Consider the following 288358-nt stretch of genomic DNA (forward strand, 5'->3'; position numbering starts at 1 on the left):
TAACAATTTCAATATCTTCCTGTTCATCACACATATGCGTTTCTTCAGGACATGAATTTCATCATAGAAAAATGAAACTAATCAAACTTTAATAATTTAGTATGTTTTTTCCCTTGTAAAATTAACTTAGATTCCTTATATCGTAAGAAATGTGAAAATTTAGCTGCTTTAAATATTTTTTTATCAAACTTACTCAATAATGAAGCAAAACTATTTTGAATAATATTAATTGTACCAAAAAGTGATTAACAAGGTAAATGTCATTTCCAGAAGAATTTTGAAATTAGAATTATGGCTTTTGGAAAGAAATAAGTAGCATGGTATTATATTAAATAATTATTAATGTTCCCAGCTATATCCGCAGTTCCAATTGATCATATATTAAATGTTTGAAACTATGCGGAAAACTTCATAGACGTCAATAATTCTTAATTTCCTTTTCATTTGGTTTGTAAAACAGTAATTGCGCACGGACGCACAATATAACATTTATTTACATATTCATGAGAAATGCTGTTTAAAGCTCCATAATAAAAATTTGTGGCAAAATTATTTCGGAATTTCATGATGACAAAAGAGACAAAAACATTTTCTGCCCTAAGAAGATATCTTTAGCCTCTAATTCACAGCAACAGGCTGTTTTTGTCAGATAAAATTTTCTATTATAAGATGATATTTGTATAGTACGAGTTCTCTGTTATTTATTGTGTTTTAAACTTTAGTAGTGTATTATTAGTAGTTATAAAAATAAAATATGAACAATTTCAAATGGCAAAGCTCATGAAAATGTGCAATTTTGTTGTACATTTTAGCAATCCTGTGAACCGAATTAATTATTTTATTAATAGAATGCCAAAGATAATATTAGCTATTTTTCTGTTGCACACTGTGCTAAATGGTTACCTTAATATTAAAACGATCGTTAGCGAAAAACCTCCTTTCCTGTCACAAAATGATTTTCAAATATATTGGTGTAGCTTTTAAAACTTATTGAAGAAATCTTCCTATAGTTCGTGATAAGGAATGTCATATCTAACCATTCTCAATTTACGTATGAGTTTGAGTGTTTTTATGCATCTCTTTGCGATATCTTTGCAATTATGTATTTTTCTTATGAATTATTTTAAGTAAATATATTTTTTTAATGAATAGATTGGATTTTAATGGTTCCGCTGATCTTTTTAAATTGAGATCTTATCATGTTTTCACATGTTTTCTTAAAATAAAAACGAAGTATCACTTTGTAGTGAGTAGTTGGAAGGTTTTGGATATTCATAATTTTTCATCGGCTTCCCGTTTGTTAACGTTTGTATCGATCGAGGTATATAAAATTTTTACTAAATTTCATTATTTTTAAAAGACTTTGAAAGTTTTGTAAACCCGCTTTTTAAATTAAAAAAGCATAACTCTTTTTAAGAATTATTTTTTATTTATTTTGTTTCCGTTGTTTTTTCTGAGCGGAATGTTTCGCCCCGAGTAATTCTCTTAAGATAAAAAAAATAAGAAAATATTTATTTTTTGAAAGGTTTATAATGAGTTAATGAGTTTCAACTGCATCCACGTAACGTCCTCTTAATACAACACTGTTGATAAAGTGGTGACATATTTTTCAAATTTTGAAATGAATTTGCTTAGAAGTGTAAATTTGTCCCAAAAATTTTTCAGAAATTATTAGCGCATTAACTTATACTAAGTAACTTGTAACTTATTACGTAAATTTTAGTGCTTGTTGAATGAAGTACAAAGAAAAATGTTAGGAAAAAAGTGACTCATGCAAAGGTTTATTAAAGAAAAAAAATTTGAATTTAAAACAAAAATATTTTTAAATCCTCGTTCAATTTTTCTGAACATTTGGAAAATTTGGAATTACAGATCATTTGGAAAATTGTCAAATTTTGAGCAATTTTTTTTTAAAAAAAAAAAGTTAGTTTTACTGTTTCTTTTCTCTTTACTTTAACGACACTTTTTTAATTAAAAAAATTACTCTTTTGAAACAGTTTTATGAAACTAAATATTCTTTGAATGTATCAGTACATGATTAGTCGTCTCAAAACTTGAAGAAATGGAGTAAAAAGTTGACGGAAATGTGATATCAAATCTCTAAAAGAAACTAAGAAATCCCCGTAACCTTTCTATTAATTAAAATTATCAAGAAGTCATTTCATTAAAAACTGATAATTTACTTAAACCTAAATTATCTGAATCTTGTGAAAAAATTCAAACATTTCTACAACCATGAACTACCAGAGAAGTAATAAGTTAGTGATTCCATGTAATCTGCAACCAAATTTGTTGATGTTATCAATAATTATAAATGCATTGTTTCAAAATATAACTAAATTTGTATCTAGATTGCTGTTCCCAAAATGTTATTTCTTAATTTGATGTTTAAAATTGAACAAGATTCGTACCTATCCGTGTGCATAACACACAAATTAAGAATTTCTTAGCCCTTGCTTGTTTTATAAATGCTTGAAATTCACCTTAGTATTCCAGATATGTGGGAAAAGCAATTTATTTTAGAGATTTCATATATTTTTTTTATTTTACGAAAAAAACTTTTTTATTTTATTTAAGATTTTCTTTACTTCACGAAAAAAAAATTTTGGTGTTATCAATCTTTAATGAAGTTTGATACAAGGGATTTCTGTTATTAAATAGAAATTAATAGAAATCTTTTCCAGCAAGATAACGTTAGTAAAGCGCCGTAATGAAAAGTTTTGACAGTGTAAGGTGGTTTAACAAAAAGCGAAAACATTTTCTGCCAGTTTCTAATCGATTGCAGCAGTCTTTTTAAAAACGTCTGTTCTCAGTTGCACCAATCATCTATGATCAAAGTCTTTGTCGGGAAACGTTTTATTATACACGATCAGTAAGACTTTTATTTCGATATGTGTTTTAAACTTAGTAGCTTTCTTAATTATAAGAAAAAGTTATAGAACGGCAATACGCAGTTTAAAATGGCAAATCTTTGTAAATGTGAGTTTTGCTTCATAGTTTGAAAATATTTTATACCTCTAAAACATCTCAAATACCCCCCTTTTTTTAAGGAAAGATACTATTTTAAAATTTTTTCAAAAAAAAACGAAGCATCAATTTGTAGTGGGTAAATTTTGGATATTTTTTGATGGCTTCTCGTTCGTGAACGTGTGCATCGATCGAGGTATAAGGAAAATTTTTAAAAAATGTGATTATTTTTACAAGACTTTGAAAGTTTTGTAAATCTGCTTTTTACTTTAAAAAGCAAACTCTTTTAAGAATTTTCATTTTAATTCAGATGCTTTATATGAATCTTCGCCCCGAGTAATTCTTTTCAGATAAAAAATAAATAGAAAATATTTCTTTTTTGTTAGGGTTAGATCGGGTTTCAAATGTATCCTCATAACGTCCTCTTAATACAATTTATGATACAGTTCATTATAGCAATACCGACAAAGCATGCCAGCATTGCCGACATGTGTGTCAAAATTCTATTTCAAAAATTTAAGAGCTTGTATTGTCACTCAATATTTAGAACTCGTGTTTCATTTCTTGTTTGTTTCATATATAAAAATGTTACAAAAGTAAAAACACCGATGCAAAGATTTATTATAATCTAAATGATTTTTTTCCTTCAATTTTTTCTTTAAATAGTTTTAAGCATATTGCATTTTCTATTTGCATTTTTTATTTATAGATAAATAAACTGTTCTTTTATAAACTTTTAATAATATTTATCTTTTGCTAGCTCTAAACTTTTTTAACTTTTACTTTTTACCCAAATAAAAATTAATGAATTTCTCGTTTTAACGATGAGTTGTTTTGCATGTTTAAAAGCTTTTTTTGATTATTTTTAAATTCAGAATGATCTTTATTTAATTTACTTAAAAATTTCTCTAGAAAATTCATTTTTCCAAAGTAACTTTTTCATTTCTAAGATTAGACCGTAGCTTTATGAGCTTAACGAATTATTATTATTAAACAATGCCTGAACTTTGAAAAATATATCAAGCTTTAAAATCGTGTTAATTTTTGTTTCAAATGTATTTGTTTATACTGGTTATTAGTAATTTTTTGATCTCTAAAACTTTTTTCTTTATGATGTTATTTTTAAAAGCTAATTTTATTTACAAGTGTATATTTGAATGTAGTTATAATTATTTTAGTTAAAAGAGCATATATTTTAATTGTATTGTGTATTATAAGTAAAAGATTACAAATCGTTTTACAAAACTAGATACAATAGGAAATACTTGAAACAGACATTTTCAGAAAAATGAAACTTTCCTTCGAATGTCATAATCACCCCCCCCCCTCACACTGATTAAAAAGTTAAAGACACTGAGTTGGGTCAATAAGCTGGATTTTTTTTAAGAAACAAACTATTTTTACTGTTTTTTAAAACTACTTCATACTCCGATCAAACGTTTGGAATTCCAAGAATAGTGCAAACTATGTTCGTAAACTCGCTGAATGAGAGCTCGAATTTGAGTAGCTTCTTGAACAGTGTGTTAAAAGATATGCAGAATCAACTGGAAATATTGAATCTCTGAGAACTGAATTGACGTAAAAATAAAAGAAAAAGAAATCGAAAATCCAAACGTTCTGGAATATAAACAGCTAGAAAGTAACTTAGTTAAATAAGTTTTAGAGGAAAGATTTGAAAGCTTCAAATATAGCATTCACCATTTTAAACACAGCATTTAGACTTTTAATTCGAAAATCGAGAAGTGTTACAAAAACTGTAAGCATGTTATATGGATTGTAATTATTTGACAACTTAAATCTATTAGGCCATCTAAATTGTCAGATATTGTCAGATAAGGCTCAATGATTGCGCTTACAAAAAAGCAGTTTACTCAAATTGTTTAAATTGAGCTTTGAACACTTCAGAGAACACTTTGAACACTTCTCAATTCTTAGGAATAGCTCGAAAATCTGGGCTTGTGATTCGTTTTAAAATAACGAGTGATATCAACAAAAGGTTATGAGGAAGCCTGATACAAACTATCAAAAATCTTATTTCTAAGAAGTTAAACTGATTAGCTTAAACGATCAGTTCATTAGGATTTAAGGAACCATTTTTTAGTAACCAGTTCAAATTTATGCATTTTGGCTCATAAAAAACAAAAATGATGAGACAAGCTTCAATTTCAAGGCTCTAATGATAGTGATCAAACAATCTTACATGCTACGATGTCAAAAAATTGTTGACCAACTTACTTTTGAAGAAAAAAATACAACATTCGCACAGAATTTGCCCTGAAAATTATAACTTCAATCTCAAATGTCAAGCTATTCTAAACATATGTGCCAGTAACTAACTCGCAAAAAAAAAAAAAAAAATAAAAAAAAAAAAAATAAATAAAAATTTGAAAGCGAAATTATTAGTAAACACAGGTTAAATGAAACAAAATGAAGTAACTGATTATTTGAAGTTTCAGAAGCTTGTATGGCAAAATAATTCTTTAAGCGATATCTACCAGAGCTTAAATTTTCGTTACACATGGATTAAAAAAAAAAAAAAATTCAGCGAAAATGGTAGGAAAATTCCTTTCTATCTTTTAAAGAAAGTGGATTGGCATTGATTTTAAATAAAAAAGGAGGAGAGTATCTAAAGTGTTGATGTTGCTTTAATCTGCACATAACCAATTTGGAAGAGTACTCAAGCCTTTGACTAGTGAGGACGTGTTTTTTCTCTGATCGACCAATGCCGTATCACAAAACAGCGCACTGCGGAAAGGTTTTCCCTTCCGGCTGCTCTCAAGTACTGTCATTTGATGAGTCATCGTTAGATGATATACTTGCTAACTGCGGGATTTCCCCGCAATATAATTCTCCCGGAAACTTAGAGAAGTCTGAAACTGAAGCCCTCTACCTACAGTTTCCCCTAGAGGAACTGTACAAAATTGATGACTCTTTCCGATATTTCTACAGAAAGTATCCTACTTTTGATAGATCTCATCGACGTTACATCACTCAAAGGAGTGAAATTGCCCACTACATCATGTACAGATTAAGCAGGCAGAAACAGGAGGAAATGGATTTAGCAAAGAAAGAAGACCCAGTTCCCGCTCCAGTTCCCATAGCTCAAACAACTGAGAAATTGGTCACAACCAATGCTACTGAACCTGACCAATACTTGGAACCCAGTGAGGAGCCTTCGGCCTCTGAGACAAAACCCCAGACTGAAAATCCTAAGGAGCCACCTATCAAAAAGAGAAAGAGGAATAATAAGAAGAACTCAACTAATGTAGACTCAACAAAGCATACTAACTGTTCCTCTGACCCTCTAAATTCGCCAGTGAAACCGACTCCAGTCCCGATGGAAACTCCGGAGGAGAGCACAGAAAAAGTCCCAGAGCCATCCACAAATGTTCATAAAGCTCAACCTCCCAAGAACCTAAAAGTTCTCATCCGAGGGCTTCCTTTGCACGGACTTTAGTACGGACAATATTTCCCTTGAATTAGGGAAACAGAATTTAGAAATACTGAAAGTTGTTCAGTTCGAAAAGAAAGTGGGCGGGGCCTATAGGCCATTCCCACTGTTCCTCATCATCATACCAGAGATCGAGAACTACATGAAGATCTACCATATCGAATTCATTAAGGACTTTCCGATTTGTGTAGAGAAATTTCATGGCGGCCGGGGGCCGATACAGTGTTTTAGATGTCACGGCTTCGGACACTCTCAGCGTACCTGCCCTTCCGATACAAGATGTATGAAGTGTGCCGGAGAAAACTACTCATTCCAGTGCAAAAAAAGGCAAGCACACACCTCCTACCTGCTGCAATTGCAGTAAGGATCATACCTCGAATTTCTCTGGGTGCGAGGTCAGGCCCCAGGAGAAAAAGATTCAACAACAAAGCCTCAACTACAGCTACCTCAGCTCATCGTTTGGTTACTCTAATGAAAGAGTTACAAGAACTTTTGAGAAATCAGGTGGCACTCAGCCTTCTTCAGACACTTCTTCAGGGGAATACCCCATCCCAATGATGATTTTCTTCAGTGCAACGCAGGTCCAACATCTGCAATGAACTTATATTGTGTAGATATCTTACAAATATCTTGTGAACTTAGGACATTATAATTTAGGACTTACTAGATTCGATGAATAGGCTAGAAGCTGTTCGTGCTTAATGCCGAGATAACACATATTTCCTGCATTCCATCATGGAACAGATGCCCATGGAATGGGATGATGGTTTTATCTGCCTAATCTACAAAAAGGGAGATTTGATGGATTGTAAAAGTTGTAGGGGGATCACCTTCTTGAATACAGCATACAAGATTTTCTCCAATGTATTATATAAAAAACTTTTACCACACGTGGAGAAGGTGGTTGGAAGTTAACAGTGTGGTTTAAATCTAAAACCGATCAGAGAAAAATCTAAAACCGATTTAATACAAGTTTTAAGACAAATTATTGAGAAGACAAACGAATTTAACATTGAGACTTTTCCTATTTTTATTGACTTTAAGGCAGCATACGACAGTATCAAGAGAAATAAGTTGTATGAAGCAATGGAGGAATTTGGTATTCCCCCTTTTAACTTGACAAAGGCAACACTCAGAAGAGTCAAGTGCAGAGGTGAGTTGCAAAATTAACTCTCCGAGCTCTTCTACACTGATGGTGGTCTGAGGCAGGGGCATACACTTGCCTACCTTTTATTTAATATGGCACTTGAAAAAGTAAATCAGAGCATCTGAAATCAATGTTAAAGGCAGTATCTTTCAAAGATCTACTCAAATTCTTGCTTAAGCAGATGATCTTGATATTATAGGAAGATCTAGACAATCAGTAGTGGAAAACTCCAAAGCTCTTGAAGTAGCAGCTAGTGAAATGGGACTACTAATCATTAATGCTGACAGAACTAAACACATGGATATAAACAGAGGGCTCACTAAGGCAATGAATGCCCTTTCATGTGAATGATTATGACTTTGAAGCTGTTGATGAATTTAAATATCTTGGGACTACTGTTACCTGCAAAAATGTCACAAATACTGAAATCAATAGCCGTTTAGCAATGGCAAACAAGTGCTACTTTGGTTTAAAACGCCAACTAAAAAGTGAATTTCTAAAAAGACAAAAATTAACATATACAAAACACTCTTACGGCCTGTGATCCTATATGGTAGTGAGTGCTGGACTCTTAATAAAAAAGAGAACAAATTGCTGATATTTGAGAGAGGGATACTAAGAATAATATTTGGTGCAGTCTATGAGAATAACAAATGGTGCACCCTTTACAATCATGAGTTATATAAAAAGTATATACAACCAGGCATAGTTCATGTTATTCAGGCCAATCGTATTCGATTTCTGGGACACCTTTATAGGTCTGAAGACCAAAACCCTGCAAAAAAGTTAAAAAAAACTCTTTTAACCATATTTACCAACCTTTTTTTAACCTGGTTTAAAAAACTGAAACTGTGCATACTGTGCACAAAATGTGCGACGAACCTTTCGATTGTCTGATAAAAGCAGCTTTGACACGACTAACATAACTTTAGTTTTGCTTCTCTATTTACGCTAAATAATAGTATACACAGTCGAATAACAGAAACAAGGAAATGGGGGTGATTAAAAATAAACAAACTTACTCAAGAAAGATGTTTTAGTTTATTTATTATGTTCCTATTTGTTTTAAAAGCTTGTGATTATTTGCTAATTTTTCTTGAATCGTTTTTATGTAAGTAAAATGAAAACTTTGTTAAACTTGCTGTTTTTATGGAGGCTTGTTCTAAAAGTGTTTTATCGTTCATTGTTAATTTACATGCATACTTCATCTGTAGTATTTTAATTTTGATAAGTAATATATAAACATTATTCTTTTATCTGCAAAATAACTTTATTTTTAAAAATTAATTATATTGATAGATAAACATTTTAAGAAATGTATAGCTCAATTTTTTCATTTAATCTTAGTTTAAAATCTACAGTCAGTTAGATCATTATATATCTTAAATGTTTTATAGTTTTAATCAATTTAAACAAAAGAAAATCCATTTGCCCTAATCGCAACAAAAAAAAAAGATGGGGCACAAAGTTTTTTATATTCCAAATTATTATTTTTTTTTTATTTCATTAAATGTGAATTTTTAAAAAAAAGTTTTTTCGGACTAAATGGATTTTCTGCAGTGTTTTGAAAGATTTTATATTTGTTTAATTAATTTATTTATAGCTAATTCTTGCCATCAAGAAAATCCTTTTTTCTCCCCATCGTAACAAATTAAAAAGATGGGGTATAAAACTTTTTATTCCAAATTTTTAATTTTTTTTATTTCTTTAAATGTGATCTTTTTTTTTTTTTTGAAAAATTGTTTTTGGTTACAATGGATTTTCTTGGGCTTTTAAAAGTTATTTGATTTAATTCATTTGTTTATTCATGTTTATACACTTATTTAATTCATTTATTTATTGTGCTAATTCATTTATTTATAATTCTTGTCATTAAGAAAACCTATTTCCCCCCTCCATCGTAAAAAGGGGGTATAAAATTTTTTATTCCATGTTACTATTTCCTTAAATGTGAATTTTTTTTTTTGAAAAATTTTTTTTTCCTTTGAAATACACTCAATTTTTTTTTAAAAGTGATCTATTAACCAATTACTTAAAAAATCCAATTCGTCATTATATATAACATACATCCAACCAATTTAAGCCTCCATGAAACACTTGCAAATCCAATGTTTACTTGATTGTAATCTTTTGAACCTATGTATTATGTAAACAATCTAACAGTTTGCTAAAAAAAAAAAAAAAAAAAAAAAAAAAAGTAAGAAATATTAAAAAAAAAATATTTAAAAAAATATAAAGTAAAAAAATATAGAAAAAAAAGAAAATACAGAGAAAAGAAAAAAAAAGAAGAAAAAAAAGGAGAAAAAAGAAAAAATATAATATTAAAAATATGGAAAAAAAAAATGAAAATATAAAAAAAAAATTAAAGAAAGCAAACTGTGGTAATAGTATTTTGTATAATATTTCTGTGTAAATGTATGCTTTATGTTTTGAATAATATGTACTTAAAATTGTTTGTACTATTTATCTAGAAAAGTTAACAAATTAATATTATGTATGCTTTTTTTTTTTAGTGTTCTATTTATTGAAAAATTGTTCTCATCATTTTATTTATCTATAAACATAGACAATTTTTTCTAATTACATTAATGTCATTCGTTACATTTAAAGTTTCTATTTTTCAATATCTTTCTTTTTTTTTTTGTTTAATTATAGGCTATTTGTAAAATATAATAATTTTTTAAAAACTTTTTTAACTGAATCATTTTGTTAAATTAAAGAAAGTTAAATCTTTGCATCAGTGCTTCATACTTTTTCATGCATTACTTTTTTATCACATGAGTGAGTGATATTATATTTTAATTTCGGAATTGTTGAAAACCTCCAGTAAAAAGTTATATTTTTACGAATTAAATTTTAAATACAGAGTAGAGTTTGTAAGAATAAATTTAAATCATTCGAAGAAAACAAATTTTTTTTCAATTTTTGAGTATCTTTAAAGTAATAGATTCGAATCAATTAATAGAATCCTCAAAAACATTGAATCAAACCAAAGACTCGTGAATATTTCTATTCGGAGCTTCGACTCAATATTTAACTATAATTGGCAGCATCATAAGTTGATATTTAAAGGACGTTTTTACAAAGTTGAACCTGTTATTTGTCTTAAATATTTACTATGAAATCAATAAAATTCTTTATGAAACAGGGCGAAGCTACCTCTCGTTGCAACTATCGTTCTAACGACTTGAAGCCAGTCAAAGAATTATCAAATCCCTCCAAGTGTAAAGTTTATTAAAATAACTATGTAACTTCAATTTGTTGAGCTGAACTTAAATGAAATTTTGAACTATTTCTATTGAAATTTTTTAACTGAAAGAATCATTTACTAAAAATTTTCAAATTTTTGTTTCGATTTTTATGTGTGCAAAGTTTTTATAATATTAAAAAAATGCATTAAATGCATTAAAATTTTTTAATTACATTTTTATTTCTTTCTGTCTAAAAATTAAGGTTTAAAAATAAATAAAAGGTTAAAAAAACAGTACGATGATTAAAATACACATTGATTATTTAGCCCTATTTAGTTATGGAAGTCATAAAAGTTTTGAATCATTTTTAGAAGAATTTTTTAATTGTATTTGTAATGGGCTTTAATCAAATTAAAAGTTCAACCTTTAAATTTACGCTTTGTGATAAATCCGTCCTACAATTTCACCTATTGAATATTGAATATATTCAATACTTTTTACCTATTGAATATTTAAAATTTCTGTCTTCGCAGAAAAATTTCCTCACCGATGCAAAGCAATTTGTACAAGGTATGGCAGAAAATGTTTTGTCGCTTTCTGTATATCAGCCGCAACTGTGATTTTTTGCAAACTGAAGAGCAGTAAATTGCTATAAATATAAAACTTGACATATTCTATGTCAGTTATTATGAACTCAACAAAGGAGACTAGGGCATTTACGAAGTTAAATAGCTAGCTACATTTACCACTGTCTTCGATGGAGATAGTTTAATAAAAAAACCTTTTGCTGTTAGCGTGAGAATTATGGAACTGTAAAATAATGATCCATATATCCTCTGGGGAAATTTTATTCTTGCCCTGTGTGGGTTAGGATAAGAAATATAAGGAAATACTGCTATGGAATCGGCATTTAGATTCTATTAACGGATCAAAATATGTAGCAGCGTTTTCTTATTATTACTAAAATATCAATTAAAAGAAACAAAGTGTCATGAATGAATTTCAAGCATATATAAATAAGTTCATTTATTAAAAATTGAATTTACGGAGCTGTTAATAATTTCAATTTCTGATGAATATTCAGTCTTAATATTTATTAATATTGTCTGTAAATATTTATGTTAACTTCAGTAATTAATTTTAATATGTAATTAGATATTTTTAATCTTATTATAAAACTTTCATTTTTTCAAAAAATATGTTTAATTACTTTACCATGAAAGATATTTTATAAGCATTTTTTAAAAAAATTCAAACTTTAAAACACATTTTTTCCAGATTTTAACTTTTTTCTGTACATTGTCAGGCTTAAAAGCACGTCTTAATGCTTCAAATTTAAGAAAAAATTTATTTGGTTACATTGGTTGTCCGATCACTAAACATATTTTCTTAGATATATTATTTTAAAAAGCTAACTTTTTTGCAACTGTATATTTGAGAATGGAAATATTTTCTGAATTGAAAATAATATGTAAAATATCATTGTATTTTAAGTGTTATAATTAAAAATAGTCTTACTGATTGTTATTGTAAACCACAACCTATATTTTTTCCTTTCTATGAACTTTTTTGAAAAACAAAATTGTTTAAACTTATCAGGATCACCCCCTTGTAAATATGCCATTTTTTAAAATTAATAGCAGTTTAGCTGGGTCATTAAGTTATGGATATTAAATAAAAATGCAACTTTGTACATAAGATGTCAGCCTACGATCCGTATGACGAGGAATTATTAGGAGAACTAAAATCCAGCAATGGGTGATAATCAAAAATGTAATAAATTATAAATAGTGCGACTTCAAAATATCTCAAGAATTTGGGAAGGGAGCATGAAATTGAGTAACTTCTTGAAAAAGATGATCTCAAGGTCAAACATGTCTGAACAGGAAATTCTGAAATGCAAGATCAAAAGCAGGTTGCAAATAAAATAAAAAAAAGAAACAAAAATTCTAATTGTCAGGAAATGTTACAATTTGAAAGAAGTTTAGTTAAACAAGATGAAACGAAAATATTTAAGTTTCAAAGATATCATTCCTAATACAGAATATTTACCTGTTGTTTATAAAAATAAATACTATCATATTCCAAAAGATTAGGATGATGCCGATTACAAATTAGCGGAAAACTGATGAGGAATAAAGAATTGAACTGATCTGCTTAAAAAACTGGTTTCTGAGAACTTTACAGACAATGTTGCTGCCAACTAGCAAATGTTTACAGTTTCTAGTGTTTTTCTGATAAAATACAAAGTTGTTTGGATAAACTGCAAATTCAAGTCTCGAATGATAAATTCAAAAAGGTAGATGAATCTTGCAAAAATTAACCAAAAGAATATGTCAAAATATTTTTGAAGACCAACTTATTTTCGATGAGTGGAAAATACAACGTTTTTACGGAATATGCCCTAAAAAGTACTGGGAATTTCGCCATTGATGATAAGTAATTTAAATAGAGTTTCTAAGGCAGAAAACAATTACCAAAATGAAGTTTTGACAACTAAGACATTAGAATTTCCAGTTTAAATTTGAAGGAAACAAAATGAAGTGATTGATGATCAGAAGATAGAAAAGGCTGAGTGGTAAAAAATTTCTTAAAGGGGGAAAAAAAACATTAAAAAAAAACTCTATTTCTAAACAAACTGGTCGACTCCAAACAAACTCCAAACGAATTAGTCGAACCGAAGTTTCAGTTATGCATGAAGAAGTAAACGATTTTGATTCCACAAAAAAAAAAAAAAAAAAACGAAGATATTTTTGCTAAATGATTTTTGTGCAAGAAAACTTTAAAAAAGTTTTTGTGTCATCCTTTGGTGTGCTGTGAATAAAAAAAGAATTATAGACGACGTTTTGATTTTTCCCATTTTATTAGCTTTTGAACTTTATCAAAAAGATATCCTATCTTTAAAAATGATGAAACTAAGAATCAGCTAAGAAAATTAATTTTTTACTTTAATTATAGGGAAGATAGAAATGCTCAAAATAGATTAAAGTAGAATCCACACGTAATACTGCATGAGAGCGAACAAAGAATTTTACAATATATTTTTAATGGAAAAAAATAATATCAAGAATTTATTTCTCCTTTTTATTAATGATAAAGACTGAAATAGACTTGTTACTCATAAGATCAGAACAATCCCATGAAAGTTGTTATCCATGTGGACTGATAGACATGAACATTCCTTGCCTTTTTAGTGGTCTGTTAAATATTTCAAATTTGATATATGCATCTTAGCAAAGTGCTATGCAGTTCTACACATATTACACTATCCCAACAAGTATATGGACAGTTAATTGTTCTATAAGACAATAAATGCCAAAAATTCATTCTTCTTTTGATCAATAATAAAGACTAAAATAGATACATTGTGGGAAAGATGCAATATTAAATGAAACTATGAAAATCGCCTACCTGTTCTATGATTGAACTTTGCATCATCCATATTCATTTTGCAATTTTTATAGCTATATATTCTCAATAACTATATAAACTATTATTTAAAATTCCTATAAAAAATTATCATTTTTGCTAAAAATTATTCCTATTTTGTGAATTATTTCCCCCCTTACATGTCTGATGATAAAGAATCCCTTCTAAAACGATTTGGAAACAGATAAAAGAGGACAATTAGTGGAACTTTTACTGAATCTGACCATTCAGATATTACCTCGCTTCTGCTTTGAACCAGGATCTAAATAGTGTGACAGCTCCCCGTGCATAGTAGTGTGACATCACCCCGTGTAGCACAATGAGACAGTTCCTAGTGTGACATAGTGAGAAAAATCTCCCAGTGACATTTGTTCTACTCATGCACAGAAATTCTACTCAGGACTTACTTGCATGAGTTCTCGACATTATTGTTTGATATTGCAACAATCAACATTACTTGAGCTCCATCAAGTGGTGGTGTTGATATTTACTCTGCAGGATAGACATTTTGGTGAAACAACAGATGTTCTCTATTGCTTGGTAAAAAGAGTTTTGATCCCGCACAACGTTGTCACATAATAGTGTCGATTCAAAGAGTGCTAATTTCAATGACATTCATGCCTATAAACAGAGTCTAAATAAAATGGGGGTGACTGAAAAAATAAGTTTTTTGATAATCTTAATAAACAAATATCAATGTCTAAGTTCAGTTATATTCTTTTAAGTTTAAAATGTATTTTCCTCTATTTTTCTTGAAGTGTTTGCAATGTAAATATTATGCAATGTCAAAAATTTGCCATTTTATGGAGGTGTATCTTACACATTTCGAATATTTTTATAGTAAATTACTTGAAAATATATCATAAACATACAATAGGTTTCAGTGTTTTAAATAAATGAAATTCCATGCAAAATAGTTGGACATGAAACTTTCTTAAATTCCAAATTTTATCTTCTTCATTACTGCAAATGTGTATTTATGAGTAAAATAATGACGGATTCAGCTGATTTTTCCAGAAATTTGCATCAATAATGAATTATTAATTTGCAGTTATTTATCCCAATATCTTACGTATTTTTTATCATTATATGTCATTAATTTCAAATGTAGTCAATTACGTCAACTTAAATTTGTCATGTTTTCAAATAAGAGTTCCATTACACCAAAAATATGGTTTCCGCATCAAGTTTAAGTTCCAAATTATTATTATTTTTATATTTTGAAATGTGAAATTTAAAAATAAAAATTTTATAACTGATTTAACTTATTTTTCATTAATTTTGAAAACTTTATTTTATTGTTAGAGAAAGATTGTTTTCAAATCATAACTGTTGTTTTTTTTGTTTCCTATTGAAAATGAGTTTTCTGTGTTAAAAAATTTTCTTTAGTTAAAACATGCTCATTGTTTCAATGGTTTGTAGAAAAATCGTATGAAAAGTTCGTTTATAGTATTAAAAGCAGGTTTACATATTTTAAGCTATCTATACAACCTCCATAAAAAATTCGCAAATTCATTTTTAATTTATGTAATGCATACCAGATTGAAATTTATTGTACTAAAGTATAATGTAAACAACCGCACGGTTTGCTTAAAAAAATCCCAAAAAAAAGATACAGAAAAAAATGAAAAAGAAAAAAAAAATATATGTATTAAAAGAAGAAAAAAAGAAAAAAAAATGTAAAAAAAATATATAAAAAAAAGAATAAAAAAAGTGTAAAAAAAAATTACAAATAAAAATACAAAGAAAAAAAAAAGAAAAAAATTGTAAAAAAAAAAATATATAAAAAAAATGAAAAAAATGTTTAAAAAAAAATACAAATGAAAATATAAAGAAAAAAAAAGAAAAATATATATAAAAAAAAAAATGAAAAAAAATTATAAAAAAAAGCAAACTGTGGGGATATTTTATATATCATTATTTTATATATTTATCTTTTAATTTGTATGCAAACTTTTTTTTGTATTATTCTACTGAAAAAGTGAACAAATTAATATTTTGTATGCTTTTTTTTAATTGTTGTGGTTTGTGTATTAAATTGCTCTTACTATTTTATTTATTAATAAATATTGACAATTTTCCATAATTATAGTAATTTCATCTATTGCTTCAAGAATTAAACAGTGAGTTACATTAAAAATTTTTATTTCTTGAAACCTTTTCGAAATTTTCTTGACCTAATTATAGGTTAATTGTGAAATCAATGAATTGCCTTGAACTCTTTGAATTGAAAAAAAAATTAGTATTATGCATTAAAAATCTTTGTACAAGTGTTTTACACTTTTTTCCCCACTATTCATTATAAAATGGGTGAGATACATTGTTTTAAGCTCAGAAATGATGAAAACCTTCAGCGCAATAATTAAATTTTAAATGATAAACGAAATTAAGTACTCCGAACCAAAAAATTTAATTTCAATTTTGGAATATCTTTAAGCTAATAAATTTTAATCGATTAATGGAATCCTCAAAAACATTGAATCAAATGAACGATTCATCTACTGTTTCTATTCAGATCATCAACTTAATGTTTCATTCTAATCAGCAGTGCTATAAAATATTAAGAGGACGTTCTTCAAAAGTTGAACCTGTTATTTTAAATATTTACAATGAAATAAATAATAAATAACAAATAATAAATGATAATGAAATAAATAATAATTATTTTTAAAAGAGGGTGAAGCCATACCTCTCGTTTTACATATCGTTGGACTTACTGGAAGCCAAAAATTATGAAATTAAGAGTATTTTTAAAAGCAGAGCGAAGCGTAATCTTTCGTTTTGAAATGTTCGTTCCATTCACAGAAAAATTAATAAGATTTTGTGCACAATTTCTATGTCCTTAAAACATAATTCATAAGTGCAAACTTTTTTTAAAAATTATTTTGAAGATTTTGTTTAGCTTTTGTTTAGTTCTTTTTTTTTAAGCTTTTTTTTTCATTGTGGAGATATTTATATTCATGCTTATATGATCGTATGTAAATGAATGGCAAGCTTTATCACGATACCCTCTTACATGAATGCCAGATGTTCTTAGAGTAAAGAAATAATAATAACTTAATTACTCTTTCAAGATTTCAATTAACAATCGTGTTTTATTTTTATTGCAACATTTCATCTAAGACACCAATTTACTAAAAAAAGTCCAAATTTAAATTTTTTTTAGAAAATTTGTATGTGCGAAACTTTCATGATATGCAACAAAAACCTGAATATTGTACAAATATTTTAATTAAAATTATAATTTTTTGTCATAGAAGATAAAATAATGCAGAAATCAACAGTTAAAAACGGAAATAAAATGTTGATTAAAGAACACAGTAATTGCTAAGCCATAAACAAAAATATACTAACTTGAAAGATTTTTTTTAAATTCAACAAATTTTTGGTATTGTGCATGTCTAATCAAATTAATAAAGTCAACATTCATAAATGTTTCATTAGTTTTTCTGTCATAGCAAAGAAATTTCTTCTACTTTTATGCAATGTTATTTGTACGAGACATTGGCAGAAAATGTTTCGTCTCTTTCTGTTTATCAGCCAATGTTGTATCAGTCATTGAAAAAATTATTTTTTTGCATCTAAAGTGCAGGAAATTATAATAAAAAATAATTTTTATTGCACAAAAAAGTTGCGATAATCACCTTGAGTAAGTTAATATTTATTAGCAGTTATTATGTACCTTTGTTATTTTTTAAGAAATAATTTTCTTCTTTAATTGATGTTTATCACTTTCTGTAAAAGGCCAATAGACTTGTTGATCTACAACATTTAGACGACCAGCTTATTTTAGTTTAGGTTTCTTTGAATTGAAATGGGCATTTTTAAGGGAAATGGAACAAATAATTAGCTGTATATACAAGTGGCGTCGATGAATATTCTTTTAGAGAAACCTTTCACTCTTTGCGTGAGAGTACTTTTAAAATAATGATCCATTTAACTAAGAGGGAAATTTTATACCTGTCCTGTATTCCGTGTGGGGCAGGATAAGGAATCTTAACTATAGAATCAGGATTTTGTATTGCGATTCTATTAATGTATTGAGATATTTAAGGTATTTTTTTATCACTACCAAATTATTAATTAAGAGGACATAATTTTTATTGACGTATTTCATGCATACTAGTATATACTATTATTTTTTTAATTTTAAAAGTTTATTTCAATTTGTGATGAACAGGAAGTATTAAAAGAAGTGTACGCTAATAGTTTCTCTAATGTGCTTTCAAATTAATTCAGTAACACGGACAAATTTACAAAAATGGGTGAAACGTTTGCATTCTAAAACTAAGCTTTTTGTTTTACTTTATTTATGAAATGTTTTTAGTATTATTGAGAAAGACTTTTTCATGACTCTAGCGAAAAAAAATATGTTCAATGTAAATAAAAAATGATGTTCGCAATGTTACAAAAAGTATTTCAACTATGATATTTTCATAAAACTATTATAATTTTTTTTTAATTTTTAGAGGTCTTGAGTCAGTCATGAGCTTTCAGAAACAAAATATAAAAAAAATCATGTAATTAAATTATTCACTGTTATTTTTGTAACTTTATTACTAAATAATTGTCGATTAATGTTTAATTTATCTGCAGTAAATAACACTTACCCATAGTTTTATGTTCTTTTTTGAGAAAACTCATTCGGTTTTCCTTTGAAACTACATTTTTAAAACTTGTTAATGACAGTTACTTCTAAATAAAAGATATTTTTATGATTTTTTATTTTCAGTGCAAACTTTAAATCTCAGTTTTTGAAATATTTATTTCGAAAATAATTTTGATCAATGAAATATATTTTCTTAAAATTATGTGGCTGTAATATCAATGCACACCACTATACTGACTCTGCATAGAAAGAATTCACTTCGAAGGAGTGGTTAAGTGCAATGTGTAAAAAAAAAAAAAATACTAAAGACAGTTTGCTCTCAGTTTGTCGATGAGTATATTACAAATTCATAAATAATGGGTTAACTTATATTTTCTAAATATTTTCAAATGCGTGACTCGCCAATTATAAAAGTTACATATCTTAAAGAGTTTCTAAATATAAAGTTTTTCTCTTTTAAACATACTTCCCTTCTTTGATTTTTAAAAATTGGCGTGTCATTTCCAACATGAATCTTTTAACTATTTTCAAGTTAGAAAAACTGCCAGAAAAGAAACAAATATCCTGAATTTTCAATGTTAATGTGCCTAATGATTTAAATATTTAACTAGTAATTGATTGTCTGTGCAAAACATTGGCAATAATTGCAGCTTAAAAATATAAATATATAGAGCACAGTTACATGTTTTGTTTAAATATGTATTATCCCTATTGTTTAGTATTTAACTAGTATATGAACTGCCGTGATGAGCATTCATTTTTTCTAAAACTTCTGCAAATTTGGACGAGTTTCAAATTGTTGGTCGGTTGATTATTATGTCAAAAAGAAACCAATATATCATTGAAGAGATTTTTTATTTTTAAATTTATTGTGCAAATTTTTTATGCCCTTAATAGTATTCAAATTAGTATCTTTGGAATTTAAATGCCATAAAAACTCATTGCATTAAAAAAAATGAACAAGGAACGAACTCACAATTCTCTCTTAACTTTAGTCTTATAAGTCAATTAGTCATGTTGTCAAAAAAAAAAACAAAATATCTTACATATGCCATTTTTTTAAAAGAAATTTCACTACGCTTTTGTTCGTTTATGGTCAACAGTTTAACCACGAAACTGTGAGTTGGCACTTCTTTTCTTTGTAGTTTATCCCTGAGATTAGAGATGAGTTCTCAGGTGTTTGATAGTGACTCCCAGCGTTTCAACAGAAAAAGGCTTTTTTCTGGGCCAGCGAATTTCAATCTCTCTATAACTCGCGGATAGCCAGAAAGTATCGGAAATAATTGATGATAATACCCATGCACGAATGATAATATAACAACCGTTCCTAACGTTAGTGTTTTGAATTATCACATAAAACTACAAACTAAAAATAAAAAACGCAAAAACACACTCTCAACTATGAGAAACAGGGGGGGGGGGATAAAGTTCAATCGACGGACGACGACATTATTACCTGTGAATAGCTCATTCTTATAAATATATTTTGCCTTTTGAGCGATAAATGAAAATGCGAAATCCATGAAATTGCCAGTAATATATTTTTATGAAATTAAAAAAAAAATTGATTTCGTGATAAGTATAAAAAATTCTCAATATTATGATAATATGCAAATTGTGTAAATGATGAGGGTTTTATTTTAAAGTAATAAAAATACAGAATCAAAGAAATTGCCAATACGTTTTTTTAACCATTGCATTTTACTAAGTCTGTTTTAGGAAAAAAATATTTATGAAAACATAATTCTCCACTATTTTTTCCTTATTCAGAACTTCATTAAAACACTTATATATCAGTGCTGCATCCTCAAATTTAATAATAGTTTTTAATTCATTTTGTGGTTGATATTATTCTCTTTGCTGGTGGTGGGATCGAATGATATGCAATTCATTTCTGTGACGGATTCTTCAAAGTTCGTTGATTTTGTTTGAGATTTAGAATGTTTAAGATATTCAATTTAATGAAATCAAACAGTGATGTAAAACAAGTTTGATGCAAAAATAAGAGGGATAAAATAATTTGTAAATTTCATACTTAGTTTGAGTCAAAAATATAAATTTGAATTTATTATTCAATGCATTTTTTTGAAAATTTTCCTCTATATGAAATAAAAGCCAATTCATTTAAATAAAATAATCTTGGTCCAGCATTTAGTTTATTTTTAACTATTAGTATTTTTTTTTAATTCAAGGCTAAAACCTTGGTCAATGTTTTAGCGCAATATGTTACTTAACAGATCTTTAATAGCTTATAAATAACATGAAACTGAACAGCTTCTTTAATAGCATTTTTAAAAATAAAGTTTGAATTTGTTAGAGCTTATACAAGAACTAGAATAACGTCATTTCATAGATAGTAATTAATGAAGTGTGCTGTATTAGGCAGTTATAAACGAACGTGTGGATTAATTTAAAAAAAAAAATTAAGCATTAAATTTTTTTTTTTATCGTTATTAAAATGAGACACATGCAAAGTAAAAATAAGCTTTTGAAATTAATAAAAAGATGTTCGCAAAATAATACCATTAAAAAAAACTGTCGTGAAAAATTTCTGAAAACACTTATTCTGATCAAGTACTACTATTACTATTTATTTCAAAGATTTTTTCGAAAAGTAATATTGAAAACTAAATAAGAAATAATTTCTTTTAATAAAAAAGAACACAACTTTAAAACAAATTAAGAATTTATTATTAAATTTCTTACACAAATTTGAATTTGTGATCACAATATTCTGCAAAAATTTCAGAATGATCGGATAAAAATAGTACTGTCATGTATTTAAAATAACCATTGTCCAGCTCCTTACCATATACTTAATCACTTTGCTTTATGCGTATGTGAAAAAGGTAAACATTTTAAACACACTATCACAGAAACCAAGGACTTTGTGCTCTTTTATGTATTATTATCATTTTTAAAAAACTGATTGCATTTATCTCTAGTCAAAAACTATATAGTTGTATTTTAAAAGGAAACATTTCTTTTTGAAGAAAATTATCATTTTTTCAATCAAATTTTCTTATGTTTTTTCTTTAACCTATCCGTTTTCTGAAAGATTTTCTTATTACATAAAACCGTCAACTGAATAAAACAACAATAGCTAAAACATATAACAGCAGTGTTTGCTGATCGTTTTGACAGTTTAAAAGTAAAAAAAGTTATACTTTTTTTAAATTTGTTTTTTGAAAAGAGAACGTTACTATAATTTTTATTCTAAGCTTATTATTGAAATAAAAACAGACAAAGTTAAAAACTTTAAATGGTTGCTCATCTATTTCTTTAAAGTAGATATTTTGTGATTTGTAGTGAAGTGGAATATATTTGATTTTTATATTTTTCAAATTGTTACTGCTTCTTATTAAAGTGGTCTCAAAATATGTTCAAGGAATTATATGATAACGAATTACCTAAAATAAAATTCAATTATACTGAAATGTAGTTAATTATGCAAACTTCAATATTATTTTGATATTCATCTTTACTTTCGGGTCCTGTTGAAAAAAATATGATTTAAAAGGGTACAAAAATTCCATATATGCACTGAAAATCATTCATTAAAATTATATAATAGATTGAAATAGCAGTTAAAATGTCAAATTGAGATTTCAATATAATTGATCAATATTTACTAATTTATCATCTTTCCAAAAGTTTCCTCCACCCTTATAATTGATGATGATTCCAATGATTAGTGAGAAAATAGTTCTTAAAACTAATTCTTTAAATTCTTTAAAATTCTTCTTAATTGCTCATGTTTAAGAAATTAAATTTTCTAGTAGCAGCTTATTAATTAATACAAGAACAGTAATTACACACTACTTTTGTAGCTTGTCGTTTTTTTAAATAAGACAGTTAAATATTTAATAAGTATAAATTGCAATAATATTTGGCGCGATAACTTTCAAATAATTAGCAGAAGAGAATCAAATCGTATAACTCCAGAAACATATAAGAATTGGACTAATGTCATGTCTCCACTTCTTTTATTTTTATTACATCAGTTGCTGTATTCTTTGTCATACCTTAGTTTGAAATAAAGCACTTATTCTGCCAGTGATCTAGCTTGGATAAATCCCCAAAATTTAACAGCCACTTTTTAATTTCTTTCCACGATTCATGATTACGTTGCAGATAAAACCAGGCGGTAATTCTCGAAACATAGAAACCTTCTATTTCAACTTAATCCAAAGATTTTGATTTTCTAGAAATTTTTGGAGACTTTAATTTTATATCTTGGAAATAAAGCAAAAAAGTAATTTCAGAAAAATGGGAGGCCCTAAGTACAGCAGATGGAGAGAGGATTACTCCCTTCGTATATGCAAAAAATTTCTGATCCATTATTAGATTATTAGTATTGGAGTAACAAGTATTAGATTCATAAATAAGATTAATAAATGCAAAAGTATGAATACTTTTTTTAAAATTGCAGGCAATTTTAGATTTTAAAATTCATGGACCAATTTAAACATTTTGCATAGCATTTTATTTTTTTTTTTAAATCTAACTTATTTTTGTCAGTTTTTAGAGCGATTTCCTTTAAAAAAATATTCCAAATATATTCTAATTCATATCCCATTTATCATTGCTTAATAAAAGGCATCTGCTTATATATTCTTCAACCTCACACTTATTGACTTTGTTAATATGAATATAGTAAACACCATTTCCATTTTTATTCAATTCAAACGATAGCAATCGACTTTATTTTCAACAAATATTTTATTTTATAACCGTCGTTGAACAGCCAATTTTGGGTTTACCACTACTAATGTTTCCCTCCGTTGCCTTAAAACTTTGAACCCAATCCAGAATACAAAGAATACAACTCCTTGATCAAGTATTGGGTGAAATGTCCCATCAGGGAAGACATTTTGATAGAAATAACCCGCATTTGCGTTACATGGAGAGGAAAGCCACGAAAAGCTCCAATGGTTAGTCTGTAGGCAAGGGGACTCTAACCTATGATCAGTCTACCACTGAGGATATTTTACGTCAGCGCTGTGGTCAGTGCGAGTGGAATTCGTATTAACCAGCCATCACTGGGATTTGAACCCGGTTCACCTCATTAGAAGGCAATATCTCTCCCCTGTTCTACCATGGCTCTTTCAGAAAGTACTGTTATTAATGACATTTTTACCACGATTATTGCATTGGATATTTGCCTTCTTGTGCAATATAATACAAAAGAGTGCAGCGTGTGGGTTAAGGTTGCTTACGTTACCCAAGAGATAGAATTTTAAAGCTTAATATTATTCCAGACTTTATGTTCGATACTCAAAAGATGTATTTAATATTTTTTAGTAAGTGAGTAAGAGAGTAAGATTTGTAGCAAGAGAGCTAGATCTAGAAGAGTTTAACCCTTTCACACCAAATAGTCTTTTTTTTTTTTTTTTTTTTTTTTTTTTTTTTTTTTTTTTTGAAACTCCGGTAAAATAGAGCAAAAATTGAAACCGGGAAAATGTAAGGAAATTCCATAAATTTGAGGAAAGCTAAGAAAATTCAGGGGAAAATATTTCATTATTGATTATTGTAGGGATAAACTTTTCTCTCTTATTTATCCCCTTCTCTATCATACAGATATGGTAGTTTCCTATTACCTTAAATGTATCATGCATGGATATCTAGTTTCCGACTGCGAATTATTTGGAATAGTATTATGTATAGGACGCACCATTGATTGTGCTCGAATAGTGTCCCCCATACATTAAAAGATTGACTAAAGTCTTGAAGTCTGGGCCCGTGTGATAATCAAATTGTGAGTACAAGGAAAATATGTTGTAGATTTGAGATGCAGTGATGAAATTGTATCCAATTATTGCTGCAAAGCAATATCAGGTTAATTTTCACCAAAGAATGAGTCTTTTAGATTGCTTAGATATGATTGGAAAGAATAAATAGACTTCTTAATTACTAAGCTTAGTTTCAATACGTAAGGTTAATATATTCTCAACACTTGCTAAATAAGTTAGACTTGATGCATGCTGATAATCAACTTTTAAATGTTAATTCCTGCATTCCTTCATTTGCTTAGCAGTAAAAAGCTTAAGAATTGAAATGAAAAAGTTATTAAGATAAAACAGTTGGCCCATGATCATTAAAAATTAATTTTACTCGTGGAATTAATTTACTTAGCCAATGGAAGTGTTTTTGTCTGTTATAAGGGGCAATCAAAATAAGAATGTTTGATAGAGAATTATTGCTTGTTTTGAATGACTAGAAAAAATAAGGAGGGTTTCTAACACGAATTTAAAATGTGCCCCTGAAAAATTCCATTTTTCCAACAATGAATGATGTTATGGATTTCCTCGGTCTTCGCAATGAACCAAAAAAAAAAAAAAATTATTTAGACATTAAATACAATGTAAATTCCCCTTTTTGTTGTTTTTTCCAGTGCAATTGAATTTAAAATCCATGGTTTGCGAAAGGAAGTAAACAAAAGTAAATCAAAAAGTAAAGACAATTTCGTATTTTTGCATTATTGTGTTATCTGAAGTCACCACATATATGCTCTGAGTGAAGTTGGAATATCCATTCATTCAATGGAATGTTGGGGAGGCAAATTTATGGACGCACTACTCCATGAATGCATCATTGAGGAACCCTTCGATTTATGAGGCGAAACACTATACCACAGTTTACTCGATGGTGCTTTCATTAAGCAGTGATTTCATATGTATGACTTGCGTCATTCTATTGATTCATGGGCTGTAATCGATATACCGATCACACTCATAGTGTATATGTGAGGACATCAGTGTTTTTTTTTTCTCTCTTTTTTTTCCTTGCGAAAATACGGAATTTAGCTTCTTGAGTTACTTTCATATTAATGCGTAATTCAAATTAGGAGGGTGGGTCAAATTTTAAATATATTCCTAAATTTCTTGCATATTTACTTCCTTTTGCGTGTTTCATTCGCAATTTTAGGTTTTCCTCCCTTTGCATGTTTTTTTAATTCCTTTTCCTTAAATCTTTCGATTTAATTTTCTGGCTATTTTTTTTTCTTGTTATACTCCGTGTTATTTCATTCTATGTATATTTTTTTTAAATCTGATTTCTTTTTTGTATAATAATTTTTTCTCCCTTACCTTTAACCCATAATTGCTTTTCACCTTTTTGTTCCTAGATTTTGTTTGCTTCTAATAACTAAATTCTACGTGTGCTTTATATACCTACCTATCTTACTTTTTATTTTTTAGGTACTATTTTACAATTTATTATCAATGCAGTGCTTGAAATTTTCTTGAAAATGCATAATTTTGAAATTTGATATTAAGAATAACTTTTGAAAATAAACTGATTGAAAATTTTCAATTAATTTGTTTTTGTGAATTTTAATATTTAAATTTATTTTTTCATTTAAAGTTCTTATAAAATAGTGCCAAAATACAAATTTGAGCTTTGCAGAAGCTTATCGAATTTTGAGCTTTTCGAAAATGTGAGCTTGTGACATTGCACAAGCCACGAGTTGCATTCACAATAATTTTTAACGATATGCAGAATTAACTTGGAATCTCACATAACGATTTATATAGATTTTAATGTATTGTCTATAAATCTTTCGGTCTTTCACAGTAACATATGCATAAGAAACAAACTATTTTCAAAGGAATGAATAACTGCATTTACACATGGAACGAGTCATTCGATTGCTCATTATGAATCCAGTCTAATTTTCTTCCTTTTTCCTCCCTAGAGTCTGCAGGAAACTCTTAACCAAGAAATTTAAAACTAAGAACTCCAGTAAGTACCTGCATTCATGAGTGTAATCGGATTGAATAGTAAGAGGTAAGTTTTAATTAATTGAATAGTTAGAGGTAAGTTTTAATTAATGTAAAAAGATTTTTTACGTGACGATCACAAAATGGTTGTGCATTTTTCTATGTTAAAAGGTAAGATCGTACTGGTAATGTATTTATTTATCTTACGTTTTGTTTAATTAAATGGCCATTTATTATTGGAATGAATTTAGTTCGGGTCTTGTTTTATTGCCCGTCGCGACGGGACCGACGCGTCGGTTATCGTATTTTTCATTGCGCCGCTCTCAACATGCGCTCGAGAATCGCCCGCTCTTAAATTATGTGCGACTAATTTCGTTTGTTTCGTTTTCTATATTATTCAAACTTTTTCATCATGTTTTCTCTTACTTCATTTTCCAATTTTATCCTTTTTTTCGCTTTTCTTTGTCCAAATGACTAGCGACGAATTTCATTGGTACCATATCATTGTATTTGCGTTTTCCAATTTTATTTTGTTTTCAAATTAGCTTTCCAATGGTTCACTTTGCTTTCCAAATCACTACTATTCATGTGTTCACTGATTTGTTTTCCAGTTTTTTCATCCTTTTTTGTTCTAGCTTGTTTTCTAGTATTTTATTCTAGTATCATCCAGTGTGTGTTCCCATATTTTTCATCCTTTTTTATTCTATTTTGTTTCTTAGTATTTTATTTTTGGTGTTATAGTTCATCCAATGTGTTTTACAATTTTTTCATTCTTTGTTTTTTTCTATTTTGTTTTCTAGAACTTTATTCTAGTATTATAATCTATCCAGTGTGCTCCAAATTTTTTTTATCATCCAGTGTACTTTCCAATGTTTTTTTTTTCTTTCAATTTATGTGTTCCTATTAGTTTCTTTCAATGTGGGTGTCCCATTTTTTAATCTGTGCATTTTTAGTGTGTCTTGCATTTTCCAAGTTTTTCTGTAGCTTTCTCAGATTGTTTTTTTATCTGTTTTTATTTCAATGCGTTTTCTATTATGTGTTCAAATTTTTATCTTCCAATACGTCTTCTGTTTTAATTCATTATAGTTACTCCAAATTTTATTTTCTAATAATTGTTCCAATTTTTATTAATCCAATATGTATTCCAACCTTTTTTTTCCAATATATGCTCCAATTTAGATTTTTCATTGTGTATTCCAATTATTTTTTGCATTTAGCGTTTGTTCCAGTTTTTTTCTCAAAGTATGTGTTCCAATTTTTTTTTCTTGCAAATCTTTTTCTAATTTTCGTCCTCCACTGTGCGTTCCATTTCTTTAATGCGAGATTTTGTAATAATTTTTTTCTTGCATTTTTTTCTCTATTTTTCTTTAGCTTTCAGAAAATGTGCTTTTTTTTTAGCTTGTTTTGATTTTTTTCGATGTTTTTCCTTTGTCTGTTTTAGGGAGATTTTCGATTGGCGTTCAAGTGAAGTTGATCAAATCCAATTGTGATTTTGTTGCTCTATATTGTTTTCGTAACTTCGCTCCCTGTTTATAAGTGAATCTTTATGTTTTCCGTGTTCACTATTTTTCTTTTTTCAGTTTTCTGTAGTAATGTTAAGAACTTCTATTTGGTATTTTTATTCTTCCAATTTTCGTTTCTCCAACTTTTAACACATTATTTTTTTATGCGCTTTCCAATTTTATTCATTGTTTTTCAGCTTTTTGAGTGTTTTGTTTTATTCCTAAGTATGTGTCTTTGTATATGTATGTTTTTAATTACAACTGCCCTAAAACTCTGGTTTAATTTTCATCATTTCTATTTCAATTTCCAATGTACATTTTGGCTTTGTTTGTATTGTTCGTTCTGTTTTTATCTCAAATGTTACTTCAAATATGTTTCTTTTTCAAATAATGTTTTTTTCCATTAAGTGTTTTGTATCTTTCCTTTTTTCCCCCTTATCTTCTTTATTTTTTCAAGTGGTGTACTATTTCTATAATTCTTGCAGATTTTTTCGATTGTCAATATTCCATGTTTTTTTTCCATGTTTTCCTTAGCTTCCTCACGATGTTTTTCGATTGGTGACACTTTTGTACAAATGAATTTTTTTCCATCTAAATTTCGTTTCTGATTTCTCCAATTTTTTTCACGTTGTCAAGCTTTATTCATTGTATTCCAACTTTTAACAATTTCTTTACTAATATGTATATTCTGCTTATTTTTAATGCATGTGCTGTTTTTTTATGTGTAATTTTTTAAATATTGTTTGTTTTTATTTTCAATGTGTTCTGTTCCTACATCCAACTCATGTGCTGTTTTCATTTCCAATGATTTTCTATATAATTTCTAAAATATTCTGTATTTACTTCAAATGTGTTTTTATTTGCTTTGTTAATTGAATAAGTATGTTTTTCTTTTCAATGAGTGTTTTTTTTCCAGTTGGGGTACCATTTTTCCTTCTATGTTTTTTTATCCCTTTCTTTTATGATGTGTGCTCTAGTTTTTCTGATTGGTAACAATTCCGTTCAATTGCACCTGATCTAATCCATTCGTGACCATCGGCCTACTTTGTTTTCTTTATCTTCTATCTTTCGCATTCGTTTTTCTGTTTTTTTTTTTTTTTTTTTAATATTTAGTCCAAGTATTTCCGATTTTATTATTATGTCATGTCTTCCAATTCTTTGCAAATTTTCATTTTCATGTTATTAATTTTATGTAATTAATTTATATAAATATGTTTGATATAATTATATTTTATGCTATTAATTTCATAAAAAATTTTTTTCTTAAGTTCATTTTTTTCTGGTTTTTATCTAATTTATTTTATTGCTTTTTAACCTTTTTTTTTTTAGCTCTTTTCATCAAAAATTTGGGTAAGTTTAATGATTTTATTATGCTGTGTTTCAGTTGTTTCCAATATCTTTAACTTTTTCCAATTTTAATTTCTTTTCTTATGACCTGTACAATTTTTGAAACTTGCCATGTCTCTAATTTATCATAAACCCACGTAATTTATCTTTATAGCATACATTTCTGCTTAATACTCTGACAAAGAGGAAGAATCTGACAAAATAGGATCTGTTATGTTGCTTAGAATCTGCCTGAGATTAATTCCAAAATGATCCTGTAGAACTGACTGCCTGATATAGACATAACAATGCAAGAAAATTTATTTTGGAATATTGCCATTTTATTTGTAAGTAAGACATTTTTCAATCTATTTTATCGACTATTTAAAATCTCGCTTTCTATTCCCTCATGGTCGTGATATTTCCAGGCTGATAGTGTTAAAAAGTAATACACGAAAAAAGGGTTCAGACAATCTATTTCTTATGCCCCGAATCATATATATTTCTCAAGATCAGATGGAAGTATTAGATTATTTTAGTTTAGAGATAGTTTATTTTAAGCTAGATGTCAGCGCTCATCATTATTTTATTTTAAGCTAAAAATTTGTTCAAAAATTAAAAAAGATATTGTTCACACACTTAATTTTATACTCTCTATGTCCGAAAATGCTTGCTACATTTGATTACTTTTATACTGATATTGAAAATTTCGTTTGAACATTATTCAGAGATTTCAGGATGTTACGCTATTAATCAACAAAATTTATATACCAATCATTCTTTCTTTAAACCATCCAAGTCAAAATTTTTGATAATTTTCCGTTGATGAACCAACATGATCTTGATGGTAACCGTCAATGAGCCATTTTATCATGAACCATTATATTTTTCTTTGGTAAACGGCATAAGTAACCATCTCCCCAATGTATGAATTCTGACTGATTTGTGATTGTCCAACATTGGTATAGCAACTAGTTTTGTTGTTTTTCTCATGCCAAATCATCAGAAATTTCCATCATGGTTTCTTAGAAATAAAATGTTGGAATGATCATGAACAACTATCACCCCAAAGTACAAATTCGGACTGATTTATGAGGGGACAACATAAAAAATCCCGAATGGTTTTGATGGATTATTCCAGAGAACAGATGGAAATTTTGACTAAACCATCATGGAAATGTATAGTAGGAACCATCACGGATTGTTGTTCCATGAGAATCAAACCTGCCTTGATGGTTAGCCATCATAATAATAAAGTAGCATTTTCCATCATGGAATGATGCAGGTTTGCTGGCTGGCATATCAAATATTATGAACGCATAAGGGAAAATGTTGGATGATGGTGACCTTCAAATGATATTGGACCATCATGAATCGCACTGAAACCAACAAAAACCATCAAAATAATTTGAGATATCAAGAATACTGGGTTAAAAAATTAAAAAAAAATTCAAAATGCCGGGGTTCACATGCCCTTAACCCATATTGAAAGGACTTATCTACCAACAATAGCGTAAAAACTTTTTTCTAGACAAATGAATCATAAATTAAATAGTTGTATAATTTTACTGGTGTCGGTAAACTTAACTGCGTTGATATTCACTCCTCCTACTTGAAATGTAGTGACTAATTCGAACCAGATTTTTGATCTAAATGTAGCAACTAATGTGAAAGGGGAAGTCTAATTCTGTTGAATGAAAAAGAAAGAAAAGCGCTCTTATAATCGTTTTCTTCAAAATTATAAGATCATTAAATGATTATTCTTAATTTTTGTTTTTGCTTATTTCGTAATTTCTAAGAATTGTTTTAAGTTCCACTAACCATTTTCGTTTGTCATTAAAAAAAACTGCAGTCAAAACAAGTTTTAGCCGAATTTTAACCTAGAACACAAGATTGAATTTATCTTCAAAAGTTAAAATTGTTACCCCACGGGAAAAAGTTTTGTCTAAACAAGTTTTTGCCAGTAAGAAAGAAAGAAATGTGAAATTAACCTATTTATGTTAGAGCAATAGACCAACAAATATTTTCGTTGGTCTGATATGGTAAAAAACGTTTTAAATAATTTTTGATCAAACAATCACTTCAACCGTTATTGGGGAGCCTATCAAAATTTTTTTTTTAGTCTAACTGTTAAAAGAGTTACAGCCAAAACGAATTGTATCTAATTTCTGATGAATTGACTATTTCTTATATAACCAAAAATTTTGATTTCGAGCAACATTTGAAATTATTCCACGATACGTTAGCCCATCGAACAAAATCGTTATTCCGCTAAAATGTTTCGTCAGCAAATAGAACATATTTCACTTATCGACATTTTGTAATCTAACTTAACAACGAGGGAAAATCCACATGAACCTGTATGTAAGCTTCTCTATACATGCTTGCATTTTATAACCAATCTCATGAATCGCATTTTAAAACATTGAAATACTTTTGATTACTTATTTATCTCAAATTATTTAGCTTTAATGTTCCGTGTACAAATTCCAGACATTCCGTCTAATAATCTAATTTTCAACAACTAATTGGAAATTTTATTGGTTCCAGAGGGGATTACCAAAATGCTATTTAATTAGTACTAACAATTCATTAAATTACGAAATCAGAAACAAAAAAAAAAAATGATTTATCTGAATAAAAAGACATTTTTTTTACATTTTTGGATACCTGACGCTCAAAATATGGGAGGAAGACAAAATGTTGGAAAAAAAATTTGATTATAAATTGGGGTTTTTAGGGTTTTTGACTACTGTTGTAAAAAAAGGCCAAACAATATCGCTATATTAAGTCGATTAATTTGAAATAATTATAAACTAAATGTGTGATTTTAAGGAGTGCAATACATAGTGTTTCAGCGTAAAATAGCAATCAAGTATAAGCAATAAAAAAGAATGAAATAAAAACTGATATTTTTCTTTCAATGTTTTGGATATAAAAAAGCATTGATAACATAAATCACAAATATTTGATAGTTTCCAAACATTTCGTGAACCACTGTCAAAAAAAGCGTATAATATAATTAAAAAAATAGTTTTTCACCCAGAACTCCTATTGAAAAGATAAAACCTTGATAGTTTCCTGTTTGTTTTTAAAGTTTAAAAAAAATAATACTTAATTAATAAAATATTGTAATATGAAAAATAATAAAGGGAATAAAATTAATGTATTTTAAAGTAATATGTTTGATACTGTAACAAAAATTTGCAAATTTCTAGGATTTAGAAGAAGTCTGATGAGTCCTTATGATTCGTACTATGATAGTGTGATGGCTACAGTCCCGGCAGTGGTCTACTCAGTGACAAAAGTGGACTGCAGGCATCTGTGACCTTGAAGAGCTTTCGGTACGTCTTCTTAAATCTCAGATATTTTGATAACAAAAGCTCAAAAATATTGCATAATTTAGCATTTTCAAAGTTCAGTACTGGGGTATATTGTAGTAATTGCTAGTGTAATTGTTAAACCATCAAATTGCAAATCATTATTGTTAAATCATAATGTAATTGTTAAACCAAAATTGTTAGTGTAAAAAATTTTATAGAGTTAGAAAAAAGATCTTTTTTGATGAATTGATTCGATATCATAATCTATTAATGAAAGATTGCATTTTATCTCTTAATAGTCGCATAATTTTGAAGAAAGCAGTCGTAATTTTTTTTAAAGGAAAATTATACAACACTAAGTGTTTATACAGTCGATGTACTCATTTTTAATTTTTGAGTTAATTTTTAGCTTTCATGTTTGATAAGTGCTGATTTAAAATAAACTATCTCCAAACACATGGCAAATAATCTTGCACTGCCATCTGGTGTGTAGAGTAGGTAATATGCATAATTCGGTACATAAGAAATAAGTTAAGAAAACATCAACTAAGTTAAGAAACTTTTAAGAAAACATCAGCCTGGAAATATCACGGTCATGAGAAATAGAGGGTGGAACATCACCCCGGTATATCTTGAACGGAGCGAGAAGGTACGGGTTAAGATAATTCTTTTATCCGAAACATAATAATATTCTCTGGATAAAAATATTTTTTACTTGTGTGAATCGTTTATTATTATTGGTATTCTTACATTTCCAATTACCACATCAATAATTTTTTTAATACTTAATTAATGTAAATATTTGTATATCATAGCTGCAGAACAATTAACTGAATTTTGCCATCAAGTCTCCTGGTTTTTGTTTGCTATTTTTGTTGTTGGGAGAAATTTTTCTTAAATTGTTGTATATCTGTGTTATACTTTTCACAAACATTGATTTATTTTTATGTAACTTTAAATTACATTTATATTTTCTGATACTAACACAGACAGTTTTAATGATAATTGCTCATTAATCATAAGATTGAGTGTATTTTATCAAAACGCTATACTACGCATTAAATACCCTTAAAAAATAAAATTTCGCAAAAATTTAGAATTTATGATTAAATATTGCATTTACATTTTAACAGAGATGCCAACTGCTTCGGACGTGCCAAAATAATTAAAAAAAAACGGTACATTTTGAAAATATTTGACAATTTTTGCTTGCTTTTTAAAAGGAATAGAATGACAGTAATAAAGTGGTGAATTATATAAGCCTACGAATTATTTCGAAATAGTGGTGGATAAAAATCTACTAAATTGAATTTATTAAACCAAGAATCACGATTGATAAACTACCACTTTAAAATATGTATTTGCAGTCCGGAACAAGTTGGCATCTCTGTTTTAATTGAATAACCTGTAATAATTGAATTACATAGATTTGATTGGAGCCGATTGTATTCGTTTAAGCGGGGTTGACTGTATTTGTCATTCTGGGCATTTTTACTCAGTCCATTATTTGTTCTGGATTTTAACTATGTAATAAATAATGAAATAAATATCATTCAGATCAATGAGTTTGACACTTATGAACAAATTTGACATATTCTTTAAATGTCATAATTTTTTTTTCTTTTGAAAAAAAAATTCTTTTTGAATGAATTTAGTTTCACAATTTTGTTATTTGAAAGTTTTTAACCACCGTACGTTATTCAAGAATTAGTAATATGGTGAAAAACAATGTGTGTATGTCGTTCATAATGTTTTTTAGACGATTATAAATGACGTCTATTATCTACCAGAATTCACTCTCAAAAAATGTTTGCAAAGTTTAATCCTTTTAAAAAAAGATTTTTTTTCTTTAAAAAGTATTGATACTTCAATAAAAATTTTGTTTAAAAATGTGTTGTATTAGTTACAAATAATGAAATTACACCATTGGTTTTAAAACTCAGAGGAAAGTCGAGAAATTTTTTACTGAATGCTAGTGGCCAGCCTGATACACTATCTGGACTACGGTGATTTTGGGCACTTTCAGTTTGTGCAATTTTTATAGAAATACTTACTCATTTTTCTGTAAGTTTGTGTAAAATGTGTGTTATGTCTGAGTGAAAAAAGTATTTAGTTTTTAAAGCCTTAATCAATAAAAATAAAATTAATAATTAAGGAATTAAAAAGGTATATTTCAAATACTATACGACATAAAAATACAAGCCAGTCTTTTACATATGTATTTTAAAATGTTCTAAACTCTTCCACTTGTAGAAAAATGATATTGCTTTTGTGAATAAATTTGTTAGGCTGTAGTTTAGTGGTTAAACCTTTTCACTGTGGCATTCGTCGAATTTTTTAATGACATTTAAGCAGAACTTCTACGCTAACCTGCCTTATCACTGAAAAATATTTAGTTTATTATACTTATCTTATTCTGTGAAATTTCAAAACTATTTCAGATTATTTTAATTTTTAATTCAGATATTGTAGCAATTATTTCTGATATTTATGGAACTTCTAATATCATTCGTGCTTTTAATTATCATCAGGAGTGCTCAAAATGTACACTATTTGGTACCGTTTAGTTAACTGTACTATTTAAGTACTCAAAATGTGTACTAAATGCATATAAACCTGTAATGTAATTAGTTACGAACTTATTATTTATTTTTTAATTGTTTTACCAACTATTTTAAAAATTCTGTTACTCAATTTACGAACAAATATCAACTTGAAAAGAGTGAATACTTTATTTCTAGCTTATACTGAATTGGGTATTCATACGCACTTGAAGTGAAATCTGAATACCATTAAGTGAGGAAGCTTAGATGTATTTATTTGCTTTATTAATTATTTTTGCTAATTTTGGCGTTTTCTTGAAAGCCGTCAGATGGCAACTGTTGATTGTTTATAATAGATCACGAGACGGTGGAACATTTATCTCACTCGCTACTGAACATTCCACAGAAACAAAACAAAGTTAACTGTTATTAAAGGCAAGTTAGTAACAAATAACAGAAGTTGTTATTAAAGGCATGAGTTGTGTAATAAAAATAATTATGTTTTCATTAGAATATTTACATAAAAATGTCAATTCCATTAAATAATTTTATAATATTAATTTTTGATTCTCCTCTATTTGGTTTAGCCTAGTTAGATTTTATCTTAATGTCCTCTCTGATGTGTGTAAGTTTGATTTGAAAACAAGCTTTATTTTAAGAATTAGTGTATTTATGCAACTTAAATAACTGATAATGACTTTTTATTGTAATATTCGAAATAAATAACTTTCGAACTTTTTTTTCGAAATAACTTTTATTTCGAAATAAGTAACTTACTGGCTCTTATGTGTATCCATAGCTGTCAACATGGATAAGAAAATATCTAGTAGATTTTACGAAATAATAACTATTTCATAATACTTTAAATATTTTTCATGTAGGGAAGTTAGGAGATTTTTTTTGTCATGAAAATACAAAAACTTAAATAACTTTATCATATTTATTTTTGATTCTCTTTTATTTGGTTAAGCCTAGTTTGAGTTCATCTTAATCTTTGATAAATCTAAGTTTGATTAGCGAACAAACTTTATTTTAAGAATTAGTGTATGTATGCACCCCAAATTGATGATTTTTACTTCATACTATATTATAATTTAAAAAGGAAGTACAGAATAAAAATAAACTGAAATTTTTGGAACAAAGAAAAAGAAAAGTTTTAAACTGATTAATATAAATGAAGTTCAATTTTTTATTCATTAGCATACCTGCCAACTTTTAATTCTTTCCGTTATGATTTTTTCCTGTGGTATTAAAAGGAATTAAAATTTCCATTTTAAGCATAGAAATCTGTTGTATTTCAAAAAGTATTGACTGACAACTCTGATAGTAACACATATTAATATATATGCTTAATTTTTTTAAGAATAGTGGTGATCAAAATCATTTAAAAATTAAGATTATAAAGGGAAAAAAAATATATTTAATACCACTTTAAATATAAAAATAAAATTTTACGCCAAATGCGTAAAAGTTGGCAGGTATGCATTAGTACTTAAAAATTCAAGCAAGCGATAAATTATCTTTTAGGGAATAGGGAATTTTCTGAAATGTACGAAAACCAGGAAAATTTTTATTGTACGAGTAGACCAGGAGAAAATGGCAAAATCCAATAGTCGACTGGTAAATCCAGGAGAAATGGCAGCTATGTGTATCATATCTTACTGAAATTTTAAATTTTAGTGTTGTTAAATACCAAAATGGTGGCAGCTACTTTAACAACCAAGTATTTTTAAAAGGGCATTTTCGGTGTTTCACTATTTCAAGAATTATTTTTTGTTCATTGGGTAGCAAAATGCTTAAGTACGAAGAGTTATTTATGGTGTTTCACTTTGGTGTAAAGTAGTTGCCACCATTTTCGGTATTGAGATAATTGTTGCTCCAAAGTTGTAACAGAAAAATGATGTCTCTTGCAGGAGGTCGTTATTGCAGTTGAAGGGGAAAGATGACAAAATTTGTCCACCGAAGTGTTTTGATCCAATGAATGAGAACTGTTCGACACTAAGATGTTAACCTTTTGCTATTCATGATCGAAATGGACTAGAGGTGTCGTAGATAAGAACTCTCTACTTATGGCAACACATGTTTTCATCATCAGCGTGTGGAGAGTCATAGGAGAAGAAAGTAAGTTAGTTTCTGTCTTGATATTCATATTGATTAGAAACTTTTAGGTTAGAAAACTGCGGGGTACTAAATCAAACATAGTTCTAAAAGAAAGTGTCGTGTAAAGTTTTAAACAAAAATAACTAAACTATTTTCAGGAGTCAGAAATCGAAATATGTAAAAAAGAAATGCATGGTTATTCAGAAAAAGTACAATTTTGCGTTAGTACGTTTTGTTTGATTTCGTAACTTAATTAATAATTACACTAATTAATTAGCATACTTGGTGTCACCCATTAAGATTGGAACTCATAATGGGTGACTTCATCTGATGGAACCATTAGGATTGTTTTCTTGGTTTCCTCTTCAAGTAACGCAAATGCGAGTTCCTCCAAAAACTCCACATCAAAGATAAATTTCTCCTAATATTTGATCTATGAATTCCTTTGTCTTCTGTATTGTGATCAAAATTACAATTGCACATTAGTAGTTAAACCCTAAATTGGGTCGGCTAATTGGGACAGTTATAAAATAAAATAAATAGCCCTCCACCGCCTTGTAAGTAACGATAAGCGAATCATAAGCCATTCGCCCTCCTTGATGGTTTTGTATTATATGACCGATCAAAAATTAAATATATAGTTTTGTAAGCAATGCAAGAGTTTTTGCTATACATCGTTAAAAGATTATATTCATCTTTAATAAATGTATGCATTGAAATACATTGTTAAAAGATTATATACATCTTTAATAAATGTATGCATTGAAATACATCGTTTATAGATGCATTTCAATGCTACCGCATGAAATTGTGCCAACGATGAATAGCCGACGAATTGTGCCAACGATGAAATTATCATCGTGACGAATTTTGCCCGCAAAGAATTGTGTCTGTGATGAATTGTGCCGACGACGAACTTTCGCTTTGAGGAATTGACGCGCGACCTCCCGGTTTGCTTATTATAGATTGTCAGTTCACACTTCCTCACCAGAAATTTTCTTTCCTCTATCTGTCTGTAAAAATAAAACAAAAACTAGCTTTAGTTAAGATTAGACCAGAAAACCGCAATTTAATTTTGCCTCTAAACATGCATCGAACCCCATAAAATAATGTGCCCATTCATCAGAAAAAAGACCACGTAAAAACAACAAAGATGTATAGTATCACCTAATAATTAAGATTTAAAATAGAATCGTATAGTGCGTCTAATAATTAGGCCAGAAACTGTATATGTTTAAAAGATTTTTTCTGTTTGCATAGTATATGTTTATTCAATAGTAACATTATAATTCAACTTAAAATTACTTAATCTTAAATAAAACTCAAATCTGTTTTTATTTAGGATTCAATGTATAGCAAAACTATTCATTTGTATGATTGGATATTTGATGGCATATTAAGCAAATTGTATTTACAGATAATGTAAAATATATTATTGTGAGCAGGAAATAGTTTCTTAATCTTTTATTTATATATAGGTGTAGTGTGTAAATTAGACTTGTTTATAGTGTGATATTAGGAACTTCCATGTGTGTACTAAATATTTAAATTAACCATTTATGAACACTGGACAATCTGTAGCAGTCCACTCTGTGTAGCACAATGTTAATAATCAAACCAAAGTACTATATTTTAAAAAAGTACCTGAGTTTACGTTTATTTGGCTAATGTTAAGAAAATATTTTATTTTTTCGAAAATTTATGTAGAAATCTTAAAATATATAGTTATTACAATTTTTACAAGAACACTTTATTGAAAGAAAAGTGTTTATATTTGCAAATTATGCTGATAATTTATCTTTTCAAAACATGTGGAAAAAAGTATAAATTGAAGTAAGAGGGTCATTCAAATGAAACCTGGTCAGTGCATCGAACTTTGCATTAGACGTAATGGGGCGTAACTGCGCGTATGGGAACATGGATGACTTTGTGACTTGACAGATTTAACGTGCACCAGTCACCTTTTAATATACCTAGAGTCTTCGGACACTACCTCTTGGCCATGGGCCCAGTGCCCTACCAACCGAGCTACCCCAGCCCCCTACCCATTAATCTATAAGTGTGAACCTGAACTATTAACCAGTGGACTCAACCTCCTGTTTGCTGACCCACCCCAATTCCTCCATCTTTTAATGGCAATCAAAAAAACTTGCTGAAAAAAATAAATATAATTACTATAAAATAAAAATAATTACTATTAAAGATTCACAACTCTTAAAAACATAATTATAACTTTCAGACCTTAGAGTCAGACTTTCAGACTTGTAAGTCTGTCAAATGGCCTAACTATTAATGAGTTAAATTGAAATGAAAGACATGCAATCAAAACAGTTGCAGAAACATCAATTATGCTTTTAAAAAAAAATTAGTATGCATAAGTATGTTAGGAAAGCATACAGCAACAGGTGAATTGTTAGCAAGGAAGGAAAAAAAACAAGAAACATTAATAATTCGTTTTATGACTTTGCTTTTGAAGTAAAAAAATAGTTTAAATATTATTATTATATGAAAAGCTGCTTTTGATGATGATTTTTTAAAATTTTTATACAATAAATTCAGATAGTGCTAGTTTATTATAGAAGTTTTTTTTTAACTCAACAATGATATATTTTAATTTTTAACAATTTTGTGAGTAATTTCCGAAAGATATCAATAATACCCATCTCTTTCTTAACCTCTTGACAACTGAAGTATAAAGGAATATAAAAAAATATTTTACAGTTATTTAATTTCGATTTTACTACCGTAAGCAGCGCGTAGCTTTGGGGAGGGCTTGGTGGACAAAACCTCCTTACTTGATTAACGAGCTACTGTATGGTAAATGTTGTAGTTAAGAGAAGAAAAAAAAATTTTTTTTTTTTTGTAATATAGACATTTGGAGAAAAAATAAGTTGTGTGTATATATATGTATGTATGTATATTTAGGACTGATAATTAAGTAAGGAAATTGTATATTGCTAATTTTAATTTTTAATCTCTTATATAAAGCTAAAATTTTTTTAACGACAATATTGTTTAAATTACTAAGTTTAAAATTTTTACTTTTTTTTAAATTCCGTATTTAGAAGTTCAACATAGAATTTTTTACAGAAGATTGCATAAATGTTGTTATCTATGGGAATAATTACAAAATTTTTTTGAAGTTGCTTAATAGATTAAACAATTTTGGAAAAATTTGTTGAATTGTTACTGTTATTTAAATTGTCCTTATTATTGAAAACAAATTTTTTAAAGTAATTATAAACACCCCATTTCCATTCTGTTAGCATACCTAAAGGTAAAGAAAATCTATTTGATATTTTTTCTTAATTTTCTTCGTGTTTTTCTGTTTTTATTTATTATGATATGTATATATATATATATGTATACATATATATGTATATATATGTATGTATATATATATATATATATATATATATATATATATATATATATATATATATATATATATATATATATATATATATATATATATATATATCGTATTTATATACATACAGTGTGAATCTAAAAAGATGGGCAAAATTTTTATCAAAGAATGCATGGTCGAAAACAAAACCCGAAGGTGCTGGCGCATTTGGAAAGTTGTTTGATGCAAACGAGAAAGCTCCATTCCTATTGCGAGTTACTGTGCTACGTTATTTGTCGCCAAGCTTTCGGCCGCTGCAGGGAAAGTTCGCCTATCTTTTCTTCGCCGTTGTACCACCATAGCCGCTGCCGGCCACTGTTTTGAACACTTATTGTAAGCACATGCCATTAAATTTACTTTTATAACTTAACTTCATCGTTCTTTGTGTGTTTTTGCCTCATATAAGAACATACACTCTGACGCCCTCTAGCGGTTTTGGGTTTTGTTTTCGACCACGCATTCCTTAATAAAAATTGTTTGCTTGGGTGTGTACTATCACTTCCTAAAATTTAGCCCATCTTTTTAGAATCACCCTGTATGTATATATATATACACTTATTTTTTCTATTTTAACTTATTTATAATGTCGATCTTCACTGGTGAATGTCCGAAATATTTGTTATATCCGATTTGTTGTTAATTTATTCGTTGATGTAGTTGTATTTATTCGATATTCTTATATCTGCTGAAGATAGCTTAGGAGAAATATCAGAGTTGGGATTACCGGTTAAATGCAAAGAGGGCAGTGGCTCTAGAGCTTTAAAAAACATTGATGTAGGGCATACCGGGCAAGGGCGCTTAACTTGATATTTTGCACATTTACCAAAGCTACGATGTGATTGTCAACATTCACCGGTGGAAGTCAACAACCACTGATTTGGGGCATTCACAGTAACATACAAATATAATGTAAGAAACAGATAAACGGACATTAAAACTATGACGCAGGCCGTAAGACATAATAAGAAAAACAAAATATGAATTATTTTGCCAGGGGACTAATAATTTTCGGTACACATATACAGAATTCAAGTTTTAACTGAGTAAAAGACGATAAATTTTTCTAGTGTTGAATGTTATTTAATTTTTTTTTTCCTTTTAAATGCGGAGTTTTATATTTAAGTGTAATGCAATACTGACGCCCGGTGGCTGAGCGGTAGCGCTTCGCGCTGTCGTGCCACAGGTCCTTGGTTCGATCCTTGGGCCGGGCAAGGCCGACTCAGCCTTTCATCCCTTCAGTGGGTCGATAAAATGAGTACCAAGCATGCTTGGGAACTAACACTGGGGGTTCCGCGTTCGGCTGACCACCTGACCGGAACATATGCTCCCGCACCCCAGAGCCCAAGGTCAAGAAAACTGAGATGGGCACAGTCGGCCTTGGCCCTCTTAATGGGCTGTCGCGCCACTGAGTTAGTTAGTTAGTAATGCAATACTGCATCAAATCTCAGATTCAAAACTATTTTAACTATACAAAATCAATAATCATTGTAAAGAATCTAACATCAATTATAATAGAAATATTTAAAACTCGGGGATTGCATTTCAAAATTATTCAAAAAGTTAAAGTGATTCAATCTATGTCGCCATACCCACCAACGTACACAATGCATATTCCTGTTGATACTATTTTTAAATGTCAGATAAATATAAATTTAAAAGCTTCATAAAGATAACAGAACTACTAAGTCAAAAGAACAATAATTGTTTTTAGAATTATCACATTTTATAATATTTAAAACTGCTTTTTTAAGTTTTCGCGCACATGCTTTTAGTGGCCTTTTATTAAAAATCACTCTTTTTATGTGGAATTTTACCAAATACTTTAAATGTTCTGAATCAACAATCTCTGCTCAAATTATTAGACGCACTGTAAGATTCTACATAAAATCTTAATTATCACGTGATACTTTGCAACTTTAACGTTTTAACGCGGCTGTAACCGGTTTACGCTTGTTTAAGTTTGTGTATTAATTGGTTAACATTGTAATGCAATATGTTAAAAATAAATACGAATGGGAAGTATATAAAAAATCTCCATAGAAACCCATTACATTTATGTTTAAATTTAAAAGTATTGCATATGTACTCGTGCAAAACATGCAATTATAAGAACGCTACAGTGTATCTAATAATTTGGTCTAATTATTATACATTGCTAATATAATACATAATGTAATAAATATTCTATATTTATATAATATATCGTCTAATTTATCCAATCATTAAATTTATATTATATATCGTCTAATTTAACCAATTGATACACGATCGAAAACAAGTGCAAATCGCGTAAAAACAATAAAGCTGTATAGTATCATCTGATAATTAAGATTTTGCATAGAATATTACAGTGCAAGTAATAATTTTGCTGCATGGAAATCCTGGAAAGCTTGAAAGTTCAAGAATGTTTCAGTGAGGCTATAAATTTTATTATACTGTTTTTCTAGAATCTAAAAAGCGAAGGTCCACATATGTGAACAAATGTAATAATAAAGAGCTTAAACTGACTTATGAATATTTAAAATTTATTTACCAAAAGGCATTTTCTTGGCATTATTATTTTTTAAATTTTATATTGTTGCCTTCAACTAACTGGAAAAATAAGAGAGTAAAAAAGAATAAAAATAAGCTATAGATTTTTAAGTAATTTGCTTTTGTTAAACTGTTACTCAGATAACTAAAAGCAATAAAAACATAGCACAAAAAAAATTTTTTTTTGAGTCAATAAGCAAATAAGTAAGAGATAAGCATTTTCATTTCTAAAATGCAAACTCCCCCCCCTTCCCATTAAGGGAAATTTCAATAAACAATTTTGAGCACAAGACAAATGTTATTTCGTAATAGAATTTAAAAAAAAAAAAAAAATTGTATTAACAAAAATGTCAAGTTAATTAAAAAAATAATTATTTTCATAATTAAAATAATAATTATTTACATATAAATAATAAATAATTATTTATATGTATATATATATATATATATATATGTATATATATATGTATATATATATGTATATATATATATATATATATATATATATATATATATATATATATATATATATATATATATATATATATATATATATATATATGTATATATATATATATATATGTATATATATATATATATATGTATATGTATATATATATATATATATGTATATATATATATATATATGTATATATATATATATATGTATATATATATATATATGTATATATATATGTATATATATATATATATGTATATATATATATATATATATATATATATGTATATATATATATATATATATATATATATATATATATATATGTAGATATATATATATATATATATGTATGTATATATATATATATATATATATATATATATATGTATGTATATATATATATATATATATATATATATATATATATATATATGTATGTATATATATATATATATATATATATATATATGTATGTATATATATATATATATATATATATATATATATATATATTGCGCATTGCACACATTTATCTTGTAAAACATGAAAGTCGTGAATTTATTAATTAGTTTCTATTTTATTTTGTGATTTGTTTATTATTTCTTATTTTTCTCCTATTCTTAATTAATTTCAGGTGGTCATCATTGATTTTCTGAAAAAAAGAAGAGTTACTGGTCCCTCCACTGGCAAGTGAAATGTGGCTATTTGCAACTAAGATCGAGGTAAAGTAACTAAGGCTACTATTTTTTTTTTATTTCAAGAAATAGCTAAGAAGTTGGCAATTTCGGAAAAAATTAGTCTTATTTTACAAATATCTGACTATTTAAAAAGTATATTGTTGCTGAACTATCGAGTAGTGTCAAATCTAATGCCTCTATCACACGAGAGAAAAATAAGTGCAACCGTAAGTGTAACTTCAACTCTATCTGCAACTCTAAGCACAATTCCTCTGTTCGGAGTTGCCGAAAGGGTTGCTTAATTGCCTGAACAGTTGCATGTAATTGGGTTACCATATTTTGTTATTTATCTTTACTTTTGGCTCATATTTTATTTTATCATATGATTCTATTATATCATAGTTTCTCACCGATGTTCGTAAAGGGAGGAAAAAGAAATCACAGACGCTGTAGAATATTGATTGATTTTGATTAAATTTTTTACATTTGTATTTGTGTTAAGTTTTTTTTTCAGCAGCAAATAAAAATTCTGAAAACTTTATTTCCCCGTTAGTGAAGTAGCATATTATAAAAAGGATTATGATTTCTACCTCATAATATGAGATGATATTAACATATCATTGAATTTCATGCTGCGTCCCTAAAGACTTAAATACTATCTAGAATTTTGACGATTTTTTTTGCGTTGATTTGAGTGACTAATGTATAAAACATGATGCGCAGCGTTTTTAAAAAGTGCTTAGCGTTTTTAAAAAGTGCTTCTTAAGTGAAGTAGCATAGTATAAAAAGGTTTATGATTTCTATCTCATAATATAAGATGATGTTAAGATATCAATGAATTTCATGTTGCATCCCTAAAAGGATAAGGGGGTGAACGGGGGATGGACTTAAATACTATCTAGAATCTTGACGATTTTTTTTATCTTGATTTGAGTGACTAAGGTATAAAACATGGTGCGTAGCTTTTTTAAAAAGTGCTTTATTTTCCCTTTTCGAAAATGAGATTTATGAAAGGGAATGTCGATTTTCGCCACATATTATGTAAAAACGTGCTTTTCACATTCTTCTATTTCACGTTTTCAGAATTCATTCAACCACGAGCAATTTCAGCGTACCGTCAATTCATAGTGTATGAAAGCGCCAATCATTTTACAGGTTTGGTGAAATACTTGCAAGTCCGCATGTGCGTCTAGTGAGCTAGGTTCGGTGAGATTCATACTCTCTCATGTGCAACTCTGCTGCATTTTGCAAGATATTCTCAATTTCAGACTTCATTTTCCACCCTCGGAAATCGAACCGAAAAATCTCTTGATCATTTTTTAATGGCTAATATAATCAAGAAAAGAGTTCTTTTTCGAATTCTAGTTATTTTATCATGATCATGTAAAGTCTTTGAAAATTATTCTGCATTTTTTCAATTTACATAGTGCTTAAAATTATTTTTTGAGTGCCTAAAATGTTTTTAAAAGTTGCTTATTTTTTGTTGAAAGATTTGGCTCCGCACCCTGTAAAAGCATAGTATATTTATATATATATTTACTATCTAACATGCTAGTTAGGCAAGTGGGGTATCATTATCTGTGTATATGCTAAATCGAATGAGTATAAAACCACGTTGTCTGATTTAATAGTTTAGCAATTCGAAAATTTATAAAAGTTTAATGTGTAGAAAGGACAATTTTATGACTTATACCACTTTATGCAACTGACATTGCTATCTAAGCAAGTAAGGCATTTCTACAAATTTAATTTTTTAAGCTTAATTCAAAAAAACAGTCCTTTGAAATAATTCTTTAGAAGAAATGAGGGTTCAATGTATGAAATATACAATTTTTGACTTACCTTTTACTCATAAAATATTCATAACATCAAAACTATTAGATCTATCAAATCAATTCTATTTTTTCAAAATTTAGTCTAAAAAATGCATAAAAAATAATGTCAGACTTATCTATACTACAATGTCTCAGAATTTTATTGTCATCAAATTAATTTACATTGCATTAAGGGATCATCAATTTTATTCATTTGCACATTGCATATCAGGAATATCACTTTTATGAAAATTATTTTTTCTAATTTCTTAGTAAAATTGTTTTTTAAATATAAGAGGATTTTCAATGTCTTACTTACAAATTATTATTGTAAAATTTAAAACATTCATTATTGGTATAAAATAATTTAATTAAGAATTATAGGATTTATTTTAGAACAAATTTATTGTAATTTATAGTATATAAATTAAAATTTATTAATAACTAAGAAAAAAACAATATTTTATTAAGAACATACTTTTTATGTATCATATTATTTTGTTATAGCCTTTTACGAGTTTTGTTTTGCTTTTAAATAATACAAGAATCAATTTAAAAAATAAAACTTTTATTGTCAAGTGAAACAATTAGAACATTATTCATTTTCATTTCTTATTTTTTAATTTTTTTCATAAAAACAGTATTACATCTCTTTCCTTCTTCACCAGACAAACCTTACAGGATTATACGAAGTATCTGAAATAAAAGAAAGAAAACACTTTCATGATAAAATTTTACCAACACATTATTAGAATAAGGGAGATTAAATACCATTAATTTGAAATCATTTCAGTCCTTAGGTATCCCTTTTAAACTTACTTTAAGTTTGACAGATATTTTGATTATAGTTCTAAGATTATTCTATACACTAATGAAAGATAGCAGGTATATTTGGTTTTGTAGTTCTTATGTTTGGATTGAAATTTGTTTTAAGAAAAATAAATTGTATTTATAAACAAAGACTATTAAAAATGTAAGTATATTGAAAAATTAGTAAGGTACACTTATATACTTACTGTCATTGTAGAAAAGTTAAGTATCAAAAGATAAATGTGAAGTATAAATAAAAAGTAAAGTATCATTAGTTAACTTTGAATAATTATAAACAAAATATTATGCAAATCATCATACACCAAAAAAAAAAAAAAATAGAGGGGATGAATGTAGAAACAGACAAGGAGATTGGGAATTTGCATTTTTAATAATTACTTCTTATATATAATACCCTATCTTTTTTTTAATACTTTTTAATAATTACTGGAAAATGGGGTAACTTTGTGAGAGACAAGGTAAATATTTACCACACATATTTTCTAATTTGTTTTAAAATGAGATTTTCAAAAATTAAAAGAATTCTTAGAGAAGAATAAAATAATTATTTCACAAATAATTATAATAATAAAAAAACTTCAAATAATCGGACACATGCTTTTACAATCAACAGAAATAAAGATTAAAATTAAAAAATAAAGAAATATAATCATTATTATATTTTACGTTATAATAATGCAACAAAGTTTGGCTAGTTGCTTGGCGAATATTTCAAAGTAAAGCTTTTCGCCAGCATAAATCTTTACATAGATAAAAATAGAAATTAATTCTATTTAAAGTAATTAAAACTTTGATCGGAACAAATTATAATAAGTTATAACTTTTTTAGCTTAAAATAAATAAATATTTTTAAAGAAAATTTATCTAGAAAATAGTGTACTATACTTGTGGGGAAATTACAAATCGAATATGTCAACCTTCATCTATCAAAAGGTACCTCATGATAGAATCCTAATCCTGTAGTTTGGCCGAGGTGCCTAAGGCCATAGGGCCCTTTACCTCTTCATCATGTGTTGCAGATCCTTCTGGTGTAACCTTGAGGTCTTTGTTCCTAGAATTGAAATTAGAAAATTAGTATGAGCCATTGCTCAGGTATAATCATAAAGATGATTTAATAGTATAATTATGAGATATTAGTAAATATTAACATAGTAAAATAAAATAAAGTAGAAATATACATGATAATACATAAATATGCAATTAGAAATAAGAAAGTCCTGTAAAGAAAAAGTCTGTTAGATTGCTCGCCAATAAAGCAAAAGTCAAGATTATAATGACCCATTATAGGGTATGGTCCGATTTATAATTATGAGGTATGGTCCGATTTATAATTATGAGGTATGGTCCATTATGAGTCGTATGATTCATATTGTTTTATATTTGTCCGTGATTTAGTCATGTCCGAGTTAATTGTCAATATTCAGTGCCATTATATAAAATTATAGTGCCATTTTAAGGTTATTTGCCATTATATTTTGCTGCCATTGAGTTAAACTCACATGGTCAGTATGGCATAACTTGTAAAAAAGTGAGCCACTGGCTCCTCATGATAGAATCAAGTTAACATGTCTTATATACTGGTGAATTGGTATTTATTATTTATAGTGGTAGTAACACCACATACTCACCGATACTAAAATGATGTGCAGGTTCCTGTTATGGTAGTACATCAACTGCATTGAAATGGTTATCTCATCGTGTGAAAGTATTTTTAATGCTTTAATTTTAAAGGAAATGTTATTATTAAATTAAGAAAACTGATCCGTTTCGTCTATAAAAAAATTTCATCCGATCATCCTCTTCACCAACATCGCCGCCATTTTTATTTACATTTGTATACGTCATCACATAAAATTGAAACGTCATAAAAAGCAAACGATCTGATTTGTTGATATAAGAAATTGCCTGAACAGTTGCAGATATTTCGTGCAACCGTGATTTCTATATCACACGAGGATTTTTCGAGCAATTTTTGGAGAAATTGCAGTTACAGTTTCGGTTACACTTACAGTTGCACTTATTTCCTCTCGTGTGATATAGGCTTTTAATTATCAAATTCAAATAATTATGTCAAAACCGAAACACCGTGTGAAAATGGCCGAAACACAATAAATATAAAGTTCAGTAAACCAATATGAATATGTAATGCAATCGTCACAAGCTGCATGAAAAAGTGATAATTAAATTTCCAAATCGCGTGCCGTCATTCACAAACCTATAGAGGACGTTATTATTACGTACAGTTGCTCTGAAGATTTCTTCAGTGTAATATGGTTGCATCCTGTGGTCGGTAAAACTGTATTTTCTTTGCAGTTGACTACAACTATTTTTTTTTTAATGTTGCGACTAGAAGCTACTTTCGAAATGTAGTCACTACTTTGCTACTTATGAAAGACAAAAACTTAACTGAATATCTTAATTTTCACCAATATTAGAAATGATTTTGAATAAAAAATTGATTTGGTTAAATATGAGGAGATATTAAGAAGTCTTAATTCATGTTTACATGAAATTGTTTTTATTTTAAAGCATTTTTTACGAATTTGCTCCTTTAGTTTTCAAACTCTATGCTTTTTTCGACAGTGATTTAAGAAATACTTGGAAACTGTCAAAGGTCATTTAAGTTATAAAAGCTTTTTTTATATCCTCCAAGAAATAAAGTACAGAGCGAAAAGCAAAAACGGACCACCCTGAATAACTTCTGATCTAATGATCGGATCCCCACGTTCTCAATCTTAATCATTTGAGAAGATGACCACCAATATGCCAATTAATAAATGCAGTGGATAATTTAAGTCTCGAAATCAGACACAAAAACGTACTTTATAGTTCCTGCAAAATCAAATTTTGAAAAAGTGCGGTTTTTAAAATTTGATTTCTCAGGAACAACTAGGCCGATTACTCATCTATTTTTTTCGAAATTTTTTGAGTTTAAACTTGGTTTCTTTATTTAATAATGTTAAAAGAAGTTATCAAGGATCGCTACAAACTACATTTTTTTTTTGTATCGTACCACTCACTGCAAAACTTCTTTTAAAAAACTGCGCACGATACTACCAACTACGGAAGAAAGTAGCAAATACAGTAGTTTCGCTACTTGCAGCGCGCTACTGCCGACAACTGGTTACGTCCCTTTTCTATTACGGCAAGGCACTTAAATATCTTCATTTTAATTTACACGAAAATGAACATTAAAAAGCTTATTTTACAGTAATAAGTATCCGTAATAGTATGTGATTACGAAATCGATAGTTCTCAGTTCACCGAAATGATATTAGAAGTTCGTCGATAAGGAAATCATTAATGAAAAATATGTTTTGAAATGTTGTTTGTGTTCAGTTAAAAGAAAGATTTACGGATGTTCTAGATTGCTTTCTTCAGCTTTCTTCTTAGAGAAATTTTGCAACTATTAATGTTCAACTTCCTAGCCTCATAATTTTGAACCCAATCCAGAAGACAATGGAACTTCTGGATCAAGTATTGGGAGAAATTTGCCTTCGTGGAGGGATTTTTGAGGGAACTAACGAGCATTTGCGCTACGTGAAAGGTAAAGGAAGACCTTGAAAACCTCCCACGGTTAGACTAACGGCAAAAGAATTCTAACCCACCATCCATCTACAAAAGTATGAATGTAATTTTAAGCTACGGGTGCGTAAATCTAGTTCGTCTCGTCAAAAAACCACATTTAAATACTAATCTTCCCATCTAAATATTTCTTCTTGTCTTCAAATTATTTTCTTTAAAAATTATTCACTTTAATTTTTTTTTGGCTTATACTAAATAAAAATAGTTCATACTTTTAATTTCATAATAGTAATGTACGTTGATTTATATGGTATAAAAAATTTATACCTTAATTCAATTTCTTTTCATCCACAATTAAATAATAAAAATTAATAAATAAATATTAAAAAGTATTGTTTTTTGCATGAAATAATCTTTAGATAAATTAGTTTTATGAGTGGGTGCAATCTAATTAATGTTGTTAAATTAGTCTTTAAAGTATGACTAAAAACGCTAAAAGTGAAGATAATTTTTAGGGGACCAAACTTTCATCCGCTCTCCTAACTAAACTATTTGAGTAGTAATATCAATAATGAAGCATCTTAAGAAGGTTAGGAATTCAAATATGCAACAAAAAGAAAGTTATATGTGTAGTCAGAGAAAGTACGTTTTTGTGTTCGATTTAGAGAAAATCCAATAATTCAGACAAAATTTTTTCAGGGTGATTTTTCTTGCGCACTTTACACATTTATTTTGTAAAAAAAAAGAGAAAAAAAGAAAAAAAAAACATGAATTTGTTATTTTTGTTTTATTTTGTGATTTTATTGCTATTTCTTATTTTTTACCTATTTTTTAATTCAGGTGGTCGCATTCAATTTTCTGGTAAAGAAGAGTTACAGGTCCTCCTTTGGCAAGAGAAATGTAACCTATCGCTACTAAGAATGAGGTAAAACAACTAAGGATACCATTTTGTGGGCTAATGAGAGAATAAAAGGGCTGGTTTACTCCTTTGAAGAGACTCGTACCTCTCCGTGCTTCTGATTTCAGTCAGTGACGTCACTGTGGCGAAAGCATCAACTTCTGGCTTTATAAAATAAATTGTTTCGCTTGTAACTAGCATCTTTTTTAAATTTCTTTCAATACATTCATTGTTTTTTATGTTTTTTAAAAACTTTTTAGGTGATTTTCTTTATTTGTTTTCAAAAATTTAAAAGTAGTATTCAGAAAATCAGCTTGCTCGATAGCGACCTGCAAGAATTATTATAAAACACAAAGTGAGAAAGCGCAATTTTCTCTGTTTTATTTTAGAAAATACGAAGGTGACATCAAATGAAGTATAAAATATATTGGAAGAATTTATCCTTCTACATTATACTTCATGTTTTTTATTTAGACGTTTAAGGATAATTTTAAACAGAAAAGAAGAATCAGAATTTCTTTAATTCTGATTAATCTTCAAAGAAGAAAGAAATCCTGATCGAGGAAAATAAAATCCTGAATTTAAAAAATAAAAGACATTAATGCTTATAAATTTTTCCACGATATATTTTAATGATATTATTGAAAATAATTATGCGTTTTAATTATAACGCCTTAATCTCCAATATTTATGAGGACGTGTATTATTTCCATTTCTATATGCTCAAAAATTATTGTTTTAGTAGTTAGCATTTAATATTTTTGTTTCCAAGTGATAATATACAGAAATAAATTGTTCTTTTAATTATTAGTAAGCAAATAAATTAAAATGAGGCATAACAATTAATAAAATATATTATGACACTTTTATTAAATATGCACTAGTTGCACATTATTATCGAACAATAAGTAACTGTAAAAGTGTTCTTATATGCCCTTTTTTTACTTAACAGAAAGAGTTTAAAACTAAAATTAAAAAACGATGACAACCATTGCTGTATTTTTCTAACTCTAAATTTTTTATATTATACTATAAGGAATACCAAGAAATTGTATGAATACTATATTTTTAAACAGAAATAATTTTTGACAGTGTCAAATTTGACAGCTAGTATCAGAAAATTGTCGAACATTCAGCTCATTTCTTACTGAAAGCAGCAAATTTTTCATATCCTCTAGTTCTGATTTTTGAGATCTGTGTGCGCCGTGACGTCAGCTTTGAGTATGAAATGAACCAGCCCTTCTATATCTTCTTTTTAGCCCAAATTATTTTTACAAAAAGTAGCTCAAAAGCGACATTTTCGGAAAAAATCTAAACTTCTTTTACAAATATGCGACTATTTTAAATTATATATTGCTGATCAACTATGGAGTAGTGTCAGGTCTTGTTATCGAATCAAAATATCAGAAACAAAAAAAAAAAACACAAACGCGTGTTAATTGCCAAAGAGCAATACATAAAAGCACAGGAAACCTATATGAATTTATAATGCAACTGTCTGGAGCTGCATCAAAAATTGAAAATTAATTTTCGTAATCGCGTGTCGTTATTCGCGAAGTGACAATATAGATGTCAAAATAGAATCTATTGTTTTTTGTTTGTTTTTTTAAAGAAAGGAACAAATATATATGTCATTAAATATTAATATATATATATTTGTAAGAGAGAAATCTTAATAGTCTATTTAAACTTTACATCCCATAATTTTAGGAATCTAATTACTTCAAAAATTAAATTCATGCATCAAGTTTGTCAGAATATTATTACTCTACAATTTTAAATTCTTGTGTCGTAATGTCATATAAAAATATTGGAATTTGAAACCCCGTAAGGAAATGATCAGAAATGGATCGTGATTGTACAGTTACTAATTAAGAGTGCCTGAGAATAATTATGTTACTGTAAAAGGCCGAAGTCTTGTAAATCTTAAGATTTATTGGTAAAACCTAGTATTTACGAAAGTAGCTTACTAAAAGCCCGAAGTTTGCTCTAATATAAAATTCGGACTTTCACCAAGCATTCTGATAAAACCTAGCATTTACCACCGCCTTCCAGCAAAAGCTCGAAACCAGTTATACCTAATGATAGAACTTTTCATTCGCAGATATATTATGTTCTGTTACGTTATAAGGGACCGCCACATCGTGGTGAATGAATTCACAAACGCAACCCTCAACCTCAATGGGCAATATTGGGAACATCGGGAGCAATAGAAGAGGGCAAAATATTTATTTAATAATTATTAGAAAGAGAACAATCATCTCCGTAAAATGTTTAGTTTTAGGGGATAAGGGAAATTTAAAAAGTTATAATTGGTCTGCTAATTAGGTTGAGGGAAAAAGTCCTACTCACGAGATAGCAAAGGGAAAAACGTTAAAATGCTTAACACACACATAATAGAGAACTTGAAAACCAAAATTGTAGATTAAAAGACGGGATGTGAGTATTAACGTGTTAGAAAGACCTTTTTGTCTAGAATAATAGTTTAAGAAAGAAATTTAGATAAATAAATAACATAAAGTGATTAATTGAAGCTCTTTATGTGGCACACACACCCATACATACTTACATACACAGCGAAAGAGGGTGAGATAGATACAGGACCAACATGAAGGAATTTAAATTATTAGCCAGGAAATTAGCTGAATATAAAAAATATTAGCCAAATTTCAAAATTCTTAGTCAAAGGCATTACATAAAGCGAAATATTTTATAAAATGCAAATTCAAAGGAAGAGTCATTTTGCAGTTGAGAAGAAAATGAGCAATGAATGGTGGTGAAAGGATAATAAAATGCAAGTAATAAAGAGGATAATTTTAAAATATCAAATATCACTGCAGTAAATGTAAATGGAAAGTTGACACATCCCGGTTTCCTTCGCTAACTAGTTATCTTTAGTAAATTGAGTCTAATTCGATATTCAACCTAGAGCGAATATAGAACTTTTATTTTTAATAAAATAGACGTTTTATCAGTTAAAATCTCAGATCTGTTGTTATGACGCCAGCATTTATTTCACTCCCTCCCCCTCACTAACCCTGAACTCTGCAGAAACAAGAGAGGAGATCGAGTGAAGATAGACAGAACATAAAACTTCACATCGTTCTGCAGAGAAGGATTACTGAACTTCAGGTAGATCAAATTTTTTATTGCAAGGACACGTTCTTTAAAAAAATCTTTCAAATTGTCACAACAGAACGTTTAAGGAAATCAGGAGGACTCGAAGTCTACAAATGCGATTAAATGCATCCTTTTGTTTGGAAGTTCTTAAAAGGTGTAATGAAACTTTTCTCGTGTTGTTCTAGGTACTCCCACTCTGACGATGGTTCTTCAGTTTTTTTCTCTCTCCAAGGATACAGAATAAACAGGGATTGAGTGGTCAACACTCATCTCATATACTTATCACGATGGATCTGGATATGTTCCGCCATACTTAGGTTAAAATATCTAATAACTAAAAATGAGTAACACTGTATGATATTATACTATAATTTATTTTGTATATGCTAAACCAGTGATGTAAGTAAAATATATTTTGTGTGGGCGTCATCTTTCGCAACGAAAACAGTAATTTTTAGCAAGGTAGGGAAATATTAGGCTAAGCAATTAATCCTCTTCTGTGACATATACATATTTACACAGAGACTTAACACAAGGACAGGTACGAACCTATGTAAACTTATTATACATCAAAGTTAACAGATACACAAAACAAAAATATATGACGGGTACAATAAAATGCATAAACAAATAATAAATATTAGGTGAATAACAAAAGTAGACAAGAAAGAAATATATTTTAACTAATGCAATGTGCGATACGGCTCGGTACTTATTTAACCTCGTTAATTAACATTCTTACTTATGTAGAGAAACTTAACACCATTTTCGCTGGCCATATGTTATAAAGATTAGGTCACATATGGCTAAATTAGTTCTTGTAGTCTCGACAATGAACATATAACAGGTTTGAGTGGCGATAAATGGTTAGAGGGTTCGAGTCTAACATTAGAAAGTGGTTTAAAAAGTTAGCAGTTACTAAAGCGAGCAGTTTAAAAAAGCGTTCAAAAGGACACTGAAGTCGAATACTGTTCAAATGTTAGCAAGCTCGAATAATGATCAAATAATATTGGGTTAGATTAATTACTAACGAAATGATAGTAGCTTCGGCAACCGTTAAATGGGTAATTGATTTAATGTATAAGTGGTCCAAATAATAGTGCGATCGAGTATTGCTTTGATATTAGGTATGAATAAAAGACTCCAGTTCATCAAAAGAAAATGATATAAAAAGCGATCACATGATAATAAGAACGAATAATGTTCGATTGATCACATGTGAGCGGGGTAGAGTACCGATAAATAGTTTATTGGTTAGAGTTTAACAAATGAGAATGGTTAAAATGTTAGTATTTGGAGTGACTTAGAAAATCATTAAAAATATGAAATACCAGAGTGTTCGGTTAACAAGCAAATCAAATGATAACAGAATTAAATACTGTTGAATAATAGATTGTATCATTGATAATAGGGAACGAGTGATGCGCAAAGGTAAGTTAAAAACGTGCCAAATGATAGTATAATCAAGTAATGTTCAAATAATAGTAAGATTGAAAACTGATCATATGATAAAGGGTTCGATTATTGATCATATGAAAGCTGGTGTGAGTAACGATAAATAATTCAAGGTTAACAATTAAACGGTTTAGAAAAGTGCTCAAATTAAATGACCAAATGATGCGTTCAAATACTGATAATGAATGAGTGTGCTCTAGATTTTAAGAAATAATCATATAGTATCATACATATAATAGCCGGTCGCATTATTGATTAAATGACAGAGGGCTCATACATAATTTAATTATAATAGGTTCAAGCACCATTAAATGGGTAGCGCGTTCGAGTATAGTATTAAAGAAAAGAAAATTTGTTCAAATGATAAGTCGATCATTTGATATTTAAATGAGCGTGGGTACCATTATTGATCACGTGATAGCAAGTTAGATTCATCTTATTAGTTAGTAAACCCCAGTTTAACAAAAGAGAGGATTATACCAGATAAATGTAATAACAGAGAGATCGAGTAATATACCAAAGATGGTAAATTCGATTACAGATCAAATAATAGGTTTGTGTACTGTTGAAATGTTAGCGAAGTTAAACATTGATAAAATGTAGGGGTTATGGAACCGATACATACAGTGTCAGTTCAATTGCTAATATAAAGCGAGGATTTTGATCACAACTTGATCAGAATCAACTGTCATTTAATCGATTTCAGAACTGACTCAATATCAGTATTTCACTTACGGGCATTTAATCATTATTTGAATTCACTATCTTTTTATTAGCTCTCGAACCAACATACTTTTTTTAATCCCTCTCAAAGCCCATATAATTTTATCAATACTTGTAACCAATATTTTTCGCGTTGTCGAACTTATCATTTGATCGGTACTTAAGTCCCTTAACTTTCAATTTGTTCTCTAACACACTCTCTTTTAATTAATACTAAAACACACCACTGATCCAACCAACTCTGCTCTTTGTCAATGCTGAAACTCACTTTCATTTCGTAAATTATTGAACCCACATTTGTACTTTCGATTCTTGAGCCTCCTTTTACTTGATCAGCAAATGAACTCTCGGAGATCTGATCATTATTACTTTAAATCGGTTCTGGAATAATTCGTTTGAGTGAGTAAATCAGTTGAACACTTCTGTAACTAAACTCTTTTGTTAGTGAGATCGAGTTTGTATTATGGCAAACTCGATTGCAGATCAAATCATCGAGTACCAATTAAAAGGTAGTGGGTTCAAATACTGTTGAAAAGACAACAGGTTTGAACAGCTGTTTAACGAGTCTTTGCATAAAATGTAGATTCGAGGACATATATATAATAGGTTGTTTGAACAATGTTAAGGCGGTTCAGAAATTGATAAGATAGTGGGTTCGAGTATTAATCATATGATTTAAGGTTTGAAAGCTGATCACTGGAGTACAGTAAACATTTATTGGTTCAATTCCTAACGGTTTGATTATTCGTTCGAGGTTCTCTAAAGAGATTATTGGTTCGGATACTAGAACACGCAGCCATTTAATCAATTCTTAGTTCCACTCTTTTGTTATTAAGACTCGAACGCAGTATCATTTGATGAATAATCGGTCTAATAACTTTTAATCGGTTATAGAACTCGCTATTATTAGACCGGTACTCAATCCTTCACCTATCAAATGGTACCCTAACTCATTCTCGAACCGACTTTCCTTTAAGTGATACTCTTATCCATTATTATTAGGTCAATAATCGAACCCGCTATCATTGGATCAATAGTTGAATACACATTTTGCTTATTGGAACCTGCTTCTGTTATCATTTTATGCCTTTTAAACAGTTATCGAAGCCTCTTTCATTTAAACACATTTCGAACCTTCTTTTTATATGGCCGGAGCCCACAATCATTTGATTAAGTCGCAATTTTTATCAAGCCACTAACGAACTTTCATTTGATAAGTATTTTCACCTACTGTTTAATCATTATATGCACCAGCTATCTATTTACTAGCACTCGAACCTACACAGTTTTCATCCGCTCTCAATACTCGTTACCCCTAGTTTCCAAATTCGCTTTTAATAGATCAGTACTCTAGTCCATTACCTCTCTCTTTTAATCATTACTCGAACTGTTCATCAATGCTGGAACCCACTATCATATGATCAATTATTGAACCTCCTATTACTTAACCAGAAATTGATCACACAATGATTTGATCATTACTCTAACCCATTTCTTTCAATCTGTTCTCGGTTGCGATATTTTTTGATCATATATCGAAAAATGGTGATTGATCAAAATAAAGTGGGTAGCATTAATGAGCTAAAATTCTGAACAAAAACAATTGTCTGTTCGTAAATTTACCCAAATGGTAGAAATTTCTAACGCTAGTTTACAAACGAATCAAATAAGTACATATCTTAGTGGATTCGTGTATCGAACTAAACAGTAGGATTAATTTTTGATCTAATGCTAGTAAGTAAACGAGAAACTCATAGTCGATTCCAAGTCGTGAGTTTGATCAAAACAGAGTAGGTTCGAGAAACGATTAAGAACCGATGTTAAAAATGGACGATGGGAACCGATATTAAAAAATATGATTAACCTTTCTAATAAAACGACACTGAATGTATACTTTGAGAGATTCTGTTAAAATTAATCAAATGATAGCAGTAAAAGCAGGGGTTTCATTATTGATTTAATGACCGTGGGTTCGATACTGCTTAAATGATAAGGATTCAAGTAACTATAAAAAGATAAATTCCTGTAATGCGGATCAAACTTAAGCGGATCCGAGCATATTCTATAATGATTAACGGAAAATAGAGGGTTCGATTATTAATCAAATGATAAGCGGTTCGTCAGTTCGAGTATTTAACTGAAGAGAGTTGAGAAAGTGTACAATTAAGAAATCCAGGTGTGTTTAAATAATAGTAAGCACTAATGTTAATCAAATGATAGCGGGTTCAGGTTGCGATTAAAATAATGGTATTGCGAGCATTGATCAATTTATAGTAGAATTTTGATCAAATTATTGTAGTAACCAGTAACGAAAATAAATAAAAGGTCCTATTATTAATCCAATGACAGTAAGATAGTGATCAAAAGAGAGTGAGTATACGAAAACTTATTGAAATATAGCGAGTTTGATTTATTGAGTCAGTTCTGAAATCGATTAAATGACAGTTGATTCTGATCAAGTTGTGATCAAAATCCTCGCTTTATATTAGCAATTGGACTGACACTGTATGTATCAGTTCCATAACCCCTACATTTTATCAATGTTTAACTTCGCTAACATTTCAACAGTACACAAACCTATTATTTGATCTGTAATCGAATTTACCATCTTTGGCATATTACTCGATCTCTCTGTTATTACATTTATCTGGTATAATCCTCTCTTTTGTTAAACTGGGGTTTACTAACTAATAAGATGAATCTAACTTGCTATCACGTGATCAATAATGGTACCCACGCTCATTTAAATATCAAATGATCGACTTATCATTTGAACAAATTTTCTTTTTTTTAATACTATACTCGAACGCGCTACCCATTTAATGGTGTTTGAACCTATTATAATTAAATTATGTATGAGCCCTCTATCATTTAATCAATAATGCGACCGGCTATTATATGTATGATACTATATGATTATTTCTTAAAATCTAGAGCACACTCATTCATTATCAGTATTTGAACGCATCATTTGGTCATTTAATTTGAGCACTTTTCTAAACCGTTTAATTGTTAACCTTGAATTATTCATCGTTACTCACACCAGCTTTCATATGATCAATAATCGAACCCTTTATCATATGATCAGTTTTCAATCTTTCTATTATTTGAACATTACTTGATTATACTATCATTTGGCACGTTTTTAACTTACCTTTGCGCATCACTCGTTCCCTATTATCAATGATACAATCTATTATTCAACAGTATTTAATTCTGTTATCATTTGATTTGCTTGTTAACCGAACACTCTGGTATTTCATATTTTTAATGATTTTCTAAGTCACTCCAAATACTAACTTTTTAACCATTCTCATTTGTTAAACTCTAACCAATAAACTATTTATCGGTACTCTACCCCGCTCACATGTGATCAATCGAACATTATTCGTTCTTATTATCATGTGATCGCTTTTTATATCATTTTCTTTTGATGAACTGGAGTCTTTTATTCATACCTAATATCAAAGCAATGCTCGATCGCACTATTATTTGGACCACTTATACATTAAATCAATTACCCATTTAACGGTTGCCGAAGCTACTATCATTTCGATAGTAATTAATCTAACCCAATATTATTTGATCATTATTCGAACTTACTAACTTTTGAACAGTATTCGACTTCAGTGTCCTTTTGAACGCTTTTTTAAACTGCTCGCTTTAGTAACTGCTAACTTTTTAAACCACTTTCTAATGTTAGACTCGAACCCTCTAACCATTTATCGCCACTCGAACCTGTTATATGTTCATTGTCGAGACTACAAGAACTAATTTAGCCATACGCGACCTAATCTTTATAACATATGGCCAGCGAAAATGGTGTTAAGTTTCTCTACATAAGTAAGAATGTTAATTAACGAGGTTAAATAAGTACCGAGCCGTATCGCACATCGCATTAGTTAAAATATATTTCTTTCTTATCTACTTTTGTTATTCACCTAATATTTATTATTTGTTTATGCATTTTATTGTACCCGTCATATATTTTTGTTTGTGTATCTGGTAACTTTGATGTATAATAAGTCTACATAGCTTCGTACCTGTCCTTGTGTTAAGTCTCTGTGTAAATATGTATATGTCACAGAAGAGGATTAATTGCTTAGCCTAATATTTCCCTACCTTGCTAAAAATTCCTGTTTTCGTTGTGAAAGATGACGCCCACACAAAATATATTTTACTTACATCACTGGTTTAGCATATACAAAATAAACTATAGCATAATATCATACAGTGTTACTCATTTTTAGTTATTAGATATTTTAACCTAAGTATGGCGGAACATATCCAGATCCATCGTGATAAGCATATGAGATGAGTGTTGACCACTCAATCCCTGTTTATTCTGTATCCTTGGAGAGAGAAAAAAACTGAAGAACCATCGTCAGAGTGGGAGTACCTAGAACAACACGAGAAAAGTTTCATTACACCTTTTAAGAACTTCCAAACAAAAGGATGCATTTAATCGCGTTTGTAGACTTCGAGTCCTCCTGATTTCCTTAAACGTTCTGTTGTGACAATTTGAAAGATTTTTTTAAAGAACGTGTCCATGCAATAAAAAATTTGATCTACCTGAAGTTCAGTAATCCTTCTCTGCAGAACGATGTGCAGTTTTATGTTCTGTCTATCTTCACTCCATCTCCTCTCTTGTTTCTGCAGAGTGCAGGGTTAGTGAGGGGGAGGGAGTGAAATAAATGCTGGCGTCATAACAACAGATCTGAGAGTTTAACTGATAAAACGTCTATTTTATTAAAAATAAAAGTTCTATATTCGCTCTAGGTTGAATATCGAATTAGACTCAATTTACTAAAGATAACTAGTTAGCGAAGGAAACCGGGATGTGTCAACTTTCCATTTACATTTACTGCAGTGATATTTGATATTTTAAAATTATCCTCTTTATTACTTGCATTTTATTATCATTTCACCACCATTCATTGCTCATTTTCTTCTCAACTGCAAAATGACTCTTCCTTTGAATTTGCATTTTATAAAATATTTCGCTTTATGTAATGCCTTTGACTAAGAATTTTGAAATTTGGCTAATATTTTTTTATATTCAGCTAATTTCCTGGCTAATAATTTAAATTCCTTCATGTTGGTCCTGTATCTATCTCACCCTCTTTCGCTGTGTATGTAAGTATGTATGGGTGTGTGTGCTACATAAAGAGCTTCAATTAATCACTTTATTTATTTATCTAAATTTCTTTCTTAAACTATTATTCTAGACAAAAAGGTCTTTCTCACACGTTAATACTCACATCCTGTCTTTTAATCTACAATTTTGGTTTTCAAGTTCTGTATTATGTGTGTGTTAAGCATTTTAACGTTTTTCCCTTTGCTATCTCGTGAGTAGGACTTTTCCCCTCAACCTAATTAGCAGACCAATTATAACTTTTTAAATTTCCCTTATCCCCTAAAACGAAACATTTTACGAAGATGATTGTTCTCTTTCTAATAATTATTAAATAAATATTGTGCCCTCTTCTATTGCTCCCGATGTTCCCAATATTGCCCATTGAGGTTGAGGGTTGCGTTTATGAATTCATTCAGCACGATGTGGCGGTCCCTTATAACGTAACAGAACATAATATATCTGCGAATGAAAAGTTCTATCATTAGGTATAACTGGTTTCGAGCTTTTGCTGGAAGGCGGTGGTAAATCTTAGGTTTTATCAGATTGCTTGGTGAAAGTCCGAATTTTATATTAGAGCAAACTTCGGGCTTTTAGTAAGCTACTTTCGTAAATACTAGGTTTTACCAATAAATCTTAAGATTTACAAGACTTCGGCCTTTTACAGTAACATAATTATTCTCAGGCACTCTTAATTAGTAACTTTACAATCGCGATCCTTTTCTGATCATTTCCTTACAGGGTTTCAAATTCTAATATAATAAAATATTTACATGTATAATAAAATATTTCCAATATAATAAAATATTTACATAATAAAATATTTACATGTAATTAATTTTTTTCTTTTAATTTGAATACAGTTGCAAGGAATAGAGTATAGAATATATATGGAATTCGTATAGAATAGGGTATGCAGAATGGTTTTCTAGGTCTGATTAAGACTGTAAGATTAAAAGAACAAAAAATTAAATTAAGAGTGCAAATCTTTCATTCCAAATATTTCAATTTGTTTACTTATGAGCATTCCTTATTAAACATTTTTTAGTTTATTATAAGTAATGTTTTCTTTATAAAAAATTTAAATTTTTCTATAAAAATAGTCAAAAAACTTTTTTTTTTGTTTGAAATTAAATGACAAAACATTATATGTTTCCGTATGTTTTACATTATTTTAATTTTTGAAGTAATTAGATTCCTAAAATTATGGGATGTAAAGTTTAAATAGACTATTAAGATTTCTCTCTTACAAATATATATATATTAATATTTAATGACATATATATTTGTTCCTTTCTTTAAAAAAAACAAAAAACAATAGATTCTATTTTGACATCTATATTGTCACTGCGTTGCGAATAACGACACGCGATTACGAAAATTAATTTTCACTTTTTGATGCAGCTCCAGACGGCTGCATTATAAATTCATATAGGTTTCCTGTGCTTTTATTTATTGCTCTTTGGCAATTTACACGCGTTTGTGTTTGTGTTTTTTTTTGTTTTTGTTTCTGATATTTTGATTCGATAACAAGACTAGACACTACTCCATAGTTGATCAGCAATATATAATTTAAAATAGTCGCGTATTTGTAAAAGAAGTTTAGATTTTTTCCGAAAATGTCGCTTTTGAGCTACTTTTTGTAAAAATAATTTGGGCTAAAAAGAAGATATAGAAGGGCTGGTTCATTTCATACTCAAAGCTGACGTCACGCCGCACACAGATCTCAAAAATCAGAACTAGAGGATATGAAAAATTTGCTGCTTTCAGTAAGAAATGAGCTGAATGTTCGACACTTTTCTGATACTAGCTGTCAAATTTGACACTGTTAAAAATTATTTCTGTTTAAAAATATAGTATTCATACATTTTCTTGGTATTCCTTATAGTATAATAAAAAAAATTTAGAGTTAGAAAAATACAGCAATGGTTGTCATCGTTTTTTAATTTTAGTTTTAAACTCTTTCTGTTAAGTAAAAAAAGGGCATATAAGAACACTTTTACAGTTACTTATTGTTCGATAATAATATGCAACTAGTGCATATTTAATAAAAGTGTCATAATATATTTTATTAATTGTTATGCCTCATTTTAATTTATTTGCTTACTTATAATTAAAAGAACAATTTATTTCTATATATTATCACTTGGAAACAAAAATATTAAATGCTAACTACTAAAACAATAATTTTTGAGCATATAGAAATGGAAATAATACACGTCCTCATAAATATTGGAAATTAAGGCGTTAAAATTAAAACGCATAAATATTTTCAATAATATCATTAAAATATATCATAATTGGAAAAATTTATAAGCATTAATGTCTTTTATTTTTTAAATTCAGGATTTTATTTTCCTCGATCAGGATTTCTTTCTTCTTTGAAGATTAATCAGAATTAAAGAAATTCTGATTCTTCTTTTCTGTTTAAAATTATCCTTAAACGTCTAAATAAAAAACATGAAGTATAATGTAGAAGGATAAATTCTTCCAATATATTTTATACTTCATTTGATGTCACCTTCGTATTTTCTAAAATAAAACAGAGAAAATTGCGCTTTCTCACTTTGTGTTTTATAATAATTCTTGCAGGTCGCTATCGAGCAAGCTGATTTTCTGAATACTACTTTTAAATTTTTGAAAACAAATAAAGAAAATCACCTAAAAAGTTTTTAAAAAACATAAAAAACAATGAATGTATTGAAAGAAATTTAAAAAAGATGCTAGTTACAAGCGAAACAATTTATTTTATAAAGCCAGAAGTTGATGCTTTCGCCACAGTGACGTCACTGACTGAAATCAGAAGCACGGAGAGGTACGAGTCTCTTCAAAGGAGTAAACCAGCCCTTTTATTCTCTCATTAGCCCCGAAAAATGGTATCCTTAGTTGTTTTACCTCATTCTTAGTAGCGATAGGTTACATTTCTCTTGCCAAAGGAGGACCTGTAACTCTTCTTCACCAGAAAATTGAATGCGACCACCTGAATTAAAAAATAGGTAAAAAATAAGAAATAGCAATAAAATCACAAAATAAAACAAAAATAACAAATTAATGTTTTTTTTTTTTTTTTTTTTTTTTTTACAAAATAAATGTGTACAGTGCGCAAGAAAAATCACCCTGAAAAATTTTTGTCTGAATTATTGGATTTTCTCTAAATCGAACACAAAAACGTACTTTCTCTGATTACACATATAACTTTCTTTTTGTTGCATATTTGAATTCCTAACCTTCTTAAGATGCTTCATTATTGATATTACTACTCAAATAGTTTAGTTAGGAGAGCGGATGAAAGTTTGGTCCCCTAAAAATTATCTTCACTTTTAGCGTTTTTAGTCATACTTTAAAGACTAACATTAATTAGATTGCACCCACTCATAAAACTAATTTATCTAAAGATTATTTCATGCAAAAAACAATACTTTTTAATATTTATTTATTAATTTTTATTATTTAATTGTGGATGAAAAGAAATTGAATTAAGGTATAAATTTTTTATACCATATAAATCAACGTATATTACTATTATGAAATCAAAAGTATGAACTATTTTTATTTAGTATAAGCCAAAAAAAATTAAAGTGAATAATTTTTAAAGAAAATAGTTTGAAGACAAGAAGAAATATTTAGATGGGAAGATTAGTATTTAAATGTGGTTGTTTGACGAGACGAACTTGATTTACGCACCCGCAGCTTAAAATTACATTCATACTTTTGTCGATGGATGGTGGGTTAGAATTCTTTTGCCGTTAGGCTAACCGTGGGAGGTTTTCAAGGTCTTCCTTTACCCTTCACGTAGCGCAAATGCTCGTTAGTTCCCTCAAAAACCCCTCCACGAAGGCAAATTTCTCCCAATACTTGATCCAGAAGTTCCATTGTCTTCTGGATTGGGTTCAAAATTATGAGGCTAGGAAGTTGAACATTAATAGTTGCAAAATTTCTCTAAGAAGAAAGCTGAAGAAAGCAATCTAGAACATCCGTAAATCTTTCTTTTAACTGAACGCAAACAACATTTCAAAACATATTTTTCATTAATGATTTCCTTATCGACGAACTTCTAATATCATTTCGGTGAACTGAGAACTATCGATTTCGTAATCGCATACTATTACGGATACTTATTACTGTAAAATAAGTTTTTTAATGTTCATTTTCGTGTAAATTAAAATGAAGATATTTAAGTGCCTTGCCGTAATAGAAAAGGGACGTAACCAGTTGTCGGCAGTAGCGCGCTGCAAGTAGCGAAACTACTGTATTTGCTACTTTCTTCCGTAGTTGGTAGTATCGTGCGCAGTTTTTTAAAAGAAGTTTTGCAGTGAGTGGTACGATACAAAAAAAAAAATGTAGTTTGTAGCGATCCTTGATAACTTCTTTTAACATTATTAAATAAAGAAACCAAGTTTAAACTCAAAAAATTTCGAAAAAAATAGATGAGTAATCGGCCTAGTTGTTCCTGAGAAATCAAATTTTAAAAACCGCACTTTTTCAAAATTTGATTTTGCAGGAACTATAAAGTACGTTTTTGTGTCTGATTTCGAGACTTAAATTATCCACTGCATTTATTAATTGGCATATTGGTGGTCATCTTCTCAAATCATTAAGATTGAGAACGTGGGGATCCGATCATTAGATCAGAAGTTATTCAGGGTGGTCCGTTTTTGCTTTTCGCTCTGTACTTCATTTCTTGGAGGATATAAAAAAAAGCTTTTATAACTTAAATGACCTTTGACAGTTTCCAAGTATTTCTTAAATCACTGTCGAAAAAAGCATAGAGTTTGAAAACTAAAGGAACAAATTCGTAAAAAATGCTTTAAAATAAAAACAATTTCATGTAAACATGAATTAAGACTTCTTAATATCTCCTCATATTTAACCAAATCAATTTTTTATTCAAAATCATTTCTAATATTGGTGAAAATTAAGATATCCAGTTAAGTTTTTGTCTTCCATAAGTAGTAAAGTAGTGACTACATTTCGAAAGTAGCTTCTAGTCGCAACATTAAAAAAAAAAATAGTTGTAGTTAACTGCAAAGAAAATACAGTTTTACCGACCACAGGATGCAACCATATTACACTGAAGAAATCTTCAGAGCAACTGTACGTAATAATAACGTCCTCTATAGGTTTGTGAATGACGGCACGCGATTTGGAAATTTAATTATCACTTTTTCATGCAGCTTGTGACGATTGCATTACATATTCATATTGGTTTACTGAACTTTATATTTATTGTGTTTCGGCCATTTTCACACGGTGTTTCGGTTTTGACATAATTATTTGAATTTGATAATTAAAAGCCTATTTCACACGAGAGGAAATAAGTGCAACTGTAAGTGTAACCGAAACTGTAACTGCAATTTCTCCAAAAATTGCTCGAAAAATCCTCGTGTGATATAGAAATCACGGTTGCACGAAATATCTGCAACTGTTCAGGCAATTTCTTATATCAACAAATCAGATCGTTTGCTTTTTATGACGTTTCAATTTTATGTGATGACGTATACAAATGTAAATAAAAATGGCGGCGATGTTGGTGAAGAGGATGATCGGATGGAATTTTTTTATAGACGAAACGGAACAGTTTTTTTTAGTTTAATAATAACATTTCCTTTAAAATTAAAGCATTAAAAATACTTTCACACGATGAGATAACCATTTCAATGCAGTTGATGTACTACCATAACAGGATATTGCACATCATTTTAGTATCGGTGAGTATGTGGTGTTACTACCACTATAAATAATAAATACCAATTCACTAGTATATAAGACATGTTAACTTGATTCTATCATGAGGTACCTTTTGATAGTTAAAGGTTGACATAGTCGATAATTAATTCCCCCACATTGGTGACCTACGGACGTGATAAGAAATTGTCAATATTGATGGATGAATCCACATTAAACAGTTGATATGCTTAAAAAAAAAAAAAAAATCCGGTGAAGTAAATAAAGTCTCCCGGTTAATAAATAATAATGAGCGAAATGCTAGAAAAAAAATAATAATAGCGAAAAGCTAGAAAAAAATGATGGGAAAAAATAGCGAAAAAGCTATAAAAAAAAAATAACGAGCGAAATGCTTGGAAGAAAAAAAAATATATATATATAATGAGCAAAAATTGAAGTTAATAAATAAAACAGCATTAATCAACTACTGGTATCTGTTCATCGAATTCTATCACAGATAAAATTCTGGAAGGGGAGTAATGTGGTGTAACTACCACTATAAATAATAAATACCAATTCACTAGTATATAAGACATGTTAACTTGATTCTATCATGAGGTACCTTTTGATAGATGAAGGTTGACATAGTCGATTTGTAATTTCCCCACAAGTATAGTACACTATTTTCTAGATAAATTTTCTTTAAAAATATTTATTTATTTTAAGCTAAAAAAGTTAAAACTTATTATAATTTGTTCCGATCAAAGTTTTAATTACTTTAAATAAAATTAATTTCTATTTTTATATATGTAAAGATTTATGCTGGCGAAAAGCTTTACTTTGAAATATTCGCCAAGCAACTCGCCAAACTTTGTTGCATTATTATAACGTAAAATATAATAATGATTATATTTCTTTATTTTTAAATTTTAATCTTTGTTTCTGTTGATTGTAAAAGCATGTGTCCGATTATTTGAAGTTTTTTTATTATTATAATTATTTGTGAAATAATTATTTTATTCTTCTCTAAGAATTCTTTTAATTTTTGAAAATCTCATTTTAAAACAAGTTAGAAAATATGTGTGGTAAATATTTACCTTGTCTCTCACAAAGTTACCCCATTTTCCAGTAATTATTAAAAAGTATTAAAAAAAAGATAGGGTATTATATATAAGAAGTAATTATTAAAAATGCAAATTCCCAATCTCCTTGTCTGTTTCTACATTCATCCCCTCTATTTTTTTTTTTTTTTTTTGGTGTATGATGATTTGCATAATATTTTGTTTATAATTATTCAAAGTTAACTAATGATACTTTACTTTTTATTTATACTTCACATTTATCTTTTGATACTTAACTTTTCTACAATGACAGTAAGTATGTAAGTGTACCTTACTAATTTTTCAATATACTTACATTTTTAATAGTCTTCGTTTATAAATACAATCTATTTTTCTTAAAACAAATTTCAATCCAAACATAAGAACTACAAAACCAAATATACCTGCCATATTTCATTAGTGTATAGAATAATCTTAGAACTCTAATCAAAATATCTGTCAAACTTAAAATAAGTTTAAAGGGGATACCTAAGGACTTAAATGATTTCAAATTAATGGTATTTAATCTCTCTTATTCTAATAATGTGTTGGTAAAATTTTATCATGAAAGTGATTTCTTTCTTTTATTTCAGATATTTCGTATAATCCTGTAAGGTTTGTCTGGTGAAGAAGGAAAGAGATGCAATACTGTTTTTATGAAAAAAATTTAAAAATAAGAAATGAAAATGAATAATGTTCTAATTGTTTCACTTGACAATAAATGTTTTATTTTTTAAATTGATTCTTGTATTATTTAAAAGCAAAACAAAACACGTAAAAGGCTATAACAAAATAATATGATACATAAAAAGTATGTTCTTAATAAAATATTGTTTTTTTCTTAGTTATTAATAAATTTTAATTTATATACTATAAATTACAATAAATTTGTCCTAAAATAAATCCTATAATTTTTAATTAAATTATCTTATACCAATAATGAATGTTTACAAATTTTACAATAATAATTTGTAAGTATGACATTGAAAATCCTCTTATATTTAAAAAACAATTTTACTAAGAAATTAGAAAAAATAATTTTCATAAAAGTGATATTCCTGTTATGCAATGTGTAAATGAATAAAATTGATGATCCCTTAATGCAATGTAAATTAATTTGATGACAATAAAATTCTGAGACATTGTAGTATAGATAAGTCTGACATTATTTGTTATGCATTTTTTAGACTAAATTTTAAAAAAATAGAATTGATTTGATAGATCTAATAGTTTTGATGTTATGAATATTTTATGTGTAAAAGGTAAGTCAAAAATTGTATACTTCATACTTTAAACCCTCATTTCTTCTAAAGAATTATTTCAAAGGACTGTTTTTTTTAATTAAGCTTAAAAAATTAAATTTGAAGAAATGCCTTGCTTGCTTAGATAACAATGTCAGTTGCATAAAGTGGTATAAGTAATAAAATTGTCCTTTCTACACATGAAACTTTTATAAATTTTCGAATTGCTAAACTATTGAATCAGACAACTTGGTTTTATACTCATTCGATTTAGCGTATACACAGATAATGATACCCCACTTGCCTAACTAGCATGTTAAATAGTAAATATATATAAATAAACTATGCTTTTACAGGGTGCGGAGCCAAATCCTTCAACAAAAAATAAGCAACTTTTAAAAACATTTTAGGCACTCAAAAAATATTTTTAAGCACTATGTAAATTGAAAAAATGCAGAATAATTTTCAAAGACTTTACATGATCATGATAAAATAACTAGAATTTGAAAAAGAACTCTTTTCTTGATTATATTAGCCATTAAAAAATGATCAAGAGATTTTTCGGTTCGATTTCCGAGGGTGGAAAATGAAGTCTGAAATTGAGAATATCTTGCAAAATGCAGCAGAGTTGCACATGAGAGAGTAAGAATCTCACCGAACCCAGCTCACTAGACGCACATGCGGACTTGCAAGTATTTCACCAAACCTGTAAAATGATTGGCGCTTTTATACACTATGAATTGACGGTACGCTGAAATTGATCGTGGTTGAATGAATTCTGAAAACGTGAAATAGAAGAATGTGAAAAGCACGTTTTTACATAATACGTGGCGAAAATCGACATTCCCTTTCATAAATCTCATTTTCGAAAAGGGAAAATAAAGCACTTTTTAAAAAAGCTACGCTCCATGTTTTATACCTTAGTCACTCAAATCAAGATAAAAAAAAATCGTCAAAATTCTTGATAGTATTTAAGTCCATCCCCCGTTCACCCGCTTATCCTTTTAGGGACGCAACATGAAATTTATTGATATCTTAACATCATCTTATATATATAATATCATCTTATATTATGAGAATAATCATCTTATATATCATCTTATATTATGAGATAGAAATCGTAATCCTTTTTATACTATGCTACCTCACTTAAAAAACCCTTTTTAAAAACGCTAAGCACTTTTTAAAAACGTTGCGCATCATGTTTTATACATTAGTCACTCAAATCAACGTAAAAAAAATCGTCAAAATTCTAGATAGTATTTAAGTCTTTAGGAACGCAGCATGAAATTCAATGATATGTTAATATCATCTCATATTATGAGGTAGAAATCATAATCCTTTTTATAATATGCTACTGCACTAACGGGGAAATAAAGTTTTCAGAATTTTTATTTGCTGCTGAGAAAAAGACAACACAAATACAAATGTAAAAAATTTAATCAAAATCAATCAATATTCTACAGCGTCTGTGATTTCTTTTTCCTCCCTTTACGAACATCGTTGAGAAACTATGATATAATAGAATCATATGATAAAATAAAATATGAGCCAAAAGTAAAGATAAATAACAAAATATGGTAACCCAATTACATGCAACTGTTCAGGCAATTAAGCAACCCTTTCGGCAACTCCGAAAGGAGGAATTGTGCTTAGAGTTGCAGGTAGAGTTGAAGTTACACTTACGGTTGCACTTATTTTTCTCTCGTGTGATAGAGGCATTAGATTTGACACTACTCGATAGTTCAGCAACAATATACTTTTTAAATAGTCAGATATTTGTAAAATAAGACTAATTTTTTCCGAAATTGCCAACTTCTTAGCTATTTCTTGAAATAAAAAAAAAATAGTAGCCTTAGTTACTTCACCTCGATCTTAGTTGCAAATAGCCACATTTCACTTGCCAGTGGAGGGACCAGTAACTCTTCTTTTTTTCAGAAAATCAATGATGACCACCTGAAATTAATTAAGAATAGGAGAAAAATAAGAAATAATAAACAAATCACAAAATAAAATAGAAACTAATTAATAAATTCACGACTTTCATGTTTTACAAGATAAATGTGTGCAATGCGCAATATATATATATATATATATATATATATATATATATATATATATATATATATATATATATATATATATATATATATATATATATATATATATATGTAAATATATATATATGTAAATATATATGTATATATATATATATATATGTATATATATATATATATATGTAAATATATATATATATATATATATATAAATATAGAATATTTATTACATTATGTATTATATTAGCAATGTATAATAATTAGACCAAATTATTAGATACACTGTAGCGTTCTTATAATTGCATGTTTTGCACGAGTACATATGCAATACTTTTAAATTTAAACATAAATGTAATGGGTTTCTATGGAGATTTTTTATATACTTCCCATTCGTATTTATTTTTAACATATTGCATTACAATGTTAACCAATTAATACACAAACTTAAACAAGCGTAAACCGGTTACAGCCGCGTTAAAACGTTAAAGTTGCAAAGTATCACCTGATAATTAAGATTTTATGTAGAATCTTACAGTGCGTCTAATAATTTGAGCAGAGATTGTTGATTCAGAACATTTAAAGTATTTGGTAAAATTCCACATAAAAAGAGTGATTTTTAATAAAAGGCCACTAAAAGCATGTGCGCGAAAACTTAAAAAAGCAGTTTTAAATATTATAAAATGTGATAATTCTAAAAACAATTATTGTTCTTTTGACTTAGTAGTTCTGTTATCTTTATGAAGCTTTTAAATTTATATTTATCTGACATTTAAAAATAGTATCAACAGGAATATGCATTGTGTACGTTGGTGGGTATGGCGACATAGATTTAATCACTTTAACTTTTTGAATAATTTTGAAATGCAATCCCCGAGTTTTAAATATTTCTATTATAATTGATGTTAGATTCTTTACAATGATTATTGATTTTGTATAGTTAAAATAGTTTTGAATCTGAGATTTGATGCAGTATTGCATTACACTTAAATATAAAACTCCGCATTTAAAAAAAAAAAAAATTAAATAACATTCAACACTAGAAAAATTTATCGTCTTTTACTTAGTCAAAACTTGAATTCTGTATATGTGTACCGAAAATTATTAGCCCCCTGGCAAAATAATTCATATTTTGTTTTTCTTATTATGTCTTATTGTGTCATAGTTTTAATGTCCGTTTATCTGTTTCTTACATTATATTTGTATGTTACTGTGAATGCCCCAAATCAGTGGTTGTTGACTTCCACCGGTGAATGTTGACAATCACATAGTAGCTTTGGTAAATGTGCAAAATATCAAGTTAAGTGCCCTTGCCCGGTATGCCCTACATCAATGTTTTTTAAAGCTCTAGAGCCACTGCCCTCTTTGCATTTAACCGGTAATCCCAACTCTGATATTTCTCCTAAGCTATCTTCAGCAGATATAAGAATATCGAATAAATACAACTACATCAACGAATAAATTAACAACAAATCGGATATAACAAATATTTCGGACATTCACCAGTGAGGATCGACATTATAAATAAGTTAAAATAGAAAAAATAAGTGTATATATATATACATACAGGGTGATTCTAAAAAGATGGGCTAAATTTTAGGAAGTGATAGTACACACCCAAGCAAACAATTTTTTATTAAGGAATGCGTGGTCGAAAACAAAACCAAAAACCGCTAGAGGGCGTCAGAGTGTATGTTCTTATATGAGGCAAAAACACACAAAGAACGATGAAGTTAAGTTATAAAAGTAAATTTAATGACATGTGCTTACAATAAGTGTTCAAAACAGTGGCCGGCAGCGGCTATGCTGGTACAACGGCGAAGAAAAGATAGGCGAACTTTCCCTGCAGCGGCCGAAAGTTTGGCGACAAATAACGTAGAGCAGTAACTCGCAATAGGAATGGAGCTTTCTCGATTGCATCAAACAACTTTCCAAATGCGCCAGCACCTTCGCGTTTTGTTTTCGACCATGCATTCTTTGATAAAAATTTTGCCCATCTTTTTAGATTCACACTGTATGTATATAAATACGATATATATATATATATATATATATATATATATATATATATATATATATATATATATATATATATATATATATATATATATATATATATATATATATATATATATATACATACATATATATACATATATATGTATACATATATATATATATACATATCATAATAAATAAAAACAGAAAAACACGAAGAAAATTAAGAAAAAATATCAAATAGATCTTCTTTACCTTTAGGTATGCTAACAGAATGGAAATGGGGTGTTTATAATTACTTTAAAAAATTTGTTTTCAATAATAAGGACAATTTAAATAACAGTAACAATTCAACAAATTTTTCCAAAATTGTTTAATCTATTAAGCAACTTCAAAAAAATTTTGTAATTATTCCCATAGACAAAGCTAACAATAATTATGCAATCTTCTGTAAAAAATTCTGTGTTGAACTTCTAAATACGGAATTTAAAAAAAAGTAAAAATTTTAAACTTAGTAATTTAAACAATATTGTCGTTAAAAAAATTTTAGCTTTATATAAGAGATTAAAAATTAAAATTAGCAATATACAATTTCCTTACTTAATTATCAGTCCTAAATATACATACATACATATATATACACACAACTTATTTTTTCTCCAAATGTCTATATTACAAAAAAAAAAAATTTTTTTTTTCTTCTCTTAACTACAACATTTACCATACAGTAGCTCGTTAATCAAGTAAGGAGGTTTTGTCCACCAAGCCCTCCCCAAAGCTACGCGCTGCTTACGGTAGTAAAATCGAAATTAAATAACTGTAAAATATTTTTTTATATTCCTTTATACTTCAGTTGTCAAGAGGTTAAGAAAGAGATGGGTATTATTGATATCTTTCGGAAATTACTCACAAAATTGTTAAAAATTAAAATATATCATTGTTGAGTTAAAAAAAACTTCTATAATAAACTAGCACTATCTGAATTTATTGTATAAAAATTTTAAAAAATCATCATCAAAAGCAGCTTTTCATATAATAATAATATTTAAACTATTTTTTTACTTCAAAAGCAAAGTCATAAAACGAATTATTAATGTTTCTTGTTTTTTTTTCCTTCCTTGCTAACAATTCACCTGTTGCTGTATGCTTTCCTAACATACTTATGCATACTAATTATTTTTTAAAAGCATAATTGATGTTTCTGCAACTGTTTTGATTGCATGTCTTTCATTTCAATTTAACTCATTAATAGTTAGGCCATTTGACAGACTTACAAGTCTGACTCTAAGGTCTGAAAGTTATAATTATGTTTTTAAGAGTTGTAAATCTTTAATAGTAATTATTTTTATTTTATAGTAATTATATTTATTTTTTTCAGCAAGTTTTTTTGATTGCCATTAAAAGATGGCCATAAAAGATGGAGGAATTGGGGTGGGTCAGCAAACAGGAGGTTGAGTCCACTGGTTAATAGTTCAGGTTCACACTTATAGATTAATGGGTAGGGGGCTGGGGTAGCTCGGTTGGTAGGGCACTGGGCCCATGTCCAAGAGGTCATGTCCGAAGACTCTAGGTGTATTAAAAGGTGACTGGTGCACGTTAAATCTGTCAAGTCACAAAGTCATCCATGTTCCCATACGCGCAGTTACGCCCCATTACGTCTAATGCAAAGTTCGATGCACTGACCAGGTTTCATTTGAATGACCCTCTTACTTCAATTTATACTTTTTTCCACATGTTTTGAAAAGATAAATTATCAGCATAATTTGCAAATATAAACACTTTTCTTTCAATAAAGTGTTCTTGTAAAAATTGTAATAACTATATATTTTAAGATTTCTACATAAATTTTCGAAAAAATAAAATATTTTCTTAACATTAGCCAAATAAACGTAAACTCAGGTACTTTTTTAAAATATAGTACTTTGGTTTGATTATTAACATTGTGCTACACAGAGTGGACTGCTACAGATTGTCCAGTGTTCATAAATGGTTAATTTAAATATTTAGTACACACATGGAAGTTCCTAATATCACACTATAAACAAGTCTAATTTACACACTACACCTATATATAAATAAAAGATTAAGAAACTATTTCCAGCTCACAATAATATATTTTACATTATCTGTAAATACAATTTGCTTAATATGCCATCAAATATCCAATCATACAAATGAATAGTTTTGCTATACATTGAATCCTAAATAAAAACAGATTTGAGTTTTATTTAAGATTAAGTAATTTTAAGTTGAATTATAATGTTACTATTGAATAAACATATACTATGCAAACAGAAAAAATCTTTTAAACATATACAGTTTCTGGCCAAATTATTAGACGCGATTCTATTTTAAATCTTAATTATTAGGTGACATCTTTGTTGTTTTTACGTGGCTGAAACCGGTTTGCACTTCTTTATTTTCGTGTATCACTCTGTTAAATTAGACGATATATAATATAAATTTAACAATTGGATAAATTAGACGGTATATTATATAAATATAGAGTATTTATTATATTAAGTATTACATTAGTATTAGACGCACTGTAGTTTTTTTAATAATGATATGTTTTGCTCGAGTTTATATGCAATACTTTCATATTTAACATACGTGCAATGGGTTTTTATTCGAGAGATTTTTCATATACTTCATATTTGTATTTATTTTTAACGTATCGAATAACAATGCTAACGGATTAATGCACGAACGTAAACAAGTTCAAACCGGTTTCAGTGGAGTAAAAACAATAAATCTGTATAGTATTATAATTAAGATTTTACATAGAACCTTTAGTGCGTCTTATAATTTAACAAGGATCTGTACATCTGTAATTAGTAAAAAATTAACATAACTGACTAATGAACATCTTAAAAATATTTAACTGCTGATAATTTCAGATTCATCACTATGTATCAAAAATAAATACTTTTTTTTAACGAATGGGAACACGAAACTATTTTATTTGATTTTTAACAATAGGCCAACATTTCGATGCATAGGTTAATGTTTAGAGGCAACATTAAATGGTTGTTTTATGGTCTAAAATTAAAATTAATTCAAAAATATATAAAAAAACACTAGTTTTTGTTTTCTTTTTACAGACGGATAGAGAAAAGAAAATTTCTGGTGAGGAAGTGTGGGCTGTCAATTTAGTACAATAAGCAAAACGAGATGTCGAGAGTCAATTCCTCGAAAAACTCTTGCATTGCTTGCAAAACTAAATATTTAATTTGTGATCTGTCAAATAATACGAAAGCACCAAGGAGGGCGAATGGCTTATGATTTGCTAATTGTTTCGTACAAGGAAGTAGAGGGTTATTTCATTTTATTTTATAACCGTCCCAATTTAGGGTTTAACTACAATTGTTAAACTTCGTAGCCTTGTAATTTTGTTCACAATACAGAAGACAAAGGAATTCATAGATCAAATATTAGGAGAAGGAAGGAAACATAACATAAGGAGGAAAACCGAGAAAACAATCTTAATGGTTCCACCAGATAAAGTCTCCCATTATGAGTTCCAATATTAATGGGTGACACCTGCTAATTAAATAGGTTAATTATTAATTAAGTTACGAAATCAGACACAAAAACGCACCTTTTCTGACTAAATTTCATTTTATTTTTACATATTTGGATTTTTGACTCTAAAAATCCAGGGAGGGGGGGGGTAGCTGCAATAGAAGAATTGTGGTTCTTATATTTTCTTATTTTTTGTGGTTTCCAATACTTTTTTCTGAGGGGGGGGGGCGGGCTTGCGACTATTAATGTTCAATTCCGTATTCTTGTAAATTTGAACCCAATCCAGAAGACAAGGGAACTTCGGGATCCTGTATTGGGAGAAATTTGCCTTCATGGAGCACTTTTTTGATGGAAGTAAACCACATTTGCATTACATAGAGAGAAAAATCCCGAAAACCTCCCACGGTAAGCCTGGCGGTTAAGGGACTCTAACCTATGATTCGTCTACCATTGAGTATATTTTACGTCAGCACACAGTGGGCCAGCATCCAAGGTTTCATGGCCAAAATTAGTATTTAGATAAAATGTGCATTTAGGGTTTTTTATGTGCAGGTAAACTGTGCAGGTAAACTTCATAGTTGAAATTTTGAAATACACTAAAAATACTCCAAAAATACAAAATGGCGGCTGAAATATGGCGAGCAGAAATAGAAAAATGATATAGTACGTTTAAATAGTTACATATAGCAATGAAAATATAATAATTTTCGTAATTTTATACTAAAAATTAAAAGCAAATTATATTTCCGAAGTAATATTATAAAATAACGTGAATTACAAAATAACGTGAAAACATGAAGAAAAAAAACATAATTTTTGTTTTTCGGTATATTTAGTCCACCTTTGCAATACGGGCAAAATGGGGCAGGTTTTTTCGAAAGAAGACAGCAAAGAAAAGTTTAGAACTCATGGAACTTTTTAGAATTAAGTTTCGAAAGTCATTCAAACATTGTAAAATGTCAAATGATAAGATATAAACTATAAGTTTGTCAAGAGTATTAACCAACAAACTGAAAATTGTACTGTAATTTCAGACTTATTACTCTGATGAAAATGTAACAGTAGGGTGAAATTCCTATATATATATTTCTGAAGAAAAAAAATTAAAAGTTACATTTAAAGCAATTTCTTTAAACATATTTTTCATAAAATTTTACTTTCATCGGTCCAAAAAGTAAATTATAGTGCTTTGAATTCGGGATATTTTAAAACTGCCTACACATATTTAATTGAAAAATTAATGTTTTACTTTTGGCCAAAGATCATAGTCTTCTGGCCCACAGTGCAGCACTGTAGTCGGTGTGAGCAGGGTGCGGAATTCGTATCTACCAGCCATCGCTCAGAATCGAACCCAGTTCATCTCATCGGGAAGCAAACATTCTATCCCATGAGTCTCCACGGCTTCAAAGAGGGAGAGGGGAGGAGAGTTATGAGAAATGCTTGCTTAGGACCTTAAAATATCCTTATTTTAATTTCTTTCTTTTTTTTTTTTTAATGGTAGTGATTACAGTGGCAAGTTTTAAGTTCCTAACATAATTTTTTGAAAAAAAAGTTATATTGGCTGTAAAGTATTTTATCTTGGCAAAGCATATTTTTATTTTATCTTGGCTAAGCATATGATTTGTATGTGTCCTAACATATTAGTTGCAAGAATTATAAAATTTCACCCACCGTCCTTGCTATTGAAAATATTTCAGATAGTCCACATTTCATTCTTTTAAGCTTATTAATGATCTAATACATATTTTTAGCAATTTTTACTTTTTTTTTTAATTTTTCTGTTATGGGAATTCGTGTGTTTAAAGATTGTTTGTCAATTTCACAATTTTGACACAATTTTTTATTGTTATAATTTTTTTTTAAGAGAGAGAGGTTTAACGAAACTTTTAGCTGGATTATTGATTTCCTACGATTGGGTGAATGATACTTATCTTCTAAAGTTTATTAACGAGCAACTTTTGGTGGGTCAATGATTTATTTTCAAGGGTTAAGGTGTGGAGGCAAAATTCAAACTTGTGGTAGGGTAAATCAACCATTGAATGAACAATTAAGAACAGCTTATATTTTTAAAAAAAATCATAATATTTTTCAACTATGTAAATTTTGGAAAATGAAAGTTTTAACATATTTGAAATTTATAAATTATTATTTCAAAGTCTTGGTGGTTCAAATAATAAGTAGTAAGATAATGAAGTGATTGGACAGATCCTACCAGTGAATAAACATGAAAGTGTTTGAACACTCGTTATTATGATTATATTGAGACTTTTTAAGCACTTATAAGTCATACAGATGGGTGAAAACAACATTTTTACTGAAATTGAGGCATACAATACTAATTATTTTGAAGAATTTTACTAAATATGATTTAATGCAATTGCGTATCGAAAAGTCGATTAAATGGAAGAAAAAAATTGGTAGTGTTTAATCTAAACCTTTATCTTTTCTTCTTTCAGCTGAGCTAACAAAATATTTGGAGAGTTAATGTTTGGTGAAAAATTCAATGCCGTGGTGTTTGGTCAAAAATAGAATGAAACGTTATGGGTCGTAACTTTTTTTAGATGCTTGGACTAAGAAAAATTTCGAGTTCACCGTGAACATTGTTTTTATTGTAAACTAATTATTTTTAATACCATTTTTTCGATTTCGTTTCTTTAAAAATTTGTTTTTCACTTGCATTTTTTCCGGTTCATTTAAGTTTTCGTCAATCAAATATTACCTTTAATCAAGATGGGTCTTATCGTTATATGCATAGAATTTTTTTTTTTAATTTCGTATTTTAGTACAAATATATAAAAACTATCCGATAATGTAACAGTTTTTTAGTAACCATTAAACTTTTTTTAATATTTAAAAAATATTAGAATGCGTTTCTGCTTGTAATTTGAACATTGGAAAAAATATTTATAAGGGACACCGATGTTCCATCTTAGTCAAAGGGTAATTTTTGCTTTGCTTCTTCATTGAAGTGTTACTAAGAACGTTTTGGTGACCTAAAGCTTTCCTTCGATCGGCTTAAAATTTGCGACTAAATTCCTAGGATGGTATATTTTTAAAGTTCTAGCAAAATCATATTTTAGCTATAACTATCTTTTAATGGATTAATAAAAGCGACAGGCACTCAATTATGAGCTAACAATTTGTTCTGGTACGCTATTACTAGCGATCAAAATGTAGACTTTTTTTTTTGATTAAAATTTAGCTAAAGCAAGTTTATAGCAAAAACCGATTTTTGAGGGTTGGATAATCATTTTATACTATTGGTTTGTTAACAAAATTATCTTTTCTGATTGCCACCTTACCAATTTAACCATAACTCATTTTGACGTTTCTTTTTTCCAACAATTTTTAAAGGAGATAATGATTTCTATAATAAGCCCTATTATGGATGCGAAATTTAAACTTAAGGTTTTTCGGTTAGAAATTTGTTAAGTATGCTTATCCATAACTTATTTTTGGTGGATAAGCAGTGTACGAAAATGTTTGCTGAGCTAACACTTGAATGCAAAGTTGAACTTGTGATATCAAGGTCAAAATTTAGCCAAAGGTTGTTTTGACCAGAAATTTGTTCTACCGGATGAATTAAAGAAAACTTCTAAATTAGGAAGTTAAATTCAAAGGACGATTTGGAATTGAAATTCCAATTTGCGATATTTTAGTCAATATTTATAACTTGCTTTAGCTATAATCTTTTTTATTTCTAGTTCTACTTTAACTTGTCATGTATAATTTTTTGAAGTACAGTTCAGTGAAGACACAAGTCGTCGCGGCGACAATTCATTGTGGGGACTACTCGTCGCAGACACAATTAATCTCAGGGCTACAATTTGTATTTTTCAAAAATTCGTCGCGAGCACAATTTCTTGCAGATTCGATGACACACGATCTATTTACGAAGACAAAACTCTTGCATTATTTACTAAAAGCTAACTAAATATTTAAATTGTAGCCATTTGATTTGCATCCAACTTGAATTATTTTGGAAGCAGAAGAAAGTCAAACAGGAAATTATTAAAATAATGGAACGCCTTTTCCTTACAAGGGAACTTGAATAGACGGCGTCAACAAATGTGAGCTGTACATTTAACGAGCTCTATATTTCATGTAATGCATTAATTGTATCTCACTGTTAACAATTTTCTGTATGCTATTAGTATTTTTATTAACATTATCATTATTATTTTATGTATTTATTTATTTATTTATTTTTATCTTGCAACCTTCGCAAATACTGTATTTGTGTTCTTTAGAAATGATTTTCGAATTTTCGATTAATTTATTGTTCAAAATTTTGTTAAATTTTCTAACAATTCCTGTTTTGAGTTTCCTCTTGTTTGAGGATTTTTCTTCACGGCTGCCTCGCCGTAACTCTTCTTTCTGAAATTATATCTGTTTTCATGGGCTTTGGACAAATTCTGGTACTTTTCATCATCACTATATGTTTGTTACCGTTTTTCAATGTTTTTTTTTTGTTGCCTCACCTATTATGTTTGAACACTCAAACTTCTAAGTTCTATTTTCTGAATCACTACTATTAAGATTTCACTAAATTCCTTGAGGCCTTCTGGTGTTGCCATGAATCGCCACCAAGCCTACCTTTTGGAATCCTCTTTTTTTTTTTACTGAGAGGTAACGTGCACGCACTTACAGTATTCTCCGGATGCCCCCTGACAGGGGCGGGACGGGGTTAAGCTTTGATCTGATTCAATTTGTAGCAGTTAAAATATTACGAAATCATCTGAGGTTTGCTTATTGTTACCTACAAGGGGGCAGAGATACATGCATAAGAATTCACTATTCCGGAATATTTTTTTTTGCAAAAAATTATAACAAATAATGCGGAAAAAATTATAAAATTTTATATTTGTAATTAAAGTTAAATTTGGGGAAAGAAGTTAAAAAAATATCTTTAATAAGTTTTTGAGGTCAAGACATTTGACTATGGAAAAAAAAAACTCTTAAGGAATATTTAACTTAAAAATTTCCGAAATAAACTAAAATGTATGTTGTATTGAATTTGAATGTGGTTAAAATGACAAACGTTATTAATAATTTTTGAAACATTTGTTTGGAATTTTTAAAAAAAAAATTGTTTAAGGAAGGAATCATTTTGTACAAATTACAATGCAAGAATTCCTGTTCAAAATGTTCCTGTTATTATAAATTACTTTCAAACAAATAATATTTTTTAATTCCGTAAATTTGTTTTCGGATTTGTTTAAATAGTTCCGGAGATTTGGATGCAAAAAAATAAAATTAATCGCAAAAGGCTCGAAGGTTTTCCGATTTAAACTATTTGGAACAAATTTTCTATTATTATATTTCGATTCAAAATAGATATCTAACATTTATCTATAAATTGTAGACTGAAACTCTGTACTTAGCATAAGAAAGTAATTTGATTTACCGAAATGTTTGACCAACAACTTTGTAAGCCGTAACAAAATTTTACAAGAAGAAAATTCATAATGTGCAATAACTTTTAACGTCAAAGATAACAGTAAATGCTAATTTTAATAATAAGTGGTAATTTAGGAATTAAAAGGTACTGATTTCATCGGAAAAGCATCAATGTATAACATTTTTTTAAAAATTTCTATAACTATCTAAAATTTAACTTAAGATTCTGAATTTTCCAATATATTTTAACAAGAGCAAAGACATTATTTAAATGCAAATATTTTTGTAATGCATCGCAAAGAACTTTCATAATTTAGTTTTCTTTACAGTTAAAATTTATATATAACACAAAACTATCGCATATTGAAGACAAAATCATGAAAATTATTTGAAAAACCTTTTATTGGCAAACAAAAATGGTCTCTTACCAAACTTACTAGCGCATAGAAATTGAAAAAATAAAAAGTATTTTTTTAAAATAAAACAAAGTTTTAGGAATTGGCTGGAAAAAAATATTTTGTTCCCGAAAATGCAAATAAATTAAATAAAGTATCTACCAAAATTCAAGTGCTAGAATAAATTTAAACAACAAGCTATACTTTAACCAATTACCAAGTTTTAACTTAATAGGTTTATTAAAAGTCGAAATATTTGAATTGAAAAAAAAAAACAGATTAAAAGGCATAATTTTGAATAAAACAAAATATATGAGTTTGCAGACGATTTCAATTAATAAAATTAATTAGATACTTTTTGTTTTCTGTAAAAGGTTTGCAGTATTTTTGCTGTAATTTTAGAAGTTTAGAACTTCAGAAAAATTATCTTATATTTAGTATTTCAATGCTCAGCATAAAACAAGTTATAGCACGCATTTTTTTTTCCGTCTAAAAGTCGAAAACTTTGTTAGGAAAAATCCTCGAGATCCCTTAAGGCAGTGTTTCCCAAACTTATGACGTTTGCGTACCCCTTAAAAATTTTTCGTAACGCTGTGTACCACTAATAAAAAAATTAATGTATTTTTTACTATGAAAAATTGCACAAAAGTCAAAAATCACAGCTGGCTGTTGACACCACTAATTATTAACTGTTAACTCTGCAGAAAAATAACTAATAGAAAAATACGTAATCGTAAATTTCCATGGCTAGCTTTGTTTTAAAATATAAAATTTTGAAATTTTCGTTTGTTGCAAGATATTTCGGATAAGAACGCGTACCCCCGTTAAACTGTTTCCGTACCCCTGGGGGTACGCGTACCACACTTTGGGAAACACTGCCTTAAGGGAACATGATAGTGATCAAAAAAATGTACATTCTTTTGAAGTACACGCAGGAATTTTAAAAGTAAATGCACAATGTTTTAGTTAGGCAGAACATAACTTAAACAGTGGTCGAACACGCATTGCTTTATACGTTTAACGAGTTCCTACAACGGGCTTACTAATTTGACGGCAGACAATGTTGTTGGTTGAATGGCTTATAGTGTTTTAGATTTTAAGATCATAAGTTAGTTAAAACTTAATTTGATCGTAACTATTTTCAGCGGCTATGGTAAGAATCATTTTATAGTTTCGGAGAAATTGACTTTTACAAAAGTCGTACTTTTAAAATTCAATTTTCACGAACTATTCGACCTATTTCGCTCAAATTTTGTATTTTGCCGTGTAAAATTACATCCTTTAAAGTATAGGTTACATAGTTTACATTTCAAAATCTTTCTGACTTTCATTAAATAAAATAATAAAAAAATTATAAATATTTTCTAAATGTTATTCTCTGAATTGAATTATTTTGGGATAAATGAATTTTATAACTTAAAATATCGTCTTCACTAATTAATTAGCATATTTAAGATTACCCTCTCTAACCATTAAGACTGGGTCTTAGAATGTGAAAATCCGACCATCAGATCAAAAATTATTCTAGGTGGCTCGTTGTTTGAATTTTTTTTAAGCACATTAATGTTGTCAACCTATAATATGCCACATAAGAAATTTGACATATAAACAAAAAAAAGTTATTATGATGTCCAATCTAGCCCTATCTCCTCTCCCTTTTTAATTTTGCATATGAACAGATTAAGAGCTATATTTAAATTATTCTTAAATAAGCAAAGAATATAAATGTTGCAAAACATAAATAAAAAAAGCGATCATTATTTTGTTAATATATTTTTGTTTTGCATTTTATTTTATATTTTCATTGCACAAAGTTTTCTTAAAGCATCAAAAAGTATGAATTTTTTTCTTAAACATTAGTTAAACACTTACAATAAATGTCTGTAGTAACCTGCACATGGAAAATCTTCAAAATATTGGCAAATTATATTGTACTATCGTCTTGTACTATAGGGTTCGTTATAAAGTTCTTATATGAAGAGAAAGACTTTTTTAAGAGCAGTTTAATAAATTTTTCAAACTCAAAATTTTTACATTAGCAAAAAAATTCTTTTAATTATACTCAAGGGGTACCCACTCCAAAAAAAATGTCAACACTGTACTTTTTGACTAATTCACACGGTCTAGCGTTTAGCAGAATTTCTAGAAATTAAAACCTCACTGACTGAAAAATGTACCTTTCTTCAAAAATATGGCCCTTATATTATATCAATGACCTGCTTACTTTTTGTTACAAGAAAATATTTATTTTCCTTCATTTTGTTACCTTTAGCCCTCCCCCTCCCTTCTCCTTCTCTTCTCAGTTGCAGAAAAATTTACTACGATATTTTCAACCTTCTTAACATTTTTCGTAATATTTTTAATAACAAAAATATTTTTTTCAAATTTGCATGACACTTTTTTTTAGAACTATGTTTGATTTAGCTCCATATAGTTACTAATTTAAAAGTTTTTAATCAATATGAAAATCAAGAGAGAAACTAGCTTACTTTCTTCTCCTACGACTCTCCACACGCTAATGGTGAAAACATGCGTTGCCATAAGTAGAGAGTTCTTATCTACGACACCTCTAGTCCATTTCGATCCCGAATAGCAAAAGGTTAACATCTTAGTGTCGAACAGTTCTCATTCATTGGATCAAAACACTTCGGTGGACAAATTTTGTCATCTTTCCCCTTCAACTGCAATAACGACTTCTCCTGCAAGAGACATCGTTTTTCTGTTACAACTTTGGAGCAACAATTATCTCAATACCGAAAATGGTGGCAACTACTTTACACCAAAGTGAAACACCATAAATAACTCTTCGTACTTAAGCATTTTGCTACCCAATGAACAAAAAATAATTCTTGAAATAGTGAAACACCGAAAATGTCCTTTTAAAAAATACTTGGTTTTTAAAGTAGCTGCCACCATTTTGGTATTCAACAACACTAAAATTTAAAATTTTAGTAAGATGTGATACACATAGCTGCCATTTCTCCTGGATTTACCAGTCGACTATTGGATTTTGCCATTTTCTCATGGTCTACTGGTACAATAAAAATTTTCCTGGTTTTCGTACATTTCAGAAAATTCCCTACAATTGAGTAAGTTTTTGAGAGAAAAAAATCCTTATTGGAACAGAATTCTTTACACAATTTATCGTTTGCTTGAATTTTTAAGTACTAATGAATAATTGGGTATAATATGAAAAAAACACAACTACTTCGATTTAGTAGAAACGTATGACGCAATGCTAAACGAATGGAATTTAGTTGTTGTTTATTTAGTTATTGTTATTATTAGTTGTTGTTAATTGTTTTAGTTGTTGTTGTTTATTTAGTTGTATTTAATTTCAATAACTTTTCTTTATAATGCAATAAAATCTGGCGAGCAGCTATTTAAACGATCGAACACTTCATTTGTTTATTTGTGGCATGAAGTTAGGCTCGCAGAAAATGCCGTTCATGGGTTAAATTTAGTAGGAACAACACAACCTGTGACGTAGGCTATATTATAGCCAATTAAATGAACATCATTTATATTAATCAGTTTAAAACTTTTCTTTTTTTTTGTTCCAAAAATTTCAGTTTATTTTTATTCTGTACTTCCGTTTTAAATTATAATATAGTATGAAGTAAAAATCATCAAGCTGGGGTGCATATATGCACTAATTCTTAAAATAAAGTTTGTTTGCTAATCAAACTTACATTTATCAAAGATTAAGATGAACTCAAATTAGGCTTAACCAAATAAAAGAGAATCAAAAATAAATATTATACAGTTATTTAAGTTTTAGTATTTTGATGACAAAAAAAATCCCATAACTTCCTTATAGGAAAAATATTTAACGTATTATGGAACAGTTATTATTTCGTAAAATCTACTAGATATTTTCTTATCCATGTTGACAGCTATAGATACACATAAGAGTCAGCAAGAAACTTATTTCAAAATAAAAGCTACTTCGAAAAAAAAAAGTTCGAAAGTTATTTATTTCGAATATTATAATAAAGGTAATTATCATTTATTTAAATTGCATAAATACACTAATTCTTAAAATAAAGCTTGTTTGCAAATCAAACTTACACACATCAGAGAGGACATTAAGATAAAATCTAACTAGGCTAAACCAAATAGAGGAGAATCAAAAATTAATATTATAAAATTATTTATTGGAATTGACATTTTTATGTAAATATTCTAATGAAAACATAATTATTTTTATTACACAACTCATGCCTTTAATAACAACTTCTGTTATTTGTTACTAGCTTGCCTTTAATAACAGTTAACTTTGTTTCTGTGGAATGTTCAGTAGCGAGTGAGATAAATGTTCCACCGTCTCGTGATCTATTATAAACAATCAACAGTTGCCATCTGACGGCTTTCAAGAAAACGCCAAAATTAGCAAAAATAATTAATAAAGCAAATAAATACATCTAAGCTTCCTCACTTAATGGTATTCAGATTTCACTTCAAGTGCGTATGAATACCCAATTCAGTATAAGCTAGAAATAAAGTATTCACTCTTTTCAAGTTGATATTTGTTCGTAAATTGAGTAACAGAATTTTTAAAATAGTTGGTAAAACAATTAAAAAATAAATAATAAGTTCGTAACTAATTACATTACAGGTTTATACGCATTTAGTACACATTTTGAGTACTTAAATAGTACAGTTAACTAAACGGTACCAAATAGTGTACATTTTGAGCAGTCCTGATGATAATTAAAAGCACGAATGATATTAGAAGTTCCATAAATAACACAAATAATTGCTACAATATCTAAAATAGAAATAGAAATAATCTGAAATAGTTTTGAAATTTCACAGAATCATAAGATAAGTATAATGAACTAAATATTTTTCAGCGATAAGGCAGGGTCGCGTAGAAGTTCTGCTTAAATGTCATTAAAAAATTCGACGAATGCCACAGTGAAAAGATTTAACCATTAAACTACGGCCTAACAAATTTATTCACAAAAGCAATATCATTTTTCTACACGTGGAAGAGTTTAGAACATTTTAAAATACATATGTAAAAGACTGGCTTGTATTTTTATGTCGTATAGTATGCGAAATATACCTTTTTAATTCTTTAATTATTAATTTTATTTTTATTGATGAAAGCTTTAAAAACTAAATACTTTTTTCACTCAGACATAACACACATTTTACACAAACTTACAGAAAAATGAGTAAGTATTTCTATAAAAATTGCACCAAAATCACCGTAGTCCAGATAGTGTATCAGGCTGGCCACTAACATTCAGTAAAAAATTTCTTGACTTTCCTCTGAGTTTTAAAACCAATGGTGTAATTTCATTATTTGTAACTAAAAGAACACATTTTTAAACATAATTTTTATTGAAGTGTCAATACTTTAAAAAAAAATTTCTTTTTAAAAGGATTAAACTTTGCAAACATTTTTCGAGAGTGAATTCTGGTAGATAATAGACGTCATTTATAATCGTCTAAAAAACATTATGAACGACATACACACATTTTTTTTTCACTGTATTATTAGTTCTTGAATAACGTACAGTGGTTAAAAACTTTCAAATAACAAAATTGTGAAACTAAATTCATTCAAAAATAATTTTTTTTTCAAAAGAAAAAAAAGTATGACATTTAAAGAATATGTCAAATTTGTTCATAAGTGTCAAACTCATTGATCTGAATGATATTTATTTCATTATTTATTACATAGTTAAAATCCAGAACAAATAATGGACTGAGTAAATATGCCCAGAATGACAAATACAGTCAACCCCGCTTAAACGAATACAATCGGCTCCAACCAAATCTATGTAATTCAATTATTACAGGTTATTCAATTAAAACAGAGATGCCAACTTGTTCCGGACTGCAAATACATATTTTAAAGTGGTAGTTTATCAATCGTGATTCTTGGTTTAATAAATTCAATTTAGTAGATTTTTATCCACCACTATTTCGAAATAATTCGTAGGCTTATATAATTCACCACTTTATTACTGTCATTCTATTCCTTTTAAAAAGCAAGCAAAAATTGTCAAATATTTTCAAAATTTACCGTTTTTTTTAATTATTTTGGCACGTCCGAAGCAGTTGGCCTCTCTGTTAAAATGTAAATGCAATATTTAATCGTAAATTCTAAATTTTTGCGAAATTTTATTTTTTAAGGGTATTTAATGCGTAGTTATAGCGTTTTGATAAAATACACTCAGTCTTATGATTAATGAGCAATTATAATTAAAACTGTCTGTGTTAGTATCAGAAAATATAAATGTAATTTAAAGTTACATAAAAATAAATCAATGTTTGTGAAAAGTATAACACAGATATACAACAATTTAAGAAAAATTTCTCCCAACAACAAAAATATCATTATTATTTTATTATTCCTAACTCCACAAAACTAATAATTATATTATCCCTTTTATTAGGAATCATTTTAGCTTTATCTTTATCCTTTAAAAGATTAAATTATTTAAAAATAGGACAACCAGCCATTTCATTATGATTTACTCATATGATATCCTCCAATTCAATATTTAAAATTAACAGATTCATAAAACAATTTCACAATAATGATAAAATATGACAAGAACACTATGGTCCATACAACTCATTCAATTATATTATATTATCATCTAATCTTCCAAACAAAATTATTTTATCATCAATATGTTTAATTATATTAATTTTAATTATCCCTATCATCATAATATTATAATATATATATATATATATATATATATATATATATATATATATATATATATATATATATATATATATATATATATATATATATATATATATATATATATATATATATATATATATATGTGTGTGTGTGTGTGTGTGTATATATTGTATATATTAGTAGCTTATATTAGAGCATTTTACTGAAGATAAAATTGACTATTATATAGATCTTCATCATGAAATAATGATATGAACTTCACTAATATATTCTAAACTTAAGTCGAAATTAAGCTGCTATAATAGCTCTATTTATAATTAGTAGTCATTAACTATTAAAAAGTTAGCAGCTTTTTATAAACTAATCTAAGTATGTTTATAACATAAAAATTGAATGCAAATCAACCGTATAACTTTCTATAAATTTATTATATTAATTCATTTATATGTATTTTTTTATCTATCAGACATGATAGATAAAAAAGATACATAAATGAATATAAAAAAAAAAAAACATGTATCTCATTAACAATGAGATCGCTCCTTTAGCTTCTTATCTATTTGGCAGATTAGTGCACTAAGTTTAAGCCTTAGAAATAAGTAATTCTACTCACTCTAATGACCCACAATAATATTCATATATTAATCCCACAACAGGAATAATTATGAATAACATAAATATTATTGAAAAAATTATTCTATATATTAAAAATGGAAAACATAGTAATAATACAATTTCAACATCAAAAATTAAAAACAAAATTCCAATTAAAAAAAATCGATAAGAGAAAGAGACCCGAGTTTTAGATATAAAATTAAACCCACATTCATACCCAGAAGATGATTCTATTCTATTATTTAATTTATATGATATTAAATAAAACAATATATATACAATTATAATTAATAATCTTACAATAATTATTATAATCAGTATTATTAATATTCTCCTTTTAATTGGAAATTAAATGTACATAATATACTTATTTATTAAGAACCTCATCAATAGACCACTGAAAATAAAAATAATCATACTACATCAACAAAATGTCAATATCAAGCTGCAGCTTCAAACCCAAAATGATGTCTTCTAGAAAAGTGAATTTTTGTTATTCGTATTCATATTACTATTAAAAACAAAGTTCCTACAATAACATGAAATCCATGAAATCCTGTAGCTATAAAAAATGTTGATCCAAAAACAGAATCTCTAATTCCAAATAAAGTTTCTATATATTCAAATCCTTGTAATATTAAAAAATAAATTCCTAATAATCAAGTCGCTAATAAAGAATTTTTAGCTATAATTCAATTTTCATTTAAAATAGCCTGATGACACAATGTTACTCTTACCCCTGAAGTTAATAAAATTACAGTATTTAATAAAGGAACCTGAAAAGCATTTAATGTTTCTACACCTGTAGGTGGTCAAAATGAACCGATTTCAATAGTAGGTCTTAATCTTGAATGAAATAAAGATAAAAAAAAAAAGAAATGAAAAAAAATACTTCTCTAATAATAAATAAAATTATACCTAATATTAAACCTCTTAATACTACTCTAGAATGATAACCCAAATAGGTTCTCTCACGTACCACATCTCGCCACCATAAAATAGAAATTGTTAATCTTAATATAAATCTAATTATTAATAAATCATATTTTATATATATAAATATTTTTACTATTCCTAACATAAAAGATAAAATTCTAATTCCAATAAACAACGGTCAAGGAGAAATATTTACTATGTGATAAGGATGATAATACTTTTCCAATAATTAGTAGTATTCAATAGCATATAATAATAATAAAATTCTAAATACAAACCCCTGAATAATTGCTACACCAAATTCTAAAATTAATAATAATCTCTGAAAAATTAGAGATGAAATTAATCCTAATGATCTTAATAATCTAATTCTTGATAACAAACCAATAATAAGATGACCAGTTATTATATTAGCTGCTAATCGAATAGATAGAGTAAAAGGTCGCATCAAATGTCTAATTGATTCAATTAATACTAATACAGGTGACAATAACAAAGGACTCCCTTCAGGAACTAAATGAGCCGCACTACATATAAAATTTTTAAATCAACCTATCATAAAAAATCTTATTCACATAACAACACCTAATCCTATCGTAAATATAATATGAGCTGTCCCAGTAAAAATAAATGGAAATAATCCTATCAAGTTTGATATAATTAAAAATATAAATCTAATTAATCTAACACAAATAATTCCAGAATACTTTAAATCACCTACTTCTTTAAATACTTCACTTACATTTACTAAAAACTTTTTTATTATAATTAAATATATTCTATAAATTTTAAAAAATCTAGTAAATATAATTATATGTGTTAGTATAATAATTAATCAATTAATTGATATACCAAAATATGATGTAGGATCAAATACAGAAAATAAATTTATCAATATCATATATTTTTTTCTATTTCTAATTCCTTTATATTATAAAAAAAATTTCTTATACTATTATAATTACCATAAATTTTTATAAATAATAATATTAATAGGATTACAAAAAAGAAGATATAATTCAATACAAAGGTATTAATTGTGGTATAATATCATCTTTAGTTTGACAAACTAATATTAATTTAACTACTTATTTCATAATTAATTTAAGAGACTAACACCTAAATTCGGCCACTATTTCACAATCATATTTTTATAAATTCAATTTGAGGTACTACTGAAATTACAATAGGTATAAATCTATGATTAGCCCCACAAATTTCTGAACACTGCCCTACAAATAATCCATTTCGATTAAAAATATAAAATAACTGATTCAACCGACCTGGAATAGCATCTACTTTTACCCCTAATGAAGGGATAGTTCAAGAATGAATAACATCAGTTCTAGATACAATTATTCGAACGTCTAATATTCTTGGAATAACCAAAGAATTATCTACTTCTAACAATCGAAATATTCTCTTATTATCTGAAGGAATTATATATGAATCAAATCTTATAATATTAAAATCTCTATATTCATAAGACCAATATCACTGATGTCCTATTACCTTAATACTCAATTCAGATATTTCAAATTCTTCTATTAAATATAACAACCGAATTGAAGGAAATGCAATTAATAACAAGAATACTCCTGGTAATAAGGTTCAAATTCTTTCTAATCTTTGACCCTCAAACATTCCAAGATTATAAATCTTATTAGTATATGAATTTATCAACATATATCCAACCAAAATTACAATTATAATTATTACTATTATTGTATGATCATGAAAAAAAATTAACTGTTCTATTATAGGAGAAGATCTATTTTGAAAATAATAAGATCCTCAATTTGGCAAAAATTATTTTCTTAACAAATTTAACTGATTAAAAGTGTGATTTATAGGGGGAACATTATTAATTCATTCCAAAGAAGATATAACATAATATTCTATATTGTAAGAACTTTTATATACTATTCTTTCTCAGATTAATATAATTATTATAATTACTCCAAATAATGATATTAATGAGCCTAATGATGAAATTATATTTCAAAATGAATAAACATCTGGATAATCTGAATACCGACGTGGCATTCCATTTAACCCTAAAAAATGTTGAGGAAAAAAAGTCATATTTACTCCTACAAATATAACATAAAATTGTAATTTAGTCTTCTTTATATCTAACTTTATTCCAAAAAATAAAGGAAATCAAAAAGTTAATCCTGCTAAAATTGCAAATACAGCACCTATTCTTAATACATAATGAAAATGAGCTACTACATAATAAGTGTCATGTAAAATAATATCTAAAGAAGAATTTGATAATACTACTCCAGTAATACCACCAATAGTAAATAAAAATACAAATCCCACACATCACAATAAGGGAGTATCTATTTTAAAATAAGAGCCATGGAGAGTAGCTATTCATCTAAAAATTTTAATACCCGTAGGTACAGCAATAATTATAGTGGCAGCAGTAAAATAAGCACGAGTGTCCATCCCAACAGAAAATATATGATGAACTCACACTACAAAACCCATCAATCCGATCCCTACTATAGCATAAATTATTCCTAATCTTCCAAATGGCTCTCGTTTCCCTACTATTGATCTTATTACATGAGATACAATACCAAATCCTGGTAAAATCAAAATATATACTTCAGGATGACCAAAAAATCAGAATAAATGTTGAAACAAAATAGGATCACCTCCTCCTGCAGGATCAAAAAATGAAGTATTAAAATTCCGATCAGTTAATAACATAGTAATAGCACCTGCTAATACTGGTAGTGATAATAATAATAGAACAGCAGTAATTAGAACTGATCATACAAATAAAGGAACTTTTTCTATTCTCATCCCATAAGATCGCATATTAAGTACAGTAGAAATAAAGTTTACCGCACCTATAATAGGAGAAGCCCCAGCTAAATGAAAAGAAAAAATTGCAAAATCTACTGATCTACCCCCATGACCATCTAAAGATGATAAAGGTGGATATACAGTTCAACCAGCTCCTACTCCTATTTCTACTATAGATGAAATAAATAATAATAATAAAGAAGGAGGTAATAATCAAAATCTCAAGTTATTTATCCGAGGAAATGCTATATCAGGTGCCCCTAATATTAATGGAACTAATCAATTTCCAAACCCTCCAATTAAAATTGGTATTACTATAAAAAAAATTATTACAAAAGCATGAGCCGTTACAATTACATTATATAATTGATCATCACCCATAAATCTACCTGTTTGACCTAACTCAATTCGAATTAATACTCTTATTGCTGTTCCCACTATTGCAGCCCAAGCTCCAAAAATTAAATATAAAGTCCCAATATCTTTATGATTAGTAGAATATAATCATCGCAGTAATATATTTCTTTATAGTTTATATCTAAAACAATAAATTGCAAGTTTATAATTATATTTAAGAAATCAAACATAGATGATGAACTGTAAATTCATATTAGTAATATATATATATATATATATATATATATATATATATATATATATATATATATATATATATATATATATATAAATAAAGTACTTTTAACCTTGAAAGCTAATAGAATTATTATCTTAATATTCTTTATATATATAATATACATAATATAGATCCTAAACAAAAACTTATTAAAATAATAACATCATAATATAATCAACTACTAATCTTCATTTTTAAATTTCATGAATATATAAATCTACCACCTAATACAAAATCATATATAATTACAGAATAGTTACAGAAAATATTAATAATAATAATAATATAATTCTATATTCATATAATATAAAATAATAAAATGATCATCATTTAAAAAAAAATCCCATTAGAGGAGGGACCCCACCTAAATTTAAGAAAACTAATAAAATAATCATTAATGATTAATGATAATGAAGATTAATGAGCAATTATAATTAAAACTGTCTGTGTTAGTATCAGAAAATATAAATGTAATTTAAAGTTACATAAAAATAAATCAATGTTTGTGAAAAGTATAACACAGATATACAACAATTTAAGAAAAATTTCTCCCAACAACAAAAATAGCAAACAAAAACCAGGAGAATTGATGGCAAAATTCAGTTAATTGTTCTGCAGCTATGATAGACAAATATTTACATTAATTAAGTATTAAAAAAATTATTGATGTGGTAATTGGAAATGTAAGAATACCAATAATAATAAACGATTCACACAAGTAAAAAATATTTTTATCCAGCGAATATTATTATGTTTCGGATAAAAGAATTATCTTAACCCGTACCTTCTCGCTCCGTTCAAGATATACCGGGGTGATGTTCCACCCTCTATTTCTCATGACCGTGATATTTCCAGGCTGATGTTTTCTTAAAAGTTTCTTAACTGTTTCTTAACTTAGTTGATGTTTTCTTAACTTATTTCTTATGTACCGAATTATGCATATTACCTACTCTACACAGCAGATGGCAGTGCAAGATTATTTGCCACGTGTTTGGAGATAGTTTATTTTAAATCAGCACTTATCAAACATGAAAGCTAAAAATTAACTCAAAAATTAAAAATGAGTACATCGACTGTATAAACACTTAGTTTTGTATAATTTTCCTTCAAAAAAAATTACGACTGCTTTCTTCAAAATTATGCGACTATTAAGGGATAAAATGCAATCTTTCATTAATAGATTATGATATCGAATCAATTCATCAAAAAAGATCTTTTTTCTAACTCTATAAAATTTTTTACACTAACAATTTTGGTTTAACAATTACATTATGATTTAACAATAATGATTTGCAATTTAATGGTTTAACAATTACACTGGCAATTACTACAATATACCCCAGTACTGAACTTTGAAAATGCTAAATTATGCAATATTTTTGAGCTTTTGTTATCAAAATATCTGAGATTTAAGAAGACGTACCGAAAGCTCTTCAAGGTCACAGATGCCTGCAGTCCACTTTTGTCACTGAGTAGACCACTGCCGGGACTGTAGCCATCACACTATCATAGTACGAATCATAAGGACTCATCAGACTTCTTCTAAATCCTAGAAATTTGCAAATTTTTGTTACAGTATCAAACATATTACTTTAAAATACATTAATTTTATTCCCTTTATTATTTTTCATATTATAATATTTTATTAATTAAGTATTATTTTTTTTAAACTTTAAAAACAAACAGGAAACTATCAAGGTTTTATCTTTTCAATAGGAGTTCTGGGTGAAAAACTAATCTTTTAATTATATTATACGCTTTTTTCGACAGTGGTTCACGAAATGTTTGGAAATTATCAAATATTTGTGATTTATGTGATCAATGCTTTTTTATATCCAAAACATTGAAAGAAAAATATCGGTTTTTATTTCAGTCTTTTTTATTGCTTATACTTGATTGCTATTTTACGCTGAAACACTATGTATTGCACTCTTTAAAATCACACATTTAGTTTATAATTATTTCAAATTAATCGACCTAATATAGCGATATTGTTTGGCCTTTTTTTATAACAGTGGTCAAAAACCCTAAAAACCCCAATTTATAATCCAATTTTTTTTCTTCACAATTTTGTCTTCCTCCCATATTTTGAGCGTCAGGTATCCAAATATGTAAAAAAATGTCTTTTTATTCAGATAAATCATTTTTTTGTTTGTTTCTGATTTCGTAATTTAATGAATTGTTAGTACTAATTAAATAGCATTTTGGTAATCCCCCCTGGAACCAATAAAATTTCCAATTAGTTATTGAAAATTAGATTATTAGACGGAATGTCTGGAATTTGTACACGGAACATTAAAACTAAATAATTTGAGATAAATAAGTAATCAAAAGATTCATGAGATTGGTTATAAAATGCAAGCATGTATAGAGAATCTTACATACAGGTTCATGTGGATTTTCCCTCGTTGTTAAGTTAGATTACAAAATGTCGATAAGTGAAATATGTTCTATTTGCTGAATAATTCGTTTTGCTGACGAAACATTTTAGTGGAATAACGATTTTGTTCGATGGGCTAACGTATCGTGGAATAATTTCAAATGTTGCTCGAAATCAAAATTTTTGGTTATATAAGAAATAGTCAATTCATCAGAAATTAGATACAATTCGTTTTGGCTGTAACTCTTTTAACAGTTGGACTAAAACAATTTTTTGATAGGCTCCCCAATAACCGTTGAAGTGATTGTTTGATCAAAAATTATTTAAAACGTTTTTTACCATATCAGACCAACGAAAATATTTGTTGGTCCATTGCTCTAACATAAATAGGTTAATTTCACACTTCTTTCTTTCTTACTGGCGAAAACTTGTTTAGACAAAACTTTTTCCCGTGGGGTAACAATTTTAACTTTTGAAGATAAATTCAATCTTGTGTTCTAGGTTAAAATTCGGCTAAAACTTGTTTTGACTGCAGTTTTTTTTAATGACAAACGAAAATGGTTAGTGGAACTTAAAACAATTCTGACAAATTACGAAATATGCAAAAACAAAAATTAAGAATAATCATTTAATGATCTTATAATTTTGAAGAAAACGATTATAAAAGTGCTTTTTTTTTATTCAACAGAATTAGACTTCCCCTTTCACATTAGTTGCTACATTTAGGTCAAAAATTATACAACTATTGAATTTATGGTTCATTTGTCTGGAAAAAAGTTTTTACGCTATTGTTGATAAGTCCTTTCAATATGGGTTAAAAGCGTGTGAACCCCGGCATTTTGAAATAATTTTTTTTAATTTTTTAACCCAGTTTTTAAAATAACAAAACTAGTTGCTATACCAATGTTGGACAATCACAAATCCGTCAGAATTCATACATTGGGGAGATGGTTACTTATGCTGTTTACCAAAGAAAAATATAATGGTTCATGATAAAATGGCTCATTGATGGTTACCATCAAGATCATGTTGGTTCATCAATGGAAAATTATCGAAAATTTTGACTTGGATGGTTTAAGGAAAGAATGATTGGTAAATAAATTTCGTTGATTGATAGCGTAACATCCTGAAATCTCTGAATAATGTTCAAACAGAATCATCAATATCAGTATAAAAGTAATCAAATGTAGCAAGCATTTTCGGACATAGAGAGTATAAAATTAAGTGTGTGAACAATATCTTTTTTAATTTTTGAACAAATTTTTAGCTTAAAATAAAATAATGATGAGCGCTGACATCTAGCTTAAAATAAACTATCTATCTCTAAACTAAAATAATCTAATACTTCCATCTGACCTTGAGAAATATATATGATTCGGGGTATAAGAAATAGATTGTCTGAACCTTTTTTTCGCGTATTACTTTTTAACACTATCAGCCTGGAAATATCACGACCATGAGGGAATAGAAAGCAAAACTTTGTCATTTTGACAGGAACGAGATATTTCGGCGGCTCCTCTGACTGAACTACTTTCTCAATCACGGCAACTCCATAATTTGGGAGAAAAAAAGTACGTATACAATACAAAGTTGATTTGCTCGTCTAACTTAATTAATAGTTAATTAATTAGCGCATTTGATGTTACTTTTCTTTGTACCATTATGATTCAACCTTCGATCTGGTTACTAGAACAAAAGTTATTTAGAATTATATCTATTCAATTTATCGCATTGTGCATATCAGCATAAAAAAAATGATACAATAAAAAATTAAAAAAAACACTGCTTTGTGCAATGTGTATTTGGTTTTAAAATTAATAGCGAGATTTTAAATAGTCGATAAAATAGATTGAAAAATGTTTTACTTACAAATAAAATGGCAATATTCCAAAATAAATTTTCTTGCATTGTTATGTCTATATCAGGCAGTCAGTTCTACAGGATCATTTTGGAATTAATCTCAGGCAGATTCTAAGCAACATAACAGATCCTATTTTGTCAGATTCTTCCTCTTTGTCAGAGTATTAAGCAGAAATGTATGCTATAAAGATAAATTACGTGGGTTTATGATAAATTAGAGACATGGTAAGTTTCAAAAATTGTACAGGTCAAAAGAAAAGAAATTAAAATTGGAAAAAGTTAAAGATATTGGAAACAACTGAAACACAGCATAATAAAATCATTAAACTTACCCAAATTTTTGATGAAAAGAGCTAAAAAAAAAAAAAAGGTTAAAAAGCAATAAAATAAATTAGATAAAAACCAGAAAAAAATGAACTCAAGAAAAAAAAATTTCTATGAAACACATTAGAAAAGAAATGAGAAAAAAATTCTTAAAAAATAAAATTAATAGCATAAAATATAATTATATCAAATATAATTATATAAATTAATTATATAAAATTAATAACATGAAAATGAAATTTTGCAAAGAATTGGAAGACATGACATAATGGACATAATCGGAAATACTTGGACTAAATACTAAAAAAACAACAACAGAAAAACGAATGCGAAAGATGGAAGATAAGGAAAACAAAATAGTAGACCGATGGTCACGAATGGATTTGATCAGGTGCTCTTGAGCGGAAATGTTACTAATCAGAAAAACTAGAGCACACATCATAAAAGAAAAGGATGAAAAAACATAGAAGGAAAAATGGTACACCAACTGGAAAAAAAAACACTCATCGAAAAAAAACATACATATTCAATTAACAAAACAAATAAAAACACATTCGAAGTAAATACAGAATATTTTAGAAATTATATAGAAAATCATTGGAAATGAAAACAGCACAAAAATTGGATGTAGGAACAGAACTCATTGAAAATAAAAACAAAAAATATTTAAAAAATTACGCATAAAAAAACAGCACATCCATTGAAAATAAGCAGAATATACATATTAATAAAAAAAAAATTTGGAAATAACTCAAAAAATTGAAAAGCGAGAAATACAGAGTTCGGGGAAAAAAACGATTCACATATAAACTAAGAGAAAAGATACGAAAAACGAAATAGGGAAAACAAAACATGAGTGGATTTGACCAACTTTAATTTAAAGAAAATATTAACAATCGAAAAACATCTGCAAGAATTACAGAAATAGTACACCACTTGAAAAAACAAAGAAGATAAGGGGAAAAAAAGGAAAGATACAAAACACTTACTGGAAAAAAACATTCATTGAAAAAGAAACACATTTGAAGTAAAAACATCAGCACACATTTGAGATAAAAACAGAACGAACAATACAAACAAAGCCAGAATGTACATTGGAAATTGAAATAGAAGGGATGAAAATTAAACCAGAGTTTTAGGGCAGTTGTAATTAAAAACATACATATACAAAGACACATACTTAGGAATAAAACAAAACACTCAAAAAGCTGAAAAACAATGAATAAAATTGGAAAGCGCATAAAAAAAAATAATGTGTTAAAAGTTGGAAAAACGAAAATTGGAAGAATAAAAATACCAAATAGAAGTTCTTAAAATTACTACAGAAAACTGAAAAAAGAAAAATAGTGAACACGGAAAACATAAAGATTCACTTATAAACAGGGAGCGAAGTTACGAAAACAATATAGAGCAAAAATATCACAATTGGATTTGATCAACTTCACTTGAACGCCAATCGAAAATCTCCCTAAAACAGACAAAGGAAAAACATCGAAAAAAATCAAAACAAGCTAAAAAAAAAAAAGCAAATTTTCTGAAAGCTAAAGAAAAATAGAGAAAAAAATGCAAGGAAAAAATTATTACAAAATCTCGCATTAAAGAAATGGAACGCACAGTGGAGGACGAAAATTAGAAAAAGATTTGCAAGAAAAAAAAATTGTAACGCATATTTTGAGAAAAAAACTGGAACAAACGCTGAATGCAAAAAATAATTGGAATACACAATGAAAAATCAAAATTGGAGCATATATTGGAAAATAAAGATTGGAATACATATTGGATTAATAAAAATTAGAACAATTATTAGTAAATAAAATTTGGATGAACTATAATGAATTAAAACAGAAGACGTATTGGAAGATAAAAATTTGAACACATAATAGAAAACGCATTGAAATAAAAACAGATAAAAAAACACTCTGAGAAAGCTGCAGAAAAACTTGGAAAATGCAAGACACACTAAAAATGCACAGATTAAAAAATGGGACACCCACATTGAAAGAAACTAATAGGAACACATAAATTGAAAGAAAAAAAAACATTGGAAAGTACACTGGATGATAAAAAAAATTTGGAGCACACTGGATAGATTATAATACCAGAATAAAGTTCTAGAAAACAAAATAGAAAAAAACAAAGAATGAAAAAATTGTAAAACACATTGGATGAACTATAACACCAAAATAAAATACTAAGAAACAAAATAGAATAAAAAAGGATGAAAAAAATGGGAACACACACTGGATGATACTAGATAAAATACTAGATAATACTAGAAAACAAGCTAGAACAAAAAAGGATGAATAAACTGGAAAACAAATCAGTGAACACATGAATAGTAGTGATTTGGAAAGCAAAGTGAACCATTGGAAAGCTAATTTGAAAACAAAATAAAATTGGAAAACGCAAATACAATGATATGGTACCAATGAAATTCGTCGCTAGTCATTTGGACAAAGAAAAGCGAAAAAAAGGATAAAATTGGAAAATGAAGTAAGAGAAAACATGATGAAAAAGTTTGAATAATATAGAAAACGAAACAAACGAAATTCGTCGCACATAATTTAAGAGCGGGCGATTCTCGAGCGCATGTTGAGAGCGGCGCAATGAAAAATACGATAACCGACGCGTCGGTCCCGTCGCGACGGGCAATAAAACAAGACCCGAACTAAATTCATTCCAATAATAAATGGCCATTTAATTAAACAAAACGTAAGATAAATAAATACATTACCAGTACGATCTTACCTTTTAACATAGAAAAATGCACAACCATTTTGTGATCGTCACGTAAAAAATCTTTTTACATTAATTAAAACTTACCTCTAACTATTCAATTAATTAAAACTTACCTCTTACTATTCAATCCGATTACACTCATGAATGCAGGTACTTACTGGAGTTCTTAGTTTTAAATTTCTTGGTTAAGAGTTTCCTGCAGACTCTAGGGAGGAAAAAGGAAGAAAATTAGACTGGATTCATAATGAGCAATCGAATGACTCGTTCTATATGTAAATGCAGTTACTAATTTTTTTAAAAATAGTTTGTTTCTTATGCATATGTTACTGTGAAAGACCGAAATGGTTTGTTTTTGACTTCCACCAGCGAATGTTGACAATCACAAAGTCGCTTTGGTAAATGTCTGAAATATATACTAGGTCTAGTTAAGTATCACTTCCCGGTATACCCTACAACTGATACTTTTCTAAGGTGCCAGGTATACATTTGCCCGGTATGCCCTATAGTGATGTTTTTCTAAGGTAAAGTGCCCAGTATGCAGTACTCCAAAAACACTGATGTTTCTCCTAATCTACCCTCAGCAGATATCGAATAATAATATCAACGAATATATCAAATCGGATTTGACAAATATTTTTGACAACGGTATGGACAGTGAATGTTGAAATCAACATTCAGTGTCATCAATGATGTCAACAGCTTCTGTACACATTCAGGTCTTATTATTTTAACATTAAATCAGAAAACAGTAAAAGTCCGCCATAAGGACAATCTACAGTAGAACATGGAATGTTATGAAGAGTTTTTCGCTATAAGCCACTATGCATATTTAACCATAAAATAGAGTTACCGTAAAATACTTCATTAAAGCGACTATGAGATAATTTAACCAAATGATACGTAAACAAGTGTAAACCGCTTTCAGTCACATAAAAACGATAAAAGCTGTCATCTGATAATTAAGATTTTTTCATAGAATCGTATACTGCGTCTTATAATTTGACCAGGGACTGAATAAAGGTACCTAACTGAAAAAATATAGATACCAGGGTTAGGGACTGAAATATTAAGGCTCTTCGAAAGGGCACGGGAGGAAATTGATTGATTATGGTAAACTTTGGTCTCAAGCAATGCCCCAAGTAATACTGTCAGTTATAGCATTTGTTTTCATTTCAATAAAAACCGTTATTCACTTTCATATTAAAAATAAATATAGAAACTCCGGAAGTGCAAATTTAACCTTATCTTAAGATTGATAAAATGAGGAAATTTTATTCTTAACTTTCAAAATAATTATGAAAACAAAATTAATAAAATAATTCAAGATTGATAACGGATTAGCAGTTAGTCTTTTTTTTGTTTGTTAATATGCTCACAATTAATTATGAAACTTATTTAGAAAATCACGTCTCCTCTAAAGAAAAGTCGGCAATTTAGGTTAAAAAGAAAAATTGGGAAACCCTCAGTGCTGGCTGAGTAGTAAAATTTAAGTTATATTAAGATATCACTCTTTAAAAATCTTTCCCGATGACCGTTACAAGTTGGCAGCTATGTAATCATCATCAGCGATTTTGTTTGAGTTGAAATAACGATGTTAATTCTTTTGTTTTATTTGAAGATAAGGAAATTGTTTACAAAACATGAATTGCAGAAAAAAAATCTTTTATTTAAAATTTAATTTTTCAAGAACTATTCAAACGATTTTCGTTCAAAAATAGGACTGAAAAATTGTCTACCTTAACTGTTCACAATTTTTCGACCATTATGAAACAAATCAATTATAAAACAAATCAATTATAAATAATTATTAAAAAAATTTTCCATGGAATAATCTTTCGATATACGAATTATAAATTTCAGTTCGCTTAAAAAGTTTGAGAACTATAGTTGAATTCGCAAAAAGTAAATTTAACGTTAAAGAAACCCTGGTTCGGACCACTATCGCTCTTCTGATCAAATATGATTCAAACCGCTCTCCTGCCGTATGACTAAAACCAAACTTTCAACCGTTCTCCTGTGGTTTAGGGATTTATTTCCCAGATTCCAACAACCCCTCTCCCGAATTTTAAGGGTCATGAATCCAAATCCGTAGTTGGGAAAAAAAGGCATGTTTATTAAAAAAAAATTACGTTTTTCATACGTTTGTAACTAAAAGGTTCTAAATAAAACCAAAAGTGCGTTCATAACTAAAATTATCGTCAGCAATAACTAATAAGCATATATAAATTTTTGATTCTTGAACCGTTAAGATTGAGTCATAGTACGTAACAATCGGATCATTAGATCAAAAGTTGTTCATCTGTTGTACGTGACTTCCGAGAGTACTTAATTCGGGGATTTTATTCACCAGAAAAAAACAAATCACTTTATCAACATTTGCGGAAATAGGTTTCAAAACATTATCAATTAATTATCATATAATTTTTAATTTCATTTTTAAGATTACCTGATATACGAAAAGACAGGCTTGCAGAATTTTCTAAATATTTCCTCCTCTCTTCATCTGCATACTAAAAAGTCATTCATCCATGCGAATAAAATCAGAGACAACAACGACTTCTAGGAACTAAAAAAGAAGTCTAAAATATTGATTAGTTTACCTGAAAAAAAAATCATTTCATGATAATCAAAAATTAAATTTTTAAAAAATAAACATTGCACAACATTTTTTAAAGAGTAAAAAGTAGACGCATGACTACCTACGTCGTAAATTTGATTGGTTAAATTCTAGTCTTTAAGGTGTTACCTTTGATAATTAACTTTGTTACTGCGCTCTCTATTATTTCTCCCTCTCTTTGTTTGAACTCAGAAGACGTTAAAAACTTTTCATTATCCATATTCACTTAAAATTTTACCGTCTGTTTTATGTATGGCACAAAACAGAATAAACCAAGCTAGCTACACATAGAGAAAAGGTCTCTCATAGACTAATAATATAGGTAGACTGCTCATCTATGATTGCCAATTGGCAACTAGGAAGAATTTTAAAAACAAAATGACAAATCCTTGGTGTGTTTGGACAGGGCTGGACTTATCCTAGACAATGGCAAAAGGAGCGCCAAATAAAAAGGGCAAAAAATTCATCTTTGATCTCTTTGAAAATAATTTAAAAAAGAGGTTTTTTTTTTGTGGACTTTGTACTGTTTTTAACCAATTTTCGTAAATAAATTTTATAGGCGATTGCTTTAATGTCAAAGCAAGATAATCTTCGAGTCTAATTTTGCAATCATTACTCATATTGCTAATTGAAGTCAAAGCGACAGCAAAATAAATAAAAAAAACCAGTATTTTCTTACAAAAAAAATTTTGCAATACTTTATCTATCTGAAATAATTACTTGATAAATCAAAATGAAATTTAGTGATATTTCACAAACTTATTTATGGTAGAAAAATTTAATGAGTGTTTAATAGTGTGTCTATAAAAGAAAAGAATTTATTTTTAATAATCAATTCATTGAGGAGCACAAAATAATTTTGTTGATTCCTTCCTTAAAAACAATAATGATTACGAATTTAAAATTTTTAAAGTTAAATAAAACCTACATTTTAATAATTTTCTTCCTGAATAAATTACAAATATTTGCTCGAAATTATTGTGCTGACTTGTAAATTTTAGATCAATATTTCTTTTTAATTTAAGACAGATAAAGAATTTATATATATCAATTCTTTTTGTTTGCTAACTCATGAAAATTAGTGCTAACTTTGTTTTATTTAGTTAAGTGTTTTTATAACTAAAAATGTAATGATGAGCGATATAAATTAATGTATACAAACATTCAAACAAACTTCCCTGGAATCAAATTTCGTTTTATATTTTATTTTAAAAATCATGTAACTGTAACAAAAAAGTTATTACTAAACATATTTTTTCTTAAATTCAAAACTCAATTGAAATTAAATTTAGAGCATTATTGATTAGGGAAAAAACTGCACTTAGGACAAACTCTTCGAAGTTGTATATTTGTTTTTCAATTGAGTAAATTATATTTTGTTCTGCGTAAATAAATTTCACTTTTCCTTATTCACAACTCGTCATTTTTATGAAAGAAAATTTCAGCATTTTAGCTTCATTAAACTTAACCTTGTGTCTAACAATTTTATTCAACTCTGACATAACTCAATTTAGAACTTTATAAGTTGGCTAGTCACAGAAAAAATTATAAAAATATAATAAAATCTTTTAATTATGAAAAATAGCTGTCAATCTTTTTTATTTTTTATGTACTTTAGTTTTTCCAATTTTTTCATATTTTTTATGCTACATAAAACTGTGTTAATGTAGCCTACATAAAACTATGTTTTTCAGCATTTTCGCCAAAACAATTGAAAACCAATAAACCATTCTTATAATTAATTCTTTAAGGAATCAGTTTTTATTAATTAAATGTGATCAAGGGGAGAAGGGGTTTCAAGAGCAGGGGTTGGTTTTTACGATTAGGGTAACAGTCTAATCCGATTTTATTTGTCTATGACTAACGATGTAAAACCTAATCTGCATGATAAGCCAACAATCAAATTTTCTAGAAGCTTTCTATTTAAGAAAACAAAGAAATATTACAATCAGATGACTAATATAAATTATAAACAGGGTATGCATATAACAATAGTAATAGATTTAAAATTCCTGATTTGCATTTGACCTCAAGAAAATACTTTAAGAAATCCATGGTATCAAGTGCCATAGTATTAAAACCACAAAGCCGAAATTGTATTTATACATTTTTCTTTAAATTGGAACAAATTTATGAGAAATAAAACAAAATAAAAACAAATAAATATTGCTAAATCAAGAAATGAAAATTTGAAATCTCCAGATGAAAGAGTGCCAACTTTCCAAAATAGATATCAGAAATTAGAAGCATTACAATAATATATATGTATAATATTGTAATACTTCTAATTTTTGATATAGTATAATATATACTGTGAATGACCGAAATTGGTTGTTGATTTACACCGGTAACTGTTGACAATCACATAGTCGCTTAGGTAAATGTCCTAAATATATACTAGGTATACTTAAGTGCCACTGCCGGGTGTACATTTGCCCGGTATACCCTACCCTGAGGTTTCTTACAGTCAAGTGCCACTGCCCATTATGCATTTAACCGGTACTGAGAACACTGATGTTTCTCCTAATCTATCCTTTGCAAATATTAAAATATCGAATAATATCAACGAATAAATCAATATCAAATCGGATATAACAAATATTTCTGTCACGAACGGACATAGAATGTAGAAATCAACATTCAGCAACGATGTCAACAGTTATCAAATCGGATATAGGAAATATTTCAGACATTCATCAAAATGACTATGTGATTGTTGACATTCATCGATAAAAGTAGACATTCTCCTGATTTCGATCCTTCACGGTAACATATATAATCTAAAGAAATGTAAAATAATCTACTTAATTCTATATAGTCTGTCTAATAATATATAGTAATACTAATAATAAAATCTATCCTTATATGTTTATTAATACATATATACAGTCTAACCCCGCTATAGTGAACCAAAAAAGCGAGGAAGTTGAATATAATGAACTTTTTTCTGTTTTCGACTGATTTTTTCCCCCTTTTTTTGTAATAATTTTGATATTTCCACTTCAAAATAAATACATATACCGATTTTCAAAACCATCTATAGAGGGGAATGTAGCGATAAGCATTTTTTCTTGTTTGCTTCTTTTATCTCACTTTCCTATCCCTAAACATGCCAAGCAGATGTTATCAACCCAGGCAGCTGATGCACCTGTAAGGTGTCAGTGAAATCAATATGCATTTTTTGTCATAGAGAATGAGCAATTATTCATGATTGGTCAAAGGGTTGGACATTAATATGTGGTGATAAGGCCCTCATTTCAACTCCTTTTTGCTCTCAGTTCAGTTGAAAAAATCTTGCAAACAAGTGACTCAAATTTAACTATGGCGAGCAGTAAACGTAGAACGCTCTCCATTGATTGATTAAAATGGGCTTAATCAGAAAAATTGAAAATGGATGCAATCAAGCTGATATTTGCACGGATTATAAACTATCCAAATATGCAGTTTGTAACGTATGGAAAAATAGGCAATTAATAATTTCTGCTCATGAAAAAAATTTAGATGGAAGAAAAAAGTTGAAAAAAGCAGATCACAAGGATGTTGAAGAAGCATTACTGAAGTGGTTCACCATTCGAAGGAGCCGCAATCTTCCAGTATCTGGACAAATGTCGATGAATTTGCTAAGCGATTTTATGAGAATACTTTCGTGTGTTAGAATGGCAGGTTAGACAGATTTAAAAAGCGGAATAACAGAAATTCAGGAAAAATTATCTGAGAGTCGGGAAGTGTTTCCATATCTGATGTTGAGGATTGCTCATCAGCTAAAAATTACTCTTTTTTTTTTGTACACAAGACGAAGAGTAATGAAAAAGAATACATTTTTTGCTACTACATAACATTTTTCAGTCATTTACTTGAATAATGTGCAATGAAAGGAGGAGTTTGGGATTGCATGCGTAACGGATATAGTGAGCCAAAATTTCGCTCCCTTGAAGATTCACTATAGCGGCGTTTGACGATATATATATATATATATATATATATATATATATATATATATATATATATATATATATATATATATATATATATATATATATATATATATATATATATATATATATATATATATATATATATATAGTTCCTAGCTAAAAATTACCAACAAACCGTAATAGTTGGCGCCTCTTTAAAAAGAGGAATAAGTAGAAAGCTTTTGAAATATGAAGTAAGTTTGCATCAAAGAATTTTTTTTACATTCTAAAAACAAACATTTAGTCTTCTTAATTATCAGAAAATTTTAAGAATATTTCATTTTTGTCTAACTGAAATAAAATTGGAAAATTGATATTTAAGAGCCTCCTCAAATATTCATGCATGCATTCAAGTTGTTATTCGTAAATGCTGAAAATGTTTAAAAAAAATAGTATCATTGCATTTCGTTTAATGTGAAAATATGACACTCATAAGTTGACAGCTTAAAAATCTGTGTACAGAACACAAAAAATATCACTTATATTTTCTTAATTGAAATAATTACCTCTTTCAAATTCTGGAAGGAAACAACTAAACATTCAACTGATTTAATTACTAAAATTTTCCTATTAAAATGTCCTAAACTTAGTAAGACGGGTGCAATATAGTAAAAAAAATATCTTCAAATCATCATAACAATGTAAATATTAAATTTTAACAATAAAAAGAAAGTGAAAAGCTTTACTTTTTAATGCTTAGATTGCTTGGTTATAACTTTAAAATCTAAGAAAGCAGCAGATTTATTATTTTTTTTTTATAAAAAAAAATTTCTTACATGCTTATTTTGGTTAAAGCGTTAAAACAATTTTAATGTTTTCAATAAATAACTTAAAATAACTTTAATGTTTCAACTTTCATACTTCACAAAATCAAAACTTAATTACTTTTAGAGAATCCCATGTATTAAAAAAAACTGATGTTGAAAATTGCCTTTACCCCAATCAGGAAAATAAAGGATATTGTAAATGAAGAGTATTTTAAAATAGAGATTATTTGAAATGGATAATCCAGTTTCTTTATGAAAACGAGTTCGCATTTAAGTTTTTTTTTTCTGAAATTTTGTTCCATTTATGGATTATTTTTTTCCTTAAAAATTACAACAGTACAGAAAGGAATTGTCAAACACTTAGAACTATGTAAAATACATGTAATCAAATCTAATAAATAAGAAGTTTCTGCACTTAAAGAAGGTATTTTCATTGAATCTGTTTCCAGAAAAAATTTTACTTTGTGAAAACTGGCAGTTTTCTTACCTTTTTTTTCTTTTAAAAAAATATGTTGAATCATATTGCAAAATATTTATTTATAGTTTTAATAAATGCGAGGTTTATAATCTTACTAGCCAGACACATTTTTTATACTTAGTTTCGAATCAAAATACAATTTTTTGAACCAATAGGTTTTTATTAGTTGTGATTTAAAAACAGTAGCGACACTTCTTTAAATTCAGAACAGAAACTTTTCAATTTGGAGAAACAAATGTATTGAAATTTAAATTTAGAGAACATTCCATTTTCATTTTTAAATCAAAAGGCAACAATCGTAGAAGGGAATTAATAGTGGTGTAATCTTTTTGGATGAATTGATTACAAGTGTGGTTGTTTGGTTTAAGAACCAATTACCATAAAAAGTCCATTAAAAACAAGCACTCAAATTGCTAATATTGAAACTTTATTGAAAATATTTTCTTCTGCGGCATTTGTTTTTCCAAGCATTAAAAATATCGTAAATCTAAAAGTTTAATAAAAGTAAATAGAAAGCTCTAGAATTTCAAACCCATGAAAGGAATTCTTCTCTTTTAAATCACATTTTAACTTACTTTTCTCAAAAAAGTATTTTAATCAATGCTAATTAAATATGCTTTTCTTTGTAAGTGAAACTGGATAATGAAACAATTCTCTTATCTCTTATTACTTTTCAGATGTCCAAAATAAAGAAATTTTTGTGAACAAGTGAAAGTGATACTTTTAATTTTTTCCAGAGGCCTTAACTAATATCTGAAAAAAGGGGCCAAGAACAGAGTTGAAAATTTACCTAAAACAAAAATTCTCTATCCGACGGTCAATCTTCATTTTTTTTCTAGGAAAAATGCGAATTTATTGTTGAAATATTAGACATGATTTAATTTACTCCAAAAACTTTTTAACTACTTAAAATGCATAATTTTAACAAGTGAGTCCTAAAATATTGTTTTGTGGTTACTTATTTAAAAACCAATTCTTTTAGAAAATAAGATTCCAGTCATTAGAAGTTAACATTAAAAAATGCATCAAGCATGATTTTCGCCAAAAATTAAGGATATAAATGAAGGTGGACGTCACTGGGGCCCCGGGTACGTGAAGCCCGTATTTGCTAAACCCTACAATTTAAGCGGATGAAATAACAACTAAAAATCAAGGGGGGAGATTTATATCCGTGAAAGATATTTCTCGAGTTGGAAGTTTTCAAAATTATTGTAATAGTAAAGGTAAAAATGTATACGAATATCACAAGCATTTATCTGCGTCCCTTGGAAATTTCAAAACGAAATTTACAATTCTGGGTGTTGGGAATTGATTATCTGGTTGTTCTTGAATTGCTCAATTTTAAAATCTGAATGGAAAAATATCAGTTTTTCCTTCTTAACCAACCTTACTTACTATACTTTTCTTATCTATGGACAGAGACCATTTTATTCAAGCACGGCCTATCTTCACTATGTAATAACTCTCGTGAAAATTTTTCACTTTAATGATTTGTCAAAACTTAGCAACCCTCAAAATTCACGAACCAATCGTTATTTTTGTTAAAAAACGGTCATAAGCCGTTCTTCTCCATTGATTTTTAATTTTCTTCCAAACATAAAATTTGAATTTTAAAATTGAAAAATTTTCGAATTTTTTTTAAAATTTAAAACTCTTAAAATTAATACATAGTTAAAAATTAAATTTAAAAAAAATAAAAATGTCTATTTTCAAATTTAAAAAACAAATAGTTACTTTTAAATGTGATTTTTTTTTCTACAAGGGAAATGCACATAAATAAATGCTTTTCAAAATAGGAATTTAAAAATAGTAACAATTAAGAATAAAGTAAATCCGTATTGTAGGATTAAGCAAACCCCCTGGGGAAAAACTTTACTTCAATTAAGGAGAAAAAATCAGTTAGCCAAATCAACCACAACTTTTAGTAAAAAAATTCAAGAATTGAATATTGAACTCTTGTTTTGAGGTTTGAATTCCTGCTTTGAGAGCTACGTTAGCATTATGTTTAACTGTCAGCTGTATAATTTAAAAACATATCCTTAATAATAATAAAAAACACATATCATGAATTACAATTTTATTTGGATTCACAAATCGGAAAACTTTCTATTATCTCTTTATATTCCTCTTTCGGTATAAAGTGTCTTTCGTCTTCTGAGTTCAGTTCAAAATTACAAGGATTTATAGACAATACATTATAATCTATACAAATCATTATGTGAGATTCCAAGTTAATTCTGCATATCGTTAAAAATTATTGTGAATGCAATTTGTGGCTTGTATAATGTCACAAGCTCACATTTTCGATAAGCTCAAATTTCGGTAAGCTTCTGCAAAGCTCAAATTCGTATTTTGGCACTATTTTATAAGAACTTTAAATGAAAAAATAAATTTAAATATTAAAATTCACAAAAACAAATTAATTGAAAATTTTCAATCAGTTTATTTTCAAAAGTTATTTTTAATATCAAATTTCAAAATTATGCATTTTCAAGAAAATTTCAAGCACTGCATTGATAATAAATTGTAAAATAGTACCTAAAAAATAAAAAGTAAGATACGTAGGTATATAAAGCACACGTAGAATTTAGTTATTAGAAGCAAACAAAATCTAGGAACAAAAAGGTAAAAAGCAATTATGGGTTAAAGGTAAGGGAGAAAAAATTATTATACAAAAAAGAAATCAGATTTAAAAAAAATATACATAGAATGAAATAACACGGAGTATAACAAGAAAAAAAAAATAGCCAGAAAATTAAATCGAAAGATTTAAGGAAAAGGAATTAAAAAAAACATGCAAAGGGAGGAAAACCTAAAATTGCGAATGAAACACGCAAAAGGAAGTAAATATGCAAGAAATTTAGGAATATATTTAAAATTTGACCCACCCTCCTAATTTGAATTACGCATTAATATGAAAATAACTCAAGAAGTTAAATTCCGTATTTTCGCAAGGAAAAAAAAGAGAGAAAAAAAACACTGATGTCCTCACATATACACTATGAGTGTGATCGGTATATCGATTACAGCCCATGAATCAATAGAATGAAGCAAGTCATACATATGAAAGCACTGCTTAATGAAAGCACCATCGAGTAAACTGTGGTATAGTGTTTCCCCTCATAAATCGAAGGGTTCCTCAATGATGCATTCATGGAGTAGTGCGTCCATAAATTTGCCTCCCCAACATTCCATTGAATGAATGGATATTCCAACTTCACTCAGAGCATATATGTGATGACTTCAGATAACACAATAATGCAAAAATACGAAATTGTCTTTACTTTTTGATTTACTTTTGTTTACTTCCTTTCGCAAACCATGGATTTTAAATTCAATTGCACTGGAAAAAACAACAAAAAGGGGAATTTACATTGTATTTAATGTCTAAATATTTTTTTTTTTGGTTCATTGCGAAGACCGAGGAAATCCATAACATCATTCATTGTTGGAAAAATGGAATTTTTCAGGGGCACATTTTAAATTCGTGTTAGAAACCCTCCTTATTTTTTCTAGTCATTCAAAACAAGCAATAATTCTCTATCAAACATTCTTATTTTGATTGCCCCTTATAACAGACAAAAACACTTCCATTGGTTAAGTAAATTAATTCCACGAGTAAAATTAATTTTTAATGATCATGGGCCAACTGTTTTATCTTAATGACTTTTTCATTTCAATTCTTAAGCTTTTTACTGCTAAGCAAATGAAGGAATGTAGGAATAAACATTTAAAAGTTGATTATCAGCATGCATCAAGTCTAACTTATTTAGCAAGTGTTGAGAATATATTAACCTTACGTAATGAAACTAAGCTTAGTAATTAAGAAGTCTATTTATTCTTTCCAATCATATCTAAGCAATCTAAAAGACTCATTCTTTGGTGAAAATTAACCTGATATTGCTTTGCAGCAATAATTGGATACAATTTCATCACTGCATCTCAAATCTACAACATATTTTCCTTGTACTCACAATTTGATTATCACACGGGCCCAGACTTCAAGATTTTAGTCAATCTTTTAATGTATGGGGGATACTATTCGAGCACAATCAATGGTGCGTCCTATACATAATACTATTCCAAATAATTCGCAGTCGGAAACTAGATATCCATGCATGATACATTTAAGGCAATAGGAAACTACCATATCTGTATGATAGAGAAGGGGATAAATAAGAGAGAAAAGTTTATCCCTACAATAATCAATAATGAAATATTTTCCCCTGAATTTTCCTAATTTTCCTCAAATTTATGGAATTTCCTTACATTTTCCCGGTTTCAATTTTTGCTCTATTTTACCGGAGTTTCAAAAAAAAAAGACTATTTGGTGTGAAAGGGTTAAACTCTTCTAGATCTAGCTCTCTTGCTACAAATCTTACTCTCTTACTCACTTACTAAAAAATATTAAATACATCTTTTGAGTATCGAACATAAAGTCTGGAATAATATTAAGCTTTAAAATTCTATCTCTTGGGTAACGTAAGCAACCTTAACCCACACGCTGCACTCTTTTGTATTATATTGCACAAGAAGGCAAATATCCAATGCAATAATCGTGGTAAAAATGTCATTAATAACAGTACTTTCTGAAAGAGCCATGGTAGAACAGGGGAGAGATATTGCCTTCTAATGAGGTGAACCGGGTTCAAATCCCAGTGATGGCTGGTTAATACGAATTCCACTCGCACTGACCACAGCGCTGACGTAAAATATCCTCAGTGGTAGACTGATCATAGGTTAGAGTCCCCTTGCCTACAGACTAACCATTGGAGCTTTTCGTGGCTTTCCTCTCCATGTAACGCAAATGCGGGTTATTTCTATCAAAATGTCTTCCCTGATGGGACATTTCACCCAATACTTGATCAAGGAGTTGTATTCTTTGTATTCTGGATTGGGTTCAAAGTTTTAAGGCAACGGAGGGAAACATTAGTAGTGGTAAACCCAAAATTGGCTGTTCAACGACGGTTATAAAATAAAATATTTGTTGAAAATAAAGTCGATTGCTATCGTTTGAATTGAATAAAAATGGAAATGGTGTTTACTATATTCATATTAACAAAGTCAATAAGTGTGAGGTTGAAGAATATATAAGCAGATGCCTTTTATTAAGCAATGATAAATGGGATATGAATTAGAATATATTTGGAATATTTTTTTAAAGGAAATCGCTCTAAAAACTGACAAAAATAAGTTAGATTTAAAAAAAAAAATAAAATGCTATGCAAAATGTTTAAATTTGTCCATGAATTTTAAAATCTAAAATTGCCTGCAATTTTAAAAAAAGTATTCATACTTTTGCATTTATTAATCTTATTTATGAATCTAATACTTGTTACTCCAATACTAATAATCTAATAATGGATCAGAAATTTTTTGCATATACGAAGGGAGTAATCCTCTCTCCATCTGCTGTACTTAGGGCCTCCCATTTTTCTGAAATTACTTTTTTGCTTTATTTCCAAGATATAAAATTAAAGTCTCCAAAAATTTCTAGAAAATCAAAATCTTTGGATTAAGTTGAAATAGAAGGTTTCTATGTTTCGAGAATTACCGCCTGGTTTTATCTGCAACGTAATCATGAATCGTGGAAAGAAATTAAAAAGTGGCTGTTAAATTTTGGGGATTTATCCAAGCTAGATCACTGGCAGAATAAGTGCTTTATTTCAAACTAAGGTATGACAAAGAATACAGCAACTGATGTAATAAAAATAAAAGAAGTGGAGACATGACATTAGTCCAATTCTTATATGTTTCTGGAGTTATACGATTTGATTCTCTTCTGCTAATTATTTGAAAGTTATCGCGCCAAATATTATTGCAATTTATACTTATTAAATATTTAACTGTCTTATTTAAAAAAACGACAAGCTACAAAAGTAGTGTGTAATTACTGTTCTTGTATTAATTAATAAGCTGCTACTAGAAAATTTAATTTCTTAAACATGAGCAATTAAGAAGAATTTTAAAGAATTTAAAGAATTAGTTTTAAGAACTATTTTCTCACTAATCATTGGAATCATCATCAATTATAAGGGTGGAGGAAACTTTTGGAAAGATGATAAATTAGTAAATATTGATCAATTATATTGAAATCTCAATTTGACATTTTAACTGCTATTTCAATCTATTATATAATTTTAATGAATGATTTTCAGTGCATATATGGAATTTTTGTACCCTTTTAAATCATATTTTTTTCAACAGGACCCGAAAGTAAAGATGAATATCAAAATAATATTGAAGTTTGCATAATTAACTACATTTCAGTATAATTGAATTTTATTTTAGGTAATTCGTTATCATATAATTCCTTGAACATATTTTGAGACCACTTTAATAAGAAGCAGTAACAATTTGAAAAATATAAAAATCAAATATATTCCACTTCACTACAAATCACAAAATATCTACTTTAAAGAAATAGATGAGCAACCATTTAAAGTTTTTAACTTTGTCTGTTTTTATTTCAATAATAAGCTTAGAATAAAAATTATAGTAACGTTCTCTTTTCAAAAAACAAATTTAAAAAAAGTATAACTTTTTTTACTTTTAAACTGTCAAAACGATCAGCAAACACTGCTGTTATATGTTTTAGCTATTGTTGTTTTATTCAGTTGACGGTTTTATGTAATAAGAAAATCTTTCAGAAAACGGATAGGTTAAAGAAAAAACATAAGAAAATTTGATTGAAAAAATGATAATTTTCTTCAAAAAGAAATGTTTCCTTTTAAAATACAACTATATAGTTTTTGACTAGAGATAAATGCAATCAGTTTTTTAAAAATGATAATAATACATAAAAGAGCACAAAGTCCTTGGTTTCTGTGATAGTGTGTTTAAAATGTTTACCTTTTTCACATACGCATAAAGCAAAGTGATTAAGTATATGGTAAGGAGCTGGACAATGGTTATTTTAAATACATGACAGTACTATTTTTATCCGATCATTCTGAAATTTTTGCAGAATATTGTGATCACAAATTCAAATTTGTGTAAGAAATTTAATAATAAATTCTTAATTTGTTTTAAAGTTGTGTTCTTTTTTATTAAAAGAAATTATTTCTTATTTAGTTTTCAATATTACTTTTCGAAAAAATCTTTGAAATAAATAGTAATAGTAGTACTTGATCAGAATAAGTGTTTTCAGAAATTTTTCACGACAGTTTTTTTTAATGGTATTATTTTGCGAACATCTTTTTATTAATTTCAAAAGCTTATTTTTACTTTGCATGTGTCTCATTTTAATAACGATAAAAAAAAAAATTTAATGCTTAATTTTTTTTTTTAAATTAATCCACACGTTCGTTTATAACTGCCTAATACAGCACACTTCATTAATTACTATCTATGAAATGACGTTATTCTAGTTCTTGTATAAGCTCTAACAAATTCAAACTTTATTTTTAAAAATGCTATTAAAGAAGCTGTTCAGTTTCATGTTATTTATAAGCTATTAAAGATCTGTTAAGTAACATATTGCGCTAAAACATTGACCAAGGTTTTAGCCTTGAATTAAAAAAAAATACTAATAGTTAAAAATAAACTAAATGCTGGACCAAGATTATTTTATTTAAATGAATTGGCTTTTATTTCATATAGAGGAAAATTTTCAAAAAAATGCATTGAATAATAAATTCAAATTTATATTTTTGACTCAAACTAAGTATGAAATTTACAAATTATTTTATCCCTCTTATTTTGCATCAAACTTGTTTTACATCACTGTTTGATTTCATTAAATTGAATATCTTAAACATTCTAAATCTCAAACAAAATCAACGAACTTTGAAGAATCCGTCACAGAAATGAATTGCATATCATTCGATCCCACCACCAGCAAAGAGAATAATATCAACCACAAAATGAATTAAAAACTATTATTAAATTTGAGGATGCAGCACTGATATATAAGTGTTTTAATGAAGTTCTGAATAAGGAAAAAATAGTGGAGAATTATGTTTTCATAAATATTTTTTTCCTAAAACAGACTTAGTAAAATGCAATGGTTAAAAAAACGTATTGGCAATTTCTTTGATTCTGTATTTTTATTACTTTAAAATAAAACCCTCATCATTTACACAATTTGCATATTATCATAATATTGAGAATTTTTTATACTTATCACGAAATCAATTTTTTTTTTAATTTCATAAAAATATATTACTGGCAATTTCATGGATTTCGCATTTTCATTTATCGCTCAAAAGGCAAAATATATTTATAAGAATGAGCTATTCACAGGTAATAATGTCGTCGTCCGTCGATTGAACTTTATCCCCCCCCCCCTGTTTCTCATAGTTGAGAGTGTGTTTTTGCGTTTTTTATTTTTAGTTTGTAGTTTTATGTGATAATTCAAAACACTAACGTTAGGAACGGTTGTTATATTATCATTCGTGCATGGGTATTATCATCAATTATTTCCGATACTTTCTGGCTATCCGCGAGTTATAGAGAGATTGAAATTCGCTGGCCCAGAAAAAAGCCTTTTTCTGTTGAAACGCTGGGAGTCACTATCAAACACCTGAGAACTCATCTCTAATCTCAGGGATAAACTACAAAGAAAAGAAGTGCCAACTCACAGTTTCGTGGTTAAACTGTTGACCATAAACGAACAAAAGCGTAGTGAGATTTCTTTTAAAAAAATGGCATATGTAAGATATTTTGTTTTTTTTTTGACAACATGACTAATTGACTTATAAGACTAAAGTTAAGAGAGAATTGTGAGTTCGTTCCTTGTTCATTTTTTTTAATGCAATGAGTTTTTATGGCATTTAAATTCCAAAGATACTAATTTGAATACTATTAAGGGCATAAAAAATTTGCACAATAAATTTAAAAATAAAAAATCTCTTCAATGATATATTGGTTTCTTTTTGACATAATAATCAACCGACCAACAATTTGAAACTCGTCCAAATTTGCAGAAGTTTTAGAAAAAATGAGTGCTCATCACGGCAGTTCATATACTAGTTAAATACTAAACAATAGGGATAATACATATTTAAACAAAACATGTAACTGTGCTCTATATATTTATATTTTTAAGCTGCAATTATTGCCAATGTTTTGCACAGACAATCAATTACTAGTTAAATATTTAAATCATTAGGCACATTAACATTGAAAATTCAGGATATTTGTTTCTTTTCTGGCAGTTTTTCTAACTTGAAAATAGTTAAAAGATTCATGTTGGAAATGACACGCCAATTTTTAAAAATCAAAGAAGGGAAGTATGTTTAAAAGAGAAAAACTTTATATTTAGAAACTCTTTAAGATATGTAACTTTTATAATTGGCGAGTCACGCATTTGAAAATATTTAGAAAATATAAGTTAACCCATTATTTATGAATTTGTAATATACTCATCGACAAACTGAGAGCAAACTGTCTTTAGTATTTTTTTTTTACACATTGCACTTAACCACTCCTTCGAAGTGAATTCTTTCTATGCAGAGTCAGTATAGTTGTGTGCATTGATATTACAGCCACATAATTTTAAGAAAATATATTTCATTAATCAAAATTATTTTCGAAATAAATATTTCAAAAACTAAGATTTAAAGTTTGCACTGAAAATAAAAAATCATAAAAATATCTTTTATTTAGAAGTAACTGTCATTAACAAGTTTTAAAAATGTAGTTTCAAAGGAAAACCGAATCAGTTTTCTCAAAAAAGAACAAAAAACTATGTGTAAGTGTCATTTACTGCAGATAAATTAAACATTTACCGACAATTATTTAGTAATAAAGTTACAAAAATAACAGTGCATAATTTAATTACATGATTTTTTTTATATTTTGTTTCTGAAAGCTCATGACTGACTCAAGACCTCTAAAAATTAAAAAAAATTTAAAAAAAATTATAATAGTTTTATGAAAATATCATAGTTGAAATACTTTTTGTAACATTGCGAACATCATTTTTTACTTACATTGAACATATTTTTCTTCGCTAGAGTCATGAAAAAGTCTTTCTCAATAATACTAAAAACATTTCATAAATAAAGTAAAACAAAAAGCTTAGTTTTAGAATGCAAACGTTTCACCCATTTTGGTAAATTTCTCCGTGTTACTGAATTAATTTGAAAGCATATTAGAGAAACTATTAGCGTACACTTCTTTTAATACTTCCTGTTCATCACAAATTGAAATAAACTTTTAAAATTAAAAAAATAGTAATATATACTAGTATGCATGAAATACGTCAATAAAAATTATGTCCTCTTAATTAATAATTTGGTAGTGATAAAAAAATACCTTAATTATCTCAATACATTAATAGAATCGCAATACAAAATCCTGATTCTATAGTTAAGATTCCTTATCCTGCCCCACACGGAATACAGGACAGGTATAAAATTTCCCTCTTAGTTAAATGGATCATTATTTTAAAAGTACTCTCACGCAAAGAGTGAAAGGTTTCTCTAAAAGAATATTCATCGACGCCACTTGTATATACAGCTAATTATTTGTTCCATTTCCCTTAAAAATGCCCATTTCAATTCAAAGAAACCTAAACTAAAATAAGCTGGTCGTCTAAATGTTGTAGATCAACAAGTCTATTGGCCTTTTACAGAAAGTGATAAACATCAATTAAAGAAGAAAATTATTTCTTAAAAAATAACAAAGGTACATAATAACTGCTAATAAGTATTAACTTACTCAAGGTGATTATCGCAACTTTTTTGTGTAATAAAAATTTTTTTTTTATTATAATTTCCTGCACTTTAGATGCAAAAAAATAATTTTTTCAATGACTGATACAACATTGGCTGATAAACAGAAAGAGACGAAACATTTTCTGCCAATGTCTCGTACAAATAACATTGCATAAAAGTAGAAGAAATTTCTTTGCTATGACAGAAAAACTATTGAAACATTTATGAATGTTGACTTTATTAATTTGATTAGACATGCACAATACCAAAAATTTGTTGAATTTAAAAAAAATCTTTCAAGTTAGTATATTTTTGTTTATGGCTTAGCAATTACTGTGTTCTTTAATCAACATTTTACTTCCGTTTTTAACTGTTGATTTCTGCATTATTTTATCTTCTATGACAAAAAATTATAATTTTAATTAAAATATTTGTACAATATTCAGGTTTTTGTTGCATATCATGAAAGTTTCGCACATACAAATTTTCTAAAAAAAATTTAAATTTGGACTTTTTTTAGTAAATTGGTGTCTTAGATGAAATGTTGCAATAAAAATAAAACACGATTGTTAATTGAAATCTTGAAAGAGTAATTAAGTTATTATTATTTCTTTACTCTAAGAACATCTGGCATTCATGTAAGAGGGTATCGTGATAAAGCTTGCCATTCATTTACATACGATCATATAAGCATGAATATAAATATCTCCACAATGAAAAAAAAAGCTTAAAAAAAAGAACTAAACAAAAGCTAAACAAAATCTTCAAAATAATTTTTAAAAAAAGTTTGCACTTATGAATTATGTTTTAAGGACATAGAAAGTGTGCGCAAAATCTTATTAATTTTTCTGTGAATGGAACGAACATTTCAAAACGAAAGATTACGCTTCGCTCTGCTTTTAAAAATACTCTTAATTTCATAATTTTTGGCTTCCAGTAAGTCAAACGATATGTAAAACGAGAGGTATGGCTTCACCCTCTTTTAAAAATAATTATTATTTATTTCATTATCATTTATTATTTGTTATTTATTATTTATTTCATTGTAAATATTTAAAATAACAGGTTCAACTTTTGAAGAACGTCCTCTTAATATTTTATAGCACTGCTGATTAGAATGAAACATTAAGTTGATGATCTGAATAGAAACAGTAGATGAATCGTTCATTTGATTCAATGTTTTTGAGGATTCCATTAATCGATTAAAATTTATTAGCTTAAAGATATTCCAAAATTGAAATTAAATTTTTTGGTTCGGAGTACTTAATTTCGTTTATCATTTAAAATTTAATTATTGCGCTGAAGGTTTTCATCATTTCTGAGCTTAAAACAATGTATCTCACCCATTTTATAATGAATAGTGGGGAAAAAAGTGTAAAACACTTGTACAAAGATTTTTAATGCATAATACTAAATTTTTTTTCAATTCAAAGAGTTCAAGGCAATTCATTGATTTCACAATTAACCTATAATTAGGTCAAGAAAATTTCGAAAAGGTTTCAAGAAATAAAAATTTTTAATGTAACTCACTGTTTAATTCTTGAAGCAATAGATGAAATTACTATAATTATGGAAAATTGTCAATATTTATTAATAAATAAAATAGTAAGAGCAATTTAATACACAAACCACAACAATTAAAAAAAAGCATACAAAATATTAATTTGTTCACTTTTTCAGTAGAATAATACAAAAAAAAGTTTGCATACAAATTAAAAGATAAATATATAAAATAATGATATATAAAATATCCCCACAGTTTGCTTTTTTTTATAATTTTTTTTCATTTTTTTTTTTATATATATTTTTCTTTTTTTTTCTTTATATTTTCATTTGTATTTTTTTTTTTTAAACATTTTTTTCATTTTTTTTATATATTTTTTTTTTACATTTTTTTTCTTTTTTTTTTCTTTGTATTTTTATTTGTAATTTTTTTTTACACTTTTTTTATTCTTTTTTTTATATATTTTTTTTACATTTTTTTTCTTTTTTTCTTCTTTTAATACATATATTTTTTTTTCTTTTTCATTTTTTTCTGTATATTTTTTTTGGATTTTTTTAAGCAAACCGTGCGGTTGTTTACATTATACTTTAGTACAATAAATTTCAATCTGGTATGCATTACATAAATTAAAAATGAATTTGCGAATTTTTTATGGAGGTTGTATAGATAGCTTAAAATATGTAAACCTGCTTTTAATACTATAAACGAACTTTTCATACGATTTTTCTACAAACCATTGAAACAATGAGCATGTTTTAACTAAAGAAAATTTTTTAACACAGAAAACTCATTTTCAATAGGAAACAAAAAAAACAACAATTATGATTTGAAAACAATCTTTCTCTAACAATAAAATAAAGTTTTCAAAATTAATGAAAAATAAGTTAAATTAGTTATAAAATTTTTATTTTTAAATTTCACATTTCAAAATATAAAAAAAAATAATAATTTGGAACTTAAACTTGATGCAGAAACCATATTTTTGGTGTAATGGAACTCTTATTTGAAAACATGACAAATTTAAGTTGACGTAATTGACTACATTTGAAATTAATGACATATAATGATAAAAAATATGTAAGATATTGGGATAAATAACTGAAAATTAATAATTCATTATTGATGCAAATTTCTGGAAAAATCAGCTGAATCCGTCATTATTTTACTCATAAATACACATTTGCAGTAATGAAGAAGATAAAATTTGGAATTTAAGAAAGTTTCATGTCCAACTATTTTGCATGGAATTTCATTTATTTAAAACACTGAAACCTATTGTATGTTTATGATATATTTTCAAGTAATTTACTATAAAAATATTCGAAATGTGTAAGATACACCTCCATAAAATGGCAAATTTTTGACATTGCATAATATTTACATTGCAAACACTTCAAGAAAAATAGAGGAAAATACATTTTAAACTTAAAAGAATATAACTGAACTTAGACATTGATATTTGTTTATTAAGATTATCAAAAAACTTATTTTTTCAGTCACCCCCATTTTATTTAGACTCTGTTTATAGGCATGAATGTCATTGAAATTAGCACTCTTTGAATCGACACTATTATGTGACAACGTTGTGCGGGATCAAAACTCTTTTTACCAAGCAATAGAGAACATCTGTTGTTTCACCAAAATGTCTATCCTGCAGAGTAAATATCAACACCACCACTTGATGGAGCTCAAGTAATGTTGATTGTTGCAATATCAAACAATAATGTCGAGAACTCATGCAAGTAAGTCCTGAGTAGAATTTCTGTGCATGAGTAGAACAAATGTCACTGGGAGATTTTTCTCACTATGTCACACTAGGAACTGTCTCATTGTGCTACACGGGGTGATGTCACACTACTATGCACGGGGAGCTGTCACACTATTTAGATCCTGGTTCAAAGCAGAAGCGAGGTAATATCTGAATGGTCAGATTCAGTAAAAGTTCCACTAATTGTCCTCTTTTATCTGTTTCCAAATCGTTTTAGAAGGGATTCTTTATCATCAGACATGTAAGGGGGGAAATATTTCACAAAATAGGAATAATTTTTAGCAAAAATGATAATTTTTTATAGGAATTTTAAATAATAGTTTATATAGTTATTGAGAATATATAGCTATAAAAATTGCAAAATGAATATGGATGATGCAAAGTTCAATCATAGAACAGGTAGGCGATTTTCATAGTTTCATTTAATATTGCATCTTTCCCACAATGTATCTATTTTAGTCTTTATTATTGATCAAAAGAAGAATGAATTTTTAGCATTTATTGTCTTATAGAACAATTAACTGTCCATATACTTGTTGGGATAGTGTAATATGTGTAGAACTGCATAGCACTTTGCTAAGATGTATATATCAAATTTGAAATATTTAACAGACCACTAAAAAGGCAAGGAATGTTCATGTCTATCAGTCCACATGGATAACAACTTTCATGGGATTGTTCTGATCTTATGAGTAACAAGTCTATTTCAGTCTTTATCATTAATAAAAAGGAGAAATAAATTCTTGATATTATTTTTTTTCCATTAAAAATATATTGTAAAATTCTTTGTTCGCTCTCATGCAGTATTACGTGTGGATTCTACTTTAATCTATTTTGAGCATTTCTATCTTCCCTATAATTAAAGTAAAAAATTAATTTTCTTAGCTGATTCTTAGTTGCATCATTTTTAAAGATAGGATATCTTTTTGATAAAGTTCAAAAGCTAATAAAATGGGAAAAATCAAAACGTCGTCTATAATTCTTTTTTTATTCGCAGCACACCAAAGGATGGCACAAAAACTTTTTTCAAGTTTTCTTGCACAAAAATCATTTAGCAAAAATATCTTCGTTTTTTTTTTTTTTTTTTTTTTTTTTTTGTGGCATTAAAATCGTTTACTTCTTTATGCATAACTGAAACTTCAGTTCGACTAATTCGTTTGGAGTTTGTTTGGAGTCGACCAGTTTGTTTAGAAGTAAAGTTTTCTTTAATGTTTTTTTTTTTTTTTTTTTTTTTCTTTAAGAAATTTTTTACCACTCAGCCTTTTCTATCTTCTGATCATCAATCACTTCATTTTGTTTCCTTCAAATTTAAACTGGAAATTCTAATGTCTTAGTTGTCAAAACTTCATTTTGGTAATTGTTTTCTGCCTTAGAAACTCTATTTAAATTACTTATCATCAATGGTGAAATTCCCAGTACTTTTTAGGGCATATTCCGTAAAAACGTTATATTTTCCACTCATCGAAAATAAGTTGGTCTTCAAAAATATTTTGACATATTCTTTTGGTTAATTTCTGCAAGATTCATCTACCTTTTTGAATTTATCATTCGAGACTTTAATTTGCAGTTTATCCAAACAACTTTGTATTTTATCAGAAAAACACTAGAAACTGTAAACATTTGCTAGTTGGCAGCAACATTGTCTGTAAAGTTCTCAGAAACCAGTTTTTTAAGCAGATCAGTTCAATTCTTTATTCCTCATCAGTTTTCCGCTAATTTGTAATCGGCAACATCCTAATCTTTTGGAATATGATAGTATTTATTTTTATAAACAACAGGTAAATATTCTGTATTAGAAATGATATCTTTGAAACTTAAATATTTTCGTTTCATCTTGTTTAACTAAACTTCTTTCAAATTGTAACATTTCCTGACAATTAGAATTTTTGTTTCTTTTTTTTATTTTATTTGCAACCTGCTTTTGATCTTGCATTTCAGAATTTCCTGTTCAGACATGTTTGACCTTGAGATCATCTTTTTCAAGAAGTTACTCAATTTCATGCTCCCTTCCCAAATTCTTGAGATATTTTGAAGTCGCACTATTTATAATTTATTACATTTTTGATTATCACCCATTGCTGGATTTTAGTTCTCCTAATAATTCCTCGTCATACGGATCGTAGGCTGACATCTTATGTACAAAGTTGCATTTTTATTTAATATCCATAACTTAATGACCCAGCTAAACTGCTATTAATTTTAAAAAATGGCATATTTACAAGGGGGTGATCCTGATAAGTTTAAACAATTTTGTTTTTCAAAAAAGTTCATAGAAAGGAAAAAATATAGGTTGTGGTTTACAATAACAATCAGTAAGACTATTTTTAATTATAACACTTAAAATACAATGATATTTTACATATTATTTTCAATTCAGAAAATATTTCCATTCTCAAATATACAGTTGCAAAAAAGTTAGCTTTTTAAAATAATATATCTAAGAAAATATGTTTAGTGATCGGACAACCAATGTAACCAAATAAATTTTTTCTTAAATTTGAAGCATTAAGACGTGCTTTTAAGCCTGACAATGTACAGAAAAAAGTTAAAATCTGGAAAAAATGTGTTTTAAAGTTTGAATTTTTTTAAAAAATGCTTATAAAATATCTTTCATGGTAAAGTAATTAAACATATTTTTTGAAAAAATGAAAGTTTTATAATAAGATTAAAAAAATCTAATTACATATTAAAATTAATTACTGAAGTTAACATAAATATTTACAGACAATATTAATAAATATTAAGACTGAATATTCATCAGAAATTGAAATTATTAACAGCTCCGTAAATTCAATTTTTAATAAATGAACTTATTTATATATGCTTGAAATTCATTCATGACACTTTGTTTCTTTTAATTGATATTTTAGTAATAATAAGAAAACGCTGCTACATATTTTGATCCGTTAATAGAATCTAAATGCCGATTCCATAGCAGTATTTCCTTATATTTCTTATCCTAACCCACACAGGGCAAGAATAAAATTTCCCCAGAGGATATATGGATCATTATTTTACAGTTCCATAATTCTCACGCTAACAGCAAAAGGTTTTTTTATTAAACTATCTCCATCGAAGACAGTGGTAAATGTAGCTAGCTATTTAACTTCGTAAATGCCCTAGTCTCCTTTGTTGAGTTCATAATAACTGACATAGAATATGTCAAGTTTTATATTTATAGCAATTTACTGCTCTTCAGTTTGCAAAAAATCACAGTTGCGGCTGATATACAGAAAGCGACAAAACATTTTCTGCCATACCTTGTACAAATTGCTTTGCATCGGTGAGGAAATTTTTCTGCGAAGACAGAAATTTTAAATATTCAATAGGTAAAAAGTATTGAATATATTCAATATTCAATAGGTGAAATTGTAGGACGGATTTATCACAAAGCGTAAATTTAAAGGTTGAACTTTTAATTTGATTAAAGCCCATTACAAATACAATTAAAAAATTCTTCTAAAAATGATTCAAAACTTTTATGACTTCCATAACTAAATAGGGCTAAATAATCAATGTGTATTTTAATCATCGTACTGTTTTTTTAACCTTTTATTTATTTTTAAACCTTAATTTTTAGACAGAAAGAAATAAAAATGTAATTAAAAAATTTTAATGCATTTAATGCATTTTTTTAATATTATAAAAACTTTGCACACATAAAAATCGAAACAAAAATTTGAAAATTTTTAGTAAATGATTCTTTCAGTTAAAAAATTTCAATAGAAATAGTTCAAAATTTCATTTAAGTTCAGCTCAACAAATTGAAGTTACATAGTTATTTTAATAAACTTTACACTTGGAGGGATTTGATAATTCTTTGACTGGCTTCAAGTCGTTAGAACGATAGTTGCAACGAGAGGTAGCTTCGCCCTGTTTCATAAAGAATTTTATTGATTTCATAGTAAATATTTAAGACAAGAAAATAACAGGTTCAACTTTGTAAAAACGTCCTTTAAATATCAACTTATGATGCTGCCAATTATAGTTAAATATTGAGTCGAAGCTCCGAATAGAAATATTCACGAGTCTTTGGTTTGATTCAATGTTTTTGAGGATTCTATTAATTGATTCGAATCTATTACTTAAAAGATACTCAAAAATTGAAAAAAAATTTGTTTTCTTCGAATGATTTAAATTTATTCTTACAAACTCTACTCTGTATTTAAAATTTAATTCGTAAAAATATAACTTTTTACTGGAGGTTTTCAACAATTCCGAAATTAAAATATAATATCACTCACTCATGTGATAAAAAAGTAATGCATGAAAAAGTATGAAGCACTGATGCAAAGATTTAACTTTCTTTAATTTAACAAAATGATTCAGTTAAAAAAGTTTTTAAAAAATTATTATATTTTACAAATAGCCTATAATTAAACAAAAAAAAAAAGAAAGATATTGAAAAATAGAAACTTTAAATGTAACGAATGACATTAATGTAATTAGAAAAAATTGTCTATGTTTATAGATAAATAAAATGATGAGAACAATTTTTCAATAAATAGAACACTAAAAACAAAAAAGCATACATAATATTAATTTGTTAACTTTTCTAGATAAATAGTACAAACAATTTTAAGTACATATTATTCAAAACATAAAGCATACATTTACACAGAAATATTATACAAAATACTATTACCACAGTTTGCTTTCTTTAATTTTTTTTTTATATTTTCATTTTTTTTTTCCATATTTTTAATATTATATTTTTTCTTTTTTCTCCCTTTTTTTCTTCTTTTTTTTTCTTTTCTCTGTATTTTCTTTTTTTTCTATATTTTTTTACTTTATATTTTTTTAAATATTTTTTTTTTAATATTTCTTACTTTTTTTTTTTTTTTTTTTTTTTTTTTTTTAGCAAACTGTTAGATTGTTTACATAATACATAGGTTCAAAAGATTACAATCAAGTAAACATTGGATTTGCAAGTGTTTCATGGAGGCTTAAATTGGTTGGATGTATGTTATATATAATGACGAATTGGATTTTTTAAGTAATTGGTTAATAGATCACTTTTAAAAAAAAATTGAGTGTATTTCAAAGGAAAAAAAAATTTTTCAAAAAAAAAAATTCACATTTAAGGAAATAGTAACATGGAATAAAAAATTTTATACCCCCTTTTTACGATGGAGGGGGGAAATAGGTTTTCTTAATGACAAGAATTATAAATAAATGAATTAGCACAATAAATAAATGAATTAAATAAGTGTATAAACATGAATAAACAAATGAATTAAATCAAATAACTTTTAAAAGCCCAAGAAAATCCATTGTAACCAAAAACAATTTTTCAAAAAAAAAAAAAAAGATCACATTTAAAGAAATAAAAAAAATTAAAAATTTGGAATAAAAAGTTTTATACCCCATCTTTTTAATTTGTTACGATGGGGAGAAAAAAGGATTTTCTTGATGGCAAGAATTAGCTATAAATAAATTAATTAAACAAATATAAAATCTTTCAAAACACTGCAGAAAATCCATTTAGTCCGAAAAAACTTTTTTTTAAAAATTCACATTTAATGAAATAAAAAAAAAATAATAATTTGGAATATAAAAAACTTTGTGCCCCATCTTTTTTTTTTGTTGCGATTAGGGCAAATGGATTTTCTTTTGTTTAAATTGATTAAAACTATAAAACATTTAAGATATATAATGATCTAACTGACTGTAGATTTTAAACTAAGATTAAATGAAAAAATTGAGCTATACATTTCTTAAAATGTTTATCTATCAATATAATTAATTTTTAAAAATAAAGTTATTTTGCAGATAAAAGAATAATGTTTATATATTACTTATCAAAATTAAAATACTACAGATGAAGTATGCATGTAAATTAACAATGAACGATAAAACACTTTTAGAACAAGCCTCCATAAAAACAGCAAGTTTAACAAAGTTTTCATTTTACTTACATAAAAACGATTCAAGAAAAATTAGCAAATAATCACAAGCTTTTAAAACAAATAGGAACATAATAAATAAACTAAAACATCTTTCTTGAGTAAGTTTGTTTATTTTTAATCACCCCCATTTCCTTGTTTCTGTTATTCGACTGTGTATACTATTATTTAGCGTAAATAGAGAAGCAAAACTAAAGTTATGTTAGTCGTGTCAAAGCTGCTTTTATCAGACAATCGAAAGGTTCGTCGCACATTTTGTGCACAGTATGCACAGTTTCAGTTTTTTAAACCAGGTTAAAAAAAGGTTGGTAAATATGGTTAAAAGAGTTTTTTTTAACTTTTTTGCAGGGTTTTGGTCTTCAGACCTATAAAGGTGTCCCAGAAATCGAATACGATTGGCCTGAATAACATGAACTATGCCTGGTTGTATATACTTTTTATATAACTCATGATTGTAAAGGGTGCACCATTTGTTATTCTCATAGACTGCACCAAATATTATTCTTAGTATCCCTCTCTCAAATATCAGCAATTTGTTCTCTTTTTTATTAAGAGTCCAGCACTCACTACCATATAGGATCACAGGCCGTAAGAGTGTTTTGTATATGTTAATTTTTGTCTTTTTAGAAATTCACTTTTTAGTTGGCGTTTTAAACCAAAGTAGCACTTGTTTGCCATTGCTAAACGGCTATTGATTTCAGTATTTGTGACATTTTTGCAGGTAACAGTAGTCCCAAGATATTTAAATTCATCAACAGCTTCAAAGTCATAATCATTCACATGAAAGGGCATTCATTGCCTTAGTGAGCCCTCTGTTTATATCCATGTGTTTAGTTCTGTCAGCATTAATGATTAGTAGTCCCATTTCACTAGCTGCTACTTCAAGAGCTTTGGAGTTTTCCACTACTGATTGTCTAGATCTTCCTATAATATCAAGATCATCTGCTTAAGCAAGAATTTGAGTAGATCTTTGAAAGATACTGCCTTTAACATTGATTTCAGATGCTCTGATTTACTTTTTCAAGTGCCATATTAAATAAAAGGTAGGCAAGTGTATGCCCCTGCCTCAGACCACCATCAGTGTAGAAGAGCTCGGAGAGTTAATTTTGCAACTCACCTCTGCACTTGACTCTTCTGAGTGTTGCCTTTGTCAAGTTAAAAGGGGGAATACCAAATTCCTCCATTGCTTCATACAACTTATTTCTCTTGATACTGTCGTATGCTGCCTTAAAGTCAATAAAAATAGGAAAAGTCTCAATGTTAAATTCGTTTGTCTTCTCAATAATTTGTCTTAAAACTTGTATTAAATCGGTTTTAGATTTTTCTCTAAACCACACTGTTAACTTCCAACCACCTTCTCCACGTGTGGTAAAAGTTTTTTATATAATACATTGGAGAAAATCTTGTATGCTGTATTCAAGAAGGTGATCCCCCTACAACTTTTACAATCCATCAAATCTCCCTTTTTGTAGATTAGGCAGATAAAACCATCATCCCATTCCATGGGCATCTGTTCCATGATGGAATGCAGGAAATATGTGTTATCTCGGCATTAAGCACGAACAGCTTCTAGCCTATTCATCGAATCTAGTAAGTCCTAAATTATAATGTCCTAAGTTCACAAGATATTTGTAAGATATCTACACAATATAAGTTCATTGCAGATGTTGGACCTGCGTTGCACTGAAGAAAATCATCATTGGGATGGGGTATTCCCCTGAAGAAGTGTCTGAAGAAGGCTGAGTGCCACCTGATTTCTCAAAAGTTCTTGTAACTCTTTCATTAGAGTAACCAAACGATGAGCTGAGGTAGCTGTAGTTGAGGCTTTGTTGTTGAATCTTTTTCTCCTGGGGCCTGACCTCGCACCCAGAGAAATTCGAGGTATGATCCTTACTGCAATTGCAGCAGGTAGGAGGTGTGTGCTTGCCTTTTTTTGCACTGGAATGAGTAGTTTTCTCCGGCACACTTCATACATCTTGTATCGGAAGGGCAGGTACGCTGAGAGTGTCCGAAGCCGTGACATCTAAAACACTGTATCGGCCCCCGGCCGCCATGAAATTTCTCTACACAAATCGGAAAGTCCTTAATGAATTCGATATGGTAGATCTTCATGTAGTTCTTGATCTCTGGTATGATGATGAGGAACAGTGGGAATGGCCTATAGGCCCCGCCCACTTTCTTTTCGAACTGAACAACTTTCAGTATTTCTAAATTCTGTTTCCCTAATTCAAGGGAAATATTGTCCGTACTAAAGTCCGTGCAAAGGAAGCCCTCGGATGAGAACTTTTAGGTTCTTGGGAGGTTGAGCTTTATGAACATTTGTGGATGGCTCTGGGACTTTTTCTGTGCTCTCCTCCGGAGTTTCCATCGGGACTGGAGTCGGTTTCACTGGCGAATTTAGAGGGTCAGAGGAACAGTTAGTATGCTTTGTTGAGTCTACATTAGTTGAGTTCTTCTTATTATTCCTCTTTCTCTTTTTGATAGGTGGCTCCTTAGGATTTTCAGTCTGGGGTTTTGTCTCAGAGGCCGAAGGCTCCTCACTGGGTTCCAAGTATTGGTCAGGTTCAGTAGCATTGGTTGTGACCAATTTCTCAGTTGTTTGAGCTATGGGAACTGGAGCGGGAACTGGGTCTTCTTTCTTTGCTAAATCCATTTCCTCCTGTTTCTGCCTGCTTAATCTGTACATGATGTAGTGGGCAATTTCACTCCTTTGAGTGATGTAACGTCGATGAGATCTATCAAAAGTAGGATACTTTCTGTAGAAATATCGGAAAGAGTCATCAATTTTGTACAGTTCCTCTAGGGGAAACTGTAGGTAGAAGGCTTCAGTTTCAGACTTCTCTAAGTTTCCGGGAGAATTATATTGCGGGGAAATCCCGCAGTTAGCAAGTATATCATCTAACGATGACTCATCAAATGACAGTACTTGAGAGCAGCCGGAAGGGAAAACCTTTCCGCAGTGCGCTGTTTTGTGATACGGCATTGGTCGATCAGAGAAAAAACACGTCCTCACTAGTCAAAGGCTTGAGTACTCTTCCAAATTGGTTATGTGCAGATTAAAGCAACATCAACACTTTAGATACTCTCCTCCTTTTTTATTTAAAATCAATGCCAATCCACTTTCTTTAAAAGATAGAAAGGAATTTTCCTACCATTTTCGCTGAATTTTTTTTTTTTTTTTAATCCATGTGTAACGAAAATTTAAGCTCTGGTAGATATCGCTTAAAGAATTATTTTGCCATACAAGCTTCTGAAACTTCAAATAATCAGTTACTTCATTTTGTTTCATTTAACCTGTGTTTACTAATAATTTCGCTTTCAAATTTTTTTTTTTTTTTTTTTTTTTTTTTTTTTTTTTTTTTTGCGAGTTAGTTACTGGCACATATGTTTAGAATAGCTTGACATTTGAGATTGAAGTTTCAATTTTCAGGGCAAATTCTGTGCGAATGTTGTATTTTTTTCTTCAAAAGTAAGTTGGTCAAAAATTTTTTGACATCGTAGCATGTAAGATTGTTTGATCACTATCATTAGAGCCTTGAAATTGAAGCTTGTCTCATCATTTTTGTTTTTTATGAGCCAAAATGCATAAATTTGAACTGGTTACTAAAAAATGGTTCCTTAAATCCTAATGAACTGATCGTTTAAGCTAATCAGTTTAACTTCTTAGAAATAAGATTTTTGATAGTTTGTATCAGGCTTCCTCATAACCTTTTGTTGATATCACTCGTTATTTTAAAACGAATCACAAGCCCAGATTTTCGAGCTATTCCTAAGAATTGAGAAGTGTTCAAAGTGTTCTCTGAAGTGTTCAAAGCTCAATTTAAACAATTTGAGTAAACTGCTTTTTTGTAAGCGCAATCATTGAGCCTTATCTGACAATATCTGACAATTTAGATGGCCTAATAGATTTAAGTTGTCAAATAATTACAATCCATATAACATGCTTACAGTTTTTGTAACACTTCTCGATTTTCGAATTAAAAGTCTAAATGTTGTGTTTAAAATGGTGAATGCTATATTTGAAGCTTTCAAATCTTTCCTCTAAAACTTATTTAACTAAGTTACTTTCTAGCTGTTTATATTCCAGAACGTTTGGATTTTCGATTTCTTTTTCTTTTATTTTTACGTCAATTCAGTTCTCAGAGATTCAATATTTCCAGTTGATTCTGCATATCTTTTAACACACTGTTCAAGAAGCTACTCAATTTCGAGCTCTCATTCAGCGAGTTTACGAACATAGTTTGCACTATTCTTGGAATTCCAAACGTTTGATCGGAGTATGAAGTAGTTTTAAAAAACAGTAAAAATAGTTTGTTTCTTAAAAAAAATCCAGCTTATTGACCCAACTCAGTATCTTTAACTTTTTAATCAGTGTGAGGGGGGGGGGGTGATTATGACATTCGAAGGAAAGTTTCATTTTTCTGAAAATGTCTGTTTCAAGTATTTCCTATTGTATCTAGTTTTGTAAAACGTTTTGTAATCTTTTACTTATAATACACAATACAATTAAAATATATGCTCTTTTAACTAAAATAATTATAACTACATTCAAATATACACTTGTAAATAAAATTAGCTTTTAAAAATAATATCATAAAGAAAACAGTTTTAGAGATCAAAAAATTACTAATAACCAGTATAAACAAATACATTTGAAACAAAAATTAACACGATTTTAAAGCTTGTTATATTTTTCAAAGTTCAGGCATTGTTTAATAATAATTCGTTAAGCTCATAAAGCTACGGTCTAATCTTAGAAATGAAAAAGTTACTTTGGAAAAATGAATTTTCTAGAGAAATTTTTAAGTAAATTAAATAAAAATCATTCTGAATTTAAAAATAATCAAAAAAAGCTTTTAAACATGCAAAACAACTCATCGTTAAAACGAGAAATTCATTAATTTTTATTTGGGTAAAAAGTAAAAGTTAAAAAAGTTTAGAGCTAGCAAAAGATAAATATTATTAAAAGTTTATAAAAGAACAGTTTATTTATCTATAAACATAAACTACGCCTTTGTAATTTTTAAGAAAATGCAATATGCTTAAAACTATTTAAAGAAAAAATTGAAGGAAAAAAATCATTTAGATTATAATAAATCTTTGCATCGGTGTTTTTACTTTTGTAACATTTTCATATATGAAGCAAACAAGAAATGAAACTCGAGTTCTAAATATTGAGTGACAATACAAGCTCTTAAATTTTTGAAATAGAATTTTGACACACATGTCGGCAATGCTGGCATGCTTTGTCGGTATTGCTATAATGAACTGTATCATACATTGAATTAAGAGGACGTTATGAGGATACATTTGAAACCCGATCTAACCCTAACAAAAAAGAAATATTTTCTATTTATTTTTTATCTGAAAAGAATTACTCGGGGCGAAGATTCATATAAAGCATCTGAATTAAAATGAAAATTCTTAAAAGAGTTTGCTTTTTAAAGTAAAAAGCAGATTTACAAAACTTTCAAAGTTTTGTAAAAATAATCACATTTTTTAAAAATTTTCCTTATACCTCGATCGATGCACACGTTCACGAACGAGAAGCCATCAAAAAATATCCAAAATTTACCCACTACAAATTGATGCTTCGTTTTTTTTTTGAAAAATTTTTAAAATAGTATCTTTCCTTAAAAAAAGGGGGGTATTTGAGATGTTTTAGAGGTATAAAATATTTTCAAACTATGAAGCAAAACTCACATTTACAAAGATTTGCCATTTTAAACTGCGTATTGCCGTTCTATAACTTTTTCTTATAATTAAGAAAGCTACTAAGTTTAAAACACATATCGAAATAAAAGTCTTACTGATCGTGTATAATAAAACGTTTCCCGACAAAGACTTTGATCATAGATGATTGGTGCAACTGAGAACAGACGTTTTTAAAAAGACTGCTGCAATCGATTAGAAACTGGCAGAAAATGTTTTCGCTTTTTGTTAAACCACCTTACACTGTCAAAACTTTTCATTACGGCGCTTTACTAACGTTATCTTGCTGGAAAAGATTTCTATTAATTTCTATTTAATAACAGAAATCCCTTGTATCAAACTTCATTAAAGATTGATAACACCAAAATTTTTTTTTCGTGAAGTAAAGAAAATCTTAAATAAAATAAAAAAGTATTTTTTGTAAAATAAAAAAAATATATGAAATCTCTAAAATAAATTGCTTTTCCCACATATCTGGAATACTAAGGTGAATTTCAAGCATTTATAAAACAAGCAAGGGCTAAGAAATTCTTAATTTGTGTGTTATGCACACGGATAGCTACGAATCTTGTTCAATTTTAAACATCAAATTAAGAAATAACATTTTGGGAACAGCAATCTAGATACAAATTTAGTTATATTTTGAAACAATGCATTTATAATTATTGATAACATCAACAAATTTGGTTGCAGATTACATGGAATCACTAACTTATTACTTCTCTGGTAGTTCATGGTTGTAGAAATGTTTGAATTTTTTCACAAGATTCAGATAATTTAGGTTTAAGTAAATTATCAGTTTTTAATGAAATGACTTCTTGATAATTTTAATTAATAGAAAGGTTACGGGGATTTCTTAGTTTCTTTTAGAGATTTGATATCACATTTCCGTCAACTTTTTACTCCATTTCTTCAAGTTTTGAGACGACTAATCATGTACTGATACATTCAAAGAATATTTAGTTTCATAAAACTGTTTCAAAAGAGTAATTTTTTTAATTAAAAAAGTGTCGTTAAAGTAAAGAGAAAAGAAACAGTAAAACTAACTTTTTTTTTTTTAAAAAAAAATTGCTCAAAATTTGACAATTTTCCAAATGATCTGTAATTCTAAATTTTCCAAATGTTCAGAAAAATTGCTCGAGGATTTAAAAATATTTTGGTTTTAAATTCAAATTTTTTTTCTGTAATAAACCTTTGCATGAGTCACTTTTTTCCTAACATTTTTCTTTGTACTTCATTCAACAAGCACTAAAATTTACGTAATAAGTTACAAGTTACTTAATATAAGTTAATGCGCTAATAATTTCTGAAAAATTTTTGAGACAAATTTACACTTCTAAGCAAATTCATTTCAAAATTTGAAAAATATGTCACCACTTTATCAACAGTGTTGTATTAAGAGGACGTTACGTGGATGCAGTTGAAACTCATTATAAACCTTTCAAAAAATAAATATTTTCTTATTTTTTTATCTTAAGAGAATTACTCGGGGCGAAACATTCCGCTCAGAAAAAACAACGGAAACAAAATAAATAAAAAATAATTCTTAAAAAGAGTTATGCTTTTTTAATTTAAAAAGCGGGTTTACAAAACTTTCAAAGTCTTTTAAAAATAATGAAATTTAGTAAAAATTTTATATACCTCGATCGATACAAACGTTAACAAACGGGAAGCCGATGAAAAATTATGAATATCCAAAACCTTCCAACTACTCACTACAAAGTGATACTTCGTTTTTATTTTAAGAAAACATGTGAAAACATGATAAGATCTCAATTTAAAAAGATCAGCGGAACCATTAAAATCCAATCTATTCATTAAAAAAATATATTTACTTAAAATAATTCATAAGAAAAATACATAATTGCAAAGATATCGCAAAGAGATGCATAAAAACACTCAAACTCATACGTAAATTGAGTATGGTTAGATATGACATTCCTTATCACGAGCTATAGGAAGATTTCTTCAATAAGTTTTAAAAGCTACACCAATATATTTGAAAATCATTTTGTGACAGGAAAGGAGGTTTTTCGCTAACGATCGTTTTAATATTAAGGTAACCATTTAGCACAGTGTGCAACAGAAAAATAGCTAATATTATCTTTGGCATTCTATTAATAAAATAATTAATTCGGTTCACAGGATTGCTAAAATGTACAACAAAATTGCACATTTTCATGAGCTTTGCCATTTGAAATTGTTCATATTTTATTTTTATAACTACTAATAATACACTACTAAAGTTTAAAACACATTAAATAACAGAGAACTCGTACTATACAAATATCATCTTATAATAGAAAATTTTATCTGACAAAAACAGCCTGTTGCTGTGAATTAGAGGCTAAAGATATCTTCTTAGGGCAGAAAATGTTTTTGTCTCTTTTGTCATCTTGAAATTCCGAAATAATTTTGCCACAAATTTTTATTATGGAGCTTTAAACAGCATTTCTCATGAATATGTAAATAAATGTTATATTGTGCGTCCGTGCGCAATTACTGTTTTACAAACCAAATGAAAAGGAAATTAAGAATTATTGACGTCTATGAAGTTTTCCGCATAGTTTCAAACATTTAATATATGATCAATTGGAACTGCGGATATAGCTGGGAACATTAATAATTATTTAATATAATACCATGCTACTTATTTCTTTCCAAAAGCCATAATTCTAATTTCAAAATTCTTCTGGAAATGACATTTACCTTGTTAATCACTTTTTGGTACAATTAATATTATTCAAAATAGTTTTGCTTCATTATTGAGTAAGTTTGATAAAAAAAATATTTAAAGCAGCTAAATTTTCACATTTCTTACGATATAAGGAATCTAAGTTAATTTTACAAGGGAAAAAACATACTAAATTATTAAAGTTTGATTAGTTTCATTTTTCTATGATGAAATTCATGTCCTGAAGAAACGCATATGTGTGATGAACAGGAAGATATTGAAATTGTTAAATTTTATGCATAAGTTATGAAATATTTTGAGACATAGCTACACGTCTAAGATAATAAATTAAATTACTTTTTAAAACATTTCATTTGTTACTTTTTTTAGCATTAGTTGCACAGAACATAGAGTTATCGACATATTTTCCATCTTTTAAAACAAATAGAAAAAATAACTAATACTTCTTTCGAAGCTTATGGTTGTCGAATTGATGCTTTCACGAAATTTATTTAATTCGTGTTTCAGTTTTTTCCACAAAAGCATTTAATTAAAAGAAATATTAAAAACTAAAGAAAGGTAACAGCAATTTTTTAGAAATCATTGCCTGATTTATTTCCCAAATCATCTTCACACTTATGACGTTTTTCCATTCCGAGACGACTAATCATTTACTGATTGTTTAAATCAATTCATGGTTTTTCCCAATAGAGTTTAAAACTACTTGGTTATCCTCTATCTAACGTAGAAAGTTAAGACTAAGCGTGTAAAGAACTGATATTTGCTCAGAACCACCAGAAGCAAAAAATTTCTAATCGACACAATGTAAAGTATTCGGAATCTCAATGTTATTCATTTTTTACTTACTTTCAAAAATTCATCTTAACTATTCATGCAAAAGTAATGCTAAAATAACAATACAGTGTTTAGATAAGTTATATTTCATGGCTGTAGGAAGCTGTATTAGGTTGTATGTAGGTATTATTAATGCTAACTAAACAGTTATTTGTTTGATAAAAAGTTAGCTTTCATGATAGAAAGAAGCACTGATATTAGAATAATTTTGTGCAACAGGTAAAAAATAAAGCAATACTGTTATGAATTATCGTTTGCTTAATCTTTAATTTTGATGTAATTCATAAAAGGAAGTTGCTATGGTAACGGTTTGTCTTGCTTTTTTTAAGCTTGTTTGTTCTTTTTTGTGTAGAAGAAACAAAATCAACTTTAGTTTATATATATTTATTTTTGAGCATAAATATATTTATATTTACGCCATTTTGTTTCAAGTTTTATTGAGGAAGCTAGTATTTTATATTTTTGTAAACAGAACTGTGAAATAAATAATTTTGTGTGTTGTAAGTTGTTTACAGTATAATCAAGAACACTGGCATTAATATCTAATGCTGATTTGAAGTGAAAAACAAAATAAATACAGTGCAAAGATGTACTAAGATAACAACTTTGATATGCACAGTAATCGACTATAGGGACAATTTATTAATTATTTAAACTTATTTCTCAAATATTTGTTAAGCACTTAGTTCATTTTTTAGTAATACAAGTTTCATACATAAAATGCCTAGTCATTTTAGATAGCAAACATACTTCCCCTCTTTAATATATATAATATACCCCTCTTAAAAATATATATATATTTTAATTAGTCAAAATTACAAAGCGGCACCGGCGGATTCTTTAAACATGTATCCATATTTTTGAAATTTTAGAATGCAACTCAGAAAATTAATATTTATACTTGAACATTCATGTTTTTACTTGAGAACAGAAATCTTGCTTTGATCAATAATCTAAAATCAAGTGAATAATTTTAGTACTTCAAAAAGAAACCAATATGACAAAAAAATTATGCATAAGAATTGAAATTTTCTACACATATATTTTTTTAAATCAGAATTTTAGATTTTAATTTCTTAATTAGCAGAAAAATACTTTAAATTTAGAAAGTGTTTAATGATGACTCAAAAATATGGAAATTGTTCCATTTCAATTTTTGCTTCATTCTTGCTTTATTTATAATTTCAATTGATTCTTTTAAAAAATTACTTTTTATGATGCATTAGAGAGAAATCGATGCATGTCTTAAAACTATTAACATAAAGAGAAAGATTTGAGAATTTTATGGTTGGGTGAGATATACTTAGGATCGGGTATAAAAAACTTATACAGCTTAACCAGAAGAAATACAAGTTAATAGATTCAAATGGTGCGGAAAAATAAGTCTGACGCAAAAATAAATGGAAAAACAAACAAAATAAAATAAAACTATGATATTTCGTGTTCTAGAAATTCGTATTAGCTTACAGCAAATAACTACTTATTAACAATGTTTTCAGGAGGGAGGGGGAGATAATACCTCCTAGGGCACACCTAGTTGATTGTGGTACCAATGCGAAAACGATGTGAATTTATGAGCATCGATAAGCATAAGTGAAAATAAAGAGTTTGCCTTTCTATAGTTATAAAAATAGCAATAGTGAAAGTTTATACAGTCACATGAAACCAGTGTTGTCGTATGGCAACGTAAATCTTAAGGAAAAACTGATTTCAATCATAGAAAATTTAGATTACTGTGAAAGAATTTTTTTTTTAAATTTAAATCAATGCGAAGTAGTATAAAAATTAGAAAAATTATCTTAATTGGAGCGAAAAAATAGAGCGTATCTAAAAAATTTTCTGCGACAATTTAAGATTTTTGTGCTTTTAATAAACTTCGGTTGACAAACTAAAGCCGTTAAAATACTATAGACTGTGACCTTCACTTATTATACTTAGCAAAAAGTTTTCTGTAAAGCTTATGCTGCATTTTATATGATGATTAATAGTAAATAATAAACCAGCTGAAATTGCCAATATGCTATAGAAATGCATTTTTTAAATAAATTTTCAAAACTTTTATTAATTTATCAAATAACTGAAAATATATACTTTTATTTAACATAAAAATGATTTTTAAGAAATTTTCTAACCGCCTTTTTAGCTTTAAAGTAATTTTTAAGTGTTTAAACTAATTTTACATCATTCAGTTAAATGAAATAAACACAAATATAAATGTAATTTGAATATAATACAAATATAATCACAATGAAAAAAGTACCCGCATAAAGTATTCAATATTGTAATCTATTGCTCCTGATTCAAACTCTCAAGTTTATATTTAAATGAAGACTTGCATTTTTTGTCTTTCTTAACTACTATACTTTCAGCACGATGTTGAAAAGAAATTTGATATTTTTTAGAAAAAATAAAGATAACTAACACTTTTTACTAAATAAGACCTAATCAGATCTGCAACCCTCGTTATTTGTGATATTCTCTGACGGATTTGCAATCATGAAAACTTATTTTTGTAGAAACTATAAAAAATGATTCCTACAAAAAAATTAGATTTCACATTCAAATAATATTTTCTAACAAGTTTGAAAATGTTTTTTCCACTTTTTTTTTAAATAAAAATCAACCGAATTAATATCGCTCTAACGACCGGACGGTTTCTTAGTTTTCTTTTAAATGTAGCCAAATGTGTATTAATAATTAGGAATTATCCCATAAACGTGAGTTTATATGAATATCTACTAGGAGTTCATATCTTCTAAACTAAGTTCAAAATATGAAAAGATAAGGAGTTGACATCACTACAAATCAATTACGTGAATAAATTGATAAGTTGAATGTATAGTTTAATAGTAAACGGCGCAAGGAAGTTGCTACGGATCTAATCACTAACTTTATTAAGTAATCAATGCAACAAAATCAAACAGTTTTAAAAACCAAGTCTTGAACAAAAAAAAAAGGAGGGAACGATTACTATTCTACGTCTGAGTCTGTAAAGTTGTAGATACTTAAATTCTATCAAATTTTGCAATAGAAAATAACAAATTTGTTTTCAGCTAATTTTCAAGTTCTGATAGAGCTTTCATAATGAAATATTTCATAAGGGCTTATGATTACATTCTGGAAAGAATGTGTAATAAAATAAACAGTGCGTTTTTAAAAGGAAACGTTTAACTTAAACTGAAATGTTTCATGCATTAGATTTTGTCACAGTGGTCGGAATTAACTTTCGTTGAATAAATTTAATGTGTAAACAATAAGGAAAAAAAAACTCCTTAAAAAAGCACTTCAAGCACTTTTAGTAAAATATCATTTAACTTTCAGATATCTCCAAAGCCTATCAAGGTAAATGAATAAATGTTCAATTCTTTGGATCATTGTCGAGGTTGCTGAAAGCTGACAAAAATGACTAAGATTAAAATAAAGGGCGTTTTTATTTGAGAAGGTTACTGTCTTTAGCCTTTAAAGATTAATAATGATTCTTCTTTAATTATTATTTCGAATATTAATTAATAACAATTCTTCTATCTGCGGCATAAAATTGAAAGCATTATTTTCTGACAGTATTGCGCAGAAAATAATATTCAGGAGATAAATACCAGGTAAAAAATATACCTAGTTATGTCAAAAAATAATATAAATATTAACATTACTAAAGAACTTTTTGGTTGCTCATCATTTGATTTTATTTGTCTTTCTAGTAAAATATATTATAGAAACAAAATTCAGTGACAAGTATAAATGTGCAATCATAAATAATTAATGCAGTTGTTTATGATAAATTGAATTCTAATTGTTACAAGTTTATTGTAATATATCATTCATTTTTCATTTCATAGAATGAAAAATAAAAGCTGGCAAGTTATTAATTAAGTAATAAGAAAATGTTCTTTTAAAAACATTGTGAGCAAACAGTAAAAATCACAAAATTTTGTTTCGAAAAAATGTTCTTAACAATGATAAATATTTCTGTTGTTAACCATAAACTTTTATTCTTATTATTGGAGTTCATATTAGAAAATAAACTATCTCATAAGTTTGATTACATTTTGAAACCCTTCTTCGAAGATTTAATTGTTTTTTTAATGTATAGTGAAAAAAATATTTTTTCGAAATCTATCAATATTTTTCCAGAAAACGCATGAGACCCGTATCCACAATATTTGTCCGGAGGAGGGGGAGTAAACATGAAATATATTTTTTTTAAAATAATTTTTCTAACATTTATCCGCAACATTTACTACCAAAGGAATGTACAATGCCTTTAACTTTAAAAAGGAATAGTATTCACCTATAGTGTCGTTCATGTTTTTTAAATAAACGACAAAAGCTTTACTGTATATTATCTACTTATCAGGATAAGTTATCTAACTTGGATAAAATCTCACCACTGACAAGAAAGCTCTGTTAACCTGGGAATAAACTTTTATTCAACTAGTTTGACAATGCAGACTATCTTCTTCATATTTATAAATTATATAGTCACACCTCAAGCAATTTGATGTCGAAAATGTCGTCATGCCAATTACAGCAATTATGCAATAGTTCACAATGTCCATTGCAGCAGTGGTTAACATGTTGAACTAAAGTTTAGCTTTGATATCGGAAGTTATTTTCTTGAATATAATTATCTAAAAACATTATTCATAAATAATATTTTGTTCGTAGCTTTATAATTGAATTCAATTTTATATTATTTTAGAGGGAAAACTAAAGCAATTTTGTTTCAAACAAGAAAAAATTATTAAAATGTTCCATATTAAAGAATTATATCTGTCTGAAGCTTGTGGAGAACTTGAAGCAGGACTTTTCTTTGATAACAGATATCACTACGAAATATATAATCACGCGTAAATAAGGCTACCAATAAAAATTCTAAAATATTTTTTTTAATGGTGTAAAATTATCCAGTGAAATAATCTAATTTCAATATTAACAAATATCTATATGTAAGGTAGGCATGTAACATTTAAAATATAAAAAATAAAACATTAATTATAAAAGATTTTTAAGACACTATCCATTTTTAAGCTTGTTCAAGAATTAAGATCGTCATACTCTGTAGCAGAGTTAATGCAGCACAAATTTATTTATTTTGTTTTGGAGATAAAAAAAAAATCCAAACACGGGCTCTGCAGATAAGTCTTAGAATATTTTTTTCTTGAGGCTTTAAATCAATTCAGTGATTTCTATAGTTGTTGTGTCACAAAGCATACATGAGACAGTTCGAATGTTTTACAGTGAATATTTTAAAACTTTCAACAGGAAAGCAGTCAGGCCTTCGTGAACACCATTTAAATTACATGAAATCGATGTGAATTTACTTGGGATCAAATTTAATTCAGACCTTATAATCAAAAGATTTAAAAGCAACTACACAGCACCAAACTCAAACGGCATTACGCACCCAAGAGGTCAGAAAATGAAATTGCGTTTAAACCAAATTTTTTTCAAGTAGCAAGAGAGCTTTCAATTTTGAGGTTCCTATCTGTAGGGGAAAATGGAAAGAATTTGCAGATGAAAAATAACACACAATTGTGTGCCTCAACTTCTCAACCCTCACGTTCTGGTTGTACACACAAAAAATTTTTCCTTTTTTTTTGTTGAAAAAAGTAACTATTTTTAAACATATGATAGATGGGTTTGTTAATGTTATTCATTTTAGCATAAGTATAGAGGAACTTTCGGTAAAAAACCTTTCTCACCAAATAGCTTCATCTAACATAAAACAGCGATGGTTTATTTTTGACGCAACTCTGGTTTTTTAAATTTAAACATTTTATTCCACCTCCGAAATTTCGAGATTTTTCACTACCTTTTAAATATTCTAACATAAACTTTACTCTAAAGTCTTATATTTTAAAATGCTGACTTTAGCAGAGGTGCCAACTTTCCAATTTAGCTATCAGAAATCAGAGCATCAAAATATAAACGGAATATAAATTAGAGCAATTTTAAGGTGTATATACAACCTAATATGATAAAGGTATATAATTTTAATAAAATTATGCACGGATTTACTATTAAACAAGAAATAACATTTAGATAAAAAAGAAACTATTTTAAAAATTATGTAAAGTTGAAACTTTATAAGATGGTAAAATGAAATGGAATGAATTTTCAAGGTCTTAGTTCATTAAAAACTAGCCTTCACGGTTTTTTGTCATGTTGCACTTGAACCTTAAAAAATTTATGATCCAGCATCAGTTTTAGTTATCCTTCTAATATGCTCTTCCATAAGGAGAGAAGTTTAGCTTATTGGAAGGAAATATAAATAAAGTTTCTTTCTCTTTTTTATAAGTTTCTATCAAAACATTGTTTTTTCTTACTTGTAGAATTGTTTGAGGAGTAGAAAAAAATCTCAGATTAGTTGCAGACCATAAAAATTTCATAACTCTTTGTAATGGAGAGGAAAATAAGCTTACTTTAAACTGCTTATTACGGAAATTCTTAAAAAGTATAAATTTTATTATTTGAAAGTAAGACAATGACAATGAAAGCGTAATGATTGCGGATAAATTGTAATTGTTGGCACCCCTGCTTTAATCGATATAGACTCGAAACAAAACTACAACTTTCTGAGCTTGTTTTGAATAGAAAAAATAAGGCATCACACTCGTAGGGCACCACAATCTCAGCATGTCCGCAACCACTGAACCACAAAAAGGCTTTGACAGTTAAATGATAGAAGTGTGCTTTATCTTTAAATAAATTCAGAGCTTCGAAATTTGTAAGTTAAAAACTTTAAGAATAACACTATTTTGAACTGTGGCAAAATCGTTCTACGAGTTGCGTGATGTCATTGTAGGAGCTTATTGTGAAACGCTGTTACAAAAATATAACTTTTATTCAAATGAGGAATAGATGTTTAGTACTACTAATGAATAAAGCCACATTCATTTCTAAAAAAATTGGGGCCCTTTTATTAAGTATTTTAATTGAATATAATTCATAATAAAGAGATTGTAGACACCCTAAAAATAAAAGTGCCATTTAAATGGCGGTCCATTAAGGGCTGGAAAAAAAATTCCCCTTTTTCTTTGTTTCACAATAAGTTATTACAATTAGGGTTTCTAACACATGATTCGGAACTCCCTTTTTGTTAATGCTTCGTACCTTCTCCCTAAACCCCTTTTAAAATCCCCAGAACATATGCCTACAATATTCCAGTTTTATCATCTTAAAATACCACTCAGAAGTATATGGACGTTTAAAATTGCTTATAATCTTATCATAGATGCAGTTACAAATGAAGGCAACAGAAAATACAGAAAAAATTTCAAGCTTAGAATATAAATATTCGTTTCAAAATTTTGTTTCGAAATATATTTTTCTGTACTTAATTATTTCTCTTTCATTATTAAAATTCGATATTTTGCAGTCGATCAAACTCTAGTTTTTAGATTGAAAATTTGGCCCAAAATTCGGTAGCTTTTGTTTTCTAATCGAATGTATTAAAAATAAAAAAGTATCACTTGAAAGAATAGGATTTTCTGAGCATTTATCAAGCAATGGATAAGTTTGGAAGTGAAGTATTTGCAGCTCGGAGACAAAAAATTTTAAAGAAATTTAATTTGTGTAGGTGCAATACGCATCGCTTTTTTTTATATTTTTTATTTGGTTTCAATCAGAGCAGAGGGGGTTCTGAACCTTTTTCCTCCTCATCTCCTGAAAAATTCCACTTCCTCTTGAATGATGAGATGGAGTTACTCAATTTTCGCAATTACTTTAAAAAAAAAACTATTTAGACAGTAAATACTACATAAATTGCCCTAAGCGCGAGCGTAAATTTAGATTTAATTTAAAATTCATGGTAGGAGAAAATAAAACACAAGAATGTATAAGATTAAAAGATTGTAAGAGGTAACACAATGCTTGAAAATTGAAAATGCACAACAGATTAAGAAGTTATTTAACTTTCAGTCGGAAAAAATTATCTTTCTATTCAAAATGTAAAACTTTTACTATCGTGTCTACTTTTTACAGATTTAAAAAAGTGTCACACAAATATAGCTTTACGCCACTGATTTTTTTTTCTTTCATAGAAATACAAACAATAAACTACTGATTATAAATGTAATATTTTTAATAATTATAATAAGTTTATTCATATTATAATAATTTTATTCAAAAATTAACCTTTTAACGTTAAGGGTAATGCCATCAAATTAGTTCAAACTTAAGCCTTACTTTTATTTTAAACACATGCCTAATTAAAGTAATATTTGTAATTAATATTAGTTTTGATTAATTTAGTTTAATTTAATTACTCTTCCGACATTTACAAGAAATACATAAGTAATTTCAAATTCTAATCATTCCTATTTTAATAAGTTAAATTCGTTTTATAAACAATGTTTCTCAGTTACATATGTTTATTCTGAGAAAGCAAGAGCGTTTTTTTGTCTGATTCTGTAACTTAATTAGATATTTGAAGTAGTTCCTTTAAGTCAATATGATTGACAGTTAATTCGAGAAATTCTGATCATTACTATAACTTTTCATATATTGGGATAACTTTTTCATATTAAATTGTAAGCTGTATTAAATTGTAATCTATCAAAAGGTACCCTCAGATTGTCCCGTATTTTAAATCTTTACCCTGATATTATTTATCCGAATTTGATCGATGTATGAAAAGTTATCCCCTAATATATCACTACTAATAAATATTCAAACAATGAATGTTTACCCATAATGAATAGTTAGTTTTCGTTTGCAATACGAAAGAAGATTGTTTCGATGCTTTTTTTTTCTTTTTTTTTTCTGCTTCTAAATGGCTTTTTAAATAAATTTCGCTGCATTTAATACATTGTTACGAATTTGAGTTATCAATTTTTGAAGCATTCAATTTGGAACGATTCTATCGTCATTTCACATTTATGAATTTTTCAACTCCTTTTATTTTTAATACATTGTTATTACGCTTTGCGAATTTCAATTTCGAGTAATTACTTTTTGACATGTTCGGTTGAATAATGATGTCACGTCATTCAGGGATAGTTTTTTCGGAAGTTACTTATTATACGAGAGTAAGGAATTATGATCAAGTCCGTTTGATCATGGGCCGCTGGAGTCAGAAAGTCTCGTTTTATATAAATATGTGATACCATGGGTCGAGAAGGGAGATATATGTGATCATGGTTTGATAATGTCTGGCAAAATGGGTGCAATCAAGACTATCGAACACATGGATCAAGACATATTGATCAGATTAGGTGGAGTTGACTGGACATTTGAGCTATGAACATTACGACATGATACATACGGGAAGCACTGATACAAAAATTTCTAAAAAATAATCTGAAAATGTACTTATCTATTTCCGGCCCTGTCCACAATGACGTGCAACTTGCTGTTCCTGTCTGCAAGACAAAACACCAAATATTACATTAAAAAAAACTTATAGAAAAAATAACAAAATCCATTTTAAAATAGGGTTTCCATTTGGTTTATTTAAAACTAAGGAGAAAATAACATTTTATGTCCTGAACTTAAATAATTAAACCGTTGAAAAGCAATTCAGAAAAGTCTTTCGTAATATTTCATTAAACAATGCATATACAATATAATAAGTCACAAACAATTAACAGAATAATTCCACGTCATATCAATCACTTTCAGTTTGAACCGTCCCTCCCCCTACACTCGATTTTAGTAAAATTTGGTGGATTTGGAAGCACATCATGAAATAATTCATGTAATTAAACTTGGAAATTGTGAACAATAAACTTATGAAAAACTGTTTTCATTAAAAAAAAGACAAACTTGCAGAAATATAAGTGGAGGCTACTTTTTTCTAGAGATGTACTGGTGGTCACTAAAATTTTGCTGCGTCATATTAAATCTTCTACCCAGCCAGTTCCAGGTAACCAGCAAAGATTTTTAAAATTTGGATTTATCATCCGGCAATTTCCGGTTATATCCGGGCGGGTATTAAAATACATAATATAAAAAAAGAAAAATATAAAATATTAAAATATAAAAATCCCATAATTCTCTATCGAACCAATATTTTACCAGATAAAGCTCTAAAGCAGGGTTTCTTAACCTGTGGTTCATGGACCCCTTAGGGGTCCATGGGTCATAATTTAGGGGTCCGTTAACTTATCCTAATTTTTAAAACGTTTGGATCAATAATATTTAAATAACGTTGACTTTTTTTCTAAACGGTGAAAATACATATTTGAAACTAGGTGATCGAGATACCCTAAATTCAGTGCGGACAGCACACAGCCCTCTAATATCCCTGTCATATTTTTAACAACCTCCACTAACCGGCATTCAGTTTGCACGATCAGGGGCAACCCCCTGATGACGTCCGCTGTGCTAGTTTTATCAACCCCTATCAAGCTACGTGCATTTGACACCTTGTCCAGGTTACTAGATCTAGAAGTTTTTACTAAGAAGAAAGCCCAGTTTTTGAAATCTGGAACATTAACCAAACTTGTATTTGGTATTTCGTGAAAACCTCTAGTTGAGGCATTACTCAAAGTTGCATATCGTATTGTCAAAAGCAAGAAACCGCTTAGTATTGGAGAGACGTTAATTAAGCTTTGTGCGCTGGATATGATTGAATTAGTTTGTGGACTGGAACAAAGAAAAAAACTTGAGGATATTCCATTATCAAATGATGTGATACATTCAAGAATAGTTGAAATTTCTTTAATATATTGAAACAGATCATCGATAAATTGAAAGCATCGACATTTCCCTTTAGTATGCTACTGAATGAAACTACAGACATCTCGAACTGTAATTAACTTCTTGTTTTTGTTCGTTGCGTGTCTCACTGAGGAATTCTTATTTTATGAGTTTCTTTTGCGAACTACAAAGTCGGTTAATGTTTTAGTAATGTTAAATGTTTTCTTTACCAAACACGACTTCGACTGGAAAGAAAAACTTCACTCTCTTTGTACAGATGCAGCACATGAGATGCTCGGCAATAAATCTCGTTTTGCCCTATTGGTAAAAAGTCTCCTAATAGACATGCACTAGCTACAAAAACTCTTCCAACCAGCTTAAAAGAAGTATTATCAATAGTTATTAAAACTGTGAATTTTATTAGAAGCACGAGGACAGGTTTTGAAACGAATTTTCATGTAGGGGACAGAAGTATCACTTTTTCTAGAAGAAAAAGATAACCCACTCTGCGAATATTTCAAAAAAAAAAAAAAAAAAGAAGATATTTTTAACCATGTGAACAATATAAGTCTTTTAATTCAAGGGCCTGATATTACCATTATGGATGCACCTGAGAAATTACAAGCATTCTTTTTGAAAATGCCACTTTGAAAAAATAGAATTCAAAATGAGATATATGCAAACTTTCAAATGTTGGACGAAGTTCTTTCAGAAAATGCATCTCGGTAAGATAATTTATTACTGAATAACTTAAAAAATGGAATCTGAACACCTGGAGGTACCTCAAGTTTCCTGTAAAAAATATTTTATTTTGGATGAGATAAATATAAAAGATGAGTTGGGAATTCCTAATCCTTTTCTTTGTGATATTGACTGTATCGATGATATAAACCTTGCTAAAGATGAGCTTATTGATCTTAGAACAAAGTTCTAGGTAAAAATGGATTTCAATTCAAAAACACTCGGAGAGTTCTGGTCTTTTGTGAGAGAAGCCTACTAATTGCTTGTAAAGCGAGCTATGGCAACTATAATTCCGTTAGCTACAGTGTATCTTAACGAAGCCGGATTTTCCACACTTGTGACAATAAAAACTTGTGATTGAATGTTGAACATGATATGAGCGTTGCTTTGTCGAAAACTATCCCTCAGTTCAATTTATTAATTAAGGAACAGTAGCAACAACCTTCACATTAAAAATTTTAATTTTAAAAATTTTGTGCTCTTAAAATAATAAATTAAATGTTTTCTAATAATTGATGTTGTTTTCACAGTTATTTTTTCCCAGGGAGGGGGAGGGGGTCCGTGACTCCTTAAAAAATTTTAAAAAGGGTCCATTGTGAAAAAAGGTTAAGAAACATTGCTCTAAAGAGAGCTATTTTGCACTTATATAAATAAAAAAGAATATTTTTTTATCATTTTAAACTAACACAAAATTAAAATTTATGATAAAAAAAAGTATTGAAATACACAAGATACTTTATTTACTTCGAGCTGTACAATGGGGTATAGGCAACGGTCAGGGAAACATCCCTGAAGAGGATCCGAAGAAGTGCCATCACAATTTTGATCTTTTGCAGAGGGGATGGCTCCTTCGCTTTGGTTGCCCGATAACCTGCGCGTGAAGTCGAGCATTTTACGGTAGAGCAGTTTAACGAGAACAGATACCGTGCTCTCTCGGTCCCTGCGCAGGTTGATCAGAATGACCACCCACCCACTTACTGACCGCAGCCAGTAAGGCTTGACTTCGGTGTTCAACTGGGAACCACCATGTCTTTACTATCAGTTCACTGCGGGACTTAAAAACACAAGATTAAGGAAGTTAGTATTAGTATAAAAGGTTATAAAGTTAAAGAAGGGGAAAAAATACAATATTGGGACATTTTGAAAACGCAAAATACTTTTCCTTATTTAGCATTTATTTTGAAACATTACATTTTTTAGAAAAATCGGCTGAAAAAAAAATTTAACAAAAGGGGTAAAAAAGTCATAATATTTACACTTAGATTAAAATTCTATATACGAATATTTTCAATTAAAAAAGACCGAACAGTGATGGCTCAGGGGACACCGACCACACTGCTGATGTTAAATATCCTCTGTGGTAGACGGATCATGGGTGAGAGTCCCCTTGCCATCAGGCTAACTGTGGGAGTTTTTCGAAGTTTTCCGAAATCATGAAAGGCAAATGCGACTTAGTTCCATCAAGAAGTCCTCCACGAGGGTAAATTTCTCCCAATACTTGATCCAGGAGTTCTCTTTTCTTCTGGGTTGGATTCAAAATTACATGACTACGGAGTTGAACATCAGTATTCTTAAACCCAAAGATTTAATGAGATAAAATTAAATCAACGACGATTATAAAATAAAATAAAAATAAAAAAGACCACAATAACAATTAATAAATCAATACGAGTACTTACAATGCCCAGTAAACTAATTCCAGATTAGATTGCCAGTTCAATCAGGTTTCCGTGGTACCTCGTGAAACTGTTCTGCAGTAAAGTGTTCTACTTCGCACACAGGTCGTCAGGGCTACCAAAGCAGAAGAGCCACCCCCTCTGAAGAGGATCAAAATTAGGATGGCATGTCTTCGGATCATATTTCTGATGTTCTCCAAAGCAACAACGTTTCTTTAGTAAGTCTTGAGAAGCCCCACTGATAGTTCCAGTAAAGGCGTTAATACCTATAAAATACCAAAACATTTTTATAATTTTTCAATTGTATGATAGACACACACACACACACACACACACACACATATATATATATATATATATATATATATATATATATATATATATATATATATATATATATATATATATATATATATATATATATATATATATATATATATATATATATATATATATATATATATATGCATAGATATATACATAGATAAAATATTGTATGATATCAGTGATTATTTAATCCGTGATAAAACCAATTTAAAATGAATAAGGGAAAATACGATTCATTCGAGGGAGGAGGGCTTTTTTCAAATAAACTACATATATGCAAATATGTAAGAGAAACATCTAAAACAATGGTATCTCAATTCTTTGAAATCAGATTTTAGAGTGATTGGGGTAAAAAATCGGATGTCCAGGTCAAAGAATAAGTTTCCCTGGCAAAATCCTCAAACCTTTGGCCCACTCTGGACTGTCGTTAGATTTGTAAAAACCTAAATAGACATAATCTGCTACATCCCTGTAATCGGGAAACAGTAATAAAATCATTCTTGAAAAAACATTAGTAAAGACAAAGTTCGCACACTTTCATTTAAAACACAAAACAACGTTTTTCCACGTAAAGTGAACAAAATTCCAATTCAAGTTGTAATTTTTTTTAATTGACAGCAAAATAAAGAGCTCCATTCCAATCGTTTTATGTTCGTTTAATTAAATGAAGCAATTTTTTTTCTATGGACGATCTGGATTTGTTGAAACTTTGAACAGCTCTTTCAAAAAAAAAAAAAACAATTTTTTTTTTGAAATATCAAAAAGTTAAAATGGAGCTTCTAACTCTAGGTGTGTCACCCTAAAGATGGTTAAGTATAATTTTATTTTGGTATTAGTTACAGGAAAAAAAAAGGATATTTATAGTATCAGACTTGCAATGTAATTTTAGATACAACTAATAGAAACAAATTTTAAGTAAACTACAATCACTTTTATCAATAATGAGCTATATGTTTATTTTAAATTTATAAAGCTTTGATTGAATTTATTTAGCTAAAAATGAAAATTAAAAAGGTATTTGGGGATCTTCCCGTCGACCTGTCAGCGGGAATGCGCAAGTCATTTGGTGCCATCATAATGAAAAACAATTTCCAAGTATTCTTAACACATTGATTTTATCAAATAATAAAATAACAAAAAACTGTAAGTGTAAAAATACGCAATAAAAAAGTGTAATAAAAAGAATCAAAACAAAATAAAAACCTCTATTTTTCCTCACTAAACTTTCAAAACTAACTCGCGTAGTCAAGGATTATACACAGAAAATATGATAAAATTTGGTTTTTTGTCACGGAAGCTACCTTTTGGTGATAATATCGGTTTTGGCGAAAATAGACATGATAATCCCAGGATACACAGAGAAGTGAAAGTATTAAAAATTAGTTTTAAATTACAACGGCAGCAATTAAAAATTACAAACTCTTCTGTTAAAAAAAATTACATGTTTAGCACATCTTAATCGGTATTGGTGTTATAAAAATATTAATTTGCATATTCGTATAGTACATCTATAACTAACAAATTCGTGTATTAATCATTTCTGAAAAATAAACTGATTGTAATACTAGACTCTACAATTTTAATTTATTTCTGAATCTAGTTATCAGTAGAACGTAATTGCTTCAACAAAAACATTCATTAAATTCAGGAACTCTTTTCGAATGTTTTATAATAATGTAAGACATTCAACAAATATTTACTGTAAAACTAAATGGAAAAATAGTAAAAAAAGATCGTGAAATTGACGGTAAGGAAAAATCAAGTTGGTACCTAATATATACGTAACTTATTATAAAAAAAAGACATTATCAGAAAAAGAACATTAGAAATAAATAACAAAGTTCATTTAAAGCTTTAAATTGGTATTAAAGAAACAAATATAAAACATAGCTTATCATGAAAAAAAGAAAGAGTAAAATTCACAAACGCCGTTCTGAGATTTCTGATGTGACGAAAAAAAATCACGTGGAACAGATCTTCAACTGAACATTTATTAATGAAAAATAAAATTAAGATTCAACTCTTCGAATTAGCGGGTAGTGTAATCTGTGTTATATTTGTGTAAACTAAGTGCTTTAACGTCTGTGTGTTTTCTTGATTTCTAGATTTTTCAGTTGATATTTATAACAATGATAAAAAAAATGGATTTTACATTAAAGTTTTGATATAAGTAACCAAACAAAATCATATTTTAAATATTTCGAAATTCACGAAACTAAAAAAAAAAAATTATCCTAAAAAGGATTCTTTAAGTAATTAAAAAGTTCAATTAGTTATTAAATCAAACAAATTTATAAACGTAGTTTTGTATTCCGTCCATAATATTCTTAAACTATTTTTTGTTGCTTAATCAAATCACCTTTTTAAGAGATACGCTGATTTCTGTTGTCAAATCTAAGTAACATTTTGTAATAGAAAATAAAGTAATGTTAACCTAGTTATTGCCATCGATTAACCGATAGCTAGGTAATCGATTGTTATAATATAATCGATTTTTAACATTTTCCTCTTAAGAAAAAGATAATTTTCATCCAATAAATTAATGTTCAATTTATATATTTCAGTAATATTAATCAAAATAATCAAAATGCTTCGGTAAAGAATTTTAAATAAAAAAATCCACAATATCGAAAAAACTTGAGAAAAAAATTAAAAAGTTCATGTATTTTTCTGGAATAAAATTATTTAAAATTTAGATTTCGACATTCAAAATCACATATTAGTCTAAAAATATATATAAATTATATTTTGATTTTCAATCATGGTTAAACTAGAGAGAAAAATTTCATTTTTGGCATTAAATTAATGTTTTTAACGGTTATAATATTTTTCAATTGGTTCTATTTTTTTATTAGTTTGATAGTTTAATACGCAAAAGTAAACAATTTTTTACACACTTCCTCTTGCCTTTAACATTCAAGCTAGATTCACATCAATTTCTTTGTTTCATGAAAAAAAAAGAAGTCAAAATCTTTACGGAAAATATTTCAGATTAAGTTTCAAATTTGGAAACAGTTCTGTCGGAATAAGGGCTACGAATCTACAACTCATCACGCATACACATTATATATATACACATTATATATATATATATATATATATATATATATATATATATATATATATATATATAAATAAATAAATACAAGAAAACACTAAGAAAATTAAGAAAAACAATAAGTAACATTTATTGCGCTTAAGCTGCAAGTAAACAGCACTCATTAGATAAGTTCAAAATGAAGAATAAAACAAAGAAAAATTATAGACATATGAAAAAAAGGGGGTGGGAAATAATAAGTAAAAAAAAAAAAAAAAAAAAAAAAACAATATTTTATTTAAAAAAAAAAAAAAAAAAAAAAAAAAAAAAAAAGTGAAATGTTAATTAAAAAACCGGAAAAAAAGCCGGAAAAAAAAGATATAATCTTTTCTTCAGCCCACACGATTATATCCACAAAACAGAGTGCTTTCTGATATTGTATCAATAAAGCCAAAGCAAAATATATTAATACAATAGTGTGAGGAGCACTCAAAAAAAATTTTTTTTTTTTATAAAATAACTACGTAAAAATAGATCATAAAAAGTAAATATAACATGTAAAAACAGATAATAAAATAAAATAAAAAGAAAAAATAAAATAAAAAACATTAAAAAGGGGGGACTATAAAGCGAGTAGCAAAATCATAACAACTTACTTGGACAGTTATTTTTCAAGAATGATTTAAAAATGTTTTCGCAGAAAGATTGCCAGATTACAAAATATGAAAACAAAAGCGCAAATTGAGTGTAACAAAAGGGTTCTAAAGTGTCGTTCTTACTGCACTGCTGAAGTGATTTGTTATTCTGAGTTTTGATTTGTTAGTTACCAAGGATGGGCCCGAAATGGATGTGCACAAGGTAATATTATACTGGATAATTTTAAAAATTGATCATAAATAGTTTTAGAAGATAGATGTTTATTTAAGAAAAAATATAAAATAGAAAAGAGAAACATAAATTGCCTGCTTTGTAAATAATTTTAGCCGCGGATTTGCACGATATGGATTAGTACATAGAAAAATTATTTAAATTATCAAAGAAAAAATTTTAATAGATAATTTTTAACACGGATTTGCCCGAAATGGATTTGCACATGGAAAAATTAACAAAGAAAAAATTTTAGCAGATAATTTTAACCACGGATTTGCCCGAAATGGATTTGCACATGGAATTGTATAAATTAATAAAGAAATTTTTAGCAAACAATTTATCCACGGATTTGCCCGAAATGGATTTGCACATGGAAAAACTGTATAGATTAACAAGGGAAATTATTTAGCAAAGGAATTTTTAGTAAATAATTCTAACCACGGATTTGCCCGAAATGGATTTGCACATGGAAAGATTAACAAAGAAAAAATTTTAGTACATAATTATAGCCACGGATTTGTCCGAAATGGATTTGCACATGGAAAAATTACATAAATTAACAAAGAAATTATTTAGTAAATAATTTTGGCAATGAATTTTGGCCTGAAATGGATTTGCACATGGGAAAATCATAAAAATTAACAAAAAAATGTTTAGAAAATATATCCACCAAAATATACGATTAATTCAATGATTTTATATAAAATTTTATTACATTAGTTGGGTATCCATTGTTTTTTATCAGATTTTGAAAGAGTTTATCGATTTGTATTTTGGATAAATAAATATTACTACATATTCTTTTAATTCTGTTCATTTCATTAAAAGTGGTATTTAAATAGATGCTCCTAGAAACATTAGAATTCCAAGTAACTAGTTTATTAATATTAAAATTAAAATCATTTCTTTTATCGTATAAATCAACAAAGCAAATATTTTCAACTTTCATAATACCCAAATCCAAAAAATTGAAATTAATATTATCATCATGATTACGAAGTAAGATTAATTCCTCAGGGTATATATCACTCAATAAAACAGTAAAATCTTGGAAATTAAAGATAATTAAGTCATCAATATATCTAAAAACAAATTTAATACTCAGAGTAAAATTTTTTTCATAATAATGCAAAAATAAGTTAGCTAAGAGAGATGAATAATTAGATCCCTGTGGTATTCCATTAATTTGAAGAAAGATATCCCTTCCATTGTAAAGATAATTACTAAAAAGACAAAAATTAATCAGAATTTCCCAATAATCAAAATCGCAACAAAGGATATTTTTAAAATCATGGTAATAATTCAAAAGGACATCTTTTAGTTTAGAAAGGGGAATGCTATTGAAAAGATCCTGGAAATCAAAAGTCGCAATAGAATTAATTTTATTATGTTTAATGAAATCTAAAATCGGTTGATTATTAGTGATTATCCAAGAGAAACCTTCTTTAGTAATATAGTTAATAATCTTATTTAAGTAGTTAGAGAAAATGGTGCCAGGTTTAGTTAAATAAGTATTCGACCCACATGTGATAGTTCTAAATTTTACTGGAATTTTATGAAATTTAGGACTGATAATTAAGTAAGGAAATTGTATATTGTTGTTTGTTGTTTTTTTTTTTTTACTTATTATTTCCCACCCCCTTTTTTTCATATGTCTATAATTTTTCTTTGTTTTATTCTTCATTTTGAACTTATATATATATATATATATATATATATATATATATATATATATATATATATATATATGAGAAAAAACATCAATGAAACAGATAGGAAAAGTAAAGGATTTATGTTTTAAATTTGAGTACTACAATAGAAACAATATTTAAAAATATATAGCAGCATTTTTAAACAAATGTACTTAGCTTGGACACATAAAAAAATGAATTTAACACATATAAAATTAAAATTTTAAAAACAACGTTTTTTAAAAAGAAGTATACAATAACGTAGAAATAATTCTATGTTTGTCATTAAAAGTAACTATAAACGTAAGGTAAACGATAAATACATTTGAAAGACGGTCGGTATTGGCTGATATAGCAGATAGGATTACTTTCTCTTTTTTTTCTTAATTCCATAAAAAGTTTTAAAGAAGTTTTTCATTTTATTACTTTCCTTTTTGTTATTACTCCAGAAAGTGATCGGATTTTCATTTGGAATTAAAAATTGAAACAAATTTTAGCTTAGAATTTTTAGTAAATAGTAATTTGTTGTAGCCAAGGTCAAAACATCATTTGAAATTTAAACACTCTAACTAGACGAAAAGTAATCGCAATTTTGTTTGGTAGGAAATTTTGTTTGGAATATAATTGTAATGATATTTTCTTATCGCTTTCAGGAAGCTATTAAAACATGTATTGTCTTTTTTTAATAAAGCTCTAGTCGAGATTTGAATGTTCTGGCTAATCGGAAAGTAGTCGAAATTTCGATTGACAATAAAAGCTACTTCTAGCAGTCAGAAAAAATGATAGAAACTTTGTCATTCCGCAAACAGTTCCAGCTGAGCCGTGATGGCTCAAGGGCTTTTTCCTTTTAAATGAGGTGAAAACGGGTTCGAATCCCAGAGTTGGATGGTCGATACGAATTCCGTGTCTGATTTGCACCGACAACAGTGCTGACGCAAAATATCCTCAGTGGTAGACGTATCATGGGTCTCCTTGCCGTCAGGCTTACCATGGAAGTTTTCGAGGTTTTCCTCTCCATGTAACGATAATGCGGGTTATAATTCCATCAAAAAGACCTCCACGAAAGCGAAATGTCTCCCAATACTTGATACAGGAGTTCCCTTGTCTTCTGGATTGGGTTCAAAATTACAAGACTACGGAGTTGCAGATAAGTAGTCTTAAACCCAAAAGTAGGGTTGGCTGTTCAACAGCGGTTATAAAGCACTCCCAGTTTAAATTTTAGTCCTCTAGATCATCAAAAATAGGTCGAAAGTTTTCATGATTCCAGCCAAATACATACAAAAGCGATTTAATAAAAGCGTAGCAGCCAATGGTTAAAGCTAAACAGTTGTCTATTAAGCTCACATTTTTGTTAAAGATATAAAGTATTTTTTTATAGGTAATGCAAACGCATAATATCTGGATAGAATAATTGACATTTATTTCTCATGAATATATAGATAATATTGTATAGGAGAAAACAATTTTATTTAAAGTGCATATAAGTTTTCACATCTTTAATTTCAAGCTAAGCTTGGATTCTAAACCAACTCAATATACACCGAAGAGCCATTATATTATGCTCACCCATCTATAACAATGATCTCTCCCAGGTTTTCATGGTTTCTCGCCCAGTAACAATGTTTTCAAGGGGCACATTAGAACCCATAATCCTCATAGAACAATTCCTGACGTCTGTAAACTAATTGAACATAGTTTCAGACCAGGTTCATCCATTCATAGCAACAGTTTTTCCTGCGGGGGGTGGTGTTTACCAACAGGATAATGCACCATGTCATAAGAGTCGAATCGTCATGGATTGCTTCGAGGGAAATCGTCATGGATTTTTCCAGTGACTTTCAAGTCATATCTAGGCCCCCAAATTCACCTGACCTTAATCCAATAGAGCATTTGTGGTCCTACTTGGAAAACCAAATTCGTGCTGCCACGCTACCCCCTCGCAGTGTGAGGGAATTACAGGACCAGTTGGTGAGCGCTTGGTACTAGATACCTCAGACTACCTATCAGCACCTTGTGGAATCAATGCCACGGCGGGTGCTAGCAGTTTTGAGGGCTAAAGGTGGTTCTACATGTTATTAGCAGGGTGGTCATAATGTAATGGCTCTTCGGTGTATAACTTCTAGAAACAACTTTTAAAAAAAAAAACATTTTTTCTCCGTATTTAAATACATAATTTACATTTCTTTAGCAATTTCGTATAAAAAAAAGTGAGTAAACGATTTGAATGTGATAAAACTATTTCAAAAAATATAAGTACAAATACTAAAAATAAAACTAAAAAAAATTTGTTTTGAAAAATATTTTTAGTTTTTAAGTGTATGAAATATTTAGATAAATTTAAAGAAAACAGTTCAGAGGCAAAATAGGGTTGATACAGGGCTATTAAAATATCACATAAGCACTTAACATAGGGAGAGGGTTAGTGATTTGAATATTTTTGCTGATAAGAGAGAAGGAATATAAGTAATGCTTACGTTAAAATTGTCTTATTTCTAAAATTTTTCTTAAAATGCGAAATAAAAACTTTAACATAAAACCACACGTTGAAAATTTTCAAATTTGATATGTTAAATTTGGGGAGATAAAAAAATCGGAAAAAAGTTTGTTTGAAGTGTTCTGTACACACACGGGCAAAACAAAAAAGTTCCAAAAAATATTATTATCAAAATTATATACATTGAATTAAAACAAATTTCGTTCAAAGCGAAGTTCAATCTTGTATTTGAATTTAATCCTAGAACAAAATTAATCCTAAATTTATGACATTTAAGAGGCAAAAGAAGTTTACTTAGGAAGCATGTAAATTCATTATTGTGGTCAATTTCTTCTTTTAGAATATTGCAAATTTTAATTACAATTTTTAAAAATGAGAAATCAATATTTAATTTTTTAATCTCATTTGGGAAATAATTAAAGTACAAATAAATTTAATTCACGTGCCTTACAAGCCATATTATTTCATGCAACTAATATACATTTTAGAACAATATTTACGAAATGCATAACATTATATGATAGATTTTAACAATCCTTCAGTAATAAATAAAAAATAATAATAAAAATGGCTTCAGAAAAAAAATAAAAAATTTTAAAACAAAATTTTTTAATTATCTGTGTTGAATATTGAACATAAATATTACAAGCATGTTTTAAATTATAAGTATGTCAGAGGAAAAATTTACTTACTTTTTTACAACTACAAAAACTAAATTCTTAAAAGCTAAATTTCGTGATCGCAATGTGCGACTTTTAAATCATTGGAATAAGAAGCGTGATATTTATAGTGTTTGCGAATCGTAATATTTGAATTTAAAATAGTACGGAGTAAGGCTAGGAATTCAGGGGCTCTAGCACGGAGAAGAATCAAAGTTTGATTTTAAAATCACTTGAATATAAACCGGGATACATAATTTTAAAATACTGCTAATAACAATTCAATTCCTGAGATCACAGTGTGCTACTTTTAAATCAAGTGAATATGAATCACGATGTGCGGTTTGAAATTTCCTAAATAAGAATCATGATGCTTGATTTTAATATTGCGTGATATTTGTGTGTTCTTATATATTATATATATAATTTCTAGATAATTTTCTTAATCAAGCACCCGTAAAAATTACTTAAGTAACAATTCTTTAATTTATACTATCTGAATTGATATCGAAAGATTGATATAAAAAGCGTGATTTAATCTGTCTCAGATAATTATACAAATTTATTCATAAACATCTTCCTAAAATAACTTTGTAAGAATATTAAACATTTAATAATCATTCCTTACACATACCATTTTAAAGTATATAATTCCAATAAAGTATATAATTCTACTGAAATTTAACCTCACGCAAATCAGTGTATATAAATAAATGAATCAAAATCCGTAATTAATGAAAATAACTGCATTTCTTAAGAAAACAAATCTATGAATAAAAATAAAAAATCACTTCAATCACAACTATTAACGTAAACAATTATGAAATAAACGCAAAAACAAAACGTGGCGATAAATTATAGGTAAGTAATAACGAATTATATAGCAACTATAATGGAAACTTACTTGATAGATCACAAGCCAGACTTGAGTTGTTACTTTCAGTCTCGAAAACCACTAACATATATCTATACCACTATGTTACAAATACCACTATACTTTGACATAAACAAACAACGAACAAACTTATATTTAACGTCTCTATCAAATTACAGAAACTTTAAAAATTAAATCTTGTTCCACAAGAAGAGAGAGAATTCTAATTTGTTTTGTGTTCCAGGGTTGTTATAATCCTTGCTTCTCCCTAATTAGTTATTTGAAATTTTCTGAACTAAAGTCGCCAATTCAAAATTCGCCAATTAAAAAATGTTTGAACTAAATGTGCGTAAAATTTTTTTGCATCTAGATTTTCTTGATATTAAAATAAGTTGTGAAATGATTCGTAACTTTAAAAAATTAGTTATTTCAAATGTTCTGTGCCGATTAAGAAAGTTTCAACTAAATATAACATGGAATTTTCGTGCTTCTTGAAGTGTATGTTAAAAATTGATTTAACATACTTCAATAACATTGATTTACAAGTTATGAAATGATTTACTATTTTAAAAAAGTACTGACGAAACTCAGAACTAAAAAAGGAGAACAAAATACTTTATCGTGCAATCAATCGTTTTGTATTGGTCGCGATTTTCGAAATAGTTTTCATTATTTCTTATTTTTAAATTCTTGTTCTTGAATATCTTCAAATTCTTTTGAAATTTTCTACAACAATTTATTACCCGTTTCAGTTAACTGACGAAAATCAGAACTAGATATACTTTATCACGATATACTTTATCACGAAATTAAATCGTTTTATACAGTTCGCGATTTTTGATATAGTTTTCGTAATTTTTTATTTTTAAATTCTTGTTATTAACTGCTAAATTTCGGCTCCGACGCTACGCATACGAATCAACACGTATCTCCATTTAATATTAACTTTCAAACGCTGCAGAAATTATAGTTTAAAATACTAAACAATCGTACCGAGGAAATTTTTATAGACAAATTAGGGGGACCACAATGGACCAAAATAGGTTCCGATAAATAACCGCAGGAAAGTTCTTTAGTTATTCGTGAAACCAGCGTGAGAGGCTGGTTGGTAGCGTCGCGGGTTAAAAAGAAATTTGAAGGCTGAGGGTCCGAAGTCAGTCAAGGGTTAATTTTTAAATTTTTCATTTATTTATTTATTTTATATTATTTTTTTTTGCATCTTTTTTAAAATTTTAAAGTGTTCTGCAAATAAAAATTATCATTTTTGTTTGAGAAAGAGCGAAAAATAGCTAAAATAGGGATAAATTTCGGCTCCAACACCACACATACGACACACCACGTATCTCCCTCATAACTTTCAAACTCGCGGCGAGAAATTAATTTTAAACTCGGCCCAAAATTAGAGTTTAATATACCGTACCAAAGGGAATTTTTATGCGCCATTCAGAGCACCCAATAGGCCAAAATAGGTTTTGTTGACTAACCGAAAGGAGGTTCTTTAAGCTAAATATTCGTGGGTACAGCGTGTGAAGCGTCGTAGAGCAGTGGGTAGTGCCGCTGGCAAGACCCGGGGTTCAAAACCGGACGAGGGTTATATTTTATTTTATTTTTTTATTTATTTTATTTTATATTATTCTTTTAATATCTTTTCCGATATTTTAATGTGAATAAAGAGTTCTATATATAAAAAATAACTATTTCTCTCTTTGGTAAAGAGCGAATAATAGTTAAAAAAGGATAAATTTCAGGTAATTTTTTTACTTATTTTATTTTATATTATTTTTTAGCATCTTTGTGTGAATCTTTGTGTTTAGCATCTTTGTGTGTGTGAATTTTCCGATATTTCAATGTGAATAAAGAGTTCTATATATAAAAAATAACTATTTCTCTCTTTGGTAAAGAGCGAATAAAAGTTAAAAAAGGATAAATTTCAGGTATTTATTTTAAATTTTATTTTATATTATTCTTTTAGCATCTTTTCCGATATTTTAACGTGAATAAAGAGTTCTATAAAAAATAACTATTTCTCTCTTTGGTAAAGAGCGAATAATAGTTAAAAAAGGATAAATTTCAGGTAATTTTTTTATTTATTTTATTTTATATCATTTTTTAACATCTTTTCCGATATTTCAATGTGAATAAAGAGTTCTATATATAAAAAATAACTATTTCTCTCTTTGGTAAAGAGCGAATAATAGTTAAAAAATGATAAATTTCAGGTATTTTTTTTAATTTTATTTTATATTATTCTTTTAACATCTTTTCCGATATTTTAACGTGAATAAAGAGTTCTATAAAAAATAACTATTTCTCTCTTTGGTAAAGAGCGAATAATAGTTAAAAAAGGATAAATTTCAGGTAATTTTTTTTAATTTTATTTTATATTATTCTTTTAACATCTTTTCCGATATTTTAACGTGAATAAATAGTTCTATAAAAAATAACTATTTCTCTCTTTGGTAAAGAGCGAATAATAGTTGAAAAAGGATAAATTTCAAGTAATTTTTTTAAATTTTATTTTATATTATTCTTTTAACATCTGTTCCGATATTTCAATGTGAATAAAGAGTTCTATATATAAAAAAAAAAACTATTTCTCTCTTTGGTAAAGAGCGAATAATAATTAAAAAAGGATAAATTTCAGATAATTTTTTCATTTATTTTATTTTATATTATTTTTTAACATGTTCTTCAGTATTTTAACATGAATAAAGTGTTTTATATATATAAAAACAAGTACCTTTCTTTATTAAAGAGCGAATATTGGCAGAAAAACGGATAAATTTCGTCTCCGGAGGCACGCACATGTCGCACCACGTAACTCCCTTTAATTTTAACCTATAATTTTTAAACTCTGCCCGAATTTACGGTTTGTATCCGTTTAGGTATTGGGTTCGGTACCAAGTGAAGGTTTATTTTTAATTTCTTTATTTATTTTATGTAATTTTTTAAAATATATTTTCAATATTTTAACGTGAATAAAGTGTCCTATATATAAAAATAAGTATTTTTCTTTTTTAAGGTGCGAATAATTGCTGAAAAAGGGATAAAAATCGTCTCCGCAGGCACGCACACGTCAAAACCACGTAACTCCCATTAATACTAAGCTATAATGTTCAAATTGGGCCGAAAAGTAGGGTTCCATGGGCCGAACAATCGTACCAAAGGAAATTTTTATCGAACAATTATTGGGCCCACAATGGGCCAAAAACCTTTTTAGTTGACTAAACGGGAGATTTCTCCTTAAGCTAAATATTCGTGGCAACACCGTGTATGGCGTGGCCCAGTGGTTGGGGCTGTGCGCGAGTAAAATTGGCTGAGCGGTAAATCCCGGCGGTGGTCATGCTTTGAATTTTTTTTTTGTTTTGTTTATTTTATTTTATATTTTTTTTTTCAATATGTTTTTCGATATTTTAAAGCGTTTTATACGCAAAATATATATTTTTTTCTTCGGAAAATAGCGAATAATGGGCACAATAGAAAAAAGGAAAAATCGGAGGAAATGCGTTCTACATATAAAAACAAGTATCTTTCCTTGTTAAAGATGCGAATTATGTATATAGAATGACCGAAAAGAGGACAGAAATGAACCCACTGACCTGACAGGTACATCATCAGTCTGGGTTGGAAACATTTGCTTGGTTTGTTTAGGGATGAGAAAGTGAGAATTGAAAAAGCAAGCAAGAAAAAATGCTTATCGCAACATTCTCCTCTATAGATGGTTTCAAAAATCGGTACATGTATTTATTTTGAAGTAAAAATTTCAAAGTTATCACACACAAAAAATGAAGAAAAAAATCAGTCGAGGACAAAAAAAAGTTCATTATATCCAACTTTCTTACTTTTTTGGTTCACTATAGCCACGAAAAATAACATTATACGGGTATAGCAAGGTACAGAACCGCACATTTCGTTCACTATATCCGGGAGTTCACTATAAACCGTGTTCACTATAGCGGGGTTTGACTGTAGCATGTATAAATGAAATTTTGAATATTAAACTTTGAATCAAGGGGAAAAAAATCTTTTATTAACTTTAAAAGCCATATTCTGCTTAAAATAATTATTTGTTATGCCATTTTCAACTTAAATTTATTGTCTACAAGAAGTTTATAGTTGGAGAAAGATTCGAAAAGTATTTCCAGAAAGCATGTAACCTTACAGCAGTGTTTCCCAAGCTTATGACTTTTGGGTACCCTTTCTAAATTTTTCACAACGCTGCGTACCACTAATAAAAATGAATGTATTTTTTACTATAAAAAAATTGCACAAAAGTTAAAAATCACAACTGGCTGTTGACAGCACTAATTATTAACTGTTTAACTTATTAATCGTAAGTTTTCTTGGCTAGCTTTGTTTTAAAGTAAAATTTTTTAAAATTTTCGTTTGTAGCAAATATTTCGCATAAGAACGCGTACCCCCGCTAAACTGTTCCCGTACCCCTGGGGGTACGCGTACCACACTTTGGGAAACACTGCCTTAGTGTCGCAGTTTTCGCTTTATTGTCATAAAAATGCTTGTATTAAAAACCTTTTTTTCTTCAAATAAAGTAAAATTATTGCAGACCTTTCATCCTAAAGAAGTTCTAAATTAATTTTAAAGCTTTTTTAAAAAGAAATTGTCATAATGACGTTAATGTCATTGACTTAAGAAGGTCCATAATGACGTTTTAGATGACGTCACACTAGAAATAAGATTGCATTACAATTTCATGACCAGGTGGATTTTAGTTGAGCATACAAGACTTTGCGAAAAGAAACCTTATAATGACCTAGATTTAAGATTATTTTCACCTTGAGACTAGCTTTGTTCAAAGATTTTTTCCACTCTTGAAAACCCTAAGACAACCTCGCAGGGCCGGTTTAAGCGTAGCGGGTCCCTAGGCCATTCAAATTATGGGGCCCTTAGATTAAATTTTCTTCTATTTTTTATTTAATCAAATATACAAGTATTTATCTATCTTTTCATTTTAAGAAAGCATATTTGAAATTAAAATAAATAATACCGTAAAACGGGGCGAGTCTACCCATTTTTTCAGTTTGTCAACTTTCAAGTGGTCAAACTTTTGTAAATATTAAAGAAAAAAGGCTTTTAATAGGTGTTTCGGAATCGCTATTTATCCCTCTTTAAAGCTGTGAAATCGATTTCAGAAAATATTAACAGTTACGCTGTTACTGTATATTTTTATAGAACTGCTGACAAATCTCTCGTATGGGGCGAGTCTACCCATTCTACTAAAATGGATGTTAACATTGTAAATAATCAAATTTTACTATTAAATTGTTATTTTAGTTACTATATAGGATATTTATGAAGTAAAATTCTTAACTTTATTATATATTCCATTTTTTTATTCATAAAATAACACAAATTGAGTATTTGATCGATTATCACATTTTGATCACAGTTTTGTTTTTAAAATCATTAACATTATAAAATAACATTTTTTTCTGATTATTGTTGATAAAAATAAATTAAAATTAATATAAATTTACAATTAAATAATTAATAAATAATATTAATTAAAGATTATTAACAAAATCAAAATTCAAACATTGGGAATCATGAAAAATCCTTTTCCCATTCTTTTGGGAGGTAATAATAATTTATAAATAATAATTTATTTAACTTGCATTAAATAAAAAAAGTTATTTTTGTAATATAAAAATTGAAAAAATAGGTAAAATAAACAAATTTTATATTTACATTTATATTTAACCTATAAATTTTCTTATTAATGATAAATTTATCAATGCAGAATTAAAATAATATACTCAAATTCATTTAAAATGACTTAATTTAAATATAAACAAAGTTCTAAATTATATTATTATGCTTTATTAAAACTAAATACGAATGGGTAGACTCGCCCCGAGAATTCTGGCTTTTTGTTTACAACAGCAAAACTTGCACTCTTTTTGTTTTTTTTCATATAAAATTAATGTAATCTTAGTCTTAGATAAGTTTATCACTTAACCAAAGTGAAAATAGTAATAATAATAATATACTTACGGAGCACCAACTAAAAGTTTGCTGATTTTCAATACAAATCTCTCAAAAGACGTTTGAGCAGGTCGGTTAAAAAGACACCAAATAAATAAAAACGGATCAAACTACTACAGCGCCATCTTCCTTAGAGTCTGAACTAAGTCCTCCGTCGGTTAAAAAAATTTTATTTGCAATTTAAAATAGTGAAAATTAAATAAAACTAAAATGGGTAGACTCTCCCCTGGATGGGTAAACTCGCCCCGGTTTACGGTAATAAATTAAATTTTACTTTATTTTAAATTAGAACTAAAAAATTATCATAACACTTTGACAATATTTGAAAAATCATTGTTTTTCTTAATTTTTTAAAATTTAATTTCAAAAATTCCATTTCAAGGCGAATATTGATTGGGCCTAGTCTGGCCTAATGGGTAATCCTTGGGCCCTGCAACCTTGATTTTTAGGTTTTTATATAAAAGGTTGTTTTCTATCCCAGGTTTTCTGAATAGGATTATGTGCGTAGAATAGAGCGCCACAAATCTTGCAAACTGCATAAAAAAACCTTTTTAGTTTACATTAAAAGGTTTTTGTTGAGTTAAAATAAACCTTATTTTGCTATCTGCGTAAGTTCTTATACAAAAGTCTGATTGCAAACAGATTTTAAAGAAAAGTTTAAAAGCGATTGTGTGATAAAGATAATCGTTTTTCTTCTACGACAAAAATCCGCCAAGAGGATCCCAGCTCATGACGGTTTCCAAACCTGACCACAGCTCTGAAATTAAAATGATGAAGGGCCATCCTCACTTTATCGGCCAATTGCACCATTTCCGCCTCTTCAATTGTCGTCGGGCTACCCCGAAGTGCCATCCCCTGTGCAGTGGATCAAAATTGTGATCATCCTCAGAGATCGACCGTCGCCAATAGCCCACTATGCAGCTCTAGTGCCTCGTAAATGAACTACAACAACCCTCTCTTCAATCAGAAATTCGGAATTTATCACGGGTGTTGGATTAGAATGAAAATCTATTTCTATAAAATAAACTAACTAAAAGAAAAGCGTGTCAAGAATGTTGGCGGGACATTACTTAGTTGAAAGAAAATGATCTTTCCAACCATATAAAATTTCGGTTCTGAGACAAGAGAGACTTGATATTTAAAACATGTGTGGACACCTATCCTGTTTGCTGTTGTTGTTGTTGTTAATTTACGTCGCACTAGAGCTGCACAATGGGCTATTGGCGACGGTCTGGGAAACATCCCGGAGGATGATCCGAAGACATGCCATCGCAATTTTGATCCTCTGCAGAGGGGATGGCACCCCCGCTTCGGTAGCCCGACGACCTGCACGCGAAGTCGAGCACTTTACGGTAGCACAGTTTAACGAGGACCAATACCGCACACCCTCGGTCCCTACGCAGACTGATCCAAGTGGTCACCCACCCGCACACTGACCGTAGCCAGTGATGCTTGACTTCGGTGATCTGCCGGGAACCGTGTCTTAACGATCAGTCCACTGCGGGACCCTATCCTGTTTGCATTAACAGTCTTTCAAAATGAAGGGGCCTCCCTGGCCGAGCGGTATCGCTGGTCCAAACGCTCTGTTAAGCGTGGAGGTAGCGGGTTCGAATCCCGCCGTAACCCTGGATGTATTCTTTGTGATGTCTTTCTCTGAATTGTTCTATCTGTATTTTCTACTTGACAATGACTTATAAGCCTATATATAGAGCACACAAGTCAGCAAATGTATGTAATCTCAATAAAATAAAAATAAATCAAAATGACTTTCAATTTTACATATTCGACGGGTCTCAACAAAGCAAAGTTTTAGCAATTATTACTCATTTCAACTATCTTTCCTTTCTGGGATTTCCCGACTTTTTCAGCATTTATTTACTTTGCGTAGAGTTTTGTTGTCGCAGTGCAGTAAGAGCGATCCACTCTGTTGAAATATAGTTCGATATATTGCCTTAATTAAAAACCGACAAATCGATATTTAACTAGTATTTGATGATCTCAATCTATTTAAATTTTCTTATAATTTTGTAATGTAAGATAATATTGTAGTAGAAGAGACAGTTTTTTTTATTTTATATAAAATTGTTTATATATTTTTGTTATTGCATCAAAGGTGTGTCAATCCGCTATTATATATTGTTTATTGCTTCAATTTTGTGAGGATCGATTAAAAGCAGTAAAATTTGAACACATATTTATATGTTGTGGGCGTCAGTGTACTTTGAAATTGTATTATATTGTGAACTATATTTGAAATCAAATTCCGTATTGGGATTTAGTGAAGGGCGGCGACCTAACTCGAATTGATCTATTTTTGACTCTCGTCTGTTATCATCTGTAACTCTTCTAAGGAGAGAAACTTTTTATCAGACAGGTGGATTCTCCCTGTTTGAAGAATATGCATATTTTACATTTCTTCAACATGTTTTTCACGCAACTCTCTTCTTGATCCTTTATTTTTGTATAAACAACTTGCCTGTTTATTTATTTCCCTATCGCAGATATTCATAATTGACGCCTGATATTGACATTTTTATATTCGTGACAGTTTGTTTAAATATTAATTCTCCTAATTTATTCAATTGAAAAATGGAAGCAATAGCCAAACACGATTTTAATGCCACTGCCGATGACGAGCTCAGTTTTAGAAAAGGACAAGTCCTTAAGGTACGTTAAATAGCTCATTTGTTAAAATTGCTTTTATCTTGAGTTACTCATTAAACAATGAATCAAGCGAAAGAGATATTAATAGTTAATCAAACAACATTTCTTCTTTTTTAATTGAAGAGAAAAATGTATTTAAATCAGTGTTTGGCATTTATTACAGAGTGATGGTAAATAGTGTTAATTTTTTAATAAACTTCGCAGTAAATATTTAGAACATGTATAATATTAACATCGTATAAATTTACAATTGTGCATAAACAGTTTTTCTAATTTTCTATACATAATTTAATCCTCTATGCATAATATATTTTCTGTGCAGCTCGTAATTTTGTACATATTAACAAAATGTCTTTAGCATTCTGTACAGAATTGTTATGTATTAATATACAGGGCTGCTAACTACTATGGTTTTAGCTAAATATTTTATAAAGTGGTAGGCAGTTAAAAACTCTCTGAATTATTTCTTAGTTTTGCGAATATTTTAAAAATCTCACCACATGGGAGCTAGATAAAAGTGGCCTTTCATACAAAACTTCTTCTAAAAGAAATTTTTCCAAGAAACGGTTGGCAATCCAGATTATGATATAATTTATTATGTATAAAAATTGTATGTATAATTTTTTATGCATGTTAATTTTCGACTGTTTTTAAATAAATTCTTTCTGTTATACAAGAAAAATTACTTTTGATAACTAAAAAAACATTAATTTTTTAAAATTGGTTAATCTGATGTTTATTCAATTCATTTTAAATTAATTAATACTAAAAAAATATATTTGAAATTGTCAGCATACTAATAGTTTTTTTCTATAGGGATTGTGATTTAACTCCAAAATTGTCTTGTAATTTGTCCTAATTGGTTAAGTTAAAGTAATTTATTTCACAACTATCCTACTAAAAGAAAAAAAAATTTTAAATCAATAATTTATATTACTTTTAAATTACTTATATACAGTATGCTTCTGATTTGTATTTATTTTAAAGAATTAAGAACTGAAAATAGAAAAGTCCTCAGAAATTTTTTAAAAATTTTAAAGTATCTATCTTAAACTGCTGTGTTAAAAAAAACAAAAAAAAAACAATTTGAGTATATTAGAAGTTGCAACTATAGTAGTAACCGCTGAAATAGAGATTGAAAGTTCTAATTTATTCACTTGGTTAGACTTTACTTTAAATTAATGCATTTTCTATTGTTAGCCATCAATTTTCGAAAAGTGCTAGACATTGATTTACACATTATGGTTGAAAACATAAAATAGGTCAAAGTTATAACAAAATTTCTGTATTTTTAAATTATGAGTGTCAAATGAAAGACTGTGCTGTCATCATATGATTTCTCTTTTTGTAAGGATTACTTGTATGTGTTTTGTTTACTTCCCCGTGGCAGAATCGTGGTGACAAGGGAAGGACACTGTCGCTGGACACGAAATTTTTCCTTTGAGAAGTTAAAAATTTCGGTTTTCTTTTTCTGTAAAAGGTTTCGATCTATTTTTTTAATGTAGTTATTACTATTGATTTCCACAATTATTAAAATCCTATATTTTTAATAAGATATCATTTATTACAATAACTGAATCTCAAAATGAAAACTCACATTTAGTAATCTCTTCTTGAAAAGTCCGATTCGAGTGATTTTGTCGTAAATTTTTTTTGATAGTTACTGCAACTGAATTCACGATTTTTTTTCTAATGCAATGATTTACAAAATGCGAAAAAGGAAATAATTAGTCTGTTTTCCTCCCACAAAATACTGGAATATCTGCAAAAATATTAAATGTTCGAATAAAAAAGTTATATAATTTGATTTTTAATGGAAGTTTTATTTTTGAAGTTGATGATTTTGTTACTTTCAATTAGTAACAGGTATATATTTTTTATTTTTAAAACTATCTTGCAGAAAGATATTAGTATTAAGGAGTCACGTTGCAGAAAGCCCCGAAAAAAATTCTGCTACAGGGGTTTACTTATTGATGAAGACTATTTTTTTTTTATATGTGGTTGGCTTATAATTTATTTTTAAAAACTTGATTGTAAATTTTCAAGGGAATTTTACTATCTGAGGCAGTTTTAGTATGTAAAGTAAACAATATGTGGTTATTGGTGCTTTTACACATTTCTTCCCCTTCCATTTTTATTCAGCAAATAATTGCACGAAGAATCTATTAAGACATAAAATGTATTGCAGTGGTCGGTGCATTCGTAGTGAAACTACTGTAGTCGCTACTTTTCTTCGTAGTTTGTAGTGTAGTGTGCTATTTTTTAACAAAAGTAGTGTAGTGACATAGTGTGTAGTGTTTTTAAAAAGTACTTAAAGGTGTGTATTTTCGATTTTCGTTACTTAAAAGCCCTTAAAGGTGCTTTTGCCATGGGGTGTTTTTAAAAAGTGCTTAACTTTCACTTTTCGAAAATGAGATTTTTTTTTCTTCTTTACCATGTTGATTTTCGTCAAGTATGCAAAAGCATGGTTTTCACGTTCAACGTTTTTACAATTCATTCAACCATAATCCAATACGGCGTACCATCGGTCCATAACGCATGACAGCGCTAATCATGTTGCAGGTTTGATGAAATACTTGAGGGGTCCGCATGTGCATCTAGTGAGCTGGGATCGGTGAGATTCTTGTACTCTCGTTTGCAACTCTGCTGCATTTTGCAAGATATTCTCAATTTCAGACTTCATTTTCCACCCTCTGATATCGTACCGAAGAATCTCTCGTTAATTTTTTAATGGCTGATATAATCAAGAAAAGAGTTCTTTGTCAGAAACAAGTTATTTTAGCACGATCGTGTAAGGTCTTTGAAAATTATTTTGTCCTTTATTAATGTATATAGTGCTAAAAATATTTTTTGAGTGCTTAAAAAGTACTTAAAAGGTGCTTATTTTTTGCTGAAAGATTTGGCTATGCACCCTGAGTGAGTAATACGATACAAAAAAAAAAGTAGTTTGTAGCAATTCCTGGCAACTACTTTTAATGTTAGTTTAGAAAAGAAAAACAGTTCTAACGTAACTAATATTTCAACTTTAATGGTGGCGAATCTTCGCCGGTTAATCAATGGATGCAAAGAAAATAACCCTATGGATGCAGCTGAGATTTAACAGAAATTACTCATTTAAAAATCGCGTATAACGTCATATTTAGACTGGTTATTATAAAAAATAGGAGATTAATTACTTAGGTCACACTTTCGCTTGTGAATTCCCACTCGTGATGTTATTTCAAAGGAAAGGAGCAGATGAGTCACAATGTAAAAAAATCGGGGTAAGATATAAATCATCTCCAAGGATATCGCTGCACACTTACGGAGGAAAATACTCTTCGCACGAGCTTGCAAACGGTCGATATACTATCGGGAACAATTCCCAACATCACGCGTGTAGACATAGATGTCAACGATATACATAGGAAAATATTGTACACATCTCAGTGTATCACGATTTCCGATGCTTCGTAAAATTGGAAATCTAAACATCGGATCGGCGATGATTGCTTAGAATCGATATTTTCTTATGCATCGATTTATCACCCAGTCCTAGTGAGTAGTGTCATACAAACAAAAACAGTAGTTTGTAGCGAGTCCTGGTAACTAATTTTAGAAACATGGTTCTAACGAATATAATTTTTTGAATTTGATGGATGCAATGAAAAATGACCCTGTGGTTGCAGCTGAGCGTTAACATAGATTTAAACTAGTCATTACGAGAAATAGATAATCACTTTGATAATTAATTACAACTTCATAAGCGAATGCAAATTCGTAAAGATAATATTTTAAACAAACGGAACGTATTTTCGATGTACTTAATTTCTTAGACTAAATAAAATGGTCTAGAACAATTAAAGAAACTAATTATTTTGTATAATGTTTGATAATTTCGCATTTCTTAAATTAAATATTTGCTGTCGGAAAAGGCATAAAATATTGAAGGCTAAACGAAAAAATTCGAAAAAAATGTTTTGGAATAACAAACTCGCTCTTGTAAACATGAATAAATATTTCTTAAATATATTTCCTTATATATAATGTAAGCCAATTTCTTATTCAAAACCATTTTAAACTTCGGTGTAAATTAAGTTCTCTAGCAAAGTTCGTTTCTTTTAAAGCAGTGAAGCAGTTACTACAATTCCAAAGTAGTTTATAGTCACTACATTTAAAAAAGTATTTGCAGATGTAGTTAACTACATTTGTAACTAGCATAGTTACAAATTAGTTATCTATTAGTTATCGTTAGTAGTTAACTACATAGCTGTAGTAAACTACAAAAATAATGTAGTCTTTTCGACCACTGGATTCGCCCGAAATTGAAATGTTTTTTAATGTTTACTTCTGAATAAATATTCTAGAACATTTTGAGTTTTAATTCTAATTACAGTAGAAATATTTTTTATTCTTTTTTAAGAACTCTTGGCTTCTTTTTAACGTTTGTAACTCTTCCTATTGCTAGGTTTTTTAGCTCAAAATGTTAAATTTCTACACTCAAGAAGCATTTTCTCTTAAACTACTTCTCCAATAAACATTGATTTTGAAGAGCGCAATCTTTTTTGTATTTATTTATTCATTCCATTTGAGAAAATTACGTCGATTTTGGAATGTTTCCTGCAGACCCATAAAATATATAAGAATAACCCATAAAATATTTGAGAAATATATTCTAATTAATATTTTCAAAATACCACTTCTTGAAGTTAATGAAAAGTGCATACTAATTACTAGAGAACATAAGAATTTTCATAAAATTTTTTTTTGAAAATTTATAAAATATGGTTCAAACTACTGTAAAGATTGTAGAATATCGTTTGCTTCCCCCCATAGCGCATCAGAAATATCGGTTTGCTTGACTGCTAAAAACAATGTCCCAAACAAGTTTTAGCTACTCTCCGTCCAAATTCACTCAGTAACCTAAAGAAGGACTCGAAAAAATAAAACATATATCAAACAATAAGTCCTTCTCGAACCTCATAGCGGCACAGATTAGTCTAAATCAATGTATTCGTAGCCTCCGGAGAAATTTATAAATTCCTCTTTGCCATCTGCTAAGTTTGAATTTAATATCTCAGTTTTAGCCTAATTTAGAAAATCGGTACCTCAATAAAAACTTTCGTTAACATCGCAGCTAAAATAATAATAATAATATTACACGTTGCATATTATATTTATGTAAAAGGTTTAACGTTTTTTCCATCTTTTTTAATAAAAAACTACAAATATGGATTTTACATTCAAACACAACTTTATTGTAGGACAATGTAAATTCCATAAGATATTCGTTAAGTCGTCATGCCTTAGGGGATAGAGCTTTCGCTTTTACAATGAGGAGAACCGGGTTCGAATCCCCCGATGGCTAGTCGATACGAATTGCACAGACCACAGTGCTGACTTGAAATATCCTCGATGGTAGAGGGATCATGGGATAGAGTCCCTTTGCCGTTAGGCTAACCGTGGGAGGTTCTCGTGGTCTTCCTCACCATGTAAAGCAAATGGGTTTAGTTCCATCAAAAAGGCCTCCACGAAGGCATTTTTTTTCCTAATACTCAATCCAGGAGTTCCCTTTTCTTCTGGATTCGGTTCAAAATTGAAAGGCTATGGAATTTATGACCCACAAGTGAAGTGAGCAGCCAACGACGCTACCACCATCGCCTTCATTTTACTATGCAATAGAACCGCGATGGCTGGTAGATACGAATTTCGCATCCGTTCACCGACCACAGTGCTGAAGGTATATATCCTCAATGGTAGAGGGATCATGGGTTAGAGCCCCTCTGCCGTCAGGTTAACCGTTGGAGGTTCTCGTGGTCTTCCTCTCCATGTAACGCAAATGCGATTTAGTTCCATCAAAAAGGCCTCCACGAAAGCATTTTTTCCCAATATTTGATCCAGGAGTTCCCTTGTCTTCTGGATTGGGTTCAAAATTGCAAGGCTATAAAGTTGATCATTAGTAGTCGCAAACCCGAAAACTGGATCAGCTGTTCAACGACTGTTATGAAATAAAGTAAAATAAGTTATTCGTTATCGAATTTGTTATAAAAAAGTTTTGTTTTAATAAATTTTAACTATATTTTCAAATAGAAACAAGATCATTTTTTTTTCAGAACGCGAGTACATTGTAAGAAGTTGTTAGTGCATTCTAATCCAAAATATGTTCTTGTCAGCCCATTCGACAAAAAAATTTATGGCACGGTAAAAACAAACTATAAAAAATTTTTGTCCCGGAAATCTCAAATTTGAATTTCGCGTTTAAAGTTAGCCTCTAATAGTAAGCATTTATCCTTCTAGATATTTCCCCAGAATCACAATCGTCGCTCATTGTCAAGATTCGTTAGATTATTAGCATAAATACAGAACGCTTTCCAAAATAGGTTTCATATATTTTATGATCTAGAAATCAGCCGTTCAAGATCACAATCGCCAAAGAACATTAAAAAATTATCAAATTATTTTTAAAAAATAGCCAAAACAAGCTTTAAATGATTTTTGACTCGATGAAATGATTGAAACCGCAATATTGATTTTGGCTTCAAAATATTATTTTCCTGTAAAAATTTTGTTACCCCAAGCAATCCACCAAAAAAAAAAAAAAAAAAAAAAAAAAAAATTAAAATAGCCAATTTTCGACCATGAAACAAAAGTTCGTCAGTTTTTGCTAAACTTTTTAAAAATCTAAGATTTTTAAAACAAAATTAAATTTTACAACTCAGAGTTAGCCCTATATGGATTTGCCTATTATTGCGCACCAAACTTTTTAATTAGCTGAAAAGTTTATTTTTTTAAGTCAAGATGTGTCTAAGGCACTGAGATATCATTGGAAAGAATTGAGGTACAAACCCTGTTGTCTAGTCGAAGCTTCAAATGAATTCTTACCTGGGAAGTAAAGGCAGCTTCATGCCGATGGTCTCGTAAGTTTGGATCCTTTATATCCTTCTGGGTCACATATGCTATTGCGTAAATACTTTCTTTTTACCAACTTAAAAGTGTGTTTTTTCAGCCAAAACAGTTTTTGATTGACTAAACAAATTTTTGATCTAAGTTTACGAATTTCGTTTAGAACTATTAGCTTATTGTGGGGAATTAATTTCTCCTGTCAACACGACTAAAAATTTCGTTAGTCCACCCATAAAAAGGGGAAAAGAGCCACAACAGAAACAGGTTTTAACTAATTTTTGTCCCAAGAACCAAAAGTTTAAATGTTAATCAGCCAAAAAATAGTTATGGTCCGGTTGTATTTCTTGCTAAATTATGATGGTAAACACCTTATGCTATTCCACCAAATTTAAGATCATTGTAGGAAATCTTAAACCTTCCGAGCAATTTTTAGCCGAAACGAATTTGGGCTAAAATGTAAAGATGGCAAATACAAATTTTGCTCCAAAACGTTGCCCATTTTAGAAAATCGTTAGCTCGCGTCAGCACATCAAAACTTATAACTAACTTATCGCTAAAATAAAATTAATGACCAAAATACCTTTTAGATAATTTTTAGCCCAATTAAGAAAGTCATTAGCCCAACAAAAAATTTCGATATATCACCCAACAAAAAAGACTTATGACTAAAATGAGTTCTTGAACCAGAAGTTCAAGACTGACTTCTGCATCTAGAAAATCCTGAATTAAGTACAAATTTTCGTAAGAGCGTTCGTCTGAAAGAGTTACGTTAGATAGTTGTAAAGTTAAGTTGAAAAATTTTGAAGGTGTTCATCAATGACTTTGTTTTTTAAAAAAAGTTCATTACAAATTAACTATAAGAAAGTAACACACATTCCTTAGCTGAAAAAACAACGATATTGAAAGGAATATTGGTATGAGTTCTGCCATTCTATGCGTGTCATTTGTGGTGCATACTGACCACCTGCGGGTTTAGTCATCTAAATTTTTTTCTTGACCGTTGAAAAATAAGTGGGAAGCTTTGTCTGATTTCTGACTAATAATAAGCTTGAATTTAAGCTCAAAATTTTAGTCTAATTTTGGAGCTCGCTTGCCCAAAACAATATTTTCGTTAGCCCATCCACCAAAAAATCAGTTACGTCTTAAAAAGGTTTCAGCCAATTTCTTTGAAAAAAAATAATCGAATATTGAATTTTGCCTTCAAACGTTAACCTATTGTAGGACGTCGTAAACCCCTCTAAGCTTATATTTTAACCTTTCTCCAATATGTGAATATTGCCTTCTTAATTTGCGTTTTAGCTTTAAGCTTAATGAATGAATGTGGAACTTTGATGTTGAAAAATTGACCCTTATTAATTGCCTCTTTAGCTAAGTTATCAGCTTGTTCATTTCCATCGTTGTTTATTATGTGCTTTAATCCATGAGATTTGGAGGCCATTAGTAATATTAAGTAGATTTTGGATGTCCTGTATAATATGATGAGTGGTATTATAATTTTTAAGTGCTATTATTGTCTGACCATAATGTAGTTTGCCTTGCGATTTGTTGTTTTATGGCCTGAGTCATGGCTTCCTTTAATGTTATTGCTTCAGCCTGGAATATAGTGTTGTAGGAGTTATGTTTCAATTGCGTGGTTGATGTGATTATGCCATCTTCATATTGTACAATTGCAGCACCATCACTCTTCTTGGATCCATCTGCAAATATATTTATTTTTCTTGTTAATCGGGCTTGATTAATGAATAGAAAATTTGTATAGTTGAAATCATCAAGGATTATCATGAAATTTTGGTCCTAGAAGGTCAAATCTCTCTTGGTGGTTAACCATCATAGTCTAGATGATTAACCATCATAGTATTAAAGTAAAGCATTTTCCATCATAGAATGGTGGAAGTTTGTTGGCATATCAAAGACCATAAACGCATAATGAAAAATGTTGAAATGATGTTGGACCGTCATGAAACGCACTGAAACCAGCAAAAACCATCAAAATATTTTGATGGGACGATCAAGAATTTCGACTTGTAAATGAACAGAAGGTCAGACTCCTGAATTGTTACTAATGTTCATCTCTAAACATTTGGCGAAAGAAACAGGTTTCAAATTAGAGTTTTAACAACCCTATATAGTTATTGAAACTCTTAAAGATTATACCGCCACGCGTAGTCAATATTAGAAACCTCGTGTAGCTAATATTGTAATAGAAGAAAAAACTTTCCATTATTCGAAGTTTGGTAAAAAATTCTACAGCATAATAAACATCTCTATTACTTCTATTCAAACTTAAAAAAACAATTGAGTCCCGCAGGGGACTGATCGTTAAGAAACCGTTCCCAGCAGATCGCCGAAGTCAAACTTCATCAAGAATGTTAGTTGTCTAAGAATGTATGTTGGTCCATCAATAGAAAACTATTAAAAGTTTTAACTTGGGATTATAAGTTTATAAAAGAAATTATACGTAGCATGAAATGCATTCTATATTGTAAAGTTTGTAGTTATCTTGATATCCGAAATATTCAGCTAAATTACCCAAGTCAAAATTTCTGATGGCTTTCCATTGATGGACCAACATAATCTTGATGGTAACCATCAATAATTTCACCATAAAACCATTGTAATTTTGATGGTAACCAAAATAAATAACCATCACCCCAAAGTAGGAATTCGAATGATTTATTATGGTTCAACATAAGAATAGCAACTTGTTTTGATGACTAAACCATCAGAAATTTCCACCATAGTTTTTTTAGAAATCAAGCATAAACAGCCATCCTAATGTAGGAACCTCTTTATGATTTTCCAACATAAGAAAAAATACTAAAATGTTTTGATGGTATATTTCTGAGAACCAACAAACCATCATGGAAATGCATAGTTGGAACCATCATTGATTGTTGGTTCATGAGAATCAAACTTATCTTGATGATTTACCGATAAAGTATTAAAGCAGCAATTTCCATCATGGAATAAATGAAGTTTGTTGGCATATAGAAAACCATGAACGCATAGTGGAAAATGTTGGATGATGATGACCATCAAAGGATGTTGGACCATCATTAACCTCAATGAGACCAACAAAAACCATCAAAATGTTTTGATATGACCATCAAAAATTTTGACTTTGGTAGACTGACTTAGGTAGATTTTTTAACTTTCAGCTTTTTGCCCAGTTATTCCCGAATTTTTTGTACGTTCAGAAGATCACCTTTTTCTACTCAAGTCAACAAGAATTTTAAAATAATCTATTCAAATCGAAGAATAGGGAAAAATAGATTTTCATGCCAGAGTCTTTTTATTTTAATTAATAATGAAAATTTGATACACCATCTAACTTTGATGGTGATCATTTTAAGTTGATGTACTTATTTATTATTTTCAGTCAATCCAGCAACAAATCATGAAGATTGAATTTCGTAGTTTCACAACTATCGTTTCTTATAATGATTGGTTACAATCAATACAGTAATCATAGAGACACGATGTCTCAGGGCGTTCGCCTTCCATTGAGGTGAACCAGGTTCGAATCCCAGCGAGGCCAGCGAATTCCGCATACGAATTTCACCGACCACAGTGCTGACGTAAAATATCCGCAGTGTTAGACGAATCATGGGTCCATTGGCCGTTGGGATAACTATGGGAGGTTTTCATGTTTTTCTCTCCATGTAACGCAAATGCGGGTTAGTTCCACCAAAAAGTGCTCGACGAAGGTAAATTTCTCCCAATACTTGATCCAGGAGCTCCCTTGTCTTCTGGATTAGGTTCAAAATCACAAGGCTACGGAGTTGAACATTAGTAGCAGTAAATCCACACAAAAAAATGGGTCGGCTGTTCAACGATGGTTTTAAAATAAAGTAAAATACAGCAATCATATCATGGAATTTTTGAATGGCAAATTGGGGGATCATTTCGCAATTTACAATTTTTTTTTCGTTTCTTTTTTTTCTTTAATATATTGTAATCCTACTTTAATATTATGCGACTGAGAAATTCTTAAACTGTATTAAAAATCTTAATCAAAATCAATTTCTGTTACGAAAGAATATTGACTAACTGATGCTGTTTATCCTCTTTATGATACATTACTATAAAAAGTTACTATACATTGATATTAATCTATTAGGAATTGCTTAATGTTCCATTAATTAAATTGTGCTAAAAAAACTTAAAGACTTTATGTTCTAAATACTAAAATAACTAGGAAATCAACAATAGAATATTATAATATACTATAAGGATCACAATTTCTAGATTGCAGCTACCTCCCCTCCCCCAGATTTTAACCGTGAAAAATCCATATATCTAAAAGAAAAGTTCATGTTTATTCCGAGAAAGTACGTTTTTGTATTTGATTTCGTGAATTAATTAGTAGTTAACACTAATTAATTAGCATATTTGTTATCACCCATTAAGATTGGAACCAGTAATGGGTGACTTCATCCGATGGAGCCATTAAGATTGACACTTTTTTGTGAAAATCAAATCATTCGAACAAAAATTATTAAGGGTGATATCTTTTTTCACTGAACTGTTTAAATTTTTCATGTGTTGTTGTGGACAAAATTCTATTTATTGTAATGTAATAATACATAATTTTTGTAACTAGTTAGAAAGAAAAATATTTTCTGAAAATACAGAAATTCTCTAGTGACAGGAGGATATGTTTGTAATGTACAAAAAAGACATGATAGTTCTCTTGTTTTAATTCTTAGTACCAGTTTAGTTGTGAAAAAAAATTATAACTTATGATCAGTGGTCAGAAGTAGCTAAACTATTGTATATTACTGTAGTTTGTAGCGATTCTTGCCAACTATTTTTAATGTTAGGTAAATTAAGAATTTCTTACGGGTATTTGAAAGGCTACCTATTTGATAGGCAAGACCATGATAGTTCCCAATTTGTTTTTATTGTTTTAAAAAATGAATACTTGCGGGCAGCAGGCACCTGAGACCTCGAAAACCTTTCGGTACGTCTTCTCAACCCTCAGATATTTTGATAACAAAAGCCCAAAAATATTCCAATATTTACTATTTCAAAAGTCATTACTTACCATATTTATTAGTGTAAAGAATTATATCGAGTGGGAAAAATCTCTTTTGATGAATTGATTTGGTATCAAAATTAATTAAGTGAGAGATTGTATTTAACCACTTAATTGTTGCATCATTTTGAAGAAAACAGTCGTAAAAGTGCCCATTTTTGTTACATTTTTTAGCGCAGCCATAGTGTTGAAAAAATTTCCGTTCGTAATTTATTGTCAGTCTCCCAAACCTCACAAAGTTTTAAACTTCATTTATATGTAGGAGAAATCGCACGATCTAATCACACTTATAAATTTGTAAACTGATTTTTTTTAAATATTTTTTGATAAATATCAAAAAATGTGTTATTATCGAAGTGTTTCCATTATTTTGTCCGACCCCTGTACTTAATCAAATGTATTAATACAAAATATTTGCTACTATTAGAAAAGAAATATATTTTCTGAAAATATAGAAATTCTCTAATAACTGGAGGATATGTTTATAATGTAGAAAAAAAATGTGATGGCTTTCCTGTTTCAATGAGGCAGTACCCGTTCTGTTGTAAAATAATAATAATAACTTTTGAAAATTCGCAATTTAATAAATTATTTCAATCAATATAATTCAAAAAACAAAAATGATATTTTTACGCACAATTCGTATATGAAAGGCAAAACCATAATAGTTCCCAGTTTATTTTTAATATTAAATTTAAACAAAAATTTGTCAATACTTAATTATTAAAATATTTCGCAATGAAAAATAATAGTAGGAATAAAGTAGATGTTTTTTAAAGTAATCTGATTAATATTGAAACAAAGTGTTTGCACATTTCTAGGTTTTAGAAAAAGTCCGATGAGATCTTATTATTTGTATGGTTGTGTGGCAATAGCCTTGGCAGTGGTCTACTCAGTGCCAAAAGCTCCTTGATTCCGGATAGCAGGCATCTGTGACTTCAGAAATCTTTCGGTAAGTCTTAACTCTCAGATATTTTGATAAAAAAGCTCAAAAACTTTGTAATATTCAGCATTTTAAAACTCGGAAGTTCCCATAATTGTCAGTCTAAAAAATTATATTAAGTTACATTGAAAAATTATTTTTTAGATGAACTGATTCCATATTAAAGCTAATTAAGTGAAATATTACATTTAAGATCAGTGGTCGGAAAAAACATTGTTTTTATAGTTTATTACAACTACTTTGTTACGAATGTAGTTAACAGCAACTACTTTTTTAAAATGGAGTGGCTATTGAAATTGTAGTAACTATTTCACTACTTTTAGGAGACAAACTTTGATGAAAAACTTAATTTACAACTATATTCAAAATGGTTTTGAATAACAAATTGGTCTACATTAAATGTAAGGGAATAATTGAGAGAGATTTATGTTTACAAGAGTGAGTTTGTTTTTCCAAAAAAATGTTTACGAATTTGTTCATTTAACCTTCAAATTTTTACACATATTTCGACAGCCAAAATTTAATTTAAGAAATGCGAAATTATCAAATAATCGCATCTTTTCAATTGCTAAATGCTCTTTTATTTCCTCTTATAAATTAAGTACATAGAAAATGCATTCCGTTTCTTTGAAATAACATCAATGTTTCACAAGTGCGCATTTGTATGTGTAAGTGCCAAGTGTGTATTTGTATGTACCAAAGTGATTAATTGTCTATTTTAATTCCTAGTTATACGTAATTTTAAATACGCAGTTATACGTAATTTTATTTATTAAAGCTCAGCTGCAGCCACAGAGTCATTTTCATTGCATTCATTGACGAATCCGCGAAGATTTGCTCCAATCAAATTCGAAAAATTAAATCCCTTAGAGCTTTACTTCTTTTCTCAACTACCGATAAAAGTAGTTGCTAAGAATTGCTACAAATTGCTGTCTTTTTTTTTTTTGCATCTCCCTAAACTAGTTTTTTTTTAAGAAAGTAGTACGCTACACTACAAACTACAAAAAACGTAGCGACTACAGTAGTTTCACTACTTGTAGTGCGCAAGTTCTAACCACTGTTTAAGACAATTCTTTTATCTAAAAATTGTGTGAATAGTTTATTATTATTATAGGCATTTTTTACACTAAAGACCACATAAATATTTTTTTAAATGAGCAATTCATATAAATATTTGTTCAAAAAAAATATAGCTTCAAAAAAACTTAACCAAATTTTGCCATACATTTTCCTGGTTTTTGCTTATTTTATAAGAAAGCTATCCGTTGAATTATAAGAAAGCTATCTAATTGTTGTACTAGTATTACGGAGTTATTTACTCAGCCCATTATTTATTAAGGAATTGAAATATTTAATAAATAATGAAGTGAGTATCATTTACATCAATGACAGGGTGCGTAGATTTTTTGAAAAGTGCTTAAAGGTGCTTTTTTTTTTCAATTGGTGTTCTCTTTTTAATTTCTTCTCTTGTTAATTTTTTTTCTCTTGTAAATGTCATCGTTGGTGACGCGCCATCGTCTTCGTCATTGGCAGGCAAATGGCCTTCCCGCGATATACGTTCGAAATCAAAATAGTTTAGTATCATGATCTTTGAACTTGACTTGGGGATCATTCACTAATTACGTATTTCCATGTGGGTTTCCAAAGCATTGAAGAATCCCGAAACTTCATCACCTCAGACTTTTCATCCTTCTTTTATTCATTTTATTCATTAAACTTAAGAATCAATTAAGAATTTTAAGATTAATATTTCTAGCTGAGGGACCGTCCACCAGCTGCATAAATATTTTATAAACTTTTATTGTACTTTGTTACTTTTTATTAATTATGGTATTATTACTTTAAAAACTTTCAGTACTCTCAAGTTGTTTTATGAGAACTCAATAATAATTAAAGGCAATATTATACACTAAGTTATGGGTATAGGTAGTATAGGTGTACACTAAGTTTCAGTTCTTCTAGTGTTAAAGAAATACTGAACTAAATAACAAATAATAATAATAAACATTTTTTAGGGCCATACAGTAATTTACATTTATAATGTGAATTTATTGGAGTTTTCGTAGTTTGCTTAATTCTTTACATATCTTAATAAATTCGGTATGATAAATAATAGTTGTAAATGATAGATAAATAATGTTTTGTTGAATATGCTTTTATAAATAACTTTTATTTAAATCTAAAAATACTCTCGATAACTTTTTTCAATTACAGTTAAATTATAATTTTGAATTAATTTTTTTACATAATTAAATAAAGTAATTATTAATTTAAAGACAAAATGAGTCACTTAATACTGAATATCTTAAGTGTGTATAAATTGTTTTGCGGTGGCTAAATATAACCAAGAAAAGAGTTCTTCGTCTGTCACTAGTTATTTTATCATGATCATGTAAAGTCTTCGGAAGTTGTTTTGCATTTGAGAAACTTTCAACAATAGGAAGAAGAAAGTTTTTTTATTAGTGTGCATATCATAATTACAGAGTTGGATTTTGATGTCACAAACTCACTTTTGATTAAACACGTCAAAAATCTGTTAACATTGGGGACATTTTATTAGACATTAAATCATGCACAATACTTGCATTATATACTACTATAATTAACATTTGTATTATATATCATTTATTAAAAATACAGCCAAAATTGATAAATTATTAATTGGGTTTTCTAAAAACATGGTACTCTTAACATGAGATAAGTAATAACTATGAGTTGTTAATTATTGTTAATCTAAGTATTGATTTTAATTATTTTATGCCACAATCTAGGCAGATTTTTTAGATTAAGTAAAACTAAAGTGGTCGCCAATAATTGTCTGATCTTAACATATTTAAAAAAAGTATTTTTCTTGATTCTTAACGTTTGTTATTACTACTTATGTTATTTATGTGTTGATTCGCTGTCTAATCATGCAGCTTTGAGGGATATTCAGGCATCCAAAGAAAACTTTTCCGTCTAAAAAAGATTTTTTATTATTAATAAATGCGTCACATTTTTCCTTGTTATAAAAAACATTAAATGTCAATTTGTGTATTTATTAGTTTGAATCCCTTAAGTTTATGATTGGGATCTTTAATAAACTATTACTGTTTAAATATACAGTCGGACCTCTATTTAATGAAGTCGCTAAATCCCGATAAAAAAGTTCGTTATATGAAAAATTAGTGGAGTACTTGAAATACTTGAGCAATACGAAACAGGTTTTAAATTCATAAACATAATTAAAATAGCAATTGAGACACCTTTATCTTGTAAATTAGTATCTACATGGAAAGCAAGAATAGAGCAAAACATAATCAAGCGTTACTCTATCATGATACATATATTTTCAACTGAAAAAAGCTATATTTAAGTATACTTGCATTTATTATAAAAGTAATTTTAAACATGCATTACCATATACGTTCTTAAGTTTAATTGCTACTGATAAAATCTGTTTTGTCTGAGTTTTTCTATTGGAAAGCAAACAAAACTGGAAAGGGATTTTACTGCCGAAATTTGAAAGTCAATTTAAGGTCACTCCCCCATAAAATGTGTTAACAAGTTTGAAATGTTCTGAAATATTTTTGAAAAATAGGAAAACAGGATGTCGAAGAAAAGTTCGTTAAATAGAAAATTCACTTCGCTATTTGGAAGTTATTTTACGAAGAAATTTCCAAAATGTTCTCGGTTCTTCGAAAAAAAATCGGAAAAGGGAGAAGTTCGCAAAAAGGAATTTTTTAAAATAGAAGTCCGACTGTATTTTGATTTCGAATAATTTTTAACATATTCTCGTATATTCAAGAATTGTGTAAAGTCAAACAAATTTCTTTTCTTGTATATATTTTGCTTTCCAAAAACATTTTTAAAAGTTATTGTACTAAAAGGAAGAGAAATTACAGAATTTTGGAAATATTAGGGACTGAAATTTTTCTGCACTCCTGCTTACATTTCCACGAATATATCCTTTAAGTCATGAATATAATATGATTATAATTAGATTATTATGTAATTCAATTATAATTTGCAAAATATATAAATGTTTGATTAAATGAGTTAATAATTTCTTAAATCAATCAATTTAAGAGTTTAGTTGAGTTAATTTCTTAATAACCTGTAATTTTATTATGTTATAATAGTTTAGTAGGTCAACGTTCTAGTTTATACAGCTAAACATCAATCAAAAGAACAGTTTCAAATTTCGGTCTTATTCATATTAAAATGAACATGGTGTACAGAAAGCTTCAAAACTAATTTTTTGTAGTCGTTTGCTTTGGAGAAAAAAATAGTAAAAATGGAAGTAAATGAAAACTGATTTAACATGTAAGGAATAAGATCATTGTTATGTGTTTTTGTCTTTTTATTTTCAATAGTCTAACAATTTAAGTTATTGGATAAATTTAAATTTGACACATTTATACTTAAAATTATTGAATATTTTCTGTACCAAAATTTGGGGTTTTGGCAGTAATTTTCAAGAGTTTTATGTTAAAATAATTTAAGAACAAAATTGATGGAGAACTTGAAATTTTACAAGCATGGTAATTTAAAAATACTTCGTATTCATAATAGCTATTAATTATCCTGACTCCAAAATTTTGAGTTTTTAACGATTGTCAAAAACTATGTCAAATGGGTTTTGTGACTTGACGGTTAAAACGAGATAAAACCATCAATTGTCAAAAACGTGCCAAACATGTCTAATTATGATATGCTTAAAAATATTTTTTGCTTATAGTGTTAAAAATATTTTTTGCGTGTTTGAAAAGTGCTTAAAAAATGCTTATTTTTCATTGAAAATTTTGAATACGCACCCTGAATGAGTTTGACACTTATGAATAAAGAACAAGTTTGACTTATTCTTTAAATTTCATGCAATTTATTTTATTTTTGAGAAATATTTATTTTTGCTTAAATTTAGTTTCAATATTTTGTTATTTAAAAGTTTTTAACCCTTGTACTTTACTCAAGAATAAGTTATGTAGTAAAAAATATGATGTAAGTCGTTCATAATATCCCTTTGACACTTTACGAATGAAGTCTATTATCCACCAGAATTCACTCACAAAATGTTTGTTAAGTCTGTTAAAAAATGTTAAGTTTATAATGTTATAAATGTTAAGTTAATGTTTGTTAAGTCAGTTAAATGTCTGTCGAAAAAAGTTTTTTTTTTCTGAAAAATTTATATTCATCTATAATCAAAATTAAAAGAGTTTAAAAATATGTACAAATAATGAAATTTTATCATTAGTTATAAAACTTAGAGGAAAGCTGAGGAATTTCTTTTCTGAATGTTAATAGCCAGCCTGCTGATGGAAAAAAGGGATTTTGGGCACTTTCAATTTATGCAATCTTTGAAGAAATACTAAAGCATTTTTCTGCAAGTTTATGTTTAAAACTGTGTTAAAAAAGTATTTAGTTATTAAAGGCTTAAGTCATCAGTGAAAATTTAAAAATAAAAATATATATTCTACAATATTATATGACATAAAAATACAAACCAGTCTTTCACACATGTTTTTCAAAATGTTCTAAGCTATTCATCCTGCTGAAAAATGCTATTGCTTTTGAGGGAAATTTTATAGGCCACATTTTATTGGTTCAACTTTTTCACTCTTGCATTTGTCGAATTTTTCATTTAAGACATTTAAGCAGAACTCCAACATGATCCTTGCCCTTAATTGTTGGGAAATATTAACACAGGAAATTTGTCTTACAATTCTGAAAAATTAAAATTGGGTTATTGCCAGTTATAAAAGGATACACAACCATTGGGAATGAGTTTGTCTGTGTAAACTACAGTGTAATACCCATCCGAATTGAGTGTTGAAGAACTCCAAACATTGTGTGAGTGAATTTTATTTCAAGCTTATACTGAAATAGCCATTCATACATACCTGCAGTGAAATGTGAGTGAGCATATTTGTTTTGAGTTGTGTAATAAAAATAGTTATGTTTTAATTAGAAGATTTACATAAAATGGTCAAACCCATTGAATGATTTTATAATATTTAAATTTCATTCGTCTAGCTTGTCAGCCTAGTTTGAGTTCATCTAAATGTTCTTCTTTGCTGTGTGTAACTTCGATTTGCAAACAAATTTTATTTTAAAAATTAGTATACTTTGAATGATCGAAATTGGTGGTTGTTAACTTCCACCGGTGAATGTTGACAATTATGTAGTCGCTAGTAAGAATTCGAAATATATACTACAGTTCGTCTAAAGTAAGAATTCCCCTAGTCTGTCGTCTGCACCCATGGCGGTGACTATGGTAACGAGGTATAACTATTTTACGTAGGGATGTAGGAGGTCGCTGTTTATGACAGGTTTTGACTCAGGTCGGCGTGAGCAAAAGGAATCTTTTTTCTTCGGTCTATTGTGTTAGCCCTAAAGAGAAGAGAAGCTATTTCGCACTGAAATGCGCTATTCTAGTTTTCGTAGCAGCAGACGGCCTCAGACTTTATGGCGGGGGGAGTTCTTACCATAGACAAACTAAAGGTCTAGTTAAGTGCCTACATCCATGTTTTTTTAAGGTCAATGTTGAATTTGCTCTACGGGAGTTTAGTCTTAGTTTCTATATTTATTTTTGATATGAAGCTGAATAATGGTTTTCATGGAAATGAAAACAAATGCTATAAACGTTATAGATATGTGTTACTTTGAATGATGTAAATTGGGGATTGTTGATTTGAGCCGGTGAAGTTGACAGTCACATAATCTCTTTGGTAAATGTCCGAATTCTAAACTAGTAGGTCTAGTTTATTGCCTCTACCCGGTATGCCCTACATCGATGTTTTTTTAAAGTCAAGTGCCACTTCCTAGTATGCATTTAACCGGTACTCCAAACACTGATGTTTCCCCAAATCTATTTGCATCAGATGTTAAAATATCGAATTAATATAATAATACAAGCAAATAAGTTAATATAAAATCGGATGTAAGAAATATTTTGGACAATCACCAAAACGACTGTGTAATTGTTGACATTTACTAGTGAAAGTCGACCTTCTCTTGATTATTCACGGTAACATATATATGCAACCTAAATTAATGATTCTTACTTGTTGTATCATAAAAATAACTTTACCGACTCCTATGTGTATCATATCTTACTGAACTCTTAAATTTCGGAGTTGTTGAATACCAAAATGGTGGTTCAAAACCAATAACCAAAACTATCTTTGGTTCTTTCTGTAGCAAAACACTTAAGTACCAAGAGTTATGTACAGTGATTCACTTTGGTGTAAAGTAGTTGCCACCATTTTCGGTATTGAGATGATTTTTGCTCTACACAAGTCAACATTTTTGATGGTTTTCAATTGATGGAACAACATATATCTTGATGGTAACCCTCAATAATTCTATCATGAAACATTATATTTTTTTATTTCATAAGTAACCATCACCTCAATCTAGGAATTCGAACTTATTTATGATGTTCCAACATAAGAATAGCAATTTGTTCTTGTGGTTTGTTCCTTTTGAGCCATCCGAATTTCCATCATAGTATCTTAGAAATCAAATGTTGGAACGATCATGACCAACCCTCATCTTAATTTTGGAATACGGACTGATTTATGATGGTCCAAAATAAAGAAATCCAGATTGTTTTGAGAACCAACAAGAATTTTCATTAGCCCATCAAGAAAATGTGTAGTTGAAACCATAACGGATCATCATGGGTTGTTGATCCATGAGACTCAAACTTCTCTTGATGGTCATAGTATTAAAGTATTATTTTCCATCATGGATTCATGGAAGTTTGTTGGCATATCGAAAACCGTGAACATGTAATGGAAAATCCTGTATAATGGTGACCATCAAATGATGTTGGATCATCATGAATCACACTGAAACTATCAAAAAAAATTTAATGGGGCCATCAAAAATTTTGATACGGGAAAATTTGTAACGAAAGAACGATGTCTCTTGCAGGAGAAATGTTTGTTGCAGTTGGAGGGGAAAGATGACAAAATTTGTCATCCTCAGTGCGTTTTTATCAAATGAATAAGAAATAAATAAATTAATATTAATTAATAATTAATAATAATAATTAATAATAATTAATTAATAATTAATTTAAATAAATCTTTAAAAAAAATTTTTTTTTATTTCAAGGTTTTCTTTAGAAATGTTCAGGATCTTTAAATATTCTAAGTTGGAGCATTTTTTTTAATGCCGTGCACTTGGGTTTATTTCTTATTGGCCTCAGAACTGCTCCTCACTTATCGCTACCCATTGGGCACCCGTGGCTAAGCCGCGACTGTGGAGTATCGACGTTAATGTCATTCAATCACAAACCCGTTAATAGGGCTGGTTACATTTTATAAACAACCGACCCAAACCGACCCGTTAAACAACCGACCCAATTTTATGGATTTACGGCTACTGATGTTCAACTGCGTAGCCTTGTAATTTTGAACCCAATCCTGAAGACAAGGGAACGAGCCTGTATCGAGTATTGGGAGAAATTTCCTTTCGTAGAAGGCTTTTTGATGGAGCTAACCCGCATTTGCGTTCCATGGAGAGGAAGACCACGAGAACCTCTCTCGGTTAGCCTAACGGCAAGGGGACTCTTACCTATGATCCATCCGTCTACCACTTAGGATATTTCACGTCAGCACTGTGGTCGGTGCAAGTTGGATGCGGAATTCGTATCGACTGGGATTTGAACCCGGTTCGCCTTATTGGAAAGATAACGTGCTATTTCCTGAGTCATCACGGCTCGGCTCGTTACATTCATACAATCACTCAGAAGAAGGGACGGGATAGCCTGGTTGGTAGGGCACTGGACCCATGTCCAAGAGGTCGTTGGTCCGATCCCCGCAGTCCGAAGACTCCCGATGTAGTAAAGGTTGACTGATGCACGTTAAATATGTCGAGTCGCGAAGTCTTCCCTGTTCCCGTAACAAATCATACTTTTGGGGATACTGATCCAGGAGTCTCCTTGTCTTCTGTATTGGTTCGAAATCACAAGGTTACAGAGTAGAACATTAGTAGTCGTACGCCTAAAATTGGCTGGTCAGCTATTCAACGACGGTTATAAAATAAAATAAAATCACTTAGAAGAAAAGACATTAGAATACGGAGAGAGAGAAAGGTGCATCCATTTCTACCGTGATATTCGAACCCACAACCACTGGTCCTTTAGTCCAGTACAGTAACCACTTGACCAGAGATCGGCAATTTGGAGTATTATTAAAAAAAAAAGTTTTTGCTAACATAAAAATGTGGAGTTTTAATACTCTATAAAATGCTCTTCATGTAAGTGTTGAACTTGGAGTACTAGCAGATGTTACTGTATGATTTACTAACATTTTAAAGACTCCATGTGCAGGTTACTACACAGGCATTTACTTTTAGTGTCTAAATAATATTTTCTTTAAGAAATAAACGTACACATTTTTTATTTTCTTTAAGAACACTTTGTATCGACAATATGAAGAGAAAAAAAATATGAAATTAAAAACTATCATGTTTTATTTAAGATTAGCAATATTTATTATATTATTTGCTAATTTAAACATAATTTTAGCTTCTAATCTGTTTGTATGAAAAATTAGTAAAGGAGAGAAGAGTTAGTGCGGATATGAGGCGACATCTTAAATAACTTTTTTTTTAGTTATAGGTCAAATGTATTCAGCGAGATATTTTAGGTTGGCAATAAAGAAAACGGACCATTCTGAATAACTTTTCATTTAATGATCGGATCTTAACGTTCTAGGACCCAATCTTAATGGTTCGAGAGGATGACCTCAAATGTGCTAATTAATTAGTGCAGGCGATTTTGAGTTACGAAATCAGACAGAAAAACGTATTCTCTTAATATACATGCCTCTTTTTTTTTTATTCGGATTTGGATTTCTGTCTCCTAAAATATATGTGGTGGCAACAACCTGAGAAATAATTTGATCAGGAGAACGGTACGATTTGGACCCCTTAATGTTAATTTTACTTTTTTGCATATTTCGCCGCATTTCATTTACAGTTACAGCTCGTGTACAGTTCTATCCATTAAGAAAATAACGTTTTGTTAATATTTATCATTTTGTATTAATTTATTTAACATAAGTTTGAAACGTTTTGAATTGTTAAGTATATAATTTTTTACACCACTTTAAAGTATGTAATTTTGCTTGGCAAAATACATATTTTGAGCAAAATTGGTCGAATAGTTATTGAAAAATCGAATTTTAAAAATATGACCTTTTTAAAATTCGATTTCTCAGTAATCATTAGATGATTGTCAGCATACTCCTCAAATTAAGTCTTAATTAACTTATCCTCTTAAAATCTGAGACACCATAAACCATTCAGCCAACAACACTGTCTGCCGTCAAATTTAAGTTTACCGTAAGAAATCGTTATACCACCCAAAAAAATCCACGAAACCTATCTTCCAAATAATATTCGGTAAAATATATTTTTTGTTTAACTGAGAAATAGACAAATGCAAAATAGAATTTTGCCCTAAAGCGTAACCCGCTATAGGAACTCGTTTAAAATATGAAGCAATGCGTGTGCGACCACTGTTAAAGTTATCTTCTGCATAATTAAGAAATTCTACTGTTATTCTTAAAATTCCTGCATGTTCTTCAAAATAATGCACCTTTTGTTGACCACATATCTATCATGCACCCTTAAAGGATCTCAAGGATTTTTCCTTCCAAAAGTTTCAATTTTTTGAGAAAAAAAATACGTGTTATAACTTGTTTTATCCTGAGCAATTTAACCCAAGTATAAAAAAAAAATCTTAAGTTAAAGCAAAACTACCGTAACCCATTTAAATCTAAAGAAAATTAATTTATAAAAAATCGATGCATCTCAAAATTATTTGCACTTAAATCATTTTTGTACTTTTGTTAAACTATCATGAAAAATTCAGAATTCTAAGATAAATTATTCTTAAAAATAGCATACCACCAGGAATAACTTTTGATCTAATAATCAAATCTTCACTTTCTAAAACTCAATCTTAATGGTTCAAGGGAGTTACCTCAAATACGGTATTAAATCAGTGCAGAATATACCTTAAGTTACGAAATCAGATCCCAAAATACACTTTTACTGAAAAAATATGCCCTTTTTTCAGTAAAAGTATATTTGTATTCTGTATAGAGGGTAATCAGTATCTGGGATATATGGTTTATATAATTTGCTCAGAGAAGCCCTCAAAATTTTGAGCCCCTTAATATTAATTTTACTTGTTGATTTGTACGCTATATCTCGAACTATTTTAACGAATTTTACTATATCAAACAGAAATGGCTTGCTAAGTTTTTAATATGTTATTTGTTTTCAAAATTTTACGAAACGTTTTATTATCATTTATAATCTTAATTTTTTTAATTATCTGAACCCAGGGGCTCCTGAGTTGTACGAAAAAAATAGTGATAGTAGAATTATGAAAATTTTGACAAATTTTTACATGAAATGAGAAATTTGAACTATCACGAAATATTAACAATTCAAGTAAAAATATCTAGTTCTAAAACTGAAAACAGTTTTATTTTAAATTTTAAGAAAAGTTTAAAATGGGACAGTTCATATCTTACGTAAACATGTTTCCCGCAGTTTTGTTCCCGCAAATATGGCAACATCGAGAAACAAAATGGAGCAATGAAGACATTTCTTTACATGGCATATAATTTTGAGAAGAAAAGAAATATTCAAGAATTCGACTGATTTATAAGTACATAGCATGGTAACCAGGTTGAGATATTCCATATACATTAAAGCATAATAATATTTATAACTTTAACATAAAATTACTTTTATAAACTTTTTTGAGATGAAAAAAATTTGAACAACCTTATTTAATAATTGTATTTTTCGTTCTTACTCTTGTGAAGCAGAACGATATTTTCGAATTTTATTATTACCATACCTGCCAAGTGTCCTGTTCCTTAGCGAAGACTCTTGTATTTTACGACTATCTCCTGTTAACCCATACATTCTAAAATTTCGCTGTATTTTTTGAAGAAAGTTATTTTTAAAAAAATTTCCCTATAAAATACCCGCTGATGGCAAAAATATTTCTCTTATTCCTCAGCAGATAGTGATATTGCTAGCACTTCAATATGTTGAGTGTTAATAGTTTAAGTACTCCTTGCAGTCAGGCTAACTGTGGGACATTTTCATGGTTTTCTCTTTATGTAATGTAAATGTGGGTTAGTTCCTTCAAAAAGTCCTCCAAGGAGGCAAATTTCGCCAGTACTTGATTAATCCAGGAGTTCCCTTGTCTTCTGGATTGGATTCAAAATGACAAGGTGACAGAGTTGAACATTAGTAGCCGAAAACCCAAAATAAGGTTGTCTGTTTAACAACGTTTATAAAATAATTTATAAATAATGGTATAAAAAATCTTCTTTAGATTAAGATTTATATACATATCATTTTGCTACATGTAAGTGCTTATATTATTTCTAATTTTGAATTTCTCTTTTTGACTTACATGATTATGCATGATGTCGTATCAAAACTTTACTCGTAGCCTAATAAATGTCGCTAGTAAAATCTCTGTTATTTTACTTCTTCAATGTTGGCGGGTATGTATTACATTCATGTGATTGATCATTGTTTTGAATGTACATACATTTATTTTGCAGCTGCTGTGAATTCTTTGGCTAAGTTTGGCGCTCACTGTGAAGAGCTTCTCCCAAATATTTTAGTCCTTCTGCAGAGGAGCTTCCTGGATTGTGATGATGAAGTGAGAGCAACCTACTATTTAAATATCCTAAATCAGAAACAAAAAGGACTCCCAATTCATCTTGAATGGTACATCTGTTTTGCTTATTAAATTTATAAATAAGGCTTTGAACTTTTTATTTACAATAATTTAGTGAAAGTAGGTATGAAGTAATGTTTTGAAAAAGCTTAATTTTATAGTCTAAAATTAACTATGCCAGAGATGGTTTCTAAATAGAAAATATGTACACGTGCAGTTTTCTAATTATCCAGGGTTGTCACTCCACAGGGGAAATACAGGGGAAATCACCTGAAATAACAGGGAATTTTGATTGTTTTTTCTTTACAATTTTGGAAAATACAGGGAAATTAGTTTCTTTTTGTCTCTGAAAAAATGGTGACCACTCAATGCATAATGGTGACCACTCAATGCAATCTATGGGATAGGATGATATTCCAACTATGCTAAACTATTTCATTTGCTATAGCATTATTTAAATATGTTCAGCTGTTCTTTTTTTTCTCCAAGATTTTCCAGCAATTAAAACTAGCATAGTTCGCCTAATGAAGCACAAGAGCACAGTAATTGTGTTTCCTTTTAATATAATGTGCATAATGCATGGTGCGTAACGTTTTTAAAAAGTTCTTAAAAGTGCTTATTTATGATTTTCGTTTTTTAAAGCAATTAAAACTGCTTTTTTCAAGAGGTAATTTTAAAAAGTGGTTAATTTTCTCTTTTCGAAGATTTTTTCTTTCTTTACCATGTTGAATGTTTTCACAATTCATTTCGGCGTGCTGTTTGTCCGTAGCGTAATAGCATCAATCATGGTGACATATGAAGTACTTGAGGTGTCTGCATGTGCGTCTACTGAGTTGGATTTGTTGAGATTCTTGCTACTCTGCTGCATTTTCTCAAGATGTTCTCAATTTCTAGCTTCATTTTCTACCCTCTGATATCGAGCCGAAAAATCTTTTGATCATTTTAAAATGGCTAATATAATCAAGAAAAGAGTTCTTTGTCAGAAATTGGCTATTTTATCAGATCATGTAAATTCTTTGAAAATTATTTTGCATTTTGTTAATGTGTTTAGTGATTAAAAATACTTTTTGAGTGCTTAAAAAGTACTTCAAAGATGCTTATTTTTTGTTGGGAGATTCGGCTACGCACCCTGCAATATGTACAGGGAAATTTTTTCCCAGATTTGAGTGGCAACCCAGGTAAAATTTTGAAATTTATATTAGCAATAGTTTAGAGAAAGAAGATTTGAATATACAGGGCTATATTTTGAAAAAGTGTAATTTTTCAGTGTAAAGATGGTTTCTAGAAATGATTTCCAATGTGATCCTACTTATGCTATATTGTTCTAAGCTGATGTTACTAAATTCACGCAAATGCTGCTTGTCTTTTTTTCACTTATACATAAATTACACATCCGTACAAATTCTATTAAAATAAAATTAATCTTAAATTCAAAAGTATGGTTGAAGGCATTTTATAGGGTAAAAGCTAACTGTCTGTTCAGTCCCTGGGGGTTAAATAAGTTACATTAAGGTTTCAGTTCATTTAAACTAACAATGTGTGGATTTGTAGTTTAATGGTTAGGCTATCCACTTTCTGCCGGAGAAGTTGTGGGCGGGGGGGGGGATTCAAATTTCAGATGGGGCATTTGATTTTTTTTCTCTAGATTTGTGTCCTAAGAACTATTTGGTATATTTTAATCAGTTTATATTATATTGTTACTTTTAAAAAAATTTAAAATTTCAAAAACAAAAGAAACTAAGTATTTAATTTTTTATTCTTTTTTATCAAAATGTATGGATTATTCTTTTTAAAAAGTCATTTAAAATTTTTTGATAAGCTAACTGAATTTTTTTAAATTTTATAATAAATAATTTAATTTTTTATTAAATTCAACTATGAAAATGTGAGCAAAAGTATGTTGGACTAGTTAAAAAAAAAGAAAAACTATTTATTACATAATTGGAAAATCATTCGATTAAAAATACAAAATTTATTTCGAATGCATTCTGATTATTTGAAAATCGATGGATTATACTTAAGTTATAAATAGTCCTTTTTATCTTTTTTAAACAAGCCTGATAATATAGTTTTGTTTATATTTTCATAATTAAGTTTAATAAAAGCTTAAAATTATTATAAATTAAAAAAATTTAGCTATTAAAACATATTTATTACAACTTTTTATTTAAAAAAAAAAAAGTAATCATGTTTTAATTAAAAATACTAAACATCGATTCATTTTTTTTTGTTCTTATAAATTTTAAGTTTTTTTAAAAAAAAATTAATTGAAAAATAACTTATAAACTGAATAAAATATACTAAATAGTTATCCACTTGCAAAATAATATTTGATAAAATTCAATCTCCTCAACTGGGATACAAACACCCGACCTCTCTTGTATAACGTGAACAGACTAGCATTTACACTACGAACCATGATGAGCTGGAAAGTTAGTCCCTGGTTTAAGAGTAACTGAAACTATAATGGGGCATATTTTAACCTAGGGGTAGAGCTGGCAGGTAATTTTTATCCTGTCTAAGGTTTTCAACTATGCTCTTTAATTGTTCCACATGATTAGAATAGCGAGGTGACGAAAGTGCGTGCTCCCTTTCATTGCTCATAAACGCATTTTTTAAGGCTTGTCAGTTTCTATTGTTGGTTTGAAAAAAGCTTTGTGGCAATACACATTAGAACCTTCAGAATTACTAGTGGATATCAAAAGTGTGCCCGTGGTTACTCGACCTTTGATAGAAGATATGAAAGCTTCTTCTAACTAGATTTAAAGAGCATGTATTACGTGTAGTTCTGCGCACCTGGAAAGTCATGAGAAATCATGAAAACTCATGAAGTTCGTTATTGAGCAAAATGTGTCATGAAATGTAACGATTTTGACTTTTTTTTAAAAAAAATCATGGAAAGTCATGGCTTATGGCCGCCAAAAAAATCACATTTTTGAAATGGAATTTAATTTTATGGTGTTGTGAATATCTGAATTTGTAACAAAATCCCCACTAACAGTCTTATTTTATTAAAATATAAAATGTTTTTATCATGTTCCTTAAAAATTATGGTGTTCATTAAAAAAATGAAAGGAAAAAGATTTCTAGTGCGAATTATCTTTTAAACTTCTGTGATTTCAGAATTTTTGTCATTATTTAATTTCTTAATGTTATCAATTCAAAATTCTAACTGAAGCAAAGCCAGTGATTGCCGATTTTTTTTTATTCCGAAATGCGAACAGAAAAATTAAAAGTCTTTCTTTTCTTACGGATGAGCAAGAAAAATATCTTTAGAATATAATTATACAGAGAAAAGGAAAAACAAATTATTTGCTTTTGTATTTTTTCAACTATTTCATTGCTTCAACTCTTTCTTGACTGTGTTTTTTAAATTTAAAATCTATAAATATGAGGATGCTGAGTATAACAGTTTTGGTTATACCTACCATTTCAATGAATGTTATTATAATGTTTTTTAAAATTTTTTTTTGTGTTTTTGTCGGAGAAAGTAGTAATGGTAAGTCATGAAAAACTCTTCGAATTAGTCATGGAAGGTCATGAATTTGGAAGTCTAAAATGTTGCAGATATCCTGTGTATGTAAGTATGATTATATGATATTGTTGATTTGTTATTTTCAGATCTTCCCATCATTGGGAAGTCCCATCATTGGGAAGATAAAGTTGCTGCTTCACGTCAAGATATATTTGCAGGTGATGTATTTAATCCTTTTCTTTCTTTCTTTATTTATTTATTTTTTATTTAAACGATTGAAAACTCCTCATGCACCACAAAGTATAGCACGAGGCTTACAAAAGTAAGTAAAAAACAAAAAAAATAAACAAGAAAAATAAAGCCACAGTATATCAGTGCCTTGAATTTTATACTGCATGTGTAACATTTTTCGGTTAATCTGACATTTGTGCCCTTCTCCTTTATTGAATTATTATTTCCTCTGCAAGCAATGCTGAAAAGTCAGTTAATTTGTTGTTCAATAACAATTAATATTTCTGCATACAGCCTGATGTTTATTTTGGCAGCCTACTGTTTTGTAAGAAAATAGCTGACCAGTTTGTTTTCCGGATAAAAATTGTGTTTTTGTAGAACGTCTGGAGTATGCATAGTTTCTAAGCTCAATTTAAAGCATATGTCAGTGCACCGGTATAGCAGTTATCATCTTGATGCATCGGAGCTCTGATTAAGCAGCCAGCATGTAAAGACATGTGCCAGTAGCGATATAAGGGTTTAACTTTTATTTTTTTCTGTTTTTATTGTACTTTTTAACGGAACTTTTCAGATAACCAATTGGTCTATTGAGAAATTTTTAATGTATATTAATATATGTATGCTATGGTATATATGCTATGGACAATTTGAAACTTGAGAAATAATAAAAATTACATTTTTGAAATCTCGTTGAAAAGTGGTAACAACTGCAGATTTACGATAACACCAGAAAAAACTCGTGAAAAAGCAATTATTTAAAATCACGTGGAAAAGCGTAGAAATAACTATTTGACGAAATCCTTCATATTAACGATAAAGCTTACAAAGAAAGTGTCGTGAAAAAAATTATTTAAATGCGTGATTCAATTTCAGGATCAATAATATTATCACATTAAAAATTTCAGGATTTATAAAACTACGCTGTTATAATTACCGAATAATCCAGAGGTATTCGATAAAATCGACAGAAGTATATTGCGTCAAAAAATGATTAATCAAATATGCGATCTATAACTCACTAGTCAAAATATCGTATTAAACGTTTCGGAAAAAAAGCTAGTTTTGAAATGATAACTAAAATTTAAAATTCGTGTATCGTACTATCGTTTTAAATTTATATGGTTTCTTTAAACCGCGCAGAATTCCATACAATAACCACACAAAAGTGATCGAAAAATAAAATAGATTTACTATAGAATCTGTGAATATTGAGCATTTCATGACTGTTTCCTGTTTACTCGTATATTCTCAAATCTCTCCTTATTTGTTGAAGAAATTTTAAGAAAAAAATTGGCGATAAATATCGGCTGGTGGAAAATACTTCTCATATTCCGCAACAACCAGTTGTGCAGTATGTTGAGTGTTAAGAGTTTAAGTAGTTATAAATAATGGTTGAAAAAGTCTTTTTTAGATTAATATTTATATACATATTTTTTACTTCACACAGTAAGTGTTTATATTATTTCCAATTTTGAATTTCTCTTTTTGACTTAAATGATTATGCATGATGTATCTAAACTTTATTTGTAGCTCAAAAAAATGTAGCTAGTAAAACCTTCGTTATTTTTTTCCTCTAATATTGGCAGGTAAGATTGTGTTCAAAAGCTTTCTCAGGCTGCACATAAGCAGTCGGGGGGCCACAGATTGTGCACTCCTATGGAAAAAAAGCATCCAAATCTATTAACCTTTGTCAATACTTTTCAATTCATTCAAATGCTCACAAATAAAGATTTTAATTGATAAAAAAAAGGACTCACTCCACTTTGAAAAATAAAAGCACATTTATTAAAGTTTAAAACTGATGGTCACTAAAGCTTTTATTTTATTGTAAAGTTAAGTAAGTACTCTTCGAAACAAGAGCTGTGACATCTCTGATATTTTTAATTTGATGTTTTCAGATCAATTATCGGCAGTTCCGGAACTCTCTTCATTGAACTTGGGTTCATTGTTTAAATCTTCTCTTCCTACTGAACTCACTGAGTCTGAGTTTGTTGTTCGATGCATTAAACACACATTCACTAACCATATTGTGTTGCAGGTAAGAAATCTTTTTGTAGTTTAATCAATCATTTCTCCTGGGACCATTCACTGTATTTTTATTGATACAGAATAATACAGAAAATTCCTCATTGTTTCAAAGCGATTTAAAATATTCATTGTGGGCAATGGTGTTAGATCTGTACTTCATCAGTTTTTGCAATACTTCAAGTTTTATCAACTGATGCATAAACATCAAATGTGATGTTTGAGGCAATTTTCGGCAAATTATTATTTTTAAACTATTGGTATAATTTCTCACCCCCTGGCAGAATCGTGGTGGCATTGTCGCACAGCAATACCGAATTCTTGCAGAAAAAGTTTTCCTTTGTGAAGTAAAAAATTTTGATTTTCTCTTCTGCAGAAATTTTTGAAAGATTTTATCTCTTCTTCAGAATTATATTTTCAAAATGTCTTTCTCGTGCATCTAAATGGGGTTAAAATGCTTGTGATTTTCTCTATTCTCATTTGAGAACAGTGAAAAGAAATGAAGTAAAAAATTTAGTTTTCTTTTCTGCTGAATCCTATTTTTTATGCATTTATTACTATTAATTTTCACTTTGCTTTTAAAAACCAATATTTTTAATACGATATTATTTATTACAACTTCTGAATCTCAAAATGGAATCACGCATTTTGAAGAGTCCGATTTGCGTGATTTCGCCTTTGATCTTTTTTTTTTTTTTTTTTTTTTTTTTTTGGTAGTTTCAGCTACATTCCAATTCACTAGTATATAAGACGTGTTAACTCGATTCTATGTTGGGGTATCTTTCCATAGATGAAGGTTGATATTCTTAATAACTCCTCGACCCACATTGGTGACCTTCGGACAAGATGTGAACACACCTACCTTGACAGAAACTCCCACTTGGTCTACATTGAAAAGTTGACTTGTGACATTATCCACTTCCTAATGCTGTTGCTACTCAGTCTCTATCACGCACAGCATCGGCCTATATACACTCGACTGCCAATGGCAACACAAGAGCGACCACAACCGTGAACTTAATACAGCTCTCACTGTCAGCACTTAAAAGTGCGGCAGCGACTTCACACAAAACAGCAATGAATCAACTAGGGGTATCCGTTCATCGAATTCTATCATGGCTATAATTCTGGTGGGAAGTACTGTAGTTTATCTACCACTACCAAAGCACAATTCCAATTCATTAGCATATAAGACTTGATAACTCGATTCTGTGTTGGGGTATCTTTTAATAGATGAAGGTTGACATGGTCGATAACTACTTTCCCCACATTGGTGACGTATCCATCAAAACAAGACAATAAATACATTTGGGAAAACAAAAGATGAGGGAAGGATAAAATGTTGTTCTACTGAAATAAAATAAGTGCCTTTACCTTTAAGACCTTAAAACTGTGATAAGGGAGGAAGATATGAAGTGTGGATTGCTTAGAATAAACATTTAAAATCAACGATTTAAATATTTTTTGAATTATTTGTTTTAGAGAATCATTTATAATAATTATTATTTTAAATTATTTTTTGGAGAATTACTTTTATTTTTCAAAAAAAAAAAAAGTTTGTTCTTTTTTCTGCCTTTTTTATTCACTATATTCAATACAAACTGAAATTGATTTTATTAATTAAAGGTATTATCACGCATAGTAACTTACTATAATTATTCCTAGCATAGAATTTTACAGTTTTCTTCTTTTTGTCATTCTGATATCTGCTCTAATCTTCTGCATAAACACTTGTCCATAACTTTATAAGCTAAAAGTATTTCATATTCGTTCTGCTTAGTATATATTAGGGATGACCAAGCTCCTTGATAGTCGAGCCATTTTTCAAAATTCGAAATTTTTCGCGAGCCGCAATTAAAACCGTAATTAAAAGGAACGCAAAAAAGGTATTAAATTTTTTTTACAGAAATTATAATTATTGAAAACAGCGCATACTTGCATCAGATTAATCAATGATCCTTTAGTTGGTAAGTTTTACTTAATTCTCAATGTTTTTAGATCTGCGTGCTATGTATAATTTGTCCACGGTAAGAACTCCCCAAACCACAAAGTCTGAGGCCATCCGCTGCTATGGAAACAAGAATAGTGCAATTTAGGGAGGTTAGCTTCACTTCCCTATAGGGTAGGGGTGCAAAACCTTTTTGAGTGAAGGGCCACATGAAAAAGCAGATCGAACAATGAAGGGCCGCATGCCAAAATACTTAGACATGTTGGCAGCAATCGTTGGTAGTAGTTGTTATCTAAACATCATTGTTCTAGGGACTAAATTCTTTTTGTCAGTTAACCTTGTAATATCTTTGCATAAAATTGAATACTTTTAAATGCTTAAACTGAGAAACTGCAAAACATTATTTAGAAAAAAAAAGGAATCAGAAAATCAGAATCAATTTATCAGAAAAAGAATTTAGATAAATTGAAATAATTAAAAACTATGGAAAAATTCATGTTTTTTTTATCATATTACAAAAGTCCATTTAAACATAAATTTTAACATTAAAAAATTTGTTCATAGAATTAAATTTAAGAAATAAGTATTTTTGTTATTAAAAAAATGCAAGTTAAATACTTTGATATAAGAAAAGTTTATAGGGTTAAAAATGATTAAAATTAAAACAAAGCCCTTTCAGCAAAAAATAAGAATTAATGTTTAGTAGGGAATATACTTTAAAACATTTATCTTAAATTAATCATAAGAGGCAGGGGCTGAGAGAGGGAGAGGAACGAAAGAAGAAAAAAAAAACATTAATTTTGAAGGAATTATTTTCCTTAATATTGAAAAACTATTAAGATACTTGTTTACAACTTTTTGTGACCAATACTTTTTTGAAATGGCAGTTACTATTTACCGTTACACATATATATTTAAAATCAATTAAAATTTAAATTACTTTAGGAAATTTATTTTGATTAAATTTTTTAAAGTTAAAGTTTAATGATATACAAATCATTTCCCAGCATATGATATGAAATGGTCAAAGTAGGAAGAAAATAGTTTAAAAAATTTCTTAATGGTTATCTTGTAATTTGCGAAGTTTTTAAATATTGTGATAATTTTATCTACTTGCTCATGTGATAGCTTTTTCGAGTAATTAAGTAAAAATTTAAATGATTTCGTTTAAAGACTGCTCTGTAATTTTGAACAGGCTAAATTCATTCTGGAAAACTGTCTTTCGACAGAAGCTGTTGCTGTGGGCAGTCTTAGGGCAAATAACTTCGTCAGTTTTGGAATCTGTCCCAAATGGTGTTCTTCCTTTCCTGATTTTTAAATCTCGTGAATACAAATAGCGATGTGTTATTTTCAAACTGCTTGAATACAAATTTTTGTGTGTGATTTTTAAATGGCTCAAATAAAAAAACGCGATGCGTGGTTTTCAAATAGCGTGAATACGAATAGAGATAAGTGGTTCTTAAATTGTGAGAAGACTCGCAACGTATGAATTTCAAAACGCGTGAATATGAGTCGCGATATGTGGCTCTTAAATCACGTGAATATGAATGGCTATGTATGATGTTTGAATTGCGAGAAGAACAACGTATGATTTTTTAAACTCTTGAACACGAATCGCGATAAGTGATTTTAAATCTCGTGAATACGAATCACGATGGATAATTTTTAAATCTCGTTAATGTTAATACGAATTACGATGTGCGACTTTAAAATTGCAAGAAGAATCATAACGTATGATTTTTAAAACGCGTGCATTCGAATCGCGATATGTGATTTTTAAATATGACAACAGAAAGAATAGTTTGAGTGTGTGTTATTAAACTTTCACGTAATCATGGGACTAAAAAAATATGCACATATTTTGAATTATTTTTTTGCAAGAGGTACCGCGTTTTATATAAATTTACACATCTCGTTTTTTGTTATTCTCTTCATGAAGGTGTCGATTTCGCTAAGATACGCAATTACTTTTTAAGTTACCAAAAAAAAAAAAAAAAAAAAAAAAAAAAAACAGAATCGAATTTCACGAGTTGTAAAATTATGTTAAAATACCGGGATATTCTGAATCACAATAATGGGAAAGAAAAAAAAACACTTTCGAAAAACCTCTTAAATTTATGTTAAAATCGGCACAAATAGCTTAAAAAGTAATTATTTAAATGCACGATTCAAAACTCGCGTGCTGTTTGACTAGCATTAAAAATATCAGATTTTTTTTTAAATCACAGGAAAAAGAGTAGTAATTACTACCAAGAAAACAATCCAAATCCTTATATGTTTATAATGAAATCGGCGTAAAAAAAGCGCGACAAAAAGGGAATCATTTAAATGCGGGATTCGAAATTAAAGTGTCGCTATAGCGTATGAAAATATCGAAACTTTAAAAACGTTGTAGAAATGTGTAGCAATAATTGACAAAACAACGATTGAAAAATTATTTGATTTGCGATAAAACCGCCACAAATAAACCACGTCAAAAAATGGTTATCTAAATTGGCGAATCTTTACTCGCGATTCGTAATAATATTGCGTTAAAATATCGAAAGATTAAAACTTGCTATCGGAAATGCTTAACTGCCGAAAAAAGGATCAAAAGTCATTTAGATTTGTTATGAAGTTTTGCGCAAATAAAGCGTTTACCACTTTCAAAAATCAGAAACTTCATGAAATTGGGTTGCAATAACTGTACTTAAAAGTCATTGGATTAACGACGAAATCGGCATACATGAACGTCAAAAGTGATAACTAAAATTCGAACTCGTGCATCGTAATAATGACGTATTAAAAATGTTAGGATTTTCAAACCTATGCGTAAATCCGTAGCGTTAACGGAACGTAAAACGTAGCGTTAACGGAAAAAAGCGATCGAAAAGGTACATTGATTGAGATTGGGTGCGCCGAAAACTTAAATGCGTAAATTACAAATTTCTGAAGAAAAAACATTTTTTTTCAAAAAAAAAAAATATTTAATTTTTTTTATTTTGTTCAGACTGCTGCCACGGGTCGCACTTTGAGGGTTGGAGGGCCGCAGGCAGAGGGTTAAAACAATAAACCTAAGAAAAAGATAAAATTCCCTATCTGTAAAATATTTAGTACTTGATGTAAAAAATTATCTTGAAATTTGTATTTCGTAAAACATACGTGGTTTTTTCCTATTAATGTTGACAACTATGTAAAGAAAAGAAATCTCATCTTTCCCCCTTCCAACAAGATAGTCTAAAATTTATCTTCTCTCCTATTAGAAAAGCAAAAAGACATAAAAACAAATCTTAAATGTTGAAAGCAAAAATATTTTAGTGGTTCAAATGATGATAAAAAGGCAAATAATGGCTAGTTTTAGTTTAACCAAAAAAAAAAAAAAAAATAGAACATTGATTCAAAGTGATCAATTTAATTTTACAACAAAGTTTCAGTAATTTTTAACTTAATACTCTTATCTAAATGGTTGCCACTCCATGTATATGCAAGTAACAACAGGGAAAATCTGGAAAATACACGGAATTTAAAAATTACCTGAAATAACAGGGAAAAAAGGCAGGGGATTTTTATTTTTTCTTTACAAACTGGGAAAAGCAAGGAATTTCAGTTCTTATTTTCGTCTTTTAAAAAATGGTACCCACTTAAAGCGTAATCTATGGGTCATTTAAGTAAGTTCAGCTGTTCCTTTTTTTCCTCTAAATTTTTTCCTCAATCAAAGTTAGCACCCAACACAGTAATTGTGTTTCCTCTTAATATATTGTGTATAATGTGTGGTAGAACTCAAAGTACAGTAGCAAAAATATGACTTGTTGTCTTTATGAAATTTTATTGAGACAAGGTAAAAGTATAGATTACACACAATGGTTATATACGAGTTTCAGCGCCATCTATTGGCGTTAATGCGAATTGAGGAATATTAGTGACGGAACAATATGCAAAGGGAAAGCACAAGGAATTTGTTTTCCAGATTTGAGGGGCAACAAAGTGTTACTTTTTTATTTAATAGTAAATTTGTGTATAATTTCATATTATATATCTATATAAAATATGGTATGTACACCTCAAATTTGTATTAATTTGAATTATGTGAAAGCTAAATGTTAAAAAAAAATTATTTAAGGCAATGAAAAAACAAAATACTACATGCCATTCTGAGTTTGAGCGCTGTTAATAGGGAAAAGTAAAATCCTCTTATGTTAAGAAAATGAGCAGTCAAGTTTTTTCCAATTTTTATTCATCAAAATTGAGAAGTTTATCTATAAATAACGGCATCACAAAGAAACACATTCCCTATTCATCATAAACTTCACATTGTGCATCTTTCATAATAGTAGTACCTTTTTTTCAGCAAGACAGATCCAAAAAGACAATTTTGTAACATTTCTAGCGGTCAGACTGAGGGGCCATGACATACCAAAACCCACCAGTCCTAACTCCAACATTTTCAAAATCCAAGTGTATTTGTTGCTCCTAAGCCACACTTAGGAGATTCGTTATTGGCGAGTTATTGAGAAATGATTCTGCCAAAAATAAAGCCAACTAACATTAAACTAGAAATAATCTGGCTTGAAAATTGATAACCAAAAATTTCCTTCAGAATTTAACCCCTTAATCAAAACATTTTTGTGGTAAATAAAGAAATAAAGCAGCTTAAACAAAGTTTGATTTAAAAAATAAAAAAAAAAGAGTTTTTGATATTCATTTTGTCGCAACATTGAATTATAAATAGTTATACGCTTGCATTGCGCAAAGAGTTACATTTAGAGCTAAAATAAAAGTATTTATTTTCGCTTTGAATAAAATTGGATAAAAATTAAACAGTTGATTTAATTTGCTTAGAATAAGATTTGGAATGATTAAACATGGTGCATAGTTTTTTTAAAAAGTGCTTAAAGGTGCTTATTTTCAATTTTTAAAAGCCCTTAAATGTGCTTTTTTCATTGGATGTTTTTAAAAAGTGCATAATTTTCCAGTTTCGAAAATAAGGTTTTAATTCGTTATTATGTCGATTTTCGCCATATATTAACAGGGGTCTGTTTAGAAGAAATTTGGGTTCGTTAACGGACCTTCACAAAATATCTTTTCATAAAAACGGACCCTTCACAAAATATCTTTTCATAAAAACGGACCCTTCACAAAATATCTTTTCATAAAAACGGAACCTTCACAAAATATTTTAACTTAAAAACGGACCCTTCACAAAATGATTTTTCTTTTAATCGGACCCTTCACAAATTTGTTTATCTTCATTATTGTTTTGTTAATCGAATAAACACTTCCCAGGAAGGGGAGGAAAGAAAGACAGATGTAAACGAACTAAGTTTTGTCTTCGGCAGACGCTTTTTCCTTTATTCGTTCGAAATAAATATTCCAAATTACCAAAATTACCAAATATCTGTATGTTGCATCTCTAATTTAGTAGCAGCAATTGCTGTTTATCATTTAAAAATTAATTTTTTTTAATTATAATTTTACAGTGTTGAGCACAATCTCGTATCTCTTAACAATTTAAAAACTCCTTGAAAAAGTTTTTTACAATAACCGGACCCTATTTGCACAAATTCACAAAAGCCGGACCCTGGTTGATAGAATGTGACTTAACATTTATTTTATGTTCACAAATTACGAGTAATTTTTTTCAAAATTTTACCAAAACGAACCTTTCACAAAATGTCTGGACAGACCCCTGATTATGCAGAAGCGTGCTTTTTACTTTGTTCTATTCAACGCTTTCATATTTCATTCTACCACACTCCGTTTCGGCGTACCGTCTGTCCGTAACGTGTGATAGTGCCAATCATTTTACGTGTTTTACATTATTTTATCGTGATCGTGTGAAGTCTTTGCAAAGTTCTTAAAAGGTGCTTATTTTTTGCTGAAAGATTTGGCTACGCATCCTGTTAAAAAGTATCATAAATTGGTGAAATAAAGAAATTTTAAAAGCTAGGAAATATGCGTACCTTATGCATATTTCCTAGCTTTCCTTCGTATGCCATGCATATTTCCTTCGTATAGCATGACAATATTTTTCAAAATAATAGAACTTTTTTTAATTAAATATGTTTTTGCTCATTAATTAAAATTTTTAACATCAGTGTCAGGTCAGCTAAAGTATTGCACTAAGTATAGAAGTTTTGACATTAACGATTTACCTAAGTGTTTTTAATTTTGTGTTAAAAAGCAACTTGTTTTGTGTACTTATATTGAAACTTATGTCTTTTAGTAAGTGGAACCTTGAGTAACACATTAAAGTACTGAGTTGAAGATTATGATCTAAACAGTGGGGAACCAGATGATGAAGACGATGAATATGCAGTGAGTATTCTTACTTATCTTGGTCAAGGAATGGCTCAAAGAATTCTATTACAATTTTGTGTATTCCTTTTTGCTGCAATGATGGTGTGTATATGAATTTTTTTATCGGAGTGTCTGAACTAACAATATATATATCTATGCACATAAGTTAAAAATGTAGTGGAAATATGTAAAATATTAAAGATTAATGAAAAGAGAGGAAAAAATATTAGAATAAATTTAAAAACAATTTTTTTAAATCTAAATTCTAAAGGAATGAATTGGTTAAGAGCCTTTTAATATTGGATGAGTATTTTGATTCTGAATTTTACGCCAGATTAATTCGAAGGATTATGAAACAAACATAGTAAAAAAATTTTGAACAATCGCAAATATGAGAATTAATTTTCAAGAAATTAATAATTTTAACTTTAAGCAATTTAAATAATTAAAATAACAGCATACCAAAAAGTGCTCTAGTAATATATTAAAATTTTGAATTAAATAAGTATATTTAAAATTTGAAATGTAATAAACTTTAAAAAATAAATTACATTGAATTGGGAGAACACCTTTACAATGAGTGTACTACAAAAAATTCTTTAAATCAAATAATCCCCACCCCCCAGATTCAAGTGTAGAAGGAAAAAAAAATTCTTTCAAACTTTAGTATTTTTCGAAATCTAATAAATTAAAAATGCTTTTTCGTTCATATTTGTAAAAGGCACCAGGCTTAAATTTGCAACCAATCACTTAAATGGTTGTCCTATGTTTTTTTAATTTGTTTTTCCTTCTCTGCTAGAACTTAATGTTATTATAAATCTATACTCTGGATTGTGATATTTTTAAGGATAGTTTTAAGTGTTAATGAAGTTTTTATTGTTTGTAGATTATTATATTTAAATTATAAATTTTTAAATTATAATTTTCCATTAACTGTACAAAAAATAATTTACTGGTAATAAACATATTTCAATTTTACCCATTTAATTTTATGTTTATTTAAATACAAGTGGTTTTAAAACACATTAAATATATATTTAGTGTATAATAATTAAGTGTATAATAATTAAGTGTTTGTTCTGAGTCATTTTTTAAGAAATTTTTTTCATTAAAATAATCTGATCTAAACTACTTTACATTTCACCAGATATGTAATTGACAGTTTTTAAAATCCAGTAAAATGTTGAGCTACGCTACAATGTCCTTGTATTTGGTATCATTTTGAAGGAAATTTGTTGTAATTTATGAATTCAAAAGTTATTTTTTGGATTTATGCATGATTATAGTAAAATCTATCATAAATGGAGAGCATTCATGATTTCGACTTATTCTATAAAAAAAATGTCCATTTTAAAGAAGAACAAGTTATTAAAAATATTACGATTCTACACATAGTTTGATTTATATTGTAAAATTGTTCCTGACGTGCTAATTATGAAGTGATTTCTGTCAAAAAAAAGTTTCTTGTTTTTCAAGTCAAAAATTATCTGAAGTATTTATTTGCCCCCTTTGTTATAATTTTTCTTTTAAGTTTATTTCATTCATTACTACCTTTACCTTTAACTTAACCTTTTAACTTAATAACTGGTTTTTACAGTAAAATCTATCAGTACAATCATGTTATGTTATATTTTAGAAGAGAAAAAAGTCTAACAATTTTAAAATTTCTCATATAACAGAGAGGACAAAACTAAATGTCCCCTCAGTTACACAAAATTGAGAGGTTGGCCATTAAAAATTGACTCTAGGAATATAAACAAGTGCTAATACATCATGAGTCAACTAGTTTAAACCAGTTCTTTCACTATTAATGCGCACTTTTTTATACAAAACTGTGCCATTTTTTTTTGATAGTGTGTTTAGTTTATAGTTAAAAGTTTTTTAAGTGAGTTATCAATATGGGAAAACAGCTGCAGAAGGAATGAGAGAATATAGAACTAGAATGTTCCAAAGAAAAAAAAAGATATTTGTAAGAAGAAAGATAAAGAATATAAAACGAGAATTTATGATAACAAAAGTATTCTGACTGAGAAATAGATAAATTGAAAGAAGAAAAAAAAGACATTAGCTTTTTTTATCAAAAACTCCGATTCTCTAAAAGTTTCAGTTTTTTTTTATAAATATTCCACATTTTCTGAAAATTCAGTCATTGAAATAAAATAATTATATTTATTTCCGATTTTCAAAGATAAATAGAAAATTCAAGCTACGTCGTAGCTGCTAACCCTTCCGCATTTTATTTCAACTATTTTCTCCGCTTTTAACTCGCAGAAAATTAGATTTCACGTGATTTAAAAGCCACATATCGGAATTCATATTCTCTCAAACATGCATGTGATTCATATTCATACAATTTTAAAATTAATCATCTTGATTTATATTCACATGGTTTAAAAATCGCTCTTTTTTTTTTTTACAAATTTTTGAAAATCGTAGCTTCTACTAAATATATATACATTCTTGGATTTCCTCTTTTTTACTTTCTGACTACTCTCATCCCTGCTTTGAGGAGAATCTTAATCTCTAAAGATTGGTGGCAAGGTTCGAACCTTTTCCTACGCTATCAAATAGCTACATTACTTTTTTTTTTTGTGTGTCGCTTCCCTTACGAAAATTTTGGATGAACTATTAGCAATAATTTGCAACAAGACGTTTTGCAGCAAAATTCAAACTTGGGGTTTCGATCACAATTTTAACCAAAAGTAAATTTTGCTTAAACTTTTTGAAATTTTTTTGCTGAGCGAAATAGGACAAATTTAGTAAAAAATTGTTACCAGCCAGTGACAGTTTTTATAGGGGCCACTTTTTCAAAAATTGGAAATTTAAAACTGTTAAAATAGCTATCTACATTAGTTATGTAAAACATTTTTCAAAATATTATATGCACTGCACGATTCATTTCTAAAATGCTTAAAAAAATTTCTATACCTTTTTAATTCATTTTGTTAAAAATTTAAGCATAGTATAAATAACGTTTTCATCTCATAAAATTTAGGGCTTAATCTTTTTAATCCAGTAATGCTAGATACAGTTTGTGTTAGTTTAGAATCGTAAAGTTTATTAGACGCTAAACAAAACTGATATTATTGGGATTAATTTAGCGCAATATGTTTCATTACATGACCTTTTTTGCCATCCATAAATTAAAATTTGATGAATTTAACGAAATTCAATTCCCCTAAAATGCTGATCTAGTGTAAAATAAAATTGTTCAGAGTTTCATTATTCAAAAGAGAAAAAAATATTAAAAATGATTAAAAAAAATTAGTGAAAAATACAAAACGAAAAAAAATAATTCTTTATTCTTAAAACAAAACTTAAAAGTCGAAAATTTTCGAAAAAACGAAGAAAGATGGAGTCTGTAATAAAAACAACAAGAAAAAACAATTATAAATGCGCCTGAATAAAATCGCCGTCAAAAACAATAATTTAGAATTTAATTTTAATAAAAATAATCGCTTTTTTTAATTCTTAAACGAAACCTTCATCACTGTAAATCTTGGCTTTTAGATTAAAAAAAAATTTTTTCGTCAATGAAATCTTATTTGGTAATTTTGTAACATCCAGGAATGAAATAATTCTTCGGAGACCAGGATAGCCTGCTTGGTAGAGCTTTGGGAGCATGTTTAAGTGGCCGCGAGTTTGATCCTCGCCAGCCGAAGACTCCCCGTTTAGTAAATGATGACTCGTGCACGTTATCTCGGTTCGGTCACAAAATTCTCCATAACAAATCAAACGGATGTTATTCCATAACAAATCAAACTTCTGGGGGAAATGAATTGCAGCTAGATTGTTCTCTTGTTCAGGTCAAAGTTATGATCTGTGGATGAATGAATGAATGAGTTCACCCTTTAAACGGGCTGCGACGCGTGTGTGTCTGAAATAGAATTCTTGGCCATAGAAGGCGCCTCTGAAAAACAAGAAACACACCTTCTGCTTTAAAATTCGCTTGGTTTCACCCAGCAGGCTTGCTGGTATGGGCAAGTGGAATTAGAAACAACAACAATGCGGGCAATGAAATTTTCCGTGAAAATAGTATCGTTCTTGCGTAATAAATGAAGTCGAAATCAATGATTTTGGAGCACATGGTGCAAATTTGGCTGGAAAACGTTGCGTCAGGTGGCGAGTGGCAGCAATTGTTTAATATCCATATATTTAGTCTCCATGCAGCCGGTGTCCACTATTAATTAATACCTATACTTAGGAGGGCCAACTTTAGAAAGAATAGGGTATTGTAATAATATTGTAAGAATAGTGTAATACAGTGTAGTAATAAAATGTTTCTTCGAACAAAGAAATAATAGTGTTCACATATTCATATGCGTCGTAAATGTATTATTATTTTAAAAGTCTGATATTTTATGCATATCTTATTTATTATTTTGAATTTTATAGGCCAGGATGTTGTCTCTATGAAGGCGAATAGTATTGTGTGATTCATTATAGCTCTGGTAAGAATTGTATTCTGGTGCTTCAATAAATTTTTAGGCCGTTCAATAAATATACGAAGAGCACCTAAAGTCTGAAAGTTATTTGGGATTTGCTCATTCTTTCGGGCAAAGTGGGTGGGAGGTTATGAGCGATGTCTGATTAAAAGAAATGGAAGAAAATTCATACTCAAACTTTCTAATATATCATAATTAACTAATGTTTTGAATACTTCAAACGCATTTTGTATACAAATAACGTGTAACTTTGGTTCAAAGTTACAAATAAGCCCCCTGATAGTTTGGTTTCTAGAATCTTCAAATTTCTGATACAATCCCTAGATATAATCATTGTTGACATGATGAGTGATGGAGAGACTGTCTATGACTTGCTGATGCGACATGATCTTCTGGACTTGGTCTAGGGCTCTAGACCATCGGGATAAGCAACAACATCAAAAGAGATTTTTGAGCTATTCAAAAAGGGCTTTGTGATTTGTTTATTTTTTTCTGACAATGGGAAGAGAAAGGTTAAAAGCAGTACAAAAAACTAAAATTTCCTCTACTTTTGTTGGGATGAGAGTAATTACAATGGGCTTACGAAGTAGAATTCTGATTGTTTATACATTTTAGGTATAGCTTTTTTTTGAATTGGTGGGAGAATTAACGCAAATTTTTATTAAGCTACCTGCGCTAAATATTTTCTGAACAAGATGTAACGTCTGTAGACTAATTTCTAATTTGTAGTTTTCAGCACGTGCTAAAGAGAGTTTAAATAAACTCCGTGAACTTGAGACACGAAGAAAAATTCTAAACAGTCCTTGTCTATATCTATTCAAATGCCGTGGCAAAACAAAATGAGCAAAATTTGAAAGATTAAAATTCTGACCGTAAAATTTTATCACATTAACTTGAAATTAAGATTTCCTACTGTGCACTATCATTAGGAGGAAGCATTACACTCTTCTCAGTCAAAGATTGTTGTTTAATCTTCCTTGGTTAACTTGATAACAAATTTATTTATTTATTTTGCGCTCTATCTATTGTGTGACTTTGAGGAGAACCCCTCCAGACTAAAAGTCTGTGGTTGTCTGCTTCTATTGTAAGCAAGCAAGAGCACATTTTTAATGGGGGTGTTAATTAATTTTATACTGGGAAAACCTGGGAAAGTCAATGAAATTTGGATAAAAACCTGGAAAAATCAAGGAATTTTAAAGAAAAGTTGGAATTTTTTTCTTAATTTGAATTACTTTACCATCTTACTTTACCATTATCCACTTTATTTAGACTGAAATTTATTGTCAAACAGTTGAAATATCATCAACTTACATTGCTTTCATTAAAATTCTTTCCATTATTACCCTGCTAAACTATAATACTATATGAAACCTTCCCATATTGCTAAATAATTGGCTTTGACCTCTTATTATAGGACTAAGCAGCTTAGGAATTGTAATAAAGGTAGAAGAAGGGTTTAGGATATTTGTAGGAGCAATTCATTTACTGTTCAAGTTTGTTCCAATGCTTTGGGGATATTTTTTTCTTTTAACAAAATGTTTTAGTGTTTTTAACTTTCGAAAAAGTAATTGGTCATGATTTAATAATAGATTTTATTTTCTGAAAGCTTTTGCCTTCTCATCCAATGAATTATTTTTTCTCGGTAAAGCCAACCAATCACTATTTTCTTGAATCGAATAGCAAAATTATTACAATTGTTGCATTGATGCTAATTTTCTGAATTTTCTTTTAACCTTTCGTAGCATGTTTTATTGAAAAGAAAAAAATTCCTTTATGAACCAACTAGATGTTAACATTAAATGTTTCTTTTGGTAAATATTTGATTTTTGTTTAAAAATTCGAACTGTGTACTAATCACAATGTTGAAAGTTGGTATATGTTGCTTACATTCCAGGGATATTTCCTAAACAGTTTCGCCTTTTACCTTAAAAAGCTGGCAAAAACCAAGGAATGTATGAAAAACATGTTTAATGATGTATAAACTTAGAATAGAAATTTTTATTAATTATATTTGTTTATTCGAAAGAAGGAAAACGAAACCTGGTATTTTTGTTTTGCACTGTACAGGTTTCAAGTTGGGCAACCAGATGACCAAAAGTTTAAACCTCATATTAAGTGAATAAGGTATCATTTCCAAGTTGAAAAATTAAAGATTTAGAAATAATGAGTTATACATTAATATCAGTTTTCATTAAGTTACAGACTATTAAATGAGGGGCAATATCATTTAAAATTTTTAACTGTGGTAAGTGAATCTCTAACAAAGTACAGTTTTTTTTAAAAAAAATTCACACTAATAATAGAAAATGGAAGAAATAATAATTAAAGTGAAATGTAACAAAACAGGTTATTAACAGGCACAGATGTGTAGAAACATTTCACACTTTGATTTACAAAAAAAAAATTCTCATGCACTTATTATATTTTTCGTGCTGTTACCAGGATGCATAATTAATCATGCTGCGCAACTAAGATTTAACAAAATTATATTATTACTCTGTTTAAAGCAAGAGTTTGATAATAATGAGTATTTTTATTGCAAATTAATAATTAATTGTTTTTACCTCAGACACCACTGCTTTTCTTTTAATTACATTTGTTTTTATTTATTTCCCCTTCTTATTTTTCTTTTTCTTCATGAAATGAAATATGAATAGAAACCATCTAAATATTCCTTTTAGGTTAATTTACAATAATGTATTTCACCTCAGTAACCTAATAAAATTTGTTTAACTATGCTGTGCTTTAAGTTATAATATAAATAACTTAAAATTGATCAAGAAGTTTTTACATATATTTTTTATTTTAATTTAATTTGCTTCCTTCTTCGAGGCAAACAACTCAGTTTTTATTTTTTGAGAAACAATTTCAATTTATTTAGAACATTTTAAATCAACCATTTTACTTAGAGCTTGAAAAATGTATCTATTTAAAGAAAAAAAATTCAGCGACAGTTTTTTAATTCCAGGATCTTTAAAATTAATAAATTTCAGGAAATATTGCGTAAATACGAGTTTTATTTATATTGTTGTTAATACACCTTGCACAATTAAAATTAGTGATTTTTCAACTAACTTTTACAAGATGGAAAATTGTATAATACACATTGATCCATCCATTCCAACAGGAAATAGAAGGCAATTTAAATTTTATTTTGGGTCACTGTATTTGCTATTTGGTACATTTTGTGCATAAACTTCAAAACTAACACTATAACACTTTTTTTATCCGCTGAAAGTAATATATTTTACAGGCTAAACATATTATTTTCTTCGCATCTATTCAAGATGTTATATTAAAAAAATAACACTTAAATAAAATACTGTATAATATTGACACTTTTCTTGTACCCACCTGCACTTTATGAGAAGAGAAAACACGATGACCTGGAAGTTTTAAGATTCTTACTGGAAAACCTGGAAAAATCAGGGTAATTTGAAACCTGATTTGAGTGGCCACCTTGTTTTTAGCTCATTATCAAGAAGTTCAAGTTCTGTTTTTACTTATTTCAAAATAATTTAACAAAAAAAACTTTATTTATACTTTTAAATATATTTCGACACATTTTATTATTTGCACTATATACCATAAACTGAATTGGTATTTTTAAAACATATTATTTTTTAAAAAAACACAGCTCTATCCTATTTTTTGAACTGTATGTTTTTTTTCCTTAACAGAATGATGCCATGAAAAAAACAGAAAGAGGAACAAGAAATGGAATTAGAGGTTTGTTGTGAAAAATTTTAATTGATTTTGTCAAATATTTAGTCTTTTAATTTGTTAAGATTAATTAAATGATATTATCTCAATATATTGATAGTAAATTTAGAGTGTGCTTTAGTTTGAGCAATTAAATTTATGCTTTTTTAGATACAAGAAAAGGAACTGAATGAAAAGCATGTGGAATTGAATGAGTTAAGGAAAGAAGAGTCCCAAATGGAAAGCAAACTCAATTCAAGCAAAACTCAATTTGATTTCTTCTTTACAAAGTAGCACCCTTTAGATAAGCCAAGTAAATAATTTTATATTACTTAATATTGTTTATTAAATTTTAGCTTATTTTTAAAAACACTTGTAATTATAAAAGACAAATAATCCACCTTAATGTGATAACAGTAGTAAATTAAAAACAATGCATTAAAGCACAAATGCGTCATTCTCGCTTAATCGAACACATATATTTTCTCCATTTCATTTCGCTTATTTGGTTCGAAGATTGAGTTTGAAGCATTAAAATTTATCCACTGTAAAAAACACAATAAATCTTTTTTACTTGTCTCTACTTATTTGTTATTTATTTATTTACTTTTCAAATAAATTTAAAGCTCATTTTATAGTTTGCTTTTTGTGGAGGAAAAAAAACGATATAAACACAGCCTTATTTATCGTTTTTCTATTTAATTTTTTTTTTCAGAATAAATTTCAAGCTTATGTAATCATGTTAATTTTTCGTGTATTTGCTAAAGTGATTATTCGCGAAAATTGTACTTATCATATTCCTATGTTATGCTTTTCAATTATTTCCTCTGCTGCATTATTATGTTTTTGTAAATTGAGCTATGAGCTACTTGTTAAAAAAACTTGGCAGCTTAAAATATTAACAACTTAATTCGTCTTAGTAGATTTTCTGTTGAAAACAATTAAAGTTGCCTTGTTTGTGTATTTTTGTCCAGATCAAAATTAAAATTGATCAAATACAAGACCAAATACAATACGGCACAGGTTAATGGGTGAAGCTATCAAGGATATGGATAAGTAATTTAATTTTTGTCTGTCTGTTAAAGTGATAATTCACTCAACTACTTAATGGCAAACTTGATATCTTAAAATACTTAATTTTTTGTTGAAGACAATTACTTAACTTTCCGTGTTTATTTTCTTTTCTTCTAGATCAAAATTGACCAAATACAAGAGCAACATGAGTGAAGCTGTCAAGGATATGGATAATGCGGTTTCATTTGGTGGTTTCCGAAATGTATCAGACTTTGAATGGCTTTTCTACACCTAATGATGACATAACCTATATTTCACCAACTGTAAGTATGCATTTAGTTTTGATTGGATTGTTAATCACTTAGAAACATTTATTGTGTTTATCTTTTATTCACATCATAAAGATCCATGTAAGTTTTAATTATCGTAATTTATTTACATATATAAAAATAAATTCTAATTTCAACTAATTTCATATATTAAATACAATGCTTACACTTCTGTTCTAATTTTAAACTATAAAATTTTTAAAAATAATTATCAAACATCTAAGTGTTAAAGGCAATCCCTTTTTTTTTTTACAAGATAGCAAATTTCTGGTATATTGGGAGTATACGTCGTTTACGGAAGAAGATACCTAAGATAAAAGCTTTTAAAATTTAAAATACATTAAGAAAAAATCCAGTCTTCAAAATTTTCCATTCAAACCATTACAGAGTGAGTGGGACTTGCTAACTTATTGATTTCAATACATATGTCCTTGAATCTTAAAAGTTCTAGATTTATGGTATATTTTAAAAAAGATTTTCATTATGTTTTATTTTTTGAAATACTCATGAAAAAAAAATTTGATTTCTTATGTTTTTCGTGTTTTTTTCTAGTCATAAGAATTGTTTTTCAGAAGAAAACCTTAATATGTGAGAAAAAAAATACTCTGAAAGAAAAAGAAAATTAATTGTATATAACATATTAAAATAGTTTTTGAAAGGGGTAAATCCATACAGAGTTATTCATATCTATCACATCGATTATAATGCATCAATATTTCTCGATCAATTAATGTCCACCTTCACTACCCTATATTTTATTTTGTATAAGTAGAGCCCCTAATTTTTGTAAAATTTTAGGGGTTCAAAAATTTGATGTATACATTTTGATATATGGTATTTTAATTATTCTACTCTTGTGTGTTTCTTCAAAAGACAACGCCTTAGAGCGTCCCTTTTATTAATAAGTACTGGTCACATGACTTAGACCTTAGTCATATTTAGTTAGTTCTGATGGTTGTTACATTTGTGTTTGGTGCAGTATGACAAATTATAATTCCTCTGTCATTAAGCTTTACATATATTGTAATCCATAAAAAAAATAGTTGGTATTATCGCCTATATCGGCTTTTATTTTGTTTTAGCAAAATTTTTACTTTCTCTTTTACTAAATGCATTGTATCATATTTCATATATTTAATTATCTGTGTTACTTTCATAAGTAAAAGGGGAAAATTTTCTTGCAGAGCATGATTAAAAATATACACTAAGTGCCAAGGGCAGAAATTCTGTTGTGAGACTGGGCTTTTCAGCTTTATTCGATGTTCACTCTTTTTTTCATATTCAAAAAGCAGTTTTCAAGTATTTACTGTAATCAACTTGAAGAAAATAATGAATGAACTGTAAAGTATTCGATATAATCATTTTACTAATCCACAAATTTGAGAAAAGTGCCTGACTGCATCAGAGATGTATAAAAAATGTGTTTTGTTTCAAAAAGTTAGTTTTCAGTTCATACATAATTTAATCCCTCTTCTAGAAACAAAAATGGTTTATATTTCTCAGAAAATATTTGTTTATACAATGATATTTATTAAATTTTTATTGTTGTTTTTCGTTATTGAATTGGTAGATATTAAATTAGTTAGATTATATAAGTCTAAATTTATTATTTAAATTTTTTTTTTCATAAAATACATTAAATCGAATACTTTCCAAATTATCGAACTTATGCAACTTTGTGGTAACTTAATTTGTTGGAAATTTGGATACTAATTTTTTTATAGGTTTAGTTTCTTCACACTACAAATATTAAAATCTGTATGGTTTGTCTGAAAGTATTTGCAATTATTTTTATGCTGGTACTTTGTATATTATTTTTATGCTAGTACTAGTATATTAGACTGAATCAAACTGCATTTGTGATTTAGTTAGTTAAATAATTTTTAAAAATGCATGAAATATTTTTAAGGTCCCAAAAGCCTTTGATCAAGTGAACCATCTGTAACTATACCTGTGAACGATTTTCAGGTAATCATATTTTCCCATTTATTTCTTTGAAGAGAAAATTTTAAAACTTTCTTATTATTCACAAAATATGGTTAGTGTCACAAAATATGGTTAGTGTTCTAAACCTGTGGCCCTATGCTCTGTGAAGCATTAAGAGAATTATGTCAATTCAAGCATACTTATAGAATTAATTATTACTTATCATGTAAATATGTAGAAATCAAATTGGAAAATTATTTTGTTATAATAATAATAGTTTTTGATATCTCTGTAAGCATGCAGTTATGTTTGTTTGGTTTATTTGGCTTGCTTGTTTGTTATATAAATTCAGATTCAATTTGATTTGGGCTGTTGAACCCAAACTTAATGAAACTAATTAAATTGTAGTTGTTAACAATTATTCAAAGCAAATTATATATTTTTAGAAACTAATTAATATGCAATGTTTCATTCTAAGTTTTACTTAAGGTATTTTTAATTCAATTATATAATATATAGTAGTATTGTTAAAATGTATCTACAAACAATAGTCTCTCGAGGACTTAATACTTTGATAAATTAAAAAAAAATATTCATAAAAATAATCAAATGTTTCTATTTGATACAAAGTAACTAATTGAAAACTTAGTATTATTTGCATATTAATACACCCGGGTACCTCTCCATTTTCTCTCAGAGCGGTGATACCCTGAACAAATTTATAACACGTTTTAATCATAATTTCCCAAATTTTTCTCAAAAAATTCGATATACAAGTACAATATTAACTAGTAAAATACTTATCATTTGTATAAAATTAATATTATTAAATGTTTCTTTTTTCATCCTTATCGTTTTTAAAAACAAGACAACTTGTAGAAAGTGAATTAAATGTTTTATTTTGATAATATTGTATACATTAGAAACTTTTAATACAATCGATCAAATATGCAGTTCAATCAGAATTTACAAATTATTACATTCTATGAATAGTGTTTCTTATGGGGGTAAACTATGAAAAAACGGCTATTTGACTCTGCAAATGCATTGCTTTAGATAGTATTCTTGAATTTCTTTTTTTTTTAAATTTTTTTATTTTATTGTCAAAACTGTATAAAAATAGAATTAAATCAACATTTATAGTTTAAGGTTTATGAATTCCTTTTTGTAAATTGGTTAAAAAATACATTTCTTATTAGTTTTAATTTAGTTTACTGTATTATACATTTTGAAACATAACAATTAATTTTTAAAAAAATTTCAATACATATACATTTTATTTCACGCATTACTTTTGCTTAAAACTTATGATTCTTATAATATTAGAGCTAAAAGTCCCGTTATACAATAGTTTTAAAAATTGAGAAGAAATTTTAGATGAAATAGATTATATCTAGAACTATTGTATAGATTTTAGTGAAATTTACTATCAACATAATTAATGTAATACAAATTTAATGACCTCTCAACAAATATAATGCCTTTTGCATGATCAAGTGTATTACTCATGTGAGTTCAAAGTATGAAATAGTGGATTAAAAAAATTTAATTAAAAAAATAGGTTAATATGGTCCTGCATATGGAATAAGCCTAGAATTAGTTTGCTCCAAAACATCTATCTAGAATGAGATAATCTAGATAAGAGAAAATTGAATTTCATCTATCTAGATATGAAGAAATTGACCTTTCATGCAATAGTTATTTGAGTGGAGGGCCAAGGGAATTGGACAGAGCCACAGTTATTTAAAGAAAAGTGTAAACGTTTTGGAGCAGTTTAAAAAAATGTTAAAAGGAATGTGTCAAATCCTCCAGTGGGATAATGTCGGAATTGGGCAGTTTTAGAGTTCTTGGGGCAGTTGGTCATGATCATCTAGCAATATTGATTTCAGTCCCTTGAAGGGTTTTCGGAGAGATATCGCACTCTGAAATTGCTCCCTAGAGTGTACCAATCATGCTTGATAGAGATCAGATCCAGAGACCTGATTATCAAATCTACTTGACCAAAGTCTGCACTTTTTTAGAAAATTATCTACCTGGTGAGCTCTGTGTTGTCATGTGTTACCCTAAAATGAAAATAGGGATAACCTCACCTCTGAAAAATCCAACAAAGAGTATCAAGGGTTCTTTTTTATACCTTGTGCTAGTCAAAGTGCTAGTTTATAAAATATATAGGAGGTCTGAAGCTATTCAGCTTACTCGGACCACCAACACTAAGCTTCCATAAAAGTAAATTTCTTAATCATTACACTGGTAACATTAGAGAATAGATAGTGGCGCCTTTGTTCAAAAGGGAAACTCTTTCATAGGGAGAGAACCAGTGGTTTGCCAAAACTTCTCAAGTATCTGAGAAAACAACCATTATATTTGTCTTTTAATTGATACAGTTGACCCAAATTTGATTTAGATCCAGATTTGATCAATTAGTTTTGAACAGAAATAAGATAGACTGTGATTTTCTTAAAAGTGAAAATATAGACTTAATAGATTATCCAGCAAAAACTTAAGATCTCTACTCAATAAAATATGTGTGAAATGCTCTGGGAAGAGAAATTAAAACTTACAGGCATCCTCCGACAACCATCTCTAGACCCTAAAAATAGTGTTAACTGCTTTATTCCCACCTTTTTTGTTTGAGAATGTATTGTATGTCTGTGAGAAGGGGGCCATATAGTTTGGAACAATTTTTCATTTGTACGATTCAGTAGCTCCTGTTTCATACCTTCCAAGTCCGATGAGTGTTGCACATGATCATGTGTGTGAATGTTATCATACCTGGTGAATGTTCATTATATATGTATTGTATCAGCTTATACGCATTCAAATTTCATGAAGTATTATTATTTTCCGAGTTAATTAAAGAGTGATTATTTAAAGAGTTATCCATTCTCTGGAAGTGAACCATTTGGGGGATTTGATACTGCTTTTACCCCTACAAACCCTGATAAGTAGTTGTATAAAAATTTATTGCATTTTGGCAGATCTGAATCTACTTATTTATTTTTTGCTTTTCATTTTTGAAAACTCTAATTCCCAAGTTCTAACTCTAGGCAAAATTGAGTAAGCTATTCCCTGCTGCTAACTTGCTACCCAATAAGTAACATTGAGATAAGTTAGTTTTTGTTGCATAGACCAGAGTAGCCTGGTTGGCAGGTTGCTGGGCTCATGTTTGAATCCTGCTGGCCAAAGAATCCCCGTGTATTAAATAGTGACTAGGACACTTTAAATTTGTTGGGGACACAAAGTCCTCCAAGTTCCCATAACAAATCAATATCTCCGGAAGTACTGAATTGGACATTGATCTTTCTCTGGTTAAGGTCAAAATTATTAATGCGTGGAGTGTGAATGGGTTCTCCCTTTAAAATAGGTTGTGACGTGAGTATGGCTAAAGTCGTACTCTTGGGCTTAGATGGCGCCACTGAAAAAACAAGAAATGCTCTCTCTGCCTTTAGCTTAGATTCTCATGGGAGGATTGCTGGTGTTGGCAAGTGACATTTGCTACAACAACAGTTTTTGTTGCAACAATGTGACCTGTTCAACCTTTTAACCGATTTTCAAAGTCATGCGAATATTTTCATGCCAAGCGCAGTATCTCTCCATTGTGGGAAAATAAGCTTTCTGTACAGAAAAGCAAACAGACTGATGGAACCGGAATGAAAATTGATTTTAGCTAAAAGGTTTAAGCTTAAAAAGAGCCAGATCTATTACTTAGATGGTTAAAAATTATTTTATTCTAATTATTTTAAAAACTGTATTAATACTTATTTCTTGTTTTTAGAAAAAGATCGTTTTATTCCGTTTGGATTATCTCAAGCAAATTCTAATCAAGCTCCTTCTATGGTATGTATGACTTTTTGGTTTTAATTTGTTTATGGCAAAAATTGTTCAATGATTTCATTTCACTGGGTCACTGAAGTTTCTGAAAATTTTCCTAATAGATAACAGATAAATATTCAGATTATTAATGGGTGAAACTGTCTGCATTTATAAAGTTTGGTTGCTTAGTGTTTGCAACTTTATCTATTTTTAAAAAAATTAACTTTATAAGACAGAGAATAATTAACAAAGAATTTTTTATACTGGAAAAAACCTGGAAAAATCAGGGAATTTTTAAGAAAAGCTAGATTTTTTTTCTTAATTTAAATTTCTTTACCATCCGTTATATCCACTTTATTCAGATTTAAAAATCGTCAAACGGTCAAAATATCTTTAACTTTGCAATACTTCATTAAAATTCTCTCCATTATTACCCAGGTAAGCTAGAATGCCATATAAAACTCTCCCATGTTGCTAAATGAATGAAGAAATCTTTAACCTCTTTGGAAATTATGGGACTAAGCAGTTAAGGAAAGTCAAAAATTGTGGGGGAGGTGGAGGAAGGGGTTAGTATATTTGCTTCTGTTCATAAAAAGAGGATTTTTCTGTTTTTTATCTTCTAATCTGTGGGTTAAATTCGTTTACAGTTCAAGTTTGTTCCGATGCTTTGGGGGTATTTTTTTTCTTCTTTTAACAAAACGTTTCAGTATTTTTAACTTTTTAAAATTCTTCAAAAAATAATTGGTTATAATTTAATGATAGATTTCATCTTACACTCTTTTTCTGAAAGCTTTTGTACTTCCATCCAATGAATTATTTTTTCTCTGCAGAGCCAACCAATCACTCATTTTCTTGAATCGCTAACAGTAAAATCGTTACAATTATTGCATTGATGCTAATTTTCTAGATTTCATTTTAACCGTTTATAATATATTTTATTCTTAAAAAGAGATTATTTTATGAATTTCTAATTTAAAATTCAAATTGTGTATTAATCACAATGTCAAAAGTTTGTAAATGTTTTGCTTACATTCCAGAAATACTTCCGAAACTGTTTCTCCTTTTACCCTAAAAACGAAGGAATGCATGGCAAATATGTTAAATGATGTATAAACTTAGAATATAAAAAAAATAATTATATTTGTTCATTAGGAAGAAGGGAAACGAAACTTTGTTTTTTTTTGTTCTGCACTGTACTGGTACAGGTTTCAATTTGGGATGACCAAAATTTTAAATTTAATATTAAGTAAACGAGGGATCATTTCCAAGGTAAAAAACTTAGGATTTCAAAATAATGATTTGTAAATATCAGTTTTCAATAAGTTATAGGCTGTTAAATGAAAGGTTACATCATTTCAAATTTTAACCATAAGTGAATCTCTTACAAAGTACAGTTAGTTTGTTTATTTTTAATTTATGCAAATAATAGAAAATGGAAAAAATAATTATCAAAGTGAACTGTAACAAAATAGGTTATCTTGCACAAATGTGTATAAACATTTCACATTTTGATTTTTAAAAAAATTACTACGTAAAATTTACATGCGACTCCAAAATACATAATTAATTGTATTGAGTCACTCGATTTAACATAATTAAATTATTTTTCTGTTTAAAAAGCAAGATACGTCGGGCACCACTGCCTTTCTTTTTATTACATTTGTTTTCATTTATTTCCATCTCTTATTTTGCTTTTTCTTTATGAAATTAAGTGAAATCTGAATAGAAACCATCTTAAATATTCCTTTAGGTTAATTTACAATAACATATTTCTCTTCTGTAATCTACTAAAATTTGTTTAACTGTGCTGTACTTTAAGTTATTTATATTATAACTTAAAATTCATCAATGAAGTTTTTATATATTTTAATTTTTTTATTTGAGCTAATTAACTCAGTTTTAATTTTTTGAGAAGCAATTTATCCTTATTCAGAACATTTTATATCAATCATTTTGCTTAATACCTGAAAAATGTATGTATTTGCAGAAAAAAATTTCAGAACATTATGTAGTTATTTACTTTTTGCTTATTTATTTTTTATTTTATTTATTTATTATTATTATTATTTTTTTTTTTTTGAGTGTAGGAAAAAATTCTTTTTTGAAATAAACCTACTTCCTTAGCAAATTACACAATAACACACATCCTATTCATTTTTTAGGTAAATGGGATAAAATTGTTAGCAGTTATTGGGTCTGTAATTAACAAATGAAACTAGAGAAGGGGTATTAAAAAGAGATTAAAATTTGTTCTAGAATTGATAAAAATTTTTTTTCATAAGTTGGGCACATCTCTTGTACTACAACCGGAGACTTATATTCTTGTTCACCGCTACCTATGCCACTAAATACAAGTAAAAGTAATATTAGTTGATATCGTATGCTTTGAAACATGAAATAGAATAGATTGCAAGAGCTGTACGAAATTATTATTTAATTTTATGCTGGCAATAAATAAAACTATTAAATTATAATTTTTCCTATGCAGTCTTTATAGGCTAATAATACAGTAAAAAATTGTTTTTTTTCCTTTTAATGTACAGTGACCTTTTTTTTCAATAGATTTGTTTTTAAATTTTATATTGAAATAATGAAACTTTTCGGTATTCTTTTCCATATTACTAAAAAAAATAGCAGCAGCTTTCTTTATTCCAAGATTTTTGAAACTATTCAATTTAGGAAATATTGCTTATATATGAATTTTATTTACATTGTTGTTAATATATGTAGCACAGTTGAAATTAAAATGTTTGATTTTTCAACTAACTTTTACAAGATGGAAAATATTATAAAACCCATTGATCCATTCATTCCAACAGGAAATATTAGATATTTTAAATTTAAAGTAGATATTTAATTGAAAAATAATGTTTATAGTATTAAGATTAAATGATTTTCAGTCATTATAATATTATTAACTAAAATTTATATCCATCTGGAAAACTTTATGTCTGACACTGAAGCAAAAAATTTCAACTTAATTATATATCATATTTTACAAGTTAAGAACTGCATAGAATTTTTTATGGAAGTGTCAGCTTCAAAATTCAGTCATGTTTACATTTAAATTATAAACAAATTCATAGAGTTCAGATAATTATCTATCAATTAAATAAGTAATTGTTTATTGCTTTCGTGCGATTTACATCCGACACTCACAATTTAATCCATTTAGTTTGAACTTATTGTAATCAGTTTGTTTAAAATAAATTGTTTTCGATTGGTTATGATGTAATAATATTTAATATAAAAATTTTATGATTATAACTTATGTTTCATAAGATGGTTTTTCTAAGAAATTCATGTTAATTATTCATGTCTGACACCATAGAATTGCCCATTTGTAAGAAGAAAAACAATTAAATAATCTAAACAAAAAAACGTGGATTTAGATTAGAATTATTAAATATTCTAATTTCTAAAAAGAAAAAAAAATTTAAAGAATTTTGTCTAATGTTTTTCTATAGAATATGCTACAGGAAATTTGACAACTTTGCATCTGCGATTACTGAATATCTCTTAAAATAATAGGACTAATTCAAAGCAAACAACATTATTAAAACATTTTACTTAAGATATTGGTTTTAAAAAAAATATCAATGAATTTTATAAAGAGCACTGTTAGGATAAAATACATTATAAAATGACTCTCTATTGAAATGTAAATAAATGTAAAAATTTACTGATGTGTAATCACCAGGAGTTATTTTCCTTTGCTTAATTAAAATATATTAAACAGTACTTATCCAAGGGTTTTTTGGGTAACTCAGTATTTTTTTTCTATTCCGAACATTTTGCACAAAAACTATTTAACACTTAAAAACATTTTTTATTCATTAAAAATATATTCTCCTAGTTAAACATATTATTCTCCACAACTATTTAATATGATATATTAAAAATAGAATTTTAAATAATATTGACGCTTTTCTTGTACCTACCTATATTTTAAGAAGAAAAAAAAACACGCTGACCTGGAAATTTTAAGATTTTTACTGGAAAAACTGGAAAAATCAGGAAAATTTGAAATCTGATTTGAGTGGTCACCCTAGTTTTCTTACAATAAGTTAACTTTTGAAAGCAAATATCAAACTTGTAATTTCTCAAACATTTATTCTGGCCTTAACTTATTTTGGTATTTGAGTTAACAAAACCTTTTGTTGAAGTAATTATGAATTAAACTCAGTTAATGTTTAGTGGAAAAATTTAATCTTGCCATTTCTAGGTCAAAAGTAAGCTAATAATACTTGATTTGGCAGCACCTTTTGTTTTTAAGTTGGAAGGCGATTTTCCTTAATTACGATGGTTAACGATGATTTTCCTTGAGCTAACGTATTATTACAATGACCTAACGTTTGAAAAAGTTAAAATCTGTCGTTTTTTAGTCATAAATTTGAGGGAACTTTTCTGGTCGTAAAATTTTTTTGGCTTGTGAACTATCGAAAAAAAATGATATTGTCATCGTAACATGATTTCAATCTTACGATTCTAAATTTAGTGAGCTATCATTTGGAAGAAAAATTTAATTTTCATGGTGAAAAAGTCACAAATTCTCTAAATTGAAATTCAGCCCAACAGAGTTGGATATTTGGCTTGTTATATGACTTGTTAAAAGTAAGAAATTTGTTTCTTCAATTTGCTCTATCTTCGAATCTAAATATCTTTGGAATCATCAAGGACAGAATTTTGTCAGCAACTTGCCGTAATAATGAATTTCTTATAACATGCCGAACTTGTTGAATCAAACTTGTACTGTACTTAACACTTTATGTACCAATTAATTAAAAAATTATCAAAAGAGTGAAAAACTTTTTTGTCCCATTAAATATAGTCTATTTTACACTTAGACAAATATTATTTTTTTTAAAAAATTGAATGTCAACTTCTAATTTTTCTTGAAATTCTTAATAGGGATTTTACAAGTCATTGTAAAATTTAAGTCAAACATTTAATACTTTGTTTCTTAACTAGTTGAAAATATTAATGAATCAACAAGAAAATATGAAAGACTTGCTTGCAAAATTGACCTCGATAGAAAGCTGAGAATTGAGGAATGAAATTGAGAAATAATAAAATGGCTTCGTAGAACGAATGACCAACATATAAATAGTTACATTGATGTTAAACTTGAAATAATCGTGTGTTGGCATAATAATAATAAACGTAAAGTCATATTACATGGACAGGCAAGTTAAAATGGGATATTTTGTTCTGTTTCAATGCTTTATGGAAATATTATCAGTTTAAATTAAAAGTCCGGTTGGTCCGTAAAGGGTTATACAGTGTCGAAAATTTATAAATATAATTTTTCGAATGATTTGAATTGATATGATCATAACTTCATTGAAATCTTATTACTTTTTATTTTTGAGTTTTACGGATCAAATTCTTGTCTTTATGATGAAGATGACATATAATTGGCAGGTTTTTTGTGATACACCATAGTTCTGGTAATAATGTGATTTGCTAATTCTTTTCTGATAAATGAGGGGGGGGGGAGAGTATAAGCAATGCTAACCTACGACATTGCAATAGGCTACTTCAGGAAAAATTCATACTTGAAGTATCTAAGTCATAAGTTGCAATTTCTAAGTAAAAGTTGAGTAAAACTAGTTTTGGTGGTATAATTAACAAGTTGACTAACGAAAACAAATTATGGGCCAGATGATTTCTTACGATGAGATTAAAATTCTAACTTTCTAATCATAAAGAAAACTAAACGTTGCTTTTTCCGCAACTCTTTGGTATTTAAAATAGCATATACTTGGGCTAACAATTTCATACAAAGGGCAAATGTCCGCTCTCAAAATTCAAACTTGTCTCTAGTTAAAACACTTTACTTAAGATAATTACATGACATATGTGTAGAGATAAAAGTGTAAATAATGTTTTGGTAGAATTTTTTTTTAATATTGTAATACTCAATGTTTAAAAATGTATTTTTCCTGTAACTTGCGATTGGTCCTGTAGAAGTCTTAAGCTTCCACGGTCAGAATCTTAATTGCTAAAGATTGGTAGCGAAGTTCAAACTTTTTCCTACTTCATCAAGGCACCAATTTTTTTTTTTTTTGTGGCTTCCCTTACGAAAACTTTGGGCGAACTACTTGCAATAATTCGCTAACGTTTTACAGCAAAATTCAAACTTGGGGTTGCGATGACAAATTTAACTTAAAGTAAATTTTGCATAAATTTTTTGATTTTTTTTTTGCTGAGCGAAATAGGACAAAATTAGTAAGAAATTGTTATCAGCCAGGAGCATTTTTTATAGGGGCCACTTTTTCAAAAATTAGAAATTTAAAACGATTAACAAAGCAATCCATATTATTTATGTAATGCATTTCTCAAAATATTATACACACTACACGATTCATTTCTTAAGTGCTTAAAAAAAGCTCTGTACCTTTTAAGTAATTTTATTTAAAATGTAAGCATAGTATGAATAACGTTTTTATCTTATAAAATTTAGGGTTTAATCTTTTAAACCAGTAATGCTGGATAAAATTTGCGTTAATTTCGAATCGTAATGTTTATTAGATACTAAACAAAACTTATATTATTGGGATTAATATAGCGCAATATATTTCATAAAATTATTTTTTTATTTTCCATAAATTACAATTTTATGCGGAAATTAACTTGATTTCGAAATGAATCTCTGACAACAAAATTCAGTTCCCCTGAAATACTGATCTAGTGTAAAATAAAATTGTTCAGAGTTTCATTATTCAAAAATGGAAAAATTATTAAAAAAATTATACAGAAAAAAAAACTGAAAAAATAGTTCCTTATTCTTAAAAAAAATTAAAAGCCGAAAATTTTAGAAAAAAACGACGATAGAAAAAGTCTATAAAAATACACCAAAAAATGCGCCTGGATAAAATCGCCGACAAGAACAATAATTTAGAATTTAATTCTAATAAAAAATCGTTTTTAATTCTCAAAAGAAACCTTATACACTGTAAATCTCAGTTTTTCGCATTGCAGTGAGTGGAGAAGATAAAAAAAAATAGTTTTATTCGTCATTAAAATTTTATTTAGTAATCTTGTAACATCCAAGAACAAAAGAATTCTTCGGAGACCTGGATTTGTAGAGCGTTGAGATCATGTTTAAGTGACCGTGAGTTTAATTCCTGCCGGCGAAGACTCCCCGTTTAATAAATGTTGACTGGTGCACGTAAACACTGTTGGGTCACAAAATCCTCCATGTCTCCATAACAAAGCAAACTTCTAGGGCAACTGAATTGGAGATAGATCATTCTCTGGTTCAGGTCAAAATTATGATTTGTGGATGGATGGATGAGTGGGTTTATCCTTTAAAAAGGCTGCGACGTGTATGAGTCTGAAGTCGCATTCTAGGCTATAGATGGTGCCACTAAAAAACAGGAAACGCACCGTCTGCTTTAAAATTCGCTTGGTTTCACAAAGCAGGCTTGCTGGTATAGGCACATGACAGCAAAGACACAAGAATGCGTGGAATGAAAATTTCGGTGCAAGTTCGTGGTCATATTTCTTGCTTAACACGAGAAGTCGAAATCACTGATTTTGGATCACATGGTGTAATTTTGGAGGGAAAAGTAGCGTCAGTGGCGAATGGCACACAATTGTTTAATATTTACATATTTAGTCACCCTGTTTTCCTGTGTCGACTGATAATTAATCCCTATACTTAGAGGGCCATCTTTGGTTGAAAGAGTTATGGGAAAGAATTGAGCCTCATATAATAATATTGTAATAAAATTTTTATTCGAACAAATAAATGATAGTAACCACATATTGAGTCGTTAAATAATTTTTATTTTAAAAGGCTGATATTTTATTTATATCTTATTGATTACTTTGCATTTTATAGGACAGGATGTTGCCTTTATGATGCAATAATTTTCCGTGCACAAATAATAGTGCTGAAAACTTCGTGGAGTGACTACTACTACAATTATTAATGTCCCCTTCACTAGTATATAAGACATGTTAACTCGATTTTATCTTGAGGTTTCTTATAAAAGATGACCGTTGACATTGTCAGTAACATACTTCTCACATTGGAAACCTTCGGACGTGAACTGGACACGCCTCTATAGACAGTAACATCCACTTCGAATTGAATTGACTTGCTCTTTGTGATTGTGATATTGTCTCCTTACGCTGTTGTTTAACGGTCTCGATCACACGCAACGGGGGTCTGTACACACTGCTAATGTAAATACAGAAGCAACAGCGCGCACAACCGTGATCTTAATACAGCTCTCACCGCTCAAAGTCTTGTGATCTTAATAAAGCTTTCCCAACCTCTCGCAAAAACAGCAAGGGATCATATAGTGATGTCCATTAATTGGATTCAATCACAGATAAAATTCTGGTGGGGGTAATGGAGCAAAACTACCACTGCGTTTTTTCAATTCCAATTCAGAACTCTGCTGCCATGTAATTGAAAAAAATAAGTGCTTAGTGCTTTACGATAGATTCCGAGAAAAGAGACTTGACAACTTTTTTCTTTCTATTGCTAATGCTATGAACGCTAAAATACAGGGTGAGTAGCGTTTTTACAAACTGCTTAAAGGTGCTTATTTTTAATTTCCGTTTTTCAAAAGCCCAAGGTTTTTTCCTTCTCATTGGCTGTTTTTTTTTTCATAGATAGTTCAATAGATTTTTCTTTACCGTGTTGATTTTCGCCTCGAATTGTACAGAAAGACATGATTCTATTAAAGTTACAATTCATTCAACACCAGTCTTTTTCGGCGTACCGTCAGTCCGTAGCTTATGTAAACGCCAATCGTTTCACATGTTTGATGAAATACTTGCGGATCCGCATGTGCGTATACTGAGCTGGATTCAGTGGGGAAGATTTGTGCCCTCTCATGTGCAACTCTGCTGCATTTTGGTAGAGATTCTCAATTTCAGACTTCATTTTCCACCTTCTGAAATCAAACTGAAAAATCTCTCGAATTTTCACTAATTTCGGGAACCAACTAAACATAGTTAAAAAGAATCTCTCTAATAGCGATAGAAAATTTTATTTCTCTTCTTAATCTCATCGTTGGTCACGTGCTATCATCTTCGTCACTGCCAAGCTAAATGCCTTCTCGAGATATTCTATCTTTAGATCAGTACAATAATCTTTGAACTTGACTTGGGGTTCATTCACTAATTACGTATTTTTATTAGGTCCCCCGAGTAGTCAAGAATTCCAAGTCTTCATCACCTCAAAATTTCCATCTCCCTTTTATTCATTAAATTTATGAGTTAGGTAAATTGAGAATTTCAAGCATAATATTTTTACTTCAGGGACCGTCCACCAATTGCATATTTTTTTGCAAACTCTTATTGTACTTTATTCCCTTTTTTTTGCTTATTAGTTTTTATTAATTATTATATTATTACTTTTAAAATTGTCACTTTTAAGTTGTTTTATGATATAACTATATAATATTTAGAGCCAAGGTATGAAGGAAGCATTAAGTGTGGGGCTTTTATGTTTTAAATGCTGCAAAAATCTTATGTTTAGTTATGAAAAAAAAATCAGATTTGCCCTTCCAAAAAACTGTAATTCATATCTTAATGATTTTATTTAAAAGCAGTTGAAATAAAAAAGTAAATTTTCTCAAATATGTTAAATATTAAGAATGTAGGGTAAAAATGTTTAGCTTCAATACTCATTGTGTTTAAATTTCAAAATTATTATTATTTTTTTTAACATTTTATTAAAGAAATTTAAATTCTGCACCAAGTAACAAAGAATAATAAAAGTTTTTAGAAGCCATTCACTAATTTACTTTTGTAATATGAATTTTTTTTAGTTTGCTTAATTTTTTAGATATCTGTATAAATTCGGTATGATTAATAATATTAATCTTGTTAATATTTTGTGGAATATGTTTTTATAAATAACTTTTATTTGTATCTAAAAATTTATATATTGTCGTGCTTTCAAAATATTTATCTAATTAAATTTTGAAAGAAAACATTTTTTTACAATGTTTAAATCACAAAGAAGATAGTTTTAATTAAATTTAGAACTATCTTCCCCGTTATCCCTTTGAAAGTTTTTCCTCAAAATTATAAGTTTTTCAATGTTTTTATTTTATTTTTTAATTTTATTCATAACTTTCAAAATTAATGAATTATTAAAAAACAGATTAAAAAAAGAAATGTATTTTTAAAATGAGACTATATTTACTTATTACTTTGCAATTTTTACTTTACGCTTTTGTAACCGTATGTTCTTGGTCCAAGTGGTCACCCACCCTCACACTGACCGCAGCCAGTGATGTTTCACTTCGGTGATCTGCTGGGAACCGTGTCTTAACGATCAGTCCACAAATATTAATAATAATTAGAAAGCAATGGGGAGGAATGCCTATACTTGGAGTAGACAATAGTATACAATAAATGTAGAATTCAAGAAGTAGAAATAACCGCTTAAAATTCGTAACACTGTTACTAATCCATATGTAAAGAGATATCTAGAAAATTAAATAATTTTAAGATACACTATTAAGATTGATTTTATTAATTTGAGATGTATCTCTATTATGGACATTTATATAAGTCTCAGGCATAATCTAGTTCAAAATGATAAGGAAGAGCAAGAATTATTTGATCATGAAAACCCAGAAAATGTGAGTAAATATCATGGGGTCGACCTTGCCCTCTCTTACATGCTCGTTCAACTTAGTTTTTCGGCCCTTTTTTTTTCTTCATATTATCAAACCCTTTCATAAGTATTAGATTTTTCCCTGTAAAATTTCGTAATCATATCTGACACCCCAGAACTATTATGGTCCCCCGCAAGGTACTCTCATTTCCCCCCTCTTATTTTGTCTTTACATTAATGATATCCCCCGGCCCCGGGTTTCAAATTTCATGTAACTGCATTTTACCCATTCAAGGGAATTATCAAAAATTATAAAGGATCTCCAAAATTACTTAGACGATTTGATGCTTTGGCTCGTTGATTGGAAAATCAAAATTAATGCCTCTAAACCTGTCGCTGTCATTTTTAAAAGGAAAAAAAAAGAAGAATTAACTCTTTTTCCTCTCCCCTAACCGTCTTTAACGAACCCAATCCCTGGGACAAAAATGCTAAATATTCAGGAATCACTCTTGATTCCAGTTTACATTTAACAGAGAGGTACGAAAACTCTTGAAAAAGCAAAGGCTGCTCAAGTTGAAATTACTTGCTATATAAATAGTAAAAGTAAACTCAAATCGAAACTATTATTCTATACCTCCATCATAAGACCCATCCTTACTTACTAATCCCCATTCCTAGGCAAATCGTATTAGAATCCAGACACTCAAAAATAAAACTCTTAGAATTATTACTAAAGCCTCTTGGTTTGCATTAGGAATGAAGTTATTCAGTACCTCAACATTCCAACCATTTTTTTTTCCATTTGCTAAAAAAATAATTAAAAAATTACCCCAAATGAATCTAGGCCCTCTTCAGCCAAAAGGTCAAGGGCGATTTTAAATTTTATAGATGATACAATCCCAATTAAAAGAAAGCACACTTCTTAAATTTTTCTAAAATATTATCTTCTTTTTAAGAGCAGAGAAACAATTTTCTTAAATCTGGTTGCCTAGCAACGGCGCACGTAAACAAACTTCCTCCTCCACCCACCATCCAATTCTCTTCGCTGTTCGCTTGCACATGGCACTCCGCTAAAAGGATAAAGATCGAAATTTTTTCGACCCCCCCCCCCGATTCCCTGACCAATTTTGAGTTCGTGCGTTTTTTTTTTTTGCTTTGTGACTTATAATCTCTTTTCTAGCTGTATTTGCTCAGGCATCTCGCTTTTAATAATCTTATCGAATGGGTGTTTTTAATTTTAAAACTTAATTTTAATTTTTAGCATCTTTATTCTATTTTTAACTTTTCATCATCAGCATTGGCACGACAGCCCTTTGTGAGCCTGGGCCTTCCTCAGAAGCTTTTCTCATTCTGCCCTTCTCCCAGCAATTGTTTTCCAGTTCTTTACTTTTAGGATGGCAAAATATTTTTAACTTTTACTTGAATATAATAACTAAGTCATTAAAAATGTTAGATTTTTGGGAAATTGCTTCCTGTTTTAACTAATCCTATTAATTATTTAAATATTGCTAAATATTTTTATGTATTTAAAAATTAATTTAACTTAAATACAATTTTGTCCTAAGTACTTTAATTATTATGTAAATTTTAATTCAGCTTAAATAGGAGGTTCTGTATCCATACAAGACGTTCCGTTTTTGTTCAAGTTCAATTGTAGGGGAAATTTTACATTAAGCTGGGCTTCCATACGATACTACTAGAGTACTTTTTTTTAGTACTCTAGTGTCCATGCTCCACGCTTAGAATAAAGTTATTTATTCTTGTTTCTGCTCCTTTTTGAGATGTTCATTTAATAGTTCGCTGTACGCTTTTATCTAACCCCGTATAAACTTTGAATTCCAAAAAAAAAACTGAAAAGTCACAGAAAACAAGTAAGCTAAAAGCGTAAAAATATTTTCGTGCAATCTTTCGTAACTGATTTTAAACCAATAATTTGTTTTTACCACTTTTGAGGTATCTTGAAAAAATTTATTCACTAACAAAGTAAACAAGAAATTTACTCAGGTAGAAATTGTTATTACAAAAGATTATAAAACTGAATGAATAAGAAGGTGCTCAACATTCAGGAACCTTGTTCTTCTGTTTATTTATAATACTTAATTTTGTTAATCTGAAATGCTCTAATGTTTATAAACATTATTATTTCTCAAAATTCCGATTGCTATTTTTTAAATGAATTGTTATCTTTAATTCTTTGTTAAGTAACTTGTATACAAGGATATTAAGTTTGCAATGTTCTATCTCGACCTTAAAACCTCTCTAGTTCGTTTTCCTTCTGGGGTCCATGTGAGAGCAACAGTTCTTTTGTCTCCAGTCATTATTTGTAAAATAATAAATTCAAGTTTATTTAAAAACAACTGTAAGCTTAAAGCAGTGCATCAAATTTAAAATACCAGTTTTTTTTAATTGATTATAAAATCTAAAATTTCCTTTTTCTAGAATGTTATCTAAATGGTTTGAGAGTTGGTGTGAATTGGATTGTTTTTTTTTTTCTCTCATGTTGGTAGCTTAGCTTATTTATGTATTTAATTTAAAATATTTTTTGCTTTCTTACTTAGAGGGTGAAAATGTTGAACATCCTTGAAGTATTTTTGGATGCTGAAGATGAAGTATTTTGGATGCTATGAAAGAATTGATGTTCCTATCACTGGTAGTCAAAAAGCTATCAGCTGACCTGATGGTTAGTTATTAATTAAACTGCCCTTCTATTTTTCGAATTTTATGTTGTTGCATGTGGTTAAAAGAAATCATTGCTTCTTTATAATCATGTTTTTTGTAAAAAAAAAAAAAAAAAAAAATCCTTTTAACTGTCAATTTTTCTAAAGTATAAAAGTCAATAAAAAAAACTAAGCTTATATTTTTTATTTTATTTTCCTTTTGAAAGGACAGCTAGTTTTTTAAAGTGGCCATTAAAAATTTCTCACATTTTCACCAGATATTAACGTAATTTTATTAACTGAAATACATTAATAAATTAAAAATAAATGTTCATTAAGCGTTTTATTCTTTTCTAGTGAAAGTTCATAAAATTTTAATAAATACTTGTGAAAAATACGAACAAACATTTATATGCATCTTAAAATTTTTTTAATTTCCACAAGCTTTCAGTGTATAAATAATAGTTAATGTACCTCTGCAAGTGTATAAATAATTATTTTTAGTAAAATCACATTTATTCGATAGGAACCTGAAACAAAAGTTGAATCTGTTGCTTTGGATACTCATCATTATGAGCAACAAGAAGATATGGCCAGAGCTTTGGAACGAAGCAGGAAAGATCATAAACAAATCAACCTGTGTACATACAAGATGATTCAACCAAGCAAGCTACCATGCCTGACTACAACTCTGTCTTCACTGTTTCATCTGGTAAGTAAAATTTTTGCTGAAAATAAGTGTAATATTTTTAACTTATTGTATTAATCTATATATAATTAAAACATTTTAATTTTAGTAGAAAACATTTATAAATAAGAATTTTTCAAAGTACTTCTTTTTTCAAGAAATAAAAATATTTTTTCTTCATTAAGAAGGATATATATTGTCCTAATTTCTTATGAATCAAGAAATTGTGCAAAGTTATTTTAATTGACAATCACATTTTTTTTATTTATGTTTTTTAATATTCCAAAAAAATCAGTTATCAGTTTTATTACTAATTCAATGGTATATATATTTATTTTTAAAGTCTTACAAAATTATATGCATTTAAGGCACAATTTAGTTTTTCTTACGTTATCAATAGTTAATTCATTATTAACTTTGAAGAAAAATTCAATTATTACAATATACATATAAATTATTAAAATCACAATTTTTTAATTTTCTTTATTTGAGAGTGGTTATGGTTTAATAGCCCTTAAATTCACATTTCTGATTATAATTCCCAATATTTGTGACTTAAAAAGTAACACCTGAAAGAGAAGAGATTTGCCTGAAATATATTTTTTAAATGCAAAAGTTTATTTATGTGTTAAGTAATTTTTTTAAAGAATTGATCATACAAATCTGTTTCGGAATATGAATACTACACAATTCTTTATTTAATCCGTATTCTGTTGTGAATTGATGATCTGAATAATAAATGTCCAATGTGTTAAATTAGCTGTAAATTTTTTTTTATTTCTACGTCTCTAATACTAATAAATTAATAGAAATATAGCTTAATATTAGTATGATTTTCAAAGGGTTATAAATTATATGCTAACATTAATGTTTTAATATTTCTGTATATTAAGTTTAAAGGAGATCATGAAGTTTGTACTCCAACAGAACAAAACTGCTCTGCAAAACTCTAAACAATGATTTATATATTTTATTATGTAAATAACATAATAATTTTTTTTAATATTTAGTATTGTCATTTAATTCCTAATCTTTTAGAGAGTTATTAATTTATAATTCTTACAAGAATGAAGAAAGCATATTATTATTTTTTATTTATTGATTTTCTTTTTTAAAAAAGATGTTTATCATAAATTAAATGCTGAACTTAAGTTTGATTAGGACATAAAAAGGTGAAATTGCTTACAACAAAAGCATTAAAAAAAATTATAATTAATTAAATTAATTTTATTTGCATTAATATCTTTTACTCCTAATTGGTATAAAATAAAATATAAGTATAGAAAAATACTTAATAAATTTAGCTTAATAAAGTTTATCTTCTTTAATTTTTTGTTTTATGAATAATTTTATTAATAAATTTAAATGTGGAATTTATAGTTTTAGTTTTATCTTTTATATTAAATTTACAAATTCAATGTAAATGAACAAAACCTGTTTATGAACTTAGTTTCAACAAATTTCATAAATTTTAATTTTATTCTCTGTGATAATTAAAGATTTCTTCCATTTCATCCAGTTTAGTGCTTGCATTACGAGCTATTAATTTTAGTGCAATCATTACTAATAATAATTCAAATTATTATAATTTTATTGAAAACTATTTAAAACAGCACTAATTCAAGGAATTAATTTTTATGATGGGTCGCTCCTGGGAGAGCAACCCCCCTGTGTAAAGAAGGGACAGTGAGTAAACTTTGTTTTTGTTTTTACGAAAATAATTCGAAATAATATTTTCATTTAAGGTTTGTTATAGTAGTGTAAAGATTAAAGTGTTAAAATTCTGAGTCGGAAACTTAAATCCTTTAATTTTCTATTCAGATATGTTTACTGGACTGTTCTAAATTGATTATATGGGGAAATTTATTTGAGCTAAGTCAAATAAAGAATGAATAAGTCAATACGGCAAAAGAATTGCTCATCGTAAATTACTCAAAGTTGAATTACAAGTTCTTCAAAATAAATATTCTACAAAAAAATATGAATATCAAAATAATTTTTTTTTTTTCTACAAAATAAAGAGTTAAAATTTAACTTAACTATGTCGTATTTGTTAAACTTCTTTATTCCTACTATAATTGCGAAATTTATTATATTTAACTATAAATAAACTAAGATTAAGTTACTAGATATCAGATATTATTTATATAAAATTTTATTGAAAGGTTGATTTGAACTGTTTTCTAAAAACAGAATTGATCCAAAAATGATTATTAAAATAAAAAATTAAAAAAAGTATGTGTTATTAAGAGAAAAAAATATACTATACAATTACAATTTTATGCGTTAATAAAAAGATTAATGAAAGTTAAAGAATACTATTTGTTTAATAACATGAGAGAATTGTGATTGCACTATTCCGATCACTGGATACCCATTGGTCATTTTTTTTCTTGGATAGATTTTTCATAAGGTCGTCATAAATTACAAAAGGTCTCTAAATTAATTTTTGTCATTTTGTCAGCCAATGGGCTAAATTGATTTTTAATTCCAGCCTATATACGTTTCGTAGAACAATACAAAATTCTTTTCTTTCTTCAGTATTAATATTTATATAATAATTGCTGCCAAAAAGGAGAACAATAGTTGTGTATAAGTTAAGTATAAAAAGGATATAAAATTGCTTTAAAGTAATTTAATGTAACACTATTAAAAATATGCTGTGGTGAAAATAAAAAGAAAAAACTCAGTCTGTAAAACAATGAATTCCAAGAGTTTCAAAAATTATCTTCTTTATTTTCTATTATATCATTTCGAGATGCTTTTTTATTAATGCTTATATTATCATGATTTTTTTCATGACTCTTAGAATTCTTTACTTAAGATAATAGTGTTGAAGTTGATCTAATCGAAAAGTACGAACGTATGAGAACCTAGAAAAATAACATTGCCACTGACCAATTCTAAAAATTTCTTTTTATATGAAGTTGGAAAAATAAACTGCATTGTTAAATTAATGTGAAACGAGCAGATATTATTAAATTTCCTTCTCCGTCAGAAAACTGAAAAGGTCACTGACACCTCCACTGTTTTGGGGTTTTCAACTTAACGTTACATTTTGTCAAACACTGTTAGATTTAGAAACTTCAAATTACGAAGATATGTAGGAAATTGAACGAAGATTACAATGGAATTAAAAAATAATTCTAAAATTAAGTCAAGATTATTTTTATTCTTAAACTTGTTGGAAAAATAACACGTGGGCCGCTCTATGGCAGCAAGAATTCAGCTGCAGAAGTTAAATTTGGTCTGCTGAAAGAGTCAAATTTGTTTATAAACGTAACATAGAGTCTTTATTTGCTTTTAGAAACTCTTATTTGTTTGAAAATTATTACAATTTCAAAGGTTCTTTTTAATTTTTTCTTTAACTAATAAATATTTATCGATTGTTGTAGAAAAATTTATCATTTACGCGATTTTCATAATATCCCTCTTGACTTAATATCAAAAATAGCAAAAATAAAGAAAAAATATTATATAGAAAAAAATTAGGTGTTGTCAAACTTCGACATTTCATACCGACATTTGAAAATATATGTAGAATAAAGAGAAATAAGAACTGTTTCCTATATGATCTGCTAACAAGAAAAAATTACTTCTAATTTATTAATTCTTATTGTGTCGCACATTCTGCCTTTCTAAATGTAATTTTTTTAAGCACAGTTATTTATTATTCAAATCCAGCTATCCTTTTTATTTTGTCACATTAACAATTTAATATAATGTACTTAAATAATTGTGTAATAATTTTATATTTTGTGAACAAAATGGTTTTTAATCGACTTTTCAGGAAGAAAAAAAAAACTTTTAAGTACAATGTTGAAGAACGGTTTGTGCCCAATGCCACTAGTTCTGAGGAAAAAAATAACAAACAAACTTCAGAATGATAAACTGCTTTTTCCAGAGAACATCTTCAATCCGTAATAACTCTCGGCGAAACCGTTTTTCCTTGTTTTTCATTTGTCAAAACTTAGTAATCCTTAAAATGCAACTGCTGGCAATCCGATCGTAATTTTTATTAAAAAAAGGGGGAAGAAAACGATTGGTACTTGATCTTCAATTATTTCAAACTTGATGAATGAGATTCAACTACAGGGATTATTGAGCGTAGCGAACAAGTGACGGTGCCTCCATGTAGAAAACAAGGATACATAAAAATAAATTGTGCCGAACAACTATTATCAGTAAAGCCCGGAATTTCAGGCAATAAGAAATGCAAAAATAGGCAGGCAAAAAGGCATTTAAAAAGCTTGAAATAGGCACTTAAAAAAGGCACTTAAAATTGGAGCAAAATGGTAGTTGGTAATGCCTAAAAGCCCGTATAGGTATCCAAGGTATAAAAAAAGTTGCCAGAAGTATCCGGTATACCTACATATTCATTTTACTCGACTGTCGTAGCAATGGTACAAAAGAAGTGGACATAATTGCACAAAAAAAAAACCTCAACTGCGTAAGTGTGAAATATAAATTGAAAACTCATACTAACAATAATATTGCATGCAGATTTATTCTAATGATTGGTTGTTGTTGCACATCACAACTAGATGCTTTTTCAAATTTTCAAAGGAGAAATTTTGTCTCCCGTCAATCAATATAGTTTTAAACAAACAGAAGGATCTTTCTACTTCGACAGAGGTTATGGGCGCATACCAAAAACAACTTGCCATGGTAGGAGATATGGTAAGTTCAACTGCAGTATCACCAGAAAGTACTTTTGCAATGTCCTTGCTGCATTCAAAGTCTGTATTTACAGAGATGACGTTTTCACATTTCTTCCTTATTTTGTCACCAGCTGATCCAGGCACAGACATTAGTTATTCAATAGTATTGTCGAAAGTCTTTAGTGACTCGGACAAAGACATATTTCTTTTTTCCATGCGTTCAATAGCTCCAGGGAGCTTCCCAAAATAAATAAAAGTCAGTTCATTTGTTATTTTAGAACTGCTAAGCAGACTTTTTCTTATGGATATTGCCTCTTCATCCGGAAAGCTGGTAAGGACTCGAATAACTTCCTCAAAATTTGTGCAGTAGTATGAGACTGCTGAAATCCATGTTCCCCATCTCGTAAGGATCGGTTTAGGAGGCAATTGAATGTCTAGTGCAATTTCTTTGAACACTTGAACTCTTGAAGGGGCTTTCACAAATACTTTTTTCACTCTAAAAACAAGCGAGTCTACCTCAGGATAGAGACCTCTTACTTCCTCTGCGATCCTGTGCAATGCATGAGCAAGGCACGTTAGATGGATCATATTAGGAAATAAAACTTTTAAGGCATTTCCAGCTTTTTTCATGTAGGTGGCTGCATCTGTAAGAAATAATAGCACTCTTTCATGCTCAGTACCATTTGGCCAAAGTAAAGCCAGTGCATTAGTGAACAATTGTGCAATTGTAGTACTGTTAGTCTTTTGCAACTGTTCAGATGTCAACAAAAAGATTTCATGTTTTTCAAATGGGTCCATAACGCCAACAATAACATTCGCAACATATCGTCCAGTTACATCTGTCGTTTCATCTATAGATAGCCATATGTTTTTCGTTCCGATTTCATTTTGAATAGTTTTAAGAACTTCGATGTAACAGTCATCTAAATAAGTTTTCCTTAAAGTTGATTCACAGGGCACACTTTGATTCATATATTTTTGCAAAAAAGCTCGTATGCTTTTAATTTTCAAGTTTCCACAGCAGAATGCCGGCATCTATAAATGATCTGCATAAATCCATTGCAAATTCCGATTTGTGAGAAGATAATTGAAAGATGAATATGATGAATAGCCATTCATGATGAACAACTCAGATGAATAGCCATTGTACTGTACGAGGGGTGACCACTGCCTCAGAGGGAGGGAATTGTCCAAAAGTCTTAATCTCTATAAATGCATTACAATACGTCGGATGACAGTCAACCATTTCTGTACTTCAAAATTTCCTCATTTTGCGTTTATGCTAGGTCAAAAGCACAAAAAGCTTTGCAGAAAAATTTTAAATTAGACAGAAATAGGCATTTATGAACAAAAGGAAAGAAAAAGGCATTTTCAGAAGAAAACGTTTAAAAAAGGCAGAAAAGGGCATTTATGGCATTTTGCCTGAACTTCCGGGCTCTAATTATCAGTAAGCGGTTCAATTGATAAAAATTTATCTCCTGCAGTCAAGGTATAAATTATCGTCACTATCTGAAAAACATTTAATATATTTAAATACTATTTGCATGTTTACAAACTATGACCTGTTTTTGATTTTTTTTAAAATTATCATCAAACTTTAACCGGATTTCAATAAATTAATTCGAAAAGAACTGCACTCTTTAAAAAGGAGGTATGAAAATGATTCATTTGATTCGTTTTGTACTATGAAAATTGCCAAGTCGATTCAGCAGCATGAAATACTATTTCATTTTTCACTAGTTTATGGTTAAAAGAGCTCCACTTAGTTCTAATTACATAATCATTCAATTTTGTCTAAATAGTTATGTCTTTTCTAAAATATTGATTTGCAAATTGACCGTAAATTTCAAACTATACCAACAGTTTAATTGGGCAAACAGATAAAATTTCGGTACTCTTACCGTTGTTTTCATATTTCAGCCATATTTCTGCTATTATTTCCTAAGATTTAAAACAAAGCACAATTTTAAAATTTGTTAACCTAAAACCCCTTGTGAGAAAAAAGAATATTTTTAATTCATGTATAGGAAACATTTTGCAAATGACATTTGACAATGATTCAATGTGTGATTATTATTTTGTATTGTTATGTTTCTTTCATTTTCCTACAACTAGGGAATATTACTGGTGAATGAGTAATTTTTCACAGAATGTATTTTTATTTAAATCTTATATCGACTTCGTAGAAGAAAAAATCGGTAACTTTTTTTAAATCATGCTGTAACTTTTGTATTTTTTCCAGCTTTAAATACGATGCTATTTTTATTAACACTTGAATTGAAGTATGTGATGAATGTAAGTGTAGAGAAAGATTGAAACAGAGAAATTTAATGTTTAATTTTGTCTAATTTTCTATTAAAAGAATTGAGTTTTAAAATAAAACTCAATGACGCAATTCTGGTTTTGAATAACTATACCCTACAAGACCCTACTCTTTATATTTTCTGCCATCTATCTGCAGGACTCGAAAACACGTCTAAAATAAAAAATTAAAAAACAGCGCCATCTATGTATTGCATTCAAAACAGTTTTTTTTCCTTAATGTATATAAACTATTTTAAAAATAAATATAATGCTGCATGAAGAAATATTTTTGTTATGCAAATAAAAAATAAATATAATTAACATTTTGAAAGTATAATTTTTATTTTTATTTATATTCTGTATTATAAGTTTAAAAAAAATTTTTTTTTTGCTTAGTATTTTGAAGTTTAATTAATAAAAATATCCTAGTGTATTTTTATTATTTAAAAATGTATTTTAGGAATAAAATTTCCTAAACAATTATTACTTTCAAGTATTGCTTAAAAGTTTAGGGAAAAAAAAGTTATTTACTTTATTAGACTAAACATTTGCTATAACAATCAGAAAATTCAAACACATTTTTTTGAAAATTCAAAATTCTTAAGACCATTTAAACTGTTTTGAATCCAGTTTTTGAGAAGTAAGTGATTAAACTAAGATATTAAGTTTAAAATGAACATTAAAATAAAAAACAGTTTATATAAATAAAAAGTTTACTAAAAGTTTTGTAATAATGAATGTATACCATTTAAAAAATGGTATACATTCATTATTACAAAATACTAAAATTTTAATAAAAGTTAGTAAATTAATGTAATAAAAAGGATATTTCATTAAAAATCCTTGCTCTAAATTCAAGAAATTTATAATTTCAAGGAGGATTTAAGCAATTTACAATATATTTTTTTTTTCTTTCTATAAATAGATTTTTTTATTTACATGAATTTTGAACTTACCTATTAATTTTTGTTTTGAAGAAGGTTTCAAAAAGGAATCTCTGGAAAAAAATTTGTGTTAATTTCATTTGGGGCTTACAGTAATAATTTTTAAGCGACCAAAACATAACCAATGGGAAAAGTTTCCATATCGCTTCCTCCTAAAATGCCAAAATACAAACAATAATGGACCTTTAACCTTTTTTTGCTATCATATAAAATTACTACTTAATTTTTTTTTTTTTACCATGAATTATAAAAATGATAGATTTTTTGTTGAATCCTTTAACGTTAAAAATAAATGTATCCCTTATTCAATAATAATAATAATAATAAGTCTTCAATAAAAGAAAGTCTTCAATGAGTATTCAATTCAATAAGTCTTTCTTAAGTACATGTTTAATACAATAAATTTAACAGAATTTTATAATAAGCAATCGAAAAAATAAAAACTTTTTCTCAATGAACAAAGGAATTGTTCTAGTTATAAGTTTTAATATTTATTCTTATTTTTAAGGGAATATGTATTAAATTTTTCTAGAAAGTAAGAATATATTATATTTCGAGTTAAAAATTATACTTCAGAAAATGATTTCAAAAATAAAAAATAAATTATTATATATATATTTATTTAAAAATTGTAATAAAATTTAAAATAATTATTTTTTAATAAAATTATTTTTTTTAAAAAATATAATAGGTAATGCTACAGAAAGTATATTTAGATTATAGTAAAATAATAAAATTCTAGTTTTTAATATTCTATGTAAAAAGTTAGCAGTTTTCAAAGAAAAATAAAATAATAAATTTTTTTCTCTCAAGAAATACGGTTAATATTTTATGGATTTTTTCCCCTTCTATCCTGATTTTTTCAAAATTTTGAGTTAAAAGCACATTTTTTATCAACTCTGCATCTATTCATTATTAATCTATTGTAACATTACAATTAATTAACGGTATACAATAAAGGTCCTGTAACTAGTTTAGTGTAAGAGGCCAAACAACCGTTTTATTTTTCGGGCCTGTTTAAGTGAAGAGTTATTCCGCCTCTTCCTGAAATGCCTCAAAACAAACGATAAAGGACCCTATTGTACTTGCCTTTTGCCGTTATCCTACCTAGAATGCCAGCTTATGGCCTTACGTTTGCCGTGAGGTGTGTGCTTACTGGGTAGTCTGCACAGTAAGTCTTTTTTTCTAAATTATTGTCATCATAAATAATTAATTGGATTATTGTTTCTTATATTTATTTTGATTGAGCTTTTGTGTTTTTGAAATAGGAGAAAAGCTAGGTTTTAAGTATTTTGATTTTATTATTACAATCATTTGATCTGTAATAAATTTATTTTATACACATTAATTTGCATTTCTGCAACACAATACTTACCCATACTTGTTAGATGTATTTCAGTTTCTTTTTTGTACAGTAAAGCCTCCTAAGTTTATGTTATGTCTAAGTTGACCTCTTATCAAGAACCAAATTCATCCTATTTTGAAACAGAATACAAAAATTTTGTAACTCATCCATCTTCCTATTTTCTTCTTCTTTTTTTAATGAATTTTTAAGTCTGGAATATTCAGTTTTTAGAATTTATGAAGGAAAAAAAATTAACCTAAAATAGTTCAAAGAATTATATTATTTGACTTTTTAGTTGATAATAAATAAAATAAAATTTAATAGAAAAAGGGGGGAAATTAGAGAAAATTGGCATTAGGAATTATTGTTTTAATAAATAAATTTTGTAACACCAAAAAAAAATGAAATTAAAATTGATGTAAGCTCTTATCTTAAAAGATCTTTACTGGAAATAGGAATTAATAGATAAACATAGAAATTTTTACTATCTGAATGAGCTACTATAGTTATGCATTGCAAGTGGTCAGCTTATATAGTACTGTAAACTGCAATAAATTGAAGTGAAATACTGTTGACAAATTTATAAAAAAATTAGCCGTTGATTTCTTTAAAAATTACTTCTAGTGTTTACTTCTTGAAGTGTATCTGTAATACATTTTCTTTACATTTCTACGCATGTTTTCTGTTCGTGCATATTCTGAAATACATCATAGGTTTAAGTGTGTAGATTCATGTATTCAGAATTATTTCTGTTTTAGGGGGATTTTAACACCACTCCAGATCGTCACTTGGGGCCTGCGTGGATTGATAAATGCGGGCTAGACCTGTTGATTACAGGTTCTACAGATGCTACTACTATTAGAGTCTCAAAACGTTGTAGAGAAAGAGATTTTTTGACCAGATTATATGACTGAGTTGAAAAAGGTGGTAAAGTAAGTTTACAACTTCCTATTTTCTTAATTATCTTCAGTGTTGTGGATGTTCATCATTGAAATTTCTCTTATTCTCATATTAATTAGCATGAAATTACAATAACTCTTTGTTATATTGTGCCTTCCAAGGGTCTAAAATGAATCGAAGTGTAAAAGGACATTAGACAATGCCTGTTAGGCTGAACTTATAAACTGTTTTCTTTTCAGTAAAATCTTTATAACCAGGTCAATCAATCAGTTATAACCAGGAAAGAGGTTAAATTGGTTCTATTGAGTAAAAATTTTTGCTTGTTCATTTGTGACATAGAAGATTTCAATCCCTGTCCAGGCGCACAATAAGATTTAAGCAAATATTTATATTTTGGGTATAAACTTGAGTAAACTGTTAACTTTGTTGTATTCATCATCATCATTGGTACAGCAATCCATTTTGGCCTTCTCTAGAACATTTTTCCATATTGTGCTTCTTGTTACCAGGTTAGAGATTTCAGAAGTCCGGATTTTCGAGGTGGTACTGTATTTCAAATTATAATTTTTTTTTATAGTGCAAGAATATTTTATTTATATATATATTTTTTTTTTTGAGTTTGATAAAATAATTAAAAATTGTATTTAAATTAGATAATCTGATTTTACTTTTAAATAATTCTAAAACAATTAGTGATAAAAAATGAAATATACAATGCGTTAAAAGTGAAAGCTGTTGCAATTTCACAGGGGACTTTAATATTAGTTAAAAAAAGTTTCTATTTTATGGCAGTAATGGTAAAAATTAAATTGAATTTTGTAGCCATGGAAATAATTTAACTTGTGATATTACAAAATTAAAAAAGTTTTTTTTTATGAATTTTGAATTCCATTCCACATATTTCATTCTATGGATATACAGTAAAAGCCTGGCTGCTCAAAATTTGACTAACCAGAAAGATAAAGAAAGAAGAGCTTTCAGAAATTCATAGTTTATTCTTTTTAAAAGGAAGGTTTGAAAATAGACTGTAAAATATTGATGGATTCTTAATGAATACCTCCTCTCCTTCAATATTTCTCAATTATAAACAAGTAGTTAGTTTAGAAAGAGCTGCCCTTCAGTTTTTTTTTATTTATCCTTAGTAATTTTTTTGAATAACTTTTTAGAGTTTTTTCCTTTATCATTATTTTTTATAAGTGTCAATTACAATAATTTTTATTATTAAAGTGTATAATTTTTCCAGAAATTAATATATTATCTATGAATTCTCATTGTATTTTAAAATATTAGAGAACCCCCACGTAACTGTAACCCTCGTTCATTATTTTTTTATCTGTAGCAATAGAGATTGAGAACCAATTTTGATTAATTTTTCATTTGAAAGGAGCATATGTTGCTATTTTTGAAGAATAGTTTACAATAAGAGTAAGTGTAATTGTTTAGTATAATTATAATTAGCAAGCTGGAACTAACATACTTATATTTTTTATTGCTTTCATAAGTCTCATTATAACCTACATTTTCAATGCTACCTATTTCTCCAAATTTTCTGCTAGATTTTATATTTTTATAATTTTTATATTTAGAGTGATAGCACATCTAGTTCGGCAGTAGTCCCCTACAATATTTCATTTGAATTCCTAAATTTAATTTAGAATAATTGTAACCATAACTAAGTTTGTAAGAGATTTTTCAATTCTTATTTCTTACAATTTAAGAAAATCAATCTTGCAAAGAGCATAAATTGGCAAAAATTCATTTTAATACAATGAACGTTTTCATTGTACCTAATTGTGGCCAAGTGAAGGGCTACTTTATTTTAAGTGACTTTTTAGAAATTATGTATATGTTAAAAATATTTGTTTAAATCAAATTTGATCATATTTTTTTATAGATAATTATGCCAGGTTATTGTGTATCTGAAACGATTGGTCATAAAGTCATTAGCGGTACCAAGAAAATTGAATTTGAAAGCCAGATTGTAAGTTAGTTATTAACTTAGTTGTTACTTTCAATAAATTTATGATCTGAAGTTCTGTTCATGATATGAGTATTTTAAATAGATAGAGGTTAAAATGTTTGTGCAGTATATGTTGTTCACTGCACATGCTGATGCTAAAGGAATCATTAAAACTAATTCAGCATTGTGAGCCATCTAAAGTCTTGCTGTTGTACGGAAAAGCTTCGAAAAGGGAGTTTTTGGCAAAGAAAATCACCCAAGAACTTGGTATAAAATTGCATCCAAGTTCTAAAATACAAGAAAATAATTAGAAATTTTTTTGAAGCATATATAGAGGCATTTTTGAATAGTTTTGCAAACTGTCCTCCATTCAGATGCTTTATTTAAAAGAATGTGTAAGAAGTTTAAGAAAAGTAGTTTCTTCATTGCTTAGATTGATAGCAATGCTATTTAACAGCATGTAGTTTTATTTCGAGAGATAAATTTGTAGTTATCAGCTTTGCCAGATTTTGTTTATTTATCCTGATTCATTAAAAATTCTCCTGATTTTTGTATATTCTATGAAGTTTCCTAAAATTCAGCAATGTATGCTAGGGAAAAAAAAGGTAAAGAATGTTTGTGCCAGCTTTCCTTTGATACACCAGTATCTGTGCAAGTTGATACTTCATTAAATCTATTGAAGAAGCAGCTCTTTGTAGAATTTGGTAAATTACTAGTTAAATATTTTTCGTAAATGAAATTTTATAAAGGTAAAGTTCTCTTTTATGTGCTTCATATTGGAAATATGAATTTAAATTACTATATTAATGAAGAGAGATTCATGTAAGACTATTTATACTTTTTTGTCCAAAACCTTAAATTTTTTACATTTGATCCTGCAAACATAAATAAATTAAAAGCATTTTATGTTAATGAAATTCTTATGCATTAAGAATTTTTAATGTAATTATTACAGTATTAAAAAAAATATATTAATATTATTTTTTATTTATCTTTTAATAATAAAACTTTTCCCTTTTTTAGTATATATTTTTCAAATACTTTGGTTTTGTCCAGAAATAGAGAATTCTTGTTTACTCATAAAGGCTTTCCCATTCAATTAGAAAAAGTTATATTTCTCAGATCTATACCACATAACTATTCATTTGGATTGCACACTTACAGACATTGCACTAGTTTAAACCTTTCATAATGGATACATTGAAATATTTATTAGAAAACTGTAAACTTTTTTTCTTACACATTAATGAATATTGAGTGTAGTTGGTTCCTCTGAGTTCTGTTAAAAATACATGACTATTTCTATTATTTTCTATATTTGATCATTTGTGTTCTGACTCAATTTTGACTTAGGGGTTTTGAATTTGCTGAAAGTGTAGTTCTAACATCTGAATGTGAAATGGTTTAACAAAAACCTTGTAAAGAATAATGTTAATTGGACTAATTTGCAGAAATTTTACATTTTTGTTTTACTCCCACAATGAACAATTTTGTTGTTATGTCTAAAAATATTCAAGCTGGTAATTTTTTAATTTGTGGGTTTAAGCAATATTAAAGCCATTTTACATTAAACTAATTAACATCTAGAATTTAAGAACAAAGCAGTTTTGGTTGAACTTTTAATTTATTATAATTTGTGTGTTATATCATTTTCCCCACTTGATTTAACTAGATAGTAATTAATTTAATAAATTAATTAATATCTTACTAGTAGGAATAAATTTAGCAGATTTAAATTATTTTTCACTAAAAGCAATGTTAAAATTTAGTATTTAAAACAAATAGTTTTGTAATCATTCCTTATTGCAGCATGCAGTCTGAGCATTTCACATTTGGTAGAACATCTTCCTCACTTGAATGAACAAAAAATGATCACACAATGAACAAAACGTGTTCATTGAATAACAAAACCAAAAACTGATTTTTAGCTAGCAAAAACAACATGTGATAGGACAACTTTAGACATTGCATGCTTCGGTGGCTAATTGCATAGGTGTTGAAATGAAATATTTTCCTTCGTGAATTTTTTTTCCATGAGCAATGTTCAATTTCCAAATAGCTTATAATAACTATAAAACCCCTTCAGAAAAAGTATAATGATTGCATAAGAAATGTCAGCTGATCTCATCTCTAAATAAAATCAGGTGTAAAATGACCAAGTTTGAAATCATTTATTTGAAAAACTACTGAGTTGATTTTCTAAAATATTTTATTTGTTTGAATTATTTTTTAGAATATTTTGTAATAATTAATAATCCTACACATGATCCGTCTACTACTGAGGATGTCAGCACTGTGCAAGCGGGATGTGGATTCGTATTGACCAGCCATCGGTGGGATTCGAACCCAGTTCACCACATTGGAAGGCGAACGCTCTATCCCCTGAGCCATCACGGCTCTGCAAGGTTCATTTGTAAAATGAAGAAACTATCAGGAAATTTGGTAATTTTCAGAATATTATAAAATATTCATATTAATTTCATACTTATGAAAAAAGGCTAACAAACAATAACAAAATGCACTGAGTGTATTTTCTACAAAAAAAGTTATGATCATGTGGCTACTGCAGGCCATATTTTAATCACCACTCATCATATTTAGTTGCCTTGTGATCAGGGGTGACTATTAATTTTTTCCTATACTCTCAAGGCGCAAAGAATAAAAAAGTTTGAAAAAAAGAAAATTGGAATTTCAAAATAATTGCAATTTTTTAAATGAATAGTCAATACTGAAATTATTCGCCAGTGTTTGTTTTTTTAAATTTCTGTAGCATTTAATTATTTTGTTCTTAATGTTATAACTCATTTAAATGAAAATTTTATATTGCAACATATGTAATTATACATTATATGTATATATGTATTCATTGAACTTAAGTTTTTATTTGAGTATGGCTATGGTTTAATCATTCTGAAGTTTACATTTTGATTCATAATTCCTATTATTTTTGGTTTCTGATCTCAGATATATATTTTTAAAATGTAAAATATTTTTCGGATATTAAGTATTTATTTTAGAAAATTTATCATACAAAACTTTTGCTACTAATGAATAGTATTCATTCCTTCTCGGCTCCATATTTAGCTGTGCTGTGAGGATATCTGAACAATAATGCTTAATGTGTTAATTTAAATTGGTAGTAAATTTTTTAGTTTTTATGTAATTATTAGTGTTTGATTAAAAAGTATAGAGCTTAATATTAAATAGATTTTCAATAGAGTGAAAATATATGCTACTGCTAGCATGCGTATCAAGTTAATTAGTTTGTTACACTTCTTCCCTTTTTTAAAAAAACCTCTTCTTAAGAACTACTTTTTTTTCTGCGTTTGAAAGATGTTTAATTAACTGCTTAACTCTAAACCAAGATTTACATGTATTATTTATTACATGAAATATTATAAATAAATAAAATATATAGGTTTTACTATACCTAATGTTTTTGAAAACTGAAATTTATTTATACTTCTAGCAATGAAAATTTATTGTTATTTTCTTTTGTTATTTAAATGTATGTAATTAATTTGGAAATCGATATTTTAAATACATTAAATGATTAATTATTTAATAAGGCATGATTTTAAATCTGATTAGGATATAGCAAGTGAGATTGATAGCAAAAGCACACATATCCATATATAATTTATCTGAACCAAATTTTACTTGAAAATATATTTTATTCCTGAATGATATAACTTTTAAATAATATCTGATAGATTAAGAATTCGAAAAGTTTATCTTCTTTACATACAGGGATGAAGTGGGATACTGGGACCTATCCTAGTGTGCCCTCCATCTTGATTACTTTTTGTTGGAATAAATAAAAAAAATATATAAAAATTGGTATTAATTTCCCTTTGGTTTAAAGGGAAAAACTTATAAATGTATGTTGATTTGTAAAAAAAATTTAATTTATTGTTTACCCTTTTCACATTGTTTTTTCTCTGAAAATGTTTTTTTTATTTTTGTTCCTTTTAAATTACTCTCTTATACTATTTTATGTGTATATTTCAAAAAGTAATTCTTACTCATCTAAATAAGAAAAAAATGTAGTTTATGAAAAATAATTAAAATACAGTCTCTCTGCTTACATATTTCTTTTTTTTTTTTTTTAAAAAAAGTTAAATAAAAAGACTGTTTTTGAATAAACAACTTGCAAGCTTTTTTTCTATAATTTGAACAGAAATTTTTTTCAAAACTAAGCATTTAACAGTCCGTTTTTTTAAAGTAAAGTATTTATTTAAAAAATAACCTTAAAATTTCATTAATATTCCTTTTTAGAAAAAGAGACACTTATGCAAATTTTACCATGTGAAAATAATCTTAACAATGTAAATATTTATAATAGTTATCAATATTAAATCTATAAACACAGATAATTTTACCATTGTATAATTCTCATTGAATTTTCTTAAAAATGGAATATGAATAAAAAGGCAGTGTTTTTAAGGGATGGTGGCTATTTTTACAGAAAGGGAAAAGAGGGTGCATTTATAAGGATCAAAAGGTAGACAGGGCAGGTTGCCCTTCTAAAATCACTTAAGGAAAACACTGCACATATTCACATATTGATATATAAATATATACATATCACACGACACCCCCTAAAAAGTGCATCTTCCAGGGTATCCCTGCTTACATATTTCTATAAACAAACAGTGAAAACTTATATTTAAAAACTCATTAAATTTTTTATATTGTCCATTACAATGTGTATTTTTATTACAAATCACAAAAGAGTTTGATTTAAACTAATATTTAATTAAAAATTCAGAGCAGAATATTAATAATCAATCTTTCATATGAAACTGAAAGGAAAATACAAGTTCTTAATAAATTTAACTCAGTTAAATTTTATTATTTTTAAACAACAGCTATCTCTTGTTTAATTCTCTAAATTATTTTGTATTCTAAAGGTTAAGTTGTGTTTTGCTCATAATTAACAAAATAATTTGTTAATTTAAAAACTAAATTGTATATTTTAATATTTTTCTGTGAAAATGATTTTTTTTAAATTTGACTAAAATATCAAGGAATTTTTAAAAAAATCATTTTTATTTTTTCTAATAGGATGCAGAAAAAAACTTTTTAAACAAAATATCAAATAATTTTAAATTTAAAATAAAAAATATATATTTTTATGTTTATTTTAAGTAAATTAGTTATATAGTTATTTTTTATAAAAATTTACAAGGGAAATTTCCAGTTTTAGTTTAGTCAATTAATATAAATATTAAATTTATAGAATTAATAGAAATGAACATATTTAGGAAATTTTAAACTCATCCTTTATTCTTATAAATTTATTTTATCTAGTTAATACCATTGTCTTGGGAAAAAAGTGATTTTTTCTTGAAAGGGGCTTAACCTTCGTGTAAATCACTTATCATAAAATTTACTTTGTGGTGCTACACAACTAAACCTTTTTACAATACTCTCTATTGTGTCAATGTAGTTCCTCTACTGAGTGTCAAAAGTTTTTTTTAAAAATATTTTTCCTATTATCGATACAGTTTAAGTATTAATGTTCATTTTTTAAAAATTGAAAATTTTTTTATTTCCAAAACTATAAGCAAGACAATTGATGGTTTGATAAAAGTTAGTTAGATAATAATAAAAAGTTATGAAAACCCTGATTTAGGGTATTAACCCAAGGCGGGGGTAAATAGCTATTTATAAATACCATACTCATTGGGTATTTATCCGACTCACCTCTATACCCATACAGTGTTGGGCTAAATCAGAATAGAAAAACTCTTAATAAATATAAAACAATAACTATAAATTTGCTAAACTTCCTTTAACTGCTGATATTTTTGTAGTCTTATAAAATTTGCTTATTTATCTTCATTATCAATGATGGTACATATTTTTTTAAAAACTATTTAAAGTTTGAATTTTTTTTTTTCGTTAATAAAAATAAATAGTTATAATAAAGTTTGCATAAAACACTGAAAATTTACAAGTTTTATACCTTATTATTTTGCAATTTTTTTTTTTTTTTTAATTTTTCATCCAACAAATTTGTCTTAAAAAATCATACTAAGCAGAGGAATTTTTTTAGAGGAAATACTCAAAAACAAAGGTTAAGCTCTTGGGCATCAAAAGGAATTAAGCAATTTGCAATCAATCACCTAATTATTCTTTACTTTAATGAAAACAATCACAAATTTATCTTAAAAATTTAAAAATAGGAAATTAAAGCAAGGTTTATGTGTCAGATTTTTAAAGTAAAAAATTTTTATTAGCTTCACCCATGTTATTTTCTCTTTGCTTAGTCAAATGAAGGTATACTGCGAAATAGAAATTTGGAATACATGTTTTGGTAGAATATAGATTAAATCCAATAGATTTTAAAAATACTTTAATGATTCTAAAATTCTCAATGATTCTTTAAAAAGAATTATTATTAAACTAGCATGGTCTAATAATAATTCTTTTTAATGATATTGAAGCAGGTTTGGGTCTTGAAATATCTGTGCTTATTCTGATTCATTATTTTTAATCTAGCAATATACATAAATACAAAATAGAAAAAATCATTATAATGATGTACAAAATGTTATATAGCTATTATAGAATTTTATAAAGTTTCTGAATAAAAACTTTTTGTCTTCTATATTTTTATATATTTCTTTTTATTCTTCTCAACTAAATCTTTCTTAATTGAAATCAATTTTTTATTTGATAACAAATAAAACTCATTTTAGTTAGTTTACTTTGATTTATTTAGTGACTTATTCCTATGAATTTTGTTTATTAATATGAATTTAAAACAAATGAGATCTTAAAAAAAGCTCTTCAAACTCATGTCTATAGAAATAAGAAATATATCGTATCCTTATTTTTTTTTTAAATAAAACTCTTCAAACTTATGTCTATATAAATAAGAAATATATTGTATTACAGAGTTTTTCTTATGAATAAAATAAGGGCAGGGTATTTCCTCTCTGAAAAAAGCTTTATCAGCTTTCAAAAGGCTCTCACATCGAAAATGTTAAAATGTGTATTATTATGTATAACTGAATTTTATCCTAGACAATTTTTAAATTACCATCTCATACTATCTTATGAGTATATTTCAAGAAGTAATTCTTTTTTGATATCAAAATATGAGAAAAATTGTAGTTTATAAAAATAATTAAAGGCATGCTAAATAGCAATCTCTGTGCATGTTTTTTTTTTTCAATAAATGAACTAACAAAAAACGATTAATTGATAAACAACTAGAAAGGTTTTCTCAATAATTTTAACTGAAAATTATAAGAAAATAAACTTTTAAAGGTGCATTTAAAAAAAATTAAATCACTTATAAAAATTAATATCCCCTTCCACCTGCCCCAAAGAAGATACTTATTAGAAATTTGACTAGTTAAGAATAATCCAAGCAAAGTAAATGCTTGTATAAGTAATCTGAATTTTACCTATAAGCACATAATTTTACCAATATAATTATTAGTTAAACAATGAATTAATTTTTTTCAAAATAGAATCTGAATAAAAAGACATAGTTTCTAATGAAGGGTGTCTTATTTTTATAAAAAGAGCAAAGAGTGTACATTTATTGGGATCAAGGGGGGGGGCAGGGCGGTTTGCCTTTCAAAAAACAGTTAAGCAGAACACTGTATTAAAATATACTGTTAATGAATTTCTTATAACTAAACATTGCCATTTTAGAATGTTTTTCAATGGCCTTGAAAAATTATATTTAATGAAGATAAGATTTTGCCTTTTCCGATCAATGATACAAAGAATGTTGCACTTTTAGTTTACTATATCTGAAAGAAAATTCTGAAGCTCTTTCAACTCTTTTGTATCTTTGAATTATTAGTTATGTTATGTCATTAATATTTTTAAAAGTTTCCTGTTGTTGTATCAATTTAAAATAAAAAAATTTTATAATTACCTATTTATTATAATGTAATATTATATATTATAGAGTTATGTTGTCTTCATTTCCAAATTATGAAGTTTCTAAGTACTAAACCTTGTTTATTTCCATTTTATTTGTCCTTTTACATTGTTTGGTCAAATCAGTTAATGCTTTTCCTTACTATTATCACATTATGATTGCTTTAAACTAGAGGCCTTTCAAATATTATATAAGAATATTTTGGACAATTTTGAACACCTTATCAGCATAATTAAGTAAATTGCAAACCTTTTTCCATGTGTCAAGATGTTACATCAGCCCCTGGTTTTCACTTTGATTTTTACTGTACTAATTTAATTTAAGGATAAAATTCTAATAAAAGATATTAACTATATAAATCAAATTTTATATCAAGTTAATATGAAATTTAAAAAAATACTCCTTTCCTTTGCCATTTTTTTTACTATAAAAATAGTTCTAGGTCAGTTAAATGAGAGTAAATTTAAATTATTATTTAATAGAGTAAGTGTAAATGTAAATTTAAATTTTGGAAAAGACCCTTATCCTTATTTACCCCTCTCCTGTGATTGGATATCAAAATACAAGTGCGGTGTGGGAAAAGTGTAAAGGAAATAATTAGCGAAACCATGTCTAATAATAGACTTGTTTTAACCATGCATAGCATGCACTAATTTTAAAATGTGTGGTTTTTGAAACTTTTTTTTTTATTTGCTAATGTGTGAAAATTGAAGTTTTATTCCAATTCAGAAAATCTGATAATTTGTGATGTATTTAATCTATATAGCTATCAAATATGAAATGGTAAAAAAATTTGCACCAACATAATTTTTAAAAAGCTACAATGAGTAAATTCTTGAAGGTCAAAAAGGAATACATAATTTTTCCCTTTGGCTTTTTCTTGCTAGATTATTTTTCACTTTGGTATTTAGTAAGCTAGAATTTTTAGCAAGAAATTTTCATTTCTGTACATAGCTTTATAGTTGCCGCTCGGTATGCGGTGTTTTTTCGAAGTTTAAATGTAGTCACTGCGTTAGCTTCATTTCACTTTTTTATCATTTTATATTCAGTTTTATACATTATATTTTTATCCCTCATAGGTAAATATTCCGTGAATAAAGAATTAAGCATAGTGTTTAATATGAAAGTGATTTACAAATGATGGGTCTCATTATGGTGATTTGTAAATAACTCATCAGAGTCTGCATTGAAATGCTTCCTGAATCATGCTGAGTATTACATGCTATTAAGTGTTTTCCGAATCAAGCATCTCGATTCTTATTCAAGTGCTTTACGAATCACACACTGAGATTCATGTTTGAAGGATTTAAAATTTGCCTATTGCAAATAGCATTAATGGGATTTAAAAATTACTGTTTGCAATTTTTATCAAAGTGATATATGAATCTCCTTTTGCATTTAATGATTACTAGATTATGCATCATTTTTTACATAAAAATCATTACCAAATAATGTGTTGTGTTTTGCATTGAAGTAATCAAAGAGTCATGTGACAAAGTTTGCATTTTGGTGATTTATTAATCACTCATTGCTATTTATGACTTGTTACTTTGTGCATTTTTCAAACTTTATTGTTTGCTATTCATATATGCTTCGATTTACGGAACATACGTTGCATTTCAATTTGCAAGTTATATCTTGTACATAATTTACGTCATCTTTAAGACTTGCTTCATGTTTCATGTCATTATATCTATGGGCAACATATTGCACTTTATATAAACACGTTTTAAAAAACTAGTCATAGTGAATTATAATAAAAAAAATTGCAATTTATGATTTATTTTAAGGAAACTATAGTTTTGTAAATCTTAAGTTTGTTATCTGTCAAAATATTGTTTTACAAAGGATTTTATTGTGCCCAAAATACTTTACTGATATTCTGAGGTGTTGTGTTTTTAAAATTGAAACAGATATGCTAAATATTAGTTTTCAAATTCTTATATGCTTCATATATTGTTAATGGATAGTCTTACCAGTTCTAGTCTTTAAAAGTTTGCATGTATGCTAATGTCAATTTGTTGTATTTTGTTAATTAAACCACAATGCAACTGTTAATTCATTTGCATTAGTAGATATGAGCAACACATATTTAAAAATTGCCAGAACTATTAAACAATGTAAAATTGATACAATTAATATATGCTCCAATGTTATAAAATCTAGTGGACATGTATTTTAGCATACTAACTGTTATTGAGTAGGTCCTTCAAAGTGATTGAAAAATCCTAAAATCAATGTTATTATTTTTTTTAAACTTATTTATTTATTAATTTTGAAAATTGAGTGGGATTGAATTTGAGAGGGGTAAATTTTGGTTTGTTTAGACTTTCCCTTTTTGCTGAAACGTTTGGGTTTGGATAGAATATTTATTATCTCTAACTTTTTTTTCTAGAAATGTTTGCAGCTATTTAATGTTTTATTCAATTTAAAAATTATTTTAAGAACAAAAAAATATCAGTAGCTATTGGTGATCGAAATGGGTTGCAGGTGGCGTCGAGCAGAACTCACTACCTATGGCAACACTTCGCATGCTTTCCCCATTAGCGTGTGGAGAGTCATAGAGTAAGAAAGTACGTTAGTTTCTCTCTTGATTTGTAAATAGATTAAAGTCTTTTAAGTTGGAAAACTATGTGGAACTGAAAATTACATTAAACATAGTTCTAAAGAAAGGCATCATGGAAATTTTCAAAAATATTTTTATTAAATAAAAAGAAAAAATATTAAGTAATGGGAAAATATCGTAGTACATTCCTATACAACTGAAAAGAAGAGGAGAGGGAAAAGAGAAGGGCCAAAGGCATGAAAGCGGTCTCTCCCCAGATGACTTATTCGTGTGTTGTGATATCTTGAAACTTGTGATTTAAAATTTAAGTTTTAAAAAAAAATTTCTTTCAAAATTCAGTAAAAAAATGCTTAAACTATTTTATAACCACAATATTTTAAAATTCACATTAAAATTTTATAATAAGTTGAAGAATAATCCATGTATTAATGAAGAATAACCCATGAAGAATAATCCACAATTAAAAAATAAATATGAAACATCTATTAATTTTTTATTTTAAAATTTAATTTTTTGAAAGAATTAATTTTGATTAAAAAAATTATAATTTATAAATGAAATAAGACTTATTAAATAGTTATTAATCTTTTTAGATGAGGAAATTTGAATTGAACTCTGAATCTCTCTGGTAGAAGGTGAACAACTTAACGGTCACACCACAGTGTAAAAGTAATGAAGTTATATATCTTGAAATTGAAATAAAATCAATTATAAATGATTAAATAAAAATAAAGAAAATTATAGAAATAACTTGTTTTAATGAAAAAATTTCAGCACTTTTTCAAAATCGCATCAGGCAATACATACCATCACCTTTCTCACAAATTGTGATGTCATTTTCGACCAATAGCGTGTCCCAGATATTCTGAAATTTAATCGCTTGTTTAATTTGATCCCTATCTTAGCTACATGTTCTTTAATTTAAGCTTAACTTTGTTTTAATTGGAGTTTTCAAGATGTGTTCTGCCCTTGCTAGAAACAAACTTTTTTGCTTGCATTGATTACTAAACAATAATATTTTGGTGTAAGCCTACTCTTTTAGGGTGATACCAAAAATCCCAATTGAAATTGCAAGCAATCCCTAAAATATTTAACCCTCTTTGAATAGAATTAGATTAATCAGTATTTCATATATTGATTATGTGTCTAAAAGATTGCTTGCAAACTCAAACTATGATTTTTTGTTTTTCTTAAAAAGATATTCTAAAGATATTCTAAGAACCATCACATAGTTTTTTGCAAATTCAAGATGTGTTTTTATTATTAGATGTTATTATTATTATTTTTTTCTAATTATTTAAATATTTTTAGATTTGGCTGTTTTATTTTTTATGTATTTTTTTGTGTGTGTGTATATATATTAATACATTGGATTAATAATTCAATACTGCTGTTTGCATTACTTTTTTTGTTTTCTTTTATTACTTAGAATTTTTTTTAAAAATTTCTTGCAGTTTGAGTAGATAAAAGCTTTTAATTTTATTTTGAAAATTAATTTATTCTTTAGATGTTGCTGAAAGTTTTTATTTTATATTGTAAGTAAACTTATTTATTTAAATCTTGTTCACTTCCATTATTTTGGCAATAATTTGTTAATAATAAATATTTCAATCAAATGGAATATTTTTTCCAATTTGTTTCTAAAATAATTTAACAAGAGTCAACTTAGAAAATGGAATTGCTGATGTGTGTTTTGAAGAGTTTTATTTATCCTTTAGTTTTGAAATAGTTATTAATTTGATATTTCTTCATTTGCTATTTTGTAATTCAAAAGTTAATATATTCTTCTTAATATGATTTTTAAAAAATTTCATAGTATTTGGATGATTATAGAACCGTAGTTTTGGGTGTAAATAATTTTTACCAGATTCTTTATATAAGAACTTTACTGGATTGATTTCTAATAATGTTTTAAGATTTGCTATTCCTTTTTCTATTCACTAAGAATGTTCTTTTTTTTATTGACAACACTCGAATATTTGAAAATTTATATGTATTTTTTCTATACAGCTTTAAAGTTACACATTTTTCAAAAGTTTCTCATTTTCTATATTTGCAATAAATTTTAGTTAAATTTTAATTAACCGGTAGATTTTTAAACTCTTATTGAAAGAAATGTAAATCTGTGATTAATTAAAGTAATTGTGTTAAATTTTAAATGTAACACATTTGAAATTGTATTTTTTTCTCTTAATACTTTTAAGAGTGGGGTGTGAACACTGCAAACAAAAAGCTCAATGATATTTTTTAATTGTGTTACATTTGTTTGAATATTTAATTATTTAATATCATGTTTTATTTCCCTGTAAAATTTTTCATTAACCTTGTAAACTTGCAGTGAATCATGCTATTAAATGATATAACTAAGGAAAATACCGAACATAAAACAATGATACCGAACAAATATACATATTACAAATTGTATAAGTTTCATTGGGAGTACACAATTGTATACATTTGCATTAAAACATCTTTAATGCAGAAAACATTACAAAAAAACATATGTTAGAAATAATGTGAAATATTCAAATCTGCTTAAATATGAATGCTTTATTGTAGCTTTCAAGCTTGTGCATTATTTTCATTATTTTAATTTATTTTGATTTCTTTAAATCTTTTATACTTATCATTATTTTTATCATAATATTAATTACTTGTAGGACTCATCTTCACTGTGTTGCTTCTTGCAATAATTCAACTGCTGGAAAACCTTGATCAACTTGAGTAATCATGAAACAACCTGGGAGAGAATGAAAAATGCTTTGAATACCTCTGCAGTAAGTTCTAAATAGTATGAAATCTGTAAATTTCTGTATCACATATACACTTTAAAAATGCATTGTTCCACAGATAACCTAGGTGATGTGCAGATTAACTTAAGCAACCTCCTTATTAAGTATGCTTCAATAAATGTTTTTAAAATTCATTCAATTACTTTCGTAAAATTATATTTTATGATTGCATACAAAAGCTTTATATAGTATATTCCATGTAGTGTGCCATTTGTTGCTGAACTTTATTCAGTTCAGTATATGCTCCATTTAATATCATGCACAAGATTCTGGTACAAAACAATTTTTACAAATGACTATATAGGATTCTTCATTAAAGCACATGCTCACAATTTTGTGCTGGGTTCTCTCTTTACATCTCATTACACCCAAATGCCTTATATGAAAAAGTTATTCTCAGACAATTAGAAATTCATCTCATAATGAACTTAATGTTGATAATAGATTGAAGTTTACAAATCAATGACTAGCTATTGTTGTCTTCTTTTACTTTTTATCGCTGTTTGCTCTTCGATGTGGCAATGAGTCAAGTTAAGAATAATTTCAACAATAAAACAATAAATTTAATTAAGAAATAAAAGAAAACAAACTACTTCAGCAGCCGAGTACATTGCTGCTTCCTAATCATTTCATATTAAAAATATCTCTCTTACATTTGTAAACAGACACAGTAGTGCTGCACAACTCACTATTAACCAGTGATGCTGAAGATTACAAATATGAAAGAATTGATGTTGGTATCACTGGTAGTCAAAAACAAGAAGCTATCAGCTGACCTGATGGTTAGTTATTAATTAAACTACCCTTCTATTTTTCGAATTTTCTGTCGTTGCGTGTGGTTAAATGAAATTAACCATCTTCATAATCATGTTTTTTGTAAAAAAGAAAAAAAAATCCTGTTAACTGTCAATTTTTCAAAGATATAAAAGTCAATAAAAAAACTAAAATTATATTATTTTTCTTTATTTTCCTTTTGAAAAGTCAGCTAGTTTTTTAAAGTGGCCATTAAAAATTTCTCCTATTTTCACCAGATATTAACGTAATTTTGTTAACTGAAATACATTAATAAATTAAAAATAAATGTTCATTAAGCGTTTTATTCTTTTCTAGTGAAAGTCCATAAAATTTTCATAAATACTTGTGAAAAATACAAACAAGCAGTTATATACATCTTAAAATTTTTCTAACTTTAAATTTCCATCAGCTTTTAGTGTATACAGTGGTGGCCAAAAGTGTGGACACTTTTTGAAAGTTTCATGTTTTTCAACTTTGTGTGCTTGTAGAATATATTAATTTTCACTTAAATACAAAAGTTTATATATCAAATTGAAGGTAATTTAATGTAGAATTTAATAATGAATACAGTATTACGATATCTGTATTACAAGAAAAGTTATGCAACTAATAGTAAGATCTATCTTAGATTTGCATTTTTTTAAGTGATACTTACACAATCAATACTTAGTAGGATAACCCTTAATTTTTAAGACAGCTTCACAGCGTCTTTTCATCAAGTGGATGAGTGTTTAGAGTTCATCTTTTGTAATCACATGGTGCCAAGAATCAATTATAGCTTCACTTAGTTGTCTTTTATTGGATGGACGTTTTTTTCGTACACGAACTTTCAAACGTCGCCACAAATTTTCAATTGGATTTAGATCAGGGCTGTTTCCTTGCCATGGTAATATATCTATGCCTTTATTTTGAAACCATGCTTTGCATACTTTTGCTGTGTGGCATGGAGCTGAATCCTGCTGAAAAATAAATGGTGCGTTGTTGGAGAAGAGATCCCTGATGCCAACCACTGTAAATAATAGTTAGTGTACCTCTGCAAGTGTATAAATAATTATTTTAAGTAAAATCACATTTATTTTATAGGAACCAGAAGCAAAAGTTGAATCTGTTGCTTTGGTAATTCATCATTATGAGCAACAGGAAGATATGCAGGGTGCATATCTTCCTATATGCATACTATTTTTGGTCTTATGCGACTATGGCGACTTTTTTTGCTTGAAAAGGCTGAAAAAGCAACTATTTTCAGGAATAGGCAACTATTAGGAGACTTTTTTTACTCTTGACGAAGTTTTTCGCAAAAATGAACGCTACTTTTCAGAACGTTAATAAAAGAAAGCAAACTTTAGAGGCAAAAAAAGCAGCTATTTTCAGGAATAGACGACTATTATGAGATTTTTTTTACTCTTGGCGAAGTTTTTTCGCAAAATGAACGTTACTTTTCAGAACGTTAATATAAGAAAGCTAACTTTTATACAATCATTTACGTCCAAAGAGCCAAAAATTTAAATTTCCATTGGATTTAATAAAGTACTCGTTATATGTTCTCTCTGAGGGGCAGTTTCATTATTTTTAATTTTTTTTCCTTCTAGTAACATTTATATTTTATTGTAATTCAACTTTTATTTAGTACCTATTTTCTAATATGTATACCTTTTACATTTGTACAAAAAATTTTTTTAATTGGAGCATAGTTAGGACTGGGCGATAAATTGATGTATTGCGAAATGTCGATTTAACGCATATGTCAGTAGGCCGTTGTAGTGTCTTTCGCTTTAGGCGCTGCGTCAGAAATCTGATTTAAGCCGCTGGAATTAGATTACAATCGCGATTTAATGATTTAATATGTAAGGATCCTTGACTAGGCTAACGCTGTTATCGCATTAATGAAGACGATTTTGATTTCGTCTAGCTGCAGAGATGTAGATAGCGTTTTGCTATTAAGATATTAGTTTGTGATAAATGACGAAGACGAATTGAATCAGAACTCCCGGTTTCGTGCGAGGATCAGCGTTGTAATATAGAATGCAATGCATTGTTTCTTTATGTCGATTTTTGTCTTTGGGATTTTGCGTTTTTTGAAGATTATTTATAATGAGACTTTAGTCATTTTGCGATCGTTGTGCATTTTATTTCGTCGGAAATAATTGTCGGGTTTCTTGTAAATTATTTTCAGTGAGACTTTTGCACCGATCGTTTCGTTCTGCATTATTTCATACCATTCTTTTTCTGTCTGGGTTTAACGATTCTTATAAATTATTTTTAGTAGACCTACTGTTACTTTGCGATTGTTGCACAATCGCTGTTATCTTAAATTTTCGTTCTGAACTCAATAGATTCTTCTGAACTCATTGATTTTTTTCAATTATTTTTTATTTTATTTTAAACGATACAATTTAATAGGGGTATTTTGTATTTAATTTTGTTATAAAAAGTTAGTTTTTTTAAATTTATTAAATGTGGTTAAGCATAATAATTTGATTGTTTTTCAACCAATAAATGCTCAGTCAATTTTAATTATAAAAAAATTAAACAAAGCCTACCTTTATTTAAATTGCTTTTATTTTTGAGAAAATGAAAAGAAAGTTTTGAAAAAATTTGGTTAACTGATTAGTTTGGCAGATTTTAAAAACAAAGATTTTTTTTAATTAAATAAAAAGTTTAGTAATGTTTTGACGTTTTTAATAATTTAACATTAGTACTTAAAGTATTTTTTTAAAATTTTTTATTAAAATTCTTTTAATACTTGTTTGTTTTATAATTTGTTCGATAGTCAGTATCCTTTTTAAACAAATAAATCTTAAGTCGATTTTGTTTTCAAAAATTAAAATATTTTTGCATTTATTAAGTACAGCATTTGACCATTAGTTAATACTACTTTTTATTATTTTAAATAAGTAAGTAAAAAAGGGTCTAATGATGTTTCAAAAGCATGTTTTTTTTTCCAACAAATAATAAAAAAAAACAATTTTTTTTTCTAAAGTGAACATTTCTTTGGTTTGTTTTCCACTTTCGTTTTTTTCTTCTTTTAATTTTTAATGCGTGTATGTAAAATAATTTGTTACAGTATTATTATTTTTAAACCAATAAATCTTAAATCATTTTTAATTTAAGAAGAATGAAATAAAGCTTGGGTTTGCTTTTACTTTGACTTCTTTATTAATTTAATTGGAAAAATTAAGCAATGATATTGATGTCATAGTAGAATATGTTGAGAATTAATATTTTCTTTTGTACTGGATTTATTCCTTTTTATTTATTTTTGATTGATTTAAAGATTTCCCATAGGTAATTTCTGAACATATGCTAAATCGTGATGTCTAACGGACGATGCATAACTATTTAAAATTTCTGACATCAACCAGTCCTTATCATAGTATTTGACAATTGAGCTACAATTTTAATTATTTGGCTACTATTTTTTATAAATTTTTGTTCCTGTTCAGGCAACTATTTTCATAGTTTTTCACCATTAATTATTTTCAAATTTTTCGCCATTTAAAATGTATTTAAATAATAATTTTTGAAATTAATTATGTATTGATAACATTGTTTTAATTTTAATTCACAATTTTTATTTTAAAGTTTGGATACTTTTAAGTTTGGATACCTGGATATAAAGTTTGCATACCTGGACAACTGAAAAGTTGCCCAGGTGCAAGTAAAAAGTCACTAAAAAAATAGACCTCTGTCAAGTTTTTATTTTATTTTATTTAATTTTTTAAACAGATAGAAATTAAATAGAATAAAAAATGTAAAATAAAAAATTACAAAAAAAATGTCGAATTTCCTTGTGCCCGGCTGACCAAAAAGTAATAAATTTTATTTTAAAAATGATACTATGACAAACATTTCTTATTAGAATGGGAAATGTATTTAAAAAATGAAATTCTTTGTATAATTTCACTTATGAAATGCTTATAGTAAAAAAAATATGCTCTGAAAATTCCTTATATTTATCACAATATTTGTAAACGTAAACAGTTCCCTAATTTTTTTGTTGTTAAAATACTTATTGCTTTTTTGTATTTTAACCTGTAAAATATTTTTTATAAAGTTTCCTTTCTTTAACTACATGTTTTTGTGCAAAAGAATTTGCAGTTAGAAATTGTTTTGTAAATGCCACAATCTTTTGTAAATTTTTAGCATCTATAATCTTATGTCTTATGAATTGGAAGCATCTATATGTCTTATGAATTGCAGGCATAATAATGCACGAGATTATGTATAGGGTGTTCAAACATATCCATGAAGCACAAAGTGTGCTCAAAATTGCTACTTACATCACAGTACAAAGTTTTTTTGCAGAATAATTTATGTTTTGAGCAAGTGATGGTGAATGTAAAATTCATGACAGAGGTTACCCAACATAAGTTTTTTCTCGCGTTAGGATGAATTTTTTACTTATTTAAGTAAAGAACTTATATTAAATTAAAAATTTTTTTTTATTTGACTTTTTATTTTAGGATGATTATAATTGATACAATGGGTTATGTTGTGAAGATACAATCATGTGATAGCCCTTCCTACCCTATATTGTAAAAATTGAAAAATCACCTTGTTTATAAAAAATAATCTAGTTAGTTAACTTAGTGAGAGATGTTTTTTTTAATTGTTATTATTGTCATATGTCTGTAGAAATACTCTCAATTGTATTTGTCTTTATAAAAATATGTTTTAACTGAAAAAAATATCTTTTCTAAATATTATAAATTTTGTAATAATCTTTTATAAAAATTAAATCGAAAGCACCCTGAAATCCTTCTCATTAAAATTGAATTTTAGCTAAAAACTTTCTATGGTTATTAATTAACTTAGTTTATTTCTTAATTATTAGGCATTAGTTAACTCAGTTATTAATCAGTATATCTTCTTTACTGAGTTATTAATATATTTCTCTGTTATTAGACATTAGTTGTTTATTGCTCACACTTCTAAATTTTGTTTTTATGTTAAACATAGCAAATGGCACATGTAAAGATGTTTGAATCATTAATTTGGAGCACCCAAGTAAAGTAAAAACCATAAAAAAGAAGTTATCTTTTTTTTTTCAACAGTGCATTTTAAATTTTAAGTGCAAAATTTCTTAATTTTAAGTGATAATTTTAAGATTTTTTGTAAAATTTTAAGGGCTTTAAGGTCATTTTTAATTTAGACATTTTCTTTTAAAATGCATTATAAAAATTTAAATTTTAAAGGCACACTTTAATATTTTGGATAATCTGTAATGGGTGAGATGGAAGACCATAATGGAGGTCCTATATTGCAAGTTGGATTAATGAGATTATATGATTGCACAGATTAAATTATAAGTGATGACTAGCATAAAACATGATTTTAAGTTTACAACATTCTTCTAGATATTATATAATTTCCCCCATTGTGAAATTTTGTGTTAAAATGTTTTGCTTCCAAATTCTTTTCCAGTAAGCTATTTATCAGAATCAACGGCTACAAAAGTTGATGCCCCTGCTACACCAAATTTATGAGCCATGCACACTGCAATCACTTACTCGCCAAGTTCTAAGTCTGACTCTAACTGTGATTCTAATGAAAATAGTGAAAGAATTGTCCACCCTCAAGGAATGAAGCATAAAATACCACATCCTTTCTGTGAGGTTATGTGCATGAGAAATTCTAAATGTTGCATTTGCTTGGACTCTATGTATTTAGGAAGATCAATTGTTAAATGTCAAGGTAATTTTTTGTTTTATTCTTGTGCTTTCTGAGTGACTTTTTTGTCTCGTCACTTTGCTGCTGAGCTTTAGTTTACTTAATTTGCTGTTAGTGCTGTTAAAGAAAAAATTTATCACTTCAAGGATAGAGATAAGACTCAAACCTAGCTCATTAGCTTGCTTGAAACATCAAAAACTTCTGAAAAAAATTTGTTTATTTCATCCAATAATTTTTTTATGAAAAAAATCTGATGACCTTATGTCTTAAGATATCTTTTTTTTTCCCAGTCAATCTTTATTCTTATATAAAAAGACATATCTTGAACTTTTTTCTACGTTGTGCTTCATCATTGCGAAAAACGTGCTTATATCTTCCTCAAAGAATGTGTCGGTTAGACAAATTTCTGAACTATGTCTCTCCCTTATCTCTATCAGGTAAAAAATATCAAAACCCTAAGTCTTTTAATTTTGTGGACATCTGTAGGCACTTTTGGCCTGCAATTGGTACACAACTTATGATAATTTAAGTACCTGGAAGTAATTTCAGGCAAAACTGTTTATGCAATTCCAGCTTATTGATCAGAAAAAGTTGGCGGTGTAAAATATCTTTTCTCTCTAACTCCATTCTCTCATATCAATGTAACTTATTAAATCATCACTGACAACTGAAGGCCTCTCCTTGCTTCTTTAGTTTTTCGTCAAATGTTTTTAACACACCTTCTGACCATACAATAATTTGACTTAACACTTTCAACATAAATCTCAGTAAATGGACAATGAATTTCATTATTCTTTGCATTCCTAGCATTAAAACAAATTAGATTGTTTGGTACAGTCAGCGAGTTCCACAACCATTATCAGCAAATCAATCCAAATTGTTTAAATGGAAAAAGCTATGGATAAGAAAAGCTTATGTATATGTTTTGTCACTATTTCTTGCAAAAAAGAACGTCATAGAGCTTTATTTCCAGACATGCATCACACTTTTCAATTCATAATGAAAAACATAAGATTTTAATTTTTTTCGTGACTGAAATTGTTCTATATTATATAATGATGGTTATAATTTTTGGTAAATGACAGCTATATGAAAAGAGCTTGAAAAATCTTAAAATTTTTACATGCCATGCTGGGCATGTTAGTCTTAAAAGAAACCTTTAGTCTTAAAACACCCTTTTTTGAATGTTCACTACGTATTTAAGTAATGGCTATAAAAATAACAAAGCTCTTTCACATTTCAAATTTCTGAGTTTCACATTTCAGTAAAAAAGATTAAGCTTACTTTGTTTATTAAATATTTAATTACATAATTCAGTAACATTTATTAGGTCAATCTATTAGTATCTTATTAGGTCAATTTTTTTCTTTCTATTTTGGTGCCACTTATCTGTTCATTATTGTTAAAATGAGAAGGGGCACTTAAATGTTATTTCTAATTAAGGAGTTAAATATCTGGTGATGCATGTAAGATAAAAAATACTTGCCCGATCAATTTCTTTCTTTCTTTTTTTTTTTACCTGAAATGTAATTTATAGATTAGATAATATAATTTTTAAGTCATATTCATTACACTATATTAATTTTTTCCTAATTTATTATTTTTATTTTTTGTAGAATGTCTGTTAGAATGTCATCCAAAATGTGCTTCATCATTGCCAAAAACCTGTGGATTACCAACAGGTTTCATGCAGCATTTTAAAACTGCTGTAAGAAATTCTCCGTCAGTCGATAAAGTTGAAACAATTTCAAACATATCAGAAGGATGGATAAAAGTGCCAAAGTAAGTGTAAACTTAGTACTATTTACATTTGGTTTTATCACAATGCAGTAGTTCCTGTCAAACAATTGTGAATTAATGAATAGTTAAAACTTGGACTATTATACTAAAAGTGAACTACTGTATTAATTTTGCATAGTAATTACAAGACAAATCTACTTTATTTCTGCCAGGCCAACTGCCAAATGAATTCCTTAAGTTATTTACTTTAAATTTTTGTTTAAATTTTCATCAAATGTTATGGTTTAGTATACAAGGTTGTAATAAGTTAAACATTGTATATTTCAAGTTTGTATCTATTATATTTCTGTTAGTTTACAATTTTATTTCTTTAACTGTTATTTTAGTTTTTCATAGTAAAAAGTAATAAAAAGAACTTCTGAATTGTTCTTGAACAATACCTAAGAACACCTGAATAAACATTCGAATTTAAACCAAAATTGAGCATAATTTATCATTTAATTACTTACATTCATTTAATACAATTATTTGTCTTTTTCTTAGAATTAACAAACATGGCTGGGATGGAAGATATATGCGCTTTGAAGATAGTGTTCTTTACATATTTGAAACTGCAGAGGAGAAGGACCCTGATGAAGCTTTACTGGAAATAGACTTTTTATCAGATAAAGCATCAATCACAGTATCAAGTTCGGTTTCTGCTACTGAACCTCCTTATGCAGCCAATTCAGATTTACCATTTGTTCTGAAAGTTGAATCATTTCCCCACACTACATGCTTGCCTAAAAGTTAATTTTCAGGTGTTTTCACTTGCTGGAATTTTAAATTCTGAAAGTTTTATAAAAGTTAACATAAATAAAATCTTACTTTATCATTATTTGTTGAAATGTTTCTGAATAATTAGATTAAAAGCAATATATAATTCTCATCAGAATGTTTTCCATAGTATCTGAAATGTAAATTATCAACTGTAATTTGATCAAGGTCACAAAGCTCGAGGAGCATCATGTGAAACGTGACAGAAAGATAAATCTTAGCCTAGAAGGCATTGTTGAAATAGGAAGTAATTGTGTTCCCTAGCCTAGGTAAAGAATAGCTGTCTGGCTGATTAACGAAGGGGTCGGAGGTTAAAAAATTATGCATTAAATATAGTAGTTAAATGTAGATTATTAAATATAGTCATTAAAATTTTTAAAAATGAAATTAAGAAAAATTAATAGTTATGAAATAAAAATTTAGACATTGTATATATATATATATATATATATGCTAAGCTTTGAAGATATTGTTATATAGTTGAACATTTATTTTGTTTGCTTTCAATCCACTTTTTCAATTTATGATAATTTTCCAATTATTAGATTCTTATTAAATTGCACATAAACTTACTTTTACTATAGCAATTATTTATAGAAATTCAAAAGCAGTTTTATTGTTTTTATAATGAATATAATTTTTTTAGATCAATTTACTTAATTACACATATTTATGCATTTTTATTTTTAACGACAATATTTTAAAAATTCTTGAGAAAAATTATCAAATACTCATATGAAGAGGACATGTGGAAAAATTACAGCAATAATGGATGTTTCAAAAACGAAGAAATGGATGCTTCAAAATATTTTTATATGAATTATGGAAAGACATATACAAAATTTGGCATCTATTTCGAGTCGTTTACTTTCAAATAATTAAAAATTAGTTAAGCAATTTAGATTATCTACAAGAACCTTATAACAAATAATTTTATTAATTATTATACTTTTTAATTTTCAAACTTAAAAATTTTTTCCGATACACCGAACTGAAATTCACATTAAAAAATAGTTTCTAGATAAGATAATTTATTTGAAAAAAAATTGAACTTTTCGATTTTTTAAAATGATATAGAAATATTGTACTTAAAATATTATTGTTAAAATAGTTCTTCAACATTTTTTTAATTTTTATGCACAAGTTTACAAACTCTTTTATGGTACAGCACTTGAAGGAATATAATTTACAAATGAAAACTTCATTGAAATGAATTTAATGCTGGCTAGAGCAAAAAATATTTTTTATACCTTGAGGAGGAATTATAGTTTCTGGGGATAATATTTTTAATGGTTTCAGAGCCTTGTTAAATAATAAGAAAAGTTTCTCTTATTTCATATTGTAAATTGATATAAAATAAGACACACATTTAGGTTGAATTATATTTAGTACTATCACCAAATTAATTTCTCCTTAATGACTGATGTTAATTTTAAATGTTGGTTTCTAAGAAGTTTAAAATTTATTTTTCAATCATTTAAGTTATTGAATTATATTAGTTTTTGTTTTGCAACGAAAAAAAGGATTTTATTTGTGGGAGAATATTATCAATTTAAATGCTTAATTTAGATTTTGTATAACTGGATTACATGGAATTACATACTTATGTTTTAATATAAATAATAAAATTTAAAAAAAAAAAAAGGTTGCATTTATTAACATTTTATAAATCTCTTCACTTTATCGATATTCTTGCTTCAAATTATGTCTTTCTTCCCTTTGAACTCCTATTTTGGGGATATTTCCACAGGTGAATAAAGAGTTGATCAGTCATTCTGTCATTCCAGAGTAAAACTGGTGGTAGGAAATTTTTGCTACTTGTTTTCCTACTTCGGGTGTTTGCGGTATTCTGGGCATGTTGTGGTTTGGAGGGCTCGGTATTTAAAAAGTTAAAGTTATTTCGATTAGTCAAGTAACATGCTTCTAATAATGTTATGTCTATTAAACTTCATTGTTAAATTCTATACAAATTTTATGTGCTGCTCAATTTTTTTGTTAAAATTATTTTTTGCATTCAATTTAGCATGTATTGCTTTAACGTTTCCAATGTTAATAATTTAATCTAATGTATTATCTCTTTCTTTCTCGCTTTTTTTAAAAATCATTTCCTTGTTCTTATTTTTATTGCTTGTTCATTTTAGGATCTTGTATATCATGACATATAACTTCAATGAAAAGCAAATGTGGGTATCTGTTTTGGAAAAAGCAGCTGAAATAAGCCTTTCAAAAGTAGACAGTAGTCTTAAAGTAAGTTAAGTAAAAAGTACATAACTTTATCCTTTCACCTAAGCTGTTGAACCTATATATAAAGTGTGTTACAGTTTTAAAATTGGAATCACTATTTCAAGCCTGTTTTAAAATCTTTTGTAGAATCCAGTATTTAAATCTTCACTGATCCTGATAGTGTATAGAAATCAGTATATATATGTATATAAACAGATGAACCTCGCTAACCTGAACCTCGATTTCACGAATTTTTTGATATCTCGAAGAGAAAAAAAAATTCCCTTCAAATTCCCTATACACTCAATGTTAAAAAGAACTTGGTTTCAGGATTTTTTTTTTCTAATCCCTCGATAACTTGAATTTTTTTTCCATAAATAGTGTAGATCTTTTTCTAAAATTAAAAAAATATTCCAAAAAAAAAAAAAAAAATTTAAGAATTGCTGACAAGGCATGGAATGATGTGTCTTCCTCTAGGATAATGAATGGCTTCAAGAAGTCTGAACTCATTAAAGATCACAAAAATAGTCAAACAATCAATATCGTTAATTCTAATGAAAACCACACCGAAAATGATAGGAACAGATTGACCGGACTCATGAAGCTTGATGACATGGAATTTCCTGACTTTGTAAACGTAGATAATGCTGTAACAGTGTGTGATCAGTGGGAAGACAATGACATCATCGCACAAAGAAAAGCTTCTTGTGAGGTATCAGAAGAAGAGGATGAGGAAATCTAAGATTTACCGCTCAATGTTAGTAACAAACAAGCACTTTCTGCAGTAGATACTGTGAGGAGATTTTTTGAGAGGCAGCCGAATATTATGGTCCACTTAGAAAATGTTATAGACAAACTTTCTTACACATCTCTAAAACAAACAACAATTGAATTTTTTTTTTAAATGAAAGTGTAAAAAGTGTTTTTAAAATAAATATGGAATATTAAATAAGGTATGTAAAGAGCATTTTTCTTTATTCTACCATTGATAGCATGCGATTTTCGATATCTCGAATTTTTTTTCCTCTCCCTTCAAGCTCGAGATCTAGAGGTTTGACTGCGTATATATATATATATATATATATATATATATATATATATATATATATATATATATATATATATATATATATATTTTAATGTTTCATGGTTTTATTAAGACTATTATATTTTCTTATTTTGTTTGTATTTGCTGTATTCAATGAAGCTTAATTATCTAATTAATAGATTGTTGTATTACTTATTTTATCTACATTTAGTGAAATGTCCTTGTGCGATTCTTCTGTATGTTGAGTAACTCATGATTTGTAGTATTTTCACTGCTTCTGTAAAAAATTAGTTAAATTTTTAATATGTTACCATTTCCTAAAACTGTATACCTAGTTCTTTATGTAAATGCTATACTTATTTATTTATTTGATTTACTCACCTATTTAATTTATTTATTAATATTCATTTATTTACTTTTATTGTTTTTCATTTAATTAGTAAATATTTAAGCTTAACATTAAACAAATTCTATCTTTTTATTTTTTAAGAGATTGGATACAAAAACAATTATAAGTCTCAAAGACTGTAAAGCTATTGATCCTTTATGTGCAAGTATATTTGATGAACAAGTAAGTATAAGACCTGTTGTTAATTTGAACCATTTTTAATTTCTTTTGCAATAATTATAAGTATGTTTTTATAAGGTTATGCTGTTGGGTACGACAGAAGGATTATATGCTCTTAAAGTTATGCAAGATGAGTCTCCTTCATCCATTAAAAAAGTTGATGGAATAATGCGTGTTTTTCAAATTATGAGTCTAAAAATTATTAATGTTGCACTCCTTATAAATGGTAAATATAATTTTTTAATCAAATTATGCAGCACAGTTAAAATGAATTTTTGTAAATGAAAATATATAAATTAGAAAGGGAAAAGAGGATGAGATTTAGAAATGCTGTTATTCTGTTAGAATAATTATTTTCATAAAATACTAACTCTCTAATGTAAGCTGAGATCAAATGGTAAAAGTCTTATGATAACTTAGCAAGTTAGTTTTGTCACACCCAGTGTGCATGGTGCTTCCAGTCTTCACTTTCCTTGACTTGGCCAAGGATTGTATGTGCTAAAATTTAGATATTTGATAAAATTGCTCTTCCTATTATTTCTCTGTGGTTCAGAATTTACTCTAATATACTATTCCTTAGTATTTAAAGGTAGGAAGTTTGAAATGAAGACTGGGTGATTATTACCCCCATCTGCTCTGCTATGTAAGAACATATGCCAGTGTTGTCTTTGGATCTCTAAGGATAAATTCCAAACCATTTCAATTGTAGCTGTGAGTCAAAAATAGTTTATTTTAGTATAAAAAGAGAAAATGGTTAATGTAAAATAATATTTTGTTTAAATACTTTTATTTTAATTTATGTTTAGGAAGCAGTCTTAACCAAGTCTTTTAGGTCAAAAAAAAAAAAAAATTAGAAAAATTACCTTTTTTATAATTTTTAATTTTTTACTCTTACATAACACTTTTATATTTACTTTCATGTATAATTTTTACTTTTATATAATTTAATTAATAATCATTTCTTCCTCCTAGTTTTTGAACTCTATTTAATTTTTTTTAAGTAATGCTAGTGTCTTATTCTTGGATCAAGAAATCAAAGTATTTAAATATTTTATCTTTAAAAGAAAGTCATTCTGATTAACTCTGCTATTTTTGAAAAGAAACACAATCAGTGGCGTATCTAGGGTATGGCAAGTATGGCGAATGCCATGGGCGCATTATTTCAAAAAGGCGCAAAATCGATCAGCATCAACGATTTTTTTACTGAAAAATTTTATTAAGTGTTTTTTTAAAATTTATATATATATATATATATATATATATATATATATATATATATATATATATATATAGAGAGAGAGAGAGAGAGAGAGAGAGAGAGAGAGAGAGAGAGTTAGTTAGAGGGGGAATTAAAATAAAGTATACAACATTTATCCATTTCATGTGGGCTCGAAATGAAGACATTGTCTTTTGAGGGACTCTTTTTGTCACTGGGGGAGTGAAGTATGAAAGGCAGCTGCATATTGCAAAACAAAGTAGGTGACTAGTGTCAAACAATTCAGGTTAAATGTAATTTGTTAATGTTCATGAATACATTCACTATAAATACTAAAATAAATAACTGAAAAAAATATCTTTGTCCTTTCTGCTATTATATTTACGACGATTTCGGCAAAAACAAAATTTTAATTATAAAATCAATGCTTAATTTTTAATAATTATTACTCTCTTTGCTAACTTTTTGATACATTCCAATTAAAATATTTTTAATTTTAGAAAATTTCCTAAATAATTCCCATTTAATTTTCATCAAAATCCTTTTACTAAAAGTCTTTTACCCGAATATATAATTTCAAATGCATTTAAAATTTTCGAAAATGTAACTTATAATTGCTTCACAACAAGTCAAAGCTGTAATAGAAAGAATTTAAGTAATCACCAGAGCCGGATTAAGAACCTCAGAGGCCCTAAGTACTTATATTTTTGGATGCTCCTTAAATATAATTAAGAAGATCAATATAAATAAAAAAAATATTTCTCTTAAAGGAAACTAAAGTGAAGTTTACAAAAATAAATAAATATATATAACTGCCAAATTTAACACTTTTTGCGGAGAATCTGGTGGAAATCAAAATTTTTCAATTAACTCTGTGAATGTTTTTTAAGACTAATCACGTATTCTTAGATTTTAGAGGAAAATTAAAATAATTTCGACATTCCTGGTATTTCATTTTTAAATTTTCCTGACCCACAAGCTATTTCTCCCCTTTTCAATTCTATAAAATATAACCTAATTTTATTTTCAAACTTTCCGTGTCTTATGTAATGTTTTCGAATATGCCTTTTAAATTTTTACTGAAAATATTTTCACTATGGGTGTCAAGTTAATATTCACGTAAAAAAAAAATATAATTAAACCGTTACATGCTGCTTCACTTTAATTTCATGTTTGTGAAAATTAACAACAGAAAGTGAGTTTTGTATATAAGGGATAGTGTCATTATTTTAGAACTTACAATATGCTATCATATTGATTTGTATTGAACACTAATTTTACGGTAAATTCGCAAATAGTCTAAGAAACAGCTTAACGAGAAAAATCTAACTCAGAGTTAAACTGTAATATTGCATAAGGAAAAAAACACTGAAATAGCCTCAAAAAATCATGGTTATATATAAAAATAAAATAATTAACTAAATAAAATATTTTCTATTACGAAAGTACAGAATATGTACTAGCATTAAGAATGTATATTATTATTATGTATTAATGCAAGTTTTGCCATATTTCAAAGGTTTATATAGCCTGTGCTATGTATGATGTTATAGCTTTTGAGTAGTAAATATATCGATATATCAAATTTCTTCTTCCTCAGCAATGCATAACGCATTTATTTAAAACCATGTACTTTTCAATAATAAGAACAGAAAAGAAGTCCTAAAAATATTTATTGATTTTTATTTAGAATAGTTTGCTTTGATATTCATTTCAGTTTAAAATAATATTCTTAAAAAAAATGCTTTTCGACTTAGATTATTTGATATTATTCATGTATATTTGAAAATACCATACGTTAAAACTAAACTATAATAAAGAAGCTGAATCCTTAAATTTAAAATATTTATCTATATGAAAAAATTAAGTAAAAATATAAGAGACTAAAAGAAAATGAAAGGCGAAGGAACGAATTTTAGGATGTTCAAAAGTGGGTGAGAAATGTAAAGAAACTTTTTCTCCTTATCTAAAGGAAAGTGAGACCTCCTATAGTGCATCCCACTGTAACTTTACTCTTTCTTTTGAAGAAGTCCCCCATTCTTAAACAAGAAAAGATTAAAAGAAAGACCAGAATGCCGTGAATTCATGATCCCTGAATAAATTTTTATTCTCTTTATTTTTCCACTACCACAAGCAAAGAGAAAAGAATTTGTTCCTCCTCTTCGTATCACATTACAAGATTGTAGTCCTTCTAAAAAGGCAATTAAACAGGGAACCCCTTCAGGCAGAGATAGATCTTTGGTGATGACCAGAGGATGACAGAGAAATGCAAAATCCATGGGGTGTCTCATGCTTGTAAATCTCCAGTTTCATCAGGGGTTAAAATCTCTTTGAAAAACGTTTTTGGAATCTGTAATAGATTTCAAAAAGAACCCCTGTTGTAAATTAGCGTAAATCCTTCCAAAACAGGAAATATTTGTCATCCATGGTGGGAATCACCTCCACAAAAGTGTGAAATACTAAAAATGGGAGGTGCATCTGTCTTGCTCATCAACTTATTTGAACCAATGAAGGGATTTAACAATGAATACACACCTCTATTTTGAAAAATAAAGACAGACGTAATTGTAAGACGTAATTGTAATTTTATAATCTAATTTGATAGGTTACAGCTAGGTTAATTCAGTTCAGTTAGGTTTTAATTCATTCAACTATTTAAGTAGTAAGATTTTTTTCCTTGATCGTAATAAGTAATCATTTCCTAAATATTTAAATAAATGTATTATGCATAAATTATTAATTAGCGTTATAGGCGTTCATTATATTTTTTAGAAATGATGTCTATGTGAAGGGATGCCAACTGCTAAGATTTTTCAGAAATATTTTATTAACTGGTGGAAAGTTAAGGACCAAAATTTGCAAACGTTTGGATAATTTTGGTTAAATTTAAAAGGCTTACCACTAGATAACTGGAACTAAATTGTGTTTAACACGAAATTTCGAATTATACATACGTAGTGGCGTAAAAAAAATAATTTTATATCAAATTTCATAATTAAATAATTGTATATCTGTATAAAAAAGAAACAAAACATAAATTTTGCTACCACTAGAAAAAAGTTTCCCATTAAACAGAGCAAGTTGGCATCTCTATATATATAGATCGAGAGGGACATTTGGCTCTCCCCCTTTTTAATTTTATAAATTAGAATTTGTAATATTTTTTAGATTTTATTATTGCTGTTTTATGTGAAAAAACATTTAACATGCCCAAGGATTTTTTTTTGGTATTAATAATTATATATTGCATAATTAAATATTCGTTAATGCTTTGTTATTGAAATTAATATGTAATAAAAAAAAGATAAATGTTAAAATTTCGAATGTTATTGGGGACATAATTTTTTAAATTTCCTGAAAATTTATTGCGATAGGTAAATAATTTTGTGTTTATTAAGTAAGTAATATTCATAAAGTAACAAGCTTTTCTTTTTATTTATTAATAGATAAATTTTGAATTTAACCACGTGTAAAACATGTGTTTTTTTCCTTTGAATGGTTAGGAAGCATATCGTCAGTTGTTGGCATTTTATTTTTTTTGTACTTTAAGTTACAGAAGTATATTCACTCACAATTTTAATTATATTTTAATGCTTTATATGTGAATTGCAATAATCCTTCTACTTACAAATTGAAATTTTTTCTTCTAATTTTTAAAGACATGTTTGTTTTGAATTTTTAAATTATATTCAGTTAATATTTATCTAACTGTCTTTCACTTTGAAATTGAATCAACTTCTTCCTTATTTCTCGGCCACAAAATTTTGCAAATCTTTCTCCTATGTTTTTTCTTTTTTTTTCAGATTGCCATTTTCTTCCTTTTTTTTAAAAAAGAAAATAGATTAAATAAATACTACTTTTTTAATTTTATATAAATACTATTATTTTAATTTTTAAGTGTTTTACAATATATATCACCCCATACCACATTGCTTGAAAAAAATTGGTATACTATTTTTAAATGCATTTATAAAGTGTCGTCCATTTATATATTATATTTATTTCTTATAATCAAAGTAAAATGGTAGCAAAATAATATTAATGTTATAATGTGTAGTTTATAACCCAATCATTACAACAGTTTAGTAACTTGAAAAAAAAAGTTATCAATAGAGTGATAATCACAATAATATTTTTTCATTAAATAATTATCTTTATTTTAAGAATATATTTAAAAAAAAAAAACAATAAGCATCTAATGTATTGAAAAACTAGAGCCTGTTTAGTTATGAAGGCTAAGCATTCTTATAATGTATTTTCATAAAGATGCAAAAAGTCATCTTCTCGAATATTTCAATGATTTATATTTTTCTTTTTCCTTAAAAACAACTTAATTTACACAATTATGAACGACCTTTATAATTGCGCAGAAATTTTTTTTCACTTTGCTTGAAAATCTCTAGGTACTTCTAAGATTGCGATTACCCCCTAAATTTTGGGATTCAGAAATCCAAATCCGTCGAAAAAATGGCATGTATAAACAGAAACTTCAGAGAAAGTACGTTTTAGTATCTGATTACGTAACTTAAAATATCATACCTGCACCTATTAATTATCATATTTTAAGTCACCCCTTGAACCATTGAGATGAGAAGAAAGTGAAGATCTGATCATTAGATCAAAAGTTATCAGGATGATCCGTTTATTTATTTTTTTGCGCACTGAACGTCTAAAAATTTACAATTCAAATTTATTTAATATTTTGCTTTATTTTTAATTTGCTCCATTGTGATGCGAATAGAATTTTTCATAATTTGTTTTTTTTAATTAAATATGCTAGAATGTATTCTGGTCTATTTCTTTACTTTTTGCCTTTTTTTTACTGTTAGCAAAAGAATTATTTCTAGATATTCTTAAAACTAATCGTCAACTTCCCCTAATTTATTTCTCAATAAAGAATGCATAATTGTCGCTATTAAGTCTTGTTTTGTATGTAATTGTGTGTATATTTTTTCTTATTATCTGTTATTATATAATGATTGTAAAACGTAATTATATTAAGAGCATCGGTTTTTTATTTTTTTGAACAGTAAATAAGCTAATCAAAATATATCTTTTGATTGTAGCTATTTTATTCTTAATTATCATAACAAATCGTAATTATTTACATTGTAATCTTTAATGAATTTATTATATCGCGATGATTTCATTGTTTTGATGTTAGCAAAGCGTGATTATTTTAAAAAAATCAATTTCCGTCAGTTTTAATTTTGAAAATAATTTTGAAAATTGTTGGGTAATCATCCGGTTATGTTATAGTTCTTCTTTAACTCAGAGCTACATTTGTTGTGTGTACGTAATTTTGTTACCAAATTATATTTGTAAAACTTTAAAATATAATTGTGCTTAATTAAACAACTTCTTAGAATTTTTATTGACAATTGAAAAAACGCAATAGAATCTTCTATAAATATGATAAAAAAAGGTATTTTAATTTCTTACCGATGAGGATTTTGAATACACGTGAATGCATGACAATTAAAAAGAGATAATTTTATTGTTATATTTAATATTTATTCATTTATCAATTTTTTTTTTTTTTTTTTTTAAATTCAATTCAATTTTTTTGTGATATTGTCAAAAGAGTTAAATACTTCAAACAATGCTTTTATTTTGTATTGGATAAAAAAAAAAGAATATTAATATTTTAGGAAGGGCCCCAGTATGAGATTTGCCATAGGCGCTTCTTCCCATAGATACGCCTCTGAACACAATGGATAATTATCACAAGTGAAATATGAAAAACTGGTAACTTACTGTACATACTATCATGCTAAGTTTGTATATCCTTAGACATATAATATAAAACATCTAACAAAACAAATATATTGCTGAATTTGATTTGTGTCTTCTTCACATCATTTCACGGGGTTATTCTTTTTTTTAAATTTTTTTATTTTAGTTTTTATTTTTTACTCTTTAATAGTGGGGATAAAAAGTGGCCTGTGGTGTTGCATTTTTATTCTTAGATAAATGCCCCCCTAAGAAGTTTCGCTTGAAATAACCACATGTAAAAATGTTCTTGCTATACTATGTGTAATATGTCCAATAATATATGGGATGTTAAATCTGACTGAAAAAGATAGTAAGACTCCTCTTCCTAAGAAATTATTGATATGAAATTATTTGGGATTCTTTGTTTGCATAATTTTTTATTTTAAATATTTCATAGTGTCAATATTTTATAAAACTGTTTGTATAACTTCCTGAAATTTTCTGAAAAATGTAAATTAATATATTCAATAGGTGAGGATCGGGAATTGAGTTCAGTTGATCTAGATTGCCTGAAATCACGGGTATTTGTTTCCTCCTATCAGCCCACCACTTTAAAGTCTGTGGCAAATATAAAGAACTACCATTTGTTTGCTGTTCAAGAAAATGCTGTAACAAATGGACCCTTCATTTGTTGTACTACATCTCAAACTGTAATTATTTGTCAGTATGATGTGGTGATGAAATTATTTTGCAATAAAAAGGTAAATAATTATTTTATTTCAAACACAGTAAAATCTCTCTATTGCAGTATATCCTTCTTAGGTGGTCTTTAACCTTTCACAAACAATGTACTACTAGCTAAAAGGAGTTTTGGTAAATAAGACACATAATTTTTTTACCGCTGAAGAACAAACAAACAAACATTGTAATATGACTTTGAAACCTTAGAATTATTACTATAATATTAGTATTATAAAATTGTGTTGAGGAATACCTTCTTGCAAGTTTTGTTTTTTAAAATACAGTCGAACCTCTATTTAACAAAGTCGCTAAATCATGATAAATAGTTCCTTATATGGAAAATTCGTTAAATAGAAAATCACCATTTGAAATACTTGAACAACATAACACAAATTTTAAATTCATAAACACTAGGCATAATTAAATTAGAAATTGATACACCTTTATCTTGTAAATTATTATCTACTATTGAATTGTTTAAAATAATTTTAACATTTCATCATATGAAGGATTAGTGATTTCTTCATCATGTCTGTCTTCATCTTCTTCGTCTTCCTCACAATTTATTGCTGTTTTGTTTTTATTTTTCACACTGTCCAAAACATCCAATTCAGTTAATGTTTCTGTGGTTCTCTAAAAGTTAGGTGGCAGATGCAGCACTTTGATTACTTAGTTGCTGCAATGTAAATTTTTTACAGAAGCATTTTAATATTCACCCAAACATTCTGCAGAGATATGTGGCAGTTTGTCTGCAAAGGAACTATGAAGTGATAACAGGGTGCGTAGCGTTTGTAAAAAGTACTTAAAGGTGCTTTTTTGGGGATTTCGTTATTTAAAGCTTTTAAAGGTGCTTTTTCCAGCTGGTGTTTTTAAAAAGTGCTTATTTTTCCGAATAATTTTTTTCCCCTTCAGTGATATCTGGTGGATCCCATGCATTTCACGAAAAATGGGGAGTATGCTACGTAATCATTCACGCGGACTTCATGTCGTACCCACGTTATGACTTACGCATGCGCGCACACTTGAAACCGAAACCCGAGTGCTCCAATTCGGATAGAGAATATCAGATCCTTATGAAATGTTTTTCTTTTTAATTTATTTTAATTTTGTTCTTGTTTATTTCATTTTACTTCTAACACTTTTTTTGACTTAGGGGGTAAGGGTACTTTTGTTCTGAGTTCAGGGTCAAGTTGAATTCACTCGGTGATGTGGGAAAGTACTGATTGTTTCGATTTAAGCCCGTTTCTTTTTGGGTTTCTTTTAAAGCTAAAACTGTTTATAAAAAGTTCTTGTTTTTCAATAATATCATTGATTGAATATGAATTTTTTGAGTGCTTAAAAATTTTTGTAAAGTTCTTGAAAAGTTTTTAAAAAGTGCTTGTTTTTTATTCAAAGATTTGGCTATGCACCCTGGATAAATTTGTGTGCAAAAAAACTCTGCAGAAATTCTTGTATGAGAATTGCATAAAAATTGAGAAGTAATAAAATACTCTGCATTATACTTTAATGGAATGACATGCATATTTTAGCTGTGTGGTGTAGCCTTTTTTTATGTTTTAACTATGCAACTTGAAGCAACTACTCCCTTTCTTTTCAACTGTTCATGACATACAGATTATTCTATCTTTTTTAAGTATAATTTCATGCTTTAAAATAAATTTAAACATACATTACATTTCTTGTTTTTAAATTTAATTTACCTTAAATTATCAATTAAATTTGTGAATTTAAATTTTGCTGTACATTCTGGATAAGTTCTATTTTTATAATGGTCTCTACTTGATTACATTTGGATTGTAGACAAATTTTGATTTATGCAAATGGTGCTGTAGATAGACTCAGTAAATTAGTCGTATATATATATATATATATATATATATATATATATATATATATATATATATATATATATATATATATATATATATATATATATATATATATATATAATATACATATATAATATACATATAAATTAGTTTTTAGAAAATAGGTTTTTTATGGAGAATTTAAGGAAATGTTTTATCTTCAGACTAAGTAATTCTTAAACAAGCATTTTATATTATTGTAATTTTTATTTTACTATCACCTATTATTCTGTGTACCTATTATTTTGTTAGATTTTCTCTTAGAAAAATAATTATTTTAAAAAATTGTTGACATTTTCTTAAATATAGCCATTGTAAAACCATTTCGTTTCTCGATCGCCTTTTCAATGGTTATATTTCAATGGCTACGAAATTCCACGTGCTTTTTTTTAAAAAAAAATTTTAAACTATATTACGATGCGTGAATTTCGAATTTGACTGATCATTTTTAACTATATATATACAGTGGTGGCCAAAAGTGTGGACACTTTTTGGAAGTTTCATGTTTTTCAACTTTGTGTGCTTGTAGAATATATTAATTTTCACTTAAATACAAAAGTTTATATATCAAATTGAAGGTAATTTAATGTGAAATTTAATAACAAAAACAGTATTAAAATATCTGCATTACAAAAAAAGTTATGCCTATTTAAGTAGAACAAACAAACATAAATCGTTTTGAATAAAGACGTGTTTTGTAATAAAAGCGTACCAGCCAACCACAAACACTGTTCTTAGGACCAATCAAATGTATGTAACTATAGTTTAGATTATTTGGATGGCAAAAGAGTTATTGTTGTGGAAATATTTTATTTTTTAAACATAAATGTTGGCGTTCATAATTATCCGTTGCGGAAATATTTTATTTTTTAAACATAAATGTTGGCGTTCATAATTATCCGTTGCGATTCTGAATTATATTGTGAATCCAAATTTATCGCAATATTTTGTGGTTAATCCTGCTACTGATATAATTTAGAACAGTTAATGTAACAGTAACTTATAAATGTCTCCCCATTAATAGGCATTTCATACCTA

General features: G+C 28.2%; 2 protein-coding genes and 3 long non-coding RNA genes across 12 annotated transcripts; 4 read left to right on the forward strand and 1 right to left on the reverse strand.

The window, feature by feature from the left end:
• The first annotated feature begins 22381 nt into the window (after positions 1 to 22381).
• Positions 22382 to 51652, forward strand: LOC147816990 (uncharacterized). Of its 3 annotated transcripts, XR_015429771.1 has the most exons (7): positions 22382 to 26582; positions 29347 to 29367; positions 29519 to 29690; positions 32562 to 32687; positions 37123 to 37330; positions 44348 to 44435; positions 51401 to 51652. It is a non-coding gene; the product is annotated as an uncharacterized LOC147816990 (long non-coding RNA). The 3 variants fall into 3 exon arrangements; XR_015429773.1 differs by lacking the exon at positions 29347 to 29367; XR_015429769.1 differs by lacking the exons at positions 22382 to 26582; positions 29347 to 29367 and having other exon boundaries at positions 29374 to 29690.
• Positions 51653 to 60982: 9330 nt separating this feature from the next.
• Positions 60983 to 162384, reverse strand: LOC147816991 (uncharacterized). Of its 4 annotated transcripts, XR_015429759.1 has the most exons (11): positions 162211 to 162384; positions 152232 to 152494; positions 148483 to 148532; positions 102368 to 102459; positions 99524 to 99544; positions 99201 to 99372; positions 96375 to 96500; positions 85757 to 85966; positions 71764 to 71851; positions 64786 to 64870; positions 60983 to 61155 (listed from the first exon to the last, which is right to left on the reverse strand). It is a non-coding gene; the product is annotated as an uncharacterized LOC147816991 (long non-coding RNA). The 4 variants fall into 4 exon arrangements; XR_015429763.1 differs by lacking the exons at positions 60983 to 61155; positions 148483 to 148532; positions 152232 to 152494; positions 162211 to 162384 and adding an exon at positions 104701 to 105282 and having other exon boundaries at positions 64618 to 64870; XR_015429766.1 differs by lacking the exons at positions 60983 to 61155; positions 99524 to 99544; positions 148483 to 148532; positions 152232 to 152494; positions 162211 to 162384 and adding an exon at positions 104701 to 105282 and having other exon boundaries at positions 64618 to 64870.
• A 7693-nt stretch (positions 162385 to 170077) lies between these two features.
• On the forward strand, positions 170078 to 219858 carry LOC122272502 (uncharacterized). Its single transcript, XR_015429774.1, has 10 exons — positions 170078 to 170850; positions 183589 to 183719; positions 196301 to 196469; positions 200041 to 200112; positions 202024 to 202163; positions 210301 to 210392; positions 214770 to 214825; positions 218500 to 218548; positions 218693 to 218834; positions 219713 to 219858. It is a non-coding gene; the product is annotated as an uncharacterized LOC122272502 (long non-coding RNA).
• Positions 219859 to 238099: 18241 nt separating this feature from the next.
• On the forward strand, positions 238100 to 251675 carry LOC147816992 (uncharacterized). The gene is made up of 5 exons (XM_087153379.1): positions 238100 to 238198; positions 238753 to 238874; positions 239378 to 239563; positions 249552 to 249725; positions 251588 to 251675. Exons 2-4 carry the CDS (start codon positions 238818 to 238820, stop codon positions 249705 to 249707), a joined length of 399 nt encoding a protein of 132 aa, XP_087009505.1. The 5' UTR covers positions 238100 to 238198; positions 238753 to 238817; the 3' UTR covers positions 249708 to 249725; positions 251588 to 251675.
• A 143-nt stretch (positions 251676 to 251818) lies between these two features.
• On the forward strand, positions 251819 to 277723 carry LOC147816993 (citron Rho-interacting kinase-like). 3 transcript variants are annotated; one of them, XM_087153363.1, is made up of 9 exons: positions 251819 to 251920; positions 253887 to 254095; positions 262722 to 262797; positions 264789 to 264905; positions 271140 to 271409; positions 273002 to 273167; positions 273669 to 273925; positions 276083 to 276188; positions 277703 to 277723. In XM_087153363.1, the coding sequence occupies exons 5-7, from the start codon at positions 271205 to 271207 to the stop codon at positions 273916 to 273918; spliced, it is 621 nt and encodes a 206-aa protein (XP_087009489.1). In that variant the 5' UTR covers positions 251819 to 251920; positions 253887 to 254095; positions 262722 to 262797; positions 264789 to 264905; positions 271140 to 271204; the 3' UTR covers positions 273919 to 273925; positions 276083 to 276188; positions 277703 to 277723. The 3 variants fall into 3 exon arrangements, with proteins under 3 accessions (XP_087009489.1, XP_087009492.1, XP_087009496.1); XM_087153366.1 differs by lacking the exons at positions 251819 to 251920; positions 253887 to 254095; positions 262722 to 262797 and adding an exon at positions 261974 to 262135; XM_087153370.1 differs by lacking the exons at positions 251819 to 251920; positions 253887 to 254095; positions 262722 to 262797 and adding an exon at positions 263603 to 263663.
• The last annotated feature ends 10635 nt before the right edge of the window (positions 277724 to 288358 follow it).

Source organism: Parasteatoda tepidariorum, chromosome 1 (genome assembly GCF_982258835.1).
Source record: "Parasteatoda tepidariorum strain Cologne lab strain chromosome 1, Ptep-v5.0, whole genome shotgun sequence".
NCBI lineage: Eukaryota > Metazoa > Arthropoda > Arachnida > Araneae > Theridiidae > Parasteatoda > Parasteatoda tepidariorum.

Excerpts from the sequence above, each read along its gene's own strand:
- LOC147816992 (XM_087153379.1), top strand. The coding sequence starts at position 238,818 with ATGAAAGAATTGATGTTCCTATCACTGGTAGTCAAAAAGCTATCAGCT. Across the intron at positions 238,875-239,377 it reads AGCTATCAGCTGACCTGATG|GAACCTGAAACAAAAGTTGA; the intron begins GTTAGTTATTAA and ends TTTATTCGATAG. Across the intron at positions 239,564-249,551 it reads TGTCTTCACTGTTTCATCTG|GGGGATTTTAACACCACTCC; the intron begins GTAAGTAAAATT and ends TTTCTGTTTTAG.
- LOC147816993 (XM_087153363.1), top strand. The coding sequence starts at position 271,205 with ATGCACACTGCAATCACTTACTCGCCAAGTTCTAAGTCTGACTCTAAC. Across the intron at positions 271,410-273,001 it reads ATCAATTGTTAAATGTCAAG|AATGTCTGTTAGAATGTCAT; the intron begins GTAATTTTTTGT and ends TATTTTTTGTAG. Across the intron at positions 273,168-273,668 it reads GGATGGATAAAAGTGCCAAA|AATTAACAAACATGGCTGGG; the intron begins GTAAGTGTAAAC and ends TCTTTTTCTTAG.